Source organism: Cavia porcellus, unplaced genomic scaffold (assembly GCF_034190915.1).
Source record: "Cavia porcellus strain 051 isolate PalLab524CR breed Dunkin Hartley unplaced genomic scaffold, mCavPor4.1 scaffold_6, whole genome shotgun sequence".
Taxonomy (NCBI): domain Eukaryota; kingdom Metazoa; phylum Chordata; class Mammalia; order Rodentia; family Caviidae; genus Cavia; species Cavia porcellus.
In genome coordinates, this window is record NW_026947489.1 from 27490741 (window position 1) to 27779098 (window position 288358).

The following is a 288358-nucleotide window of genomic DNA, read 5'->3' on the forward strand; positions in this document are numbered from 1 at the left end:
ATGTTAAAATGAAATGTGGGCCAGGTATGGCAGCACACACCTGTAATCCCAGTAATAAGGAGGTTGTGACAGGAGGATCACCACAAGTTTGAGCCCAACCTGAGGTACATAGTGAGTTCAACCCCAAACTGAACTACATTGCAGGACCCTGTCTCTAAATAAATAAAATTAAATGCGTCAGATAGATGGTGAATACTTTTGTTTATTTAACAATAGACATACCACATTATTATACAAGGTAGACGGTAAGACAGATTTTTAAACATTTTTTAATAGAATGCAGGGGAGTGGGGAGTAAAATGGTTAAAGGCACAGATTTTGAAGCCAGGCACACCTGGGTTTTAAATCTAGGTTTTTCATTTAGCAATTCAGCAAGCAATCTTATATATTTAGATATGATGGTGACAATAGGATCTATACTACAGTATTATCTTGAATTACATTTTTTGGGGTCTTTTTTACTATTTTCTTTTTGGCACCGGGAACTGAACTCAGGCCCTCGTGTCTGCCAGGCAGGCGCTGTGCCACTGAGCTACATCCCTGTCCCTGAATTACATTTTAAAACATATTTTAAAAAAGCCTTACCATGAAAAACTGTACTATAAGGAGTGTTATAAGTAGTAATTGTGCATGGATGAGGAAACTTTCAGTTTCCTCACAGAAAAATCCAAAATTGTAAATATTACAAAATCTGAAACCTTGGGAGTATCAACATGACATTACAAATGGAAAATTCCACAGCTTTAAATTTTATTTCATACCATGCACTAAGCTAAAAAAATTTTTAAAAAATAACAAAAATAAAATAATAAAAAATTTTATTTCATGCACAAAATGATTCAGTTTAAGTATATAAAGTGTATATGAATTAATTTTGTGTTGAAACTTGACTCGTCAAGACATCTCTGCATATACATATATAGCATACAAATATTCCAAGATCTGAAAAATCAAAAGCCTAAAATACTTCTGGTGCCAAAGATTTTGGATAAGAGATATTCAACCTAGGTATTTTAAATAAAACACTACTGAAGGGACATTAGAGACTCACAGAAACTTCAGGGAGGGGGGGCGAGCTCAGATACCAAGCAGAAACACAAGGAGCTACAGTAAACTAAGAAACAGGTGGGACAGTCATATTTTAGCAATACTCTGAAAGTACACTGCTACCTGAAGATAACAAGTAGGAATGATTTCAATCTACTCCCAACATGTCTCCCAACAATATATAAGGGTAAGACCCTACCCTCCCACCTACAAGTTAAAGTGCCTTTGGACACAGATCAGCTAGAAGAAGGAAAAAGTCCACCTAGCTGGTACTGAACATTAGTAATCATGCTTTCTATTACATGAAGCCAAGTATTAGGGCTTTAGGTAGAGTATCTCATTAATCCTCACAACCATTGTAGGAAGAAAATAATCTCATTACTGTCAGGTCTCTGATTTAGACCTATGCCCAAGTAGGAGAGAAAAAACTCCCCCAAATAGATGTTATTCACACCTAGGGGAAACATGGCATTCACCAGGAAGGCAGAAGTTGTCCCCACACAGCTCAACCTACAAAGAGCTGGTTCCATGAAAAACCACAAGAGACATGCTGTGCCTGCCAGCACGCCCTGTACATTGTCTATCACCGAGCCTTAGATCTCACACTCAAGAGAACCAAAGTTTTGCATTCCCCTCAGCAATATGTCTCTCCTCTACCTAAACACCCCTATAAAAATATGCCCTTACCCCTTGCTCAGGGCCAACAGTCTTTTTGCCTTTGGCCTGACTGCACCTGGTTGGCAATAAAGTCTTGGAATGTTGCTTCAAATTGCCTGCCTCACTGGTCTCAGTTGCACCTTGGGTTAGCCTAATAATTACATCCACTTTACAGGTGAGGAAACTAAATACCAGAGAGATTAATTCTCCTAAATTCATATAACCAACAAGTGGTTTAAAAACATTCAAATTCAGAAAGTTTAACTCCAGAGTTTAGGTACATAGCTACTAATTCTTCCAAGAGGGGTGGCGGTCCCTTGAAAACAAGAGAGATCTTTAAAAAAACAAAACAAAACAACTTTTACACAAGTAATAGAGTGCATATTGTAGGAAAAGTTAGAAAGTAGAGTTAAAAGTACAAGGTGGAAAACAAAACGTTTTACAATTGTGCGATCCAGGATAATTAACACTAGTGTTTTGGTGATTAGCACTCATTAAACATTTAATATAAAAATAGATGCATTTTTGTCTCACAAAATTCATAATTTTATTAATTTTCCATCCACCAATGTATTCTGTATATTCTTCATCAATATATTTTCCAGTCAAAAAGAATTATTCTATAACAGTGGTTTCAAATCTTATGAGGATCATTTAAAGCTCTTAAAAATTATTAGGGACCTCAAATATGTCTATATGGGTTATATCTATCATTATTAACTGTATTTGAAATTAAAATAGAAAAATTTTAAATACTTACTGATTTTTTAATAAATAATAAACCCCATATATGTTTAACTTTTTAGGGGGGGAGGTATCAGGACTCAAACCCAGTACCTTGCACTTTGTCAGGCAGGTGCTTATGCTTCTCAGCTATATCCTTTGCCTGTTTCGTTTCTTCCCTTTTTTTTCCTTTCAAGACAGGGTCTTACTATGTACTACAGGACAGTCTTGCACTCACTATGTAGCCTTGGCTGGCCTCGAACTTTCGGTGATTCTCTTGCCTCAGGTTTCCTAGTTCTGGGATTATAAGTGTGCGCCACCTGCCAGGCCTCAGTATATGTTAACATAGCAGTTTTAAATGAAAACTAACTTCCCAAAACAAAAAGTATCAAAAGCTGTGACAATGTTTTACACTTTTGCAAACCTCATTAAGGTCTGGTTTAGTATATGTGCTGCCTAAACAAGCACAAAAAGGTATGTTTTCACAGAAGAGAGCTGAATGATTGCATGTTTTTTCACATCTGCTTCTTCAATCTATTGTGATGTGTTCTTCTGATGGAAGTATGTGAAGAAAATCTAAAGCGTTCCCTCTCATTATTATTATTCCAACCCGTCCCTCAATAGAGGTGAGGCTTGAGCTTTTTGTTGCATTGTGCAGGTGCCCCTGACTAGACTCCTAACATGGAAGAATTCGTAGGGACTCTGGGGGACTAAACGCCCTCAGGCCAACAAACCGCCAGCCAGGGTAGGTTCTCAGCTTCTCGCAGCTTCCTTCTTTCATACAGTTCGCTGTATTTGTTTTTCTACCTGGTAGACACAACAGAGCCCAAACGGATAGCAGATAGCCACTCGGCCACCAGGGACTGCAACCACCAAGAAGAGGAAAACCCAGGCGGCGGCTCACGTCGTGACGCTCGCTTCCGGGAAGCGGACCGGAAGCTGCTCCTCGCTGCGTCAGACTCCACTTCAGGGGCCGTCGTAAAAGTGTCGCCCCGCGTCTGTCCGACGGCCCACAGGTTTCCTCTCGCCTGCGGCGGGGGCTGAAAACTACTGGCATTAATTTCCCTTAAGATGGCGGATGAAGAGGCCGAGGGTGCGGAGAGGATGGAAGTCAGCACCGAGTTGTCCCAAGCCCCTCAGCGACAGGCATCAGTAAGTCTCGTAGGCAGGTCCCTGTTGTCGCCCCCCAGAGCCTCCCTACCACGCTCCGGAGGATGGGGCTTCCCCCTTCATGGCGGTTCTGGGGAGGGGGAGTCATAGATTGATCTGGAAGGAAGCCACCAAATAAGAAGTTAGCCATCCCCCACCTTCCTGCTGGCCAAGTCTACGGAATTTAGTCACTGTCATTTATTAGTTTGACGAGCTGTGCTGTGTGGTGGCTTGCTGTGGGATCCGCGGCGAGCCTGGTTGTAGAGCCATTTTCCTATCAGATGCAGTGCCAGTTCCTCCAGATGACAGGAATCCGGGACGGGACACGGCGCGTGGGGTCGTGTCGCACAGTTGCTTAGGTGCAATCTGGTTGTAGAATGGAATGTCGCCGCTGTCACGTTCTGTCCAGATGTGGAGTACAGAATTGTAGTCCTTCAGTAAAACATCTTGAGAGCCCTAGGCCTCAGCCTCAATGGAAAAACCCGTCAGCTGTCGCCGACTTTTTGGAAGATTAAGAATGAACTGCCAGACATTTCAAGTTAGAGAATACCATTAGTATCGAAATCTGTACTTTGCTGTTGTTTTTTAAAACAATGGGAAGGTAGTAAATTTGAGGCCGTAGTCTGGCTACAGGGAAAGAGCGGTGGAGGCAATGTCAGGGAATGCTCCTGGCGCCAGCCCCTTGGCCCCCATCTACGGGGGAGATAAATAGGAAAGACTTAACTATCATTTGCAGCATGATGTATCAGTTTGTCTTTTTAGCAGTATATAGAATGAGTTTGGAATATAGATGTCTTCGTTTAGTTGTTTGTAGTTTAAAGCATTCTTGAAGTATTTGTAACGCTGCAGACACTTGAGCACTGTTTCTTGAGATAGCAAAATGAGCAATGGAAATGAGGCAACCACAGGGATGGGAGAGACTGCCTGGGAGATAGCAGATAGGGACAGAGTTGAAATAAGAATTTGCACTAGATGAGTGCTTGGAATCTTCCTTGACCCTGAAGAAGTTCAAACTAACAGTACAAGTAGTGAAGGATGAAAAATCCTTCACTAAGAGGTTAAGGAGCTGAGCATGGTGGTGCACACCTGTTATCCCAGCACTAGGGAGGGTGAGGCAGGAGAATGAGTTCAAGGCATGCCTGAACTACATAGGGAGACCCTGTCTAAAAAAGAAAAGAAAAAAAAAAAAGACGTTAAGGAGTGAAAAGTTTGGAAGCAGCTGACCCATCTTGTAAACTGAAGGCATTGGGTATCTAAGGCAAACTCTTGAGCTACATCCCTAACTATGAAACATCTCTTAATGATAAGCCCAGCTGTTCACTCACAAGACTGAAGCAAGAGGATCACCTGAGCCCAAAAGTTCCAGGCTAGCCTTGCCAACATAACAAAATTCTTGTCTCAGTGACGAACACAAATAAATAGTAGCTTGTGCTTTCTACCTGTTAAAAGGAGTGGAGACATGGCGCTGTAACCAGAAAAGTCGCAGTTTCATATTACCCATTTTAAAAACATTTTTTAAAAAAATTTTTGCTCTGTAATTTAGGCTAGGCTTGAACTCATTGTGTAACCCAGGCTGGCTTCAAACTCATGGTGATCCTCCTGTCACAGCTTCCTGAGCGTTTGAATTACAGGCATGAGCCACCACACCCACCTAATAAATGTTTTTAAACTTTCGTATATTAATTCCTCCTAGGAGGTATAGTAAAACTTCACCGGTCTAATTTGGAATTGGAGATAATGATAAACCCAGCTACATACTCAAAAGGCTGAAGCAGGAGAATCACCTGAGCCCAAGACTTCCAAGCTAACCTCGTTAACATAACAATACCCCAACTCAAAAACACAAATAAATGATAGCTTGTGCTTTTTACCTGTTAGAAGTGAAGTGCTGTATTCAGAAGTTAGTTTCATATTACCTATGATGATTAATACTTATTTAAAACTTTCATATATTAATTCCTCCCAGATTGTATAGTAAAACAGTGTAATTTGGCATTGAAGATAATGGTACAGTAATTGCTAGAATCTGTGTGGCAGCTCTTTATTGTTTAAAATATAATACATTTCTTTGGACTAGGCTTTGGACTTTGCAAAATAGTGGGTAGATAGTGTAATTTGACCAGTGTAATTCATAGTCTGGACAGACAATATGAGTGCTTCAAGAATTTAAATTGAAGATTGGGTGATATGCTGGGTGTGATGGCGTACTCCTGTAATCCCAGCATTTGGAAGGCTGAGGCAGGAGGATCATTGCAAGTTTGAGATCAGCCTGGGCTACAAAGCAAGCTCAAGGCCAGCCTAAACTGCATAAGAGACACTGTCTCAAAATACCAAAAAAAAAAAAAAAAAAAAAAAAAAACCAACCAAACAAACCAAAAAAACTACTTTTTTGTTTGTTTTCAGTTAATTGAACCCAGAGCCTCATACAAGGCAACCATTCCATCACTGAGCTACATCTCCACCTCTTTTTCTTTGCTTTGCTTTTTTCTTTCTTTTTTTCCTACTTCTTGGTTTTTTGAGATAGGGTCTCACTATATAGTTGAGTCTGGCCTTGAGCCATGAAGCCCAGGCTGGTTTCAAACTCATGGCAATCCTCCTTGGTGCTGAGATTACAGGGGTACACCACCTTTCCAGTACCAGCCATGTTTCAGAGACAAGATCTTACTGTGTTGTCCAGGCTAGCCACAAACTTGGCAGTCCTGCTGCCTCAATCTCCTAAGTAGCTGGAATTCTAGACACACTGTCACTGTAACCAGCTTGTCTGAATCTTTCTACTTGACCCCAGAGAGCAACCTTCTTTCTTTTTTTTTTTTTTTTTTGTATTAGAACTTGAACTCACAACTGCATGCTTGCAAGACAGGCGCTTATGCTACTGGGCTAAATCTCCAGCCCCTTTCTTTTCATTTTAAAGCTGCTATTTTCAGTTTTATTCTGCCAGCAAAGTAAGATATTAACTTCTCACTTTACTGCCTCTTCGCTTTTAAAGCGAGCTGTTTTAGTAGTTTTAAAAATTTCAATGATTAGTATTTTAAATCACCATTGGAGGCAGAGGAAAACAAAAATAATAAATATGGTACAGTTACAAAGGTTTAAGAACTTTTACCGCACCTATTAGAGTCATAGCCCATGTTATAGTTTCAAATTTTCTTAAACATCTTTTCTTGACCCCAGGTCATTTTTTGTTAGATAACTATTAGTAATATTTGTAACATCACGTAATGTGCAACTAGAATGATATAATAATCATAAGTTATTGGGCATTTATAAAAGACATCACTTGAAAATCATTCTGGTACCTCGGCTCTGTGATGATACAAAAATACGCATTTTTGAAAGCATACTCTGCTGATTCTGAAATCCTGCCACGTGGGCCACATTTTGTGTAGCTAGACATTTGGAAGTTACTGGTATAGAATTGGCAACTGAGGGTGTAGAAATGAATAAGATAAAAAAAAAAAGATAAAAAAAATGAATAAGATCTTTGAAGAGTAGTGAGTGACTAAGTGTTTATTTGTGGGAGGGAGGGGAGGAGACTTGGAGATGGATCAGTTTATGATGTCGGAATAGGTCAGTGTCAAAGTAACTTTGCAGAGAGGGTAGCTGGTTGGGTCTGTGGTGAGGGCAGGGAAAAATTGGGAATCCAAAGTCTTATTTGAGGTGGTCTCCCAGAATATCTGCCATGTTTGACTGGATTTTCTTCCTCAGACTTTTTTTTTTTTTTTTTTGCCTATCTATACACTCGACATAGGTCAGTGGTGGCCAACCTATGGCATACATGCCGCAGCAGGCTGTTTGTGTCATTGAGAGCTCTAAAAGGTTCACCATCACTGGCCTAGATGATTTCATCTAGTTCTAAAACTTTAAATAAGTTGTTGCCCAGAGTTGCTTTTGTTCTTCTAGGTCTCTTCTGGTTACTTTATAACTGTGGATTACCTTGACTTCTGAACTCCAGAATCATAAATTCAATTGCCTATGTGACATCTCCACTTGGTTATCTGATAGGTATTTCAGACAGATGGACCAATTAGGAAGTTAACATCATAAGCCAAGCCATAGTTGATAATAGCTTTCATTGGGGAGATTATCACTGGAGATGAATTTGAGAGAGTTTGGAAATATAGTAGAACCAAAAAGACTTGCTGATTGGTTAGGTGTGAGGGACACAGGAAAAAAAATGATATTCTAATCTCCAATTTTTGGCGTAAGCATTAATGACAGTGGTTGTATTGTGTATTAAGAGAAAGGCAAATCAGGAGATTTGTTGGTACCACAATAGCTCTTGAATACCAGCATCACCTTGTCTCCTCTCCATCTCTGTAATTTAAACCACCATCTGCTGCATGAACAATTTCAGTTGCTTCTTAACTACTTTGCCATTTTCTAGTGCATTCTTTTTTTTTTTTTTTTTTGTCTTTTTTCGTTTTTATCGGTACCAGGGATCGAACTCACGACTTCCTGCTTACAAGGCAGGCACTTATGCCGCTGAGCTAAATCCCCAGCCCCTCTAGTGCATTCTTTATGGAGCAAGTAGTGTAACCTTTTTAAGACTAAAGCAGATCAGTCTCCTCCCTAAATCCTTCAATAGCTTCACACAGTATTTGCATATAAGTCTAACTTCATTTGAAGCCCTTTGGTTCAGTCCTTTGCAACTATATACCTCATTTTCTGTACTTTCTCTTCATTCACTTTTAGCTACATTGTCCTATTTCTAAAACAAGCCCAAACTCTGTCTTGCTTCAAGCTTGTGCCTTTCCATGCTGTTAGAGTGACTTGTTGCTATTTTTTAAAATGCCTTTTCACTGTGTGTGTGTGTGTGTGTGTGTGTGTGTGTGTGTGTGTTGCTGGGGACACAAGAGGCCCTCACACACAGCAGGCAAGCCTTCTACTAAGCTACATTCTAGTCCTGCTTTTTCTTAATACATTTCCTAACTAAAGGTAGAGTCCTTTTGTCAGAAGATCCTGTTTCTTTCTTTCTTTTTTTTTTTGATCCTGTTTCTTTCTTTCTTCTCTTGCGTTTAGTATAACTTGTAATTACTGTAGCATTTTTTTTCTTTTTTTTTGGCTGCAAATTTTTAGCTTTTTAAAAGACATATTTGTTGGGGGGCTGGGGATTTAGCTCAGCAGCATAAGCACCTGCCTTGCAAGCAGGCGGTCGTGGGTTCGATCCCTGGTACCAAAAAAGACCAAAATAAAAGACATATTTGTTATACATATTGATCACATTCTTTGCAGGAAATTTGTACCTATACATAATATATCTTGGTTTGGGGGGGGCTCTAAGCTCATGACCTTGTGCTTACCAGTGAAGCACTTGAGCCACTGAATTAAATCCCCAGCCTGATTCTTCTTTTTTTCCTTCATTCCTCTTTCCTCCTTTCAACTCTTCTTCTCCTCCTCCTCATTTACAAATGTTTCTATTTTTGTTTCCATTTTTTTCCCTTTTATTCTCTTTTCCTCTTCCTTTTCTTCTCTTCCACCCTTCCCATATGAACATGTTCCTATTTGTCAACATCTATCCTGCATTATGATCATTTGCTCTCTAGGTTTCTCACACAAGAAAAACAATTTAATATTTAAACTTCTGTGCCAATTTATTTGACCTGAGATTATAGCCTCGAGGTGCATCCATTTTTTCTCTTACAAATGACTCAAGTTTATCCTCCTGTATGGTACAGAAATGCTTCACTGAACATAAATAGCACATTTTCTTCATCCATTCATCTGTTGATGGGCATACGGGCTGTTTCCAAGCCCTAACTATTGTCAGTTATGCTGCTATAAACATAGATATGCGTATATGCTGTGCTATGATACTTTTCTTTCAGTATGATATCAGAAGGGAATAGCTGCATCAAATAGAAACTTTAGATTTAGCTTTTTGATGAAACTCTGTACTGATTTCATAGTGGTTGTACCAGTTTACTCTCCAACTAGCAATAGAGAAGGGTTCCTTGTTCCCCACGGCCTTGCCAGCATTTGTTAGGGTTTGATTTCTTGATGATAGCCATTTTTTTCTGGAGTGAGACGGTCTTCGATTTTTTTGTTTGTTTGTTTTTGTTTGTTTGACACAGGATCTCACTCTGTAGTTCAGGCTGTCCTTGAACTTACTATGTAGCCCAGGCTGGCCTTGACCTCAAGATGATCCTCCTGCCTTAGCCTCCTAAGTACTGGAATTACAGGCATGTGCCAACACCTGCAGCCTAATTTTTATTTCTTGAATGACCAGTGATGTTAAGGATTTTTTCCTGTATTTGTTTGCTGTTTCTGTTTTTTCATCTGAGAAGTGTCTGTTCATTTCAAATGCCCATTTTTGGATTGGTTCTTTAAATTTGAGGGGTCTGACTTTTTTAAAAAAATTCTTTATATATTCTAGATATTAGTCCTTTGAAGAATAGCTGATATAGTTTTTATCCCATTCTTTGGGTTGTTTCTTCACTAAGTTGGTGGTTTCTTTGCCTGTGCAAAAACTTTTTAATTTAATGTGATCCCAGTTGTTGATTCTTTGTAACATTTCCTGTGCTATTGGAGTTTTGCTCATAAACTGTTTGTCTGCAACTATGTCTTCTAGTTTTATCTATTCTTTCTTCCATCAGATTGTTTCTATTTATTTATTTTTATTCTTATTTTTTTACTTTTGAGGAGAGCCTTGCTGCGTACCCAGGTTGGTCTCAACTTGCAGCAATCCTTTTGCCTCAGCTTCCTGAGTGCTAGAATCACAGGTGTGCACTATCACATCCCACTGTTTTTATATTTAGATCTTTGATCCATTTCAGTTTCAGTTTAGTGCATGATGGAAGATATGGGCCTAGGGTTATTGTTGGTATGCACAAAGACAGTTTTTCCCGCCTCATTTATTAAAGAGGTTATTTTCTTCCAGTGAAGGTATTTAAACCTTTTCTCAAACATAAGGTAGCTGAATGTGCTTGGAGTTGTTTCTGCACATTTTGTTCTGTTCCACTGCTCTTTGGGTCTGTTTTTATCATAGTACTTTGTTTTTTATCATAGTTTATCATAGTTTTTATCATAGTACTTTGCAGTATAACCTTCAAATCTAGGATTGTGATGCTCCTTGCATTGCCCTTGTTGCCCAGAATTGGTTTTGCTATTCTAAGTGTCTTCTGGTTCCAAATGAATTTTAGGATTGTGTTCCCTAATTCTATGAGGTGTGCTGTTTGTAGTTTGCTTGGCACTGCATTAAATCTGTGTAACAGTTTTAGAAATATGACTATTTTCACTATATTGGTTCTGCTTATCCAAGGACAAGGGATATTTCCTATTTTCTTTCTTTTTAAAAATTTTTATTTTTTTATAATTTTATTTATTTTGTGGTTTTTTGAGATAGGGTCTCACTATGCAGTTCTGACTTGCCTTGGACTCACTTTGTAGCCCATACTGGTCTCGAGCTCACAACAATTCTCCTGCCTCAGCTTCTCGAGTGCTGGGATTATAGATGTGAGCCACCACACCTAGCTTAAAAGTTTTATTTTAAAGAGAAAAACCCCAGCAATTTCAAAATATGGTAATTAGAGGCTAATAATGGCTACACTGCATATTGTTATCTTTAAAGTAGTTACTCAGAGTATAACATATCTGCATTTAATTGCCCAAACAATAGTAGAACAAACCTTTCTTTTCAATGAATTAAGAGAAGTTAGTAGTATAACAATCTCAACTATCTTTTATATATATAGTTATAGATATAGATATATAGATATAGATATGTGTACACATTTATTTCAGATCACAGTAGGGAGACAATATAGTGTTTATACTTGTGAGTCTGATTTATTTCACTTACAAGTATGGTCTCTAATTGCGTCATTTACCTATAAATGTCTCAGGTTTACCCTTCTTTTTGGCTGAGTAGTACTCCATTGCAGAAAAATACCATGTCTTTTTTATCCATTTTTCAATTGATGGACATTTAGGTTGTTCCCAAGATCTAGCTATTACCAATTTTGTTGCTATAAACATGGGTACACATTATCACTGTGGTATGATGTTTTTAATCCTTGGGAAAGAAGGGGAATAACTGGTTTGAATGGGACGTCTAGTCCTAGTTTTTGAGGAATTTCTACAGTGGTTGCAACAGTCTGCATTCCTACCAATGGAGAAGGGTTCCTTTTTCCCACAGCCCCTCCAGCATTTATTATTGCTTGATTTCTCCATAATAGCCATTCTTTCTGGGGTGAGGTGGAATTCAGTGTTGTTTTAATTTGTATCTCTGGAATGACCAGTGATATTGAACATTTTTTCATGTATTTATTTGCTGTTTGTATGTCTTCATCTGAGAAGTGTATATTCATTTCAGATGGCCATTTCTGGACTGTGTCCTTAAATCGGAAGTTCTGATCTTTTTTTTTTTTTTTTTTCTTTTTTTTCAGTTCTTTATGTTCTCAATAGTAATCTTTTGTCTGAGGAAGAGATAGCAAACATTTTTTCCTACATTGTGGGATGTCTCTTCACTTTGTTGGTGGTTTCTCTTGCTGTGCAAAACTTTTTAATAAGATGAGATCCTAGCTGTTGATTTGTGTGTGTGTGTGTGTGTGTGTGTGTGTGTGCACCAGGGATCAAACTCACAACCTTGTGCTTGCCAGGCAGGCACTTATGCCACTGAGCTAAATCTTCAGCCCCCAGCTGTTGATTCTTTGTGACAGTTTTGTATTTGGGATTTTATTCATTAAGTCCTTGTCTGCGCCAGTGTCTTCAAGTTTTACGTACTCTATCTTGCAGGCAGATTTAATGTTTTCTGTTTTACTATTAAGATCTTTGATTCATTCCAAATTTAGTTTAGTGCTTGGCAAAAGATATGGGTTCAGTTGTATTCTTTGGCATGTGCAGAGCCAGTTTTCCCAGCATCATTTATTAAAGAGGCTCTCTCTTCCATTGAATGTGTTTGGTACCTTTGTCAAAGATAAGGTAGCTGAGTATGTCTGGAGTTCTTTCTGCATCTTCTAATCTATTCCATCTTTGAGTCTGTGGTGTTTGTTTGTTTGTTGTTGTTTTGCCAGTATCTCACTGTATCTCAGTACCTTTATAGTATAATTTCAGTCAAGAATTGTGATGTTCCATGTGTTGACTTGGTTGCCCAGGATTGCCTTTGCTATTCTAGGTCTCTTCTGTTTCCAGATAAATTTTAGGATTGTTTTCTCTAGTTCTGTGAGATATGCTTTTGGAATTTTTATTTGGATTGATCTGTATCTGTATAACAGTTTGAAATATGACCATCTTCACTATATTGGTTCTTCCTACCCAAAAGCATGGGATATCTCTCTGTTTTCTGTTATGCTCTTCAATCTCCTTTTTTAAAGAGTACTGTAGTTTTCAATGTAGAGGTCTTTTATATCCTTTGTTAGGTTGATTCATAGGTATTTCTTTTTTTTTTTTTTTTTAATTTTGCTTTCTTTTTTAAAAGGTATTTTTTTGCTAGGGATTTAGCTCAGTGGCATAAGCGCCTGCCTTGCAAGCAGGCAGTCGTGAGTTCGATCCCTGGTACCGATAAAAACGAAAAAGACAAAAAAAAACCAAAAACAAAAACAAAAAAAGGTATTTTTTCCCTGATTGCTTGCTCAGTGAGTTTGTTTATTCGTATACAGGAAGGCTATTGATTTTTGAGTACTGACTTTGTTTTTTTATTTTATTTTTTATTTATTTATTTTTTTTTTCTATTTAGATTTCTTGAGAAGAGTGCTGACTTTGTAACTAGTTTTGTTACTGAGTTTACTTCTTAAATATAGAAGTCTGTTGATGGAGTTTTTGAGTCTTCTATGTAGAGTATTCTGTCATCTTCAAATAATGATAGTTTACTTTCTTCCTTTCCTATCTTTATTCCTTTTGTTTCTTTCTCTTGTCTAATTGTTCCAGCTAAAGTTTCCAGGACTGTGTTTGTTGAGTAAGACTGGAGACAGTGGACATACTTGTCTTGTTCCTGATTTAGAGTGAAAGCTTTCAGCTTTTCTCCATTTAGTGTGACGTTGGCTGATGGTTTGTTGTAATGGCTTTTATTAGATTAAGATTAAGACCATCTATTTTAATTTTATGTAGGATTTTTATCATGAGTAGATGCTGGGCTTTGTAAAAAGCTTTTTCTGCATCTATTGAGATGATCATATGATTTTTGTCATTGACACTGTTAATATAGTACATTACAGTTATGGATTTATGTTTGTTGAACGATCCCTGCATCCCTGGGATGAATCCTACTTGATCATGTACAATATTCTTGATGATTTGCTGCAATCTGTTTGTTACTATCTTATTGAGGGTTTTTGCAGCACTGTTCATTAGGGAGATTGGCCTGAAATCTCTTTCTTAGTTGGATCCTTCTCCAGTTTTGGTATCAGGGTAATACTTACTTCCAGGAAAAAATTTGGAAGTAGTGCTTTCTGTTCAATTTCATTAAAGATTTTGAGAAGTAGTGGTGTTAGGTCTTCTGGAAATCTTCTTGTAGAATTCAGCAGTGAATCCATGAAAGCCTGGGCTTTTCTTTTCTTTTCTTTTCTTTTTTTTTTTTTGTCTTTTTCCTTTTTATCGGTTCCAGGGATCGAACTCACAACTGCCTGCTTGCAAGGCAGGCACTTATGCTGCTGAGCTAAATCCCCAGCCCCACCTGAGCTTTTCTTTATTGATAGGTTTTTAATTTATCTTTGATTTCGTTTTTTTTTTTTTTTTGTCTTTTTTTCATTTTTTATCGGTACCAGGGATCGAACTCACAACTGCCTGCTTGCAAGGCAGGTACTTATGCCGCTGAGCTAAATCCCCAGCCCCTTGATTTCATTTATTGACAGTGGGTTATTTAAGATTTTTATATCTTGGTTCAGCTTTGGTAATTCATATGTATCTAGGATTCTGTCCATTTCTTCTGTATTTTCCATCTTATTAGAATACAAGTTTTCAAAGTAGGTATAGATGATCTTCTGGATTTCTGCAGGACCTGTTGTGATTTCACCCTTTTCATTCCTAATTGTGTGGATTTGAGTCTTTTCTTTCCTTTTTTTGATAATGTTGGCTAAGGGTTTGTCAATTTTATTTATTCTTTCAAAAAACCAACTCTGATTCATTGATTCTTTGTATTTTTTTTTTTGTCTCCAATGTGTTAATTTCTACTCTGATCTTTGTAGTTTTCTGCCTTGTAGGTGCTTTCAGTTTAGTCTGCTCCTATTTGTGTAGAAGTTTCAGGTTCGCCATTGAGCTGTTTATGTGCGCTTGCTCTATTTTCCTGATACAGATATTTACTGCTATAAATTTCCTTTTTAGGACTTCTTTCATTGTGTCCCATAAGTTCCAGTATGTTATATTGTCATTATTATTCAGCTGTAAAAGCTAATTTCTTGTTTAATTTCATGTGTGACCCATCAGTTGTTCAGGGGGGTGCTATTTAATTTCTACATGTTTATGAAGTTCTTTTTTTTTTTTTTTTTGGTCTTTTTCCTTTTTATCGGTACCAGAGATCGAACTCATGACTGCCTGCTTGCAAGGCAGGCGCTTATGCTGTTGAGCTAAATCCCCAGCCCCCTGAAGTTCTTTTTTTTGCAATAGATTTCCAATGTCATTGCACTATGGTTTGGTAACGCACTAGGGCTAATTTCAGTTCCTCTTCATTTACTTAAGTGTGTTCTGTGAGCTAATATGTGGTCTATTTTGGAGAATGTCCGATGTGCAGCTGAGAAGAATATGTATTCTGAAGTTGTGTAGTGGAGCGCTGTAGATATCTACTAAGTCCATTTATTCAAAGTTTGATTTAGTTCTAATATTTCATTATTGATTTTTTGTCTAGTTTCTGTCTTTTTGTTACAGTGGGGTATTGAAGTCCCCCAATACAACTGTATTAGACTTTTCATATCCATTAGTATTTGTTTTACATAGTTGGATACACTGGTATTTGTTGCATATATAGCTATGATTGTTATATCTCTTCCTTTTGGACTGTTCCCGTTACAAAGATGTAGGTGTCTTGTTTTTCTTACTTAATCAGTCTTGTCTTGAAATTCATTATTGGAAAATAGAATAGCTACTCCTGCTTTTTTTCTGGATTCCTGTCATATAGAGTATTATTTTTCATCCTTTGTCTTTCAGCCTGTGAGTTTATTTTTTAATTAAACATGTTTCTTGTATGCAGAAAATTATTAGGTCTTGCTTCTTGATTCATTCTACCAGACTATGTCTTTTTGATTGGTGGACTGAGACCATTGACATTGATGGTTATAACTGACATGTATTGAATTATCCTTGTCATGTTATTTTCCTGTTGTTTGCTCCCCCTCTTTTTTCCCCTCCCCTTTGTTTAATTGTTTGTCTCGCCTGGTGAGTTCCTTCTGTTGAGATCATGGAGTTGTACTACTTGTTATCTTTAGAATGTCCTTCAGAACATTTTGGAATGTTGGTTTAGTGGTTATAAATTTCTTTGTCACGGAGGTATCTTATTTCCCCGTCAGTTTTGAAAGATAGTTTTGTGGGATAGATTAACCTGGGTTGAAAGCAGTTGTCCTTTAGCATTTAAAATACTTCATTCCAAGTTCTCCTTGACTTGAGAGTTTGTGCCAACAAGTCAACTGTAATTCTGATGGGCTTTCTTGTATTGGTGATTTGTTTCTTTTCCCTAACAGCTTTTAAAATTGAATTCTTGTGTTCAATTTCTGAAATCTTGACTATGATATGCCTGGCTATGAAATTTGTTTTATTTGGTCGTGGCTGAATTGAGAACTATATACCTGACTTACCTGTTGTCTAATTCTTTTTCTCTACCAGGGAAGTTTTCTTCACTGACGTTTTATTAACAACTTTTTAATATCACTTGTATTATCTCCTGCTTTTTTGTTAACTCCAATCAATATTAAGTTATTCTTTTTTATCTTATCTAGAAGCTGCTGGATTGATTTCTCATGGTCCCTTGCTAGTTTTGAGAAATATTTCATGATCGCTAACTGCGAGCCTGTCTTCTACATCTGAGATCCTGTCCTCACATTGGCTTAATCTGCTTCTAAAACTTTCAGTGGAGTTTTTATTCTCCTGGATATCTACTTGAATTCCATTTCTTTTCTGTGTGGAGAATTCACAGCTTCTGTAATATTCTTTTTTTTTTTTTTTTTTTTTTGTCTTTTTCGTTTTTATCAGTACCAGGGATTGAACTCACGACTACCTGCTTGCAAGGCAGGCGCTTATGCCACTGAGCTAAATCCCCAGCCCTCAGCTTCCATAATATTCTTGAGCTTATCTATTTTTTTTTTGTCTGTATCTGCTATAATATCACTACTCTTGGTCTTTATTTGAGGCAAGATTTCTGCAGTTCTCTGGGACATTATTTCTGATTTTATTTTGTTTTCAAGAGTCTCGTTCATTTGCTTTGTTGTTACTGACCGGCGCAGCCCCAATGAAACAGGAGACACTTCAGGTGGTAACAGGAACTGCCAACTGCTTTATTGTTGTGGGTTCTGGCTTATATATCTGACTGTGGCCAATCAGGTTGCCACAAGGAGGAAGGGCTGGAATGAGACGCGGGCTCTGGCTAATATACTCAGCTGTGGTGAATAGAAGTGAGCACAGGGTGGCTAATTTGGAGAGGGACGTAGCGCATTGCGAAAGCTGGCGTGGTCCTTAGTCCCGGGTGGGGTATGGTATGTTGAGCACCTGCGCCCAACAGTTACCACTTCAGAGAGGCCAGGTGGGAGGCTTTCAGATTGTCCCACCTCATTGCCCCCTGTGTTTGCCTTTGGCAAACTGAATGTCTGGGGTTGCATTTTGTTTAAATGTCTTCTCATTTTTTTTTCCTTTTGTTTTAATTCCTGGGGTAATGTTTTATATGGTGGGTTGCTTTATTGCTAGTATTTAGGACTGTTTGGTAATGAGTACTTCTGCACAGTGTCTTTCAAGTGTAGTTGGTTTTTACTCTGTTGGAAGATCTTACATCTTCAGTTTGTTGGATGTAAAAAGTTGTTGCTTCTGTGGCCCAGTCCCTGGTTCTTAGGCACTGTGCCACATTATTTTTTGTGACCCTTACTCAGTCTGAGTTTTGGAATATCAGGATGAATAGCTGTTTAGAATAATTATATAACTTTTTGGCTATAGTGATACCAATACAGTCAAACACAGCCTAGAAAATGACAAACTGAGCTAACCATTGATTTGCCTCCTTTAACTATATGAACTAGATTTGTGGTTATGTAACAAAATCTATAACAGACCTGAAAAATATATGCAGTATACAAGTCATTAATATGTCAAATTTGCCCGTAGGAGTAAAATTTAAAATGGATTAAGAAGAGAAAGGAGAAGTAGAAAAAGAAAAAATGATTAGAAGTAAGGTTGAAGTTCAAAGGGAAATCACACTAACTTTGGGAAACCATTCCAGAAGACTGGAGGGAAAGCGACCAAGAGATAAAAAGAAGAACAGAGCAGAACAAAACCACAGCCACAAAGAGGCTAGAAATCATGTTCACACTTGTATAAAAAAAGATCAAACAATGAAGGAAGGGGAAAAAAATCCAAAACATGTAAGGTAGGAAAAAAAAGTCCCCCTCCAGGTTTGTCCAGATTTATCTCTGTTTTCACTGGCAAACAACCTGTGGAAGCAGAGTCCTGATCCATGCCAGTCTATCCCAGCAAGCCAGCAGTAGCTTTTTGGCAGGTACTGGATTATCTCAGCAAACCTGTACTTTCTGCCCCAGATCAGTTGCATTTGGCTCATTGCCTTCCGAGGCAAGTCTGAGCCTGCTGGGCTGTCTCCAGTATGGCTCCAGGCCAGTTTCTCTCCCATGGGAATGCTAAAGCCCTTCACACTCAGAACCTGCCAAAGCAGTCTTTCTTGTCTGCTGCTCCCTTCTACTCCCTCTGTTCTCCACTGCTGCGTCTCCCCGTGGAGGCTTCTGCAATTGCCACCTGTGTGTCTGCAGATTCCAAGTGCTCCTCTGGTACACTGAGTCTTGTCTTGGGGAGAAGGTGCTTCCAGCCACCTCCTTTGTTGAAAGTTCTCTGGTTACTCTCTCTGTGGGCTTCTGTTCATGCTTTGGATTCTTCAAGGGTCTAGAGGACCCACTTGCCTCCTCCTTGTCTTTTTCACATTATTATATTCTAGCATCTGAATGAAATCGCTCTAAGAGTCTCTTTCTCAGCTGCTTACCACTTTGCCATCTTAGATCTGACCTCCATTTTCTGATGTCCTCTTTTCTTTTTTGTTTTCTTACTTGCTTTGTTAGATCGATTCCTAACTATTTCACTTTCTTGAATGCTATTCTGAGGGATGTGGTTTCCCTAATTTCTCTTAGTGAATTTATTTGTGTACGGGAATGCTATTGATTTTTGAGTACTGACTTTGTAGTCAGCTACACTACTGAATTTGGTTATTAAATCTACATGTCTTTTGGTGGAATTTGTGGGGTCTTCTATGTAGCACACCATATCATCAACAAACAATGATAATTTAACTTCTTCCTTTCCTATCCTTATTTCTTTTATTTCTTTTGATTCTGGATAGCGAACATATATGAGGCCTTTTTTTTTTGGTAGACATGGCTTCCTGAAGGTTGTTATTGGATGTGGAACCGGGAATGTGGACTAATCCCTGGGAAGCAGGATGTTCGAGAGGGAAGCAGCTGAGTCCTCAATAGAGGCTCAGTGATTGGGCCTGTTTTTGTTTTTTTTTTTTTTTTTTCCAGATGGGATCTTGCTATGTAGTTTGGGCTGCCCTTGAACTACCCTAGTCTAGCCTCAAACTCAAAGCATCCCTTGTGCCTCAGCCTCCTGAGTGCTGGGATTACAAGTATAAACCAGCACGCCTGACAAATGGGGAGATTTTTAATAATAGTTCAGTATTGCTATACTTGTGCAATAATCATGTGAATAAAAAGTATCCATAATCTTATGTGAGTAGAGGATCTTGAAGAAAGCATAACCTTTTGATAGTAGACTAAAATGCTGAGTTATAGAGTGAGAAATTACATGTTATTTTCATTGGAGGTAACTTTCCTTAGAGATTTGAGTCCGATAACTTCAGCAGCCCCTGGGAGCATTGGCTAACCCTCCTCCACACCTGGATGACCTCAGCAGCTGAGGGGAGTGTCAGTGATTCCTTCCACCACCTGCAGTACCTCGCTTGGATGGAAGGAACCTTGGCAACCCCTCCCCTGCCCAGAGGACCTCTGCCAGCTGGTAAGAGTGCAAGTTCCAGAAAAATGGCGGAGTGGTGAGCAGAAGAGAAAGAACCTCTCCAAGTTTTGGTGTCCACATCCTGGAATATAGCAATGTGAGGAAGAGAAGGAGAAGGGAGCTGGATCCCATGGACACAAGAAGGCTCTGAACTGAGACTTGCAACTCGTGGAGAGAGATAATTCAGGAATCCAGCAGAAGAAAATCAGGGCTGGTGGCCGTGCTGGACAGAGAAAAGCAGCAACGAAGCCATGGAGTCTTCATCCTACCATGTGCCAGCAGAAGACCTGCCAGCCGGCAGAAGCAGCAAGGAAGCCATGCACCCCTCCCCACTACAGGCTGCCAAAGTTCCTGCCAGCCAGGGAAAAGCAGCAAGGAAACCAAGCAGTCCCACCTCCACCCCCCACATGCACCCCCACCCCCGTGTACCAGCAAAGACCCTGTTGGCCAAGGAATAGACATGACAAGGAGGCCATGCAGCCTCCCTGTGTGCCAGCAGAGCTGGCTGGCTGGGGAGAACTAGCAAGGTAGCTGTGCAGCTATCTACACCAGCAGCAGCGCTATTAGCTGGGGAGAACCAGCAAAGAAGCTGAGTAGCCCCCTGTGCATTGGTGGCAGCCCTGCCAGCCAGGGAGAGCCATCAAGGAAGCCACCTCCACCCTGCCAACCTCCCACCCATAAGCAACTGGTTGTGACACCCGTTGAGATGATAACTGAAGTATGGAAGCAACCTGACATTTGTGTTGCTTGATTGACTGTGCAAGCCTGGGGCTAGTAGTCTAAGCAACTATTCAGAGGATAACAATATGCGATATAGTAATGATTGTGGATTTCCCACTGTCCTATCACTGTTTTATTTCACTTTACTGTTTTGTTTTATTCCCTTTAAAAGTAAATAAAGGGAGCCAGAGATTTAGCTAGGCAGCATAAGCACATGCCTTGCAAGTGTGCAGTTGTGAGTTTGATTCCCAGTACCAAAAAAGAAAAAAAAGAAAAGAGAAGAAATTTAAGTCCGTATCATTTGAGACCAGAACAGAGCTTTTTTTTTTTTTTTAAAGATAGGGTCTTACTATGTAGCCTACCTTGGCCTAGAACTTGTAATCCTCCTGCCTCAGCCGACTGAGTGCTGGAATGATGGCTGCCATGCTTTGCTCTAGCAGCTTTCTTTAGAAAGAGCACACTTTGAATGGGAAAACTATGGTGAAAACCTGGGTATCTGGAGTCCTAAAATGCTTTGTAACCAGGTCTTTGCAGGGCTTCATAACTACTGCTTTTTCATCATTTCATAATTTCTATTATGGGCCAATATTATGGGTCAGTAAGATATAAAGTTAAGTTCTAAACCTCAGGTCAAAATGACAAATTTGGTACCACTACCTGAAAGAGTCTAGGAAAAGGTACAGTGTGCTAGTGTAGATCAGAGATGGCAAATCTTTTAGAGCTTTAAATTATAATAAATACCTGGCGATGCCACATGAGCCATAGGTTTGCCACTACTGGTATAGATTGACTGGTGCTGGACACTCACTCTTTATGTTCAACAACATACATTTATCTTATAAATAAAAAGTTATCATTCTCAGTACTAAGTTGTAGAGAATCTGGATGGTTGTGAACTTATATCAGTGTGATGAAGGGTTTCTTTATGAAGGGTTTGAAGTGATTTCCCTTACCATTACTTTAGCCACTTCTCTAAAGGTGTTAATCATATGCTGTGCTCTATGAAACGATTTTCTTTAAGATTTTAATTCGTTGTCTAGGGTTTTTTTTTGTTTTGTTTTTTGTTTTTTGTTTTTGTTTTTGGTACCAGGAATTGAACTCACAACCTCATACTTGGCAGGCAGGGACTATGCTGCTGAGCTATATCTCTAGCCCACTAGGTTGGGTTAAGATAAAATTTTAAACCTCTTCAGTCCAAGGTGACTTACTGTGAACTCCTGTGCTTTCTTTCATATTTTGATTTAATGTGTGTCTCCGATTGAAGAAACAATAGTTTGTGTTTTTTTATTCTTCTCAGTACTATAGATTGAATCTAGGCCTTATACATGATAAGCAAGCATTCTACCATTGCACTACCTCCCTATCCCTTTTTTAATTTTTTATTTTTGTGTAGAGTCTCACTGAGTTGCCTCGGCTGTCCTGCCTCAGCTTCTCAAGTACATGCAATTGCAGGTGTGTGCTACCACACTCAGCAAATTGGTTTATTAAAACATTTTTAAAATGTGATTCCCTTATAATAAACTGAATGCTTTTGGAAATATGTTGTTCTAAATAAACATTACTAGAAGACTCCAGAAGAGTTACTGCACTTCTCTGAGTGGCATAAGCTACTTGCTACCCAGGAGTGGCATAAGCCTTGGCATGAATGAATTTTACTGTTAATCTCTTGAATATAATTCCCTTTCTAATAGTTTACTTAATGGTGTGCTTCAGAACAAAATCTTTTTAACTTGTTTAAAGGGGTAGGAGTGTATAAAGAACAACTCAGGTCAGAGACTAGCTGAGACCATCCAGCAGGCTTTTGTAAAGGCAACAGGTACCTGATTTAATATGCCTGGATGCAGATAGACAGCAAAAAGACCATCATGTGGTACAGAGAAAAGCAGAACCTTTTACAGGACTTGGACAAGAGGAGGTCCAGTGGAGAGATCAGACAAGGGACCTCAAGTGAGAAGGTCTGAGCAAACATCAGTGGTCAGAGTTAGTTTTTTTGGTACCAGGGACCAAAAGTATTCAAAATTTTTAGAGTGTTGGGTAAAAATTGATGTCCTGGTGCTGGGAAGGTTCCGTGTTCTGCCTTATTTCTTCTTTATGACATCCTATCCTGTGTTTGCCAAGGGCAGCACTCGTGCTGGGGCAGAACAATGTGGTGGCTGAAAAAACAGGTTGGGTGCTGGGAAAGTCAGGCCTGAGTGAAACCTGACAAGGACTATAACCATTTAATATCTCTTTATGGGCTAACTTACATTCAGTCAGTCAGTCACTTATTCATTTGTTCATTTATTTATTGTAGGCTAACTTATAAAATGCTTTTCAACTTTTAGAATTTATGGGTCAACTTGGAATAATTTTAGCCACAGAAAGAAAAACCTATTAATTTATCCATTATTTTTTTCAATGCACATGTAGTCTGCCTTGTATTCTAAGGAAGGACCTTTAGTTACGTTGTAAGTGTATAGTCCGCACAGCAGGAAGAGAATCTGAGATATGTACTCCAGAGGTTAGGAAAGCAGATTTCATCCATCCAAAGACTTCAGAATTGAAATATGACATATGGGCAGAGATTAAAAGGGAAGAGAATAGCTTAGGAGGGGCAGGTTACTTTTAAAAACTAAATTGTGAACTGGGCAAAGTAGCACATGCCTATAATCCCAGCACTTGAGAGACTGAGACAAGAGAATTGCTGCAAATTCAAATCCAATAGGGGCTCTGTAGTCAGTTCAAAGCCAGCCTGAACTACAAACTGAGATCCTGTCTGAAAACAACAGCAATAAAAACCAAAATCTAACAGCATGCTTATATATTCTTTCCCCAGGAAAGAAAAGAGAGGTGGTGTTTGTTGTGTGCCTCTATATTTGACCCTGTATTATATCAATACCATTAAGACATAGAAGAATTAATTTATTTACAGAACCCAAGGGTTGTAGGAATAACAAAACAGGATGAAAAAAATTTCCTTAGGCTAAGTATTGTATCAAAACTAACAAGATGTTACTTAATTGGCATAAAAACAAAAGCCTTACAATTAGATTAATTTGTGCAAAGGACATGTGTGGTTGATCTGAGGGTCTTAGATATTGTAAATCAGGTTAGTGCTCAGGACAAAGAATGTAATAAATAATCCTACTTTTTGTACAGAGGCATATTGTGTATGTAGAACTGGAGATGCAGGTCAGTAAAGTCCTTGTGTACTATTTGAGGGGCTCTGGTTCATATCCCCAATACCAAAATGTCTTGGCAAGTGGTTTGGATACCATTTCACTAGTGATTGCCAAATTTCTTTAATCATTCAAGTTTAGCCCCGGAATGAAGACTTGAGTAAAAGACAGTAGTTATCTTTATTTATTTAGAAGCTATTCGATGAAAAAAAGAGAGTAAAGTATCATAAATTATTCCAGGAAGCCTACAATTTTTAAATTAATTTGTTTGTTTTTTATTTTGAGGCAATACTTCATTGTATTGCCCAGGCTGGCCTGGAACTATTCCTCCCATCTATGCAAGAGCATAGTTCAGATTACATGAATATGTTACCATGGCCACATTCTGGCTCACAATAAAAATTACAAGAAGGTAGATTTTCATGTTGCTCATACTCTGTAAATGTGGAAGTTGCCATAGAAGTGTTTAGGTAGTCTTAGATAACTGCCAGATGTGTTAGAAATTATATTACAATGGTTTTAGTTTTGATACAGTTTTTAAAATACTAATACAAGAAAACTTTGTGTAACAAAAGATTTCTTGATGCTTAGCTATAATTACTAATAAAAACTACCTGTGAATAATACTAGCTGGGCAGAGTGGTGAATGCCTGTTCCAGCTGCTTAGGAGGCTAAGGCAGGAGGGTCATGAGTTCAAGACCAGCCTGGGCAACTTAGCAAAAGGCTGTCCTCAAATTTAAAAAATGAGTAAAAGTTCTGAAAATATAGTTCAGTGCAGGATCCTAATTTAATGCCCAGTACGACTCCAGATTTTATTACCATTATGAATGAATTAAGAGTCATGGGACCTCTGAAGGCATTGTAGATATCTAGCAGGTATGGTATGAACAGATACGTTTCAGATTGAACAAAAGGAACCCACTATAATTTCTTTTTTCAGAATGATGTTTGTAAACAGGCATCTATATCTGAGTATCTCAGAATTGTGAACATATTTGGTAGTCTCCATGGGGATGAGGAAAATGTTTGGAATGTTTGGGAATTTAAGTATTGTGAGAACTGTTTTTACAGAAAGAAAAAACATTTTGGTGTGAACATTGAAGTTTAAAATCCTTAATTATATTCCTGTTGTAACTAAAGGAAAACACTAGAACAATCAAAGGGGAGAAATCACACCTATGGCAGTCACCAATTCCTAAATAATACTATATTTATTCACTCAATAAAATATTGTGTAGTTTGTTTTGGTTTTGTTCTTTTTTATTTATTGTCTTGTTTATTTTTATTTTTATTTTTTTTGGTGTTGCCTATTCAAGGATTCCTTGAATAGTAAGTATATAAGCACCCTACTGAGGTGCATCTCAAGCTCTATATTTTGTAGTTTTTCTTTTCTGAAAAAAAGAAGACAAATTTTAGACAAGTTTTTCTCATAGTTGTTACACTAATGGAAAAATATTTTATGAGAATAAAGTTGCACTGTATCTCCTACAGGAATTCTATAAACAAAGTTATAGAAGGCTTTCATATTAAAAATTGCTTCATTCCTTTGGCAGGAAGCTGGTACCATTAAGTGATTACTGAGAACTGTTGTTGTGTGCTTGTGTTAAGGCACAGTTCTCCTCAGGGAAATTCCACTGCTGTTGGAAGCCATACATAAACATTTAAAGATAACCAAAGATATCAGGCAGTGGTATGAGTATAAAATTAGTGTCTCCTTTAGTAAGTGCTGTATTAGAGTTAACTTGAGAAACCTTCTTGGGCTTATCAGTGAAGTATTTGAATATAGCTGGCCTAGACCTGGGTCTTGAGGAAGAGAGATAAGAGAGTCTACTTAAGGCATTGGCACCCAGTCAGGTGATGTGGTACACCTGTAGTCCCAGCACTTTGGCCAAGGATCACATGAGTTCAAGGCCAGCCTGGGCTACATGATGATTCAGACCAGCCTGAACTGCATAGGGAGACCAAACAAACAAAAAGACATTGCCACCCAGACGTTCTGTCCAAAACAACTAGCAATGTAGAGAAATGTTGTAAAATATTATTCTTCATTCTAAATCACATAATGACAAAGCTGCAGAATAAGAATATTTAGCAATACTGTATTCAAGAATGTTGGGTAGTTTTTAGCTAAGAGGCTTCATTTGGAGGAAAAGTTTGAGAAAGCAAAACTTTATTGTTTTGTTCTACTGCCAATATGAAATTGAATGAATCAATAAGGATAAATTTGAAATACCTATATTCATATTTAGTTTAGTAGAATGTGCACTGAACTCTAGAAGTTAGGATATCTAGTTGGGATAAGTTTTGTTTTGTTTTGTTTCTCTTGAAGTGCTGATGATCAATCCCAGGGCTTCATGCATCCTAAGCAAAGCCTCTGCTACTGACCTACATCTCCAGACCCCTTAGTTCTATTTATGATGCTAATATTAAGTAGTTGAATAGTTAGCACTCTTCAACAAAAATCATTATTTCTCTGTGACTTGGGAAATCTATAAAGTAAGAAGCTTGTATAAAAGATCCTTTTAAGTCTTTGCTGACTCTCAAGTTTCTTCTACTCTTGAAGAGAGCTTGAGAAGAACTAGTAACAAGCTTTCTCTATAATAAAGTAGGACATTTGTGTGTGTGTTTCCTGTAGAACTGAGGAAAAGAACCTTAGGTAGCATAGTTATTACTTGTTAGTTGTAGCTATTGCCATGTATATGGAAGCACAGATTGTATATAACTATCCTAGAGAAGTTAGGGTTAGAATCCTGAGAAGTATAGTTGTTAGAAAATACTTCAATATTGTGTGGATGGGGCGATACTGGGAATTGAAGCCATGGCCTTCATAGTGAGCTACAATGTTAGCCCCTTTTTAACTTTTTAAAAAACAGGGTCTCCACTAAGTCACTTAAGTTGCCCAGGGTGGTCTTGAACTTGTGTTTCCTGCCTCAACCTGTCAAGTAATCTGGGGTTGTAGATGTATGCCACCACACTGAGCCAATAAAAATATTTTTAATTTTAAAGTTACAAAACTGAGCTGGGTATGGTGGTGCATGCCTGTAATCCCAGCACTTGAGAGGGAAAGAGTATTGCCATGATTTCAAAGCTTGAACTGCATATAAAAAATAGTATTTAAAAATTACCTCTAGACAGGTGCAGTGGTGCATGTCTATAATCCTGGCACACTAGGAGACTAAAGCAAGAGGAGTGCAGGATTGAGCCCAGGTGGAGCAATTTATCAACTTTAGTGAGACCCTACTTCCAAAAAAAAAAAAAAAATGAGAAGGGCTGAGGATGTAGCTTGTAAGGCCTTAGTACCACAAATACATCTAAAATACAGAATCATTATAATGGTATTACTCATTAAATAAGCAGACAGACAAATACAATGAAAATATGCTAAAATTCCACCACTCACTCATCCTAACATTTTGTGATATATTCATGATTTATCCCTGTGTCTGTATATATATATATATATATATATATATATATATGCACATAAATATATGTGTGTAGTATTTAATAAAAATGAGATGTAATTTACTGTACTATATTTTATTAATGTCTATTTATACTAGTAAATATGTATTTCTCACATCATTAAAAAATTTGTTTTTTACTATTTTCTTTTCTTTTCTGATATTTCTTTTCTGGTACTAGGCATTGAACTCAGGGCCTTATGCTTGCTAAGCAGGTACTGTGCTGCTGAGCTACATCCCTGGCCCAACATTATCAATTCTTTAAAAAAAATTTTTTTTTAGTTTTTAGACCTAAAAATTGCAAAAAGAATAGTATTGTAGTATATCTCTTGTCCTACATCCTGTAATGTTAACATCCTGCATAGCCATAGTACAAGAACAGGAAATTATTATTACTAACTAAACTGCAGGCCTCATTTGACTTTTTCCATTTTCCCCTAAATATCTTTTTTTCTGTTTCAAGATCATGTCCAGGGTACACTTAGTTTTCTCTCATTTCCTCCAGTCTGTAATAGCATCTTGATCTTTCCTTGTTTCTCATGACCTTTATACTTTTAAAGCATACTAAGTGGTTATTTTGTAGACTGTTTCTTAGTTTGGACTTGCTTGATGTTTTCTCATGATTAGAATGAAATTAAACATTTTTTGGCAGGAATAACAGAAAAATTGTGTACTCAGTGCAAGCATTATCAAGGGATTTTTTTTTATACTTTTTTTTTTTTCTCTTTTCTTTTTATCGGTACCGGGATCGAACTCACAACCACCTGCTTGCAAGGCAGGTGCTTATGCCGCTGAGCTAAATCCCCAGCCCCTATCAAGGGATTTTGATAGCAATTTTTTACTGGTGATATTTTTCTTAATCATTTAGTTAAATTTAAAGTTTATTTCTCTACTTTAAAATTACTCTTTCTCTTTATAGTTAATTTATCTTAAGAATTCCAGTACTCAGGAGACTGAGACAAGGAGCACTCTGGGTTTGAGGCCAGACTGGGCTACATAAGTGAGTTTAAGGCCAGCTTGCACTAACTACATAGTGAGATCCTATCACCAAGAAAAAGGGGGGAAAAAAAAAGGATCTTAAGGGAGATAATTTAAAATTATTTGGCATTATTTTGTTTTATTTCATTTTCAAATCCTGGCATCATTTTAAAAGAGCATATTATCTCATTGGTCTGGTCTGATCTAGTCCAGTCCAGTCCAGTGCAGACCCAGTGTGCCCCAAGAATTTGTTTTATAGATCAGTTGCAGTGGTATACACCTGTAATCCCAGATTTTGGGATCCTGAAGCAGCAGAATCTTGAGTTGGAGACCAGCTTTGAACCTGTCTGTGAAGTTCAAAATCAACCCTGCCTCAAAACAAACAAAAAGTGAAAAATGAAGTTTTGTAGTTTGCCTGTGCAAGTCTGTAGTCAATTTAGAATTAATTTTTATGCATGACATGACTTACGACGTTCATTGTTAAAGATGTCTAATCGTTTCCGTACCATTTTTTTTTTTGAAAACACCATCTTTTCCTCTTTGAGTTGTGCAGGTGCCTTCTCAACAATTGATTTGACTCTCTCTATATATATTTAGGTTGATTTTGATCTCTTTCTAGTCCGTTGATATTTGTGTCTATAACGCTAATGCCACACAGTGCAGCTCTACAGTGGGTCCCGAAATGAGGTAGTATAAGTGTCTTGTAGATCCTCTGAAGTTTCATATTTATTTTACACTTAATCTTAGCCAAAAGGCCGAGAAACAATTCCATATTTATTTTACTGTCAGTTTGCCAGTTTCTAAAATAAGCTTGCTGGTGGTGTGTGGAATTTCTAGATCAATTTTGGAAGCATGGACATTTTAACAATATTCAATCTTATAACCAGTGAACATGGTGTATCTATTTAAATGTTTTAGGAATTTAGTGAAGTCTTATGCATCTTTTGTTAAAACATATATATACTTTTCAGTACCAGGAATCGAACTCACCACCGCGCACGCCCTTAAAATGTATTTTATACTACTGTAAATACTTTTTTAAAGTCCTTGCTTTTCAATTTCTGTTTTGTTTTTTGAGAAATGGTCTCACTATGCAAGCCAGGCTGGCCTCGAGCTCTCAGTGATCTCACTGCCTCAGCCTACCAATGCTGGAATTACAGGTTTATGCCATTACAACTGAGTTTTCAGTTGTTTACTTTAGTATATACCAATATATAGTGGTTTTTGTATATTGATCTTATATTTGATGACCTTGCTAAACTGCCTTATAATTTGTGTGTGTTTGATTTCTTAGGAGAAAATTCTCTGTGAAGATGATAATCATGTCATCTGTAGAAACAGTTTTACTTTTATCCCCTTCCAGAGTTTATATGACCCATTGAACAGTTGATTGATGGAGTGTCTTATTAGCCTAGCTAGAATATCCATTACAATATGAATAGAGGAGGAGAAAACAGGTATCCTTGCTTTGTTTCTAGTCTTTGAGGGAAAGTATATTATTATTAGAAATATTTTCTCAAAATCTATGCTTCTCTTTTGTATTTTTATTATTTGTTTGTTTGTTTAATTGTTTATTTTTGAGGCAGGATTTCACTATGTAGTGCAGGCTGGCTTTGACTTTAGTTACATAGCCTAGGCTGGCCTCCAGCTAGTTTATGGGAACCCTCCTACCTTGGCCTCCCAAGTCCTGGGATTACCAGTGTACACCATCATGCTTGGATTTCATATTTTTAATATCCTTTTTATTTTTAAAGTCATGTATACTATATCACTTTTTTTTGTGAGAGGGTCTGACTATGTAGCTCAGGGTTACCTCAAATTCACAGTGGCTTCTTTTCTAGTGCTGGGATTACAGGCATGTGCCTGACTGCCTTCAATAAATTTTTAGCAAAAGTTATAGTCATCAGACTACAAACTCGAATGTATGTAACAAAATATAAACTAAAAGTCCTATAGTTTTTATATAACTATGAGATAAACATGCAATGTTAGTAAAACCAAAGAGCCAATTTATTTCAGGTGAATGGTGTAGATTGTATTGGAGTTAACTGCAGCTAACTGCCAATGTTGGGTTGATAAGTAAATAGCTGTATCTTTAGCCCAGACTCCCCCAACTTTGTTCACTTAAACCCACTAATGATATGTGTGGTTGGTTGACTGATTTTGTGTTATCAGAGCTAACATTTAGGTCCACATTATCAGTGAGAATTTCTCAGATGTCTGTTTATACAGAGCATTGGTTGATATCTGGAAAACTATCTAGTTTGATTGATAAGAGCAGAATGGAAGGGTTCTTGAAATCAGCAGATATTGGTTAATAAACCCACTTACCATGGGAGTTAGGAGTTTAAATAAACAGAGATGGCTTTGCTTAGTTGAAGTTGATCCTCTCAGTGGTCTAAGATGCTAAGGAGCCAGAACAGCTGAGTAGGAGTTTTTCCACAATCATGCATTTTGAAGTTATCAATGATGTTTTGTGTATTAATAGTTCATTCCTTTTATATATTCCTGAGTAGTAGTTGGATGTATCACTATTTGAAGGACAGTTACATTGCTTCTGATTTCTAGTGATTATGAAGAAAACTGCTGTAACATTTGTGTACGAGGTTTTGTGTGAACACAAGTTTCATTTATTTGGTAAATTCCCAGTGGTTTTTACTTTTTAATGATGAACTCATTAGATATTATTGAATGTGTAATCATAGATTTCAGAAATCCAAGGACTCATAAGATGCAGCCATATCAAGTGAGTATCTACCTCCCGCCTCTTTTTTTCCTGGTATTGGAGGATTGAATCCAGTCTTCACACTGATCTACATCTCCATCTTTTTAAAGTTTTTTATTTTGAGACAAAGCCTTGGTTTGAGCTTGTGATTAGTTCTCCTCTGTCAGTCTCACAGAATGCTGGAATTGTAGCAATGCATTGCCACACCTGACTAGAGTAAGTTTCTTAAGCAAGGAAACTGGTTTGGGAGGTTGACCATTTATACTTAGTCGTTTGATTGCTGGACCATATGTTTAGCTTTATGAGATGCTGTTGAACTCTTTTGTAAAGTAACTTTTCCATTTCTGTGTTCCTATCTGTTCTTTTCTTCCTTAATTTTTCCATTCCATTATTGGTATTGTCAGATTTTAATTTTAGCCATCCAATAGAGTGTGTAAAAATATCTCATTGTCCTTTTAATTTTCATTCCCTTACTGACCATGATACTGAACAGAATGTTTTCATATGCAAATAGGCCATTTTTGTTTCTTTTGAAACGTAGAAAATTTTGCATTTGATGAGGTTCAGTTTATATTTGTTTGTTTGTTTTTTAATCAGAGTCTGGCTATGTAGTTCAGGCTGGCCTTGAACCCACTATGTAGCCCAGGCTGGCTTGAACTCCTGTAATCCTTAGCCTCACCCTTCAAAGAATTAATTATATGTGTGGGCCACCATGCCCAGCCCTTTTTTTTTTTTTTTTTGATACTTTTTGTGCTTACAGAACTCTGTCTTGTATCCATGTTGTTACTAAGCACTATAGTTCCCTAAAACAGTTAAACTAAGAAGTAGAAAATGCTAAAGGTTCAGCCTGTGACTGATAATAGAATCATCTTCACAACAAGAATCAGTATTCCTTGTCATAAATATATACTAATAATTTAAAAGAATAGTCATTCTAGAGGGAAGAGTAATTTTGTTTTATTTCTCACTACAGACAACTGTTCTTTGTTTCCAAATATTTAGTGTATGTGGGCTTATTTCCGAAGTTAATTTTTTTTAATTCTCCACCTGCTTTTTGTATTGGTAAAGGACAAAATATATTGTAAATGACAAACTATATTATAAATCTTCTTGAAAATACAAAATTATCTTTTATTTGTACCTCTGGATTGTAAAGAGGGGAACTTCTAAGATAATGTATTGTCTTTTTTTTTTCAGTGGTGGGATCAGCAAGTTGATTTTTATACTGCTTTCTTGCATCATTTGGCACAGTTGGTGCCAGAAATTTATTTTGCTGAAATGGATCCAGACTTGGAAAAACAAGAAGAGAATGTACAATTATCAATATTTACTCCATTGGAATGGTATTTATTTGGAGAAGATCCAGATATTTGCTTAGAGAAATTGAAGCAGAGTGCAGCTTTTCAACTCTGTGGGAAGGTTTTCAAAAGTGGAGAGACAACGTATTCTTGTAGGTAAGAATTAAATTTATAGGATTGGTTATAATTATAAACTTGATATTTCATACCTAGTTCATGATTTTTTTTGGCTTATTATTATTTGCGCTATATATACTGCCTATTTAGTTAACTTCTTTTTATTTTATACTTTAAATCTGTTTTTGCTCATACAGTTTATTTTTGAGTATGTGACTTGTAGTTAAACAATTCTCTCACTTTTTTTCTTCCTGTTCTCTAAAAGTATACAATTAATAGTTTTTTGCTTTGAGTATAATGTAGTCATCATACTCTTATCCTAAGCCTCTAGGGCTAGTTGTATTTCAGAATGCTGAATACTTCCCCAATAGAATCAAGGCAGGGTCCTATAGTCAAACACAGCAAGATTTCATGTAATGAAACTGAATGTTCACAGCAAGTGGTATGAATAAAGTCTGTAGTCCTGTCATACTGCCTCCTCGTCTTTCTGCTCCTTTACCTTTTCTTCCTCTTCTTATTCTTTTTTTAAATAACTAAGCGTTAGTGCAAGCTGGCAAAATAAAACTTTTCAGAATTTTTTTGATTTCATAGTTGTGAGTGAAGGATTGTGTACCTTTGGGAACAACTAGAATTTAGTTGAACAGAAGAAGCCAGTGATAAGGAAATGACAAACATCTTTAGGATTTTTGTTTGATCTAAGAGCAACTGCCTTAAACATCATGGCAGATAAAAGAAATTTTTTTTTAACTCCCTACTGCTGCCTGAAATTGTCGACTTTTAGAGCCAGCAACACTTTTCTTTTTTCTTCTTTATTAGAGGTACTTTAGGAGTATGAATGTTTAGACTTTCTGAAAACAGTATTGTCCTTGCTTTTAGAGTTGACTGGTATATATATTGTTAATACCTTTTTTAAAAAAGTATACTATTTTACCTGCTCTTTTTCAGGAAAAATATTAATTTTTGCATTTTGCATACTATTTTGTACCTTGCATTTTATCTTGTATGTATAGCTTCATTTATTTTACATATTTTTATCTAAAGCCCAGTCAGTTTCAACTTAAGCACTGTAGACGTGTAGTAGAACTTATGTCTCCAAAAATTTCATGGAGGCATTGGACAATCAGGGGTTGGCAACAGCATTGAGTGGGTAGAGGCCAGGTTTCCTGATAACTATCTTACAATGCATGGGATCTATCCCTTTACCCCCAATAAGTAATTATTTGGTGCACTGAAAATGTCAGTTTGCTAAGGGTGAGAAGTCTTGTTCCGAAGGATCAATAGATTATACATGTTTTAAAGAATATTAGTAGGGGGCTGGGAATTTAGCTAAGCAGTATAAGGGCCTGCCTTGCAAGCAGGCAGTCATGAGTTGATCCCCGGTACCGATAAAAAGGAAAAAGACAAAAAAAAAAAAAAAAAAAAAAAAAAGAATATTATTAGGCAATCTTTATATATATCCTCTTAGCCTTTTAAAATGTGTGTGTGTGGTATGCATTGCTGGAGATCAAAACCAGGGCTTCACTTACATTAAGCAAGCACTTTACTGAACTTCACCCCACCTCTAAAATTCATTTTTCAGCCTTCCTAATTTCATCTTTGCAACTGTTTTAAATAAAATATTTTTTAAAAATCAATACAACACCTTGTACTGATTTATATTGTTCCCTAAAGTATCAAATACTACGTTTTAAAATAGTTGTCAGGCAAGAGATTGACTTTCATTCATTCAGTAAACATTGTGTATAGTATGCTAGATGTGGTGTAATTACACCTGTAATCCTAGCCCTGGGGGAGGCTAAGGCAGGGGTATCACTGAGAATTAGAGGTCAGTTTGGGCTACAAAGTGAGTTCAAGGCCAGCCTGACCTGTATAGTGAAACCCTGTCTCAAAAAGATTAAAAAAAAAAAAGTTGTATATTCCAGGCACTGTTTTAAGTGCTTGGGACACAGCAATGTATAAAATAAAATCCTTTGCTCTATGGTTCTTGTATTCCAATAAATTTTGTCTTTATCCAAATTTCATTCAACAATGTATAATCATTGTTTACAAGCTATATTTAAAAGTGTAATGACGTGAGCTAATGGCAGATAATGGAATGCCACTGATCATTTTTTACAAAATTTTGAATTGTTGTAACTTATCAGCTCGACACCAAGGTGCAGGCTTAAAGTTACAAGGATAATTTAAGAAATAAAACCAAATATGCCCACTTATATTTTCAGATCATTCTAAAATGATAGTAACAATGCTGTCTTTGTTCAAAATATTTTTGAAATTCAGTTTTTGAAACATTTTCCTATTCAGTTTGTGTGCTGTACAGGAAACTTATTCACACGATAGTCATACCTTAAGTATCAATAGGAGTCGTCTAAATTTTGGAATCTAATTGTCAATCTTTTCCAGGGACTGTGCAATTGATCCAACATGTGTACTCTGTATGGACTGCTTCCAGAATAGTGTTCATAAAAATCATCGTTACAAGGTATGAAAACAGATCCATAAAATCTATGGATTTCTAGATGGCCTTCTAGTCCAAATTCTTGACCAGTACTTAAATTCCTGCTAAACAGAACTGGTATGTGGGCCTTTAACATCTAGTAAATATACTTTGTGATAGGATTTGTACTACTTCAAGCCCTTTATAACTTTTCGGTGAGACATACACTTAATACAAAAGTATATATAAAACATTAGCAAAAAACTAAAAATAGAACTACCATACCATCTGATCTGGCTACATCACTCCTTGCTATATCTCCAGGAGCATACTATGGGCTGGAGATAGCACATACTCATGTTTATTGCAGCATAGTTCATGTAGGCAAGATAGGGAACCAACCTAGTTGCCTATCAACAGATGAATGTGTAAAAGAAAATATGATACTAGCACTCAGGGAGGCTGAGGATGGAGGATCGAAAGTTTGAACCCAGCCTAGGTAACTTAGTGACTTGGTAAGATCCTGTCTCAAGATAAACAAACAAACAAATAAACAAAAAGCTAAGAATGTAGCTCAGGGTGGAGGCTCTGGGTTCAATCCCCAGTATTGCCAAAAAAACCTAAGGAAACCAGAAACACAAAGAGTGATCACACACACACACACACACACACACACACACACACACAGAGTATTATTTATGAGCTGGATGTGGTGACACATCCCTATAATGCTAGCACTTTGGAAGACTGAGGCAGGAAAATCACAAGTTTGAATCCCATCTAGGCAATTTAGTGAGACCTTATCTCAAAATAATATACTTGACTCTACATTGTTTATATTTTTTATATAATAAAACACTTCATAAAAAAAGAATACATTTTAAAAAATTGAAAGTTCAGGATATGGTGCTATACACCTGTAGTCTAAGCTCTTGGAAGACTTTGAGGCCAGCCTGAGATATATTGGGAGTTTTAGGCCAGCCTGCACTATATAGCAAGACCTCTTCAAAAAAAGGAAAATAAAATTGGGAGAAATAGGTATGCATTGTTCCAGGGAAGAGGAACAAAGGAGAGTAATGGCAAGGTAAGACTCAAGATTAGATATTATGTGAAGAAAGACCTAAAGAGGCACAATAGTTCTAATACAACTTTTGAGAACAGTCAAGAGACAAAATTTTGAGCCTTTGCCAGGCATTGTGGCCCATGCCTGTAATCTCAGCACTGAGGCGGCTGAAGCAGGAGGATTGCTGTAAATTTGAGGCCACTCTGTGCTACATACTGAGCTCCAGGCCATCCTGAACTACATAGCCAGATCCTGTCTTTAAAAAAAAAAAATTTTTTTTTTTTAGCCTTTGGGTTGAGATTTAGTTCCAAGAAACAGAAATCAGAATAACTGACTCAAATAGAACAAAACTTGAGCGGTGTTCATCTAACTGGGGTCTTCAGGTGTCTTGAAAGTTGATTCTGAGAATCAGGACTGCTTCTACCCTTGAGAGTAATTATGATGGTGCTCTTTGATTGAACACATTCCAAAGCCAGCTAAAACATACCTGGAGAAGGATATAGACCCTGCTTACCTTTAAAACTTAAACTGTAAAGCTAGCTAAATCTTTCTACTGGATTGTAGTGCATGAGCACACTTTACCCAATACCTTTTACTTTATATTGAAAAAAAAAATCATCTTAAACACAGCTTGGTAACTGAGGAAGGGTCCTTTGAGGGCTCTTTCATATGGCCAAGGAAAGAAGCTTGCCCATTGGGGACTGTTTTGGGTTTTTTTGTTTGTTTGGTTGGTTTTTTTTTTTTTTTTTTTTTTTGGTATTTTGAAATAGGGTCTCACTGTATAGTCCAGACAGGCCTTGAATACACTAGGTAGCCTTGCTGGCCTTGAATTCATGGCATTCCTCCTTCCTCAGCCTACTGAGTGCTGGGATTACAGATAATTATTGTAATTTTGGTTTAGGACCTAACTTTAATGCCATGTATTTGTACTTCTTAAATACTGTTTCAGTGAAAAGTATATTAGTAATTGGGGATAGAAGGGGAACATCAACAATGTTCTTTCTTACCAGTGGTTCGATCTTATTTGTGTGTCTTTTATACTCATCTGACTATAAACTTGAGGACAGGTTTAGGTCTTACATACTTTATACCTCTTGTGTCTGTCATAGCACAGAGACTTTTGATAAACATGTATTGAAATGAAATATTAGAATCGAAGGTAAATCATAAGCAAAATTGATGGTTAAGATTTAATTATAAAAATAATTTTCATCCTCCTCCTTTATATATACTGTAATCTTCCTACATGATAACAAAATATATTTACCTATTGTCTCCCCTTACCTTATGCTACTAAGGATTTAACACCAGGTCTTTACACTGAGCTATACCCTCTGCCCTTTTTATTTTATTTTATTTATTTATTTATTTTGGAGACAGGTCTCTAAGTTACTAAATTGCACAGGCCAAGCTCAAAATTGTGAGCCTCCTGTCTCAGCCTTTTATTTTGCTGGAATTACAGGTGTGTGCTACCATGCCCAACTGCATAATGCTTTCAAATATAACATTTAAAAATTATTTATTTGAAAAAATTAGTTATTGGGTTGGGAGTATAGCTCAGTAGTGGCTCTTGTTTGGTATGCACAAAGCCCTGGTTTTAATCACTAGCACAAGAAAACAAAACCAACAAACCTGGGCAATACATTAAAAACTGCTTTTCCATAATTCAGATAATATACAAGGATGTAAATATTATAATTGGGTTTTTTGTTCTGTTGTGTTTACCTTCTAACAAATGACCATGATTAAAAAAAAAAAATTAGTATCTAGTCTGACAGGCAGGGTTTTTTTTTGAGATGGATTTTTTTTTAACTTGCCATGAAGTTCAGGTTAGCTTTGATCTCACTGTGTTGCCCAGGAAAGCCTTAAACTTGGAGTGATTCTCCTGCCTCAGCCTTCCAAGTGCTTGGATTATAAATGTGTACCACAGTGCATGGCTTAGCCTGACAGATCTTTGTTTTATTTAGCAGGCATGTTGATATAAATGTGAGAGATTATACTGTAGCAAAATTATACTGTATGTTCTATTTTGCAATTTAGTTTTTGTCTGAATAGTATGTTATGAAGATTATTCTGTATTGATACATATAGTAAGTTTAGGCTTATTTAATTGCTATATAAACTTTCTAAACAAGTAGATAATTTATATTTTTCACATTCAATACAATGTTGCTTTGAACATTCACATACCTTTTTTTTTTGGTACCGGGAATTAAACTCATGACCGTGCACTTGCCAGGTAGGCACTTATGCCACTGAGCTAAATCCCCAGCCCATACTTTTGCTTTTATATAAACAAGTTTAAAGAATATCTGAAGCTAAATAATTAATTTTCTGAATTGAACTATGTGTGCACTTCAAATGTTAAAAGATTTTCCAGTTTTTGTTACTGTTACACATTTAACAGCCAAGCATGGTGGCACATATTTATAATCCCTGCACTGGGAAGGCTGAAGCAGGAGGTTTAAGAAGAGTGTAAGGCAGCCGGGGTTCCACAGTGTGTTCAGATACAACCTGAAATACAGAGCAAGATCCTGTCTCAAAAAAACAAAAAGAAAAAAAACATTTTCACCATTGTTGAGTGTATAGTTTAGTAGTACTATATGAGTTAGATATTCAGAACATGCTGTCAGTATTGACACCACACTGAACTCACTAAATAAGAGTTCCCCAGTCCTGTCTTTTTCTAGCTCCTAGCAGTCACCATTTTACTTCCCTTAGAATAATTGTGTGACTGCATAAATAGAATCATGTAGTGTTTGTCTTTTTGTTGTTTTTTTACTTAACATAATGTATTCAAGGTCTGTCTATGTTGTAGCATATATCAGAATTTCCTTCCTTTTAAAAGCCGAGGATAGTCCACTGTATGTGTAGGCTGCATTTAGCTTATCCATACATCTATTGATGGAATCTTTCTTACTGATTATTCCTATCCTTACTCATTTTTCTATGTATTTTGTTTACTGCTATGCTATACGGTTTACACTTTCTCTTAATATGCTTATATGAAAAAAGAAAAATTCATTTATATATCTTAGTTTCTTGTTAGCTTTGGAATCTGTTAGTTACCTTGGTATTAATAATTCTGGCATACTCAAACTCCTTTTCCGCCTTACTCAGACTTTTTTTCAGGATGGCCTTGAACTTGTTTATGTAGCCAAGGCTGCCGTGGAACACATAATGATTCTCCTGCCTCAGCCTCCCAACTGCTAGGATTACAAGCATGGGCCACCACACTTAGCTAAATTTAACCTTTTATTATCTAGTCTGTTTGAATGGTGTCCTTTGACTCTTTTCTGTTATCCATGTAATACTAACCTTCTCATACTTTTGCTTTTCCTTCTCTCTCTCTCCACCTTTTGGTTGTAGTTTTTTTGTGGGTCAGATCATAAGTTTATATTTTCTATCCATATTCCTGCTTTTTTTGGTTGCTTTACAGTTAACTGTACACAATGTTCACAATTCATCTTTTTCCTGAACTTTTCAACTACAGCCTATGAATCAATCTGACTTTCTATTTTTGCATGGTCTATAATATAAGAGTAGTTTTTGTGGCATACAACTGTAATCCCAGGCAGGAGGATTGTCAAGAGTTTGAGGCCAGCCTGAACCATATAGTGAAACCCTGCTTCAAAAAAGACCAAAAGAAAAGTTTTTTATACTTTTAGGGAAAAAAGAGAAGAATATTACATGGTTAATGAAAATTATAGGAAACTAACTAAAATACAGGGTGTGGGGATGCGGCCCTGTACTAGAACACATCTTTAGCATGCACCTAGGTTCAGTCCTTAATGTTACCACCCCAAAACAGTTCAGTACCCATAAACAAAGTTTTATTGGAACCTGGCCATATGCATCCATTTATATATTGTCTGTAACCTTGTCTTCATTACCTTTCTCTCTTCGTTGATCCAAAATACCCAACACCAAAGTTAAAGGAGAAAAAGTTTATTTAGCTCATAGTTTGTGGAGGTTTTAGTATGTATTCAGCTGGCTCCAAGGCCAGGATATCATGGCAGAGGGGCAACAGTTCATGGCAGTTCATGGCAAAAGCAACATGGGAAAAGTAAGCCTCTTTTCCTCCCTTATACTATATATGTAGGCTACTGCTATAGGGTGGGTGTAGCACTCACATTATTTCAGTGCCCTTTTCTTATACTCAGGATGTTTAGGAAGTGAGGACCCTGGCCCTCTGCTGAGTCACTTAGTTTCTTAGTCACTTAGTCACTTCTAAGCTTCTAAAGGGCTCAGGTTGACACAATGAATCAGCCATTTCAACATCCTGGAGTGTAAACAACTTCCCTAGGGCATGTCCTCTACACCCAATAGGGTGTAGAGCTGCTGAGTTACTTGGTCTTCCAAACTTCTCAGATTGACACAACCATTATATCTGTGAATTCTTCTGGACTAGAAAGTGTAAAGCTGTATTTCAAAAATGCTGTGTAGTCTTTAAAACCTAATGTTTTTTTTCACAGGATTTCACTGTGTAGCTCTGATTGACCTTGAATTTGTAGCAAACCTCCTGCGTCAGTCTCTTGAGTACTGGGATTACAGGCATGTACCACTATGCCTAGCTCTAAGATATTTTATTATCTGGTTCTTTTATAGAAAGTTTGCAAACCCTTAAGACCCCTTAGGAAGGGCACATGTGTATAGCATTTCCTAAATTCTGACATTTTTAAAGCACTGCTGGAAATAATATCCTAGTTTTCCTTTTTTTCTCCTTAAAAAGTGTGTTCAGTGCCTCAGAACTGTAATCTCAGCTGTTTAGAAGACTGAGATAGGAGAGTAGCAAGATCCCCTGGCACTAATGAGACTCTGTCTCAAGATGAAATATAAAGGCTGGAATGTAACACACCCTGGATTTAAATGCCAGTGGCATGCAGAAGACCCAAGCAAGGCTTTGCTGTTGCCTTGTTTTTTTATGATGTTACTGAGAAGTCTGATGGTAGTTTCATTTTCTTGTATTCTTCTATCTTTTTCAAGATTTTAAAGTCTAATAGTTTTTCCCAGCATGTTGGCAAACTGTAATCCCAGCCTGTAATCCCAGCACACTTAGGAGGCTGAGGCAGGAGAGTCTTTCTGATTTTAAGTCCAGCCTATATTACAGAGTGAGACCCTGTCTCAAAAGAACCAAAAAAAAAAAAAAAAAAAGCTAATAGTTTTACTGGGATATATTTCAGAGTTAAATTACCCTGGGTACATTTTTAAACAAATTTTTTTAGTTACTCATAGACATATGGCTCCTTTCATTGTGTGGATTTATAGTTTTGTATATATTTCCAGGGAGTTTACTTAGTGTATAGTTTTAAATGCTAGTTCTTTTCCATTGTTTTGATTTTCTTCTTCAGTGTTTTCATTTATACTTTTGTTAGCGCTCTTATGCCTATCAACTACTATTTCTCTGATCCTACTTTATTTGATTCTCTTGATTTTTTTTACTGCTTTACTTCAATGCTATTTGCTAACTTTTTATTTGAGTCTATATGTTAGGCACCCTGTAATTCAGAATTTACTTTGGTATGATTATTCTCATTTTCTTCTTCCTTTCCCCCACCTCTGCATGCCTTCTGTTTTCCTGTCCTTCTTCTCCTCTCTTCCTTCTTTTCCCAGTAGTAGGAATTAAACCCAGGACCTTGCACATGCTAGTCAAGTACTGTACCAATGAGCTATATTTTCAGCTTGTCTTCTATTTTTTTTTTTTCTTGAGTTGAATCAGGTCTCATTTTCTTTGTTTGTTTTGCAAGAGCTGCCTGCATCTTTGTGTGTGTGTTGCAAGAAGCCTAGTAGTCTGACTTCACGTTATTGCTCAAGCTGATGAGGGGCATTATCTGCCTATCCAGGCAGTAAAAGTCTTGTTTCAATTGCTCTCCAAGAGAGGAATATCAGATTCTGTCTTCTGAAGAGCCATCATATTTTGATAGTGTGATTATTCTGTCTCTCAAGGAGGTAAAAACTGAAGTGTCTTCAAGGCAAATAATCTTGTTAAGTTACTATATTTCCTCATGGTTTAGTAGCCAAGAAGGACTGGGGCAGGCAAACCTATATGCGTACCCATCAGGGTTCAAAAACTGACCCAAACTTCACTTCAGGCCAGCTCATTGACACGGCCCTCTGAATGGGCCCTGGCAAGACCTTTGTTTGTTTTTTGTGTAGTATAAGCTGGTCTTAAAGTCCCTTATGTAGTCTAGACTGGCCTCAAACTCAAGGTAGTTCTGCCTCGGCCTCCCAAGTTGCTGGTATTACATCTGTGGCATTTAAATTCATTTTATTCAGCATGTTTTACTTCCTTTTGCTTTCTTTCTTCCTTTGTTCCTTTGAATTCTTTCTTTCTTGGTACTGGAAATAGGACCCAGCTTCTTCTATATCTAAAGTGTGCATTTTGCAATTACATTATATCCCAAGCCCTTGTATTTCAGTTTAACAATGTTTGGCCTCATAAAAGTTTTTCATTTCTCATATGCCTGTTTGGAGCTATATGATTCATTTTGGAGCATTGTGTCAGAGAGTTCTTAGCTTTGTCACTGGATTCTGGCTCTTACTTACTTTTTTTTTTTTTTTGGTACCAGGGATCAAACTCACAACCACGCTTGCAAGGCAGGTATTTGTGCCAGCCTTTTTTTTTTTTTTTTTTTTTTTGGTCTTTTTGAGACAAGATCAGGCTAGTCTTGAACTCAGTTTAGAGCCCAGGGTAGCCTCCAGTTTCCAGTGCTCCTCCTGTCTGAGTCTCCAAAGGGATTATAGGCATGAGCTACCATACCTGGCCTTAGTTACATTTTTGCTTCATTCTCCCCCCCCCCGAATATATGTATATGGTCTGCTTTTTTCCTTTTCTTTTTCATTTCATAAACTGGAATAAATGCTTTTTTCTGTTAATTATACCCTCTTCTGTGTAATTTCTTTCATAGATAATGATGGTAGTGAAGTATAGGAAGGTTTGACATGCCTTTTTTCTTGTTTCTGTAGGATTTCTCATTTTCCTATTTCCCGTTTTCCTTTGCTGCCCCATCTGCAGCTCTCTGCTCTTTTGCACAATATCTCTGTGGCTGTCTGCATCCACAGGCAATAGGAACTCTTCAGAACAAGTCTTACGAAGGGCATGGTGTTTATTTTTGTTTCCTAGTAATGCTGAAAGTATGGCTTATATGTGGTTTTGTGGAGCCTTTACTCTATTTTAGGGGGAGGAGTTTCACAATCAATTTGTTGTCATTATCTTCTATCAGAATGTATTTTACAATTTTTATTTTACGAACACTGAAAAAAAAAGGTTGAATAAATTTTTGTTGCTGTGGGACATCAGTGCAGATGAACATACAGTATTTTATACATTTATTTTTTTCTTTTTCTCTTCTTGTGTTAGGGGTTGATCTCAGGACCATGCATGTGTTAGGCAAGTGCTGTACTACTTAGCCACATCCTTAGCCTTTGTATTTTATACTACATAAGTATCATAATACTTATTTCATAAAAGTGTTTATCCAAAAATTCTCATTTATTCAAGCATTCTAGACTTGATATCTTTTTCATACTTTTCATTTGATTTTTCCATTAACTCAAAATTTAAACAACTGTTTAAAAAACTTGTTTTCAAAAGCTTATTAATTTTGGGTTCATTTTGTTATGCATTCAAGACACTGAGTTTTTTTAATAACTAAAATGATTTTTGTTACATCTAGTTTTTATTACATTAAAGGAAATTGAGGTTGAAGTATTGGTGAAATTTTTCTTTTTTTTCAATACTGGAGAGTCAACCCAGGGCCTGACTGTGCCACTGAGCTTTATTCTCAGCCCTTTATTAAATTTTTATTTTGAGATAGAGTTTTGTGAAGTTGCCTGAACTAGCCTGAAGTTTATGATCTTACTGCCTTGATGTCCTGAGTAGTTGGGTTTATAGTATATACCACCACACATAAATTATCATTCTTATCTTACTTTGTCATGTATTTTGATAATAAATAAAACTCATTTTTCATTGATCAGATGCATACTTCTACTGGAGGAGGGTTTTGTGATTGTGGAGACACAGAGGCCTGGAAAACTGGCCCTTTTTGTATAAATCATGAACCTGGAAGAGCAGATACTACAAAGGAGGTAAGAATGTTATTTTTCAAAAATTGCTATTTAAAGCTTACTGGAATTAAATAAGAATAAATGTTATGTATTTTTGTTAAACTGAATCCTATTAAGACTCCTGGGTTTTTTTTTTTTTTTTTTTTAATTTTAAAGAGAATAAAACAAAGCAAAACAGGGGCTGGGGATTTAGCTCAGTGGCATAAGCACCTGCCTTGGAAGCAGACGGTCGTGAGTTCGATCCCCGGTACCGATAAAAAGAAAAAGACCAAAAAAAACAAAACAATGTGAACAGTCTTGGATTTCAAAAACAGGACAGTACAAAATCAACAACAGTTACTATATTGCACATTGTCATCATCTAAATAATTGCTCCAACTACCAGTTATAGGCATGCAAAATTAATCAAATAATAACAGCACTGAGTTATTTCTTTATATCAGTTGCTATCATTTCAGAAGTTTTAGGGAGGGAGGTCTGAGATTACACCTTGCTCCTGTCTTGACATTTTTCAATTCCTCCTTATCAGTCAGTTGTAGAGTTCTGTGCACTTCCTGCACTGGCCGCCTGTCCCACTGTGCAGAAGGCTGGGCTATGCTCCTGGGCTCCTCCAGTGTGAGGTTCCTGGGATGGCACAGAGGTGCAGGTTATACTTACCGCAGGTTAGCAGCAGAGCCTCTAAGCCTGGCCTTCTCTATTCTGGGACTGTGGCACTGGCTCACAAGTAGGGTGTGGCTTCTTCTCTGGTCCTGCTGTGATTGGTTAATGGCAGGGGAGGAGGAAGGAAAGGGGAAATGGGACTTCTCTGGGCCTAGGGTGGCTCTCTTTTACATTGACTAGGGTCTCCAAGAAGAAAATTTGAGCAAATCCCAATATAAATACTTAGAAATGAGAAAGGAATATAACCATAGAACCACAGGTTAAAATGGGTTAAAAGGATAATAAAAGGTTTAGAATGACTGGTTTTGGCTAATGACAGTAGGATACTGTCTTACTCACTTTCCTAAGGTTGGACAAAATAGCCAACACCACAACATTATGGAGCAGAGGATCATATGGACTTTCCCTATACCTATTAAGATGGGCATGTCGTGTTTTTTTTTTTAAATTCTACTTACTTTATCAGACAGCATAAAAATGCCATAATTTATTCAAAAGCAGAGAGAAAATTTGATCATCAACCATCGAAAAAGTTCGTGCTGGTCATGGTGATACATGCCTATTATCTCAGCACCTTGGAAGGCTAAGGCAGAAGGGTTCACTAGGTGGATCTCAGCCTTAGCAACTTAGTAATTTCGAGAGACCCTGTCAATAAAACAAAAACAAAAGAAAAGAAAAAAACCCAAAGAGTGTATGGGAGAGCGGTCATCTGGGGGTATAGCTAAGTGCTAAGGCCCTGGGAGCATTTTACAAATTTGCCACAATAAAGTAATTTCTCCATATGTGATGTTCATATAGTCTTAGGATGAATCTTTTCAAAACTTTAAGAAATAAAGAGCTCTTCTACTATTTATGTTACTGGGGTTTGCGGGTGCTCTCTTCTTGGTTTCCAAGTTCTTCTCATCTGGAACAAAGAATTGAACAAGACAAGCAAAAATGGTAACAACATTTATTTGAAAAATTCAAGAAAAAGGATAATGGATAAACTGGCTCTGCGGAGTGAACTTGGGAGCAAAAGAGAGAAAAAAGGGCTGGGAATATAGCTCAGTGGCATAGTGCTTGCCTAGCAAAAGGGAGGAAAAATAAAACACATCCTGGAGATCACAGTGCATGCTACTGTGAAGAACAGCCACCTGGCACACTCTTCATTGTGTCTGTGTCCTTTTTTCTCTTTCACCCGTGGGAGGAACCTGCAAGAATTCCTGCTGGAGAGGCAGCCCACAGATTCTGGAATCTCATCCACACCTCTCTTCCTATTTCACTTAGATTGTTACAGATAGTCCTATAATAGTGAACACCAGATTTTGGTGATAACCATGTACTGAAACCAGGAGCCAAAATAAACCTCTATTCCTTTAAATTGTAGCGTTGGGTATTGTGTTCAGTGACAGCAAAGTACCTAAGACAGGAAATATCCTACTATCATTAGCCAAAATTAGTCATCAATGTTAATACCACACTAAAGTGAAGTGATATGGCATAATAAAGCCTCCCTATATGAAGGACAGTGAAATACTAAAATAATTTGATACCAAAACTTATTCAGATTTTGGGAATTTTGGAATTTTTTTAAGTATTTGTAATAGATTACCAGTTGAGCATCCCAAATCCAAAAACCTGAAATCCAACTTTCAGATTAGGGATGCTCAATTTATGTATAGTTTTAACATGTAAAAAAATTGATCAGTGTAATATACTGAGTAAAATTTTTTAAAAAATCACATGCACATCCCAATAGATCAACAAAACTTTTATGCTCCAATTGCAAAACCTATAAGGTAGCAACCAACCCTCCAACATAATGTGCCTTTTTGGGAGAAACTTTAGGTACCTATGATAACAACATAAACCATTAGTCCATGTTTGGCAGTATATTAGTTGGTACAATGCCAAAAGTGTGAGTTTAAAAAAAAAATACTCAAGGGGCTGGGGATTTAGCTCAGCGGCATAAGTGCCTGCCTTGCAAGCAGGCAGTCGTGAGTTCAATCCCTGGTACCGATAAAAAGGAAAAAGACAAAAAAAAAAAAAAAAATACTCAATAGTAGAGCACTTGCTTGCCTAGCATGTTCAGGGTCTTAGGTTTAATCCTCAGCAGCAGGAGAGAAAAATAAATGAATAATTTGGGGTTTTTGTTGTTGTTTTCTTTTTTTTTTTTCTTTTTCTTTTTTTTTTTTTTTTTTAGTCTTTTTTGTTTGTTTTAAACAGGATCCCACTAATGTAGTAAGGCAGACCTGGAACTCACTATGTAGCTTAGGCTGGCCTCAATCTTGTGGTAATCCTCCTGTCTCAACCTCCCAAGTGCTGGGATTACAAAAAAAGATAAATTTAAAAATGAGATATATTAGGTTTAATTAGAATTTAAACTTCTGTGCTCCAAAGGATATTATTAAAAAAGTGATGTCTGGTATGATGATGCATGTCTATAATTCCAGCATTCTGGATGCTGCCACTGGAAAATCAAAATTTTGAGTCTTGGACAGAGAGAGAGAGAGAAAGAAAGAGAGAGAGAATGAGAAAGTGAATGTGAGTGTGGGAGGGAGAGGGGAGAAAGACAGAGGCTCAAGAGATCCTCCTCTCTAGCTTCTTCAGTAGATGGAACAATAGACATATATTGTGCCCAGCTTTTTGTGTAATATTTGATAGTAAACTTCTTTCACATGCATTGTATCATTTTATTCTCATTATTGTAGGAGATAGGTGTTAGAGCATTGTTTTACAGATGTGGAGATAGAACCCCAATTTGGTAACTTGTCCAGATTTGCACAGTCTATAGACTCTATCTTCAATATATATATTTTCCAACCTTGAATCTGGAAGTAATGTCGTTTATAAAAAGTCGCAAAAATAAAAATAGTACAAAGAATGTTCATTTAGGCCATTGCTCACTCACCTGTTGGATTAAGGTTTTATCATTTATCATTCAGCACTACTTTTATTTATTATTTTTGGTGGTGGTTTTGAGACAAGGTCTTGCTCTGTAATTCAAGCTGCTTGAATATACTATGTAGCATGGTCTGGGCTGCCTCTGCCTGAGCCTCCTTAATGTTAGGATTACAGGTGTGGGCCATCATGCCTGGCTTTGGCACTGTTTTAGATTGTCTCACTTCTCTCTTACTCATTTACTTCTTCTAATCTCAAACAATTACTCCTTCATTTGCCAAATATTTATTCTTTGCCAGTTATTTGGTTAAATTTATTAGCTATTTATTATCTGAAATATGTATCTAGTTTTAACCCTGTCAATACATTATCTTGTTTAAAAAGCCCTTTTAGCTCAGCAGCTTAAGTGTCTGCCTGGCAAGTGTAAGGTCATGAGTTTGATCCCTGGTACCAGAAAAAAAAAAGCTCTTTACTAACCATATTAATTATATAAATGAATGAGCTTTTCTGTAATATTTCCATCCATGCATATTGATTTTGTGGTTACCTTTTGAGAAGCTACTGTTGATTATTTTGATTATTATTAATTTTAGCTATTTCAGTATTAATATTGGTTTTAATTTTGATTGTTTCAGTTTCCACCTCAGTATTTTTTTTCAGTGAGAGGATTTCGACAGGGTCTTGCTACATAGTTCAGGCCAGTCTTTTTTTTTTTTTTTTTTTTTTTTATTTAAGAGGAAAAAGAGAAAAACACAAAACAAACCAAAGCGGTGTAAGGGTACACGTAATACAGAACTACAAAAAACAAAACAAAACAAAACAAAAAAAACATAACAGTAAGAAATCACCTGTTAGTAGATTACATATTATCATCTTGAAAATAGTTCCTCAAATCACAGTATCAAAGAATACAAGGTGGACATTCAAACAGGGAGACTGCAAACAGCTGTGTTCAATGATCCAAAAACATTGATATAGTCAGCTATTTAACACCCCTAAACACACTTGCTGTTATATCCGTTAGAGCTCTTTTTCTTTTTTTTTTTTTCCCTCTCTTTTTTACAACAAAATTTACACATTTTGGATTTTATTACTCCTTATTGCTTATTACTTTTTTGGGGGGGGGAGAATACAGTCAAATATGGCAAAACAAAGCTGTCAGTCAATACCAAGGATAGACATAGCACATGGTGTAGAACAGAGTACAAGTTTATCAACAATGGTTATCAACGTTGTCCCTTGTTTCCTTAAAAAGAATTGTCTATCTCATTAGATATTATAAAGTTGGACAAAACAGTAGAGAACAAGACCAATAAAACTTAGGCATTGTAAACATTACAGGACTTCCAAAGAAGACAATAATCAAACCAGAATGGGTATCTTAGTGAATCTTATTGTCTTCAAAGTAGTTGCCTATGTCTTCAAACTTGATACTATCATATAGAATGGAACAGAGTCTAATCAGTCAAAACAAGATCGTGGGAGTACTACAGGACTTCAAAACAAGTTAATAGGAAATCAAAAAGAGTTACTATTTATATATCCTAATTTTTTGAATTTTTTCTTTAATTAAGACAAACATAAGAAATGACTAAATAATTTTTTTAAAACAATAAGGGGGAGATTGAGATAAAACAGGACATAACAATATAACAATAGAGGTCACAGCATGACTGTTTCAACAACCTAGTACTTCACCACCATATAACCCGACTTAATAGTAGTTACCATAGTGTCTTTTTCCTTGAAATATTTGGATAAAACTTCATATACTCTAGCTTCAAATATTTTCATATCAAGAAGCCCAGAATAAAGCCTTTCTAATTAATGAGTGAAAACTTTATAAGGCTTCAAGGCCACCTAATGGGGAATCATGATTACCACATATTTTTATATATTTGAATCATTACTTACATTAGGGAAACTATTCGGTATTCACACATGTGAGATTGATTTATTTCACTTATGAGTATGGTCTCAAGCTGCGCCCATTTATTGATAAATATCTCAATGTGATCCTTCTTTATAGCTGAATAAGACTCCATTGTATAGAAATACCACAACTTTTTTATCCATTCCTCAGTTGATGGACACTTGGGTTGTTTCCAAGATCTGGCGATTACAAATTGTGCTGCTATAAACATAGGTGCACATATATCACTGTGGTATGATGCTTTCAATTCTTCTGGGAATATGCCTAGAAGTGGAATAGCTGGAATAAATGGGATTTCCAGTCCCAACTTTTTGAGAAATCTCCAGACAGATCTCCACAAAGGCTGTACCAGTAGTTCAGGCCAGTCTTGAACTCACTTTTTAACTCAGCCTGGTCTTGAAAGTTACAAAAAATCCTCCTGTCTCAGGAAATCCTGTCTCAGCCTCCCAAATATTAGAATTATAGGCATGTGCCACCATGCCCAGCTCTTCCTCAGTTCCTCCCCACATTGGTTTTTTTTTTTTTTAAAAAAAGCATACTGAAATATTTTGGCATATAGTTAGATAGAGCTTTCCAGCGTGAGTGTTTCTTTCTTGTGATGCTTATCATTAGACTGAGAGCCTCATCCATGCTTGACAACCACTGTTACTACTAAGCTATGTCCACAGCCCTTACATGAGTTTTTTATTTTCTTCATTCCATCACCAATCTTTCCAGAAGACTATTTTTGAACTTCAAAGTAACTGATAAAGGGTCTTTTTGAGGAGGAGAATTTGTAGGAATTAAGTTGGCATATTGAGGGTTTTTTTGTTGTTGTTGTTGGTTTTTTTTTAGTACCAGGGATTGAACTCATGACCCTCACACTTGCCAGGCAGGTACTGGACAGTTGAGCTATATTCCCAGCAATATTGAATTTTTTAAACCAGGGCCCACTTTGAGGTTTTCTGTATCATAAGACTACAGAGCATTGATATCAGTCCAGAGCTAACTTGATCTTGAACTTCTTTGGATTTATAATTAGTTTTAGAAGATGAAAGATATTCTGGAACTGATTGATGATCAGAATGTGAGAAGGATGCCTTAGGGATAACACATAATCAGTTCATACAATGCAGTCCTGTGTATGAGGATTTTTACTCTTTGCTTTGGTGAAAGTAAAATCTATACTCTGCCAAGTAGATGGCATTGTGCCAAGCAAAATGGAGATTTACTAAGTGTTATCAGACCTGACTGATACCAGAAGAACTATCAGTTGGTAATTTTTTGAGAGAGGTTCCTTTCACATATTTTTTTTTTTCTCTGAAGTTCTGCAGAGTATTCTGGTTAATTACTAATTTGGCTGCTCATTTTAGGCTGTTTGCATTTGAGTTATAATTCTTTGTAACTGACCTTCTTTTCTTTTCTTTTCTTTTTTTTTTTTTTTTTTTTGTCTTTTTCTTTTTCATTGGTACGAGGATCGAACTCATGACCGCCTGCTTGCAAGGCAGGTGCTTATGCCGCTGAGCTAAATCCCCAGCCCCGACCTTATTTTCTAAGATGTAAATGCTTTTCTTGAAAATTTCTTACATTCTTACCTGGACCTCATTTAAAGAACTCATCTTCTGATACAATATAAAAGTAATAAGCAGATTTTAACTCTTCACCTCAAATTATTCTTATGAAGAATTGAAATTAAACATTGAGATAAAAAACAGGAATGTGGTAGTCCAATATTGCTCATAAGTATCTTTGGCAGCAAACTCTTCAGAGAGGTGATGTATTCAGGAAAGGTAAAACAAATGATATAACATTGAGATGTGAGGAAAAATAGTGCTAAAGAGTGAATGAAAAGGTTAGTGGTTTGATGACTACAGAATAAAATATGCTTCATAAATTCATTGTCTAAAGAAGTTATGTTAAAATTTAGTATTAAAAGCCTTATACTAAATTAGTAATACTTTTTTATTTTGTATTTTTTCATTTACTGAATGTTTTGTTTTGAAGAGCTACTGTATTTTTTTCTCTTAGTCCTCTTTTTTAGAACAGTTTATTGCCAGAGGTGGTGGTGCACACCTGTAATCCCAGTACCTCAGGATACTGAGGCAGGAGGATCACAAGTTTGAGGCCATCCTGGGTTACACAGTAAGTTCAAAGTGAGCCTGAACTACATATTGAGACCCTGTCTCAAAACAACAACAGGAACAACAATTAAATAAATAAAAATAAAATAGCTTGTTGAGGAATGGCACCTCCAATACTAGTTTTTTGAGGAATCTCCACACTGATTTCCACAGTGTTTGCACCAATCTGCTTTTGCACTAACAATGGAGAAGGGTTCTTTTCCCCCATAACCCTTCCAGCATTTGACATTGGTTGATATTTTGATAATAACCATTCTTTTTGAGGTGAGATGGAATCTCAGTATTGTTTTAATTAGCATCTCTCAAATGACCAGTGCTGTTGAAAATTTTTTCACATATTTATTTGCGGTTTGTATATCTTTATCTGAGAAATGTGTATTCAGCCCATTTTTGGATTGGGTCTTTAAATCTGGGAGAACTGATTTTTTTTTTTTTTTTTTGTAGTTCTTTATATGTCCTCAATAGTAATACTTTGTCTGAGGAAGAGCTGGCAAATATTTTCTCCCATATTGTAAGTTGTGTTTTCACTCTGATGGTGGTTTCTCTTGCCATGCAAAAGCTTTACAGTAAGATGAGATCCCATTTGTTGATTCTTTGTGGTGGTTCCTGTGAAATCTGGGTTTTATTCATAAAGTGTTTGCCTACGCCAATGGCTTCAAGAGTTTTACCTACTCTATCTTTTAGCAGATTTAATGTTTCTGCTTGATATTAATATCTTTGATGCATTCTGATTTTAGCTTAGTACATGGTGAAAGATATAGGTTCAGTTTTAATCCTTGGTATATGTAGAGCCAGTTTTTCCAGTACCATTTATTTCTTCCATTGAATGTAATTGGCACCTTTGTCAAAGATAAGGTAGCTGAGTGTGTCTGGAGTCCTTTCTGTGTCTTCTTATCTATTCCACAGATAATTTGAGTCTGTGGTGTTTGTTTGTTTGTTTTGTATTTTGCCAGTACCTCACTGTATCTCAGTAGCTTTATAGTATAATTTCAGTCAAAGATTGTGATGTCCCCTGTTTTGACTTGGTTGCCCAGGATTGCCTTTGCTGTTCCAGGTCTCTTCTGTTTCCAGATAAATTTTAGGATTGTTTTCTCTAGTTCTGTGAGATACGCTTTTGGAATTTTTATTTGGATTGATTTGTATCTGTATAACAGTTTGAAATATGACCATCTTCACTATATGGGTTCTTCCTACCCAAGAGCATGGGATATCTCTCTGTTTTCTGGTATGCTCTTCAATGTCCTTTTTCAGACTACTATAGTTTTCAATGTAGAGGTCTTTTTTATATCCTTTGTTAGATTGATTCATAGGTTTTTTTTTTTCCTTTTGGATGCTACTGTAAAAGACATTGTTTCCCCGATGTCTTGATCAGTGAGTTTGTTTATATGTGTACAGGACAGCTATCACTTTTGAATGTTGACTTTTTTTTTTTTATCGGTACTAGGGATTGAACTCACGACCACCTGCTTGCAAGGCAGGTGCTTATGCCGCTGAGCTAAATCCCCTGCCCCCTAAAACTTTTTTTAAAATTTTTTTTTTTAATGAGTGTTGACTTTGTAACCAGCTATGTTACTGAGTTTACTTCTTAAATGTAGAAGTCTTTTGATGGAATTTTTGGGTCTTCTATGTAGAATATCATGTCATCTACAAATCATGATAGTTTACCTTCTTCCTTTTCGGTCTTTATTCCTTTTGTTCCTTTTTCTTCTCTAATTGCTCCAGCTAAGGTTTTCAGGACTATGTTGAATAAGAGTGGAGACAGTGGACATTTCTGTCTTGTTCCTGATTTTAGAGTGAAAGCTTTTAGCTTTTGTCCATTTAGTATGACATTGGTGACATTGGCTGTTGATTTGTTGTAGATGTCTTTTATCCTCTAGATTCAGACCATCTATTCTAATTTTCTGTAGAGTTTTTTATCATGAGTGGGTGCTGGGCTTTGTCAAAAGCTTTTTCTGCATCTATTGAGATTATTATATGATTTTTGTCATTGACTCTGTTAATATAGTGCATTACAGTTATGGATTTATGTATGTTGAACGATCCCTGCATCCCTGGGATGAATCCCACTTGATCATGTTGTACAATATTCTTGATGATTTGCTGCAGTCTGTTACTATCTTACTGAGGGTTTTTGCAGCACTGTTCATTAGGGAGATTGGCCTGAAATCTCTTTCTTAGTTGGGTCCTTCTCCAGTTTTGGTATCAGGGTAATACTTACTTCCAGGAAAAAATTTGGAAGTAGTGCTTTCTGTTCAATTTCATTAAAGATTTTGAGAAGTAGTGGTGTTAGGTCTTCTGGAAATTTCTTGTAGAATTCAACAGTGAATCCATTAGAGCCTGGGCTTTTCTTTATTGATAGGTTTTTAATTTTATATCTTTGATTTCATTTATTGACACTGGGTTATTTAGGATTTTTGTATCTTGGTTTAGCTTTGGTAATTCATATGTATCTAGGATTCTGTCCATTTCTTCTGTATTTTCCATCTTACTAGAACACAAATTGTCAAAGTAGGTATAAGATGATCTTCTGGATTTCTGCAGGATCTGTTGTGATTTCACCCTTTTCATTCCTAATTGTGTGGATTTGTCTTTTCTTTCCTTTTTTTGATAATGTTGGCTAATTAATCTTTCAAAAAATCAACTCTGATTCATTGATTCTTTGTATTTTTTTTTTGTCTCCAAGGTGTTAATTTCTACTCTGATCTTTGTAGTTTTCTCCCTTGTAGACCCTTTTAGTTTAGTCTGCTCTTGTTTTTCTAGAAGTTTCAGGTTCGCCATTGAGCTGTTTATGTGCACTTGCTCTATTTTCCTGATACAGATACTTACTGCTATAAATTTCCCTCTTAGGACTTCTTTCATTGTGTCCCATAAGTTCCAGTATGTTATATTGTCATTATTATTCAGCTGTAAAAGCTATCTGATTTCTTATTTAATTTTGTCTGTGACCCATCAGTTGTTCAGGAGGGTGCTATTTAATTTCCACATGTTTATGAAGTTCTTTCTTTTGCAATAGATTTCCAATTTCATTGCACTATATGGTTTGGTAACACACTAGGGCTAATTTCAGTTCCTTTTCATTTTATTTTATTTTAAAGAAGGTAAGATTAAACAGAACAAAACAGATCATAAGGAAACAATTTTAAGAAACACGGATTTCAAAGCAAGTCCAGTGGAGATCTTCACTGTCTATCATACTGTCTTTAGTTTTCTTCCAAATAGTTGTCCCCAACTTCACACACAGTGAATACATACTGAGCATAATACTACTAATGTAATCAGAATAAGATGATGAAGGCTTTTTAGGTCTTCAAGACCTGACATTAGGGAAGTCAACAATGACTGCGATAATGTCTCTCATTTGCTTCAAAGTAGCTGTCCATATCTTTATGTATGCTGAAATTAAACGTAAGAGACTAGACTAATATCACTCTGAACAGTGAATAATAGTATTGCTAGATTTTTATATCATAATGCTACAGAATTAGCACTGGGTTTCTTAGTGTCTCCTCTTCTTCAGAGTGTCTGTTTATTACATTGTGCATCTTATAATCTATTCCCATAAACTATTTAGAAATTCTCCACATGTGTGAATCTCTACATGTATACCTATCCTTTTTGTATTATAGGGAAAAAACAGATCAAAACAAGACAGCAAAACAAATTCCTAGAAAAATATGAAATGAAAAAGATTTATAAAACCACAATATTGGGTGATCTACAGTAGTTACTGTGCTTTCTCTTGTTATTTTCAATAGAATTGTCTACATCATCAGACATACTATAATTGAACATAGCATTACATAGCAATTTTAATAAAAACACAACATTGGAGACATTGTAGGACTTCAAAAGCAGTTAGTAATCAAACCGGAATGGGTATCTTATTATATCTTGTTATCTTCAGAGTAGTTGCCCCTGCTCTTAGACTTGATACTATCAAGCATACCAAATTTGAATAAAATCAGTCAAGACAAAACGGTAGTCTAACAAACCAGATTCAAATAAGATCAGTCATAGTAATACAATGTAAGTAATACAGGGTTTCAGTTTAGGTTAATAGAGAATTAAGGATATTTAACCGTAGTATATTCTGCTATTTTTGGGCTATCTGTCTGTGCTCTCAGATCTAGAATGAGTAGACAGACCAGAACAAAATAAAATCAAACTAAACAGAGCGATAAGACTAATATGGCTTTTAAATCCTGATACACTATTAACAATGCCCTCTGCCTTCCTTTTTTAGGCAATTCCTCCCCTTTCCTCTTCTCAGGGTGCTTTGTATATTTTGGGTCCCACTAACTCCTTTAGTTTTTAGATTAGGGGGGCAATCCGTTATCTGTCTAAGTGGTATTGAACCTTTTTACCCCTGAGCTTGATCTTGAGCTGTATTCCTTTACTTACTAAGCCACAAAGTTTTCCTTCCTTATAGCTGAGTAGTTCCCCACTACACAAAAGTATCATAACTTAACCTATCTGCAGTTGCTGGACGAGTTGTCCCTATTTCTCTCTCATTCCTTGTCACATAAAGCATTGTTTTCTCATCTTTGACTTTCAGTTTATTAACCCTCTTTCAGGTTCAGTATATTTCCTATTCAGAGTATCTCGATGGATCCTGTCTCCTAATCTACTCTGCCTGTGTTTCTTTTTTGTTGGTGTATCAGGGCTATCTATATTAGAGATTATAGCCCACCTTCTCTGCCTCATCTCTGCTATTCTGTTTTTCTGCTATTATTTGTCCACTTTTCTCCTTCATTCCACTGTCTGCCCAGTTCATTGAGGCCTCTTTGCCACTGTTGCTGGGATCCTGGTATTTTTTTCTATCTCTCTCTAGAATGTCTTTCAGTATTTTTTGTAGGATTGGATTGGTGGCCACGAACTCCCACAGTTCCTCCTTGTCTTGGAAACATCTTGTTTCTCCATTAATTTTGAGAGAGAGTTTTTCAGGGTACATCCATCTGGGTTGCAGGTTAGTTTCTTTCAGGGCTTAGACTACTTCACTCCAGGCTCTTCTTGATTTGATAATTTTTGTTGAGAAGTCTGTCGTTATTTTGATGGATTTTCCTTTATAGGTAATCTGCTTCTTTTCTCTGACCGCTTTTAATACTCTGTTCTTGTGATGAATTTCTGGGATCTTGATTATTATACATCTAGGTGTAGATCTGTTTTGGTTGTAGGTGGCTGGAGTTCTGTATGCCTCATTTATCTGTATATCATTTCTTTTTCTTGTGCTTGGGAAGTTTTCCTTAATTATTTCTGTGAATAGTCTTTGTAATTCATTTGTGGTTACTCCTGCTTCTTCGCTCATGTTTTTTATTCTTAAGTTATATATCCTCTTGTCATGTTCTAGCCTTTGAATTGTTACTTCCTGGTTCCTGGTTATTTTCAGGAGGTCTTTCATGATCACACATTACAAATGTATCTTCAAGTTTTGAAAGGCGAACTGTAGTTTCTTTCAAGGCATTTTGCCAACTTTCAATGGAGTTTTTAGTTTCCTGGTAATCTCTTTGGATCTGTTTCATGTGTTCTAGATTTTGTTTATATTTTTCACCAAAGGTTTCTCTTCCTTTTCTGGGTTCCTCCATTCTTCCATCTGTGTCTTCTTGAGAGGGGCTTAGCATTTCTTTTATTAATCTTTTTATATCTTGCCTCACTTGGATTAGAATTTCAGTTTTAAGTTCATCTATGAGGTCACAAAGGTATTTCTTTATGTCCGCTGATGTTGTGACCAATATTGCATGATTGCTGCCCTGGTTCTCTTCTGTATTTACCTCTCCTGGACTTATTTGCTCAGGGTCAGCAGCTGGAGGTTTTTTCTTATTTCTTTCTCTTGTCATGTTTCTGGTTTCTTTCAGACAGGTGTGTGCTGGAGGTGTCAGGCCCTCTCCATATTGCTTATGGTTTTTCTGAAGCATGCTGGCTGAGGGCTTGCTGCTTTCTCCACTTTGCTGTTATCTGAGGTGCATGCAGGGACTGTGGGCTGGCCCCACTTCTCTAAGCCAGTCAGTGGCTTAGAGAGTACCTTCAGCAACTTAGCCTGTGCTTCGCGGATGTCACAGGTTTGGGGCAGTTTCATCCCTGGCTGTTGGTTCCCAACCAGGGGTGTGACTTAGCCCAAGCTGGTCCCACCAGTACTCTATTGGCCAGGGGTGGCTGATTGATGCCACCATGGTGCCGGACTCAGGCCTATCTTGCCCAACTCCAACATGTCTTCCAGCTGGCCTCACCCATCACGGGATCCCAATTTCCAGCACTCACTGCGAATTAATGCAATTCTCCACATTGGCTCCACTCCACGCTGTGTGGTGTCCTCCCGCCAAGGGCCTGGGACTCACCAACTCCCATTATTGGAGGCCATGGCTTCAGCATGACTCCACGGCATGCCTAACACAGCATGGGACCAGTCTCAGTGAGCGCATCTAGCTCCAGCTCTCCACCCGCATTTTTCCTTCCTCTTCTCCTTTTTCTTTTTCCTCAGTTTCCTCCTGGATCACGAGAATCCCTCTCCCTTCATCCAGCCCTCTCCATGTTGTCAAATTCCAGCGTCTGAGCTGTTTTTCCTTGAGGCTCTCCAATCAGCTACCTATCAAGCTGCCGTCTTCCTCTAGTCCCTTTTCATTTACTTAAGTGTGTTTTATGAGCTAATGTATGGTGTATTGTGGGGAAGGTCCCACGTACAGCTGAAAAAAATGTGTATTCTGAAGTTGTGGGGTGGAACATTGTAGACATCTACTAAGTCCATTTGTTCAAAGTTTGATTTAGTTTTAATATTTCATTATTGATTTTTTTTGTCTAGTTTCTGTCTTTTGTTACAATGGGGTATTGAGGTCCCCCAGTACAATTGTATTAGAGTTTATTTGATTTTTCATGCCTGTTACTATTTGTTTTATATAGTTGGATACACTGGTATTTGTTGCATTTATATATGGTTGTTATCTCTTTCTGTTGAATTTTTTCTTTTACAAGGATGTAGTTGCCTTCTTTATCTCAGTTAATCAGTCTTGGCTTGAAATTCACTTTATCGGCAAATAGAATGGCTTCCCCTGCTTTTTTCTGGGTTCCTGTTACATGGAGTATTGTTTGCCATCCTTGTCTTTCAGCCTGTGAATTTCTTTTTGAATTGTGTTTCTTCTATGCAGAAAATTGTTGGGTCGTGCTTCTTGATCCATTCTGCCAGTCTATATCTTTTGATTGGTGATGTTAATAAGTGTCCTGAGGGTAAATCCACAGAGACCCTAGAGGGGGAGTGGGGATGAGAGGGGACAAGAGACTCGAAGAATGGAGATAAGTCAGAAATCCGAGCAAGTCTCGTTTATTCAAGGAAAGAGTAAGAAATATACAGGGTATTGGGGGAGGAGGGAGTTGGGTTCTGAGACATCAGCAGGTAACTTAGCAACAGTGGCAAGACCGAGGGTTATAGGTTAATTCAAATTTTCAAATTTCCCATGCACGGGCTGATTAACATAATCCTTGAGTGGGCCAAACAGGCTAGGCAAGGAGCTGCTTAACTACCAAACTTAACTCCTAAAGAGGTTTAAGGTGGTGCTGCCTGCAGATATAAGGTGGCACCCAATTACAGGGCTTCCCACAAATGAGACCATGAACATTGATACTTATAAATGATACGTATTGACTTATCCCTGTCATGTTATTTTCCTGTTTTTGGCTCTTCCTTCCCCCCACCCCTTCCCTTTGTTTGTTTGCCTTGCTTGGTGGGTTCCTTCTGTTGAGGTCATGGCTTTGTAATCCTTGTTGATCTTTCTTTAAAATGTCCTTCAGAATGTTTTGGAGTGCTGGTTTGCTGGTGATAAATGTCCTCAGATGTTCTTTGTGATGGGAGTACCTTATTTCTTTATCATTTTTGAAAGGTAATTTTACAAGGTACATTAGCCTAGGTTGTAAGCTGTATTTCTTTAGAATTTGGAGTACGTCACTCTAAGCTCTCTTTTGCTTGGAGTTTGTGTTGCCAAGTCAGCTGTGATTGTGATGGACTTTACTTTTTAGAGGATTTGTTTCTGTTCCCTAACAGCTTTTAGGGTTCTGTTTTTGTGTTGAATTTCTGAAATCTTGACTGTGATATACCTGGCTGTAATTTTTTTAAAAAATTATTTCTATATAGAGTGCTCTATGTCTCATTTATCTGTATGTGAAGTTCTTTTTCTCTACTAGGAAAGTTTCTGTCATGATGTCTGTGAACATTTTTAACTTTCATTTGTGGTATTCCCTGCTTTTTCATTGACTCCAATTAATATCAAATTCTTCTTTGTCGCATCTAGAAGTTGCTGGATTGATTTCTTATGATCCCTTGCTGGTTTTGAGAAATCTTTCATTCCTAGCTACTAACTGTGACTTGTCTTCAATATCTGAGGTCCTGCCCTCACATTGGCCTAATCTGCTTAAAACACTTTCAGTGGAGCTTTTATTCTCCTGGATATCTGCTTGAAATGCTTTATGCATTCCATTTCTTTGCCATGCTGAGCTTACATAATTTGCTTAAGCTCATCTAATTTTTGTCTGTGTCTGCTCTAATATGGCTAAGTGTGGTGTGTATTTTGGTAATCTCTGTAATTATCTGAGAGATTATTTCTGATTTCATTTTTTACCAGAGCTTCGTTCAATTGCTTTCTTTTTTCCACTTCGGAGAGAACTGGTGGGGGGCTTTCAGGTTGTCCTACCTCATTGCCCCCTTGATTGGCCTTTGCTGAACTAGACATGTGAGGTTGCATTTTGCTGAAGTATCTTCTCGTTTTATTTTCTCTCTTTTTAAAATAGTTTAATTCCTATTATACAAGTGAGGCTTGCAAGTTGTGTATTGTGTGTTGCTTTATTGATAGTATTTAGGACCCTAGGTGATGATTATTTCTCTGAGGTATCTTCCAAGTGTAGCTGGTTTTTGGATTTTGAGTCTGTTGGAAGATCTTACCACTTCAGGTTGTTGGAAATAAAAGGTTGTTGCTTGTTTGGCCTAGTCCCTTGTTCTTCGGCACTGTGCTACCATATTTTCTGTGACCCTTAGTTAATCCCTCTTATGGATTATCAACAGTTGTTTAGAGCAATTATGTCAATTTTGGCTGTAGTGGTATCAGTAGCATGAAACACAGTGTAGAAAACAACAAATGAGCTAATCCTTAATTTGCAACTTGTAACTGTATGAACTAGATTGTGATTATATAGAAAAATGTAAAACAAACTAGATAATCATATGCAATATATAAACCTGTAATGTGGCAATTTTGCTCTCGGGTGTAAAATTTAAAATAGATTAAGGAGAAAATAGATGTGGAAGAAGAGAAAGACATAAGGAGTAAGTTTGGAAGACAAAGGGGAATCTCGCCAACTTGCTTAAGACTGAAGGAAAAGAAAGATGGGAGAGAGAAAAGGACAGAACAGAACCACACCCACAAACCCCTTTCACATTCATATATAAACAAGGAGAAATAGGAAAGAAAAAACAAAAAGAAATAAACAAAAAATGGAAAAGAAAAGCAGTCCGGTGCCAAGATTATCTGTAGTTTTACTCTAGACAACCTGTGGAGACAGTCCCGAATCATACCAGTCTATCCCAGCAAGCCAGAAATTGCTTTTTGGTGGAGTAGTGGATAATCTCAGCAGGCCTGCCTTGAGACCAGACTCATTGGGCCTGACGTGATTCAAGCAGTTTCTATGGGTCTGCACCTAGCAGTAGTTCTGGGTTCTGAGCTCAGCTCGCCCATCTCCAAAATGGCTCCCAGCTAATTGTTGTATCCCCTCTGAAGAACTATGTCCTCTGAGCTCACCACCAGCCAGTGCAGTTCCTCTGTGTCCACTGGTCCCCTCCATTGCCACATTTCTCTGCAGAGGCCAGTAGTCACCAAACATCACTATCACCATCACCTTGACAGTGTATCCCCAGGTTCAGACAGTTCCTCTCATATAGTGAGTCCTGTCTCATGGCAAAGGTGCCACCAGCTACTGCCTCCTCCTTTGATGTGTTTCTTTTCACTCTCTCTGTGGTCTTAAGTTCACATTTCAGAGTTTTCCTGGGTCCAGGTGGCCCACTTCTTTTTTTCTTGTCTTCTTTATGGTGCTACATTCCAGCATCTGGATAGTGACTCATAGAAAGGCTGTTTTTTCTGCTGTTTACTACTCCGCCATCTTCCCAGAAGTCCCAGTGAGATTTATTCTTTCCCTTGGTTTCATGTTTCTTAATATGTGTTTAGAATTTTATTTTCTGCAATGCTGACATACCACTCATTTATTTCTATGCTTTATACTTAATGATGGGTCTTTATTTCTCTTTCAGTTTTAAAGGACATATTTGCAGAATTATGGTAGCAGTCTGAGTTGACAATTACTGGGTTTTTTTTTTTTTTTTCTCTATTCCAGCAAATGGGAGAGAGTATTAAATAAAATACAGTAAACTGAAAAAAATTAAACCTTAATTTAGTCAGGTAAATTCTAATAATATGTATATGAAAGAGAGGGAAAAATAGAAAGGAAAAGAAAAATAAAAGGATTTAAGAGGGAAGACCAGAAATTGTGTGGGGGTCAAAAAGAAAGCAAAGTAAACAATGAATATAAATGGAAGGTAAAAGAAATAAGATTTTATCTGGCTTTCCAATCTCTTAGAAACAACTGTTGATGTCGGTATATGTGACTAAACATAGAATATTGTAGGTGGAACTTCAGTAAGATGCTATATATTATCTTTGCCCATTTTTAACTATTTCATCCTTTCCTTTTTCCTTCCATGGTTCTGCCTCTTGTTCCTTTCTTTAATTTGTAACACTGATTTGACTACAAGAAGGTATACAAAACCATTGATATAGTGCCAATATCAGTATTTGCTAACTCCTGAATTCAACCTCAATTCATCCTTGGAGGATGTTGTAATAAGCTAATAGAAGTGATTATTTTTCTGGACATGGTAACATGTACCTGTAATTCCACCTGTTGGAGAGGCTCAAGAAAAAGATTATGTAGTCAAATGCTCTACCTTTGAGCTATACCCGCTCCTAAGAGAAAGATTGTGAATTCAAGGCCATCCTAGAAAACAAAACAAGACCTTACTTTAAAAAATAAAATAGGGATTGGGGGTTTAGCTCAGTGGCATAAGTGCCTGCCTTGAAAGCAGGCAGTTGTGAGTTTGATCCCCGGTACCGATAAAAAGGAAAAAGATAAAAAAATAAAATAAAATAAAGTAAAAATTTTAAATCAATAACATTATCTTCTTTATCCATCTATTCATATACAATCTCAGTATTTTTTGTCTGCTTTCTTACAGAATTCACATTGTCCTTTGAATGAAGAGGTAATTGCTCAAGCCAGGAAAATATTTCCTTCAGTGATAAAATACATTGTAGAAATGACTATATGGGAAGAGGAAAAACAGCTACCTACTGAGCTACAGATAAGGTAGGGACAGGATTTAGTGATTGTTATTTATATTGCAAAGTATGTATTGGATGGCTATTTTTGTGACTTAATTTACTATTTTGAAAAAGTTACAGAGTTTATCTCTTGGGAGTACAGTATTTTCAAAATGTTTATGTGAGTTTCTTCACTAGATACTAGATAGAAGTTAAGTCAAATGAAGAGCCATTGCAAGACCTGACTTTCTAGGGAAAAATCAACATTTTTGGGGGTTTTGTTCTAAGTTGATAAGAACTTAGTAGACAACAATTTCTGTATTGGACACCTGCCCCAGAACAGGATCTTGTTCTGTAGTCCAGGCTGGCCTCAGGGTTCTCCAAGTGATTTGTGAACAACCTGTGACCTTGGGACAGTATATCTTCCTTTACCCCAGATCATTAGTTGTTTACCTCTTCAGGAAAATTTCATGGTGAAAATGAAGAAATAGCCCTTTTCCTCTTTATTTTGCTAATATTTTGCTAGGGTTATTGCACTTGTAGAGATTTTATTAAAACCTAGCAATTTCTAGTGACAATGAACTTTCAGTGATAGTAATAGTTGCTCTTAACTTACAAATGTAAAATGAAATTCTGGACCTAATATGTATTTCAAATGGGCATTTTTTTCCTTTATAACAATGGGAATGTCAAAGAAGTGTAGCACATCTCAGTACAGTTGCTTTTTGAGTTTACTGAGGCTTTCTGTTTGCTTTGTGTAGAAAAGAAAATGACTTTAAAATATAGACACATTAAATGTGTTGTTTTGACTTTTTATATTTTTTATTTTTTTTATTTTTATTTATTTATTTATTTTTTTGTCTTTTTCCTTTTTATGGGTACCGGGGATCGAACTCACGACTGCCTGCTTTCAAGGCAGGCGCTTATGCCGCTGAGCTAAACCCCCAGCCCCGACTTTTTATATTTTTTAAATTTATTTATTTTTTTGAGACAGGATCTTGTTCTGTAGCCCAGGCTGACCTCAGACTCATTACAGGCATGCACTGCTGTGCCTGATTAACTTCTTGGAGAAATAAAAGTATTTGGGAATTATGTCTACAAATATTTAATTTCAAATAAATGATAATGTATGCCACTTAAACCTTTTAAGAAATTTTGTATTGGTAAACATAACATGAGCTACCTGCCTGCCAAAAACAGGAGCTGCTTGAAGTCATTGTGTGCACAGGTAGCATTGGCCTCTGTATTCATACATTGGAATTTTGATGCCTTGTGCTTCTTATTAGCATATGGCTATAAGTAAATCAAAATAAATGTACTATACAGTATCACTGAAGAAGAAGGTAAAAAGAAATACTAAAGAAATACAAAAAGAAATACTAAAATATGACAGAAACTAAGTGTTAATAAACATAGTTTGTATCATTGTGTACTTGAAAGTTGAGAGCCTTAGGCCTGACTTTCTTTGTTATAATGGAAGATAACCAAGAGTTAAAAGTTGTACTCGAGACTTGCTATACCACTAGAATGAGACTTCTAAAGATAATTTTGAAAAATCGAAGAAAAACATATAAAATGTAATACATCTTTTAGGATATATATATATATATATATATATATATATATATACACACAAAATATATATATAAAGGATATATATTTATATTTATATATAAAAACCGTGGTTTGTATATAACTTTTAGGATATATATATCATATATATATATATATATATATATATATCCTTTATATATAAATATATATATATCTCCTAAAAGATATATTATATATATGTATATATGTGTATGTATTATATATATGTATGTAATATATTTATACATATAATGTAATATAATAATGTATATGTGTATATACATATAATGTAATATATATATATACACATATATATATATATTGCCCAATGGCTATGAGCTCCTGGCTCAAGCAGTCTTCCTGCTTGGTCCCCAGAAGCTAGGACTATAGTCATCACCTTGCTCGAATTTTTTAATTCCTTGCCATTATATCAATTAATTCTAGATGAGTGTTAACGCTGTTACTTTCCCATGTGTAAGAAACTACATGGTGTTGTAGACATCATATGTTATTTTAGTTCTCTTTTAACTTGTTCCTTTATTTTTGGAAGTATCCAAATATATATCTTTTTTCTTTAACAGGGAAAAAAATGAAAGATACTACTGTGTTCTTTTCAATGATGAACACCATTCATATGACCATGTCATATATAGTCTACAGAGAGCTCTTGACTGTGAACTTGCAGAGGCCCAGTTGCATACCACTGCCATAGACAAAGAGGTTTGTTATCACTATTTGAATTATGATGCTATCTTACATCAGCTGCCTGGCAGTCAAGGGTTGACAGCCCTTGCCAAGTTCTTTGGTATTGTATTAAATACAACCTCCTCCTCCATTTATTCCTTACATCTTGAGTAGATTGATTAGAACTTTAGGACTTTGCTTTTGTGTATGTATGTTTCATCATTTTAAATAACTATTTTTAATATCTTTTATTCTAAATGATTAGAAAGTTACTCAGTATATTTGATAAAGCACAGATAAAAATAGCAACTTCATGGGGCCGAGAATTTAGCTCAGTGACATAATTGCCTACCTGGCAAGCACAAGATCCTGAGTTCGATCCCTGGTACCAAAAAAAAAAGGAACCTCATGCTTTTCTGTTCTTATAATTTATTTCATAAATTAGGAAATGTTGCTCATTTCTAAAATTTCCAGCATAGTTTATATTATTTTTGATTTTTTTGAGAGAGGATCTTGCTGTGTAGTTCAGGCTGGTATGTATGTATGTAGGCCAAGCAGGCGTCAAGCTCATGGCATTTTTCTGCCTCAGCCTCTTGAGTGCTGGAATTACAGAAGGTAGCACCATATGTACCCCTATATTATTTTTAAAAATATGGTTTGTGGCATGGCTTTTATTTAATATCCATCCAAAGCAAAAATTAGTTTTTTAGGTAAAATCCATGTCTGAAAGGAATATTAGCTTAATCCTTATCTTTGAGAAGAATATAACAGAAAAACACCTTGATACAATAGCTCAAAACCTCCTTTTTTGTTTTTTTTATTTTTTATTTTCTAATACTAGGGATTGAACATAGGTCTTTGCTCATAGTAGGCAAGCACTCAACTTCTGAGCTATGTCCCCAGTTCAAAACTTTCCATTTTTAACTTTTTAAAATATAGATATAGAATAGATGGTTAATTTCCTTTCTTTGTGTTTCTTATGTGTATAAGATTGCAGATCTTTAAAGAATGGGCAAATGAGCTGAAAAAAAGTATGAACAGTTAATAATGGTCAATATTTGCTAAGCATTTATATAGACATATTTGACTTTGCATGTAATATTTCATTTACACCTGAGAACAGCCCTTTCAGATAGGTACTGTTAATGTCTCTATTTCTTTCTTTTTTTTTTTTTTTTTATCTTTTTCCTTTTTATTGGTACCGGGGATCGAACTCACGACTGCCTGCTCACAAGGCAGGTGCTTATGCCGCTGAGCTAAATCCCCAGTCCCCAATGTCTCTATTTCATAAATGCATGTGCTGTACTTGAGAACTCAAAGGAGCAGTATCTTGACACATCTGTAACCTGGAATGTGTAACCTATTCCAGGTCTACAACAATTCTTGCTAGAAAAGTCTTTATAGACTTTTTCATGTTACTCCTATAGAGAGCTTATTAAAAATGTAGGTTCCAATTTCGTACGTTTGATATGGGGTGTGCAATTCTTCATTTATAACAATTTATTAGGTGTTTTTGATACTCCAATGCAAGGAACCATATTTTGACTAGCATGATTCTTTTCCACAATTTCTGTGCTATATAAATAAATCTGGCCAAGCAGGGGAGGCAGGATTGCCTCAAGTTTGAGGCCACCATGGGCTACATAGTGAGTTCAAGTCCATTCTGAACTATAGATGAGAAGAGCCTGTCTTGAACAGCTAAAATGGTAATAATAATAATAATAATAATAATAATAATGATTACAACAACAACAATTCTGTCTTTGCTCAAAGGCTAAAAAGATCAGTTGTTCACTGATATATTTAGCATATAAAAGTGAAATGAGTTTTCTCCTAAGTTTTGGGTGGCCCCTTAAGTTAGACATCATCAAGAGGAGGGAATAAAGCTGTGATAATGATTACTGTTTCAAGGTCATTGTTTGCAGATTATTTAGAATTTAATTAAACTCTAAAGTTTTGTTGACTAAGGCCAGTCTGGGCTACACAGTGAGACCCTGCTTCAATCAATCAATCAGTAACTGTTGTTTTATACTCCATAATTGGTCATCCCTAAAATCAGATTTACTGAAAGGAAGTAGAAAGCATGAGTATGAGTGAGTTTGAAAAGGGATGTTTCAAGTTTAAGAAATGCTAAGTAAGGCATTTCTGAAGGAAGACAAAACAAGTGACAAGTTAGAAGACAGGAAAAAAGTAAGAGAAGAAACCTAGTAAGAGGCAGGAAGCAGAAGAAAATGCCAGAGAGTGAGGTGTGGGGGTGCACACCTGTATCAGTCCCAGCACCGGAAGCTGAGGCAAAAGAATCAGTGTGAGATCAGGGCCAGGATGGGCTACAAAAGTTAGTTCAAGGCCAGCCTGAACAGCATAGTAAAACTCTGCATTGTGGTTTGTGTCTAGATGTCCCCCAAAGCCTCATGCAGGAATGAGGGGCAGGCCTTTTAAAGGTGCTGAGTCTAGCATTTGTGATTGTTTCATTATATAGTCTGAGGTTGGTGTGTGAGTGTTGCACCCACCTAGGTACAAGTACCCTGCATACATTATAAGGGAGGGAAGAAGGTGTGCTTTTCCCTTTTTTGCCCGTTTGCTCTTTTCGCTCCTGTCACTTGCAGCTGCCATGAACAGTTGCTCCTTAGCCCTGCCACTCTGCTGTGGAGCTAGCTGAGTATGGACTGAAACCTCCAAAGACTATAAGCTAAATGAACCTTTCCTTCCTTCACTTTGGACGTCAATTAGTTTGACTTAGCCATGAGAGAAAAGTAACGAAGACACGCTGTGTTCAAGAAAAAGAAAACAAAAATGTCAGAGAAAATATACCAGAGAAAGTGATGTGGGTTACTGTGGATTAAACCTAGGACCTTTGCATTGAGTCACATTCCCAGCCAATTTTTTATTTTAAGTTGGGTCTTGCTAAGTTGCCCAGACTAGGCTAGAACTTGTGTTCCTCTTGCCTCAGCTTCGCAGTGTGCTGGAATTACAGGATGGCCACCACATTAGGTCAGACTAATTGCTTTTAAAACAACCCAATAAATAATTCTTGTTTTCAGATGACCACCTATCAAATAGTTTAAGAAATGTAATTTCTTTCTTTCTTTTTTTTTTTCTTTTCTTTTTTTTTTTTTTTTTTTTTTGGTCTTTTTCCTTTTTATTGGTACCGGGGATTGAACTCACGACTGCCTGCTTGCAAGGCAGGCGCTTATGCCGCTGAGCTAAATCCCCAGCCCCCAAGAAATGTAATTTATTTCTTATGTCTGCTTTCTTCCATTTGCTTTACCTGTTTGTTTTACAATAATAAATTCATACTCTGTATGCGTTTTCTTTTCTCTACCCTCTCCCCTTTGATAAATACCAGTTTGTGATAATCTCAGTCATTTTGGTAAACATTTCTTTAGGCACGGAAAGGAAATGTAAAAAGATTAGATTATTCTCTTGTCTTCAAAGGATTATTTTAAAGAAACAGGCATTCAAGATCATTTTAAAGATGTGTGGCTCTTTCTCAGTCCACATTTTGCTACTTTATAGTTAACATTGCAGATTGTAAGATACAATCATAATTATCCTGAAGATACAATATTCCTAGACCTTTACTGCTGAGCTACCATGATCCTAGTACTCAGAGAAAACACATACAAATATGCAAAGCCAATTTTCAAAAGAAGAGTTAGCTTGGGAGAATATGGTTGTGTGCTTTGTTGACTTCAGATAGAATGTGACGATCTAGGTCTCCCAGTGTAGGACTTTGTCCCATTTTATCTTTTTCCCTACTACCACCTCTTTCTTTAAAATTGAGCTTCAGGTGATTTATTTTTATTTATTTGTTTCTTTTGTGGTATCAACGATCAAACCCAGAACCTTAGCACTGAGCTACATTCCCAGTCCTTTCCTTTCCTTTCCTTTCCTTTCCTTTCCTTTCCTTTTCTTTCCTTTCCTTTTCTTTTTCTTTTTCTTTTTCTTTTTTTTTTTTTTTTTCTTCTTTTTTTTTGAGATACGGTCTCTCAATGCAGTTCAGGCTGGCCTTGATCTCACTTTGTAGTACAGGCTGATCTCGATCTCTCAACGATCCTCCTGCCTCCACCTCCCTGGGGCTGGAATTACAGGCATGAGCCACCATGCCTGGCTTCCCAGTCATTTTCCTACGGGATCCTCCTACATTGGCTGTCCAGAGTGCTGGGATTACAGGGATTTGCCACTGTACTGGCAAGTGGCTTAAATTTTGTTGGCTCTTATTTGGCAAGATGGTCACGGCCAAAGTTGTAACTTTTTGCACTTTTACAGTCAGGATTTGTCCTTGTGGCTGGGTGTAGATGGCAGAGAATTCTGCATTAAATGAATTCTAAATTTAAGGAAAGGACTTTTAATATATCTTTATGACAGAATGTGATAAGATTATTTTTCTTGTCTGTTGAACTATTCTGGATTCCTTCTTTGCTGCAGCAACTCACAAATGAGGCAGAGCTCTGGGAAAGATTTCATCAAATTCTTATATCTGCTGCTATTCCCTTTCTTTTTCAGCCCACTTCCTTGTAATACTCACCTATACATAAGTAATTTTCCAAAAATTATTCATTGTTCCATACTTCTACCTACTTGGAGAATAACCAGATTGATGTTATTGTGTTAATGATTTTTGCTTTAGGCACTTGGATTTGGAAGGAATTTTGGAGTTCTTATTTTTTTTAATTGGTAGAATTTTAAAAAAATTATTGGGTAGTGTTTTGGAAATTTGTTTCTTTGTTTTGTGTTTTTGGGTTTTTTTTTTTTTTTTTTTGCAGTACTAGATGTTGAACCCTTTACACTGAATTACATCCCAATTCCAGCCCTTTTGTTTTTTAGTGTCAGATAAGGTCTCACCAAAATTCTAAGTTGCTGAGGCCAGGCTCAATTTGTAATTTTTTTTTTTTTGGCCGTATCCTCTTAGAATGCTAGGATTATAGGCATGGGCCACCATGCCTGGCTGAATTAATATTTTTTTTAAATCAGTAGTCATGTAAAGTAATTCTGTTATATACTAATCATTTAGACTGATTGGAGAAGGAAGCACTCTATACTCAAAAATGTTGAAAGGTCTTAAACAATGATTTTAAAAGAAGTTATACTTAAAAATAGTAACTGATGGAAATAGTAGTTAAAAGATTTACTCAGAACTTCTGTGGGATTTTACTACCAATGATAATAAAACAATAATGGTCCTTGATACAGAGTTCCATTGGTGCTAGGCACATGTAAAAACCTTGCAAATACCCCATGAGTCACATTCTAGCATTCTCTCCATGTCCCTTAAGGCAAAGGACATAGTAGTTACTTACATTCTTTACTACTGTTTTTTCTAGTCAAAATAGAAAAGACAGGGACTACAACTACCTGTATGCTGGTTGGTTTGATTTGTTTTGAGTTCCCAGGACGCCATAGGTTATGGTCATTATAAAAAGCTTTTTAATAAATGATCAGACTCATTCAAAAGAAATGATAGGACGTGCGATACATCACAGTAAGTAAGCCACTTTGTGGCTAGATGAGATTGTATGGTAATTAGTCTGTTTTATAAACCCAGAAAGATATGTATTCGTATACATGTGCAGAATATGTACTCGAATCATTTGGGGAGAATTTTTTTTTAATTGTTAGCCCAAGCCTAGTAAATTAGAATTGGGGATATAAGAAGAGGAAGAGAATTAAATGCCCATGTTCTTTGAAATAGTGCCCCTCTGTAGTTCATCTATTACCTATTGGTCACCCTACCCCCAATTTTTGTCATTTAAAAAAATTAATGGAGATAAAATCAACACAATGTAAAATTTGCTATGTTAACCTTTTTTTTGAGTACTAAGCCGTGGTATTAACTCTGTGGAGCAGATCTGTAGAATGTTTTGTTTTATAAAGCTGAAACTCTAAATCCACTGAGTAACTGTCCTTTTCAGCTTTTCCCCAGTCCCACTAGTCTAAGAGTTTAATTGTTTTAGTTATCTATAAATTGGATCATGAATTATCTTGCCTTTTGTGACTGGTTTATATCACTTAGCCTACTGACCTAAAAAAAATAACTATTTTTCAGGATTTTTTTTTTGGTCTTTTTCCTTTTTATCGGTACCAGGGATCGAACTCATGACTGCCTGCTTGCAAGGCAGGTGCTTATGCCACTGAGCTAAATCCCCAGCCCCCATTTTTCAGGATTTTCTTCTTCTTCTTTTTCTTTTTTTTAGGACTGATTGTTGTTTTATGTTTGTATCTCATTTTGTTCTTCCATTCATCCTTTGATGGACACAAGTTATTTGTACATGATTGTACAAATAACTATTTGAACCTTGTTTTCAGTTGTTTTGTGTATATATATGCAGAAAGGGAATCACTGTTTTATATGGGACTTTTATGTTTCATTATTTGAAGGCCTGCCATACTGTTTTCTATAACAGCTCTACCATTGTGTATTTTCTCTGGAAATCCTCAAATGTTCTAATCTTTCTACATTCTTGCTAGCACTTACTTTTTCTGTTTTTATAACAAATATCCTATTGCATGTGAAGTGTGCCTGCCCTCATTTATGTTGAAACTCATTGCTTTGGGTTGATTGTCAGTATTTATGCATATAAATATTAAGTCTTGAATGAATATATATATATATATATATATATATACACACACACACACACACATACATTTTTTGGTTTTTGGCTTTTTGTGTTTTTATATTTTATCAGGGCTTGAATTTATTGTCTGTTAAAAATCCCTTGTGGCTTGGCTCTTTGTGCATTATTTTTCCTAGGTATGCAAGGTAAGAGCTGTATTACTAAGCCCATTTTTCCATATAATGGTAACCCTGCTGGTGTAATTAATAATTCAAATATATTTGTATAGTTCTTGTATATATATGCTAAAGAGCTAAAGAAGGATTATTGCAATATAGCTTTAAATACAGACTCAAAATGAACTGGAGCATCACTTTTCACTTTCTGATTTAAAGGCAAATCTCGCTAAATCTCTGTATCTTGGTTTTCTTCTCTGTAAAATAGGAATAACTTCCTCAGAGTTATTGCAAAGGCTACATGAAGCGGATAATACTTTAAGTATGTTATAGAACACATATTGAAGAGGTCTATTCATTCATGAAAATATGTAAAACTCATAGCAGAAATTTGGCAGACCTAAATTATTATCTGATACAAATAAAAAGTATATTAAGTAAAGATTTTTTTGCTCAATGGGAAAACTAGCATTCTAAACTGTATAAATTTTCTCCTAGAGGTGGTGAAAGTTTAGATGCTTCATGAAAGTGCTAACCATGGCTGGGCACAGTGGTACACACCTGTAATTCCAGTACTTGGAGGCTGAGGCAGGAGGATCACCAAGAGTTCAAGAGCAGCCTTGGCTGCATAGTGAGTTCAAGGCTGGCCTGAACTACAGAGTGAGACCTGTCTAATAAAAAAGAAAAAAGTGCTTAACATTTATGTCTATCTTCCAGGTACTGCCCTATAACCTTAAAACTTTTATCAATAGGCGATTTTCCTTTTCAAAGACAGCTTTTTAGGTGTGTGTGGTGTATCTTATTTACTGATTGAGGTTATCATTCCACTACCTAATTTTCATTTTTGTTTATAATTAGGGTCGTCGGGCTGTCAAAGCAGGTACTTACGCTGCTTGCCAGGAAGCAAAGGAAGATATAAAGGTAACTTTCAAAATTAAGAACTAAGAGAACTGTACATTATAAGAACCAAGTATAACAAGTAGAAGGATCATTTTGTTAAAGTTATTTGACATCCTAAGTAGAATTACTATTGGAGTACATAGACTCAGAGATTTAGAACTGGCTAGGTTATGTGATTCTTTTTTTCTTTCTTTTTTTTTTTTAAGAGTAGGTTATTTAACTAAAAGAAAAATTTATTATACTAGTTTTTTGGTGTTTTAAATTTTTTTATTTATTTTTTATTCTATTTTATTTTATTTTATTTTATTTTATTTTTTGTCTTTTTCCTTTTTATCGGTACCGGGGATTGAACTCACGACTACCTGCTTGCAAGGCAGGCGCTTATGCTGCTGAGCTAAATCCCCAGCCCCCTATTATTTTTTAAAAAATTTTATTTAAGGAGAAAAAGAAAAAAAAAAAAAAAAACAGAAAAAGGGTACAAGTTATACAGAATTTCAGAAAAAATAAATAGTAGGAAATCACTAGTTAATAGATTACATATTGTCATCTTAGAAATCGTTCAAGTTACAAAATTAAAGCATATAAAGGGGACTTTCAAACAGTGAGACTGCAAACAGTCTGTTCAATGATCCAACAATACTCAGTAATACGGATATCTATCATATACACTTAAATATACATGCAGTTATATCCTTTAGAGCACTTTCTTTTCCTCTCTTTTGTACAATGAAAATTACACATTTTGGGTTTTATTACTTCCACAGTTGTTATTACTTTTTTTGAAAAGCGTAAAACCAAATGTGACATAGCAGAACAGAGTCAGTCAAATCAAAAGGATGGACGTAATACATAATGTAAAAACAAAATACAAGGTGATCAACAATGGTTACCATACTGTCTCTTGCTATCTTAAAAAGAATTGCCTATATCATCATTTGTAATAAAACTGAACAAAACAGTAAAGAACAAAACCAATAAAATCAAAACATTGGAGACATTACAGGACTTCATAAGAAGATAGTCAAACAGAATGGGCATCATAATGAATCTTACTGTCTTCACAGTTGTTGCCTATACTTTCGAACTTGGTACTATCAAGCAAAGCAGAATAGAGGAAAATCAGTCAAAACAAGATGGTGAGAGCAATACAGGGTTTCAAATCAAGTTAATAGGAAATCAAAGTGGGTTACTATAATATATCCTGCTATTTTTTATTTATTTTTCCCTTAATTAAAAAGATAAAAAAGTAAATAATAAAAAAAGGAGATTGAGATAAAAGAGGGCATGACAACAAAACAGCGCAGGTCAAAACATAACCATTTAAGCAAAATAGTGTTTCACCACAAGATATCCCGACATAAAAGTAGTTACCATAATGTCTCTATCCTTGAAATCTTTTAAGTATAACTTCATATACTCTAGCATCAAACATATCAAGACAATGTAAAACCATTCAAGAAAATGACAGTATTACAAGATGTTTAGAATCAACTAACAGAAAATGAACAATGGTTTCTGTATAATCTCCTTGTCTATAAGAGTTTTTGTTTATATTATCACATATAATAAAATCCAGTAAGATACAACATGTTAAGACCAATGGAGACAGAAGAACAAAAACTTGATGGGACTTCAAGATGATATTAAATCAGCACTAGCTATTATGATGTCTTGTTTTCTCCAAAATAGCTATTCGTACCATCTAACTTTCTCTGCCTCATTTCTGTTGAGCTCTTTTTCTGTCATTAGTTGTCAGTTTGTCTTCTTTATTTTGCTTTCTGCTCCATTCATTGCGGCCTCTCTGCCACTGTTTCTGGAATCTTGGTATTTTTCTTTTTTAGAATATCCTGCAGTGTTCTCAGTAGAGTTGAACTGGTGGTTGCAAATTCCCCTAGTTCCTCTTTATCCTGGAAGCACCTTGTTTTTCCATCAATTTCTAGGGACAGTTATGCAGGATATATCAATCTTGGCTGGAGGTTATTATCTTTCAAAGCTTGAATTATCCCCCCACGCTCTTTGTGATTTGATGGTTTGTGCCGAGAAGTCTGCTGTAATTCTGATGGGTGTTCCCTTGTAAGTGATCTGTTTCTTGTCTCGATGGCTTTTAATATTCTGTTCTTATATTGGATTTCTGAAATTTTGATTATTATAAGCCTGGGTATAGCTATGTTTGGGTTGTAGGTGGCTGGGGTCCTGTATGCCTCATACATCTGAGTATCTTTACCTTTTGCTAAATTAGGGAAATTCTCCTGGATTATTTCTGTGAATAGCTTTTGTGTCCCTACTTCTTTTATGTTCTTAATCCGTAAGTTATAGATCCTCTTACCATCTTCTAGCCTTTGTATTATTGCTGTTTGTTTTCTTGTTATTTTTAAGAAGTTTTTCATTTCATGCTCCCATATTACAAATCTGCCCTCCAGTTCAGATAATCTATCCTTAGTTTCTTTCAAGCTGTTATGCCAGCTTTCAATAGAGTTTTTAGTTTCCTAGTAATTTCTTTGAACCTACTTCACATATTCTATGTTTTCTCTGTTTTCTCCATCAAGCAATTCTCCCCTTTTTTTCTGTTCTTCCATTCTACTATCTGTTTTTTCTTGGGCAGTGCTTAGCATTTCTCTAACTATTCTACTGATATCTTGCTTTATTTCTTTAAATACTTCATTTTTGAACTCGTTTATGAGGCTCCGGAGATAGCGCTTTATGTCTGTTGGTGCCATGTCTGATATTGCATGTTTTCTGTCCTCATTCTCCTTTGCATTTACCTTTCCTCAATCAGTGTTCTCAGGATTGGGGACTGAGGACCCTTTCTTGTTGCTCCCTCTTCCCATACTTTTTGTTCCTTCCATGCAGGTGTATGTAGGAGGCCCAGTTTCTTTCTTTGTCGGTTACAGTTTGTTTGAATCCGCCGGCTAGGTGTTCCTGTCCACTGCGGTGTACTAGGGAGACACAGACCTGGGCAGCCTCTGCTGGGCCCACCTCTCCTGGTCAGTCAACCTACTGAAGGCTTCACTGCTAGGGTACGCCACCAGGCACAGGGACCTGGTTTGGGCTAGCATACTGAGTCTTAGTCCACGGCACCACCCAGGTCAGGCGCTCCCCACCAATCCCGCTTGAGAGGGGAATATGTGACTGAAGTCACTGCAGTGTCCTGTTCCGGCTAGTCTGCTCAGTCCCAGAATGTCCTCTGTTGGAGCCTCCTAGTCTATGGAAGAGTCCCCTATCCTCTCACTCAACCACAGGTCGATGTAGGGTTCCCCCACCAGTCCCACTCTCAAAGCTTTCGCGTCTCTCTCCCTGCTGTGCTAGTTGGGACACAGCGGTGGCAGGAAATTCAAATCGCAATTTCCAGAGGCACGGGTTCCAGCTTCCGCGCTGAGATTTTATCTGTTCCGGTCATAGCACCAGGATTGCATTTCCAGTTGGTTTCTCTCAGCTTAGTTCATTCCTGGATTAGCAGGGTATATCTCCCCTTTCTTAGGACTCCTCATACTGTACCATTCCTGGTTTCTGAGCTGGGTATCTCAGAGAGCCTCTGTAGCTGCTGTTATCTATCCTCTATGTTCTCCCGAAAGTAATTTTTTAAAATTTCATTTGTAGAGTCATTCAGAAAATGTCTCCCAACATCCACTTCATGTAGAAGTATTATACTCTGAAGTTATGGCTCATCAAAAATTTGCTTTGCGTCTTGGTTCCTGGATTAACAAAATTATGAGCTATTCAAGTAAGTATACATCCTATTAGCCTTGTTTCTGATAAGCCTGTTTGTTCTTTATGGTCACAAATTAATAGAAAATAGAAAATAAATTTTTTTTCCTTTCTGATCTGATCAAGTATCCATTTTGAATGGTTTTCAGTATTATATTTCAAATGCATAATATCATGAGCTGTTCTGTAGAATGCATAATATCCAATAATGTCCTTTATTGGCTCTTGATTCTTTGATGTTGACAGAATTATTCTTGACATCTATCATAATATAATTAGTTTTTTCATGTGTTACAAGAAATGTACTTTCAGGAGAAATTTCATAAGAATGAAAATTACCTGATTTTTATTTATAGGTGACTTTAGGCAGATATTTTGCCAAGCTTGTCTTACAGAAGAACCTGACTCTGAGAACCCCTGTCTCATAAGCAGGTTAATGCTTTGGGATGCAAAGCTTTATAAAGGTAAATATACCTTTACCTAGGCTACTTACTGGGAATTAAATTAAAAAAGAGAATAACTGTAAGGCTTAATTGTGAAGATATGACATGTGAAGTTAACCAGTTAATTTGTATTTTTTTGTATTAGAAGCCAAACATGGAGGCACATGCCTGTAATCGCAACCCCAGCATTTGGAAGGCTGAGGCAGAAGAATCATTGTGAGTTCCAGGCCAACCTGGACTACATAAGCAAATTCAAGACCAGCCTGCATTACTAGCAAAACCATGTGTCAAAAAAAAAAAAAAAAAAGGAAAGAAAAGAAAACCAGGCCTTTTAATTATGCTGCCTGTTTATTTAGTCAGTTAAAAAGAGTGTCTATATATATTTATATAGTAATGCATTTATTAAAGTTACATCTTCATTTTAAAAATCTAAATGCAGCAAGACGATCACTGCAAGTTTCAGGCCAGCCTGACCTAGTAACACCCTGTCTTGGAAAAAATAAAAAGACAAAAAGAAAAATTAAATAAAAGCCAAGCAGAGCTGGGGTTTTAGCTCAGTGACATAAGTGCCTACCTGGCAAATGCAAGGTCATAAATTTGATCATTGGTACCAAAAAAAAACAAGCATAGTGGTGCGTGCCTGTAAGCTCAGCTCCTCAGAAAGCAGTGGCAGTAGATCTGTGAGTTCAAAGGCTATTCTGGAGAAATTAGTGACATCCTAGCTCAACATGAAAAGTAAAAAAAGGGACCAGGCATTCTGACACATGCCCATAATCCCAGTATCCTGAGAGGATCACAAGTTTGAGCCTACTGTGGGCAATTTAGTGACTTAGTAAGAGAGAACCTGCCATAAATGTTTTGTTTTTATTTCTAAGACAGGTTCTTGCTATGTAGTTTAGGTTGGCCTCAAACTTACTGTGTAGTCTAGATTAACCTCAAATTCATGGCAATCTTGCCTCAGCCTCCTGAGTACTGGAATTAGAGCTGTGCAACACCATACCTGGCACTGAATTTTTATTTTTTAAAGGGCTGGTGCTGTAGCTCAGCTCACAGCTCCCCTAAAGGAGGTACAGAAAAAGAAAGGAAGTATAATATATGTATATATGTGTGTATATATGTATATGTGTATATGTATGTATTTATACTTTAAACTTAACTGTTAAATATTACAATCATAAATGTGATTCATAATTGTCCTTGAGGCCTACTAATGTGTGAAATACTTTTATAATATTTTACTACTTCTAATGACTAGAATAACATTTTTTGCCTTGGCAATATCTTCTTATCACCCAATCCTAAATGATATATAGGTGCCCGTAAGATCCTTCATGAACTGATCTTCAGCAGCTTTTTTATGGAGATGGAATACAAAAAACTCTTTGCTATGGAATTTGTGAAGGTAATAATGGCAATTAGATAGGCGATTTTTATAAATGAAGTAATAGAAACAAAGATATTTATGAGTTAAACTTTGTGTTTTCTTTGTCAAAAGTTCATTATTTTATGTTACATTAACATATTTATGAATGGCATTTGACAATGTGGAAACTCTGATCTTGGAGACAGCTGGAAAATGACTTATTTTCCTAGACTGAATGAAGAGAGTATCACATTCACACACTTTCTCGTTTTGATCAAGAAAAGCAGGAATTTGATGCTCAAGAGTTATACCTAACTGAAACTAAAACACAAGGGTAAAGATCACACCTTTTTAAATGTCATTATATTAGTCTGTTGTATATCCCTTATAATATTATACTTTTTTGTCTACTGTCAGAGACCTGGCCAAGATCCCCAATCTCTCAAATAAGTATGTGGCAAAGGCTTAAATAAATGAGACAAGTAGTATGATTTTAGGGCTCCAGGAGAATCAGAACCCTATAGCAGAGTTCAAGACTATAGGGGCTGAGACAAAGAACTTCTCTGGGTGGCACATTATTAGGTTTTCAAACAAAGAGAGGGGATACTGAGGAAAGCACAGGAAATGAGCAGGACCTTGGAAATCACTTCAAAGACTTCTCCAAGTAGTAAATCATGCCAATTTAGGAGAACTGTCTTATCTTCATGATGACATTTATGGTAGGAAGGAGATAGAAGGAGTGAAATGCCTGCAGCTACAGTCTGTATCTAGTTAATTGGGGTTGGAGCCAGATGTCCTCACCTGTGTGGTCTTATCTTGCCCTTTGAGGCATCTCTGGCATCATAGACCAATACAGGTCTCAGCCAGGACCAGTGATTCATAAAGGTTCACTTATTATGAATCTGCTGCCCATCTCTAGATAAGGGCCCTAGACCTAGGACTGACTCACAGACAAACATAGAAAGCCAATTAGTTAATTTTAAATCCCGCTCAGAGCCACTTCATAGTGGTCTCCATCAGTCTTTCAGGATAGGTTGCAATATTACATAGAACAGAAACTTCTATAAATTTTTTACTTGGCCTTTTACAAAGATATATGGTTGTTGATTTCTTCTGATTTTGAGTTAACAGTTAATTCTGTAAGACTTAGGAAAGGGTAAGATAGGACCCAGAATGGAATTAGAAGGAGTGAGAGAAATAGTAATTGTTGTAGGCAATGATTCTGGTGTGGTAGGATAGAAAACCTGTGTTACCTGGGCAGTGATGTGCAAGCCTATAATCCCAGCACTCTGAGAGGTTGAAGGAGGAGGATTGTGGATTGAATCCCAGCATGGGCAACTTAATGATTTAGTGAGACCCTGTTTCAAATTAAAAAAAATAATAAAGGGCGGGAGATGTAGCTCAGCGTGAAAGTCCTGGGTACTCTTCTAAAACTCATTAGAGAAAGGATATTGGGCGATGTGTGTGTTCTGAAATGAGACTTTATTTTCTTACACTAAAACTAGCCTCCCTAATTAGATGATAATTTTTTTAATATTGCATAGTTGAACTCTAGAAATTCCAAATCAGGTATCCAACTTGGTGCTTACACATATAGATGCTTGATATGTGACCAACTATATTATTAATTTGGGGGATTTTCAGCTGGTATGCATCAATATGAATAAAAATTATTCGCAGCCAACATCTATTCCATTTAAGGGTTGATTGAGTCTGATTGGCTGGTTTTCTGAGTCATAACAGTTGTTAAATACTTTAAATATATTCCCTGTGCTATACTATTGGAATAGAAACTGATAGAAATTGCTCCAGATTGTTTGCAAAACGGATAAACTGTATCACTGTACTCTTCCATGATTTTCACTTGTGTTTTTTTGTTTTAGCAGTTCTTCCACTTCTGCTAGATTGGGTAGCTGAATTCAATATTTTTTTTTTTTTTTTTTTTTTTTTTTTGGTTCTTTGTTGGTTGTTTGAAACAGGGTTTTCACTATGCAGTTCAGGCTAGCTTTGAACTTACAGCAGTCCTCCTGCCTCAGCCTCCTGAGTGCAGAGATTACAGGCATGTACCACTATACCTGGCCTGTTCTTTTTTATTGTTGCTTTTTTTCTAGGATATTTTTGTTGGCCATTTCCTACCTTAATAAATAGGAATTGATTATGTTTTTCATCTTATGATGAAAGCAGTTAGTATAATCAAGATTTAAAGTGGTAGTGATTTAATAGTGAATTGTAATTGATTCTTCACTTGTATCTTTCAGTATTATAAGCAATTGCAGAAAGAATATATCAGTGATGATCATGACAGGAGCATCTCTATAACTGCACTCTCAGTTCAGATGTTCACTGTGCCTACTCTGGTATGTGTCAGTTATTTCTTTGCAGTCTAGGTCAAAGTGACTTCGCTTTTTACTAATTTCACTTAATGTTGATTAAATTAAACAATGTTAGAATCTCTAAATTGGGCTAATTCCATTGAGAAAGCTGACAATACTTCAGTAGTATTTGCATGAAAATAATACTTTAGCGGTGTGCAGGACTAATTGGCCACTGTCTTTGTCCATCTAATTGCTGCAGATGCCATCCAAAGCTGATTTCTCACTTTCTAGAGTAACTTAGAAGCATTGCATTTTCCATTCCAAAATTTAAAAATATTTTACTCTTTTAAATTTTTGTTTGAGGTAGACAAATAAGATAGTAAAATAAGACTTAAAAAAAGAGAGTATACCTATCAAGATGTGTTGAAATGTGTGAAATGGTATTACATAGGCCTGAGAGGAAAATGGAGGATTTTGTCTCTTTTTTGTACTATTATTTTCCTATTTCCGCTGGACAATTTGATTAGCTATTCTTAATTTTCCATTTCAAAATGCCAGAGAAAAAATGAGGAAGAAAAATTGCTTTGGATGTGTGGGGGAAATACCAGAATAGATATTAACGTGATTGAAATGAATGATATCTTTGTGTGATTACTGATGATAAATGGTTATTTAGATAACCTGTATGAGGAGCTTGGAGTATCTAAGCAAGTGTTTTTTAGTTACTGAAGAATAGAATTTTTATTGATAGAAACTGACTTCTCCATAAGTTGCTGTTCTCTGAAACTGAGGACCATGTTTATTGCTCAGTAAACACATACTGAAAGTTACTTACTGACCAAACAAACAAAGTCCCTATCATGATAAATTAATGCTAAAGACAGTATTCTTGAAATATTCTGCAGGCTCGACATCTTATTGAGGAGCAGAATGTTATCTCTGTCATTACTGAAACTCTGCTAGAAGTTTTACCTGAGTACTTGGACAGGAACAATAAATTCAACTTCCAGGGTTATAGCCAGGACAAATTGGGAAGAGTATATGCAGTAATATGTGACCTAAAGTAAGTGATTGGAGTCAAAATGTAAGGGCAAAACACAATGTACATGTGTATTATGTTTTGTAAGTAAACTTCTTGCTGGTCCTTTTGGTTATCTGGGATGCTTGTTATGAAGGTGAGTACAAAGAACTGTACTACTTCATATTTATACAGTTGGCTCTCTATATTCAAGGGTTTCACATCTGTGGAGTCAATCGACTGCATACTGAAAGTATTTGAAAAAAAATTAATTGAGTCTGTTCTGACCATGAACAAACTTTTTTTTACGTTTTCTTTTGAAATAGCATAGGTTAATAAGTATTTACATAGCATTTGCAGTGTATAAGGTATTCAATCTAAAGATGATTTAAAGTATTCTGGAGAATGTATAGACTGGATGCAAATAAGCCTTCTGTACATCCTAGAGGGATGGGTGTTGAAACCGGTTCCCCACCAAAAGCAGTGGAAATCTGTATCTGTGTTCAGTGAAGGTGTCTTCTTGAGTTTAAAACCAAGTTAATTAAGTATTGAGGAGAGGCCTAGCACAGGAACTGGGGATCACCACCATAATAACCACATCTTCCATTCACTTCTGCTCACATACTTTGTGGTTTTTTTTTTTTGTTTGGTTGGTTGTTTTGATACCGGAGATCAAACTCATGACCTTGTGCTTACCAGCCAAGTGCTTGAACCACTGAGCTAAATCTACTTTGTGGTTCTTATGTTGTCTCTCAGTGTAATATGGTCAAATGACCTATTGATTTAAATTTTTTTGTTTGTTTTTATTTTTGAGACAGGGTCTTCATATGTAGTTCAGGCTACCCTTGAATTCACTATGTGACTCAGCCTGGCCTCAAACTCATGGCGGTCCTCTTACCTATTGGTTAAAATTTTACTCCCTTTTTATATATATATAACAAATCTTCATTGTTTATCAGAGGCTTCTTGAGTTTTTGTTTTTTGGGTTTTTTTTTTTGCTGAAGAAGATTGGATAATCACACAATAGATCACATTTGGGATCACTTTACCTCAAAGGGAATAAATTTATAATAGTGAATACTATAAAGTTAAGATAGATAACTAGTAAGTCACAGGCTTCAAAATTATTTTAGAAATATACTGTAAAAGTATATTTCATTTAGTTGCTATTTTTGAAAAATTCAAAGACATATATATTATTTCTAGAAGGAAGAGATTTCAATTTTATCCACAGATGGTGACTTATAGTCTATAGATGGTGGAAACAAGTAGACTTCCAATCCAGTTTAGAAATAATTTAATCTTTAGTTGTAGATTGCCTCATAGCAAGTCCTAGGTTCAATCCCAACACTGCAAAAAATAAAGAAAAAAACAGAAAAGCATTTGCTAGATTTCTGGACTACACAATAGATTCTAGATATTACTGAGCTTAATTCTTTAAGACCTTTTCAAATTCCTTAATTGCTTATACAAATGTGGCATGTAAGTCTTTTGTTTGAAGTTAATTTGTTAATATTACTGTTCCACAGTACAACTAGAGATAGTGGATGAATTCAGTAGTGAATTGGCATGCAGTCATTTGGATTCATATTTATTCCTTAGTCAAATTATGCATAAATGATATTTAGATAACTATTTAATAAATTATAGGCTTCAAAAGACAAATGCAGACTCCTAATGGCTATACTTAAAGTTATCATCCTTGAGTCAGTGAATATCCTTGATCTGCCCTGGAGGCTGGGGGATCTCTCGACTGTGACTCTTTTTTTTGTTTTGTTTTGTTTTAATCGGTACTGGGGACTGAACTCACGACCGCGTACTTGCAAGACAGGCGCTTATGCAGCTGAGCTAAATCCCCAGCCCCTCTACTGTGACTCTTAATACTGTTTAGTATTCTGAGATATTTTAGAGAAAGTTAACATATTTTATGCACGTGTTCAGTAGATACTGTATAATTTGCTTTCACAAGGATTATGTGAAATTCAGTAGTAATTCTTCTGTGTTAAGGAACTTTGCTAATTTTATCTCATTTTAGTCTTGAAATGCTTTTTATCAGGTAACATAATCTTATTTTGTAGATTATAATAACTTACCTAAAGCCTCAAAGTAGTAAGTGGCAGAACTGGAATTTGAGCCTAACCACTACTTATTTATAAAACTTATGTTTCTTTCACTATACAGTGTAGCCTTGCAGAATGAATATATATATCTGGCCTGAAAATACCAATAAGAAATTGTTAGGAAAAGGAATCGAGGCCTGCAATTGAAGGCAGGTTTTATTAGAGTCAAAACTGAAAGGGGCACTGTGGAGGCTGAGGCAGGAGGGTTCCTGTGAGTTAAAGGTCAGCCCGAACTACATAGTGGGACCTTATCTCAAAACAAAACAAAAAGGGTGATGGCCAGTCTCTTACAGGCTAGGGGACTTTACAGGGCTGTAGAAAGAAATTGCAGATACTTTGGAGTCTGTTGTGTTGTAGTTGTGGCTGAGCTGTTTTGGAGACTATGGCTGTTGGGGCTGTGTTGTTGCAGTGGGTCTTTTTAAAGTGGAGCCGCCTGGGGCTAGAATGGCAATGGTTTTAATTCCTTTAGAGATACTCTTTATGTAGCAAATAATAATGGAGCCTCATTCTTCTTGAAGAAATTCTGTAGTCCAGAATTTTATTTACTACTTCTTCCTGAAACTTACTTTAAAAGCTATTAGTAATAATCATAAATGCTTAATATGTTTTCATTGTTTCCATAATAAAGGATAAATTCTTTTGGAATTTTAGTTCCCCATAGTCTAGGCATATACTTTACTTCTCTGACTTTACCTCAGCATGAGGTAAATTTTTGGTATGAGTAGAGATTCTGTTCAAGCCCCCTCAAGAAATTTTCATTCTGTGAAAACTGTGCATTCCAAGTCTTAGATACCCCCTTCCAACTGTTAGAAAATTTCTTAATATACATCTAATTCTGTCTTTTGGTAGCTTTCATTGTCTGTCTCTCCCTTTATCTGCTAAGAGCAAATTCAGTCCTCATTTAACTTAAAGAAATATTTAAAAACAGTAATCATATGTTCCAAGCAATAATTTTTTATAGTAATAGTAGACATTGAACCTAGGGTCTTGTACATGCTAGACAAATGCTCTGCCAGTGAACTGTACCCACAGCCTATTTTATCACAATGTAGGTGTATGTGTGTATGCAGTTTTAAGGTAGAGTCTCACTAAATTGCTAAACTGGCTACCGATTCATGATCCTCTTGCCTCAGCCTCCTGAATAGCTGAATAGCACCTGACCACCCCTTTTGGCAAATAGTTCTTTAACTGTTCCTATTTCATATTGTTTAAATTTTCTTTTTTTTTTTCTTTCCTTTTTCCAAATCCATTATTATCTCAGAAAAAGAAAAAAAAAAAGAAAGAATAAAATAGAACAAATATTTTTTAAATTTTCTTGTAAATATTTTCCCTCTTCTGAACCTGTTCCAGTCAAATGTTTGCCATTTATATCCCAGGAAATGATCACAGTTCCCCAGATATCTACCTAGTAAAGTGTAGAAAGAGTGGGTTACTGATTCCCTCAGTTTGTTTACTAATATGCCCTGTTAATTTAGTTTCTTTCTTCACTTTATAGAAAATATCTGGGGCATTTGGTTTCGAGCTGTTAATTCACTGTGGAAATGAAACTTTGGTCCTATTAAGATAATATTACCCTGTTACTTGTTCTGCGTTCCATATGTGGAAAAGTACAAGCAGAAGAGACTCTCAGACCAGATGACCAGATCACCCCGTTATCTTCCACTCTATTCTGTCTTTTTTTCCCATTTGCCTTTGCCACCTACTTTTATCTAGACTTTTGTTTCCCTCTTTACCTTTTACCTGTGAGGACAACTACAGAGATCAAATGTGAACTCTAAGAAATTAGAAATGTAAATTCTAATTATAGATTATCTGAGGCATTTGTTAAAATGATTTTTTTTTTCATTAGGTCTGATTAGAGGCCCAAAATGCCTTTCTCTGTCTCTGTCTCTCTCTCTCTCTCTCTCTCTCTCTCTGTCTTTCTCTCTCTCTCTCTCTCTCTCTCTCTCTCTCTCTCTCTCTTTCTTATTTTGTGTTGGTTTCCTTCCTTCCCTCCTCCTTTTTTTTTTTTTTTTTCTTTCTGAGACAGGGTCTTACTATGCAGTTCAAGCTGGCCTTAAACTCACTTTGTATCCCAGCAACTTACAAAGATTCTCCTGCTTCAGCCTCCCAAATGCTGAGATTACAGGTGTGTACCACCATTCCTGATGCTACATAAAGTACTCAGGTAATATTACTGCTCCTGCTGCTGCCTGATGGATTACATTTTAAGTAGCACTGCCCTAGAAGATGGCCAAACTTTGATAGGTTTTGTGTATTATGGCAGATTTCATTTGTTTTCTTTTTTTTTTTTTTTGTACGGGGAATCGAACTCAGAACCTTGTACTTGCCAGGTAAGCACTTTGCTGCTGAGCTGTGTGCCTGGCTTGTTAGGACAGATTTTAATTTAGTCTTTTTTATTTTTTTTTTAAATTCTTGGTACTGGGAACTGAACTCAGGGACACTTTACCACAGAGCTACAGCCCCAACTCCTTTTATTCGTTTTAAATTGTTAGGTGGGATCTTAGTCAGTTGTTTAGGTAGGCCTTAAACTTGTGCTCCTCCTGCCTCAGCCTCCCTAAATTCTAGGTTTATAGGTATGTATCACTGCACCCCGTTTACTTTTACTTTAAAAGATTTGGATGGGTGTGGTGGTGCACACATATAGTCCTAGCCTTTGGAAAGCTGAGACAATAGGAGTGCTGTGAGTTTGAGGCGGTTTTGGGCTACTCTTAGTCTCTTTGAGGTGAGGCAGAACTACATAGTAAAACCTTGTCTGAAAACAAAACGAATGATTCAGATGCTAAGTATTACATTTTAAAGTTATTTCTTTGCTAAGATCTTTTTTTTTTTTTTTTTTGTATTCTTGTACTGAGCCTTGAACCCAGTGGTTGTCTTCTACTGAACTACATCCCTAGTGCCCCCCCCCCCGCCCTTTTTTAAACTTTGAAGCAGGATCTTGCTCAATTGCTCAGGCTGGTCTGGAATTCATGATCTTGGTTTACTCTCCTAAATAGCTGGGTTTATGTTTATGAGTCACTGTATCCACCTTGATGATGGTATTTTAATGTATAATCACATATTGATGGACATCTAATGAATGACAGAAATGTACCCACAATCCCCACTGTTCTTACAACTCAAAAAAGTTTTTCCTATTTTTGTTGCCTTTTAAATTCCTGTATTACTTACTTTGTAAGTGTGTGTGTGTGTTTTGAGACAGGTTCTTGCTGTATAGTTTAGAAAGGTTTTGAACTCACTGTGTAGCCCAAGTTGGCCTCAAACTTACAGCAATCTTCCTGTCTCAGCTTTTCAAGTGCTGGGATTATAGCCATGTGCCACACTGCCCAGCACTGTATATCATTTCAGTGGTTAAAACTAGATATATCTGGTTCCTTCAGGACTGTTTGAAATTCAAGGACAAACATGTATATCTTGTTCACGTTTATGTTTCCATTACCTGGTGTATATGACAGGAATGTATTTTGATTGAATGCAAAATAATTTGTAATAATTATCAGTGATCACTGAGAAGTCATTCCATTATAAATTTTGTTCTCATTTGACATAAAACCAATCATTGTCATTTCAGCCAAAAGGAATACTATAAATGATGGGATAAAATGGACCATTATCTTCATGAAATTAGTACATCTTGATGGGCAAACCATGATGACATAGGTGCTTATATCCTTCTTCCAGATTCTGGATTCTGAAAATCTGGAAGTAGGAATTCTGTTCAAAGTTTTTTGAACCAGAAGGGATTTTAGCTGGCCTGTTAGATAATGAGTATAAAGAATCCCAGGAGATCTGTAATGTATTTGTCCAGAGTGGGCTAGTATCTGAGGCTTACTTAGTCATACCAGTCTTTCAGGATATAATGTATGGTGCAGTCAATCTTTATTTTTTTTCTTCCAATCAAATTTTATTGGTACATTTTACTTGTACATAATGATCACATTCATCATAGAGAATTTGTACCTGTACATGATACAACTTGTTTCTCTTTTTTTCCCAATCACCTACCCTTCCTTCAACCTATATCCCTCCCCATTCACAAAAATTTTCTTTCTTAGGGGCTGGGGATTTAGCTCAGAGGCATAAGCACCTGCCTTACAAGCAGGTGGTGAGTTCAATCCCGGTACCAATTTTTAAAAAAAGTTTTCTTTCTCTCATTTTTTTCTTTTCTTTCTCTCTTTCTCCCTCGTCCCTCTCTTGTTCCCCTTCCATTTGAAATATTTTTCCTATATCAAAATACCTAGTATGCATTTTGGTCCTTATTTACACTTTCAGTTTCTCACACAAGAGAAAAAATGTAGTATTTACACATGTGTCTGATTTATTTCATTTAAGAGTATGGTCTCAAAGTGTATCCGTTTACCTAACAGTATCTTGGGGCTATCCTTCTTTATGGCAGAGTAGTAAGTACTCCATTGTATAAAAATACATTGTTTATCCACTTACCAGTAGCTGGGCTATTTCCAAGATTTGGCCATTACAAACAGTGCCACTATAAATATGGATATGCATATATCTCTATGGTATGATGCTTTTCTTTCAGGAAAATACCCAGAAGAGGAATACATGGAGTCCCTCTAGTCTTAGTTTTTTGAGGAATCTCCACAGTGATTGTACCAGTCTGCACTCTCACCAACAGTGGAGAAGGGTTCCTTTTTCCCCACTGCCCTTCCAGCATTTGTTATTGGTTGATTTTTTGATAATATTAGGTATTTTCTGGGGTGAGATGGAACCTTAGCATTATTTTCATTTCCTTTTTTTTTTTTTTTTTTTTTTTTTTGTCTTTCTCATTTTTATCGATACTAGGGATCGAACTCATGACTGCCTGCTTGCAAGGCAGGCGCTTATGCCTCTGAGCTAAATCCCCAGCCCCAACATTATTTTAATTTGCATCTCTGGAATGACCAGTGATGTTGAACATTTTTAAATATATTTATTAGCTGTTTCTACTTCATCTGAGAAGTATGTATCAGATACCATTTTTGGATTGAACATTTAAATTTGGGGAAATCTGATTTTTTTTTAGTTCTTTATATACTCTAGATAGTAATCTATTGTCTGAGGAACAGCTAGCAAATTTTTTCCCACAAAAGTTATCTTTTTACTTTGTTGGCAGTTTCTCTTGTGGTGCAAAAAGCTTTTTAATAAGATGAGATTCCAGGTGTTAATTCTTTGTAATAATTCCTGTACAATTGTCTTTTCATCTTTTTTGAGGCCGAGTTCCACTGTATGGTTTCAGGCTGGCCTTGAACTCATTTGTAGTCCAGGCTGGCCTCACATTTGTGGTGATCCTCTTGCCTCAGCCTCCTGAGTGCTGGGATTACAGTTGTGCACCACTACACCCAGTTTATGATCAGTGGTTTGTTGATAAAATCTTTGCTTACACCAGTCTCTTGAGGCATTTTACCTATTCTATCTTCAGCAAATGTAATGTTTTTGTTTCAGTAGTTAGAACTTTGATCCATTTTCATTTAAGTATAGTGCATGCTGAAAAATATAGATCTAATTTTAATCCATTGGCATGTGGAAACTTAGATTTCTAGAACCATTTATTAAAGGCTATCTTTTATTTAGTGAATGTGTATGGCACCCTTGTCAAAAATAAGGTGACTAGTGTGTCTGGGGTTGTTTCTGCATCTTCTAATCTGTTCCATTGATCCTGGGGCCTGTTTTTTTTTTTTTTTTTTTTTTTTTTGCTAGTACCATGTTGGGTTTTTGTTTTGTTTATTTGTTACTTTGTTTTGGTACAGGGAATCAAACTCAGACCCTTGCACTTGCCAAGCAGAGTGTTTTATCATAGTAGCTTTGTAGTATAATTTCAAATCTGGGATTATGATACTCCCTGCTTTGTCTGTTGCCCAGAATTTTCTTTGCTATTCTAAGTCTCTTCTGATTCCAAATGAATTTTAGGATTGTTTTCTGTATGAGATATGCTATTGGAATTTTGACTGCATTAAATCTGTATAACAATTTAGAAATCTGGCCATTTTCACTATATTGGTTATTGCTACCCAACAGCAAGGGGTATCTTTCCATTTTCTGATATTTTCTTATGTCTCTGTTTTAGAGTACTATAGTTTTCAATGTGGAGGTCTTTTACTTCCTTCATTCGATTGGCTCCTAGGTATTTCTTTTTTGGGGATACTATTAGAAAAGATGTTATTTCAGGGCTGGGGATTTAGCTCAGCGGCATAAGTGCCTTCCTTACAAGTGTGTGGTCGTGAGTTCGATCCCTGGTACTGATAAAAACGAAAAAGACAAAAAAAAATGTTATTTCACTAATTTAGCTTTAATTTAGTCACTAATTTAGTGACTTTGTTATTCGTGTACAGGAAGGCTATTGATTTTTTTTTTTTTTTTTTTTTTTGTCTTTTTCGTTTTTATCGGTACCAGGTATCGAACTCACGACTGCCTGCTTGCAAGGCAGGAGCTTATGCCGCTGAGCTAAATCCCCAGCCCCAGGCTATTGATTTTTTGAGTGTTGACTTTGTATCCAGTTGTGCTACCAAATTTGGTTATTAAATCTAGAAGTCTTTGGGTACAGGTTTTGGGGTCTACTATGTAAAGTATCATGTTATCCACAAATAATGATAATTTAACTTCTTTGCTTTCGATCATTATTGCTTTTACTTCTTTCTCTTGTCTAGTTTCTCTGGCTAATATTTCCATAACTATATTGGATAACAGTGGGCATCCTTGTTTCATTCCTGATTTTAGAAGGAAAGCTTTCAGCTTTTGTCCATTGATTGTGATGTTGGCTATTGGTTTGTCATAGATGGCTTTTATAATATTGAGATAAAGACCATTTATTCCAATTTTCTATAGGGTTTTATCATGAATGGGTGCTGGACTTTGTCAGATGGTTTTTCTGCATCTATTGATATGATCATAAGATTTTTGTTGTTGATTCTGTTAATGTGGTACAGTAACATTTATGGATTTATATATGTTGCACCATCCTTGCATTCCTTGGATGAATCCTGCTTAGTCTTGGTATGTGAGCTTCTTGATAATTTGCTGTATTCTTTTTGCCAGTATCTTTTTTTTTTTGTCCTTTTTTGAGACAAGGTCTCACTATGCAGTTCAGGCTGGACTTGAGCTCACTTTGTAGCCCAGGCTGGTCTCAAACTCAAAATAATCCTCCTGCCTCAGCCTCCTGAGTGCTGAGATTACAGGCATGAGCCACCACGCCCCGCTCTTTGTCAGTATCTTAATGAGGGTTTTTGCACCTATATGCATTAAGGCAATTGGCTTATATTTCTCTTTCTTAGTTGATTCTTTCTCTTATAGCCTTAGCTTTAATATCTGTCTCTGGTGTTCACAGTTTGATCTTTATATGTAAAAATAAAGGTAAATATATAATTCTAGCACTACTCAGTGCTTCTAATTATGTTAAGAAATTAAAATATATAGTTTTTCCCCAAATTCATTTTATTTCAAGGAGAAAAAGAAAAAAAAAAACTTAAAATTTCAAAGCACGTTACTCAGGGGCAACAATGGTACATACATTGCACACTGTCATCCCCAAATCATTCACCCAGAGCACAAGACATGTGTATTCAATTGTCCAAACAATACCAGCATGAATCTTTCTCTTCAGCTAACTCAGAGAAATCTGTAGTATAACTATTTTAACTTTTTATGTACATAAATACACACACACACACACACACACACACACATACATACAGTCATATACATATGTTATTTCTTTCAGCTCCTCAACACTAGTGAGACAAAATGATGTTCACACGTGTGTCTTATTTACTTCACTTGCTAGTTTGGTCTTAAGTTGCATCCATTTACCTATAAAAGCCTCTCAATTCTTCTTTATAGCTGAGTAGTACTACATTGTATAAAAATACCATGTCTTTTTTATACAAAATATATAATTTTGATAAGACATCATTGTTTATATCCTGAGAACTTTAAAATATTTCAAGATAGAAAAATGAAGTATTTCTTTCCTTTTTTGAAATGATAGGTATATCCTGATCAGCAAACCCACAGTATGGACGGAGAGATTAAGAATACAGTTCCTTGAAGGTTTTCGATCTTTTTTAAAGATACTTACCTGTATGCAGGTATTGAAATTCTTCTGTACATCAGTGAGAGAATTTTATTTAAAAAGTATAATCTTTTTGTTGTTATAGATGCCACTGTTACTTTTTCTTTTTCCTTCTCCTGTGCCTCCTCTCATTTCCTTCCTCCTTTTTCCTCCTCTCCTACTTTCCTGCCTCCTGTCCTCCTTTTCTCCTTATTCACTTCCTTTTTCCTTTCCTTCTTCCTTCTTCCTCTTCCTGCTTCATTGAAAATTGTGGATTTTAGAGATAAAACTTAGTAAATAGAAATGAGATTTAAGCCTTGACTACTAATTCTAATTTTCTTTCTTTGTATCTTAGTTTATTGTTGCTACTACTATTAATGCTTATTGAATGTCATATGACATGTATAGTAAACATTTTATATACATCATCTCTTCTGAGCCTTATATCAATATTATGAGGTAGTTGGCTATTATTATTCTCATTTTACATATAGGGAAAGAAATTTAAAAATAATTTGCACAGCATCGTATAACTTGCCCTGACGTGTAGCAAGACAGAGCTGATAATTGCAGTTAGATGTTTTATTCCTGAACTGTAACCCTGATAAGGTGATATTTGAACCTCTGTATTCTGACCTAGTATAACAACCATGTTAAAAATTAAAATACTATGCATTTGTAAATATGAATCCTGATCATTTTATATTTTGCCAGTAGGGAGCAAAGAAAGAGGATCATATGTGCTGACTAATCTTTTCTTGTAGGGAATGGAAGAAATCAGAAGACAGGTTGGGCAACACATTGAAGTAGATCCTGACTGGGAAGCTGCCATTGCAATACAGATGCAGTTGAAAAATATTTTACTCATGTTCCAAGAGTGGTGTGCCTGTGATGTAAGAAAGATATGTTACTAGGAGCATTGCCTTTTGTGTGTGTGTGGTGGTGGGGGGAGGGTTCTTTTGTTAGTTTATTCTTATGATTGGTGCTAGAGGTTAAATCCAGGGCCTAGCACATGTTAAGCACATGTCTTGCCACTGTGTAATATCCTCAGCACTGAATTCTGCCTATATTTTTAGGAACTATGCAAAAGCTACTTTAATAAACGTCTTCCAAATTTTTCATGATTGTTTTTTCTGTTCTCTAAAGAAAATGAGTTTGTAGCCAGGCGTGGTAGTGCACACCTATAATCTTAGCACTTAAGAAGGTCAGGGGGATTGCTGTGAGTTCAAGGTCAACATGAGCTATATAGTAAGCTCAAGGCCAGCCTTCACTCTGCACTATGTAGAGATTGTCTCAAACAGTTCCCAAAATAGTTTGTATCACTTAATGGTACTTAAAATTTTTTGCTCTGCTTGTGTGTAGGTATATATATTTCCTCCTGATGTGCAGATATTGTGAAGATAGCTCTAATAATATACAGAATAAGTTTGTACTCATATTTAATAAATATTTATTGAAAAAGGAATGATAACTTGTTGACATGTTTGCATTGTTACTTTCTCTTCAGGAAGAGCTCTTACTAGTGGCTTATAAAGAATGTCACAAAGCTGTAATCAGGTGCAGTACAAGTTTCATAACTGGTATCAAGACAGTAGTACAGCTTTGTGGTCATACTTTGGAAACTAAGTCCTACAGAGTATCTGAGGATCTTGTAAGCATTCATCTGCCACTCTCTAGGACTCTTGCTGGTGAGTACTTGCTTTTTACATATTTGGGATAACTGTTATTAAAGGTATATAAAATAAATAAAGAGTACAGAGTAGAAATTTCTATTTTTTGTTCTGTTGTTAGTTTGTTCAGACATGCTCATACCATACCCCACAGATAAGGCCTATCATTGTCAATTCAAGGAACTATAGCCCCAACATTCATATAAGGATACTTATTTACCTGGGCCATTTTTCATATGGGTCATTTAATAGGTCCTTAGAGTATATACTTAAAGGCCAACTATAACTTACCCCTCACCCAAATTTAAACATTATAAATTTTGGCATTGGTTTTAACTTTCGTCTCTGCCTGATTCACCAGTGAATAGTCTGTCAGTGTGTCTTTATCACTAAAGGAAGGAAATAATAGGTTTTCTTTAGTTATCTATTCACCTGTCATCCTTTTATTGAACAACTTTATCAAAGTGCAAATATGTTTATAGTTTTAATTGTGGCAAAATATATGTAACATAAAATTTACCATTTTAATCATTTGCATTATGTGTGTTCACATTGTTGTATAACCATTACCACCATCCATCTACAAAACCTTTTTGATTTCCAAAACAGACATATGATAATATTATGGTTAAGCAGTAGCTGTCTATTATCCTTGTCACACAGCCTCTGGCAACTACCACTCTTACGTTCTGTCTCCATTTGACCATGATGGGTACCTATGATAAGAGGAATCATTCAGTATTATCCTTTAGTGACTGGCTTCATTTAGGATATTATCAAGGTTCATCCATGTTACAGTATGTGTTGGGATTTCTTTCCTTTTTAAGGCTTCATTGTATGATATTTTGTTCAACTATTTACTGATACACACTTGAGTTGCTTCCTCTTTTTGGTTATTGTGAATAATGCTGTTAACGAAATATAAATATGTGAATTGGTTCAGGTATTTGCTTTCAATTGGTTTTTTTTTTTTTTTTTTTTTTTTTGGAGACTGGGTCTCACTATACAGTTCAGTCTGGCCTTGTGCTCACTTTGTAGCCCAGGCTGGTCTCGAACTCATAACAGTCCTACTGCCTCAGCCTCCCAAGTGCTGGGATTACAGTCGTGGACCACCACACCCAGCATTTGCTTTCAGTTCTTATGATTGTGTGTCCAGAAAGGAATCACTGGATCATATGGCAATTCTATGTTTAATTTTTTTGTGGAACTACCATCCTGTTTCCATAGCAGCTCCCACCAGCAGTATACAAGGGTTCTAGTTTGTTCACATTCTTAGTAAACTTTGTGTTTATTTTCATTTATGAATAATAATCCTCATTTGAATGGTATTTGTAAATAGTATTTCACTGTGGTTTTGATTTGGATTTCCCTAATGAATATCAGTGTTGGCATCTTTTCAGATGTTCATTGGTTTCTTATGTCTATTTTGGTGAAGTAACTATTCAGTTGGTTTGCTCAATTTTTATTAAATTTTTTAAAATATTCACTTGTTGGGAGTTTTTTGCATATTATGAATATCAGCTGTTTATGAGACATATGATATGCAAATATATTTTCTCATTCTGTGAGGTCCCTTTCAATATTTTTAGTGTTCTTTGATGCCAGGAGTTTTTGGTGTATTCCAATTTATCTATCATTTATTTATTTATTTTTGATACCAGGAATTGAGCCTCAGGACCTTGCACTTGCCAGGCAGGCATTTGTGCCACTAAGCTGTATGCCCAGTCTAGATCTATTTTATGTTATGTTGCATTATTTATGGTATAGTATGCTGTTTTACTTTATTGGAGACTTATGTGTAGCCCAGGCTGGCCTTGAATTTGTGGCAATCCTCCTGGCCTCAACCTCCCAAGGGCTGAAAGTATAGGGATGTGCTGCCACACCTAGCAAGTTAGTTTTTACATATGGAGTCTTTGATATCATGTGACTTTATTTTTTTCTATTTTTATGTTAAAAAATACTTAGAATTATCCCAGAAAGAATGATCATTATCAAGAAATCAAGTAACAATAAATGCGGTAAAGCAGCAGAAAAAAGGAAAACTTCTACACTATTGGTGGGAATGTAAATTAGTACAGCCACTATGGAAGTCAGTACAGAAATTCCTCAAGATACTACTTAAACTAGAAATTCCTTTTGACTCAACTATTCCCCTTCTAGATATCTTCCTGAGAGAGTTAAAGATAGCACATTACAGTGATACATGGCTACCCATATTTATAGCAGCACAATTCATAATAGCTAAATCTTGGAAGCAGCCGACATGCCTATCAACACATGAATAAAAATAAAATAAATAAAATCTGGTATACAATGGAGTAATACTCTGCCATAACAAAATAAAGTAAAGAAAATGTGGTAGTACTGTGCTGTAAGAAAGATAAACTAACCATTTGTAGGAAAATGGATGTACCTTGAGACCATAATCTTAAGTGAAGCATATCATGCAGATTGAATATTGCATGCTTTCTCTTATGTGAGAAACCCAAAATGTAAATAAAGAGCAAAATGAAAAACTAGGAATTAGGGTGATAGATCTTTCTCAAATGTGAAGGAGATCCAGAGATGGGAGAGAGGGAAAGGACATGAAAAAAATTAATGTGTGGCCAAGTGTGGTGGCACACACCTGTAATCCCAGCACCTGGGAGTCTGAGGCAGGTGGGTTGTTAAAAATTTGAGACTAGCCTAGGCTACAAAGTGAGCTGAAGGCCAGCCTGAACTGTATAGCCAGACCCTATCTCAAAAAGACAAAGAATGAAAAGTGTTACATACATGTACCATCTCCACACAAGAAATGTAGTCATTATGTAAAACAAGTATGTATTAATAAAAATAAAATCTGAAAAAATAAAAATACTTAGAATAGTTGTCAATTATTTTGATACCAAGACCAGAATAAACATCTACAGAAGCAGCATATTAGTTTCTTTATAATGTGTGAATATACCTTGCACAATATAGGATTTTAAATGTTATAGTAATACTGTGCTTTAAAATTAAATGTGAAATGTTTACGTTTTAGACTGTTGTTGTAGTTAGGGGTTGTGCAGAGAACAGTTAGAATCAGGATGCAGAATTTATAACGTTATTTTATGATGGTCGCCCAGAGTTAACACAAGAAAGTGCAGGAAATCTGTCCACAACATTAAAGACATAGAATATTCAGCCAAGGGCCTGATCCCACAGCAATGTCCTACGTGAGTCCAGATAAAGACTAGAGCCCATGACAGTGCCTCCCACAAGTCCAATTGGAGGTCTAGAGCCTATGAGAAGGATTCATGCCAGTCTGTTTTACAGCTCTATGCTGGGAAGGCCCAAAGGTCAGCAGTGGAAGCTAGAAAGTCTATGCCAGTGGGGTGAAGAAGCTGTGCTGGTTGGTTGAGGGTTCTACACTGAAGCTGAGAAGTCATGCTCAAAACAAAGACCAGGGCTATCCTGCAAAGCACCACAGCCATCATCAGTGACATGGAGGCCCTGAGCTCCTCTGATGATAGGAACAGTCAAGTACACGCGATGAAGCCAGCATGAGTTTGTGTTGGATATTAAATGGCACGTGTCTTCTGCTCTGGAGCCAGGAAATGATACTCAGTGTAAGGACCAGAGCTCCCCCAAAGTGAACCACAGCCTGTCTCACCAACAAGGTCCCGAGCTCCTCCGATGATAGTTGTCAAACTCACACTGGGAAAGCTAGTGTGCTCCTCCAGGAGAACCAGTGGCTCAAACAGCAACACTTAGAGAAACCCACAGCGCCTAGCTTCTCCTCCACATTTCTGTTTTTGCTGGCAACTTGCCTCAGGTGGACCATCTTATGCTCAGCATCATGCTGATTTAATTCTGCTGGCATTAAGTTGACCACCAGTTTTTAATCCATAACAACATCTTTTCTAATTTCAGTTCATGTACGTTTTGGGGGAAGAGAGGATGTTGATTGAACCAGGGTATCACACACACAAGACAAACACTGTACCTGTGAGCTACCCATCTAGCCTGATAAATATAAATTTAAATCATCTGTCTTTCTGGTTTTTTTGTTTGTTTTGTTTTGAAACATAGTCTTGCTATGTGGTGCAGGCTGGCCTTGAACTTGCTTATGTAGCCCAAGATGGCCGCAAACACTCAGTGATCCTCCTGCCTCAGTCTGCTGAATGCTGAGATTACAGGCATGTGCCACCATGCCTAGCTAAATTCCCTTGTTTCTAAACTTGGTGTATTAACTAGTAAACATACTGACTGGGCTTAATTGCTTTCTCATTTTCTTTTTAAATAATTTAGGACTTCATGTACGTTTAAGCAGACTGGGTGCTGTCTCAAGACTGCATGAATTTATACCTTTTGTAAGTGTCTCTAAAAGTACTGATTTGCTTGTATTATATTTTGGAACACCCTTTGGTTGTTGAATGGAAAGAAAATATTTTGAAACCCAGCTGTATATATCCTATTGAAATATCAATCACAAAGATTTGGAAGTCATTTAGTTCAAACTTTCCATTTTACTGATGAGAAAATCACTGAATAAATATTTAGTGTTATGACTGAGATATATCTCAGCCCTGCAAGAAATAATGAAATAGCCCTCCCTCTGTTTCAGCAGGACTTTCAAGTAGAGGTGCTAGTGGAATATCCTTTGCGTTGTCTGGTGTTAGTTGCCCAGGTAGTTGCTGAGATGTGGCGAAGAAATGGGCTTTCTCTCATTAGCCAGGTATAGTAAGCTGTATTACTCAAATTCATAAATGTGTTTTTGTTTTATGCAGTTTTATCCACATCCCCAGATTTTGCTGAGTATTTGCTTTTATTCTCTTGTATAAATTCTTTGGAATAAAAAATTTAGGGACCATATAGATGTTTCTCCTTTTATTTGTTTGTCCTATCTTAAATTAATTAAAGAAACTGCAGTATTTAAGTGTACAGATGAGCTCAAAGCCAGTAGTACCACAGAAATTTCCTGGAATTTTTGTTTGTATTTTCTTCTTAGAAGTTTCTGGTTAACATAATTCTTTTATAAGGATTGCCTTACTTTAGTCTTCACATCATCCGTCTTAATCAAAGGCTACCTATATTTTTCTTTCTATTTTAAAGTATATAAGGAGAAGCACTTTCCCTAAAAGACTTATAAAATTACCACTTGGAAGAAAATTGATGTTATGATTAAAATGTAGAGATTGATTTAATTTTATTGAAATAGGTATTTTAAACATAGCAAAAATAAATTTTTTGTTAAACAGTAAGAATAAAGATAGAGCATTTTTAACTCTCAAGCATTTGTTTTGTTTTGCAGCGCTGGGAATAGAACCTGGGCCTTGTGTGTGCTAGGCAGGCATTTTCCTGATGAGTCACATCCCCAGACTCAAGTGTTTTCATGCCAATTTCTCACTTTATCCTCACAAATTCCTTAAAATGATTCATAGATTTACGACAACTTTTTGCTGCCATGGAGTTCCTGGGATTTCTAAACAAAAGTCCTAAAAAAATAGATTTTGTTAAGAATTTTGTTTGAAATAAAATAAGTGTTTTAGCATCTACCTACCTTTATTCATAGGTATTTTATTACCAAGATGTTAAGTGCAGAGAAGAAATGTATGATAAAGATATTATCATGCTTCAGGTAACTGTTTAAATTACTTTTCATGTTTATGCCTTAATCTTTCTCCTAAGTTTCTTGTGACGAGATCATAACTTATTTAAAAATAATTTCATTGGTACATTTTTAGATATACATTATGATCACATTCATCATAGGGAATTTGTTCCTGTACATAATATATCTTTATTTTTTTTTTTGTCTTTTTCTTTTTTATGCATACCAGGCATCGAACTCACGACTACACAATTGCAAGGCAGGCGCATGTGCCGTAGCTAAATCCCCAGCCCCTCTTTGTTTTTTTGGGGTTTTTTTGTCCATAATATATCTTGATTCTGCCAGGTGTGGTGGTGTGCATGCCTCTAATGCTAGCACTTGGGAGGCTGACGTAGGAAGATCACTGGGAGTTCAAGCCCAGCCTGGGTTACGTAGTGAGTTCAGGACTGGTCTGAACTACATTGAGAGACCCTGTCTGAAAAAGAAAAAAAAATGTTGATTCTTCTTTTTTCCTATAGTTTATTTTTAAATTGAATTTTTTTCACTGTTAAACTGAGTAGGATAGAGAAGTAGAGGAGGCTGCTACATTATTTTCTATAATCTTACTTTATAATTATCTAGTGCTACTAGAGAAAAACTGTTTCTCTGTTTAATATAAAAGAAATATGATACTACATTTCATTCACAGATTGGTGCATCTTTAATGGACCCCAACAAGTTTTTGTTACTGATACTTCAACGATATGAGCTTGCTGATGCTTTTACCAAGACCATACCCACTAAAGACCAGGTGAGCAACAAAAAATGACATGTAAATTAGTCTGAGCAAATATTATTATACTATTTTCAAGTTTATTTCTCTCTGTATAGAGTTGGTCCTGTGAATGTGTTGGTTCTATATCCACAGATGCACCCTATCACAGACTTTATATATATATATATATATATATATATATATATATATATATGAAAAATACATGAAAAAATTTAATCTAACTAATGTATAGACTTCTCTCCTTAGTCTCAGAATATTACAGTATAATAGCTATTTACATAGCATTTTTATATTAAGTATCATCATAATCAATCTAGATATGATTTAAAGTAGCTTTCAGGGGGAGGGGTCCATATGGCATTGTTCTTGATTCCCAGCATAACTTAAAGGGAAATTTTCACAATGTCCTGCAAATGAAGGAGGAGGATATCCTCAAATTCCTCGCTGTAGGAACCCACTTCAATGGCACCAACCTGGATTTCCAGATGGAGCAGTATATCTACAAAAGGAAAAGTGATGAGATCTACATCATAAATCTGAAGTGGACCTGGGAGAAGCTTCTGCTGGTAGCTCGAGCCATAGTTGCCATTGAAAATCCTGCTGACATCAGTGTCATATCCTTTAGGAACACCAGACTACAAGCTGTGCTGAAGTTTGGCACTGCCACTGGCGCTATTCCTGTCACTGGCTGCTTCATGTCTGGGACCTTCACTAACCAGAGCCAGACAGCTTTCAAAAGCCACATCTTCTGGTAGTTACTGATCCCAGCACAGATCACTAGCCCTTTGGGGGATGTCTTATGTCAATCTGCCAACCATTGCTCTGTGTAACACAGATTCTCCTCTGTACTATGTGGATATCACCATCCTGTGCAACAGTAAAGGAGCTCACTCAAGGGGTCTGATGTGGTGGATGCTGGCCCAGGAAGTGCTGTGCTTGCATGGCACCATCTCCCGTGAAAACCTGTGGGAAATCATGCTTATCTCTACTTTGACGAGGGGTCCTGAAGAGATTGAAAAGGAAGAGCAGATTTGCTGAAAAGTCTGTGACCAAGGTAAAATAGATGGACTGCACCAGCTCCCAAGTTCATTGCTGCTCAGCCTGAGGTTGAAGGCTAGTTTGAAGACATGCAAGTGTCCTCAGTGCCCATTCAGCAGTTACCTACTGAAGACTGGAGTGCTCAACGGGCTACAGAAGACTGGTCTATAGCTCCCACTGCACAGGCCACTGAGTGGGTAGGAATGACCACCAAGTAGTCTTGAGTTGCTCTGCAGACACTTAAGCAAAATAGGAATGAAGTTGATGGAAAATAAAACACCAATTTCTAAAAAAAATAAATAAAAAAAAATAAAAAGGAAAAGTATGTGATTATGTATACATAGAGAGATTCTTTGTCACTCCAGAAAAGTTACAGTATATAGATCAACCAAGGGAAAACTAGCAAGTAAAATACTGCCTTCAGAAAATAAAGTGTTGGTGGGCTAGGGCTCTGCCTCGACAGTGCAGTGCCTGTCTAGCAAGCGCAAGATCCTGGGTTCAATTCCTGGTACCAAAGAAGGAGAATAAAAATGTTACTGTCTTGCTTTTAAAGCAAAAATTATATCCTTCCGTATATCCTGTTTTGTAAATTTGCTGCCTGTGCTTAACCAAATGCTATGATTTTTTTCCTTGTCATTAAATAAAAATGCAGCTGTATCGTCATCTTCGTATCATTTCAAATGAGTGCATTATACTTTAGCCTTCTGTTGCTAGTGAGGTTTTTCTAGTTTTTTTTTTCTTACAGATATCTGTACCTCAGTGTTTAAAACATTTGTCTAATTATGTTAAGATACATTCATTGAAGAGGATTTGAAAGATACAACAGCATTCTCTTTAAGGCTCTGTCTCTGTCTGTCTGTCTGTCTGTCTCTCTATATGTGTGTGTATATATATATATATATATATATATATATATATATATATATATATACACACACACCCACATATATAAATTGGTCTCAGAAAAGTTATTTCTGTTTAAACTCAAACTATGTACATTTTTTTCCTTAAAAAAGTGGAGATTAAAAACTGTGTACATTTCTAATGGCACAATATTTTAAAATCTTGTTGATCTGATAGGTGATAAATGACATTTCACATGAACTGGCAGTTTTTAATTATCAATGGAGTTGACTGTGTTGTAATTATTGTTAACATTTGAAGGAGGACAGTGAATAATCAGTTCCTGTTCTTTGTAAAAGCTCCTCAGTAAGGAAAGACTATAAACTCTTCTTTTATTGTATTGATTACATTTTGCACAACTTGTAATTTGTCTCATTTTTTTTTGTCACATCCCTTGTTTTAGTATTTGAAGTATTATCTTATAAAGTAATACTTCACTGTTTTGAATTCATGAAATCACATTCTTTTACTTTGGAAGCCTTGGGAAGTGTCAAAGAATAAGACATTACCTTCAAACTAATTATCAGTTGTGATATTTAGTAAAAATAAATATCTGATTTGATACAGTGTTGAAGTAAAAGATGTGTTAGGGAAGGGTACTTTCACTCTTAACTATTTGAAACCACTTTCTCACTAGCCCAGTTAAAAGGAAGCTAATAGTAGAGAAGTTAGAGATTAGAATTTGTTTGACTTAGGATAAACAATGGTATAAGGATACCAATAATGAAACTTATGATAATATTAACAGTTATTGTTCAGTATTTATGTGCAAGGTACAGTGAACTTTTTTGGGTTTGATGTTTAAAAAAGGAACCATTACCCTCATAATTTGTATTGCTATGTTCTGAGAGAAAATCCTAGCCTGGAGGGAAATTGAGTCTGATACATAAATGCATGTGTTTTGGATTTTTTGGTTCATATTATAACTATTTATTTTCAATTCCATAGGATCTGATTAAGCAGTATAATACATTAATAGAAGAAATGCTTCAGGTCCTCATCTATGTTGTGGGTAAGATTAAAACAAAAGGTTTTAAAATAACACATATGTTGCTTTTTAGAGAGAATGTTAATGAGGACTATAATTGATCATTCTACATAGAATATTAGAGATTAATGTAACTGGTTTGACTATTAAATTTAGAAACTCACCTGTAAAAGAGCACAGATCATACATTTTTAATTTTTAATGCCTTGTTTATAATTTTATGGACTTTGAAATTCTAGGATATAATTACCCCAGATAGAAAGGTAGAGTTTTAGAACTTACTCATTTAGTACTAAAAATTACATAAATATATGAAATTTAAACATAGCATAATTCTAAAGAAAATTATTTTTATTATGTCACTGTGTTAAATTGTTTTGCAGAACTATTGGTCATACCTGGCTTCACTGAGGTTATTAGGGAAAGGAAAAAAATGTTCTTTGTTAGAAATAATGTTTATCAAATTATTATGGCATTGACCTTCAGAACTATGTTTTATATTTCAGCTGAAAGTAATACTTCTTTGCAGAAACAGTTAGAAATTCCAACCTGTTGAAGACAAATATATACTAGGTCATAGTCTTGATTTTACCAGTTGGGTACATTTATTGCTATTATCTTGTTCTCAGCTTCCCGTTCTGGCTTTTGTCCTTTACTTCACTGCCCTAGATACTTGTAATTTTCATAGTTCCTAGTGAAGGTTCTAGCTGTAACTTGCTTATCAGGGAGCTAGTAGTGGGACCAGTTGTTTTTATCAATAGAAAATGTCATAAAGGTTTCCAGACAACGTTCTTCTGTCTAGAATAGTTCGGTAAGAAACGCAGCATCACAGAAAATAGATTAAAAATGTATAAAAAATATCAAAATTGATTATACAGTTTACCAAACCATAAAAACTAGGAGAAAATTTTGTGCTTGCCATTAGAATATGATATGAGAAATTTCTAATAGTTAATGTTTGATATATATTTGAGTTCATTACCTTTAGATATCAGCATTTTTGTTTAAAAAATGTTATCTCTGATTTTATAATGGGAGAGTCATTAAGAAATAGCCAAATATTTGGATTTTGAATCAAAGACTCTATCTTGGCCTTGCTCTCAACTATCACAAGCATGCCATTCCTGATTGTTTTGTCTGTCTGTTAGTTTGTTTAAAACAGAGTTTTGCTATGTAATTCAGGCTGGCTTTGAACTCACTTTGTAGTCCAGGCTGTCCTCCAACTTCCAATGATCCTTCTCCCTCAGCCTCTCAAGTCTTGAGATTACAGCTGTGTGTCACCACGGTTGATTCCTATATGATCTCTTAAGATTGCTCTAGCACCAAAATTCACCCTTTAGTGAAAACAATGTGAAAATTACAAAAGGTTTTACAAATGTAAAGGTGGATGAGCCTACTAGAAACAAATTCACAGCCAGGCATGGTGGCGCATGCTTATAATCCCAGCACTTAGGAGGCTGAGGCAAGAGAATCACCACAAATTGGAGACCAGCCTGAACTATATATATGACCCTGTCTCAAAAACTCAAAAAAATTTTTAAAAATTAGAAAGAAAATTCACTAAAAGGTCATTCTTTTGACAAACTTGTGAAATTCATCACAACTCTTAGGAATTTCTTTGTATTTTATAGAAATCATGAGTCTTAGTATGGATGTTATAGTGGTAAGAATTGATGATATAGAGTCAGGTATTGTAAATATTCTCAAAGCAATGAGAATCAGATATTATGGACATCAGAGAAGTTTCTGGAGTTGACTTAATTGTTGCCTTTATTCATTTGCAGTTTATTGCAATGAAAAGTAAATATCTATGTGGGCATTTTTGGAGCACCAGTCATTCCTTTTTTTTTTTTTTTTTATCGGTATCGGGGATCGAACTCACGACTGCCTGCTTGCAACGCAGGCGCTTATGCCGCTGAGCTAAATCCCCAGCCCCACACCAGTCATTCTTGATACATATTACTGTTTTTTCATTTGACCCATAAAGACATTTTTAAGTATTTTGTTTTTCAGTTTTCACTTTATTTCTTTTTTTTTTAGAGAACAAAAGCAAAACAGAAAAAAGAGGAGAAATAATATAGAATTTCAAAAAAAACAGTAAGAAATCACTAATTGATAAATTATATATGGTTATCTTACAAGTAGTTGTGCAAAATCAAAGCATGAAAAGTGGACAATCAAACAATGACAGTACAAACTATTCTGTTAGATGAACTAACAAAAACTTAGTTGTGGGGCTGGGGATTTAGCTCAATGGTATAAGCACCTGCCTTGCAAGCAGGCGGTTGTGAGTTCGATCCCGGTACCGATAAAAAAAAAAAAAAAAAAAAAAAACCTAGTTGTATGGTTATCTATCTTACACACATGGCTACATGAGGACAGAAAAAATTACTCAGAGGAGACTTTAGTTCAGTCACTGAAAAGACCCAAATGAGCTACTACTTCAGCATAAGAGAGCGTCAGGGAAATAGCAGCAAGCTGATGCTTCTCTGGCTATTATTTGTAACCCAAGGACATGTGAACAAAGATGTAGAAGCAAAGCATTTACAATCTATTGTATGAGTTTTGGTCAGGAGACAGGTCAGAATGGGATGGTTTGTTAAATGAAACTTGTCAACTTTATTTAAGCAGTCTTGTCAGGGAAGAGTGGACACAATGTCCCAAGCAAGCATCTCTGAGAACAAACTGCTTTTTAATGCTGTTGACTATTGTCCAGTAGATTTTGCTCTAAACTATAACATGCATTCCAGGAGTCCTAAACTGTTGTCCAGAAAGTCTTCCTTTTCCACATTCACTTCAGATACTCCTTTGGACAGAGTCTCACAAGTAGAGACAGGTTTTTTGTTTGTTTGTTTGGTTAGTTGGTTTTGTTTTTGTTTCCTTTTTCTTTGTATTTTGGCTTTTTGAGACAGGGTCTAGAATTCACTATGTAATCCATGCCAGCCTCAAACTCACAGAAGTCCTCCTGCCTCAGTCTCCTGTGTGCTGAGACTATAGACATGTCCTACCACACCTGGCTAGTGGAGACAACACTGAGGGAGATCTTCAAAGAAAAGCTATTCAGCTATGGCCACTGCTCATGCACATGCCATCTACCTGTTTTCTGGATTAGAAACAGAGGTTAATTAATTGAGGAACCTTGTTAAAGTGTTTGAGAGTGTGTGTGTGTGTGTGTGTGAGTGTGTTAGTGTACATAAATTAAGATGCCTAGATTCTCCTTCAGATTACTTAATTTCCTCCTTTGTCTTTCAATAAATAAACTCTTGTTCACAGTTGGGAAAATGTTGAAATAATTTTTGGTCCCTTTCTCATAGGTTAAATTTTATACAGTGATCTATGTATAAATACTTCTGATGAGGAGAGATTTAAATAAAAAACAATTAATTATTCTACTTTTTCTTTCCATTGTTTTAGGAGAACGGTATATACCTGGAGTGGGAAACGTTACCAAAGAAGAGGTCACAATGAGAGAAATTGTTCACTTGCTTTGCATTGAACCCATGCCACATAGTGCTATTGCTAGAAATTTGCCCGAGAATGTAAGTCTATCTTTATTATTTTCTTGATTCACCTCAAGATGGCATTCTTTGTGCTTTTTCTTTCATTGGAAACTACTTTAAATTTCAGGAGAATATGTTAAGCAGAAAGCTCCATATTTTTACCTGTTAGTGGTATAAACTTTAATTCTAGGAAAAACTCCCTGACTTTTTGTTTACTTTTTTTTTTTTTTTTAATCTTTTTGAGACAGGGTCTCTCTATGCAGTTCAGGCTGGCCTTCAGTTCACTTTGTAGCCTAGGCTGGTCTAGAACTTGCAACAATCCTCCTGCCTCAGCCTCCCAGGTGCTGGGATTACAGACGTGAGCCACCACGCCCCGCCTTTTTATTTACTTTAAATAGTATATCACCGGGATAAAAAGAGCTTCCTGAAATACTGACACTGTTGGTGTGGCATATTAATATGGGTCTTCTGAGAAGCATATCTGAAGATTAAACATTAAGGTTTTATATTAAAGTTATGAAGGAGCTGGATGTGATGGTACATTCCTGTAACCCCAGCTTTTTGGAGGCTAAGGCAAGAGAATTGCCAAGAGTTTGAGGCCTGCTTAGGCTAACGTAAGTAAACTCAAGGCTAGCCTGAACTATACACTAAGACCCTGTCTCAAAAACCAAAAAATGAAGGAAAGAAGGAAAGCAGGGCTGGGGGCAGTGGTGGGGGGAGAAAGGAAGAAAGAAACTGGGCAAAGGTAGGAGAGCCACCAGAGAAACATGCAGGTCTGATTCCTTTGAAAGAAAGTAGTAAGCACATTAAATAGAAGCAGGGGCTGGGGATTTAGCCCAGTGGCATAAGCACCTGCCTTGCAAGCAGGTGGTCGTGAGTTGGATCTCCGGTACCGATTTAAAAAAAAAATGTGGCAACGTTAAATAGAAGCATTTGGTGGAAAAGTTTGTCTTATAGAAGAAGAGAGTATGATCTTAGTGACTAGAAGAGTAGAAGAAGAGCAGACAGCTATACGTTAGATGACAGGTACCAAAGTACAGGAACTAGTTCTACTGTTACATACCAGAATAGAATAGTGGTAACTATACAGCAATTTATGCTATACTTAAAAATAACTAGAAAAAGAGTCCAAAGATTCTCAACACATAGGAATTATAAATGAGAGTTTGGAAGTGCTAATTATCCTAATCTAGTCATTGCACATTGTATGTGTGTGCTGAGTTGTTTCACTGTAACACTGTTTCACATATTTTACTCATAAATATGCACAATATTATGTCAATTTAATTTTTACAAAAACACCCTCCTCTTGGGTTTGGCACGTTGCCATTGGCATCTTCTGAGTCTCCTAGAGCAAGCCTGGTTTCTTTGATACCTTTGTATCTCTACCTTACTCCTTTTGGACAGATAGCATCTCTGGGAAGCTTGACTTTAGTGTCACTGGGACAGAACAGCTAAGTCCTATGACGCTTTATGCTTCTCTTAGCAGAACATTTACACTTTCTCTGCAAGGTGTATTGTTGTAGCCACTGCAAGTAGTACTTACATTTATGTATGTATAGAAATTAACATAATCATCCTAAAAATTCTGATTCTTGCACTTTTCCCCTTTTAAGATTTGAATATGAATCAGTACAGTGACTCTTACAAAAAGAATTCTAGTTATCTATGCCAAAAAAGAGAATTGTAGTTATCTCTGCCATCAAGGTTTTCTAAAGAGGTATGATAGGTACAACATTTGATCACTTCCCTCTCCCCTTTTCCCTCCTCCCCTCCCCAAATTATTTGTATCTATTTCCAGTTTTACTATTTAATGATTCTCAAATTTAGTTATTTGCCATATCACTTCAGAGTTTTTGCATATCTGCCTACCAATTCAATGATTAACACATTTTAAATGTCAGCATATAGTTTCCCATAGCATCTTTCTAAGCAGTTATATCCAGGGGAGGGCGTGTTTGATGTTCTATGTCATTTTCTCCTCATACGTATTTAAAAGTTTTAATATATAACTATGTGGTCTCTAAATAATTTCATGTATAACTTATGATGTATATACCATAGTTTGCAAAAAAAAAAAAAAGTTTTTGAGCATCCTCTTTTTTGCTACTTATTCTAAAGTACGTTTTCTTTCCAAGAGAGGTTAAGTTGAATAGGGTGGCGTGTCCCATAGTCCCTGCTACTTGGCAAGCTGAAACAGGAGGACGACTTTCAGCCTAGGAGAAGCCAACCTGGATTGGAAGACCCCATTTCTTAAAAATTGCAATATAAGCTGGGGATTTAGCTCAGCGGCATAAGTACCTGCCTTGCAAGCATGTGGTTGTGAGTTCAATCCCCTGTACCAAAAAAAAAAAAAATTGAAAATATAGGCCAGGCATGGTGGCACATACCTGTAATTCCAGCATTTGGGAGGCTGAGACAGGAGGATCACTGAGTTTGAGGCCAGCCTGGGCCACATAAGTGAGATCAAGGCCAGTCTAGACTATATAGTAAAACCCTGTCTCAAAAAAAAACACCAAAAAAATTTTTTTAATTTAAAAAATTAATAAAATTTGAGGGGGGTCTGAAGATGGCAGCTTGATAGGTAACAGGGTAGAGAGCCTCTTTGAGAAAACAACTCAGACACTAGAATTTAACATCATGGAGAAAACCAGACGAAAGGAGAGGGATTAGGAAGAAACTGAGAAAAAAGGAAAAGGAAAAAAAAAATAAAATTTGAGATAGTTTTTAAGAAACTGAAAAAATAAATTTAAAAGAAAAAGGGTAAAATTTATTAGGCTTTTACAAGATTTTAGATATTTATAAGCAATATCTATTAACTTTTTGTAGTGGCTTCCCTTGGTCCTCATCCTGACTTCATAAAAAAAACAGCATTCGGTCTTAAGGAAATATTTAGGCCAACCAATAAAAAAACTATTACAATTGCAGATTATATCAGGACATCTATATGTGTATTTTGATAGAGATTACTAATTTGGTTCCATTTATTTAGTTATCTTGAACATAGAGATTAGTAAAGCATGAGCATGTCCACAATGTGGGCAATGACAGTACTACATAAAAAATGCTTCTCTTCACTGAACTACTGAACTGTTGGTAATGGGTGTGTGTGTGTGTGTGTGTGTGTGTGTGTGTGTACACACATTTGCACACAGGGATGCATATTGTGGAATATAAAAGCAAACATTTTTTCCTTATGCAGTCTATACATAATTTTTAACTTCTAAGAAATCAGTCTACCAAACACAGCTAATAGATATTAGATGTGATATTTTTATAGTGAAAAATTGATCTTTTATTTTTTGTTTTTGAAGTGCTTTTGAGATTCAGTTAAAAATGTTTTTCAGCTGGGCATGGTGGCACATGTGTGTAATCTCAGCCCTCAGGAGGCTGAGGCAGGAGGATTGCCATGAGTTCGAGGACAGGCTGGGCTACAAAGTCAGCTCAAGCTAGTCTGAACTACACAGCAAGACCTTGTCTCAAAAAAAAAAAAATTTCATTACATGAAGGTAAAAATAATTTTAAAAAATTGTTTCAACAGGAAAATAATGAAACTGGCTTAGAGAATGTCATAAACAAAGTGGCCACATTTAAGTAAGTGCTTAATGTTTATACTTCTTCTAAAGGGATGGGTTGATCTTTTTCTTACACTTTGGGTATTTTGTTATACATAGATTTGAAATTCTTGCCAAACTCCCAAGACTAGGAATGGACTACAGATTGGAAATATGAGGATGAGAGCCACACAGTAGCACTGAATACATGTTTGCTGAAAAGACAAGTTGGGGGGAGTGGGAGTAAAGGAAAAATGCCTATGTATGATAGTGGGTGAGTTAGATAACAAATTAATAAGCTGTTTCTTATTCATTGGAAGTCATGACTTTATTCATTGTTCTATAAATTTTAGTTTTCTTAAGTTTTCTCCTGTAGAGTTAAAACAAAATTTATAAATCTTTCATTCTGAAATGGAAATAAGATTTTAATTGGATGAATTCTTTTTTTTTTTTTTTTTTTTGGTCTTTTCCCTTTTTATCGGTACCAGGGATCAAACTCACGACTGCCTCCTTGCAAGGCAGGCGCTCATGCCACTGAGCTAAATCCCCAGCCCTTGGATGAATTTCTTTTTCTTTTTTTTTTTTTTTTTTTTTTTTTGATACCAGGAATTGAACTCATAACCTCGAGCTTGCCAGGCAGGTGCTTGTGCCGCTAAGCTAAATCCCCAGCCCAATTGGATTAATTCTCCAAATTTGAAAAACTGATAACAGACTGAATTTCTACTTACTATAGTATTATTTTAGAGATAAATTACTGGGTTCGATTGACTTATAAAATAACTGAGAGCTATTTTTATGTTGTAAAGATGTTGAGTGATATATTTGATTTAAGATTCAGGCAAAACCCAAAGTTGTTGGGCCAAAATAAACCTTTCCTCCCTTAAAAAGAAAAGAAAGGAGGCTGGGGATTTAGCTCAGCGGCATAAGCGCCTGCCTTGCAAGCAGGCAGTCGTGAGTTCGATCCCTGGTACCGATAAAAACGAAAAAGACAAAAAAAAAAAAAAGAAAGAAAGAAAGAAAAGAAAAGAAGGAAGGAGCTGGCAGGCAAGCACCAAAGCTGCTTAATGTCAGAGCAAATAGGATATTTTTGCATTGCATTGGTGCTTTCCCTTAGAGTGCTGTAGAGAAGACTCTACACTCTTGTCTTGTACAGTGTGCTAAGAATATTTATTTCCCTACCATTTTAGATTTGACTTTAGACAATAGTGTGTGATAGTTTAGCAGACAGTCTTTACACTACAAACTATAAACGAAGTCAGGAATTTAAGTAGGCATGGGATCAGCCCTAGAGAATTTGAAAAACCTTCTCCCAGTTCGTTTGTTTTTTTACTATAATTATGCATCTTAACTGTTGTCAGGGCTTTGTGTTAGCAATATAGGTTTTAAAATCTGTGTGTTCTAACTTTTATGTTTTTATTTTTGTCTTTTTTTTTGTACTGCAGGACTGGGGATATAGCTCAGTGGCACAATGCTTGCCTAGCAAGCATGAGGTCCTGAGTTTGATTCCCAGTTCCAAAAAAAAAGAATACTACAGTTCACTTCTGTATTTTCCTTTTATTTAGGAAACCAGGTGTATCAGGCCATGGAGTTTATGAACTGAAAGATGAATCACTGAAAGATTTTAATATGTACTTTTATCATTACTCCAAAACACAGCATAGCAAGGTAGGAGAAAGTATGCTTTTCAGTAAATCAACCTAAAATGCTTTATGTTTTGTAAACCCATGAAAAAATTCCTGTCTTCTGTAGTTTTATGCTGCTTCTCATTAGTAGAAAACAATGCTCTCCAAGAAATTAAAATTAAATCAGTAATCTTACCTAGTGTACAGACAGCATTTGTATCTATGTGTACTAGAAATTTCCTTGATACCTGCCTTCAGGGGAAGAGGATTCAATGAAATAGCATGTATTTCATGATCCCACGCTTGATTTGGCTACCAAGATTTCATCCTGTCTTTTAGACTAAGTCTCTTGCTTTGTTTTTCATAACATAGTTTTCTTTTAGAACCTTCACAGTCTACATCAGAATGATTGTATTTCTGGTGATTAGATTCAAATTAAAAACTTTTGTATAAGAATACTACACAGATGATACATTGTATCAAAACAGTGGCCATTTAATGTCTGTTGGGCCTTAATGAAGGGAGCACAATGTTAAAATTTGATCATTTTAGTTAAGGTGATGTCTGGTCGTGACTTTATAATTTAATTTATAGATTATTACGTAGTGCCCTGTTTATAATAGGTACCAGGGAAATAATTTTCACTGAAAAGATTGGAGTCTTAAATTCTTGTTAGAAACATTCCTAAGCCAGGTATGGTGGAGCAGTTGGAGGGCTGAGGCGGAAGCAGGAGGATCACTGTGAGTTGGAGGCCCAGCTTATATAGCAAGTTCAAAACCAGCCCAAACTATATAACAGGACTCTGTCTCAGAAAAAAATAAAATAAATGCCGGGTGTGGTGGCTCACGCCTGTAATCCCAGCCCTTGGGAGGCTGAGGCAGGAGGATCATTGCGAGTTCGAGACCAGTCTGGGCTACAAAATGAGCTCAAGGCCAGCCTGAACTGCATAATGAGACCCTGTCTCAAAAAGATAAATAAATAAATAAATAAATAAATAAATAAAAATAAATGAGAGAGAGATTGAGGATTGAGATTACTCATACTATTTTTCCATGACCTTTCCTAGACTAGCTATTTTCCTTTTAAATTTTGAATACATAGTATTTTGAATACATGCTTCAGTATATAAAATATTTTAGTAGGTAGGAGAGTCTTCCCTGCTTTAAAACAGTATTCCATTTGTTTTGTGTTTGCTAAGCGATATATTTTATAGCAGATGTTTTTCTTTTTAAATAGGCTGAACATATGCAAAAGAAAAGGAGAAAACAAGAAAATAAAGATGAAGGTAAAAAGTGAGATTCTGAATTGAGTCATTTTGCCTGTCTTTTTGTGTACTGTATTATGACTTGCTTTTATTTTGTTGTTTTTGGGGTGGGCAACTGAAAGAAGCACAAATAATCTTGCTTCCTATTCACATATTAAGATGTGGCTCTCTTGAGTGGTGACAAAATTTTAAATTGATGGCAAATGTAGTTTTATTTTGAGAGTGAAATAGTTACATTTTTCTTGACATTGGTATTTTCAGTGCTTCAAACGTAGCAAAAAATCATGTGTTATTTTCAGTCGTTTTTTTCTTTGACATTTGAAATTAAGTATGTAGGATAACCCTAATAAAAACGTACCTGTTTCCATCCCCTATTCCTTATAGCATTGCCACCACCACCTCCTCCTGAGTTCTGTCCTGCTTTCAGCAAAGTGGTCAACCTTCTCAGCTGTGACGTTATGATGTACATTCTCAGGACCATACTTGAACGGGCAGTAGACACAGATTCTAACTTTTGGACTGAAGGCATGCTCCAAATGGTATATTTACCTGAGATGTTCCTGAAGTGTTGGGGGTTTGGATAAGATCCTAGCTTAATTCAGAGTCACATGTGGAGTACTTGATACTAAGTCATTAAAATAATTCACATATGGCACAAATTACTTTAGCAATATTTCTTTATGTTTTAACATCCTCATACTATTTTATGGACACTATTTATAGTTTTAAAAATGAAGAAAAAACAAAAAAGATCTACTGATGCTAGTTATAAATTGTCATGTTACTATTGCATCATGAGTTTTTCTTCCTTTATTTCTTTTTATTAAAAGGAGACAGTATAGTAAGGAGTTAAAGACAAATAAGCCTAGGCTTGACTCATGGATTCCCCACTTCTTTAGGAGGAAGCATTTTCTCATTAGTAAAATGAGTACAGTTGCTTCATAGAGCTATAAGAATTGGCCCAAGTGGAAGTACCTATTTTTTCTTAATAGTGTTATAGATAATTTAATCTTACCACTTTGTGATAGCTGTAACTGACTGTCTATTTAGCACCTACCTAAATTTTCTTTTTCCTAATTGGTCTACTATATTGTCAAGTTATATGTGTACCTCAATTTTTGTTTTAGCAATGACAAATGTATACAGTATTTCATTTCATACCTAAAGAGATATATTTGATATCAAATTAAAATTGCTCTCATTGCCCTGCTTAGGAATAAGCACTGGCAACAGTTATGTATATTATGGGAATCATTCCAACATTAGCACATACTGTTCTGCCTCACTCTTCATAGCTGTATCTTCCATTGCACAGGTATACCATCTTGTCTTTAGCTAGTTTCCTATTAATAGTCACTCAGGTTGTTTCAGGTTTTTGCTATACCAACAATAAAATGAGCATCCTTGTGCAAATGCCTTGGCATATTTAATCCAATATATTTATTACACTAAATCCTAGTACTATAGCTGAATCATTACTATTTACTTATTTATTTATTTATCAAGACAAGGACTTACTGTGTAATTCAAACTGGCCTTGAGTTCATTATGTAGCCCAGGTTGGCCTCAAACTCACAGTGATCCTCCTGCCTTAACTTGCCAAGTGCTGGGATTATAGGTGTGTGCCACCATGCCCAATTACATTTTTGATTGATAATGTCAAATTGACATCTAAAATGGTATACCAGTTTACTTTCCTGCCATCAGTTCAATAAAATGAACTTTTGCTATTTGAATTTTATCAAACTCAGTATTTGCCACTCCTTTAATAGGTGCATTATGAGATAATCTTGCTTCAACTCAGGTTTCTTTACTTTGAAGTGAGGCTGAATGATTTTCTTCCTTTTTTTGTTAATTTATTTTTGATGTTGTTGTTGTTGTTGTTTTGAGAGACAAGGTCTTATTCTATGATCAGGCCAACCTTAAACTCACTATGTAGCCCATGCTAACCTTGAACTTGTGACAGTGCTGGCTCACCTTCCTGAGTTCTGGGATTACAGGGGTATTCTACTGCATCCAGCTCCAAAGATGCATGATTTTTAAAAACCTTCCCTTATTTCTCTCCTTTAGGCATTCCATATTCTAGCACTGGGTCTACTGGAAGAGAAGCAGCAGCTTCAAAAGGCTCCCGAAGAAGAAGTAACATTTGACTTTTACCATAAGGCTTCAAGTATGTTTGAGTATCATTTTTCAACACAGTTTAGCTAACTACCAGTTTATAATTAAAATTTAGATCTGTAAAAGTTTTAATCTGTCAGTCCCGAAAACATGAAAACCCCCAAATTGTCTTTCCTTAGCATGTTTAGTTTGTAACTGATATTTTCTAGTATATTTTTAAAACCTACTGACGTCCTTTCATTGTGCTTTTTTAAAAAATGGTGGTAGGGAGGGTTACAAACATTGATAGTTTCCTACTTTCATTTCTCGTGTTCCAAATGTTTGCTGCTGCATTTAGCTATAAGATTCACATGACCATTAGTGAAAGCTGTTGTTTCAGAATTTAAAACTATGTAGAAATTTATTGAATGATAACGTATTCATTTTGCATTGTTTTCAACTTGAAAGGATAGGGTAGGTCTAATCAAGTTTCTGTTAAAGAATCCCTGTTTTTTAGTGCACATTCCAGGGGCAATAATTTGAAAACCAACGGTAGTGAACAGACATCTCATTATTTACATAATGTATTTTCTGGATCACTTGAGACTTAAGCCTATTTGATTTATGGGTCTGACACCTCCCACTTAGATATTCTTGGTAGTTTTGTTTCTCTTGAAGCACTTTTGTTCAGACGGTGAATCCACAGGGAAAGGTAAAGTGAAAGTCAGGTTCATCAGGTGGTTTTCACTTAGTAAGGCAGGTGGAAAACAGAGGAGAGAGACTTTTTAAAAATTCAAGTTTTTCTCATTATTTTCTAATTTAGTAGTATTTTTATCATATAACTCAGTACTTCATTTAATTGTGGATTCTTATATTAAAAATTGTGGGCTGAGGATATAGCTCAGTGGCACAGCACTTGCCTAGCAAATGCAAGGTCCTGATTTTGATTCCTGGTACAAAAAAAAAGGTAGTTAAAGGGATAATTGATCAATCTTGGTTATCAGAATAGTAACATTAAGTAAGAACTGTAATTTTCACCTGTCTGGCATGCACAATGTCATGAATTCTAATCCCAGTATAAGAAAGAAAGAAAGAAAGAAAGACAGAAAGAGAGAGAGAGAGAGAGAGAGAGAGAGAGAGAAAGGAAGAAAGAAAGAAAGGAAGGTAATTTTTACATAGTTATGAAGATCGTTACTGTATTAATTATATGTAATTTTGAATTTTTTTGGTACTGGGGATCGAACTCGCAACCTTGCACTTGCCAGGCAGGTGCTTATGCTGCTGAGCTAAATAACTGGCCCTGATTATATGTAATTTTGTGTTTTCAAACAGGATTAGGAAGTTCAGCCACGAATGCTCAGAATATACAAATGCTTTTGGAAAAACTCAAAGGAATTCCCCAGTTAGAAGGCCAGAAGGACATGATAACATGGATACTCCAGGTAAATTAGAAAAATAAACTGAAAATATCTATGTCACTTAACAACAGGGATACATTCTGATAGATGCATTGTTATGTGAACATTATAAAGTGCGCTTATACAAAGCTAGATAGTACATTCAGTCACTCACTCAGCATGTCCTCTTACACAGCCAGGAGACCCAATAAACAAGAAATATAAAACTGCTACCTGCATAACATGGCATACTTTTACAATAAACTTTTCTAATAAGTTGAAGGAGAGTATTCTAAGATTGCAACAAAAAGTACAGCATAGGGATCAGAAGTATAATAGAACTCATGCTTAGCATGTCTAAGGCCCTGGGTTCAATCCTTATTACCATAAATAAATAAATGTTTTAAAAAGTATAGTATGAACCGTATATAAGCCACTAGCAATCAGTTATTACAGTTATCTAGCATTATATACTTTATATATACTGTATATACTATTATTTTATATCAGTAGACAATAGGAATTTTTTAGGCTCATTATAATCTTAAAAGATATATGTTGCCTAACATTGACCAAAATGTCATTATTTTTACATGACTATGGAAGACTACTCATTTCTAAAGTTAAACCACAATGCTCACTATATTCTTCAGTTGTATTCATTTACAACTGACTATCATGATGAAAGGGATGAGGGAAATTAAAGTATCAAAGATGACTTCTAGATATGATATTTAAACTATTGAGTGCATTGGTAGTAGGCATGGTGACCCATGTTTGTATCCCAGCACTCTGGAAAGCTGAGTCAGGAAGCTTACAAGTTCAAGACAAGGTCAGGCAATTTATGGACTTAGTGAAGTCATCTCTCAGAAGAAAGTAAATAAAAAAGAGGTGGGGATGTAAAGGCCCTGTGCTGAATACATATAATCCCAGTGCTAAATACAAACAACAACAGAAATTATCAAGTGGAAGGCAAGTGCCTTTGGGGAGAATACAGTGAGAGGCCAAGAATGGTAATGGCAGATCATCTGGATGGAAACACAGCCAGAGTTTTATGGAGCGTCTTCACTTAATGTAGTCATTAAATATTGTTTTTATCTGAATTTTTTGTTCATTAGAATTGAGAAGTATTTTTAAATTCTTATTAATTGGAAATCTTTGAACTGATATATGCTCCAATGGTTTGCCCCTTTTTCCTATTTAACTAGAAGTACTGCTTAAGCAAATGATATAAGATATGCAACTGTAAGTTAATGACAGTTAAGATTTCTCTTGAAGAATATTCAATGAATATTTATTATTTGTGTTAAATGTGATCATTTTACTTAGAACTTTTTTTTGTACCACGGATTGAATTCACAACCTCAGACTTGGCCAAGCAGGTACCAGGCACTTATGCAACTGAACTAAATCCCTGGCCCTAATGTAATCAATTTAAAATATAAAACAGATGCTGGGGACTTAGCTCAGTGGCACAGCGCCTCCTTGGCAAGCACCAGATCCTGAGTTTGATTCCCATACCAAAAAAATAAAATATAAAGCAGAAACAGAAGTAGATAACTATTCCACTTTTGTCAAGAACATAAAACTAGTTTTTGTTTAGTCCAGTACACATAATATAATAAATTTGATGTCTATTCTCAAAAATTCACTTACCATAATTCATTACCAAAATATGTGAAAGCACAGTATCTGCTTTTAGAAACATTATATGCACCCTGGCTTCATGGCTCACACCTATAATCCCAGCACTCAGGAGGCTGACGCAGACAAATTGCCATAAGTTCCAGGCCAATCTGGGCTACACAGTGACTTCCAAGCCGGCCTAAACTATAGAGTGAGACCCTGTCTCAAACTCCCTTCCTCATATAAAAGAAAGAAGGAAAAGAACATTAGATGATTAACCAAGGTGGTTATAGTGGTACCTTGGTTTATGAAAATTCTTTCCACGATTCTTTTACTTTTCATTTTGTGTCTTCTCATTAAACATGTTATTTTATACTGGGCACTGTGGCTGGGAGGCTGAGGCAATAGGATCACTTGAGTCATGGGGTTTTAGACCAGCTTGGACTGCTTTGAAACACTACATCACTTTAAAAAAGAAAAAGTTAGGTCAGGTGTGGTGGTGTATATCCGTAATTCCAGCACTCATGAGGTAGAAGCTGGAGAATCACTAAGAGTTCAAGGCCAGCCTAAACTACATAGCAAGACCCTGTCTCAAAACAAACAAGCAAAAAGTAATTTTTAAGAAATGTTATTTTTTTGGCTAGTGTAATGGCCTGTAATCCAGCACCTGGGAGGCTGAAGCAGGAGGATCATGGTTAGTTTGAGGCCATCTTGAAGGACATAGGAAGAATTTCAAGGCCAACTCGAACTATGTAGTGAGACCCTGTCTCAAAAAAAAAGTTTTCTAGAAAATCTGTCTAAAGCAAACAGGCATGCTCAGAGCTGTGGACTTATTCAGCTACTTTTATACTGGTGACCTGATACTCAATTGGCTGCTCCTTGATCACAGGAGTTGTCACAGTTAGGGTGACTTTTTTTATTTTTCCAAAAATTGAGATAGTTTAAGTCAAAGATATTTGGAGACATCATAGTCAAATTAAATAGTGAAATTTTTCTTTCTGGACAGTCTAATCAGATCATTTAATATTTCATTTGTTTTTCACAGATGTTTGACATAGTGAAGCGATTAAGAGAAAAATCTTGTTTAATTGTGGCAACTACTTCAGGATTGGACTCTATTAAGAATGATGAGGTAAAGAACACTATAATAATGGAAATATTTGTGAACAAGGAGTTACTTGTAGAAAGAAACTGTTTATGTAATGTATATGATATCTGTTTATCTTTAATTATGTTTGCATAGTGCAGGCAATAATGATACTTGACAGACAAATTATAGTCATTGACTACATCTGTATTTTATAAAATCAGAGAACTTGATATATAATGGAGCTCTATTAGAAGCATTAGTCAGGTGTGATGGTGCACTTTGGTAATCTCAGCATTTGGGAGGCTGAGGCAGGAGGATTGCTGGGAGATCAAGGCCAGCCTGGGCCGCATAGTGAATTCAGAACTAGCCAGCCTGAATTATATAATTATATAGCCAGACCTTATCTCAAAAAACCAAAAAAAAAAAAAAAAAGAAAGAAAGGCAGGCAGGCTATACTACCATTAATTTGAAAAATATTTTATGTCTATAATTATTTTGTTTCAGTCAGTGGATTCTCATAATTTACATTATCCTTCTGTTACAGGAGTACAAGAGAATGGTGTATTTTAGACTCAAGGAATTGTAGTAGTATTTACATCAGTTATTTCCATAGTGTAGTGAATTAGGTTTTTAAATTCTGACCTTTAAATTATTAGAATATTATTACTTGTGATTATTTGGTGTCAGTAGAAAGAAAAATACAATAAAAAGGCACCAAATATGTCTCAATAGTATCATTGAAGTTCTTAATGTTAGCAGTGCATTTAGGTCTGTTAGACATGAAGTTTGTGTACTTACAATTTAAATATCAGTGAATAAGTGATTGATTAAATGATTTCAAAATTTTGTTCCACCTAAATCTCTTAATGTATCTACACGGAGTATAAAAGGCAGTTTATTAGATAATTAAGGTACTTGGCCTTTTACATTAAATTATTGATATAGAGTTGTACAATAATGATAGATATTAATGTTAATTTTAAAACATTAAATCTAACCTAGGTCTTAAGGGGTTATTGAATTTTCCAGAAACTTATTCTAAGAGGTTTTGCCAAGAAAACAGATTGAGTATTTCTAGTTCAAAAATCCAAAATTTTGGGCAACTTTTGACTTCACATATTTGGGTCAGAAACACTTCATATATACAAATGCAGTATTCCAAAATCCATGTCACATAAATCTGAAACACTTTAGTTTTGACCATTTCAGATGAGATATCCCTAACTAACTGTACGTAAATTTTTTTAACAGTGAATCTCTGCTAATTTTGTGATTTCTTAACATCCAGATTACTCATGATAAAGAAAAAGCAGAACGAAAAAGAAAAGCTGAAGCTGCTAGGCTACATCGCCAGAAAATCATGGCTCAAATGTCTGCCTTACAGAAGAACTTCATTGAAACTCACAAACTCATGTATGACACCACATCAGAAATGACTGGGAAAGAAGACTCCATTATGGAGGAAGAGAGGTAAAGCAAGGCAAAATAAAAAATTAACAGCTCAGCTTTTGGAGAAAACATTAAGTGTTTACTTTAAATCATGCTTTTCTAAAATATTTTTATAAGAGAAAAGATAAAACTGGGAATACCAGTAATAGAAACTGACCCTTGCTATTTTATATTTATTGGCTTTTTTTTTTTTGAGACAGGGTTTTGTTGTGCTGTGCAGTTCAGGTTGGCCTTGCATTCATTTTGTACCTCAAGGTGGCCTCAAACTCACAGTGCCTCAGCTTCCCCAAGTGCTGCGATTACAGACATAGACCACCACACCCAGCCTAGGCTCTTTTAGATACATATTTATGCATCAATTCCTGCATATTAATTCCTGTTACAAATCATTCTTATGATTCCTGAGTGTCTACAGTTATTACAGATTTGAAACATATTCATCACCTGAAAAAAGTAGTTTGCAGTAGTTGTTCTTTTTCTCTTAAAAAGATGGAAGATAATACTTACACTTAGTTATGATAGTGCATTGGAATGGGAATCAGTAAGTCTAGGTTTCTTTCTTTTTTCTTTTTCTTTTTTTTTTTTTTTTTCTTGGCTTTTTGAGATAAGGTTTCACTATGCAGTTCAGGATGGCCTTAAACTTGCAGCAGTCTTCCTGCCTCAGCCTCTCAAGTGCTAGGACTATAGGTGTGAACCACTATGTCTGGCCAATTCTGAGTTTCTGAGTCTTCATTGTGTTTTTAGGAAAATCAGTTAACTTTTGAGCCACACTGTGTATAGTGTTACCTAAATACAGTGTAAAAATGGAAGAGGAAAAATAATAGTACTTTCAAAAGCATTCCAAGAAATTGAAAATGCCCTCTATGTGTGCTGCGGATATAGTTCAGCAGCACAGTACCTGCCTGGCAAGTATGAGGCTGTACGTTTGTTGCCTGGTACCCTACCCCGCCCCCCAAAAAAAAAGAAGGAAAGAAAATACTATGCCTATTTCTAAAAAACACACTTTTACAATTATTTAAAACAATGTATGTTGAATACTTTTAGGAAATTGTGTTTTTAATAGCAGTAGGCACACTGTATTCTCTGCAATGTCTGTAATGCTGAAGCTGGGTGTGTTAACATAGTCCATAAAGAATAATGAGATCCTACATTCACTTCTCAGCATGTTAAAAATATTATAAAGAGTAAATGAAAATAAGGGAGCTGGGCGTGGTGGCTCACGCCTGTAATCCCAGGACTCGGGAGGCTGAGGCAGGAGGATCGTTGTGAGTTCAAGACCAGCCTGGGCCACAAAGTGAGCTCAAGGCCAGCCTGAACTGCATAGCAAGACCCTGTCTCAAAAAGACAAAAAAAAAAAGTAAATAAAAATAAAAAGAAAGGTGAGGTTTCAGTAAAAAAGTAAGAAGGTATGCTTAACAATAAAGAATATGCAAATACAGTATTCCAAAACCCAAGTCCCAGAAATCTGAATCACTTCTAGTTCTGACCATTTCAGATGCAGGATACTCAACTGTTTGTAAATTTTTTTTTTTTTTTTTTTTTTTTGTCTTTTTCATTTTTTATCGGTACCAGGGATCGAACTCACGACTGCCTGCTTGCAAGGCAGGCGCTTATGCCGCTGAGCTAAATCCCCAGCCCCCTGTTTGTAAATTTTTAACATGGAATTTTACCTAATTTTGTAGTTGATTAACATTTAGATTACTCATGATAAAGAAAAAACAGAATGAAAAAGAATAGCTGACCAGGTATGGTGGTGCACGCCTGTAATCCCAGCACTCAAAAGGCTAAGGCAGGAGGATCACTTCGAGTTCAAGGCCAGTCTGGGCTATAAAGTGAGTTGAAGGCCAGCCTGAACTGCATAGTAAAACCCTGTCTCAAAAAGGAGGGAAAAAAGAAGAGCTGAATCTGCTAGGCTGTACCGCTCTGCTTGGCTGACCATAGCACAGCCAAACTAGAAATAAAATCCAAACAAGCGGAGTGTGAACTCTACATATTATGCATTAACAACCTATTTTGGTGGGACAAGGTGCTACATGCCTATGATCCTACCACTTGAGAAGCTGAGCAGGAGGATTGCTGTGAGTTTAAGGCCAGTTTGCATTACACAGTGAGATTTTCTCTCTAAAAAAAAATTTAGAGGAAAGCCTTAAATGAAATATAAATAAAGGTTACTCAGAGTTAATTAATGGCCTTAGTGTTTTCATTTCTTGTTTTAATTACTTCTTGATTGGCTATGTAATTTGTGACTGTCTCTCATTGAAAACAGTACAAATAATCCAGTCCATTTCCTTTGACCATCATCTGTATTTCTGGTCTTTATCCCTAAACAACCATTGTTTTAAACCTCTTCCTGTGGGGGCTGGGGATTTAGCTCAGCGGCATAAGCGCCTGCCTTGCAAGCAGGCAGTCGTGAGTTCGATCCCTGGTACCAATAAAAAGGAAAAAGGAAAAAAAAAAAAAAAAAAAAAAACTCTTCCAGTATGCATTTATAAACATGTATGAGTAGTGGACCATCAGATGGATAACCCTTACCTAATCCTTTTTTTCAGAGCTCAGATTAGGACATGTTTGGAGTTTGCATGTAGGGTTATTAATACAGTATGTCTGCACAATCAAGACTTGCCCTGATTGCTCCTGTTTGATTCTTGGGGTGAGGGGTGAAGTTTCTGTAGCTTCTTTTGTGTTTTTTGTGGTTTGTTTTTCTTTTATCATATATTTTATTCTACAGCTTATTTTCTTCGTATCTTAGAAATCTTCTCATATTAGTACATAGAGATTTATAGTATGGGATTCTATCTCATTACTTATGACTTCTATAGAGTCTTAAGTCCATGGTGTGGATTTAGAACATTTAATCTCATTGTGAACATTTAGGTTGCTTCCCATTTTCCCTTATTACATATTGTCAAACCATTTTTGTATGTGCCTCATTGTGCAGCCATGCAAGTAATTTTCTTTTTTTTTTTTTTTTTTTGTCTTTTTCGTTTTTATCGGTACCAGGGATCGAACTCACGACTGCCTGCTTGCAAGGCAGGCGCTTATGCCACTGAGCTAAATCCCCAGCCCCCACAAGTAATTTTCTAAGGTCAAATCCAACGGGTGAAATGTCCAGATCAAAATCTTAATAATGTGGCCATATTGCCTTTCAAAGTGATTTTACCAATTTCTAGTTCCAACAATATACTGTATGAGAAGACCTTTTAGTCAGATGTGGTGGCACACATCTGTAATCCCAGCACTCAGGAAACAGAGGCAACAGGCCTGAAACAAGTTTGAGGCCAGCTTGGGCTACATAGTAAGTTCCAAGGCAGCCTGAACTGCATAGGGAGGCCCTATCTCAATCAGTCAGTGAACCAATCAAACAATAAAATGTAATAAAAGAACTAATTAATTTTAAAAAGGTCAGGGTTGATAACTTTGAGGTAAAAATTTAAGTATCTTTTCCCCCTAAATTCTTAAAACTCTTGCCTACCTTTACTTAAAATATACCAAACTATAAAAGCAAAGTAACCAAAACCTATGTCCTGTTTTCTGGTCATTTCTTTTGACAGCACCCCAGCAATCAGTGACTACTGTAAAATTGCTTTGGGTCCTAAACGGGGTCCAACCATTACTGAAAAGGAGGTGCTGACATGCATCCTCTGCCAGGAAGAACAAGAGGTGAAAATAGAAAATAATGCCATGGTATTAGCAGCCTGTGTCCAGAAATCTACTGCTTTAACCCAGCACAGGGGAAAGCCTGTAGAACTCTCAGGAGGTATGTGTTGTTTAAAATCCTTTTCAGCATTTCTTTTTATATCTTTGTAATTAGAAGAAATGTTCTTTGACAGACCTTTGGGAATGAAGTTCTGTTTAATTTGGTCAGGTTACAGTTTACCCACATATAAAAAAGACTCTAGTGTTTTACATGTCATAAAACTACTGCATTACGGTTTTGTTGTTGTTTTGGAGTTTTAGTTTTCAAGCCAGGCATGGTGGTACATGCCCATAAAGCTAGCACTTGGGAGATTAAGGTGGGAGAATCATTGCAAGTTTGAGACAGTCTGGGCTACAAAGTGAGCCCAAGGCCAGCCTGAACTGCATAATGAGACCCTGTTTCAAAAAAAACCAAAAAAAAGTTTCAGTTTTCATTAGCATGTGGCTACATTGCTTATTTTAGCTCTGTTTCTATCTCTGGTTTTATACAATTTATTGTTTGCTGAATGACTTGAAAGTGGGTTGTATGCATCAATATGTTATCCTTTAGTATTTTTGCATGGATTTTCCTTTTGTTTTTTTGAGACAAGAGTTTCATGTAGTTCAAGCCAACTTTGAATTCACCATGTATCCCAGGTTGGTGGTGAACTTGTGGTCCTCCTGCTGCAGCCTCCCAAGTGCTAAGATTACAAGTATGTGCTGCCTTTCCCAGCTATGTGCATTTTCTAAATTTAAGAACCATCCATTATATATCTGCCATACTAATATCATATTTAAGAAAATTAACAATAATATCTAATGTAAAATTTTTATTTCTGTACCTCTCAAAATATCTTCATAGGTAGACTGTTTTTTCTACTCAGGATCCAGTTATGTTTTCATGTGTTGCTTTAAGCTTTTCCTGATCTGTTTTAATGTAGTTATCTTGACTTTTTCTTTGTATGATAATAACTTGTTTGAAGAATACAGGCCAGTTGTAACATTATATACATTTATAGATTTATCATTTATAAATTTATCTGATTGTTGCTTCATGATTTGATTCATTATCAACATTTACTAGGTAAAAATTCCAATTAGATATTTATATCATATCGAGTTAGCTGCTTTATATGTAAATATCCTTGAAATAATAATATAAATTAACTTACTGACTACTTAACAAATGCCAAACATTCATTACCTTCTTAATCTTTACAGTAGCCCTGTGAGTTAGTCACCAGTATCTCCATTTAATAAATGAGAGAACTGAGGCATAGAGAGGTTAAGAAACTTGCCCAAGCTATGAGTTAATTTATGAAACTCAAATTTGAAGTCCCTAGACCAGTGAGTAGCAAACTGTTTTTTTTTTTTTTTTTGCAAAACTTTTTAGAGCTTTCAGTGATACCAACAGCCTGCTGGGCACGTGTGCTGTAGGTTCACCACTAATCTGTGTGCTCTTTTCCACTGGGTTACAATGCCCCTCAAAATAATGGCCCATTAAAAAGATCATGTATTCAAATGATTTTTTTTTAAATTACAAAAGTTAATTGTTCTTGAATCATAGAAATTACAGCAACAGGGCCTGGGGATTTAGCTCAGCGGCATAAGCGCCTGCCTTGCAAGCACGCAGTCGTGAGTTTGATCCCTGGTACCGATAAAAACGAAAAAGACAAAAAAAAAAAAAAAAGAAATTACAGCAACAACCATGATAATACATTTTAAACCTAATGTTCAGAATTAAAATGTAAATGAAAGTTCAAGTTGTCATTAATCCAAACTAACTTTGAAATCATACCTGATAATTCTGTTTTATATTTTTCTTACTATTTTAAAATAATGTCCTGCTCAGGCCTTAGACCACTCCAAGGCAAGCTAATGTCGATCTGAAGGACTAAAACAAACTTATTTAAACTAGAAATGGGCCTTTGAGGAGTCAAAGCACATAGCAAGCATATGTCTGCAGGTACCTCGTGGTTTCTATCCTTTCTAACTGGTTTATTAAAAGAGCAAAATGAGAAGGCATTTTCTGGGTCGTAGGAGCAGAATTTGTCATAATGGCTATCCATTATCTTGCTGTTGCCTTACTTGTTACAGTCCTGGACTTACTTATTCACATGGTCCTTACTTTTGACCTCAGGCTGCTGTTTATCTGATCAAGGCCTGGTTACTCTGACTATACTCTGGGCCCAGTACTTCTCTAGCTTCCTGCTATCTTCTGCCTAATTTGCCTGTCTATAATAATAGTATTGTGATATGTAGACATTGCTAAGAAATCAATTTCTAATTAGGAATTTAGACCTGGTGACCTTTTTTTCTGTCTCTCCTTACTCCCCTATGTAATTTTGGAAGAGAAGAATATATACTTGTTACTTTTATCTTTCTGAACCAGAAACCCTAGACCCACTTTTCATGGATCCAGACTTGGCATATGGAACTTATACAGGAAGCTGTGGTCATGTAATGCATGCAGTGTGCTGGCAGAAGTAAGTTGTCCCTCTGACATGTTCTTGAAAGAGACTAGGAACAATGAAGTTCACAACAGGCCACAAAAAGGCATGTTTCCTCATGTCTTCTTTCTTTCTATTATTGGAATAATTGAAGCAATATTAATTACTAATCTGCTTGCATGTTACTAAGTATTATAAGCCTTAGGAATTTGTATATAGAGTTATGAATTTAAGATTTTTCAGGGGCAGAGAGTGTACCTCAGTGTTAGAGTACTTGCTTGATGTGTACAGACCCTGAGTTCATACTGCAGCCCTGCAAAAAACAAAATAAAATGAACTATAATAATTCATTATTCCTTTGTTCTTGGTTTCCAAAAGCTAATCATTATATATATCTACAAAAGCAAAAGCTTCTCCTGATCTGAGGTGGTAATCCTTATTTTAAAAAAGTTTTCTGAAAACATGCAAGAACCCTTGAGGAAGGACAAGAAGTCCTAGTTTATCTCAGAATAAATATTCAAAAACATAATTATTTTATATAGACTTTACCCATTTCAACTGGATTAAATTATGTAACTTTTCTTAGATAACTCTCAGTACCGAAGCTGGCCATTGAAAACTGAGGGAAAAGTATCTACAATTATGTCTCCATGCTGTTGAGGAAGGAAATGAGTCAGGAGTCAGTGAAATTACTTTAACTTTATTTGCTGTGATATATATCCTAACTTTCAATCTCTTTTATAATTATAACTTGTGTTTTTGTGTATAAACTCAAAGATATTTATTGGGACAAAAATTCCAAATTTTTTTTTTTTTACTTGGATCAAAACAAAGACATATATGTAGCTCTAGACAGACCTTTCTCTTTGTGATTTCACAGGTACTTTGAAGCTGTGCAGCTAAGCTCTCAGCAGCGTGTGCATGTGGACCTGTTTGACTTGGAGAGTGGAGAGTACCTCTGCCCTCTGTGCAAGTCGCTGTGCAACACTGTGATCCCCATTATCCCTCTGCAACCACAAAAGATAAACAGGTACATGTTTTTGTATGTCTTGGTTTTAATGATGAGATTAAAAGGCTCTTTCTCACCATCAGATTAATGTTTTGTAGCTCTAAGGGCCTTTGTATTAGTTTCTTAAATTCTACTGTTTTTCTAAAGAGCCAAATGCTATAGTTTTAGAGACTGGAAAAAATGATAAAAATGAAAATATTAGATTCATCATATGGCTTTGGATAATATGTGAACATTCAGAACTTTAGAGTCAAACGTGGTTGCACAAGCCTGTAGTCCCAGCAATGAGAGGCTGAGACAGGAGAATCACTCGCAAGTTTGAGGCCAGTCTGCACTACATAGGGAGTTCAAGGCCAGCCTGAGTTACCTACCAAGACCCTGCCTCAAAAAACCAACCAACTAAATACATGCATGTACACACACACACACACACACACACACACACAAAAGCTGGGTATGGTAACACATGCCTATAATCCTAGCAACATTAGAGAAGTTGAGGCAGGAGGATTGTCATGAGTTCAAAGCCAGCTTGACCTATGTATCAAGACCCTGTCTCAGGGGTGAAAGAAAAAGGGTCTTTAAAATTTTTATTTTCTGTTCATCTATAAGTAAAATTTAATAGCAAATTATTTGTTTTTTATGACTACTAGGAGCCTTAATTATATACTTCTATATCGCATTGTCCTCTACATGGTAATAACAGTGTTAGTTATAATTGTTACTTCAATTTCTTTACAACTCAGGAAATTTGTAATGATAAACCTAATTTCTGTTAAAGAAAATAGTTTTGTTAATATTAAAAAGGTGCCTTTAGCTGAGGATGTAGCTCAATAGTAGAACATTTGTCTAGCTCGTATAAGTCCCTGATTTCAGGCTCTAAGACCACAACAACCAAAATATCATTAATGCCTCTTCTAACAAGAGTTCAAAAGTGATATATTTGGGAAGCAGGGTCAGGAGGTAGTTGCTCTAACTCTATTATTTCATGTCATTGGAAAACCTGATTTAGAAATTATCTTTTTCAGTGCATCAAGACATAGGATGTCATCTTTTGAAACAAAACAGTATTAGAAAAGTTTATTGTTCATTTATTGAGTAACTAACATGTTTTAAGCACTCTGCCAAGCACTTACATTATTTTACTCTAGTTCTGATAGTAGTTTCCTAAAGTAGGTACTGTTATTTGCATTTGAAGATAAGAATTTAGAGACAGATCTGGGTTTTTTTTTTTCTTTTTTTTCCTTCCCTCCTCAATTCGAGACAGATCTGATTTGAACCCAAACCTAACACAAAGCCTTGCCTAAGCCTAACTATATACTTGAAGGCAAAGGTAAAATATATCATAATAAAATAAAGTGATTTCCAAGTTCTCGTTAGCCTACAAAGCCTTTTTTATACAATGACTCCCTAAAATAAAGATGATTAAATATGTAAATTATGTAGTCTGTAAAGGAATACTCAGTAGCTTCCTTTCTTGATGTCTTTAAGAATAAATAAGATGTTTCAGGGCAATGTTTTCTTTTTGTCTTTTTCCTTTTTATCGCTACCGGGGATCAAACTCACGACTGCCTGCTTGCAAGGCAGGCGCTTATGCTGCTGAACTAAATCCCCAGCCCCCCAGGGCAATGTTTTCTAAAGACAGAAAACTTATGCTTATGACCAGGGATCTTAGAATCCTGCAACACTTACTTTATAATAATGGTGCATCACTGTGCTATAGGAATAATTTTGTTACTCAGATTCTGAAATGTATAATTATAATTATATATGACATTTTTATGAGGCACTAGAAATTACATAATCTGTTTACTGTTTTGTTTTTTTGAAAATCAATGTGAAGATAATCTAAGATAGTATAAAGTTAACAAAAAACTCCATTAAAACTAACATAATTGGGGCTGGGGATTTAGCTCAGTGACATAAGCATCTGCCTTGCAAGCAGGTGGTGGTGAGTTCGATCCCCAGTGCCGATTAAAAAAAAAAATACTAACGTAATTAAACTATTTAATAAATATTTAAATTTAAAAATTTAAAGCTAAAATGTTAGTATTTTTGAAGAAAATTAGTCTTAGTTGGTCTTAGTGTGTATTCATTTTTGAGAACCAAAAAACTTTCAGAAAACAAAAGTAGCATTAGAAATGCATAGTTTTTCTGTTACCAATAATGAACTAGCTGACAAAGAAGCAGGAAGATAATTTCATTACCAATGCCATCAAAAACAATAAAGTATCTAGGAATCAACTTAACCAAGGAAGTAAAAGACCACTTACAGTGAAAATTACAAAAACTCTAGAAAAAGAAATTAACAAGGTATTAGAAGATTGAAAAATCTCCCATATTCATGAATCAAAGAATTAATATTAAAATAACTCATGTTTCCAGAAGTGATTTACAGATTCAGTGTAATCCTCATTAAAATTCCATTGGCATTCTTAATAGCACTAAAGAAGACAATCCTGCAGTTCCTACAGGAACACAAAAGACCCAGAATAGCCAAAGCAATCGTAAGCAAAAAGAGCATGGCTGAAGGCATCGTAATACTTGATTTCAAATTATACGTACTACAAAGTCAGAGTAACAACAGTATGGTTCTGGCACACAAATAGACCAGTGGCATAAAATAGAGGACACTGACCACAGCTACACCCTTCTGATTCTTGATAAAGGATTCAAAAACATATGTTAGAAAAAGACAGCATCCTCAAAAACCCAGGCAGTATCAAACGCCATAAGTTTAGAACGTAAAGAACAGCACATGCCTGGAGGAAAGGAGGAAAGACCCAGAGCATGAAGAGCTTATGACCTTTTAAGACAAGGTCTTAAAAATTAGAATTTTTAAATTTTATGTAGGATGGTAAACCACTGGAGGATTTTGAACAAGGGTATAATTTCTGACTTACTGTTTTCAAAGTGTCCCCTAGCTGCTAAATTATGATTTCATACTTAATAATGAAACAGGAATAGAAGTAGAAAGACCAGTAGTTCAGGTGAAGGATGATGTGACATGGACCAGGGTAAGAGGTAGCAGCAGAAAGAAGTGATCACCTTGGGATACATTTAGAAAGCAAATCTGTAAAAGTAGCTAGTAAATTAGAGAAGCCAGTGAACCTAGTTTTTTACCTAAATACTAGAATGGTATTTTCATTTACTACCATCATTATTTTTGGGTGGTGTCTTGCTGCATGTACTTTTAAAATTCCTCCCTTTCTCTCAAAAAAACTGTATTTTTATTTCTTGTTTTGTTTTGTTTTGTTTTGGTGCTGGGGATCCAATTCACAATTTCATACTTGCTAGGCAGACACTTGTGCCACTGAGCCATATCCCCACAAAAAAACTGTATTTTTAAACACAGATTTCAGTAGTCCAGGACATTAATCTTAGAGAAATTTAACATCTTGGTAGGGGCATTTATTCAAGGAAAGAATGTAAGTCTAGCCCTTCAGGTTGACTGTGGACAGGTGAATTAAATAATATTTAAACGTTATTTTTTTCAGTGAGAATGCAGAAGCTCTTGCTCAACTTTTGACCTTGGCACGGTGGATACAGACTGTTCTGGCCAGAATATCAGGTTATAAAATGAAACATACCAAAGGTTTGGTTAAATTTATATTGTTTTATCTATGTGAAAATCTTTATAAAAATATTATGCTAAAATATAGTTTGCCAGTATGGATTTGTTGAGTATTATGAAATAGAGTTTTTTGAGGTAAGGACTTAAGTTTTGTCTTACATCAGTTTACTCAGTTCAGTCATGTTTCATACTGGGATACAGAATAGCATTAATCTGGAGTCAGACAACCATTTACATTTTTGATCCTTACTGGCCATGAGTTCTTGGGCAAATTACTTAATGCTTTCCATGATTCAACTTTTTTTTTTTTTTTTTTTTTTTGTAATTTTGTTTGTTTGTTTGAGACAGAGTCTGGCTATGTAGTTCAGGCTGTCCTTGAACTTCTTATGTATGCCAGATTGGCCTTGAACTCACAGGGGTCTTCCTGCCTCAGCTTCCCGAGTACTGGGATTATAGGTATATGCCACCACACTTGGCTCAACTTTTTTATTTGGGAAATGGAAATGATAATACATAGTTAATTGATTAAAGAATTAATGGACTAATTATATATTTGGGGTTCTTTTATTTTCCTTCCTTTCTAATACTGAAGATTGAGCCCAAAGCCTTTATACCGAGCTATATTCCCAGCCTTTAAAATTTTTTATTTTGAGATACATGCCTACTATTACTGTACCAAATTACCCAGGCTAGGCTTGAACTGGCAATCCTCTTGCATCTGATTCCCAGACTGCTGGGATTATGACATGTACCACCATGTCTAACTTGTTACTGTCATTTTTCAAAAGCTGTACATATGATATTCATATACAGAAAAGAATAATATCATCCAAATTTTATCAGTGGTTATCTGGGTTATCTACTCAGATAGAGAAAATAAAGATGATTGTTCATTGCTTAGTGACATTTTCTGAATTTTCTAAAATTATAACATATACTTTTAAAAGCTAAACTAAAATGTCTGATTAAACACATTAATGATTTTTCTTTCTTTTTGCTTTTAATATGTAAGGAGAAAACCCAGTCATTCCTATATTGTTTGATCAAGGGATGGGAGATTCTACTTTGGAGTTTCATTCTATCCTGAGTTTTGGAGTTCAGTCTTTGTAAGTATCTGATTAATTATGTTTTTATACGGTTGTAAAATTAAAGAGTAGGAACTGTTCTATATTTACTGTTCTTCCTTTATTATTTATAAAATTATTCTTTTATCCCATTTTAATTTCCTTCTCCATGAAATTTTACTTGTGTGCGTGTATGTATTATTGGAGATTGAACCCAGGACCTCTCAAATGCTAGACAAGTGCTCTTTCATATTGCTGTATACCCAGCCCAAAAATAATAAGTCCTTTGTGATTTTAAAGCACTATGTACTAGGCTAGACCATCCTCTAAATAACCATTTTGATCAACCAAAAAAAAATGCCAATTTTAGCCTGACATGGTGGTGTGCACCTAAAATCTCAGAACTTGGTAAACAAAGTAGGAGGATTGTTACAGGTTTGAGGCCAGCCTGGGCTAAACAGTAAGTTCAAGAGTAGCCTGAATTACATAGTGAGACCTGCCTAAAGACAACAAATAAACAAATAAAAACACAAAATGCCTCAAGAAGACCAAAATTTAAGAGATTTCACTTAAATCTTCATCTAGTTTGCTGTTATTTTTTTTAAATTATTGGTACAATTCAGATATATATGATGCTCAAATTCATCTTATAATTTGTACTTTTACATGACATAACTTGATTCTGTTTTTTCTATTCCCCTCCCTTGAGCCCCTCTTCCCCTCCTTATTTATAAGTTTGTTTCCATTTCTCCCTTGCTTTCTTGGTTTTTTTTCTTTTCCCTTTCTTCCTTTCCCTCTCCCTTCTCCATAATTCCCCTTCCCATTTGAACATTTTCATCCTGTTTCATAATATCTTTTGTCCTTATTTACACTTTTGGTTTCTCACATCAGAGAAACAATGCAATATTTACACATGTGTGTCCAATTTATTCCACTTAAGAGTATGGTCTCAAGATGCATCCATTTAAATGTGTCAGGCGTATTCATCTTATTTCAGAGTAATACTCTATTGTATAAAAAATTATCTTTTTTATCCATTCACCAATTGATGGGCACTTGGGGCTCTCTCCTAAGATTTAGCGATAGCTATTATGAACTGTGCCAGTATATACATAGGTGTGCATATATCACTGTGTAGTATGATATTTTCAATTCTTGTGGGAAGGTATCCAGGAGGAAATGGCGAGATCAAATGGAACCTTGAGTCCTAGTTTTTTGAGGAATCTCCACACTGATTTCCAGAGTGGTTGTACCAGTCTGCACTTACATCAACAGTAAAGAAGGATTCCTTTTTCCCCACAGCCCCCCCCCCCAGTGTTTGTTATTGGTTGATTTCTTGGTAATAGTTGTTCTTTTTGGATGCTGTTACTTTCTGAATAGTCTCAGTTTTTAACCCCAATATACTCCTAAGTTTTCATGGATGTGAGCCTGAAACAGTGGCCTCTGCAGCTACTTCTTAAACTTACTAGAAAGGTACATGATGATGATTCATCGAAACATATAATGTACCCTAACTGAATATTAGTATTTTATGAAGATGGTAATCGAGAATACTTTTTACTAATTTTAACTCTTCTGTATTTCAACTGCCCCTTACTACTGAAAGTACTACATGGTCTTATCTGACATGCGTACCAAGGACATGAACACACAAACATAGACATATTCAACCACTATCAACGCTATAGTACTTCCTGGTCCCTTTTCCAAACCCCAAAACTTGTTAGAGCAGATCTGATTCCTCTGAATTTTAATCCTTATCTGCCCATTGTATCTCTTACTTGAATCTGAACACTTCTGGCTGTGATCTCTTAACTGTAAGTTCTGCCTTTCCAAAGTCCTATTTTGTTTCATTGGATAATTCTTCTATAGAGGTACTAGTTTGGCTCTGTCAAAGAACAATTATGTCAAAAGGAGTTAAAATTGTTCGATTGCTTTGATACCTCACAGAACTTCTTAAGAAGTAGCCCTCTTACTAATTTTTTAGGTGCCTGGGTTTTGAAGTTTTTTTGTTTTTTATTACATTTGCAGTACATAATCATTACATTCTTGAGGGAAGTTGGGACCTCTACATAACACATCTAAAATCTGTTTTCATTTCCTCATCTCCCTCCTCATTCCCTCCATCTCTTGATGTATCCACTTAGAATAATCAATCTCCCTACTTTCTATCATTTGTCTTATATTCTGCTCTACTTATATTTTGGGTTTCTCATGTAAAAGAAACCATGTGCTATTTAAGCTTGTGTGCCTGATTTCAGTTAATGTGGTTTCAAGATACTTTCCTTTTCCTACAAATGACTCAAATTTGTCCTTCTTTATGGCAGAGTAGTGCTCCATTGTGTTTCAGTATCACATTTTTATTCTCCATCTGTTGATGAACATATAACTGCTTCCAACATGTAGCTGTTATGAATTGTGCTGTTATAACATGGGTAGTTGTATAGCACTCTAATAGGATGTCTTTAACTGTTGGGGAAGATACCTTACCTTCTCCTTCTAGGTGATTGTCTCATCCAGGACTAGGTCAGTTGGTTATTTGCACCTCTGCTGCCCTTTTTCAAGGGAAAGAAAAATGTAAAACCAACTGGGAGTTGGCAAATGGTTATGTCCTGGCAATGGCTTGCTGCATCATCTCCTCTTCTCTTCCCAGGCATGGCTTTGTCAACAGTCAGGTTAGTTGGTTGGTTGGTTAGTTGGCTTGGCACCTCTGCTGCCCCATGTAAGGGGAAACAAAATGCAGAGCCAACTTGGAATTGGTGAATGACCACAGCCAGTGTGTGGAATCCACAGGCATGGAGTTGATGTTCTTTACAAGATTATTATATAAGTTTTCCTTGTTTTATTTTTAGGATCAAGTATTCTAATAGTATCAAGGAAATGGTCATTCTCTTTGCCACAACAGTGTATAGAATTGGACTCAAAGTGCCTCCTGATGAAATGGATCCTCGTGTCCCCATGATGACGTGGAGCACATGTGCTTTCACTATCCAGGCAATTGGTAAAACCTAAGAAAAGTGACTTATATGTTTCCATGAAACAGAATTAACACTGATTGCCCAAATGTTCTTTCTTCAATTTTTTCTCCCACAATTTGACGTGTTTCAAGGCCTACTAGTATTTCAGTATTGTAGTCTAATCTATTTCTATTAGGTTTGAAAATTTTTACATTGATCTCTTATTAACTACCATAGTGGCCACACGCAACATAAGTTAAAAGTATTTTAGAGGAAATGAATCTGATCTTTGCGGAGGGTAGGAGGCACAGAGGGCAGAGAAGGGGAATAAAAGAATTAAGATGCGTTATATATACCTGTACCAATTCCTCACAGTGATTGTAATCATTATGTACTATAAACATGTAGTAATTGTTTAAACTGTCAAAATTTTAAAGGATTAATACAAAGCATACTAAATTAAAAATAATTGACAAATTAAGCTAGGTAGGGTGGCATATACTTATAGACCCAGCACTCGAGAGCCTGAGACAAAAGAAGCACTACAAATTTGAAGCCAGCCTGGGTTAGTAACATAGTGAGTTCAAGTTCAGCCTGAATTATATAGTGAGACCCTGTCTCAAAAAAAAAAAAAAAAAAAAAACCTGTATACACACACACACATATATAAAAGCTACCAGATGAAGAATCAACTCAGAAATCTGCAGAAATTTTTCTTTATTACTAAAAATGGAAATCAGAATCACCTAAAAAAACATTACCAGAAGAAAGGAAATAAGTCTGAGATGATCAGAAGAGACAGATTAGCAAGTAGAAACTAACAAGGCCTGAAAGAAAGCTTTCTTTCAAAATGTTTTCTAGGACGAGGGGTGGTAGGACATGCCTGTTATCCCCTCTGCAAATTCAAAGCCAGCCTAAACTACACAGCGAGACCTTATCTAACAAAAAGACAAACAAACAAAAAACAAAACACTTTTTGATATTGGAAATTTTCTCTAGAAAAGCAAAGCAGTGAAGGATCTCTTTAGGTTTTTTGCTTTCTTCCTTATTGTTGCTTTTTTCTGCTACTGGGGATTTGAACCCAGGGGCCTTGTACATGCTACGCAAATACTGTCACTGAGCTATAACTCCAGCCATTTTCATTTATTTTGAGACAGAATTTCACTAAATTGCCTATGTCTTGAACTTGAGAACTTCCTATCTCAGGTTCCCATGTAGCCAGGATTACAGGTGTGCCCTACCCTGCCTGGCCTCTCTTAGGTTTTTAAATTAGCAACTTTGCTTATTATAGTTATAAAATATAATACTGTATAGAAGACATTAAGAACAATAATTCTCTTATATCATCTTTAAGTCACTTTAGATCTCCCTTTTCCATTATATAATTTTATCTTTTTAATGGTGTCTACTATATTTTCTTCACTATATATATTTTTGTACAATACATTTATTTCATAATTTGAATTAAGTAGCACAGAGCCACTTTGTGCCTCAAACCTTCCTATATCAGTTTCTGAACAGATTTTAGGAGTCATTGCCAAAAGTTTTTGGGACTTAAATCATGGGTATAGGATAATATAGTGGTTTATATTTACCATGAATAAGTAAAATGAGAAACTGGAAAAATGAGATTTTTTTTTTTTTTTGAAAAATGAGATTTAAATAGAATAGAATCTGAACAAATTGATAAGAAATGTAATGATGGTTAGTCAGTACTTCACATTTTATCTTTGAGAAAACAAGCATAAGGAATCAGGCATTTATATTTAGCCCTTGAATATTAAAAAGGAGATAAGAAATTCACTAGCGATTGTACTGAGTCTGCATGTATTGTACTGTAGTGTAGTAACTGGATTCTGATTGTTAGTATAATATTACCTTGTGTTTGCTGTAGTTTTTTTTTTTCCACTGAGACTTTTTTTTTAGTTGACAAATGAAATTGTACTGGATACAACATAATGTTTTGAAGAACAGTATATATACTGTGGGAAGGATCATCCAAGCTAGTTAACAAATATGTTACCTCACGTAGTTATTTTTGTGGGAAAATCTGCTTTATTTTTAGTGTAACTGGCTAACTTATCTTATTCTTTTTGGGGATGATGAAAACTGTACTGGATATGTTGTCATAAGGAAATAGATTAGGAATCAAAATAAATTAGCCTTTATTACTGTTCATTCAGAAAAATAAAAAACATAAAATAAACTTTCCATGTTCAGAGATATATCTACTGCCAAAGATCTGTGAAAATGAAATTATTAGCAATAAATATCCTGGCCAGCAAAGCAAAAAGTATTTCAGATTCCATGTTTTGGACTGGAGGTATAACTCAGTGGCACAGCACCTTCCTGGGAAGCACAGGGTCCTGAGTTCTATTCCTGGTTACCCCCCACCCAATTCCACTGTTTTGCTATTTGCAATTTCATCTTCATTTTTCTATTCATTTATTGTAATTATTTTTAAACTTTAGTTAAAAGAGCAATAAAGTTGCTTATACGTATTCTGTGAAATAGATTATATACAAAAAATACTTTTTAAAATTTTGTATATAAAAGTAAGTTAAAAAGCCAAAAAAAAACCAAACAAACAAACAAACCAGTCTGCCATGTTTTTCCCAAACATTCTTTTTCAATTGCTGTTGTTATTTTGTTGTTTTTGTCTTTTGAGCAGGATATTGCTGTGTAGTCCAGCTGGCAATGAATTCACTGTGTAGCTCCAGCTGGCCTCTAACTCATGGCAATCTTCCTGCCTCAGCCTCCTGACTGCTAGGATCACAGGCATGTGCCACCACACCCAGCTCTACACATTCTTTATAAATTGCCACAGAAGCCGGGCGTGGTGGCTCACACCTGTAATCCCAGCACTCAGGAGGCTAAGGTGGGAGGATCCTTGGAAGTTCGAGACCAGCCTGCGCTACAAAGTGAGCTCAAAGCCAGCCTGAACTGCATAGCGAGACCCCTTCTCAAAAAGACAAAAAAAAAAAATTGCCACAGGATCTGTATTATTTGTGTAGTAATTTATAAGTTGTCTACATTTGCTTTTCTAATATTCTCTCAAAACTTAGAAAATGTTGGCACTGACTTTGAAGTGGTAAAATAGGTAAAATACAAATTATCTGATCAAAAATATAATTAAAGAATATCTAGTAGAAGCTAAAAACACTATACAACTGTAGCAGTACTCTGGATTTATCATTTTTATGTTTTTGTTATATTTTAAGAAAACCTATTGGGAGATGAACTCTGGATTTATCATTTTTATGTTTTTGTTATATTTTAAGAAAACCTATTGGGAGATGAAGGAAAGCCTCTTTTTGGAGCACTTCAAAATAGGCAGGTATGTATGTTCCAGCAGGATTCACATACTTTTTGGAATGACTTTTTTTTTTAAAGGAATTACATAGTTAATTTATCATTTTTTAAAACTTCACCTTTTTTAAATAGAGTAACAGAATTGTTTAGGGTAAAAAAGGAGCTGCTTCAATATCATGAAAAATGGAACAGTCAGTTGTGCATATCCAAAGCTTACTCAGCATCAATGGTTGAATGTGTTTCAGGTGATACTTTTCTCCCCTTCTCTGTCCTTTGCCAAATAGTAGCCTGGTATCGCCTTGGTTTTCCTGCTGCACTGATTTTGCACTGTTGTATAAAAGCAAGTGTTGATGCTGCCTTACCTCCTCACAAATCATCACACTGAATTTAAGAGGGAAACTGCATTGACTGATTGAGGCCCAGGAGTATACTCGTGCCTCAAGCCTAAGCCTTGTTGTTACAGGCAGCTGTGGAAAACCATCCTCAAGAAAGCTCAGTAGCCTCATTGAAGACAAAATAGGCAGTTGAGGGATTTCTAGACCATGTCTTCTAGCCATTTTCTCTCTCTCTCTCTCTCTCTCTCTCTCTCTCTCTCTCTCTCTCTCTCTCTCTCTCTCGTGTGTATGTGTTATTCAAGACAAGGACTCACTGTATATCCCAGGCTAGCTTTAAACTCACAGCAATTCTCCTGCCTCAATCTCCCATATAATAGATTGCAGGAATGTGCCACCATGCCTGGCTCTGTCTTATTTTTCTGACACCTGACACAGGACTAAGTCTATAATGCACTTTCCTGTAATTTCCATCCTGCTGTTTGAGAATCAGATACATTTCAGTTTTTCAGAAGTTTTCATATAGAATTTCTAGAAATACATTAGCACAGGATCAATACAACCAGACCAAAGGACACTGAATGAAATGAACATTTAAATGAAAATCAAGTTGCTCTTTAATACTTGTCATGAAAATATTGATTAAACGTTTATTAAGACCCTAAAACCTTTCAGGTATTAAGGATATTATAGCTGAGCATAGTGGCACGCACCTATAATCCCAGCACTCTAAAGGCTGAGGCAAGGAGGATCACTGCAGATTTGAGGCCAGCCTGAAATAGTGAAACCTTGTCTCAAAAAGACAGAAAAGAAAATTATTGTAGTTAGGTACATACCTTCAATCCCAGAACTCAGGAGACTGAGGCAGTAGGATTGTGAGTTCAAGGCAAACCTGAATTACAAAATGAGACTGTGTCTCAAAAAAAAATAGAATATTATAATTTGAATGTAAAATATATAATGATTCTGTAACTAATTCTGACAGCCTAGTGTTGTTTTTAATAGTGATGGTCATATAATATTATTTTCCCTCTCTTACAATCTAGCACAATGGCCTGAAAGCATTAATGCAGTTTGCAGTTGCACAGAGAGTTACCTGTTCTCAGGTCCTGATACAGAAACATCTGGTTCGTCTCCTATCAGGTAAGGTCTTTTCTGAATTATTGTGTTGTATTTTTCTACTGCATTTCTGGCACTGTGTTTTTATTAGAAAGCAACATGCTATTCTCATTTTGAGCACTGGTAAAATCTTACTGCCTACTGGAGTCTTACCAAAAATAAATAAAATGTATAGCTGCTTCTCTAACACTTGCAATTTTATTTTAAAAACCAGATATTTTCCAAATGTTTTCAGCTTGTATTCCTTATCAAACTAGAATCCACAACCACTAACATTTGTATATACACACTTTATTTAGGCAAATCGCTTAGATAGATCATTTTAAAATATATCTAATTTTTCTGATTTTCTTGCATTCTAACAAGGTAGAAATTTACATATGGGCTCATCTGATGCTCTCAATTCATATAAAAACAAAAAGGACACAAGGTTCCACGAACATAGAATGATTTTGCTTGCATTTGTTAACATGCATTTCCATTTAGGCATTTGAAGCCTGTAACAAAGTCTCCCCCTAAACCCAAACAGGGCTCCTTGTAATTTGATTTATTCTTATATCTAAAATGTCACAGATAGGACTTTTAGCTTATACTTCCCAGATATCACTCTACAAAAAAAGAGTTATTTAGGTTATTTAAGCTTTAAAGCTAGTGTTCTGCTAACTAGGGGTCACTTTTTTCTAACAAAGTTGAGCAGCAGCTTTACCTTGAAAATCTGTTGAGGCAGGAAACTTTCCTCCTTGTTAACATCCATAAACTCCCTAGAAATTTGATAAGAAGGTGTTCTGCCCACTCTGGTGATGTGAGGACTCCATAGCTCTGTCCAAAGTTGTTACCTGGCGCTCAGCAGAACATGTCCTAAGCTTTCATGTTTTCAAATTAACTTTCAGCTATTTCCTGAATTAGTTCATGTTGTTAGAAATCTAATATTGGGGCCTGGGATTTAGCTCAGTGACCAAGAGCCTGCCTGGCAAGCGCAAGCAAGGTCATGAGTTCAGTTTCTGGTATGGAAGAAAGGAAAGAAGGGAGGGAGGGAGTGTAGGAAGAAGGAAGGAAGGAAGGAAGGAAGGAAGGAAGGAAGGAAGGAAGAAAGAGAAAGAATATAATATTGAAGTTATTCTCTCACAAGTTTTTCCTTTTTTTCCTTCTTTCTGTTACTATTTTCTTCTTTCTTTTTAATCAGTTTTATAGACTCAAAATTTTCTATATGTTGTACATGTCTTTCGGTTTGTAGGACCTCTTCCTATGATCAAAGTTTATCATATTTGTATATTTATATTTTGCTTTTTAATCTTTAGCTATCTCATTTCAATCCTCATTTAAACATTTTGATTTACTTAGGATTTCTAGATAGTTTCACTACTCTGCACTTTACATTATGGGGTTTATAATGTGTAACTCAAGGCAAACATCAAAGCAGGAATATCACAAAGGACAGAGACTAAGATGACTATCACTGTTTATCAGTACTAATAATTTCTAATGAACTCATTTCTTTCTTTTTTAGTACCAGGAATCAAACTCAAGACCTTGCGCTTGCCAGGCAGATGTTTATGCCGCTAAGCTATTTATCCTCAGCCATAATAAACTAATTTCTACAGATGAAAAATAATTTCCATAGTTTATGATCCCAATACTTTTACTAGTGTCGGGACCATAAACTGTAGAAAGAAGTATACAATACAGTCACTTCCATGATAAGACTTAAAATTGAGTGAAAGAACCAGACCTTTATAAATGTGCACATTATAAATAGCCAAATGCCCAGTGTGTACTTTGCAAATGCATACTCTAAAAGTTGAGAAAAGGAAGAGAACGGTGCATCAGAAATAAGCTAAAAGGAGAAAAGACAGCATTCCAATGGCAGGGATAATTTGAACAGAGATGAAGGAGATCAGAAAGCATGTGGTATATTCAAATAAACATGTTTGATAAGAGTATTTATACCTATATATAGAGAAGCATGATTTCACTTTGATAAAAATAGGATATTAAATGATCCAGCAAGAAGTTTGGATTTGCTAGGGATTTTTTTTTTTTTTTTTTTTTTTTTTTTTTTTTTTGTCTTTTTCCTTTTTATCGGTACCGGGAATCGAACTCACGACTGCCTGCTTTCAAGGCAGGCGCTTATGCCACTGAGCTAAACCCCAGCCCCCTTGCTAGGGATTTACCTCAGTGGCTTAAGCACCTGCCTGGCAAGCGTGAGATCATGAGTTCAATCCCCAGTACCAAAAAAAAGAAATTTGAACTTTATTCTTTGGATATTGGAAATTTTTGAAGTTTTCAACATCGATTTTTTCTTTTTTCTTTTTTTTTTTTTACCGGTACCAGGGATCAAATTCACGACCACGCGCTTGCAAGGCAGGCACTTATGCCACTGAGCAAAATCCCTAGCCCCCTCAAAAATGATTTTTAAGACTAGTTTGATATCATACGTAGGCTTGGATTGAAGGAAAGAAAAGGTAGAAGTAATATTTATCCTGAATATAGTGAGGAGTTAGGAAAGGAATCAGGCTGGCCTGAACTAAGTGAATAAGAAAAAATTTGAGAAAAAAAAAGAAAGAAATTCCAGAATAAAGAGCTATTTTGTGTGTAAGGTAATGAATATTATTTTATATGTTGATGTGCAGCACCAATAAGAGCACCCACTGCTGACTCTGCTAGACAGTGTGCTATGTTCTTATTATATGATCACTTTTCTTCAAGTCCTCATTATTCCTGTTTATCTCTTTTATGAGGGCAGGTGTGGGGCACAGGGAAGTTACATGGTTTGTTTGTGGTCATAATCCTAGTATGAAACAGAACTAACATTTGAGCCCAAGTTTTACCCTAGGCCCATATTTTCCCTGCTTTATTGCATAAACTTCACTGACATATTTAATTTAGTATAAAGGAGTGGTTTTTAGGCAGTAGATAAAATGAAAATAAGCCTGCTAAAGTGGACTTCTGGTTTCATACCACTTTTTAAAGGTTTTTGAAACGGGGTCTTGCTCTGTAGTTCAGTGTGAAATCACTGTGTAGTCCAAGCTGGCTTCAAACTCATGGTGATCCTCCTTCCTCAATCTCCCAAGTGCTTGTTACAGGAATGAGCCACTATGCCCAGCTCAACGGAATTTTAAAATGTGTATTTTCAGTAACCAGAAAAAAACATTTCAGAATCATCTTTAAGAAAATTCAATGACAGAATATTCCATTGACTAAAAAGGTGATGGAAATCAGTTCTCAAGGGGTTAAGAGTTTTTTTTAAGTACTATAAGAATAAAATGAGGGGGGGCTGGGGATTTAGCTCAGTGGCATAAGCGCCTGCCTTGCAAGCAGGCAGTCATGAGTTCGATCCCTGGTACCAATAAAAAGGAAAAAGACAAAAAAAAGAATAAAATGAGGGTCAGGGATAAACCTTAGTGGCTCAGTGCCTGCCTGGCAAGTGCAAGGTCATGGGTTTGCTTCCTGGTATCAGTGGGAGGGATAGAGAGAGAGAGAAAGAGAGAGAGAGAAGAGAGAGAATAAAGTGGGTTGCGATCCAGAGAAGAAAATAAAGTAGTGTCATGAATATGTAAATTTATATTTATATATATATATATATATATATATCAAGCACTTGTCCCAGCACTCAGGAGGATTGTCATGAAAGCCAGCCTGCACTACATGGGAGACTTTGTCTCAAAAAAATAAATAAATAAAAGTATATATGTGTGTGTGTGTATATATCAAAAATAGTACTGAATTTTTTTGTTTCTTACGATGGTACTGGTGTCTGAATCCAAGCTCTTCACACTGAGCTACATGCCAGACCTTTATTTTTTATTTTGAGACAGGCTCTCACTAAGTCACTGAGTTGTCCAGTCTTGGCTCAATCTTCCAGTCCTCTGCTTCAGGCCTGGGCCACTATACTTACCTCTAAAAATGTTTAATATGAGCAGATGAGACCTAGAAATGGCAAATGATTTGTTAGGGTCACACCGCAAGTTAATGGCAAACCCTTGTGGTTATTTCAGTCTATTTAATAATATAGCCAATATTAATCACACTTACTGAGTGGTACTCTATCCCAAGCTTAGGATAAATCCTTAAAATACATGTATTAATGAACCTGTCAACATTTTTATAAATACTGTATACTTGAGAAATTAAGACACTTTCTTATGTGAAATTTGAGAACATACTCATTAGTGAAATGAATAAGGCAACACATGTGTAAACATCACCTTGTATCATTACTGTGAGAAGCTGAAAGAAAAAACACGTATGTATATGTATACAAAAAATAAGATAGTTATGCTACTGATTTCTCTGAGTTCACTGAAGAAGAAGATTTTTCTGCTAGTACTGCTCAGACAATTGAATACAGATGTCTTGTGATCTGGATGAATGATTTGGGGATGACAATGTGCAGTGTATGTACCATTGTTTCCCCTTGGATGATGTGTTTTGAAATTAAATAAAGCTTCAATGGAGCCAACAACAACAAGAGACACTTCCTTATTCACAACCAATACTGTACAAACCCATTTCAGTCTAATTTAAAAGCCCATATTCCTAACCTTGGTATTAATGTTTAAAAATTGACATAGTTTGATAGTATCAAGTCCGAGGGTATAAGCAACTACTTTGAAGACAATAAGATTCACAATGATACCCATTCTGGTTTGACTATCACTATAATGCCTCCAATATTTTGTTTTTATTAATTTTGTTCTATACTGTTTCGTTCAATTTTATTATGCCTTATGATAGGGACAATTCTTTTGAAGATAACAAGAGGCATTATGGTAACCATTGTTGATCTCCTTATATTTTGTTTTTAAGTTATGTACTATGTCCTTCCTTTTGTTTTGACTGACTCTATTTTGTTTTGTTTCATTTGGTTTTATTCTCTTCAAAATAAAAAAATATTGACACAGTTTAGCCAGGCATGATGGCACACACCTATAATCCCAGCATTCTGGAAGAAGAAGCAGAAGCATCACCCTAAGTTTGAGGCCAGCTTGGGCTACAAACTGAGTTCAAGACCAGTCTGAACTACATAGCAAGACCCTGTGTCAAAAAGAAAGGAAAGAAAGACTGACATAGTCTAAAGTCTTCTCCCTAACCCTTTTTTTTTCTTTTTCTTTATTTTTGTTTTCAGACAGGGTTTCACTATCATATTCCAAACTGACCTTTGAACCCAGGCTGGCCTTTAACTTAACTCTCCTGTTCAGTAACTTAACACCTTCCAAGTGTTAAAATTACATGTGTGTACCACCATACCTAAAATATTAGTTTTATTGAGATATAATTCATTCTTTCCTTCCACTTTTATATGTACCAAACCATTCCTATTGCCTTGACTTCTTTATTTCCTTGCCACTCTTTCCCTGACTTCTGGATGGATTGGTTTTTCTTAGAAATGGCCATATTAAAAAGATGAAAGCTTTTGCACTGTCTCCATTTCCTCCCCATCAGTCCACCTAAATCATTATCTGTTTTGTTTAGAAGAATATTCTATATCTTCATTTTGCCTGCACTGCTTTGCATGTTCTCCCTGCTCCCCATCACAAATATGTTCACATAATATATATTACAAAATAGTCAAAAATATGCAATGAGTGGAGAAAGTAATAGAGCTTCCCCCGCCCCCAGCCCAGTACTGGAAATCAAACTCATGACCTCACACTTGCCAGATGGCGCTGTGCCACTGAGCTATATCCCTGGCAGTAATAGAGCTTTTTATAAAAGCATTCTTATTTAGCATTTTGGAAGAAGGAGGGTTACTGGGGATTGAACTCAGTGCCTCCCACATCCAAGCATGTACTAGTGAGCTAAACCCCCTACCTAGCAAGTGTTTCTTGAACAATCTCATCCTTATTCTAGTTCATTTACCTTTTATTCCTTGGTCTTATCTTTAAGTCATTAAATTATATTGAAGGCTTTCTAGTAGCCTTTTCTCAGTTTAGTTTATCTTTTGTTATGGTTCCTGTATCTTGAAGGAATGACATACTGGTTTCTGTGTTTTATAACCCTGTTAAATTTTTCTTTACATGCATTTTATTTAACTGCATTGCTATTCTACTGACTGAATTATGTTAACTTTTTGTTTATTTTAGTTGTGCTTCCTAACCTAAGATCAGAAGATACACCATGCCTTTTGTCTATAGATCTGTTTCATGTTTTGGTAAGTGGTTAGTAGAATATTTTTGAAGCTGTCAGGTTTACAATTTTTCATGTGTTTTCTTCATTCAAAATCATACTTTTTTCAAGATTATAAATTCTGTAAAATTTGATCTCTTTTCCATTTTGTTTATAAAATAGGTATACAGATTTGACCATCAAAATACTTTCAAAATAAAAGCATATTTGCCTTTTACTTTCTAATTGGTCTTGTTCTGATTGAGCATATTAATTGGAGTGAAAAAGGTGGTCAAAATATACTGAGAATATTTACATGTAAAAAAATATCACAGTAAAAGGCTCATTGCTGTTAATCCCCATAAAATTACTTCCCATCACTTCAGTCGTAATTATCCCATCATTCTGACTCCTTTCTGAAGCAGTTTTGAAAAGTCTTCTTTCATGAGTGTCTTTACATAGTATAATCAAAAATATTCCGAATGTTGCTGCCCATTGCCATTCAGTGGAAAGGCAGGCTGGAAAAAACACTGTGATGTGTTCTCATCTACCTTATTCACCAGATCTGGCACAATGCAACTTGTGGCTCTTCCCCAAAGGCAAAATGACCATAAAAAATAAACATTTCGGATCATTTCAGGATATCAAGACAGCTATGACATTGCAACTAAAGGTACTCATGAAAAAGGACTTTCTAGACCTGCTTCAGAAAGTGGCAAGAATGCTATGTGTGTCTATAAAGTCAGAGTGTTTTCAGGCAGAGTAATACTAATGTGTCTTTGTAATACATGTTTTTTATTTACACATTTACAATATTTTTTATCACACCTCATATATACCAGCAAACTTTTTCTGATTCTGCATTATTTTTTTCCCTGTCCCCTTTTCTTCATTTGACAGTGTAAACTATCTTAAAATTGTTAAGTGTTTATTGACGGCCCTTGGCTATAGGTACATCTGTCCTTTGCTAGGATGCCTTAAACAAGTGACAACTGGGCTGGGAATTTAGCTCAGCGGCATAAGTACCTGCCTTGCAAGCAAGCAGTCGTGAGTTCAATCCCCGGTACCGATAAAAATGAAAAAGACAAAAAAAAAAAAAGTGACAACTTTAAGTTTCTTGCGGAATTTTTCCCCCTTGTAATAATCTCAGAGCTTATTTCCCCTTACTCTCCTTTCCCCTTATTTCAAGGAAGCAGTGATGAGTTTGGAGCATAGAGTTTGTGGATAGATATAGGCTGAGCCAGCAGTCACATCCCTCATTATCTGGGATCTCTCATTATCTAAGTCTCTACTTGATGATCAACCCTCTTTTGGAATCTTGACTGTTTTGGAACCTCTTAGGAAACTTTTTTTTTTTTTTTTTGGTACCTGGGATCAAACTCACAACCTTGCACTTTCCAGGCAGGCCTGTGTTACTGAACTGTATATCCAGACCCCTCCTGGGAACGTTGGAAAGAAAAAAATACTAATAACTGGGCTATGTTCACAGGTATTCTAATTGGATTGGATTGTGTTGGAACTTGTGTATCAGTGTTGAGCTCCCTGAATGATTGCTGTGTTGAAGCTTATGAACTACACAGTTGAACACCACTACTTAGACCTAGAATAAGTAGACACAGCAAAAGGACAACCAAGTGCGGATATTTGTCCTCTGTTTATAGTGCATTATATTATAAGATATTCTGTTAAATTAATGGGAAAAATACAGTAGTTATTTAAAAAGAAAAAACTCACAAAACTAGTAAAGCATCTAGTGTCCTTTCTATTTGGTTATAAGATTCATTCATATTGGTCTTTTTGTCATGGCCTGTGTTGATGTCCACTTCTTCTTCTAGGTAGGTGCTGTGCTGGCATTCCCAGCTTTGTATTGGGATGACACTGTCAATCTGCAGCCTTCATCAATTAGTTCTGCCTATAACCAGCTTTATCTCTTCCATCTGATCACCATGGCACACATACTTCAGATACTTCTTACAATAGACACAGGTAAAGCTCCCATCTAGGTATTGACTCTAAATAACATTTGCCCACACCTTATTGGCAAAATTAATTATACTTGTGATTAAGCATATTATGTGTTTCTAAGTCCTGTGTGTCCTTTGTTGAATAGTTATTCATTTGTCTTTTTTTTTGTTTTGTTTTTTTACACAAAATCTTGCTGCATAATTCAGGCTGGCCTTGAGCTCACTATGTAGCCCAGGTTGGTCTCAAACTGATGACAATTCTCTGGCATCAGCCTCCTGAGTGTTGGGATTACAGGCATATGTCACCATACTTGGTCTCATTTGTTTCTTTACAGATGCCATTTGAACAGGGAAAGGTAGAGTAAGGGAAAAAGTGGTAATTCCCTGACACCACTTCATCTGCTCTGCAGATAAACAGGGAGACTATCTGGAACTGCTTTCCCTTTTTTTTTTAGTACCAGGAATCAAACTCACAAAAACTCAGGTGCTTATGCCACTGAGCCAAATCTCAGGTCCCCCTTTTTATTCAAATTCCTCATTCTCAGATCTCTCCAGGATTTATCCCTATCTGACTACTTTCAACTTTTGTTAAGCCTTTCCATGAAACTATTCTTCAGGTACAAAAATAGTTAATTTGGGGGCTGGGGATTTAGCTCAGCAGCATAAGCACCTGCCTTGCAAGCAGGCAGTTGTGAGTTCAATCCCCGGTACCGATAAAAAGGAAAAAGACAAACAAACAAAAAAAAAAGAATAGTTAATTTTTTCTCCTTGTAGTATTCATCACTTTCAATCATATTTTACAGTTTTTTTTTTTCTTTTTGTTCCAATCCTTTTCCTGCTTGCCCTTTCTGTCTCATCTTCCTTAGCTTAAATTTCCCAATGGTACAAAACAAACTTCAATTTCTCCCCTTTGACATCAAGTACTTAGCAACCTTTGCTATACTCAGTAAGTGCTCATTAAATGATTTTGAATAAACATTCATTTGAAGATACATGAATAAGATAACATTTTGAAATTATAATTGTCCTTTAAGAGAGTGATCTTTAAGAAAAATGAAGTCTGATTCTGGATAGTAAGTTCAAATAATTTAAATCACAAATAATTTAGTGACAGTAGAATCAAATATAGCACAATCACATATTCATTTATCCTTCAATCTACCTGTTCCACTTTTAAGAATCTATCCCAGCTGTTTGCAGTGGCACATGCACATAGTCCTACTTAGTCATGAGACTGAAGCAGGAGGATCACTGTCACCCAAGGGTTCAAGATCAGCCTGGATAACAGAACAAAACCTGTTGAAAGAAAAGGGGAAGGGAGTAGAGAATATGAATCTATACCCAGGCTTTACTGACAAAATTATGAAATTGTATAAATGTAACATTTGTTGTGGCATTTTTTAGAATATTGAGAGATCAAAAACAATTTAGCAAATCATTGAATAAGTGATGAATAATCTATGGTATATCCATATAATGGAATGCTGTGCAGGTATAGAAAAAAAAGAATGAGATCTACTGAAGTATAGTGCTCTTAAGATACATTATTAAATGAAAAAAAGCAGAGTACAGAACAGTGATTATAATGTAGCTCCTTTGTGTAGGTAATTTGTGTATGTGTATATGTTTACATATGTTCATATTTGTTTATGTTCTTTATGAAAGAAACAATGGAAGTATAAGCCAGGTGTAGTAGCACACCCCTGTACTCCCAACAGTCAGGATGCTGATGTAGGAGTATCTCCACAAGGCCAGCCTTGGCTACATAGTGAGACCTTATCTCAAAAACAAAAAAGGCCACTGCATTCGCCCCTTCATGGTGGCCTGGCCTCACACTGCATCATGTAACTTCTTTGCCTACTTTTACTTTGCCCAAACTCACTCTGCAGAGTCTGCAGAGTCCTTTTCCCATGTTTAATAAAACTGTGACCGTTTGTGCTGGTCTTGACCAGTTCTTTGCTCAGAACAGGAAGAAGCTAGAAATCACCTCTAGACAGAGACTCCAGTACCCTAAAACCTGGTAACAGTACATGTATATAATGCTAGCACTTGAGAAGCTGAGGCATTAGCATCAAAATTTCAAGCATACCCTCGGCAATTAGCAAGACTTGACTCAAAAAGTTAAAAAAAATCTGGTCATATATTCAGGGCAGAAAGCCTGGGTTCAATCCCCAGTACTGAAAAGAAAAATTTTTTTTAAATGTGTTGCCAGACATGGTAGCACAGACCTGTAGTCCCAGCACTTGCGAGGCTGAGATAGGAGGATCGCTGTGAGTTCAAGGCCAGCCCAAACATAGTGAGCCCTGTCTCAAAAAGGAAAAAAAAAGTGTAGCTGAGCATAGTAATACAAGCTTGTAGCCCTGCTACTTGCAAGGCAGAAGGATCAAGAGTTTGAGGCCAGCCTGGGCAACATAGTGAGTCCTGTCTTAAGAGTAAAAAAAAAGACAAAAAACCTTAATAGATACCTCACCAACGAAGTACAAATGGCCTACAATCATCTGAAAAGATGTTCAGTGTCTCCACATCACTAGGAAGTAGTTCCCAACCCCAGGCCATGGATCAGGAAGGCCCATGGCCTATTAGGCATACCAACAGGTAAGTGATTGGCAGGCAAGCAAAGCATCAGATATCCTGTCACTCCCATTTAGTCCAGTTACCACCTGAGCTCTGCCTCCTGAGCTCTGCTTCTCAGGGGCTCAAAGTCTGTTATGCACTGTGCCACCTGCAAAGGGATCCGGTTTGTGAGAATCTCAAGCTTCAAAATCTGTGGTGGTGGGCTCCGTGGCCTAAGTGCCTACTTGGCAAGTGTAAGATCCTGAGTTCAATCACTGGTAGGAAAAAAAATTTTTTGGTGGTGATTAGGCAGTGATGCTAATCTTGAGGAATGTGATTATTATGTCTTGCAAAATATACTAATGAACATGGAAGTAGACACTCCTCCCCTGTGGAAGACAGAGGGAAATTGTTTTCCACAAAGCTGGTCACTGGTGCCAAAAAGCCTGGAGAGCTGGGTGTGGTGGCACACACCTGTAAATCCCAGCACTTGGGAGGCTGAGGCAAAAGGATTGCTGTAAATTCAAGGCCAGCCTGAACTGCATAGTGAAAGCTTGTCTCAAAAAAAACAAAAAACAAAAAAAAAAAAAGGAAGGGGAACACAGCACTAGGAATTGCAAATTAAATCCTAAAATACCACTACACACTTTTTATATTGGCCAGAATTTTGAACACTTGACAACACCAAATGCAAGCATGTGGAAACCACAGCAACTTTTACTTGTTGGTAAAAACACAAAATGGCCCAGCACGGTGGTACATACCTGTAATTCCAGTACTTGGGAGATTGAGTCAGAGGGAAAAGAGGGATTGCCATGAGTTTGAGGCCAGCATGGGCTAAATAGCCTGAACTACATAGCAAGAGCCTGCCGATAAATAAATAAATAAATAAATAACACAAAATGGTGCAATCACTTTGGGAGATAGTTTGGCAATTTCTTCCAAAACTAAGTACACTCTTACAGTGTGCTCCAGCAAACATCCTCCTTGGTATTTACATGAATGAATTAAAAACTTAGGTCCCCACACAATGTTTATAGCAGCTTTATTCATAATAGACAAAACTTGGAAGCAGCCAAGATAGCTTATAGTAGGTGAATAAATACTTTGTGGTAGACAGACAATGGAATGTTATTAAGTGCTTTTAAAAATAAGCTCTTAAGCCATGAAAATACATAAAGGAAACTTAAATGCGCGTACTTAGTGAAGAAATTCATCTGAAAAGGCAGCATTCTAGAGGCTGGAGATTTAGCTCAGCAGCATAAGCGCCTGCCTTTGTAAGCAGGCAGTCGTGAGTTTGATCCCTGGTACCAAGGAAAAAGACAAAAAAAAAAAAAACAAAAAAAAACAAAAAACAGCATTCTGTATAAATCCAACTATATGACAATCTGGCAAGGTAAAAATTGCCTGGATGGTGGCACAAGCCTATAGTCCCCAGCCTCAGGAGGGTACCATGAATTTGAAACCAGCCTGGGCTTGAAGAAAGAAGCTTTTTCAAAATAAGCTAAAAATAACAAAGACAAAACTGGAGACAATAGAAAAAAAGTTGTCAGAGATAGAGGAGGATAGTATGAAGCATAGAGTGTTTTTGAGGCAGTGAATCTGATTTGTGGGAGGTACCTGCATATATTCGTTCAGATTACAGAATGCACAACCCTCAATAATGAGCCCTTGATGTAAACTGGGTCCTCTGGGTGGTGATCCTGTGATAGTTACAACATGGGACCGCACATACTGGATGGAGGCTGTATATAAGAATGCTAAACTTTTTGCTCAAAATAAAACTACACCAAAAACACTGAGATTTTGAAAGAATCATTTGTTATATGTATGCATTTGTCAAACTCATCAAATGGTATGTAAAATATAACTCAAAAACGTCATATGTACATACTGAACACAAAAATAGTTTAAAAATGAATAAAATACTGAACTCTTGCTCTTTTGTTGGGAGGGTCTTCTGTTTTGTTTTTTCATTCTGGGGATTGAACCCTGGGTCTCAGGCATGTTTAATCATATGCTCTACCCTAAACTATACCCCTAAGCCCAAGCTATTAATTTTTTTTAAAAAAAATTATAGATCCATGATATGTTTTCTAATTTTTAAAATAAAATCAATGAGCTGGGCATGGTGGCACATGCCTATAATCTCAGTGCTTTGGAGGCTGAGGCAGGAGGATTGCTGTTAGTTAGGGGCCAGCCTGGGCTACAAAGTGAGTTCAAGGTCAGCCTGAACTGCCACAGTGAAACCCAATCTCAAAAAGACCAAAAATTAAATTAAACTAAATTAAATTAAGTGGGTCCTTGCTGGGGATGATGACACATGCCTATAATGTGAGCACTTGGCAGGCTGAAGCTGGAAGATCACTGTGAGATTGGGCCCTTAATGAGATCTTATTTGGAAAGTTAACATGATTTTGATAGGGCCATTAGTCATATATCTCACTGCCAAGTGGCTTGAACCATCAGTGGTACAGGCATGACTGTCCTGTCAGGCAGCTTTTTATTAGTTTTATTAATAAAAAGACCGATAAAAGTGATTGGCTCTGTGTGTACCATTAGTGATACCCAACGCTGGATGGGACAGTCATCTCTGTACCCACTGGTAGTTCCAGCTGGTGAGAACATGTTAATGAGCTAGCAATATTCATCCAAGATGAGACAGAATCATTCAGGGTAATAATTTTAATCGTGATTTTTCAGATGTATGTATGTATTTTGTGCCAGAAATTAAACTTAGGGCCTCCTGCTTGCCAGGCAGGTGCTGTGCACTGAGCTACATCCCTGACCCAGCAGAAGCATTTTAATACAACAGAGTACTATTCAAATGGGCTGTAACCACCCCTCACAGCAAATAGGTAGTATTTTTATCTCCATTTTAATACAATAAAACTGAAGTTCAGAGAACTTAGATTTCCTCAGAGATAAGGGGCAAAGAAGACAACAGAAAAGTTTTGGAACCATGGAATTGGGGTGCAATTTGTAGATGATCAAAAATTCATAAATTTATCTTGCAAAATTTCTTTTTCAGGACTCTCCCTTTCTCAGGTTGAAGAAGACAGTGAAGAGGCTCGTTGTGCATCTTCTTTCTTTGAGGAAATTTCCCAGTATTTCAGCAGGTGAGCAGCATCCATTAGTCTTGTGTACTGCAGTTTCTTTTTTAACAGTTTCACATCTTGGGTCAGTTAGTTGTTTGACAACTTTTGAATCATTTTAATGTCAGTTTTTAAAAGTCAGGTAAGGGCTTTTATTGTATGACTTTTTGTCATAGGATAGGTTTATAGTGGAAAAAAACTAGGTAAAATGTAGTAGTTTAGAATAATAGCCACCCACTCTTTCATTTTTGAGAGTGATACAAGTTTGACACATGTTTAGTTCTTGTAAACTTTCTTGGGAACTAGGCAAAACATGACAGAATTTTAACAGTTGCCAGTATTTGGAATTTACATTGCAATAGCAAGCAGAAACACCAAAACAATACCCACCATTTGAGGCAGATTTATTTACGTACCAAGCACTGATCAAGATTATTCCCAGATTATCAGTCTTTGGTAGTCTAGGGTTTATATGAGACAAGCAAGCAGGAAGTACAGAGGCAGAATGGCTTGTCAGTTGGGGATTGGTTTATACGATGTGCATCATAGTGACCAAGCTAGGCATCACAATTACCAGCCATTTCTAAAGAGATAGGAGCCACAGGAACTGGAACAAGAACTATTACCTAAGCAACTAGAAACTGAAGGATACTGTCTGGGGGGTCTATTTTCTGTTACAAAATAAGTGGTAGAAATAGAAAATAGTCCTTTTAAGGCAATCCATATAGTTGATGCATTTAACTAATTCAGAAGTATTTTAATACTGCTAAGAATAATATAGGAAATGTTTTGGCATTTCTATTTTAATGTTCATATAATATATAAATTACATAAATATTGTGTAACTTATACATATATATACCTAATATGTAATTTAAAATGTATCTTTAACCTCTGTGTAGAGGTTAAAACGAAAAGTACAGTAGGAGTCTCAGCTAAGCATGTGCTGCCAAGTTCTTTTCGTCATCTTCTTCACTTGTCTTTTTTTTTTTTTTTAAGTTTATGGAAAAATCAAGGATCAGTAGTATTCTCATTTATCTCTTTCCCTCACACCTTGCATAAATGTACCATTTTTATAACTGAAATAACATTGATGTGTTATTATTAGCTAAGATTCATGCTTTATATCAGTGATTTCATTGCCCTACAGATCTCTAAAGTTTTTTGGGTGTTTTTGTTATTTTATTTTTGTTTTTTATGGGGTGGGAAGCTCAACTTTGAATTTGTTAATAATTTTGATTTTTTTGTTATATACCCTCATTGATTTAACTTAGACTTTCATAGAAGACTTCATTTGGATAAGGTTAATCTAGTAAAGATTGTGCTTCCATGAATATGAGCTCATTTTTTTTTTTTAATTGGTACTGGGGATTGAACTCAGGACTACCTGCTTGCAAGGCAGGTGCTTATGCCGTTGAGCTAAATCCCCAGCCCTGAGCTCATTTTTTTAATTAGATTTTTATTGGTACAGTTTATTTTTAATCAGATTTTTTTTTACATTTTAGATATACATAATGATCATTTTCATCATAGAGAATTTGTCCCTGTACATGATGTAACTTGGTTTTTTTCCCCATTCCTTATCCCTCTCTTCAATCCCTCATTAAAAAATTTGTACCTGTACAAATTTGTACCTGCCTGTTTTTTCCCAATCTCCTCCCCTCCCTTCAACACCTCTTCCCCTCCTTATTTACAAAACTTTGTTTGTATTTTATCCTTTTTTAAATCATTTTTTTGCCTTTCTCCTTTCTTTTTCCCTTCCCCCTCCCACATTCCTCTTTCCCTTTGAACAATTTCTTCCTATTTCACAATACCTATTGTGCATTTTGTTCCTTATTTACTCTTTTAGATTCTTATATACTCTTTCAGATTCTCACATCAGGGAGAAAATGCAATATTTACACGTATCTGATTTATTTCACTTAAGAGTATGATCTCAAGATGTATATACATTTACCTAGAAATGTCTCAAGTTCATCCTTCTTTACTTACTCCATTGTAATTTTTATTCATTCTTCAGTTGATAGGCATTTGGGTTGTTTCCAAGATTTAGATATTACAAATCCTGCTGCTATAAACATGAGTGTGCATGTATCACTGTAGTATGACATTATTAATTCTTCTGGAAAGATACTCAGAAGGGGAATAGCTAAGTAAAATGGGACCTCTAATCCTAGGTTGTTTTTTTTTTTTTGTTTTGGGGAGGGGTTGTTTTGTTTTGTTTTGTCTTTGTTTTTGTTTTTGAAACAGGGTCCCACTCTGCAGTTCAGGCTGGCCTTGGGCTCACTTTGTAGCCCAGCCCGAATTTGCAAAGATCCTCCTGCCTCAGCCTCCCTCAGCTAGGATTACAGGTCTGTGCTACCATGCCTGGCTCTCTAAACCTAGTTTTTTAAAATAGTCTTCACACTGGTTTCCATAGTGGTTGCACCAGTCTGTATTTCCATCAACAGTGAAGAAGAGTTCATTTTTCCCCACAGCCTTGCCAAGATTTATTTTATTGGTTAATTTCTGAATGATAGCCATTCTCGCTGGAGTGAGATGGAATCTCATTATTTTAATTTGTATCTGTTGAATGACCACTAATGTTCAACATTTTCTCATATATTTCTTTGCCATTTGTATTTCTTCATCTTGAGAAATGCATATTCATCTCATGCTGATTTTGGATTGGGTCTTTAAATTTGAAGAGTCTGATTTTTTTCAGCTCTTTATATGTTCTAAGTATAAGTCCTTTGTCTGAGGGACAACTAGCTAAGATTATTTCCTGCTCTGGGTTTTCTTTGCATTCTGTTAATTTCTTTTGCTGTGCAAAAGCTTTTTAATAAGGTAAGACCCCAATAGTTTTTTTTTTTTATTATTTCCGATGCAGTTGGTGTTTTGTTTCTGAAATCTTTGCCTAAGATTTCATGTGTTCAAGAGTTCTACCTATTTTATCTTCCAGCAGGTTTAGTCTTTGTTTTAATATTTAGATCACGCCTGTAATCCCAGCACTCGGGAGGCTGAGGTGGGAGGATCCTTGGGAGTTCGAGACCAGTCTAGGCTACAAAGTGAGCTCAAGGCCAGCCTGAACTGCATAGCGAGACCCCATCTCAAAAAAGACAAAAAAAAAAAGACCTCTAATACAAAAATGAGTGGGTAATAGTGCCTCATTATTTTAAAAGTTTTAAGAAAAGAGCCACCTCATATTCATAGAGCGTGTGTTTTGTCAATGCATGAGCTTTTAATTGAAAATAAGGATGTTATGAAATAAATTTTTGTCTTTTTTGAGATGGGGGTCTCGCTATGCAGTTCTGGCTGGCCTTGAGCTCACTTTGTAGCCCAGACTGGTCTTGAACTCCCAAGGATCCTCCCACCTCAGCCTCCCTAGTGCTGGGATTACAGGCATGAGCCACCACACCCAGCTATGTATTAGAAGTCTTTTTGTTCAGCAGACTCAGGTTATCTTCAGGAAAGATTTGGTTAGTTTCATCACGAGGATATGCCAGGTAAAGACTCAAACCATATCCCCATCATCATTTAACTCTACTCACATTGTCATCTCTGGTAACACTAGAATGCTGCAGTCTTGAGGGGATGTTGGCATGGAACACGTGGAAGGCATGGTCTTTCGTGAATCTGTCCAGCTCTCTTATGTGGTACAGTAGTGCTTACCCTGAGCAAGCAAAGGCTTCGTGAACTTTTCTTACTGAACCATAATTGAATAGATACCAGAAATACAATGACAAATGTATTTTAGTAGTACATGAGGCAGTTAGATGAAGGATGTTTTCCATTGTTGATTTTACTTTGAAACATAATGAGAAAACAGAAGTTCCGTTTTTAAGATATCTTTTGGACTATCACAGGCATGTGGTTCATGTGGTTCATTTACTTCTAAAGAGGCAGAAGCAGCTGGACTTGGCTGGCAGCACATGCTCTTGTTTTCTGTTCTGGACCTTCACATCCTTTTGCAGTCATTAGACCTTCTCCAGCCAGGCAGATATGGGATTCACTAGGATTTCGTGCCTGATCTTTCTTTAAGGAAGGGGTAGGAGTGAATGTTTTGAGGATGAAAGAGAAGCAGGAGAAGAAAACTGTGAATGAATGTGCATGTGTTGGAAATTCGCCATAACCCCACCTGTTATGGCGGGACAGGCATTCTACGTATTATTCTCACAACTGCAGTGTACATGTATTTTTTTTCCTCCCTGTGTTTTCTAAACTGAACACTGAAAAGATTCATCAAATCATTTTGTTCAGATGGCTCAGAATTATTTTTTCGTTACTTACCCTGTGCTTTTGGGTTCTATAGTATTTCTATAATTATGTAAGAAGAATAGCATTGCACTGTAATCTATCATATAGAAACTTTTGATCAGTTAAGAGATGTATACTGTTTGCAAAGGCATGATAAAGTTGCATCTTAGAAACTATAGGCAGTAAAGCCAACAATAAACCTTTTTTTAAACACAAACCATACTCATACTCTCTGTTCATTTCATTTTGGACAGAGTTTGGCATAATCCAGTAGTTTAAGGGGTTTCATTTTAACTTAAATTCTGATATATTTTAACTTGTAAATTTTAGATTGATATAATAGAGTTTTTAGAAAAATATAAGAAATGTTTTGTTAATGTGCGTATTTCTATGTAAAACACGTGGCTTCTCCTGTGTATATATTTTTTTTGTCTTTGTCCTTTGTTATCGGTACCAGGGATCAAACTCACGACCACACACTTGCAAGGTGGGCGCTTATGCCACTGAGCTAAACCCCCAGGCCCTCTCCTGTGTATATTTTTTAAAATTGTGTATATGTTTAAAAAGTAAAAAAAATAAATGAAAACCCTATAGAAAATTGGAAGAGATGGTCTTTACCTCAATCTGATAAAAGCCATCCATGACAAACCAACAGCCAGCATCACACTGAAGAGTCAAAAACTGGCTAGGGATTTAGCTCAATGCCATAAGTGCCTAACTGGCAAGCTTGAGGTCATGAATTCAATCCCTGGTATTTTAAAAAAAAAAAAAAAAAAAGAATGAAGGGTCAAAAACAAAGCTTTCACTCTAAAATCAGGGACAAGGCAAGAATACTCACTGTCACCACTGCTTCTCAATATAGTTCTGGAAGCATTACCCAGGGTGATTAGACCAAAAAAAATAAAGGTAAAAAGAGATTGAAAGAAGTTAGATTATCCTTATTTGCAGATGACATGATATTCTGCATAGAAGATCCAAAAAATTCCACCAATATGACTAGTAGGTTTAATAACCAAATTCAGTAGTATTTGTAACTGAATACAAAACTACCACTCAAAAAGTAGGAGCATTCCTGTACACAACAGAGAGAAATAAAGGAAACTACATCTTTCACAATAGCATCCAAAAAATTGAAATGTTTAGGAATTAACCTAACAAGATAAAAGATCTATACATTGAAAATTATAGTACTCTTAAAAAAGAATATCATAAAGTAAAATAAGTCAGGTATGGTAGCATATGCCTGAAATCATAACATGCAGAAGATTCACTACAAGTTCAAGGCCAGCCTGAACTACATAGTGAGACCCTGTCTCAAAAAGACAAAAATAAATAAGCAAATGAAGGAAGGTAGGAAGGAAGAGGAAAGGGACCAACTTAGTGAAAATGGCCATACTCTCATAATTATTAGACAGATTTAATGCAATTCCAGTCAAAATACCACTAGCAAACCTCACAGAACTAAAGAAAACATTGCTACAATTCATTTAAAGCCAGAAAAGACCTAAAATAGCAAATACAATTCTCAGCAGCAAAAGCAAGGCAAGGGGTATCATAATCCCTGAGTTGAAATTATACAAGAAAGCTACTGTGATAAAAACAGCATGGTATTGGGGGAAAAAAAAAACAGGATCAATAAAATAGATTAAAAAGATGCAGAAACAACTCCACATGCATTCAGCTACCTTATATTTGACAAACATGTTCATTGGAAGAAAGACAACCTCTTTAATAAATGGTGCTGGAAACAATGGTTTCCCATATGCTGAAGACTAAAATTAGAACCATCTCTTTCACCATGCATTAAAGTAAAAATTCTCAATACAGAAACCAGAAAAAAATTTTTGGTTTGATTTGGTTCCGGGTTTTTTTTTTTTTTTTTTTTTTTTTTTTTTTTTGGTTTATTGAGATAAGGTCTTGCTATGCAATTCAGGCTGACCTTCATATCACTGTGTAAGCCAGGCTAGCCTGGAACTCCAGTGATCTTCCTTCCTCATCTTCCCATTCTTTTCTTTTTAGTAAAGATAGTTACTTCATTGTGGGTTTTTTGTTTTGTTTTGTTTTGTTTTGTTTTTTGGCTTTTGTTTAGCTTTGTTTTTGGCTTGTACCTAGGGAAAAGAAGAGAGTAGTCCTATGTTAAAAACCTACTTAATAAAAGATTTTGTGGTTTTCTTTTAAAAAATTACTAGGACATTTAAATATTGAGGCTATTAGATAGCTAAATGTGTTTTTACGTGTTTAAAAATTAAGTGGGCACTAAGTTATTTAAGTGTTTGAGGTTTTGACAGGATTGTGTATCATTAAAATCTAGAGTGTTGGTCTGATGGAAATGCTCTGTTTCCTAGCTGCGCTGGGCACGATGCTCCTGGCTGGTACTTGTGGGCTGCCTTGAAGAACGGTATCATCCCTTACCTTCGTTGTGCTGCCTTGTTCTTCCACTATGTTCTGGGGGTGACTCCACCTGAAGAACTGTTTACCAGTAAGTAAGAGAATAGTCACAAAGTGGAAGACCAGGATTTTTCTTTCTTATTCTTATTTTTGCCAGGTGTGGTGGTACACGCCTGTAATCCCAGCACTGTGGAGGCTGAAGCAAGAGGATCAAGTGAGTTCAAAGCAGCCTGAACTACATAGCAAGACCTGTCTCAAAAAGAAAAAAAGAGTAGTTGGGCATGGTAGCACATGCCTGTAATCCCAGCACATGGGAGATTGAGGCAGGAGGATCATTGTGAGTTCCAGACCAGCTTGGCTACAAAGTGAGCTCAAGGCCAGCCTGAACTGCATAGTGAGACCCTGTCTCAAAAAGACCAAAAAAAAAAAGAGTATATACAACAGTCAAACTGATTCTCTGTGTTCTTTCATCTGTATTCACTAAGTGTGGTTCCTTCCCTGAGTAGGTTAAAAAGAAAGCCAAAAACCAGATTAACCTCAGAGTGTGCAAATCTTTCTCTTGGCTCTTATAAATGTATAGTTTATGTGCTTAAGTTTATACAATACTTACATGCAAAAAATAATTGATAGGATATACAGGAAATGACATTGGTGGCTATCAGGGAAGGGAACTTTTGGGTAGGTGGGAGGAAGACTTCATTACACCCTTTCCCATATTCTTGCTTCTAAATCTAGGTCAAAATAGAGGTTTTCTTATGGCTTTTCCTAGGTAAAAATCAGAACACTTGTATAATTTTGGAAGTCACCAGAATTATTCAGTGGTTCTTCCTTTTGTCCTTTGAAAATAAACTGACCAAGTTACCTTTACCAGAGAGTATATCTGATCAGGCTCTGTCATCAGTCTATGTAACATACGAAGCTGCTTTCCAAGTGTACACTAATACAGATCTGTTGGTAATGCACACCAACAAAACTACATTTATTTTTCTAATAAGTGCCTCAGAAAATAAAGCCTTTTTTATTGGGAGGAAACCAAATCTAAATAAATTAATTTTTATAATGTCAAACGGTGATGCATACTACAAAGAATAATAAAGCAGGCCGTGGGAATTGAGTGCTAGGACCAGAGTGAAAACTCAATAGATATTCCTGGAAGGTAGCTAAAGAGACATTGAACAGATTTCTGCATAGGTAGGATTGAGCTGCTCAAATAGTTGAGTACTGCTGAGCAGGAGGAAAAATAAACAAAGGCTTTGCCTGAAATTTCCCAAGAGCAGCAAAGATGTAAGTACAGTGACAGAGAGGGTAGCAGGCACCTGCATGCATGTCACCTAGGGCCTTTCTGCCACAATGGGGACTTTGTATTGTATACTGAATGTTTGGGGTAGACTTTGGAGCCTCTGATGAGCAGAGTAAATCAGATTTGTGCTATAAAAATTGCTGTAGCTTATTTACCACCCAGTTTATAAAATGTACAAAATATACTCCACATAGGATACAGAAATGAGCATGAACAAGAGAAAATGCAATTAACAAATTAAGTGCATAAAATAATATGCTTATTAGGCCAAGGATACAGCTCAGTGGCACAGCACCTTCCTGGCAAGCACAAGGTCATGAGTTTGATCCCTGGATACCAAAATAATAATAATAATAATAATAATAATAATAATAATAATATGCCTATTAAGTATATTTTTATTCTCTTGCAGATTCTGCAGAAGGAGAATACAATGCATTATGTAGCTATCTATCTTTACCCACAAATTTGTTCCTGCTTTTCCAGGAATACTGGGATACTGTAAAGCCCTTGCTCCACAGGTACTACGGGAATAAAATGTCATTGTTGGGTTATTGTTTAGTTTGAAAATTTTTTTTTTTTTTACATGTTCATAGCAGCACAAAGTTTGAAAATTTTAAGTTGCAATTGTTTGCTAACTTTTGAGAGTAGTTATTATTGATTAAAGGTCTGGCAAAAGTACAGGAGATTCTTAATTCCCACAGTTAAGGAGTGCAGATAAAACTAGCAATTATAGGCAGATGGAATTTCTGCTGGCTCTTTGTTGACTACAGTCCATTGAGTTTGTTTTGTTATATTGTTGTTTTGTCTTTTTGAGACAGGGTTTTTTTATGTGGCTCAGGCTGGTCTTGGGCTCACTTTGTGACCCAAGCTGGTCTCAAACTTGCAACAATCCTGCTGCCTCAGCCTTCCAAGTGCTGGGATTACAGAAGTGCACCACCATGCCCAGCTTCATTTTATTTATTTTCCCCATAGCTGGTGTCTCAGTTTTAAAATGGTGCGGGGCTGGGTGTGGTGGCATATGCCTATTATCCTAGCACTTCGGGAGACTGAAACAAGAGGATCAAAAATTCAAGCCTCACTGTCTCAAAATAAAAATAAAACAAAGATCCCAGTACTCAGGAGGCTAAGGCAGAAAGATTGTTGTGAGTTTTAGGCCAGCCTGGGCTACATACACAAGTTCAAGGCCAGCCTGAATTACAAAGTGAGACCTTGTCTCAAAAAATAAAAGATACAAACTGGTGTGAGAGTGAGGGTTGCTGGTAGACATAAATCAGAACTAAGAATTTTTTTAAAAAATTAGAATTGTATCCAAAACAGTAGGATTTGTCATGCGGTGTCACATACCTCAAACGGGTCTCTTCGAGAAAAGAAACTCATATGGTAGATCAAATGTAGCACACAGTTTCCTAGAGAAAATTCTCTCTCAGAAAAACTTTCTAGCATGTTATTTACCAAGCCTCCTGTTTATTGTCAACCTCCAAACTGTCTTCTCATCTTGTTAATCAGGTTTTATTTGTACATATTAGATATACATAATGATCACATTCATCCCTATCACTTTTATAATCACTTCCTTTATTTATTTATTTATTTACTTACTTACTTATCTGGTACTGGGGATCAAACTCATGACCTCACACTTGCCAGGCAGGTGCTTATGCCACTGAGCTAAATCCCCAGCTCTGACCCAGCTCTTAACTCTTCTCTGGCTGTAGTAACCACAGACAAGCCACCTGTCTTACTACCATTTCCCTTTGTTCCTCCTACCTTGGCTGAGGGGTTGATATTCAGGATGCCTTGCCTTTTCTCTCAAAGCTGGCTTCTCAGCCTTTCTTTCTGGCCTTTTCTTTTTCTTTCTTTTTTTTTCTTACGATTTTAGGAATTGACTTAGTGCTCTACCACTGGTATTCCCTTGACCCAAAATATAAATCTTCAGCAGAGTCATCTTGCTCCTGTGATTCTGGTGATTAGCCCATGACCTTGTTCTTAGCCCCTGTCACTTTTATTACCACTTCTTAGTATTAATTTCCCTCTTGTTTAGATGGTTAAAATGGTTTCTGATTTTCTAGTTAGATTTTAACTGATAAAGTCTTTTTTTTTTTTTTTTTTTTTTTTTTTTGGTCTTTTTCCTTTTTATCGGTACTGGGGATCGAACTCACGACTGCCTGCTTGCAAGGCAGGCGCTTATGCCACTGAGCTAAATCCCCAGCCTCAGATAAAGTCTCTTTTAAAAAATGAATTCATAATGCCAGGCATGGGGCTGGGGATTTAGCTCAGCGGCATAAGCGCCTGCCTTGCAAGCAGGCAGTCGTGAGTTCGATCCCCAGTACCGATAAAAAGGAAAAAGACAAAAAAAATAAATAAAAAATAAAAAATAATGCCAGGCATGGTGGCAGACAACTGTAATCCTAGCACTTGGGAGCTTGAGGAAGGAGAATTGCAGGTTCAAGGCCAGCCTGAACAACACAGCGAGATTGGCTCCAAAAGAATGAAAGAATAAAATAAATAAAAACAAATTTTAAAAGGAAGGAAAAATAATAAGATGAGGAGGAAAAAAAGGGCAAAATGTAAGATAAAATGAGTGAAAAACGAACATGAAGAGAAGGAACAGAAAGAATTTGAGAGAGCAGCTCATAGATAAACTTTGCGCTGACCCTGTGCTAATTTAGTGCTTTTCCCTTGGTTCACTGCAGGTGGTGTACAGATCCTGCCTTACTGAACTGCCTACAGCAGAAGAGCAGCTTGGTGAGGTTGGTCTCCCTTTCCCTATCCACAAGTTTCCTTGAGTAATTGATTGGTTGGTTGAGCGTGCTGTCTAGTCTGCTTTCTTCAATCTCAGTACAATATGTTGTTTCCTACACTTACTCAAATACATTTAGGTATCTCCTTCATGAAGCCTGTCCTTATGTACCCTCATTGTTATGCACATGCCCACATGCCTCTATGTCAGCAAGCAAGGGTGAGAACTGTGTTGATCTTCATATTCCCTCTGGGCCCTGGACTATAATATGCATAGTGTCTTATTTTTATTTGAGTTGGGTTACTTTAATAAACAGGTAGAGGAATTGATCCCCAACTTTAAATACCAACACTAGTACCATTATTATATGAATAAAACTAAACTTATTATGAGACAGTATACATTTTCCTTCTTTTCTGATCTCTCGTCCTTTGCACTCTTTTCAATTCTACTCTTAAATGCATGTGCCGCTCTCTTCCATACGACTACTTTAATGATAATAGATAGCTCCTTTGCTCAGAGGCAGCAGTATTCACATCACTGAGTAAACAAAATCTGAATATAAAGAAAAAGTTTACTATATGAATACATATTTTTAGTTGCTAGTTTCATTCAATTTTTTATTTCAAGTCATCTTGTGTCATTTAAACATCTGTCCCCAGCATGCTATTAAGTACTCTGGAAGATTTACAAGAAGTACAACATACATTGTTTGGTCATGAATAATTTATAACCTAGTTATGTACATAAAACTAAGATATGACCTAAAATATGACACATGGAATGTATCATTAATGACAAAAATTTGAAGAGATTCTTAATGAGGCAGATTTAATCTTAGAGTTTTAGCTGAATGTAGAAAAGATTATAGAATATAAGTTAATAGGTGTTTAAGGAGACAATTCATGTTACTCTCATGATCCAGTGCATGCAAGCAGCTCCTTTTATTATCACTAGTATGATGAGAAAGAATAACAAAATTTCACTGTGTTAAATACTAAGTATGTTTCAGTTCAGTATCTCCTTTAGTCTTCAACAGTTCTGAGTTTCTTTGATAGTGTTGTTTATATTTAAATGATGAGTTCATTTAATGTTTCTCCATTTTTTTTTCTTTTCACAAAATTAATAGTTTGCTCATGATTGGAGTGATACATATCACTGACAGGCTTTGATTCAGAGACTTGTCAGATGTCAGAGAATTTAGAATTTATATCCAAGTCTGTCTGATTTCTTTTTTTTTTTTTTTTTTTTTTGTCTTTTTCGTTTTTATTGGTACCTGGGATCGAACTCATGGCTGCCTGCTTGCAAGGCAGGCGCTTATGCCACTGAGCTAAATCCCCAGCCCCCTAGTCTGTCTGATTTCAAAGACTGGATTCTTAACTGTTAGTCTAGCTAGAATTTAGTCTTAGGAAATAGTGGGACTTGAGTTTGGAAGGTAGCCAGCTGATTAAAGATTTGGAATTCCAGGATAAAAAGTTTGAATTTAACATACTTAACAGTGGGATTCTCTTTGGATTATAATTATGGATCCAGAGGCCTGGGGATTTAGCTCAGCAGCATAAGCACCTGCCTTGCAAGCAGGCGGTCGTGAATTCAATCACCGGTACTGATTAAAAAAAAAAAATTACGGATCCTTTTGAGTCCCCACACATAAACACTTTGGATTTGTTTTTTTTTGTTTGTTTTTTGTTTTGGTCAAACCCAGGACTTCATACATGCTAGGCAAGCAGTCTACTTACTGAGCCTGACCCCCAACCTCCTTTTGTGTGGACCATTACCTTGGTCAGTTTTTGGTCTGGGCTTACTCATAAAATTGCCTTTTATTTCCCATGTCTAGGTACCCTAGAAAAAGAAATAGTTTGATAGAGCTTCCTGATGACTACAGCTGCCTCCTGAATCAAGCTTCTCATTTCCGGTAAGGTTGTGTGTCTGTTTATGTGTATTTTAAATCTTCCTGAGCTTGCAATGGTCTAGAATACCATTAGCAAACTTACTTTTCTAAATGTGACCATTGAGTACCCTCTTAAATGATGATCATTTTCTCCCCGTACTGGGAATAGAAGCCAGGGCTTTTGCACTTAGCTATGTCTTCAGCCCTATTTTATTTTTTGTTTTGAGACAGGCTCTCATTAACTCACTAAATTACCCAAGCTGGACTCAAACTTGTGATCCTGTTGCCTCAGTCTCCCAGAGTGCTGTGACTATAGACTTGCACCACCCTACCCAGCCATCAGTTGTCTTTTTCAGTGAAGCTGGTATGAAGGTGGAGACCTGTAATCTCAGCTCTTGGGATGTTGAGGCAGAAGGATAGCTGTGAGTTTGAGCCAGCCTGGGCTACATAGTGAGACCTGACAAAAAAAATCCCTAAACTGTCTTAATTGAGATGAAATCCACGTAACATACAATTAAATATGATAAAATGCACAATTTAGTGGCTTTTAGTATATTCACAGTGTTGTATAGCTACCACTTCTCTCTAGTTTTTTAGCTTTTCCATCATCCCAGGTACTTTGTACCCACACTAATCACTTTCCATTCCTGTATCAGTCAGTCAGTGTTTACTAAAGAACTAGATCTAATGTAAGATAAACAAACATATAAGAATTTACACCATTGGCTTACAGTGACTGCCCACAGAGTCAGGTGCAAACAAGTGAAAGAGGTCTGTCTGTGCATTGGAGATCTGAAGGATCCAGTTGAAGGTCTTGGAGCTCAGTGTAGTGTCCTGTGCAAATTCATGCCAGGAGGCTGAAGAGTATCCAATGGAAAGTTAAGGGGTCTGTATGGGAGGCTGAGGAATCTATGCTGAAAGCCAGGAGATGATGTCCAAGGTCAAAGTGAAGACTGGAGCTCATGCGAAGAAACAGAAATGAGCTTTACTTTGTTTCCCTTTTATACTATTCTGGTGACAAACCTCCTTAGGGTACGTCTTGCACACCCAGAAGTGTACTGAGCCAGTTTAGTTGGGAGTTTCTTACTCAAATTGACAAAGTTAACTGTCGCGATTCCCCTTACCTGTTACTGCTGGTAACCAATAATTGACTTTCTGTCTCTATGGATTTACCTGTTGTAGACCTAGCATATAAAAGAGATCATACAGTATATGCTCTCTTACATCTGGCTTCTTCCACACAGCGTGTTGTCATGGTTTATCCAACATGTAACTTGCATCAATGGTTTATTCCCTTTTTGGCTAAGAAAGATTCCATTTTTGTTTATATCAGTTTTCTTACTCCTTTATCCACTGATGGACATTCACCTTATTTTTATGATGAGATTGTTTCCTCCCTTTGACTGTTATGAATAATGTTAGTGTGAACATCCATGAGAAGTTTCTGCATGAGTGTATGTTTTTATTTCTTTTGGGTATATACCAAGGAGTTGAGTTGAATTTACTAGGCCATATGGTAATTCCATGTTTAAACTTGGGAAGAACTGTCAACCCATTTTCCACAGTGATGCACCATTTTGCATTTCCACCAACAGTATTTTCACATCCTTGCTAGCCCCTCAGTGAACTAGCAGGTCAATCTAAACATGTGTTCCCACTTTTTAAAGAACAGTATCCCTTTACCTACCTTGGTGCAAGCAAACTACACTAGAAAAACAAGCTGCCATCCCCACAGCTTCCCGCCATGGGGCTAGAAGATGAGGAGTTGGTAACTGCTACACAAAATGTCAACATGTACTAGCCACTGCCTTCATCAAGTACTCTCCTGCATGCTGCAAGTATACATCTAGCTTCAAGCCCCAAATTAGTTGCTCTCAGCTCTGTGGTTGGTTTATGAAAGGACGCGCTGCCAGGATCAACCTGTCCCACCATCTTTTGTGATGTAGCTCCCCACAAGGATAGAATCTTAAGCCCGTCCTGCCACCAAAGCAGACAACAGCATTGTGACTCCAGTTCAAACCTAGATCCTGGAGAGAAGAAAACCCTATATACTTTTCAGCACCATGCTTTCCTCCTACCTCATTCAGAACATCTCTAAAACTACTGGTGAAACTGTTCTCAAACTTCTTTTCTCCCTCTCCTATTTACCAATCACTTCAAGTGACAGAAAGATAAGAAAAACTGATGAGTGCCAGGCGTGGGGTGCACCACCTGTAATCCCAGCCCTCAGGAGACTGAGGCAGAAGAATCACTGTGAGTTTGAGACCAGCCCAGGCTACAAAGTGAGCTCAAGACTAGCCTGAGCTATACAGTGAGGTCCTGTCTCAAAAAAAAAAAAAGACTGATGAGAGTGAAATAAAACGGACTCAATACATTCACACCATGTGTGTGAATTTTTTTTTTTTTTTTTTTTGTCTTTTTCGTTTTTATCGGTACCAGGGATCGAACTCACGACTGCCTGCTTACAAGGCAGGCGCTTTTGCCACTGAGCTAAATCTCCAGCCCCTTATGTATTATTTTTTACAAAAGAATATGAGCTTAAATGGAAGTGTATGATAAAATAATTTCTTATAAAATTAAAAATATTTTTCTAATTTTATTGAACTTACCTTGTTATGTGTAAATTGACCACACCTGGTGGCACAGGCCTATAATCTCAGCACTCAGGAGACTGCGGCAGGAGGATTTCTGGGAGTTTGAGACCAGCCTGAACTGCATAGCTAAACCCTGTGCCAAAAAGACCAAAAAAAAAAAAAAAGTATGTATAAATTGCTTGCCTGTAATCTCAGCATTCAGGAGACGAAGGAGGTGGCTCACCAGGAGTTTGAGGCTAGCCTGGACCTGCAAGACCCTGTCTCAAAAAATAGCCTAAAAAAAAAGTTATTTTGAATAACATAAAATGAATGACCACCAATGAAATGTTACCAAACAGAGGAATTGTATTCATACTGTGCTTTATTTAACTCAGTATTATAAGCACCTCACTGGTGAGCATGAGGTTGAGAGTTTGATCCCTGGTACCACCAAAAAGTAAATAGATAGATAGATAGATAGATAGATAGATAGATAGATAGATAATGTGCACTAGCCACTGAAGTGTGAATGTTTTATAGTAAGTCATAGCGCATTATATCTTTAAAATAAAGCAAAACTGCTGCGCATGATTGGTGCATACCTGTAATTCCAGTACTGGGGAGACTGAGCAGGAGAATCACTGTGAGTTCAAAGCCAGTCTAGACTATCTCATAAATTTAAGATTTACTTGAACTACATAGCAAGACTCTGAGTCAAAAAAGGAAAAAATAATAATTTCAAAGATTGCATCCAGCCCTATATAGCACTGTAGGGCTTCCACTAAAGCCCAGGAAATAGGAACTGTCTTCTCAGCATTCACAAATGTCAGGTTGTTGGCTCCTAGTGGCATCAGCAGGGAGTGTGGGAGGGTGCTTCTGAGAAAAAAGTATTGGTTTTTAATCACTGTGAACCTGCTGGGCAGTATCACCTGGTTTGAAATGAAGGTGAATTCTAAGCCAGTTTCATTGTCATCACTGGTTTCCTTTAAGTCTTTTTGGGTGATGTCACCACAGCTGGCTGTAAGTATAAAGTAGTCTGGAGAGGCATGAGAGAACTCTTGCATAGCCTGGCTTCCATCCCCTGTACTGACAAATCCTCTTGTCTCTTCTAGTTATTGTCATCGGTCTCTGTGAAGGCTGAACCATTAATGTTGGAGGTCATTTTAGGCATCCTCTTTCCCTGTTCCTCTGTATAGTGACTAGTGACTTGGACTCTTTAACAGGCTGTGTTAAAGGTGAAAGAAGATGGGAGCTTTACCTTAAAAAGCTGAAATCATGTGTTTAACATATGTGCTTTCCTTTTAAGGTAACAGTAGGTAATTTGTACATTATTAGTAGTGAGTAGGCCTTAATTTATTTTACTTCTCATATTTTATCATCCTGTTCTTTTTCACTTGAAACGATCAAAAAGCTAGAACTTAAAATAACCACCACCACCCACCACCACCCCATCTACAGGGGATAGGAGTAGAATGCATATTTATAGAGTCCCTCCACTCCTTAGACAATGGTATTTTTTAATCATCCCTGAGAAATTAGTAATACCCTATGGGAGATTATTTATGATGCTCTTTATTCTGTCTGCAAGGTAGGCCTAGCTGGATTTAACCTCTGGTTGTATTTTTACCTACTTGGTTGAGTATTTTTGATATTTCTCATTGTGTCCGTATGCCATAGAGACAAGAAAAAATCCTTGATTTTAAAGATCACCAACAGGGCAGGTAACATACACCTGTACTTTCAGCTCTCTGGGACACTGAAGTAGAAGATCAGAAGTTTGAGCTCAAGCTTGACCAACTTAGCAACCTGATACAACACTATTTGAAAAATTTTAAGTGGGGAGTCCAGAGGCCTTGGTTTCAATCCCCAAGACCACCCAAAAAAGAAAAAGAAAACACCAGTATCCCCTCTGGAACCATTGTATCGAGGCTCCAGCATACCATCATGTAAATCTTAAAACACTCCGGTTTTTTTTTTCTTTTTTTTCTTTTTTTTTTTGTCTTTTTCCTTTTTATCGGTACCGGGGATCGAACTCACAGCTGCCTGCTTGCAAGGCAGGTGCTTATGCCGCTGAGCTAAATCCCCAGCCCTCAACACTCCCTTTTTCAAGCTTATCAACTCAGTCACCTTTTTTTTTTTTTTTGTCTTTTTCCTTTTTATCGGTACCGGGGATCGAACTCACAACTGCCTGCTTGCAAGGCAGGCGCTTATGCTGCTGAGCTAAATCCCCAGCCCCAACTCAGAAGAGTTGCTATGATACTCAGATATGCTATGATACCGCAAGACTTGCTATGATACTCAGAAGAGTCCATCAACTTAAAAGTCACAATCTCATATAACCCTAAAGATCCAACTACATCAAAAAGATGGGGGGTGGGGTGGACCCTTATTGCAAAATATAGTTTGTTTGAAGCAGTTTGCACTCCCACAGGGTCATGTTCTTCCAACATTATGGACAGAGCTTTACTAAATAAGTACAGTGGAGCATGTGGGTGTCAGGTGAAGGGCAGATTCTGCAAGTGAACATCAAGGCATCTTTCATCACTAGATTTTGTATGAATTATCAGAATCCCATATATTTAATAACTGATTTTCTTACTATGGATTTACCAGTTTTATTTTGTTTTGGTGGTGGAGACAGAACGTTGGTCCTCACACTTAAAGATAAGCATGTGATCTCTAGTGAGTTCCCTCCCCAGTCCAGTGAGATTGCTTTAGTCTCTTTGAGGGAAGTATTAAGGAAGGATCATCTAATTAAATGTTCCCTTGTTGAAAGAGCTTACCTTGCTGAAAAAAGGCTGGTGATTTAGCTCAGCAGAATAGGTGCCTGCCTGGCAAGTGAAAGGTCATCAGTTCGATCTCTAGTAGCAAAAAAAAAAAAAAAAAAAAAAAAAAGTGTATGTTACTGTTAACTATATATATGGTGCTTTGTTTTTGTTTTGGGGGGTTTTTTCCATCACATTTTGAAGGTGTCCACGGTCTGCAGACGATGAGCGCAAGCATCCTGTTCTCTGTCTTTTCTGTGGGGCCATACTGTGTTCTCAGAACATTTGCTGCCAAGAAGTGGTAAATGGGGAAGAGATTGGAGCTTGTATTTTCCATGCACTTCACTGTGGAGCAGGAGTCTGCATTTTCCTCAAGTGAGTATCAACTGATGTGAAACCTGATAAGGAGCCCGAAAAGTGTGGATCCATGCTAGAGGCCACTGTGGGGGACAGTGTGTTAGGAAATGATTGAGGGAGTATAGATTGCCTGAGAGAGAATTGAAATTCAAAATGGATGTGTAAGGGGCTGGGGATTTAGCTCAGCACCATAAACACCTGCCTTGCAAGCAGGCAGTCGTGAGTTCGATCCCTGGTACCGATAAAAAAAAAAAAAAGACAAAATGGATGTGTAGACTTTTTCTTTCTATTCCCTTCCCCCATGTAATAATGCAGTTTCTATTTGCATAAACCCAGTTAGTCTTGCTAACTATGGACTGTGTTATTCAAAGGCGTCTTTTAAATTAAGAGGGAAGAATGTATAGAAGCCAAACACAAGTACCCGTTTTCTTCTAGAGAACTCACTCCTATTGTGGCTTTTAAATGATTTCTGTGTATTATTTCTTTATGTAGTATTTATCCATTTCTGTGTTGTAAGAGTCCCAGATGTCTTCAAGTGACCCAGCAATGGCTTCTTGTTGTTGTTTGCTTTTTGTGGTATTAAGGATTAAATCCAGGGCCTTTAGATTGAGCTGCATCCCAGGTATTGAGTTGTGTTTTGTCTTATCTTGAGAGAGAGTCTCTCTAAGTAGCCCAGGCTATCCTTGAACTCACAATGATCCTCCTACCTCAGCTTCCTGAGTGCTGGTATTACAGGCATGGTCCTCCACACTCAGACTCTTTTTTTTTTTTTAAATAAGGTCTTAATAAGGTACCTAGGCTGGGCTCAAATTTGCAGTCCTCCTGCTTCAGCCTCCTAGAATGCTGGGCTTGTATGTATGCTACAAGACCTGTGCAGTAATTCTTTTTAATCTATAGTCTGTGTAGTTGGAGACTGACTGTTACCAGAAAGCCTTTACACTTCCCTAGTATGACCAGCCTCCACTTATTAGACTAAGACACTGGGATTCTTTTCTTCCCATTCTTTCTTCTGTTAAGCTCTTGCCATATACTCTGGACTGTAAGTCAGGAAATGGAATAATAGCCTCACCCACCATTAGAACAGCCTCTTTCCTTTCAGTGTGTTCAGCCACAGCTACTGATGTCTCTTCTCTGAATCTACTGATCCTTTCCTGTTACTGGAAGGAAAATACAGCAATGTCTATTCTCATTTAGTTCGACAAACACAACTTAGTCTGTTCATCTATGTTTATAATGTCTTTATACTGAAATTCCTGACAGATCCTGGCTGTGTCTCTTCTTTAACACTCTGATGCAGTGCTTGTTGTTGTACATACACACTTAACAATATTCCTTGTTGGCTGTTTTCTGCTTCAGAATCAGAGAATGCAGAGTGGTCCTGGTTGAAGGTAAAGCCAGAGGCTGTGCGTATCCAGCTCCTTACTTGGATGAATATGGAGAAACTGACCCTGGGCTGAAGTAAGATTTTCTTTTAATAGGAAGGTTTCATCTGGCTGTGGTGGCACACACCTGTAATCCCAGATTCAGGAGGCTGGGGCAGGAGGATTACCAATAGTTCAAGGGCAGGCTGGGCTACATAATGAGTTCAAGGCCAGCCTGGAACTATATAGCAAGACCTTCTCTCAAAATAGCCACCAAAAAAAACCATAAATAACACTGAAGGTTTCAGTCAGTTCTCTTGTATATTGTTATTTTAGTCACATTATTGCATGTGGAAGGTAACTATTCTTTGTAAACCGAAAAGTTAATGCAGAATATTCAGTTACTTGGATAAGCTGTAAATTTAAAGTATTAAATGTGATGTCATCCTTCACATACATTCAGTAACTTTGTTTCTCCAAAATTTGAAGGTAATAACTTCTCCAAAATTCTTCAGGATACCATCTTTTTTTCATTTGATTTGGTTGATTGGCTGGTTGGTTGGCTTTTAAGACGGTCATCATGTAGTTCAGGCTGGCCTCCAATTCATTACGTAGCCTAGGCTGGCTTCAGTACTTGTGGGAGTCCTCCTGCCTCAGCCTCCTAGATTCAGGATTCAGGCCCGCTAGGATTCAGACCTGCATCACCACGCCTGGCTTATTCTATTTTTTTAAATCAACTTTTTTCAGAATTACTTAGAAGATGTGATGTTGATAAGTAAAAGAAAGAAATCTATGACCCTAATATCAAAGTTTGGTTCCAAGTAGATACTTGTTTCCATTTCAGCAATTGAAGCATTTATTGGCCAGTTGTATCAGCCTGCTTTGCTTCTGAGCATTAGAAGAACATTTAGAATCCTGAATATTTCTGTTTCCTTCCCTAGTAGAAGAACTGAGGTTCTTGCACTTGGCTTTTTATAATGAGGAAATAAAGCCACTTAAACTGTGGTTACAAAACTATATGAAGATTAAATATATAATAAACATGGGGGCTGGGGATTTAGCTCAGTGGCATAAGCACCTGCCTTGCAAGCAGGCAGTCGTGAGTTCGATCCCTGGTACCGATAAAAATGAAAAAGACCAAAAAATAAATAAATAAATAAATATATATAATAAACAGTCTGTCTCTTTTACTTATAAATTTTTTTTTTTTTTTTTTTTTTTTTTTTTGGTCAGTGCTTGGATTCAATTCAGAGCCTCAGCATTGAGCTACATCCTTACCCACACATCCTTTTTTTAAAAAGAGTGTTATATTGAGACAAGCCTCAACAAACTGTTTAGGTTGGACTTAAAATTGCTTATTCTCCTGCCTCAGCCTCCCAAAGTGCTGGGTTTACAGGGACACTACCACACTTAGCTTTGTTCTTTTCACTGTTGCTCAGAATGAGTAGATATCACTAGATGCAACTTCTGACTTGTTGAATTGTATGGACTTATTTTTACTGTAAGAGTGTCTTTGACCTGTCTTTAAAGTTAGAGAGACAAACTCTGAGTGGTAAAAATAGTTAAGGAATAAAAGTAATCTGAGTTGTTCTAGAAAAATACCAAGAAGTAGAGTTTTTAAATCAATTAATTAGATGTAAATTAATTTAATTAATGAAGCTGGACATGGTGGCACATGCCTGTAATCCTAGTACTCAGGAGGCTGAGGCAGGATGATTTCTGCAAGTTTGAGGCCAGCCTGTGCTACAAAGTGAGTTCAAGGCCAGCCTGAACTGCATAGTAAGACCCTGTCTCAAAAAGACCAAAAAGAAAAAAATTAATTGATTAAAAAATAATGAAGTCAACTGAGATTCTTAAATGCTTCAAACAATGATGATCTTACAATTCTCCACTACTGGCATCAGCCAAACTTTAATCATTTTGGAGCAGTTCTTCCACAGTGCTGCAATCCTACAAATGAGGCAAAGCTATTTTGTTTCAATATTTGCTAACTCAGGCATGGTGACAGCACTCATAGGTCTGGCTGTTCAGGAGGATTAAGTAAGATCATTTGAACCCAGCAGTTTCCAGGAAAACCTGGACAGCCTAGGGACACGCCTCCCCTATATAACAAAATAAAATACATAAGTAAATATGTGCTAAGCACTAGCAGTTTATTGTATCATAAGAACAGTTGTAACCAAACATTTCTGAGAGGCAGAATGTAACTTGAGGGTTTGGTGTTAGTCCTCAGACCTGTTAGTCCTCAGGTCTCTGCTGTAAAGAGACCAGAAATTGGAGCTAAAGAAGTTATTTGAGGCTAGAAAGCCATTAGAGCCCATTCCAGCTAACCTCCCAGGACCGAACAGTGCTGTTACAAGTTATAAACCTTGCTGGACATTTCAATTAGGACCCATTACGCCTATGATGAACGTGGTCTGTTTTCTCAGTAGCCAATAAATTTCTCCTCTTAACTGACTGATACATTGTGTTAAGTTCTTAGTGATCAGAGGTAAAGAAATAGCCCTTTTAAGCCCTGTCCTGGATCCTCCCAGCTCCAGACCCACTTCCCAAGAACATATTGATTTAGACTGTAAAAATTTATCTGTTAATGCAAACTTAACATGCATTTTTTTCTCCTTCATGGAAGGAGGGGCAACCCCCTTCATTTATCCCGTGAGCGGTATCGGAAGCTCCACTTGGTCTGGCAACAGCACTGCATTATAGAAGAGATTGCTAGGAGCCAGGAAACTAACCAGATGCTATTTGGATTCAACTGGCAATTACTGTGAGTTTCTGCTCTGCCTCAAGACAATCATGAATGACAACAGTAATAAAGACTGATTTAAAATCATGGATAACGTTCTGAGGGCTGAGGAAATATTGGAGAGTTTTGCTCCGTGTTTACATTCACTATTGCAGTATTGTTTTCGATCAGCAAACATCCTGTGAGGGAAAAAGGACATTGATTAATATACTTTATGCTCTGGAACACTAAAGAAATGTTGTCAAAACAAGTTTCTGCTTCTGATAATGTTTCCAAAAATGTCATTCTCTTTTGTAATCTGTCTGCCTGGCACATGAAGTCATACCAAGCAGTTGTGCACATTTTCATGTGTTGATTAACTTTTCTGAGGTTTTATATTTGTTTTCCCAAATGAAGCTCAGCCAACATCATATCACTGACGAGATTCTGACTGAGTACCTGTAATGGTCTTCCTTACCGCTAAAGAGGAATTTCAGAAACCATGCATTACATTTCAATTGAGAACAATTTCAAAGAAGTAAAACTTCACATGCTGGGTGGGCATGGTGGTGTACTCCTATAGTCCCAGCACTCTTGAGGCTGAAGAGGAGTATCGCTTCAAGTTCAAGGCCAGCCTGAACAACATAGTGAGACTTTGCCTAAAATAAATAAACAAACTTCATTATTTCTACTTTAAGTAAATATCAGAAATCAATGTGTGTCTCTCAAAGGACAGAGTGGAAGTGCTGCCATTGTGGATAAGGGTCTCTCCCACTGCAGGCCTAAAGAAGAATTAAGATTATATATTATATATTCATTACTCATTTCTCATAGTATAAAGAACCTGTGGTCCGGGGCTGGGGATTTAGCTCAGCGGCATAAGCGCCTGCTTTGCAAGCAGGCAGTCGTGAGTTCGATCCCCAGTACCGATAAAAAAAAAGAACCTGTGGTCCTCACCTCTTGACTGCAACTGGCTTGTTGAGTGTAAAATTATACTCTGTACTTTCCAAAGACAATTTCTGCAGTGAGATCCCTTATCTCTTGATGGTAGTACTGCACCATCCCATTTGACTCTCAGAAACCTGTTGCAATTCTGATATAATGTTTGTAGAATGAGATCTGAAAATTCCCCCTGATGAATGAAACATAGCAACTGTAAATTAGAACAATCAGATTTAAGCCCATTCTGCCACTTGGAAAGTCTTTGTAAAAGACAGGTCCTTGATTTGTTATCTATAGGCAGCCTTTTCATAAGTGGTTTTAAAACTAGTATAAAAAGCCAAAAAAATCCTTGTGATCAATAGTCTGTGTCCTGTTACCATATGCTCTGGTATAGCCATCTTGTTTATAAATAATAAAGCTCTACCAAATCTGTGCATAGACTTCTTGGTTCTTGGCTTTAATGTATTATATCAAGAAATTATGATCTAAAACAGCAGGCAGAAAATAAACCTCCCACTGTAGCCTCTGTTGTCTGAGCAAATGTGAGCAGTTTGGAAGATGCTGCTTGTGGCTACTACTACTACCTTGTACATGTGCAAATGTTTTCTTTTTGCTCAGCAAAGGCAAGTGGGGGAAAATGCATTTGCAAAATGATCAGTGATGCACAAATAAGGTTAGATTTTTTGGGTTTTTTATGTAAAGAAAATAGATTTTGCAGTAAGGATCTCATGAACTGGCATCAGAATCATAGTCACAGTTTGTTCTTTGTAATTACTAACCACAGGGTATCAGGAAATAGATGCAACTTGAGTGAACAATTAACAGATGAGGATCAGAAAATTTAGTATTGTTTGTCAGACCAGCCAGTATGACAAAAATATTTCAACATTTCTCTTTGTTTCTCACATAATTTTGTTAGATTAATTGTTTAGATACAAAGTCTGGAGTAGAATATGCAACAGAATATGATGCTGCCTTCTGCCCTCATGGTTGGGCCCCATTTAGCAACGATAAATTGACTTCTAGTCTTTTTATATGCATTTTATATAATCCTGGAATTAAGCTATCAAGCTGTCAGACTATCTGTCACTGGCCAAAAAACTCATTTCACACCGAGAATGAAATCCTGTACTGCTGATGAATGAGTATCCCAGTGCATCCCCAGCCCCAGGGATTTCCAGTGATATTCAAATGTCCTAGTGGTCTGCCTTCATCACTGCAAAAACTTTAATTATGCCTATGAAATTTACTTACAAACAAGCAGCCAAGTCACTTTTTCTCCTTTGATGTGTTTGTGAAGGAACTGGTTCAAAAGGATGGCTCCAAGTTTGTGTTTTTCTAATTTCTGGTGAGGGCTGGCAGGACTTTTAATGATTCGGTAAAGAGAAACATTTATCTGCATAATTAATTTATTATGTTGGTGTATAGCCTGTGAGTTCACCTTTTAGTGGTCACTTGTCATTTCATAACAACTATGCATTTTTGTTCACTGTGATCTATATTTTGTGACTGCAACATGTTTGTACCACTGACTCAAATTCCATCCATGATGAAGCTATACAAATAATGCATATATTGATATCTTTTATTGCAAAAATGTAAATTTAAAACTTGTATAATGTACTTGTGCTTTTTGAAATAAAATATCTTATATGTATATATTTAAAAAGACAAAACAGACCTCATATGTTTAGGGATTTAGATTAGAGGTACTAAAAATCTATATCTGCAAAGGAACTCTTTAAAAAAGTTTTGTCAACCAGGCAGTTTTTTAAAGATAATTTTAGTGTAAATGGTCCTCAAGCTTTTTGACCATATACTCTACCAGTAAACAGTATTAAACTTACATACCAAACCTGTGTATATGAAAATATGTATGCATATATTTTATATTTTCATGCAGTGCTATACTAATACATTAAGTAGATTTTCTCACAGCAGAAAACAAGGTCAGGCTAGTCCGATGGCAGTGGGTTATCAGAACTTACTAACATTAGTGTCACTAAAGTTGGTATACCACCCCCCCACACACTGCTAAATTTGACTGGCTTTAAAAAAAAAAAAAAAGAAAACAAGGTCAAAGTTCACCAGTCAGATTAAGCTCAACCAAATCCATCTCAAAATACATTATAATCCAGCTTTCAGAGGTGAAGGGTAGAAAAGATTCTCAACTCTGCAAGAAGAAACAATACGGAATTGTGTCCCAAACTCCTGACCACAGACTTCAGCATAAACCTTCCAGTCCAAGGGAAAGGCGTGAAATTTTCACAGTTCTGGAAGAAGAAGAAAACTGCTAACTGTAGAATTGTCTTTTAGAAATGAAGTAGAAAAGGGCATTCCCAAACCGGGTGTGGGAGGGAGGCTGAGGTGGGAGGATCCTTGGGAGTTCGAGACCAGCCTGGGCTATAAAGTGAGCTCAAGGCCAGCCTGAACTGCATAGGGAGACCCTGTCCCAAAAAAAAAAAAAAAAAAAAAAAAAAAAAAAAAAAAGGGCATTCCCAGACAAACAAAAGCTAAGAGAATATATATATATATATTCCAGAACTGTTCTATGAGATGTTAGAGGTAGTTCTTCAAATAGATGTTAGCAATGAGGACGGAGCCCTTGCCTAGCACGTATAAGGCCCTAGTTTCAACCTGCAACCCCAGAGGGGAAAAATGAGGAAAAACACTCAGCAGATTTCTGGCGCCACAGCACACACACAGTTTTAGCTGTTTGGAAGGCTGAGGCAAGAAGGTCACTTGAGCCAAGACCAGCATGGGCAAATAGTGACCTTTTTTTCAAGGAGAGAGAAAGAGAATGTAATGATAAAGGGGTCAAATCAGCAAGTGGAGTTAATAATTCTAAATACACATGCACCTAATTTTGGAGCACCCAAATACACAAAGCATATATTAATAGACCTAATGGAAGCAACAAACTCTTAATACCGTAAGAGCAAAGAACTTTTCCTTTCAGCAATGGACAGATCATCTAGATGGAAAATCAGTAAGGAAACAGTTAAATTGCATACTATGATCCTAGATCAAATGGACCTTACCAAAATCTCATTTCATCCAAACCTTAAAGCAGACATTCTTCTCAACCCTGCACAAGGAGCTTTCTTCAGGTAGATCATATTGCAACAGCAAGCAGAAACACTGAATGAATACACAGGATTTGGAGGCAGCTTTATTTAACATTGGATAAGCGTTGACTAGGAATTAATTGTTTTTTAAAATGTCAGGACCTGATTTCTGGTCTGATTTATGGGATAAGCAAGCAGGAAGTATAGAAACAATGGCTTATTAATTGGGGATTTGCTTTCATAGTATGCATTATAATGATCAGCATTGCATCAGAGTGACCAGTCAGCTTTAAGAAACAAAAATAACAGGAACTAACCGGAACTACTACCTGGGCAGCTAACACACTGAAGTGTACTGGCTGTGTGTAGGGGCATCTGTTGCTACAATATGATAGGATGTAAGTCTCGCCAAAATTGTTTGTTTTTGTGAGACAGAGTCTCACTATGTAGTTTGGGCTGGCCTTGAACTCACTTTGTGGCCCAGGCTAGCCTCAAATTCATGCTGCTCTTGCTTCAGCCTCTTGAGTGCTAGGATTGGAGGCATGCACCACCACACTTGGCAGTCTCCACAATTTTTTAAATATTGAAAGCATATTGAGTGCCTTTCCTAGCCATAGTGCAATAAAACTAAAAAGAAAAAGAAAAAAACTGGAAAATATACAAATGCTTAGAAGTTAAACAACCTATTCTTTAACAACCAATGGATCAAGAAATCAAGAAGGAAATTTAGAACTGGGTGATGTGGTACACTCCTGTAATCCCAGCACTCTGGAAATTGAGGGAGGAAGATTACAAATTCAAGGCTAGCCTGGGACACATAAGGAGACTCTCAAAGAGGGGAGAGGCACTAAAGTTTCTTGAAACAAATGAAAATGGAAACCACATACTAAAGTCTATGGAATACAATAAAGTCAATATTAAAGTTTAGGGGTCTGGGGGTTTAGCTCAGCCGCATAAACACCTGCCTTGCAAGCAGGCAGTCGTGAGTTCGATCCCTGGTACCGATAAAAATGAAAAAGACAAAAAATAAATAAATAAAGTTTATATCAGTACTTATATGAGAAAAGCAACTTACATCTACATGTCAAAGAACTCAGAAAAAATTGAAAATTAGAGGTGGAAATAATAAAGATCACCATGGGGGAGGGGATTGAAGCACAATCGTAAATTTGAGTTAAGCCTGGGTGCTGGAGAAGTCTAGTTAAAACTGTTTGCAGATGACATAATCTATATATAAAACTCCCTTAAGATTCTACCTAATAACTAGTAGACTTAAACAGATTTGGTAAAGTTGCAGAATATAAAATCAATATACAAAAATCAGTAGCTTTTTTACACCAGTAGTTAATTATCAGCCTGAAATGAAGAGAGCAATTCCCTTTATAGTAGCTACAAAAAATAAAGTAAAATGTCTAGGAATAAATTAAACCAAAAAGGTAAAAGATCTCTATAATGAAAACTATAACTGGGCTGGGAATATAGCTCAGTGGCACAGTGCTTGCCTGGCAAGTACAAGGTTTTGAGTTTGATCCCTGGTATTAAAAAAAAAAAAGCTGTAACTGTGATGAAAGAAATAACAAGATGCCCAGTGTTCACAAATCAGAAGAATCAGTGTTACTCAAATATACATATTGCCCAAATTAATCTACAGATTTAGCACAATCCCTTATCAATACCAGGGACATGCTCCACAGAACAGAAAAAGGCAATCTTAAAATTTATGTGGAACTACAAAAAATAAACAACAACAAAAAAAACAGAAAAAAACTAGCCTCAACCAAAACCATCTTGACCCTCCCGCTAAAAAAGACATTACACTACTGATTTGAAAATTCCATAGCACTGATATAAAAACAGACACATGGAACAAGATAGCCTCAAGGAAAACCTACACATCTCCAGCTACTTGACTTTTGACAAAGATTCTAAGAACACAAACTGCACAAGATGTTATAGGAATCTGAGCTAGTTAGAAATATTATAGGCAATCAGACAAGGCTAGGCCCTTGAAGCCAGCACAGAGGACCATCTGGTGTCTGGTGACAGTGGAGGCGACACATACCTCTTGCTGTGGGCCAGATCTCAAGACAGAAGGCAAAACTAGTGCAAACACACCCTGATGTATAAGCCTCAGGGATTAGGTATGGATCATCTTGAGAAGCCAGGAGTCACCATTCCAACTCCTAGGGAATGGTCACTGAGCCATAAAGAATGCTCACTTGTGAAGTGACTCACTTCCCCATTTGTCCCTGATTTGGTCAATTTTACCTGAACAATTAAACTTACTGATTGACCATAGTTCTGTCCCACCTCATACCCATCTGCCATGTGAGTTCCCAGTGTTCCCTACCTTGGACCCATATCACCTCATGATTTTGCTCTATAAAAGTCCCTAGAAAAGACAATCTTTGGCAACCTACTCGGGACCCCTTCTGTCTGTCTGTCTGTCTGTCTCTCTCTCTCTCTCTCTCTCTCTCTCTCTCCTTTCTTTTTCTCAATAACCTCTCAATAACTGCTCTTAACCTCTGTTGTTCCTAAAATTCATTCTTCACTTTTAGAGAACAGAAACTTGTACTGGACATTCGATACTTCGGGAATTTTGTTCCCCTATATCAAAGGAACAGTAGTTCTAGTTGTGCAGGAAAAGATGGATATCCATATGAAGAAGAATGAAACCAGGCCTCTACCTACCACTCACTGAGGGACCAGAACCCCCGCAAAGCCAGACCAGACATTCTGCTGTGAGAAAGAAGCTTTATTGGGTGGGAGGTCTTACAGACCAAGACAGCCACTGTTTGGCTTAAGGAAAGGGTTTTTAAGGGTTGTTGGGGAGGGCTCTGCAGGTGATCCAGGTGTGAGCAGCAGAAAGTAACATGGTCATCACTGGGTACCCTTCTGGGCAGGGTTGACTTCTGTTGTTGGAACAGTTCTGGGAAGTTTCTTGCAGCCCAAGGTTGACCACCTGGGAAGTTCCTTTTCTTGCAACCAAGCATGAACAGGCTCTTGGGACAGGCTGACCCTTTACTCACTAGTTAGAAAACTCAACTTAGATGGATTCATTTTCTAAATGTGGGGCTTGCAGGTAACCCTCAGTGATAGAGTGTGTGAATATATGTGATGCACCAGGAGTGGTGTAAAAAAAGACTTAAATTTGAGATCTGAAACTTTAAGAGGTCACTGGAGGAAAAAAATGGAAACGCTTCAGGACACTGAGATGGGCAAGAAGGGCCAAGGATATAGCTCAGTGGCACAGTGCCTGCCTGGCAAGCATGAGGTCACGAGTTCAATCCCTAGTACCAAAAAGAAAGAAAGAAAGAAGGAAAGAAAGAAGAGAGAGAGAGAGAGAGAGAGAGAGAGAGAGAGAGAGAGAGAGAGAGAAGAAAGAAAGAAAAAAAGAAAGAAAGAAAGAAAGAAAGAAAGAAAGAAAGAAAGAGGCAAGAATTTGTTGGATAATATACCAAAAGCACTGCCAGGCATAGTGGCACACCCCTGTAATTGCACCACTCAGTCAGCTGAGGCTAGAGGATCACCACAAGTTCAAAGCCAGCCTAAACTGCATAGTGGGACCCAGTCTCAAAGAAAAAAAATATTCTAAACACACAGAAAAAATAAATGGGATTATGTTAAACTAAAAAGCTTTTTCAAAACAAAAGAAACAACAGAGTGAAGAGACAACCTACAGACTATATTCCTAACCAGGGGTTAATATCCAGAATACATAAGGAACTCCAAAACCACTATAGCAGGAAGGGGATGGTGCATGCCTATAGTCCCAGCATGCTGGGAGGCTGAGGCAGAAATATGACCCATTGAGAACCCGGTCATAGACCTAAATAGGTGTTTCTCAAAAAACAACAAAAAAAGGCAAATGGCCAATGGGCATATGAAAAAATGTTCAGCATCAGAGGAATGCAAACCAAGCAGAAGTTAGTACCTCATTCTAGTAAAAATGGATATTATCAAAAACAAAAAACGAGTGAGAAGGCAGGTTTAAAAGATGATCTCACTTATCCAGACACACACACACACAGATTCAAAAAGGCTAGACTATAGGGGCTGGGGATTTAGCTCAGCGGCATAAGCGCCTGCCTTGCATCAGGCAGTCATCAGTTCGATCCCTGGTACCGGTAAAAAGGAAAAAGACAAAAAAAAAAAAAAATTAAAAAAGGCTAGACTGTAGTAGCAGTTGAAAGCATGGCTTTTAATCTGAATCTTGTAAGAGTGGTGTCTATACAGAGACAGGCACTCCAGTTGAGAAGCTGTGTGCTTTATTCCTAGAGTCCCTCTGCCTGTCTCCCCACAGCGGGATCCAGGGCTCATAATCTATCCAGACTGAGCAATCTATTTTATCCCACACCTATTGTTTGCCTCCCCTCTTTTCTTTCTTATTCCCTTCTCTCTGTGTACTTCTCTTTGTCATTATTTTTAGTCTGTTGTTTTCCCAGATTGGAAAAGACTCATCTCTGGAGTGAGTCTTTGTACAGCCTGTGTGTCCTTATCTGCTAGTTGACCAAGCTAAATCTAAGGGCTTATTCAAGTGGTTAATGAAATACAGCCTGATTAAACTGTTTGGTTTTGTTTTTTACCTCTTAAAGCAGAGAGGAGAGAATACTTATAGACTGTTGGTGGAATGTAAATCAGTACAGCCACTATGTAAAACAGTATGGAGGCTCTGTGAGAAATCAAAATAGAACTACCTTACTGTTAGTATTTTTTAAAAAAGGGAAGTAGATCCAGCCCAAAGGAAATAAAATCATCTACATTCCTGTTTATTGCAGCAATATTGACTGTAGCCAAGAAATGGGAATAGAATTTCAAAACAATATAATTAGAGGGAAACAAGTTAATATACTGTATATTATTATACTTAAATTAGTTGCAGAGTAAAAGATATCAGCATAGAATTGTTAAACAATATTAGCACAAACCTTTCTTTTCAATGCAATAATATATTATATACTATATATGTTATTTCTTTAAACTCACACTAGGGAGATGATACAATGTTTATACCTAACAGTCTGATTTATTTTATTTATGAGTATGGTCTTTAGTTATATCCATTTATCTACAACAGCCTCAAATTTATCCTTATTTATGGTTGAGTAGTAACCTATTGTATAAAAATACCATATCTTTTTTTATCCATTCTTTAGTTAATGGATGTTTAGATTGTTTCCAAGATCTAGCTATTACAAATTGTGTTGCTATAAACATGAGTGAACATATATCACAGTATGATGTTCTTTTTTTTGTTTTATTTAAGGAGAAAAAGGAAAAAAAACAGAAAAAGGGTACAAGTAATACAAAATTTTAAAAATAAACAGTAAGAAATCACTAGTTAATAGATTACATATTCTCAGAAATAGTTGTTCAAGTTACAAAATTGAAGCATATAAAGTGGACATTCAAACAGTGAGAGTGCAAACAGTTTTGTTCAATGATCCAAAAAACACTCAGTAATATGGTTATCTGTCTTATACACTTAAACATATATATGCAGTTATATCCTTTAGAGCACTTTCTTTTCTTTTGTATAATGACAATTACACATTTTGGGTTTTATTATCCCACAGTTCTTATTACTTTTTTTGAAGAGAGTAAAACCAAATGCGACATATCAGGACAGAGTCAGTTAAATCAAAAGGATGGACATAATAGATAGTGTAAAAACAAAATATAAGGTGATCGACAATGGTTACCATACTGCCTCTTGCTATTTTAAGAAGAATTGCCAGTTATAATACAATTGAACTAAACAGTAAAGAATAAAACCAAAGCATTGGAGACATTACAGGATTTTAAAAGAAAATAATAGTCAACCGGAATGGGAGTCATAATGATTCTTATTGTCTTCACAGTTATGCTTATACTTTCGAACTTGGTACTATCAAGCAAAGCAGAATAGAGGAAAATCAGTCAAAACAAGATGGTGAGGGCAATACAGGATTTTAAATCAAGTTAATAGGAAATCAAAGTAGGTTACTATAATGTATCCTGCTATTTTTTATTTATTTTTCCCTTAATTAAAAAAATAAAAAGAAAAAAGTAAATAATTTTTAAAAAAGAGGGGATTGAGATAAAAGAGGGCATAACAACAGAACAGCGCAGGTCAAAACATAACCATTTGAGCAAAATAGTGTTTCACCACAAGAAATCCTGACATAAAAATAGTTACCATAGTGTCTCTTTCCTTAAAATCTTTGAGTATAACTTCTTATACTGTGGTACCAAACATATCAAGACACTATAAAACCATTCAAGAGAATGACATTATTACATGGTATTTAAACCAATTAACAGAAAATGAACAATGATTTCTATATAAACTCCTTGTCTATAAAAGTTTTTGCTTATATTATCATATATAATAAAATCCAGTAAGATACAACCTGTTAAGACCAATGGAGACAGAAGAATACAAGTTTGATGGGACTTCAAAACAAGATGATACTAAATCAGCACTAGCTATTATGTCTTGTTTTCTCCAAAATAGCTGTTCCTACCATCTGATCTTCTCTGCCTCATTTCTGTTGAGCTCTTTTTCTGTCATTTGCTGTCAGTTTGTCTTCTTCATTTCGGTTTCTGCTCCATTCATTGTGGCCTGTCTGCCACTATTTCTAGAATATTGGTATTTTCTTTTTTTAAACTATCCTGCAGTATTCTCTGTAGAGTTGAATTAGTGGTTGCAAATTCCCCTAGTTGCTCTTTATCCTGCAAGCACCTTGTTTTTCCATCAATTTCTAGGGAAAGTTGTGCAGGATATATCAATCTTGCCTGGAGGGTATTATCTTTCAAAGCTTGAATTATTTCCCCCCACGCTCTTCGTGATTTGCTGGTTTGTGCCAAGAAGTCTGCTGTAATTCTGATGGGTGTTCCCTTATAAGTGATCTGTTTCTTGTCTCTGATGGCTTCTAATATTCTGTTCTTATATTGGATTTCTGGAATTTTAATTATTATATGCCTGAGTGTAGCTCTGTTTGGGTTGTAGGTGGCTAGAGTCCTGTATGCTGCATACATCTGAGTATCTTTACCATTTGCTAAATTAGGGAAATTCTCTTGGATTATTTCTGTGAATAGCTTTTGTAGTCCATTTGTTTGTGTCCCCACTTCTTCTCTTCTGTTCTTAATTCTTAAGTTATAGATCCTCTTATCATCTTCTAGCTTTTGTATTGTTGCTGTTTGTTTTTTTGTTATTTTTAAGAAGTTTTTCATTTCATGCTCCCATATTACAAATCTGCCCTCCAGTTCAGATAATCTATCCTTAGTTTCTTTCAAGCTGTTATGCCAGTTTTCGATAGAGTTTTTAGTTTCCTGGTAATCTCTTTGAACCTGTTTTACGTTTTCTATGTTTTCTCTATCGTCTCTATCAAACAATTCTCCCCTTTTTTTCTGTTCTTCCATTCCATTTCTGTTCTACCATCTTTTTTTTCTTGGGCAGTGCTTAGCATTTCTCTAACTATTCTGCTTATGTCTTATTTCAGGTCATTAATAACTTCATTCCTGAACTCGTCTATGAGGTTCTGGAGATAGCACTTTATGTCTATTGGTGCCATGTCTACTATTGCCTGTTTCTCAGAATTGGGGGCCAAGGACCCTTTCTTGTCGCTCCCTCTTCCCATATTCTTTGTTTCTTATATTTAAGCATTTATAGGAGGCCCAGCTTCCTTCCCTGTCAGCCACAGTCTGTTTGAATTGCTCCGGCTAGGTGTTCCCGCCCACTGCAATGCACCAGGGAGACACAGACCTGGGCAGTCTATGCCAGCTGCCCCTCAGGTCAACTTACCGAAGGCTTCACTGCTAGGGTGCACCTCCAGGCGCTGGGACCTGGGTTGGGCTAGCCTACTGGGTCTCAGCTAGCAGCGTCATTGGCCAGGCACTCCCCACCAATCCCGCTTGAAAGGGAAATATGTGACTGAAGTCACTACAGCATCTCGTTCCAGGAAGTCTGCCGGGTCCGAGTGTGTTCTCCACTGAAGCCTCCTTCTCTATGGAAGGGTCCCGATCTGCTCACTCACCACAGGTTGATGCAGGGCACCCTGCCAGTCCCGCCCCCAACTTCTTCCAATGCTTCCCACTCTCTGAGCTTTCGCGCCTCTCTCCCCGCTAAGCTGACCAGGACACAACAGTGGCTGCAGGAAATTCAGATCACAGTTTCCAGTAGCCCAGGATCTGGCTTCCATGCTGAGATCTTATCTGTTCCTGCTGTGTCACCAGAATTGTGTTTCCAGTTGGTTTCTCTGAATTTAGTTCGTTCCTGGGTCAGCAAAGAATATCCCCCCTGCCTAGGACTTCCTGCCTGGCCCCATTCCTGGATTTCAAGTGCGGTTTTTCAGAGAGCCTCCGAGCCTGCTGCTATCTATCCTCCATGTTCTTCTGGACCTTCAGTATGATGTTCTTAATGCATCTAAGAATATACCCAGCAGAGCAATAGCAAGGTCAAATGAGAATTCCAATTCTAGTTTTTTTAGGAATCTCCACACTGATTTCCAGAATGGTTCTCACAGAAACGGTGGGGAAAAGTTTCTTTTTCCCCACAGCCCCTCCAGCATTTGTTGGCTGATTTCTTTGCTTTTTTTCTTTTTTTATCGGTACCGTGGATTGAACTCACGACCACCTGCTTGCAAGGCAGGTGCTTATGCAGCTGAGCTAAATCCCCAACCCCTGTCATTCTTTCCAAGTTAAGGTGGAATCTCAGTGTTGTTTTAATTTACACCTCTTAAATGACCAGTGATGTTGAAATTTTTTTCATATTATTCATTTGCTGTTTGTATTTTTTCATCTAAGATGTGTGTATTCATCTCAGATGCCTGTGTTTGGATTGGGTCTTTAAATTGGAAGGTCTGATTTATTTTAGTTCTTTATATGTACTCGATAGTAATCCTTAGTCTGAGGGACAGCTGGCAAACATTTTTTCCCACACAGTGACTTGTCTTTTCACTCTGTTGGTGGTTTCTCTTGTTATGCAAATAGATGAGATTCTAACTGTTGATTCTTTATGATAGTTCCTGTGTTATTGGGGCTTTGTCTTTGTCTACACCAATGTCTTTAAGAATTTTACCTATTCTCTCCTCCAGTACACTTAATATTTTAATATTTAGATCTCTGACATATTTAAAATTTAGTGTAGTACATAATGGCAGACTTTGTCCTGGGCTACTGGAAGATAGAACTCTTGAAGACATTGGTATAGGCAAAGACTTTATGAACAAAACCCCAATTTCATAGGAAGTATCACAAAAATCAACAACTGGGATTCTCCTCTTACTAAAAAGCCTTTGCACTTCAAAAGCAACCAAGAGAATGGAGACAACCTACTGTGTGAAAAAATTTTTCCAATTGTTCTTTAGACTAACAATTAATATCTAGAATATATAAAGAACTCATATCAGACCTACTGGGCATGGTGGTGTACCCTGTTATCACAGCACTCCTGGCAGTAGGATCTCTGAGTTTGAGGCCAGTCTGAGTCACATGAGTTGAAGGTCAATCTGAACTTCACAGTGAGACCCTGTCCCCAAAACACCCAAACAATCAAAAATCATACCCAAAAAATGAGACATTAAAGACTTAATCCAAAAATAGGCTTCTCAGATGAAGTAGAAAGAGCAAATAAATATATTTTAAAATGTTCAGCATTACTGAGTTGCAATTTAAAACCACAATGAGATTCCATCTCATTCCAGAAAGAATGGCTATCATCAAGAAATCAACCAATGGGGGCTGGGGATTTAGCTCTGCAGCATAAGCACCTGCTGTGCCAGCAGAATGTCATGAGTTTGATCCCAGGTACTGATAAACAGTAAAAAAGAAAAGAAAAAAATCAACTAATGATAAATGCTAGTGGGGCTGTGTGGATAAAGGAACCCTTTTCCACTGCTGGTAGGAGTGTAGACTGGTGGAACCACTGTAGAAATCAGTGGTGATTCCTCAAAACACTAAAATTAGAGATTCTATTGACCCAACTATTCTCCTTTTTGGTATCTACCCCAAAGAATTAAAAGCATCTTATCACAGGGATGCATGCACATCTGTATTTATAATGGCACAGTTTGTAATAGGTAAATCTCAAAAACAGCCCATCGGGGGCTGGGGATTTAGCTCAGTGGCATAAGTACCTGCCTTGCAAGCAGGCAGTCGTGGGTTCGATCCCTGGTACCGATAAAGAGGAAAAAGACAAAAAAACAAAACAAAACAAAAAAACACAGCCCATCAACCAACCAATGAGTGGATAAAGATGTGGTTCTTTATACTCTGAGTATTACTCTGCTATAAAGGATATGCTCAAGACATTTCTAGCCAAATGGATGTACCTTGAGACCATACCCTTAAGTGAAATAAATTGGATACACACGTTTATGTATTTATTTGTTTATTTATTTGGTACTGGGGATTGAACTTACGACCTCATACTTGCCAGTCAGGCACTTACGCCACTGTACTATACCCCTGACTTGAATACACATGTTTAAATACAGCATTGTTTCTCTGGTGTGAGAAACTGAAAGTATACATAAGGAGAAAAATGAATAATAGATACTGGCAAATGGGAAAAAATGTTCAGATAATAAGGGGAACAAGGGAGCAGGAAGAGGGAAGGAAGGAACAAGAAAAAAGAACAGAAAAAAATGGAAACAAAGCTTTTATAAATAAGGAGGAAAGAGGGGTTGAAAGTAAGGGAGGGGAATGGGGGAAAAAGCAGCAAGATATATCATGTACAGGTACAAATTCTCTATGATGAATGTTACTGTGTATATCTACAATGTACCAATAGGACTGGGGATTTAGCTCAGCAGTATAATTGCCTGCCTGGCAAGTGCGAGATCATTAGTTTGATCCCCGGTACCGCAAAAAATAAAATAAAATGTACCAATAAAAACTTGTTTTTTGTCTTTTTTTTTGAGATGGAGTTTCACTATACAGTTCAAGCTGGCCTTGAACTCATTTTGTAGCTCAGGTTGGCCTCAAAGTCACAGCAATCCTGCTTTAGCCTCCCAAGTGCTGGGATTACAGGTACCAATAAAGTTTAAAATACAAAAAGAATCAGCCAAGAAGCCAGTCCCAAAAAAAGCAAAATTATTAAAATTAAATAAACCCACTAAAGTGGGAAATAATCTGCCCTGCTCCAAAATCCAATCAGGACCTTCCCCAATGATAAAGGGCAAATTCCAGGTGGTAAGGGACAAATGCAGTGGTAGACTATTATTAAAGTAACCTATAGTTACCTTTGCTTTATTAGCACTTTAAAAATCAAACCCTAAGGTGGAGACTTAAGATGGTAAATGAGGGCAGCACTGCAAGAAAAGTCGAAATAATCTGCTGTGCAGAGGCTGCTCACAGTCACTGGAACATGATGCGGCCACAGCCCAGAGAAGAGGTATTCTGAGAAGCGCATGGACCAAGTCAGTACCAGTACAGAAGCCCAAGCCAACAACCCAGACAGCAGCCTTTGTTGCAGCCTCAGCAGCAAAGAAGAATAACATAAGATTGATCTGAGTCAATGAAAAAGCAGGAGATAGCACAAATGGTATGAAAAACTCACACAGACATCACGGCAGAAAACTCCCCTGGTAGGGAAAAAGAATTTGACACACAGATAAGTGAGGCATATAGAAATCTAACCAGCTATGATAAAAAATAAATCTACAGCAAGACGTATAATAGTCAAAACCCAGAAATTCAACAGAAGAACAGAATATTAAAAGCAGAGCTCATTTCCTTGCACATGAGGAAATACTGAACAAATTCCAAGTGAATAATGTTGTGATTTAGGGATGGGTCAGTCACTGTGTGCACCATTCTGAGGAAGATGGTGTGTGTGTGTGTGTGTGTGTGTGTGTGTGTGTGTGTGTGATATTTGGAGATGACTATCATGGCAAGCCTGTGGAGCTCCAGACGATAAACCCTTTTGCTCTGTGGGGTACTGGAGTCTTCACCTTTGACCAGCATTACTAGGAGGTGGACATGGCCCACATGTCCCACTGGATTCTGGGTATTTGTAAAAATTCTGGTATAGGTCATAAGGGAAACAGTATTATTTTAATGGTGTATTCCTCCTATTTTCACTGGAGAGGAACAATCAGTATAGACTTTCCTCCCAATTCCACTCTCTTAATTCATTATTTCTAAGGCCTATGGGCCAGGATAGGGTTTTTCTGGACTGTGACAATGGAACTGTAAGCTTCTGTGATGTTTTCAGTGCTTCCCTTATATATAGCTTCCGTTTTATCTTCTCTTTCCCTCTGAGAGCTTTCCTTTGCCTTAGTTGCCCAATAAATGTCAAGTTCCATGAATCCTCAATGATGAAGGCCCACATCTAAGACAACTGTGGTCCAGAAGACTCTGTGAGGAACAGGACTCCGCCTGACATCTGTGTGCACGATGAAATTTAAGGAAGCATCATCACTGTGGGTTTATAAACTGGGATAACTGCATCGAATGCATATATTTGTTTTTGTTTTGTTTTGGTAGCAGGGATTGAACTTACAACCTCACACTTGCCAGGCAGGCGCTTATGCCACTGAGCTAAATCGCCAGCCTCTTATAAATATGTTTATTAAATTTCACTTTAATAAAATACTTGCAACTTCATAAAAAATTTTAATTTTCAAAATTACATCTAGATATTAAGTCATGATTAGATGGCTTCTCACACTCAGGTTTTAAGGAATTCATCTGTATATTCTTCTAGTATTTTCATGTTTCATTTTTACATTTAGATTTCTGATCCATTTGGAGTTTTTTCTGTCTGTGGTCCATTTTTATTGTTATTTTTCAAATGGTTGTCTGGTTCTCTGAACTCCTTTCTTCCTTGTTTTTTTAATTTTTATTTTTAAACAGGATCTTGCCTGTAATCCTCATACTCAGGAGATTGAGGCAGGAGGATCACTATGAGTTTGAGGCCAGCCTGAACTACCTAGCTAGACTCTGTCTTACAAAACCAAAAATCGAAAACCAAAAACAAAAAAAACAACTGTAATTCAAAATAGTGTAGTTAGAAACCACAATCCAGGGCTGGAGATTTAGCTCAGCGGCATAAGCGCCTGCCTTGCAAGCAGGCAGTCGTGAGTTCCATCCCCAGTACCGATAAAAAGGAAAAAAACAAACAAACAAAAAATATCTTCTTGGGGGCTGGGGATTTAGCTCAGCGGCATAAGCACCTGCCTTGTAAGCAGGCAGTCGTGAGTTCGATCCCTAGTACTGATAAAAAGGAAAAAGACAAAAAAAAAAAAAGATGTTTTAATTGTCAGAAGATTTTTTTTATTATATATATTTTTTAACACAACTAGCTTAATGGATGGCTGTACCAAAAGAAAACCTAAAAGACTGAGCAAATGTATACAGAACCCACAGTTCCAAAATAACTGCCAAAGTTAACTGATTGTTAACTTTAATCATGATTATTGTGAGTTTTATGAAAGTTGGGGAAAGTGGAAAACATTAAGAAATGATTATATTAGAATTATTTTTTATCTTTACTTATTCATTTATTTATTTTGTTTTTTTTTTTTTTTGAGAGAAGTTCTCATATTGTAGTCCAAGCTGGTCTTGAACTCACTTTGTAGCCCAGACTGGTCTCAAACTCATGTCAATCCAACTGCCTCAACCTCCTGGGTACTGGAATTACAGGTGTCTACCACCACACCCAAGTTTACTGTTTGATTTTTAATTTATTTATTCTGTGGTGCCGGCGATCAAACTCAAGGGCCTCAAGCATGCCAGGCATGCACCACAACTCCAGCCTTGGAGGTGGCAAGTTTTTTTCCAATACTGGAGCTTGAACCAAGGGCCCTTGAATTTATCTATATTCCCCAGCCCTATTTATTTATTCATTTTGAGTTTTTTGAGACAGAGTCTCACTATGTAGTTCAGGCTGGCATACAATTTATAGTAATCCTCCTGGCTCAGACTCCCAACTGTGAGATTACATGTGTCACCATGCCCCGAAAGAATTACTTTTATAAACACAAACTTTTAGTTTTTTCACTTTACTAGGTCTAGTCAGTGTCAGGCTTCCTTAATATTATAGTCAATTTAATCATCATTATTAAATACAAGTTGACACCCATTAGATTTATTTATTTATTTATTTTTGTCTTTTTCCTTTTTATCGGTACCGGGGATCAAACTCATGACTGCCTGCTTGCAAGGCAGGCGCTTATGCCGCTGAGCTAAATCCCCAGCCCCTACCCATTAGATTTAAAGACTACATATACCCCTCAAATTGAAGTTACTTTGCCCATCTTTCCAACAGTTTTCTCATTTAATTCATTTTATGTGAAATTTTTAAAATTAGAAATTAAATCTATCATTACAAAATAAAGAATTTAGTTTCATAGGCCAGGCCCGGTAGTTCATGGCTGCAGTCCCAGCACTTGGGAGGCCGAAGCAGAACTGTCATAAGTTTGACCAGCCTAGGCCACATAGTGAGTTAATAACCAGCCTAAATATACAGCAAGATGCTGCTCGAAAAGAAATGAACAACAAGCCAGGAAAATAAAAGAAAGTTTCCAAAACAAAACAGTAATGAACATATTTCTGTCACAATCAGAATGGAGCTAACATTACCTAAATGAGATGAACTCCTGAGGCTGCCAGGGGTTTGGACTATGGTCTTGGTTATGGACTCCTGTCCTAAACACCTCTAATTATAGTAGCTACTCCAGTGCATCAAGATACAACAGGCATGTTTGCTCATCATTGCACTGTGAAACTCCTGAGGACAGGATTAAGTTTATTTGTACTTGTTTTCTCAGTGCCTATGAAAATGTGCTTCTAGAGATTCTGCTGATGTAGTATACTCAGGCAGGGGCTGATGTGATGAAAAATTCAGATCCAGGGCAGTCTGCTGGTTTGCAGGAGCACTTGGGCAGCCGTCCACTATTGAGTTTCATGTTTCAAAGCAACTTATGCTGATTGAGATACAATTAAGATATCATTTAAAGAGTACAATTCTTTGGTCTTTTGTTGTTTTTTGTTTTTTTGAGACAGTTATGTAGTACAGACTAGCCTTGAACTTGTGGGGATTCTTCTACCTCAGCCTCTTGAGTACAGGGAGTGTGTGCCACCATGCCTGGCTGTATTTATATATTTTATTTTTAAATTTTTATTTATTTTTGTAGTAATGGGAATCTAACAGGGTCTTCACAGTGAATTAAATCCCAGTCCTTTTAAAATTAAAAACTGTTTTGAGATAAGGTTTTGTTAAATAGCTAAGTTTCCCAGGCTGGGGTTGAATTTTGTGATCCTTCTGCCTCAGGCTCCTGGAGTGCTGGGATTACAGGAACTGGCTACCATGACTTGACTGGAGATTTGTTTTTTAACGAGAAATATGGAAAGAAAGAAATATGGAAAGAAAAGGGCAGGGATCTGTTTTCCACACTGAAAGAAAAATGTCTCTAGTGCTGATAAAAATTCCTAAGTGGAAAAGACCAGAGAAAAGGGGAACGCTTTATTGCTGAAATTGCCCACCGTCCCCTGCCCACCGTCCCCTGTCCCCCCCGCAGGAATTGAACTCAGTACCTTGCACTGGCCGGGCAGCACTGTGCCACTGGGCTACATCCCCAGCTCATTTCTTGCTACGCATAACTTCAAAGAATTTGGGAATTTTTCTTCATAAACTTTTAAAATTTTAAATAAAAATACTGACAAAAATCTTCTTTTCTTTACGAATTTCGTATCTAGCCGTTGCTGTAAACCATATTGTATTAGAAAAAGTAACAGGAAAAAAGCAATTCGAGGTTTCAATCAGTAGAAAGAAAAAAAATTGGCAACTTTATATTTGAATAGAGCAAGATGACCTCATCATCAATAGTCTTTAATGTACAGTTTGTCCTACTCTTTTGTCCAAGATTCTGGATGTGATATATAGTAGGGTACCTCCTATTTTTAAAAATGTCAAGAAATCCTGTGGCAATTCCTAAAGAAGATTAAACTGATTCTGTAAGAACAGTCCTGAGATTGAATATAGGGTTCATATTTAACTTTTCTACTTTCTGAATCAGCTTTAATGGCAATGTCATTTGATTGCAGAAAAAAAAAAAAAGATTTGAAATGAAGCTTATAATTCATTGCACTCTTTCGGTCCACGGCAAAATCCTGGGAGTCACTGTGATTATTAAGCATAATGAACATTGGACCCATGAGGTTTAAGATCCGAATTTTGGTTTTGTCACTAGTTTCAGAGCCTTGGGAAAGTTGTTGAACCACTTTTGAGTTTTCTGCCTGTAAACCGATCAGTAAAGATGTGAGAGAGGGCTTGTTTCACCAAAGTGAACACAATAAACAGTAAATACACATTTACAGATGGACGTAGTGATGGCAAACGCCTGTAATCCCATACTCTCCTAGGCTGACTCAGGAGGATCCCATGTTCGGTCCCAACCTGAGACATTTAGTGAGATCCTATCTCAAAACAAGCAAACAACAAAAGCCAAAAAACTGGGAACGTATCTCCGTGCAAAGGTCCTGGGTTCAATCGCCAGTACTAGATTAACCGCACCCCCGCCCCTGAGCTCACGGCTCCTCTCTTCGGACTCCGAGAGTCTGACTGTGAGCTGTGGGGCGGTCCCCCGCTGACCTACGAAGGTCGGTCCTCCCCGGTTCTGAGGTGCTTAGCTTCGGACCGGGCGCCCCGGCACAGAGCTGTCGCGAGGCTCTGAGGAGATGTGGGGTCCCCGAAGCCTGACAGGGCCTCGCCATTCGCGGCTTTGTGTCTCAGCTGCACCGTGTGGGAACTCGTTTCGTGACAAAGCATTTCAGATCTCCTTTCATAAAACCTAGTTCTGGGGTTTCAACCCGGCCTCTGTGACCCAGCTGACTGCTGAACTGGAACCGGCGGGCGCCCACCTGCAGTCTCCTACACCCGGCCTCTCTTTTCGCTGCTGGAGGGCGGCTGCGGCGCTGACTGGAACTACCAAGACCAGAATGCCCAAGCGCACGCGCACTGCCATTGTGATGCTCCTTTCCCGGTAACTCGCACTCTCAGGCAAACCTGAAGATAGCGGCAATTCTCCGGTTGGGGCGGAGACGTTCTATCGAATCTCCGCCCCCTTCGTGATAGACAATGGAACTAACCAACCGACACTGCGATCCCAAACCCTGCTTTCCAATCAGCATGCGCGGTGGAGAGGTGGGCGGGCGCACCAGCAGGGCAGGTGAGCTAGGTTGTGCCGTGTTGCGAAGGGGGAGAATAACGTCGGATCGGGTCAGCGGGCGCTGCAGTAGTCGCCGCAGCGGCTATGGGAGCGGCGGAGGCGCAGTGGCGGTGGCGGCAAGAGGAGGAGCAGGGGCTGGCGCAAGAGCAGCGGCTGGGGGCAGCCAGCGGCAGTCGCAGCAGTGGCTACCGGCGCCGCCAGTGAGCGCGGACGGTACCGAGGGGACCCCGGCCGGCCGGCCCGGCACCTCGCTCGGGCCCGCCGCAGTGGGCGGGGGATGGGCGGGCGGCGGCCGCTCCTGCCGAGGGTGGCCGGCCGCCCGCGCCGGTTCTGAGCCGGACCCCAGCCCTCCGCCCGAGAGCCCGCGTCGGCCCTAGCCCAGGTAGGACACACCCCCGAGTCCGGGCCCCGAACCGGCCTGCGCCCCTGCCGTGAGCCCCCGGGAGGGCGGGTGCCAGCCCGAGTCGCCGTCCGCATCCCATCCGGCAGGCCTTCCCTCCCCTCCGCGCCGACACCTCCGGGCTGCCTGCTCCGAACTGCACTGTCGCCCGGTGGTGACCCACATAACACCGCACTCCTCCCTCCTACCAGCGCCGAAGGCAGGGCCACCTTAGGGATCCGAGCGTGTTCCCCGCCGCTGGCGCTGGCGTGTAGGGGCTCGGGACGGCTCCGCTGATTGCTGGGTCGTGAGGGGAACCAGCAGGACTTTGGTACGGCGTGGGGGACTCGGGTAGCGAGCTGAGGGTTGGCTCGTTATCATGTCGACAAAGAGGACGATGTTGGCCCTCTGGGATGCCGAGGAAGGGACAAAAGGCTCTATACCTGTGTACTGTCAAATCTGAGAAGTAAATAATCCTCTGAGATGCCACAGTATTTGCTTTTACAAACAGTTAAGTTAGTTTTGTTTCATTTGTGGTCGTCTTAAAGGTAAAAATGACATTGAGTTGTACTTTGCTTTGAATTAAACTTGATAGGTGGCAGCACCCTGGTACTAAAGCTTCTCTAACCTTAGGGACTTTTTTTTTTAACATTAAAGAAATAGAGTTTTATTATAGCCTGAGTATGATGTAAAGACGCTTCGATATTCACTAGAAGTAAGCTTTTTTTTGTGCGTAGGAGGGTCATGTTGTGAATGGACACATGGGGTGTGTACACACAGACAGAAGGAACCCACTGTTTTACAGTGTTTGTTTCTGAGCAGTTCATCACAGTTGCACTGGCTATAAGAGTTGTATGTAAACACGGATTTGCCAAGACAGACCAAGAGTGGCTGCTGTTTTCTTTAGGGTAAGAGTAATAACGTTCACTTATTTTATGGAGAATGACTTTGAAGTATTGAGGGAGTGGAGTGCTATCTGTTCATTTCTTCCTTTTTTTTTTCCTTTTTTATTTTGTGTTTGAGGCAGAGTCTCACTTGTATGTTCTGTCTAGCCTTGAACTCACTACATAGCCAGGGCTGTCCTCCTAACTTGTGACTGATCCTCTTGCCCTAGCCTCCCAAATTTAGAGACCTGATCCACCAGGTCCGGCCTATCCTCTCTTTTTTAAAAATAAAGAAGCAATAATGGTGAGGTATATAACCTAGTGTGACTAATCTTGAAGAATTTCTCTCAACTAAAATATTTCAGATAATGTTCAGATAATAAGTGTGTGGGTTTGAATGGTGTATTGTGATCTATTCAAATTAGAATTATATTGAAAGAAATCTTTAATTTAGAAGGTTATGTTTTTTGTATGGTATACTTCTATCAAGTCACCAAAAGGGATGTGTGAAGCATGATTGGAAAGCAAAAATTTTTTAACCTTTTTCCTTCATAATAGAATGTTTTCTTTCTTTCTTTTTTTTTTTTTTTCTTTTTATCGGTATTGGGGATCAAACTCATGACCGCCTGCTTGCAAGGCAGGTACTTATGCCGCTGAGCTAAATCCCTAGCTCCCATAATAGAATGTTAAGAAATGTTTTTTAAAACCAGGTGTGGTGGCACTTGCCTGTAATCCCAGCACTTGGGAGGCTGAGGCAGGAAGATCGTCGTGAGTTTGAGGCCAGCCTGGGCTAAAAAATGAGTTTAGGGCAGGCCTCAGCTGTGTAGCGAGACCCTGTCTCAGAAAGACAAAAAAATTTTTTTTTCTCTGACAATTTTGGACACATAAAGGAAATTGGATTCTAGGCTGGGTGTAGTAGCACATACCTGTTAACTCTGGCACTTGAGAGGCTGAGGCAGGAGGATTGTCATTAGTTTGAGGCCAGCCTGGTCTTCATAGCAAGACCGTGTCTCAAATGAAACAAAGAATTAGCTTCTTTAATTTATAATATGAAATTGAAAGAAATTTGATCATGGGTAGGGAGTTAAGAATAGTGTATCTTGCTGATTATGTCTTGTACAGTGGTTTATACATAATTTAATGAATTCTGTATTGTATTATATATGACTTTAGATTTTTATGTCTTTTGATTTTCTTTTAAGTACTGATTATTTTAATACTCAAGAAAGCTTCGTGAGGTTAGAGCTCATTTACTTTAGCAAATTGAACCCTATTACTGTATATAGTGGGAGCTTGATTGACTAGCAAAATGTAATAGCCTTTGAGAATTAATGGAAAATATAGCTTACTTTCTTCCCCACTTTATGTTTTATTTACTTATTTTTTGGTTTTTTGGTACCAGGGATCAAACTCAACCTCACGCTTGCCAGGCAGGCACTTATGCCACTAAGATAAATCCCCAGCTATTTTTTTGGTTTTTTGAAATGGAGACTCACTATGTAGTTGAGTCTGGTCTGGACCTAACTATGTAGCCCAGCCCAAGCTGTTGTTGAACTTCCTGCCTCAGCATCCTGAGTGCTGAGATTACAAATAAGAAGCCATGCCTGGTTTCTTCCCCACTTTAAAAACAAAATAGCTCCTATAGGAGAGATTTTTTTATACATCTGTGACAAACAGCTGTTTCAATATGAGGGCATGTTAATCTAGTCATATTTTTTGCTCTTTTTGAGGTTTTTGAAAACATTCAAAATATAACTGGGGCAATTTCTGTTTATTTGGTAATATGCCAGGATATAAGTATTTGTAGATCTTTTTTTCAAATTAAACACATTTTATGGTATTTTACTTTGTTTTGTTTGTTGTTAGCCAGCATATGGTAAACAATAGTGATGTTGGGGAGTTTTTTTCTAGGCTTTAGTAGACAAAACATTTTGCTATTAAGATTTAATCTACCTATGTTGTAAGAATCATCCTTCTTTTTATTTGTATTGATACATGGTTACGGTATATAATGATCATATTCCTCATGGGGTGCAGTGATTATCCTGCCTAAGACTCTTGAGTGCCGGGATTATGGGTATGTGCCACCGTGCCTGGCCTTTATTTTTTATTTCTTTGAGGGTAGGTCTCAATGTAGAATTCAGGTTGGCCTTGAACTTACTGTGCAGCCCAGGCTGATCTCAGGTACATGGGGGGATCCTCATGCCTCAACCTCCTGAATACTAGCATAACAAGTGTGCCTTACTACACTTGTTGGTTTAAATTTTTTTAAGAGGTCATTTAGAAGTGAATTATATTTTACATGGTTAACTAGGTTAGGATTTCATTTTTTCAAGAATTCTATAGTACTTAAAAAAGTGAACATGTTCAAGACAAAAAAATCAACTCTCTCATTTTTTTTCTTTTTTGTTTTTCTGGTATTAGGAATCGAACTCAGGACCTTGCACTTGCCCGGCAGTCACTGTGCTGCTGAGCTATATCCCTGGCCTCTCAACTCTCTTTTAAACTTCTCTAATTCCATAAATAAAAGTATCACCACTCAGTTACCTACTTTAAAAAAAGAATTAATTTTGGAGGGGGCATGGAGAGGGCTACTTATTTTTCCTGGTTCTACCAGTACAAAATTTATTCTAATGGAAACGAGGCTTTTGTAAATAGGGAGGGAATGAAGGATTGAAGGGAGGGGGAAGGAATGGGAAAAAAGAATTAAGATATATTATGTATTAGTACAAATGTGGCAAACATTCATGAATGTATGGCAAACATGTAATGATAAAAATTTTTTTAATTACAAAAAGAATTTATTCCATTCATTCTATTGTCACTGCCCTAAGTTAACTTGAGCCTTTGAAGAATGAACTTTTTTTTTTTTTTTTTTTGTATTACCGGTACCAGGGATCGAACTCATGACCACACACTGGCAAGGCAGGCGCTTACGCCGCTGAGCTAAATCACCAGCCCCGAAGAATGAACTATTGCAGCAGCTGCATCTATTCAAACATTAAATAATTATGAAGTATCTACTATGTTACTGGGATTCTGCAGTAAGCAAGAGGGAGATAATCTTTTCACTTGGGTAGTTTATACCATACTGAGGCAGATATGGTCAGCAAGGCCTTTTCAGTATAGACATGAACATCGATCATGTGGCAGACAGACCTATATCAGGAGGCAGCCTCAGAAGAACTTTGAGCTGGAGTTTACTCTGTGTACTCCACCAGCTTCAGAGATTAGTGGATATATTACAGCTGCCGTGTAATGAGTTAATTAAAAATAGAAAGTTTTAAGTGAAAAAAGTTAATAAGAATCAAATGCTTACAGCTTTAGAAAAATGTTTTCAAGAACAACAGAACTGGTTGAGAAGTTTTAGCTAGAGTTCACTTTCAACTGGGCATTATAGAGCACATCAGTAATCCTAGCAGGGTGGGAGGCTGAGGTGAGAGGATTGCAAATTTGAGTCCAACCCGGGAAATTTAGCAATTTAGTGAGACCGTGTCTCAAAATAAAAAGGCTGGGAGCCAAATGTTTTGGCACATCCCTGTAATCCCAGCGCCCAGGAGGCTGAGGCAGAGCGATCATGGTGAGTTCGTGGCCGGCCTGAACTAATTTAGTGAGACTGTCTCAAATCAAAACAAAATAAAGCAAAACAAAAAACAACAAAGGTGGAGGATGTAGGATATAGCTCAGTGGGAAGGCCCTAGGTCAGTCTCTTCGAAGAAAAACAAACAAACTCCATGCTTTCTCCAGTCTGAGTTTCTATTTTGAGTTCTCCCAGGCCTCAAAAGAGGAATGCATATTATTATAGCCAGAGGTGTTTCAGGTAACTGGCTACAGTATCTCTGTCAGTGGGATTCAGCAGCATATGAATTCTTATTAAATGAACAAGTAATGAGGATATACTTTGAATATCTACAAATTTAAAAACATTCATAAATAAACAAAAAAAAGTACTGGCATCTAATTTTTGTCTAGAAAATGTTCGTGTTGGGGCTGGGGATTTAGTTCAGTGGCATAAGCACCTGCCTTGCAAGCAGGCGGTCCTGAGTTTGATCCCCAGTACCGATTAAAAAAAAAAAAATGTTAGTGTAGCCAGTACTCCTTAAATTAATAAATGTTGTAGAAATTGTTAATTGTGCATCTAGATGAGTTGTGCATTTATTCACATCTCATATCATAAGACCTTCGATTACTAAAGGAAGCTAATATACTTAAAATTTTATTACAATGCAGTCATTACAGAGAAGGTTCTGTACTGGTTATTTTTTTCATTTGTCTTAGACGTGATAGTTTGGGTGGCTAATTTCGTTATATGTAGGTAGCAGGATCTTACCATAGGAATGATACGTTTACTCTCTGTAAGGGAAAATTGTTGCTACCATTATAGCCAAAGAGAGAAGTAGGTTGTTTACATTGTAATTCTTTTGTCAGTAATTGTAACCATACTGACTTGTAAAGTTTTTCTTTTCTTTTAGTAAGGTATTTTACTTAATTGGATATATTATTGAGCTTAGAGAGATTCTTTGCTGCCAGAAGTACAATTTACCTCCTGTGAAAGTTTAGAAGAAACAGTTTAAGGGTGAGTGATAACTACATTTTCTTTTTCTTTTGCTATCAGCTGATAGGCTTAACTCTTTCCAGGGATCTTGTGAAGACCTATGAGACAAAACAAAACAAAAAGACAAGATTCCACTGTGAGTGTATCCTCCCCTGGAACCTTATTTCTTCTGCATATATATATATATATATATATATATATATATATATTTTTTTTTTTTTTTTTTTTTTTTTTTAATCTTTTTTTTTTTCTTTTCCTTTTTCCAGTACCGGGGATGGAACTCACGACTGCCTGCTTGCAAGGCAGGTGCTTATACCGCTGAGCTAAATCCCTAGCCCCTTCTTCTGCTTATATGTTAGATGGTTTGAAAAACTAGCGGCTAGGCAGTCTTTATGTAGACTTCTGTTTACACCTAATTTCATTTTCAAAGAGAGTTTAGGTAATTTTTATAATTAAAAAGTAATCTTGGCCAGGTATGGTGGCTCATGCCTGTAATCCCAGCACTGGGGAAGCTGAGGTGGGAGGATCGTTGCGAGTTCGAGACCAGCCTGGGCTACAAAATGAGCTCAGGCCAGCCTGAACTGCAGAGCAAGACCCCGTCTCAAAAAAGACCAAAAAAAAAAAAAAAAAAAGTAAACTTTTATCTTTGGAGATATATGAGGTAGCCACTCATATTTTATATCTCATTGCATTTTAATCTATTTGTAAAATATAGATCAGATATTGTAAATATCGTAACACTCATAATATTGGGAAGAACATGGCGGATAAATAGCAGCAGCCTTGGAGGCTCTCTGAGAAACCGCACTTGAAATCCAGGAATGGTGCTGGGCAGGAAGTCCTAGGCAAGGGGGGATATTCTTTGCCGACCCAGGAATGAACTAAGTTAAGAGAAACCAACTAGAAATGCAATCCTGGTGATACAGCAGGAACAGATAGGGTCTCAGCACGGAAGCGGGACCTCGCGCCACTGGAAACTGCGATTTGAATTTCGTGCAACCACTGATGCGTCCAGGTTGGCACAGCGGGGAGAGAGGTGTGAAAGCTCTGAGAGTGGGAAGCGTTGAATGGAGTTGGGAGTGGGGCTGGCCGGGTGGCCTGCATGGACCTGCGGTGAGTGAGTGGATCGGGACCCTTCCATAGAGAAGGAGGCTTCAGCGGAGGACATACTCGGACCAGGCAGACTTCCTGGAACGAGATGCTGTAGTGACTTCAGTCACATATCCCCCCTCAAGCGGGATTGGTGGGGAGTACCTGGCCTGCGTGACGCTGCTGGCTGAGACCCAGTAGGCTAACCCAACCCAGGTCCCAGCACCTGGAGGTGCACCCTAGCGGTGAAGCCTTTGGTATGTTGACCTGGAGGGGCGGCCGGGCATAGACTGCCCAGGTCTGTGTCTCCCTGGTGTGCTGTGGTGGGCGGGAACACCTAGCCGCCGCAATTCAAACAGAATGTGGCCTACAGAGAAGGAAGCTGGGCCTCCTATATCATACTTACTTATAAGGAACAAAGAATATAGGAAGAGGGAACAACAAGAAAGGGTCCTCGGGCCCCAATCCTTATCTTTTTTTTTTTTTTTTCTTTTTTTGTCTTTTTCCTTTTTATCAGTATCGGGGATCGAACTCATGACTGCCTGCTTGCAAGGCAGGTGCTTATGCCGCTGAGCTAAATCCCCAGCCCCTCGGCCCCAATCCTGAGAAACATGCAATAGCAGACACGACACCAGTAGACATAAAGCGCTATCTCCAGAGCCTCATAGACGAGTTCAGGAATGAAGTTATTAATGACCTGAAGCAAGATATAAGCAGAATAGTTAGAGAAATGCTAAGCACTGCCCAAGAAAAAACAGATGGTGGAATGGAAGAACAGAAAAAAAGGGGAGAATTGTTTGATGGAGAAGATAGGGAAAGCATAGACTACGTGAAGCAGGTTCAAAGAGATTACCAGGAAACTAAAAACTCTATCGAAAACTGGCATAACAGCTTGAAAGAAACTAAGGATGGATTATCTAAACTGGAGGGCAGATTTGTAATATGGGAGAATGAAATGAAAAACTTCTTAAAAATAAAAAAACAAACAGCAACAATACAAAAGCTAGAAGATGATAAGAGGATCTATAACTTAAGAATTAAAAACATAAGAGAAGAAGTGGGGACACAAACAAATGGACTACAAAAGCTATTCACAGAAATAATCCAAGAGAATTTCCCTAATTTAACAAAAGGTAAAGATAACTCAGATATATGAGGCATACAGGACTCCAGCCACCTACAACCCAAACAGAGCTACACCCAGGCATATAATAATCAAAATTCCAGAAATCCAATATAAGAACGGAATATTAGAAGCCATCAGAGACAAGAAACAGGTCACTTACAAGGGAACACCCATCAGAATTACAGCAGACTTCTCGGCATAAACCATCAAATCACAAAGAGCGTGAGGGGAAATAATTCAAGCTTTGTAAGATAATAACCTCCAGCCAAGATTGAGATATCCTGCACAACTGTCCCTAGAAATTGATGGAAAAACAAGGTTCTTCCAGGATAAAGAGCAACTAGGGAAATTTGCAACCACTAATTCAACTCTACAGAGAATACTGCAGGATAGTCTTAAAAAAGGAAAACACCAAGATTCCAGAAATAGTAGCAGAGAGGCCACAATGAATGGAGCAGAAAACGAAATGAAGAAGACAAACTGACAGCAAATGACAGAAATGAGGCAGAGAAGATTGGATGGTAGGAACAGCTATTTTGTTTTTTTTTTTTTTTGGTTTTTTTTTTGGAACAGCTATTTTGGAGAAAACAAGACATCATAATAGCTAGTGCTGGTTTAGTATCATCTTGTTTTGAAGTCCCATCAAACATGTATTCTTCTGTCTCCATCGGTCTTAAAAGGTTGTATCTTTTGGATTTTATTATATGTGATAATATAAGCAAAAACTTTTATAGACAAGGAGTTTATACAGAAACCATTGTTCATTTTCTGTTAATTGGTCCTAAATACCCTGTAATAATGTCATTCTCTTGAATGGTTTTATAGTGTCTTGATATGTTTGGTGCTATAGTATATGAAGTTTTACTCAAAGATTTTAAGGAAAGAGACACTATGGTAACTATTTTTATGTCAGGATATCTTGTGGTGAAACACTATTTTGCTCAAATGATTATGATTTGACCTGCACTGTTCTGTTGTTATGCCCTCTTTTATCTCAATCTCCTTTTTCTGAATTATTTACTTTTTTATTTTTTAATTAAGGGAAAAATAAATAAAAAATAGCAGGATACATTATAGTAACCTACTTTGATTTCCTATTAACTTGATTTGCAAACCTGTATTGCCCTCACCATCTTGTTTTGACTGATTTTCCTCTATTCTGCTTTGCATGATAGTACCAAGTTCGAAAGCATAAGCATAACTGTGAAGACAATAAGAATCACTGTGATGCCCATTCCGGGTGACTGTTATTTTCTTTTAAGATGCTGTAATGTCTCCAATGCTTTGGTTTTATTCTTTACTGTTTAGTTCAATTGTATTATAACTGGCAATTCTTCTTAAAATAGCAAGAGGCAGTATGGTAACCATTGTCGATCACCTTATATTTTGTTTTTACACTATCTATTATGTCCATCCTTTTGATTTAACTGACTCTGTCCTGATATGTCGCATTTGGTTTTACTCTCTTCAAAAAAAGTAATAAGAACTGTGGGATAATAAAACCCAAAATGTGTAATTGTCATTATACAAAAGAAAAGAAAAGAAAGTGCTCTAAAGGATATAACTGCATATATATGTTTAAGTGTATAAGACAGATAACCATATTACTGAGTGTTTTTTGGATCATTGAACAAAACTGTTTGCACTCTCACTGTTTGAATGTCCACTTTATATGCTTCAATTTTGTAACTTGAACAACTATTTCTGAGAATATGTAATCTATTAACTAGTGATTTCTTCTTACTGTTTATTTTTTAAATTTTGTATTACTGGCACCCTTTTTCTGTTTTTTTTTTTTTCCTTTTTCTCCTTAAATAAAAAAAAAAGAAAATATCTGATTTTTGCTTTCATAATTGGGAGTGGTATATTTGTAGTTCTCATCACATTTGGAAAAATTTCAGACATATCCTCTGTCCTACTCTGGAAATATGGAGAGAAAGTTTTCATGATGGTAAGGTTACAATAAATAACTGGCAGTGGGTTGAAAGGGTAAACAACCTCATCATCTTTGCTTTTTCACACTCCAGTTAGCATGGATGTTAGCTCCCAGCTCCCTAATGCTCTTGTTCATTTGATTTTTTTGCTCTGTTTCTTTTTGGATGGTTTCTTTCTCCATGTCTTTGAGATTATTGGTCTTTTCTTATGTGGTGGTTAGTACTGCGTTTATCCTATCTAGTTTATTTTTCACAGTGTATTTTTTCATCTCAGATACATATTTTTCTTTTTTTTTTTTTTTTTTTTAATTTTTTTTTTTTTAAATTTTATTTAAGGAGAAAAGAAAAAAAGCAGAGAAAGGGTACAAGTTATACAGATTTTCAGAAAAAAAATGAACAGTAGGAAATTACTAGTTAATGGATTACATATTGTCATCTTAGAAATAATTGTTCAAGTCACAAAATTAAAGCTTGTAAAGTAGACATTCCATCAATGATACTGCAAACAGTTCTGTTCAATGATCCAATAAAACTCTGTGATATCATTTTCTATCTTATACACTTAAATATACATGCAGTTATATAGTACAGAGCACTTTCTTTTCCTCTCTTTTGTACAATGACTATTACACATTTTGGGTTTCATTGCTCCCATGGTTCTTATTACTTTTTTGGAAGAGAGTAAAACCAAATGTGACATAACAGAACAGAATCGGTCAAGTCAAAAGGGTGGACATAATAGATAATATGAAAACATAATACAAGGTGATCAACAATGGTTACCATAATGCCTCCCGCTATCTCTAATAGAATTGCCTATATTGTTAGTTACAATACAATTGAACAAAACTGTAAAGAATAAAACCGACAAAACCAAAACATTGGAGACATTGTAGGTCTTCAAAAATAGATAAAAGTCAATGAGAATGGGCGTCATAATGAATCTCATTATCTTCACAGCTGATGCCTAAATTTTCGAACCTGATACTATCCAGCAAAACAGAATGGGGGAACATCAGTTAAAAACCAGATGGTGAGAGTAATACAGGGCTTTAAATCGAGGTAATGGAAAGTCAAAGTGGGTTACTATAATATATCCTGCTATTTTTTTCCTTTAATTAAAAGGATAAAAATAAAAAAGTAAATAATGGAGTGGAGATTGAGATAAAAGAGGGCATAACAACGAAACAGCACAGATCAAAACATAACCATTTAAGCAGAATAGTGTTTCACCACCAGATAATCCTGACCTAAAAGTAGTTACCATATTATCTCTTTCCTTGAAATCCTTGAGTACAACTTCGTATACTGTAGCATTAAGTATATCAAAACAATGTAAAACCATTCAAGAGAATGACAGCATTACAGAGTATTTAGAATCGACTAACAGAAAATGAACAATGGTTTCTGTATAATCTCCTTGTCTTTAAAAGGTTTTTGCTTATACTATCATACATAATAAAATCCAGTAAGATACAACCTATTTGGACCATTGGAGACAGAAGGACAAAAGCTAGATGAGACTTCAAAACAAGATGATACTAAATCAGTATTACCTATTAAGATGTCATTTTCTCCAAAATAGCTGTTCCTATCATCCAATCTTCTCTGCCTCATTTCTGTTGAGCTCTTATTCTGTCAGTAGCTGTCAGTTTGTCTTCTTCACTTTGTTCTCTGCTCCATTCGTTGTGGCCTCCATTATTTCTGGATTCTTTGTATTTTTCTTTTTTTAGAATATCCTGCAATACTCTCTGTAGAGTTGAATTGGTGGTTGCAAATTCCCCCAGTTCCTCTTTATCCTGGAAGCACCTTGTTTTTCCATCAATTTCGAGGGACAGTTGTGCAGGATATCTCAATCTTGGCTGGAGATTATTATCTTTCAAAGCTTGAATTATTTCCCCCCAAGCTCTTCGTGATTTGATGGTTTGTGCAGAGAAATCTGCTGTAATTCTGATGGGTGCTCCCTTGTAAGTGGTCTGCTTCTTGTCTCTGACAGCTTTTAATATTCTGTTCTTGTATTGAATTTCTGGAATTTTTATTATTATATGCCTGGGTGTTGCTCTGTTTGGGTTGTAGGTAGCTGGGGTCCTGTATGCCTCATACATCTGAGTATCTTTACCTTTTGCTAAATTAGGAAAATTCTCCTGGATTATTTCTGTGAGTAGCTTTTGTAGTTCACTTGTTTGTGTCCCTACTTCTTCTTTTATGTTCTTAATCCTTAAGTTATGGATCCTCTTATCATCTTCTTGTCTTTGTATTATTGCTGTTTGTTTCTTTGTTATTTTTAAGAAGTTTTTCATTTCATTCTCCCATATTACAATTCTGCCCTCCAGTTCAGATAGTCTGTCCTTAGTTTCTTTCAAGCTGTTATGCCAGTCTTCGATAGACTTCTTAGTTTCTTGGTAGTCCCTTTGAACCTGCTTCACGTATTCTATGCTTTCCCTGTTTTCTCCATCAAACACTTCTCCCCTCTTTTTCTGTTCTTCCATTCCACCATCTGTTTTTTCTTGGGTGGTGCTTAGTATTTCTCTAACTATTTTGCATACTTCTAGCTTCAGGTCGTTGATAATTTCATTCCTGAATTGGTCTATGAGGCTCTCTATATGGCGCCTTATGTGTAATGGTGCGGTGTCTGTTATTGCCTGTTTCTCAGAATTGGGGGCCGAGGAGCCTTTCTTGTTGCTGCCTCTTCCCATATTCTCTGTTCCTTATGTATGCAAGCTTATATGAGAGGCCTAGCTTCTCTCTCTGTCAGCCACAGCCTGATCGAATTGCGCCGGTTAGGTGTTTCCACTCACTGCTGCACACCAGGCAGCCTACGCGGGGGCCTGCCCCTCCCGGCCTCCGTCAGGCTCTGGGATCTGGGTTGGGCCAGCCTACGGGGTCCGCCGGCAGCGTCACGCAGGCCAGGCACTTTTCACCAATCCCGCCCGACAGGGGAATGTGTGGCTGGAGTCGCCAGCGCGCCCTGCTCCCGCAGGACTGCCCGGGCCCAGAAAGTCCGCTGGAGTCAAACTGTGGTGGAGTGTCAGTTTCTCTCACTCACCTCGCCACAAGTCAGAACATGCCTCCCTGCCTGTCCTGTTTTCGACTCCGTTCACAGACTCCCGTTCTCAGAGTTTCCGTGCGTCTCTCTCCTTGCCGAGCCGATGTAGAGGCAGCCAGCCACCGCGCGGCGGGAAACCCAAATGGTGTGGGGTCCAGCCTCAGCAGCGAGGCTTTTCTGTTCCTGTTTTAGCACCAGGACTGCATTCCGAGTTGGTTTCTCTCAGCCGAGTTCGTTCCTGAGTCAGCAGAGCATAACTCCACCTGCTTATGTCTCTTTAGTCCGCACCATACCTGGCTTCTGAGCCTAGTTTTCAGAGAGCCTCCGGTAGTTGCTGTTATCTGTCTGCCATGTTCTCCCGGAAGTCCAGATACATATTTTTCATGTCTGGAAGTTTAGTTTTGCTTTGTATCTTTGCTTATGTTTCTTCCCTACTGTTTTTGTTTTTTATTATTATTGTTATTACTATTTTTTAAAATTTGTTTTGTTTTTGAGACTGAGTCTGCGGCGCCGTTCAGTCTGGCCTTGAACTCCGGTGATCATCCTGCCACAGTCTGGGATTTCAGGCAGATGCCACCATGCCTGACACTACTCTTTTCAACTAGTATTTTAAATATATTTTAATAGCCGTCTTAGTGTCATCATCTCTGCCTTTCTGGCTCTGATTGGTACTTCTGTTTTTACTTTTTTTTTTTTTTTTTTTTTGGTATCAGGGATGGAACTCATGGCAGCGTGCTTCCAAGGCAGGTGCTTATGCTGCTGAGCTAAATCCCTAGCGCCCCCCCTCCCTTTTACATTCTTAAAAGTTAATTTTGAATTGGATGCCAGACATTGTGATTTTATAGACTTCCTAGCTCTGTTTTTGCCTCACTATTTCACAATTTTTTTTTTTTTCTTTTTGTCTTGAAATAGGGTTTCACTATGCAGTTCAGGGTGGCCTTGAACTTGCAGGGATCCTCCTGCCTTAGCCTCCCAAGGGCTGAGATTACAGGTGTGCATCACCATTGTTATACATACTAGATATTCCCCCTTCCACTGAACCCAGAGCCTTATCACTGAGCTGTATCCTGAGCCCTTTTTATTCTGTATGTATGTATGTATTTTGCTGAGTTGCCTAGGCTGGCCCCCAAATTTGATCCTCTTGTTCAGCCTCCCAGAGTATTGGAATTACAGTTATCTACCTCTATGCCTAAGCAGATGTGTGTGTGTGTGTGTTTTAATTTCTGTATTTTAGGAATCTATTTGGGTACATAGCTATTCGAAAATATTTTTATGCACTCAAGGTCCTGGATATTCAAAGATCTTTTATATTTATTTTTTTTCTTTTTTGAGATAGATGTCACTCTGTAATTCAGGCTGGCCTTAAATTTACTATATAGCCCAGGGTGGCCTCGAACTCATGGCAATCCTTTTGCCTCAGCCGCCTCAGTGCTGGGATCATAGGTGTGTGCCACCTCACCTGGCTTTCTTTTACTTTGGCAAATGATGATACAAATTATACCCTTATGTGAACATTAAGGGTTATATTGCTTGCCGCTTTTTGGCTTTGACTGTTTCCTTACAACCTGCACTGGTAAATACTCAGCCATAGTCTCAAGGAGACCCTTCAGCAGATCTCCAGAGCTTGCTGTCTCCTGCTTTACCCTAATCCTTAAGTCTCTGGTCTTCTCTTCCCTTGTAACTCACTGAGACTGTTGTTTTGTTCCTCACCCTGGAAACTGCACTGAACCTTTGAGCTACTTCAGTTCTTGTCTTATGGATTCCTGGGCTGTGCTGCCTGTTGCCTGGAGTCTGGAACTGATTGTTTCACAGGTTAACTGGCATTTTATGTAGCTGCACATTCTCCTGTTCTCTCTCATACCGCTAGGTCATCCTAACCTATTCTTGAGTCTGGCCTTCCCTGCCTCTGGTTTATGTAATTATTGTCTGTTACTGTGCTTTCTATAAGAGCTATTAATCATAGAGTATAAAAAAACAGGCGTGCCATTTAAGGAGTTAGAAAGCAAAGTACTGGAGATGTACATTGCCAGCAGAAGCCTGTTCCTGATATTGCCTGCCTACTTTACCATAAAGGCGTCATTTTTGTGAAATCATGTTTTACTTTTCCTATAGACTTCCTACCTCTATTTGCATCACTATTTCACAACTTGTGTTTTTTTTTTTTTTCGTCTTAAAATAGGTTTTCACAGGGGCTGGGGATTTAGCTCAGCGGCATAAGCGCCTGCCTTGCAAGCAGGCAGTCGTGAGTTCGATCCCCCGTACCGATAAAAAAAAAAAAAATAGGTTTTCACTATGCAGTTCAGGCTGGCCTTGAACTTGCAGCAATCTTCCTGCCTCAGTCTCCCAAGTGCTTAGATTACAGGTGTGCATCACCATGTCTGATTTATTTTTGAACTCTATATAAAGTTCTCAATGTGTGAATTCTTTTGCATGATTTTTTAAAATGTTTGTGAGATTCATTCATGTAGCTCAGTGCAATATCAGTTTTCTTCATTTTCATTTTCATATATATTGTAGTCAGTGCTTACAAGGGAATGTACTGAATAAGGGATATATAATTTATAAGATTATTTTATAATATTCACCCAAAGAGTCAAATGGAAAAGAGTACAGGAGATCTGATCATGCATAGAGACCCAAAGAATCTAGCAGAGGGCCTGGATCCCACGGCAGTGTCCTGCATGAGTCCAGCTAAACACCTGGAGCCCATGGAAACGTCTTCCACAATTCCTTTTGGACGCCTAGAGCCTAAGCAATATCCCATGCAAGTCCATATCGACGATTTGCACTAGGAAGGCCCAGTGGTAGAAGCTAGAAAGTTTGCACCAGCTGTAAGAAGGATCTGCACTAAAGCTAGGAAGCAACGCTCAAGAAAAGGATCAGAGCTCCCCAGAAAAGGACCACAGCCATCCTCAGCAACAGTGAGGACCTGAGTTCCTTCAGTGATAACAGCAAAGTTCATATCAGGAAAGCCAGCGTGACAAGCTTCTCTGAGACAATCAACAGTGCACCATCTTCCCCTCCAGTTTTCCTTTTATGCTGCTGGCAATGATAGTCAGGTTGGCCTTTCACCCCTCCCTCCCAGCAGGCACCACACTGATTCAGTTCAGCTGGGTGTTTCAAGTTGACCATTGGTTAATCCACCACAGTATAGTTTTTTTTTTTTTTTGCCCCAAAGGTATTTTCTTTTAATCCCTTAAACCTGTGAATATGTTACTTAAGTTGGCAGAAGGGACTTTGTGGATGTGAGTAAATTAATACTCTTGAGAAGTGAAGATTGTCCTTCATTATCCAGTGCAGTGAGTGTAATCACAAGAATTCACAGAATAAGGACACATATATATGTTTGTCAGAAATAAAGAGATGTGGCAGTTAGGTGGGGAGATTGACAGGTCGGAGAGGAACAGTGACAGTTAACAGACAAGGAGGGCGATAGACACAGTAAGGAGAGCTGACTTTTAAAGATTTGAAGGTACTACACAATTGGCTTAAGATGGAGGATGAGATCATAAGTCAAAGAATTCAGACAGTTTTCAGAAGCTGGATTACAAAGAAGAAAGGTTTTTTTTTTCCAAACAGTGAATTTTTGAAAAAGTTATACTCGTTTATTTGGAGGTACCATTTTCACTCCTCATTAGGTTTTGCATATTTCTCCTGTACTGCTTCCCTCATGAGTTCATCTAGTTCTGCAGGGTCCCTCAGTGTCTCTACATAAGCCATCTTCACAGCCATCTTCACAAGATCTGTTGACAAGCTCTGAATTCTTGGCAAATGCTTCATTAACTTCAGTTACTTCTCTTGATGGAGAATAAAGTTCACTTACAGCTTTCATGTCTCCCAAAACGCCAAACTCATCCTGTGTTTTCAATTTTGTCGCAAGTTCAGGCAGACTGCAGTAAACAACATCTTCTAAAGTTTTCTGTGCAAAATTGCTGATTCCCACTGTTCCAGTGCCACTTGCTGTTATTCATTCAAGTTTCTCTGAATTTATGCATTGTGAGCAGAGTGGGTGGTGCGCAGCATCTGGACAGGCGTTCTCCCTTCAACAAGCTCCAGTGCTGCTCTGAGTAAGGTATAGGGTAGGGTGTGGCATAGGTAGCAGCCTACGCATAGGTGGCAGCCTACGACCTGAGCTCACAGCCATTCTTAGTGACACATTAGCAGGGTAGTGAGGAACTGTGCTGGCCACCAGGCTAGAGGAGGGAAAGAATTGGATTTTTCCTTAGAGAAAATTAACTCTGCTTTTATACTGTTTGTAGCCCACCAGATGTTATAACTTTTGATCTCCAGAACTAGTGGGTTATACATTTGTGTTATTTTTGCCACTAAATTTTTCATAATTTGTTATGGCAATGGTAGGAAACTCGTACAACTCTTTACTGTATGAATATACTATCACTTATCCTTTCCCCATTTATCCATTCTTACTGGCCTTCTTTTGTGTGAAGTACTGAGGCTCAGAACCAAAGGTGCTCTAGTACTGAATGATTCTCAGCCCCGTTTTTATAATTTCTGTTTTGAGAAAGGGTCTCCTTACATTGCCTAGGTGGAACTTGAAATTGTGATCATCCTGCTTCACCATTTGAGTTGTTTGGACAGTGTGGCAATTCTTCTATTTCCTAGTACACATGGGAGAAGAATCTAGGATATATACCTACTGAAAGTGCCACAGGTTACAACATATGCACAGCTTTACCTTTTAATATAAAACTGTTTTCCTTTTTTTTTTTTTTTTTTATCAGTACCAGGGATCAAACTCACAACCGCGTGCTTGCAAGGCAGGCACTTATGCTGCTGAGCTAAATCCCCAGCTAAAACTTTTCAAAGTGTGTTGCCACTGACAGTATACAGCATTTCTCACATTTAGGCCAGGCATGGTGGTATTTGCCTGTAACTCCAGCACTTAGGAGGCTGAGGCAAGGTTGCCATAAGTTCGAAGCCAACTTGGGTGAGCTATATAGTGAGTTCAAGGCCAACCTGAACTGTAGTTCTCAAAACAACCAAAAAAAAAAAAAAAAAAAAAAAAAAAGAAAGAAAGAAAGACGACCAAATAAGAAAGAGTTTTACATTTTTATCTTGAATGATTTCTTTGATTTTAGCTACAATGCTTCCTTCTTTTATGTAGGTGGGTATTCAAAATTTACTTTAGGTCAAAACACACTTAGAAACTATACTTTTTCCAGTGTAGAAATATAGATGATGTTGGTTTTATTCTTTAAATGAACTACTTTTTCTACTATCGTAAAAGCAAAATTATAACAATGCAAATACTATAATTTGTAATCATAGTTATAGAACACTAATTTTCTCCTGCTGACAAAAAAACATTTTATATGGACTTTTGGAAGAACATGGAGGATAGATAGCAGCAGCTTCGGAGGCTCTCTGAGAAACCACACTTGAAATCCAGGAATGGTGCTGGGTAGGAAGTCCTAGGCAAGGGGGGATATTCTTTGCCGACCCAGGAATGAACTAAATTAACAGAAACCAATTGGAAACACAATCCCGGTGATACAGCAGAACAGATAAGGTCTCAGCATGGAAGCTGGACCCCACGCCACTGGAAGTTGCGATTTAAATTTCCTGCAGCCGCTGATGCGTCCTGGTTGGCACGGCGGGGAGAGAGGCGCAAAGGCTCTGAGAGTGGGAAGCGTTGAATGGAGTTGGGAGTGGGACTGGCCAGATGGCCTGCATCAACCTGCGGTGAGTGAGCAGATTGGGACCCTTCCATAGAGAAGGAGGCTTCAGCGGAGGACATACTCGGACCAGGCAGACTTCCTGGAATGAGATGCTGTAGTGACTTCAGTCACATATCCCCCCCTCAAGCGGGATTGGTGGGGAGTGCCTGGCCTGCGTGATGCTGCTGGCTGAGACCCAGTAGGCTAACCCAACCCAGGTCCCAGCACCTGGAGGTGCACCCTAGCGGTGAAGCCTTTGGTATGTTGACCTGGAGGGGTGGGCCTGGGATAGACTGCCCAGGTCTGTGTCTCCCTGGTGCGCTGCAGTGGGCGGGAACATCTAGCCGGCACAATTCAAACAGAATGTGGCCTACAGAAAAGGAAGCTGGGCCTCCTATATTATGCTTACATATAAGGAACAAAGAATATGGGAAGAGGGAGCAACAAGAAAGGGTCCTCGGCTCCCAATCCTGAGAAACATGCAATAGCAGACACAGCACCAATAGACATTAAGCGCTATCTCCAGAGCCTCATAGACGATTTCAGGAATGAAGTTATTAATGACCTGAAGCTAGACATAAGCAGAATAGTTAGAGAAATGCTAAGTACCGCCCAAGAAAAAACAGATGGTGGAATGGAAAACAAAAAAAAAGGGGAGAATTGTTTGATGGAGAAAATAGAGAAAGCATAGAATACGTGAAGCAGGTTCAAAGAGATTACCAGGAAACTAAAAACTCTTATCGAAAACTGGCATAACAGCTTGAAAGAAACTAAGGATAGATTATCTAAACTGGAGGGCAGATTTGTAATACGGGAGCATGAAATGAAAAACTTCTTAAAAATAACAAAAAAAAAACAGCAACAATACAAAAGCTAGAAGATGATAAGGGGATCTATAACTTAATAATTAAAAAAATAAGAGAAGAAGTGGGGACACAAACAAATGGACTACAAAAGCTATTCACAGAAATAATCCAAGAGAATTTCCCTAATTTAGCAAATGGTAAAGATACTCAAGATATATGAGGTATACAGGACTCTAGCCACCTACAACCCAAACAGAGCTACACCCAGGCATATAATAAAATTCCAGAAATCCAATATAAGAATATTAAAAGCCATCAGAGACAAGAAACAGATCACTTACAAGGGAACACCCATCAGAATTACAGCAGACTTCTCGGCATAAACCATCAAATGACGAAGAGCGTGAGGAAATAATTCAAGCTTTGAAAGATAATAACCTCCAGTCAAGGTTGATATATCCTGCACAACTGTCCCTAGAAATTGATGGAAAAACAAGGTGCTTCCAGGATAAAGAACAACTAGGGGAATTTGCAACCACTAATTCAACTCTACAGAGAATACTGCAGGATAGTCTTAAAAAAGGAAAATACCAAGATTCCAGAAATAGTGGCAGAGAGGCCACAATGAATGGAGCAGAAAATGAAATGAAGAAGACAAACTAACAACAAATGACAGAAAAAGAGCTCAACAGAAATGAGGCAGAGAAGATCGGATGGTAGGAACAGCTATTTTGGAGAAAACAAGACATCATAATAGCTAGTGCTGGTTTAGTATCATCTTGTTTTGAAGTCCCATCAAACATGTATTCTTCTGTCTCCATCGGTCTTAAAAGGTTGTATCTTTTGGATTTTATTATATGTGATAATATAAGCAAAAACTTTTATAGACAAGGAGTTTATACAGAAACCATTGTTCATTTTCTGTTAATTGGTCCTAAATACCCTGTAATAATGTCATTCTCTTGAATGGTTTTATAGTGTCTTGATATGTTTGGTGCTATAGTATATGAAGTTTTACTCAAAGATTTTAAGGAAAGAGACACTATGGTAACTATTTTTATGTCAGGATATCTTGTGGTGAAACTATTTTGCTCAAATGGTTATGATTTGACCTGCACTATTCTGTTGTTATGCCCTCTTTTATCTCAATCTCCTTTTTCTGAATTATTTACTTTTTTATTCTTTTAATTAAGGGAAAAATAAATAAAAAATAGCAGGATACATTATAGTAACCTACTTTGATTTCCTATTAACTTGATTTGCAAACCTGTATTGCCCTCACCATCTTGTTTACCCTATTCTGCTTTGCATGATAGTACCAAGTTCGAAAGTATAGGCAAAACTGTGAAGACAATAAGAATCATTATGATGCCCATTCCGGTTGGCTGTTATTTTCCTTTAAGATGCTATAATGTCTCCAATGCTTTGGTTTTATTCTTTACTGTGTAGTTCAATTTTACTTTATTATTCTTCTTAAAATATAGCAAGAGGCAGTATGATAACCGTTGTTGATCACCTTATATTTTGTTTTTACACTATCTATCATGTCCATCCTTTTGATTTGTCTGACTGTTCAGATATGTCGCATTTGATTTTACTCTCTTAAAAAAAAGTAATAAGAACTGTGGGTGTAATAAAACCCAAAATGTGTAATTGTCATTGTACAAAGAAAAGAAAGAAAGTGCTCTAAAGGTTATAACTGCATATATTTTTAAGTGTATATGAGAGATAATCATATTACTGAGTGTTTTTTGGATCACTGAACAAAACTGCACTCTCACTGTTTAAAGTCCACTTTATATGCTTCAATTTTGTAACTTCAACTATTTCTAAGATGAGAATATGTAATTTATTAACTAGTGATTTCTTATTGTTTATTTTTTAAATTTTGTATTACTTGTACCCTTTTTCTGTTGTTTTCTTTTTCTCCGTAAATAAAAAAATAAATTAAAAAACACTTTATATGAATTTGATAAGTAGTAGTTATGTAATAGGTTTCAATTCTGGCCATTTATCTAAACACGATCATTTCCTTTCATTAATATTCAGTACAGCAGTACAGGAACTGTTTTCAGTAGTATTACATCTGTGAATGTGACTTGTTTCTCCTGTTGTTTAAGAAACTTCCAAGCTGGGCATGGTAGCATACACCTGTAATTTCAGTACTTGCGTGAATGAGGCAGGAGGATCACCATGAGTTCAAGGCCTTGCTGGCTGTATGAGTTAAAGACCATGATGAACTGTGTAGCAAAACCCTGTCTCAAGGGGCTGGGGATTTAGCTCAGCGGCATAAGCGCCTGCCTTGCAAGCAGGCAGTCGTGAGTTCGATCCCCGGTACCGATAAAAACGAAAAAGACAAAAACAAACAAACAAACAAACAAACCCTGTCTCAAAAACCCACCCCAAAAAGATACAGTATTGTAATTTGGAAAAAGAAAAGAAACTTGCAAAATGTACTAGGAACTGAGATAAACACTGATATGTATACTTTAAATCCTTAGCTACCCTTGTTATTTTTTTAATAGATGAGGGAAATGAGGCAAAAAGTTAAGTATTATGCCCCATAGGAAGGGTCTGAACCTAGGTAATCTGGGTTTAATCATTATTTTTATGAGTTATCCCTGAAGTTTAGGAGATAATAGATTTATTGCAATAGTATATCAGTTTCTCAGAGAGTATTCTTGAGAACTTTGCAGTTTCCTTGATGATCTTTGTCCAGTTTATTTATTTTTTCTTTTGATGCTAGGACTCAATCCAGAGTCGTGCACATGCTAGGCAAGCATTCTACCACTGTACTGTATCCGAATCCCCAGTTTATGATTTTTGATGTTCTTCCACAATTTTTTAAATCTTTTTCTTTGTGCCTCTTATTTTTGTTCTCCCTTTTATCTTTTTTCTTGTTTTTCTGTTGTATATGGGAATTTATATGACTTAACTTGCATATAGTCTGATGGCTCATTTTGAACTAATTAATCAAATATCAAGTGATTTACTACAAAGTTTGGTACTTAGTTATGGCAGAAGGTGTAGTGGTTATGACATGGTATTCATTTTTAAGGAGTTTGTAATCCAAAATATTGTCAATATTTTTACTTTGTTAGATACTTTCTTTTTAGTCATATTCTGCTACCAAATGTTTCAAATCATTTTTTAGCACATATTATTTTGCATTTATAAGTTAAAACCTCCATTTAGCATGTCCTGTCCATATTTTGACCCTCTTTGGGTTGTTTTGGCAACGCCTCCAGATTTAACATCGTCAGAATTCATTAGCATGACATTTATTCCTTATTTTAGGTCATTAATGATATTGCCAACCAGGAATTTAATTTCTTTCTTGCAGTATGTAGTTTTCTTACTCTCAGTTATTAGTCTTACAGATAAAATGAATCCAAGCAATTATTTAATTTTACAGCCAAAATATATTACTTTTTCAAATATAATCCATAGTGTAGGATTGAAAAGGAACCTGCAGTCACATACAATTTTGAAAAACTTATTCCTGTAGTTGTGAAGCCTGGTTTATAGTTATCTTCTGCGTCATACCAAATCAGTGTAAAACAATGGAGTGTGTGTGTGTGTGTGTGTGTGTGTGTGTGTGTGTTGAGACAGGGTCTTGCTATGTAGTTCCCAGGTTAGTCTCAGACTTAGAACAGTCCTCTTGCCTCAGTCAACTAGTGCTAGGATTACAGGTATGCACCACCATGCCCAGTTTAAAACAGTATTTTTAAAAATAATTTTTTCAAAAGCACTGTTTCTGTGTATACAGAGTCCTAACCACTTTAGTGGTGGGAGAAATGGAAAGAGTTCTTTTTTCAGTCCCGAGCCTCCATAATGTTGGTCTGTTCTTACTAAGCACACAGGCAAGTGTCATTGTAGATTTGGTAGACTGATGACAATCTAGCTCTCTCAGCTAGAGCAACATGATGAACATCCATCTCTGCTTCTGTAAGAATCCTGAATTTAGCCAGACTTGATGTATGACTGTAATACTAGCATTAGGGAGACTCAGGCAGGAGGATCACTGTGAGTTTGAGGCCTGGGCTACGTAGTGAGTTCAAAACCAGCCTAAACTGCATAACAAGACAGTCTTAACAAACAAACAAACAAGAATCCTGAATTTAAGATTTTCAGCTTTATTTCAACTTCTGTTTCTGAAGGTTTAAAATTGAGAGAACAGTAGACTGGCCATAATTGCAATTTCCACTGTCTGTTCAAATATTCATGTTTCTTGTTTGCTTTTTTCCAAGGAAACTGATCAACTCAGTTTGTTTGACTCTTGCTGCAGTGGCTTTAAACCCTCAGCAGTAACTAGGGAGGGTCACATTTGTCACCTGAGTGGCTTGTTCTTCATCTACACCAATTAAAATCTTCCATCAACCAAATAGCCTCATTTCAACTTTCTGTAAGTAGACTAGAGAAATACGAGCCATTCTTTTACATACCATGTGCATGGGAATGTCCTAGCCATACTTATATTTCCAACTAGCTGCCTCATAGTATACTCTGAGTACCTGGGTTCTGCTATCACTGTCGTTCTGGTCATCACAACCAGTATTTTCAGTTATCTTGAACAAGTGAGTCACTGTACTGTAATGCAGCAGTTCATCACTTGCTTTCTTCTGTGTGACAGTTACTGCACAGACTTTCCCTCTGATAGTTACTGATATAAGGCCACCAGAGTTCATAGCCTTCAGAATGTATTTTACTAAAGGTGAAAAAATGGTAATGTGGTGGTCAAAACCAGTGCTGGACCCATGCAGGTTGGTGCAGCCATTATTTCCAAAACCACAGCATCTTAAAATAGCGACGTTTAGCACTTGGGAGCCTGAGGCAGGAAAATCACTGCAAGTTTGAGGCCATCTTGGGCTACATAGTGAGTTCAAGCCAGCCTGAACTGCCTAGCAACACCCTGTGTCAAAAAACAATAAGAACAACACATTATTTCACAGTGTCTGTAGGTCAGGATTTTGGGTGTTATTCAAGCAGATACTCTGTTCTTTATTTTTTATTTTTGTCTTTTTTGAGAGGGGGTCTCGCTATGCAGTTCAGGCTGGCCTTGAGCTCACTTTGTAGCCCACTCTGGTCTTGAATCGCGATGATCCTCCCACCTCAGCCTCCCGAGTGCTGGATTTACAGGCATGAGCCACCACGCCTGGCTAAAGCAGATACTCTCTTGTATCAGGTTTTTATAGGCTTCTGTCAGGGAGGCTGCAGCCATCACAAGGCTCAGCGGGGGAATATGCTCAACTGGGGAATATGATTTTATTTATTTTTCTTTCTTTCTTTTTTTTTTTTTTTTTTTGAGGCAGTGTTTTGCTGTGTAATTCAGGCTGGCCTTGGACTTACTGTATTATGTGCTACCAGGCTCAGCTCTCAACTGGAGAAGATTCTATTTCCAAATTCATTCTGACTTGAGTGTGATGGCGTATGCCTATAATCACAGCCTTCGGGAAGCTGAGGCAGGAGGATCACCCTGAGTTGTAGCCTGGGCTACATAGTTTAAGACTAGCCAGAACTACATAGTGAGACCCTATCTCAAACCACTCCTCACCCAAAAAACAAGAATAACAACAAAAACTATGTTTATTCTGATGCTTGTTGGCATGATTAAATTCCTTATGGATTAAATTCCTTATGAACTCAGGGCATTAGTTCATTGCAAGCTGTTGTCACATGTTAGAACCAAAATCATCATTTAGCAGAAGCTTCCCTAGTTCTTTGCCATGTGAGTCTCCCTAGGGGACAATATGGCAGCTTGCCACATGAGAAAAAGCAAGTAGAAAGATCTAGAGAGAGGATGTGAGCAAAATAGATGTCACAGTGTTTTATAAGTTATCTAGGAAGTGATAAATGTTACTTTTGCTATCTTCTTTTCCTTAGAGGAAAATAACTAGATTCACCTCAACTTTGGGAGGTAGGAGAAAGGAGATAGGGAAAAAAAGTGATACCAGGAGATAGCAATGATTGATTTTAGAAAAGTCTACCACACCCGGGTATCCTGTATTGTGGGCTCTTCTCTTTGTGTTCAGTTCCTAGTTGGGACAAGTCTAAGCTTTATGTAAGTAGTATCCACTCAGGATGCCATTTAGTTCAATGAGCTTACCACTAATAATTTAGAGTGAGACAGTGAAAATTGTCTCCCCCTTGCCTGAAGTTTTAGAGATTAAACCTAGGGGACCTTTGCATTGGGCTACATCTCCAGGCTCCCTTTCTTCTCCTTTATTTTTTATTTTTGAGACAGGGTCTTGCTAAATCACTCAGTTGTTCAGGCTGATTTAAATTTGCCATTGTTTTCCCTCAGCCTAGGCAGAGTGTTGGGACAGGCATGTGTTACCATGTCCAACTGTATTTGTCTTTTATGGTTACATCTAACATGTACCTATTTAAAATTTAAATTTTCTTTTTATTGTGGTAAAATGTACATAAGATTTACCATTTAAAAGTTCTTCCAGTGGCTAGTTCATTGGCATTAAATGCATTTTTATTGTGTAACTATCACTACTATTTTCAGAACTTTTCATCTTCCCAAGTGGAAATTCCTCACATTAAACATTAAATCCCAGCTGGGCATAGTGGCACATCCTTGTAAGTCCAGCATTTGGGTGACTGAGGCAGGAGGTATGCTGTGAGTTCGAGGCCAGGCTGGGCTACAAAAGTAAGTTCAAGGCCAGTTTGCACTACATAGATAGACCCTATCTCAAAACAAAACAAAACAGAAACACCCCAAATTAAAAAAATTGCTAAGTCTCCCTATGGCCCCTGGCACCCACCATTCTGTTTCCTTTCCCTGTGATTTGACATTCTAAGTACCTGGTATCAGTGGAATCATGATATTTATCCTTTGTTCAGGCTTTTTTCACAACTTATTTCTTCAATAATTGCGCCGCGCGGCCTCTGAACCCCCGACCGGCAGGGGAACTGACTCACACGACACACCAGAATGCAGAGACAGAGGTCGCGTTTATTGACTCTCCACACAGGTCGTCCCCGGAACGTTCCTCCCTGATCGGACTCTCCAGTGGGGCTCTCTCTGTTGAGTAACCCCGCGTAGTCCTCCACTCTCTATGGTCTGCGTGTCTTCTCTTCTTCTCTACCTCCTGCTCTGTCCTTATATCTATAGTCCTGTCCTATAGGGTAACAAGGCGTGGCAAAGTCTGATTGGGGGACATCAGCTGTAACTAGGCAGAAGCTGAGGGTAAGAATACGGAAGTAGGAAACGGGCGCCATCTTGGCATCATTCGATGGGAGGGGTAATCTACTGAAGGCTTCGCTCTTTCCTACAGGCCTCATCTGCTTAGGCAGGTCCTCTGGCTCGGCTCCCGACATCTCCCCCTTTTTTCTTTATTAAAGGCGGTGGATCTAAGGGTCCCTCCAAGGTATGATGTTGTTAGATACCTGGGAGTGGGCCTACTTTGTAGGCCACGGCATGAGAGAATGTAGAGGTCTATACCCCGCTGTGCATCACCTCATTTCGATGCATATCCTCGCGCTAGGACCATGCTTGAGGTGAGTGGTTCATTTTTTCGCAGGGCCAGGCTTTTGTGAACCGAACCTGGATGCATATAGACATTCATTCCTGCCTTCCCCCCAGCTTTGGGGCGGGTGGCACTGCAGTACCCTTGGTCTCGCATCTCAATGCCAACAACTTAGCTCCATGAGAGGACCCTAATAGAGTGGGGTCTGTCTTAGGTTGGTCGGGAGAGCCCCTCCCGCCTTACCCGTCATTGACTCCATCACTCATCTCCTCGGGGAAGAAGGATGCCATCCAGAGGCACCTGTCTTTCTCGGTCCCCAACTGATGCTTTCCTCAGTAAACATGATCCAGTTGGGCAGCGAGGAAGCATTTGGGGGCTTAAAGGTGGAGAAAACCACCATATCATTAGAGAGGGGCACAGTGATATTGAACTCATGGGAAGTAATCGGGGCATCAGGAAGGCATGGCAATCTAGCTGTACAGTTGTGGGCATAGGTTCGCGGGAGGGTTGGAGATGTAACTGAAACAATGGACAGGGCTGGGGGATGTAGCCCCCCATACTATTTCAGCATAAGCACCGTTAATCAGCAGTAGTACCGCCAGGCATATTTTATGCCAGTTGACAGGGCGCGGTGCATGAGCAAACAAGAAGGCGCTCCGTCCCAGGCAGACCCCAAAGAGGAATACCAGAGTATACATTACCACACCCAGCAGTAGGTGGTTCGGTGCCTTGGCTAGGGTGTCATTGTTCTCCTTCTGCGTTGTCAAGTTGGTCATTAGCATTATGGTCCCCTTCTCCTTTTTCTTCCTTTGTGGGGCTTGGAGTCTTTCTTATCAATCGCTCCGGTACCCACAGTGGTTCCTTTTCCTGTGGGGACACACAAACCGCGCCTCGGTTCCAGCTGACCACTGGATCCGGGCCCATCCACTGTCCCGTTAGGACATCCTTCCACTTTACCCATCCTTTGTTGGCGGGAGAAGGGCTACAATGCTCCATCGCCGGGGAGCGATCATTGCAGTTTTGATTCAAAAAATTATATGTAAACAGTGCCATGGATAGTCTTGCTTTTGGGGTCAGGCTGTGGCCTATTCCCCCTTTTTGTTTTGTTAAGATGTTTTTGAGGGTTTTATGGGCTCTCTCAATGATGCCCTGTCCTTGTGGGTTATAGGGGATTCCATGTTTTAACTGGACTTGCATGGTTTCACAAAATTTTGCAAAAGATTTCCCAGTGTATGCTGGGCCATTGTCTGTTTTGAGATGTCTGGGTTTTCCCCAGGCTGCCCATGCTGCCAGGCAGTGGTTAATCACATTAGACACCTTTTCCCCTGTTTCCGCTGACGCAAAGATTATATGAGAGCAGGTGTCTATGGAGACATGAACATACTTTAGAGAACCAAACTCTGCCACATGAGTGACATCCATCTGCCAAATGTCGCCGGGGGTCAACCCCCTAGGGTTAACTCCGACTGACACTACAGGCGAATGGGTGTCACATGAGCCACAGAGTCGCACAATGTCGCGTGCATCTGCTCTGGGGATATGGAATGTATTGGCAAGAGTCCTGGCATTAACATGAAATTTGTCATGAAATTGACGGGCTTGTTCCAGTGGGGACAGTATATTGAGAATCCATAGCGGGCGAGTAGCCGCATCCGCGGCTGCATTGCTCTGCACCATGGGCCCCGGTAGGTGCGTATGTGCTCTTATATGAGTGATAAACACTTTATGGTGTCTACTCGTGAGCAATGCCTGGATAGATAAGAACAAGTTTGTTACTTTAGAGGTTGGCTTGATTGGGCCCGCAGTTTCCAGGACCTGTAGGGCATTAACAACGTATTTCGAATCAGAAACAATATTGAGGGCCTCTGAAAATTTTTGGAGAACTGTTTGTACAATCAACAACTCTACCACCTGTGGTTGATCTGGTTCAAACTGTATGGTAACCGGAGACTTACCTGAGACTACATAGGCCCCTATCCCGGTTTTCGACCCATCAGTATAGATAGTTGTTGCATGAGCAAGAGGTGCGGAGGCGGTGATCTTTGGGAATATCACCGGATGTTGAGTAACAAACTGTAGTATGGGGTCCTTAGGAAATTGATTATCTATATCCCCGGGGAACACGCATCTCAAGATGGTCCAAGTATCCAGGCAGGCGGTCAGGGTCTTTATCTGAGAAGCAGTATAGGGCACCCGAATGGCATAAGGCGGGGAACCAAGATGTTGGATCGCTCTACTGTGCGCCTCCAATGCCAGAGAAGCAACTGATTCCGGGTAGTGTTCAATGACCTTGGCAGGTGAGACCTTAGGGTGCACCCACAGGAGTGGTCCCTTTTGCCAAATCACCGCCGTGGGCTGACATCTGGTCTGCAGCAAGCAGATTTCGAAAGGCTGTCCTGGGTCAATCCTCTGTAAAGTAGCTCTACTTATGGCCTTTTCAACCCTCTCTAAGGCAACCCTGGCCTCTGGGGTGAACTCTCTGGGGGAGGCAATGTCCGGGTCCCCCTTCAAGAGATCAAACAGAGGCTTTAAGTCAGAATTGGAGACATGTAAGTAAGGTCTGACCCAGTTTATATCTCCTAATAACTTCTGCATGTCATTTAAAGTGGTGAGATTATCCGTTCTGATGGTTACCTTCTGCGGAGAAACCAGAGTAGAGGACAGTTTGGCACCCAAGTAGGTCACCACTTCTCCCCCTTGAATCTTGTCAGGGGCAATGTTCAAGTTAGCCTTTCTCAGGGCCTTGACCAGTTGGCCTAACATATCTTCTAACATTTTTGTTTCCTTTGCACTGATAAGCAGGTCATCCATATAATGAACGCATCTAATCTTGGGGAAGGCTTTTCGTATAGGGGTCAGCAAGGAATCCAAATAGATTTGACACATAGAGGGACTGTTGGCCATACCCTGAGGTAGGACCACCCATTCGTATCTGAGATCAGGGCTCTCCTGGTTAACCGTGGGCAGGGTGAAGGCAAATCGATGGGTGTCTTCCGGATGCAGGGGAATAGAGAAAAAACAATCCTTAAGGTCTATGACATAGACTGGCCAATGTCTTGGGATCGCTGAGAGTGCCGGAAGCCCCCTTTGAACTGCCCCTAAGGGTTGCATCTGCGCATTGATCGCTCTCAAATCATGGAGCAGCCTCCATCTGCCTGATTTCTTCCTGATGACAAAAATGGGGGTATTCCATGGGGAAGTCGACAGCTTTAAGTGTCCAGCTTGAAGCTGGGTTTTTATTATTTCCGTTAGTGCTGAGAGCTTCTCCTTGGGCAGGGGCCACTGAGGTACCCAAACTGGACTTGGGGACTTCCAAGTGATTTTAATCGGGGTGGGTAGGAGAACTTCTTCAGTGGCCCCTAGAAAAAACCCAGGCCATGTCTGCCTTCCTTCTTCTCCATAGGTACAGGGGAAGTCTGGCCCTGTAGGGCAGAGCCCAAGCCCTTGCCGGGGATATACCCTTGATTCTTAAGCATGCCCTTGGCCTGAGGAGAACAATTGGATGTAAGGGTGACGTCCATCTGGGTAAGGATGTCTCTCCCCCACAGAGACACTGGCAGTTGTAGGACAAAAGGCTGGAAATGACCCTGGTGGCCTTCCTCATCACACCAAGGCAGGGTTATGGCGCTAACCTGAGGAGCTGTCACCATCCCTAACCCTTGAAGTGTGTTGTCTGCTGTATTTGTGGGCCAACTAGAGGGCCAGTCCTTCTTAGAGATGATAGACCGATCGGCCCCAGTGTCCAAAAGCCCTGTAATTTTTCTCCCATTTATTCTCAATGATAACATGGGTCTTTTGTCAAGTGTCAAATGCAGCCCTTCGAAAATCCCCGACCCCGCGCCTGGTCCCCTACCGCCCCTGATCCTCTGCTGAGAGGGGAATTTTCCGTGAAGGCTGGGGAGCAACAAAAGCTGCGCTATCTTATCTCCCTCGTTAATGACCAGAGTTCCGTTAGGGGATCGGACCAGAATTTTTATGCGGCCTGTGTAGTCAGAATCAATGACTCCGGGGACAACAATGAGACCTTGCAGGGCAGCTGAAGCTCTACCCAACACCAGTCCAACTGTCCCCTCAGGCAGCGGTCCACAACATGGGGTTTCTACGATTTGGGTACCCAATTCAGGCGTTAGTATAAGTCTGGTGGTGGCACAGAGGTCCAGTCCTCCCGAGCCGAGCGTGGCTCTTGTGAGGTTTGGCTGTCTCGAGGGGACATTCTCAGGGTCCGGGGGCCCACTCCTTGGAGGGGCCCCCTCTGGCCGTTTTTTGTCTCTGATAGCTGTCTGCCACTCAAGCGGTTTCCGTCACTATCAAAGATGGAACGACAGTCCTCAGCACGGTGAGCTCCTTTCCGGCAGCGCCTGCAAATCTCCCCTCCCCCTTGGACGGATCCGCCGGAGCGATTCCTTTGGGGGCACTCACGCTTCAGATGCCCTAGCTTTCCGCAAGTGAAGCAGGCGCCTCCTTGGGGCCTCTCTCTGGCCTTTATTTTGTTATTGGTAGCCGCTGCGAGCAGGGCGGCCACACCTGCGTTGGAAAGGGGGCCCCCTATCTCCCTGCAAATTCTTATCCAGGTGTTTAAGTCCTTGTTCTTATGTGGTGCGATTGCTGCCCTGCATTCTTTAGTACATTGTTCGAAAATCAGTTGCTTGACCAGTGGTAGAGCTGTCTCCTTACTAGGGAAAATCTTTTCTGCTGCATCTTGCATTCTAGCCACAAAATCTACAAATGGTTCTGCGGTGCCTTGAACTACCTTAGAGAGGCATGCGGATGCGGTCCCAGAGCCGCTTACCTGTTTCCAGGCTCGCATTCCAATAGTATTGATCTGCTCGTAGACTGCACTGGGGTACTGCGTTTGATCTTCAGCATATTGCCCCTCCCCCGTTAACATGTCTCTGCTCCATCCCCTATGACCCCCGGCAGCATTCCTCTCTGCCTGTTCTGCTGCGTACTCAGCATACCAAGCCCTCCAATCCAGATAGCTGCCAGCTGGAAGGCAGGCCTTAGCCAATTGGGCCCAATCCCCAGGCGTAAGGGGAATAGAGCAGAGATTTTCTAGTATTGCCACCGTGTATGGAGCTTCGGGGCCAAAAGTCGTGACCGCGCTTTTCAACTCTTTTATCTGCTTAAGGTCAAAAGGCTCCCATACATTCCTACCCTGGCCTGGGGCAACTTGTATGGGGTACACTCCATAGGGGCCCACGTCTATCCCTGGTTCCGGCATCCTTGGTCCCGCCCACCATTTAGAACGCCAGAGCGAGCCATGGAAGTATCTTGAACCCCGAGGCGGCTCAGCATAGGACGGTGGCGATGGGCGGGGACCGATAGTAGCCGCCAGTCTCCTAACCTCACTCTGCGCCCCCTGGTGGCACAGCTCCTCACGGCGCACCGCCTCCGGAAATAGGTCCCAAGGTGGGGCCGAAGGTAATTTCTCCTGTCGCCAGCAGGGGTCAGCAGAGGGTTTCTCTTTTTCTCCCTCCGCGTCCCCCATTGAGATGGCGCGGAGCTCGCGTCGGAGACCCCTGTAGATGCTTTTCCTGGACTGTGCTTCTTCATAATAGGAATCAGACGAGTCCGATTCCTCCCCCCTGGGGTCTTCCTCCCGAAGGGAACCTTCCCTAGAGTTTTCAGCTTTCGCCCGTTCGAAGGCTTCTCTCACCTCTTCGATACCTGCACCATGGACAGCGGGCGGGAAACCCTCGTTTTCCTTCTCTAAGCAGGTATGTATCATCTCCCACAAGGGGCGAACGGAAGGGGATAAGTCCCCGCCGAGCTCGGCAGAGGCCAGATCCCCCCCAACCTCTCCCATGAAGGCAAAGTCAAACGTCCCGTGGGTAGGAACCACGGGGCTATCCGGTCAATCTCGGCAATAAACAGCTCGAGAGTGGCACGACTTACCCCAAGATCTTTTGTTTTTAACAGTCTCTTAAGGGCCTTGGCTAAATCCCCAGCCTCTTTGCTCGGTAATTGGCCCATATTCTATCAAAAGATACCCTCGGGTGGCTAAGATCTGCTCACCTCGATACCTGGCGTATGTACACCAGGGGAGTTAAGAAACTTGCCCTGTAGGTGCGCGCCACCCAGGGCCCAGGCGTACTCCCAACTTACCTGGCCGACGACCGCTGCCGTGTGGTAAGCCAAAAGCGGTCTGTCTCTGCAGTACGGGGGTGATCAGCTCCCCGTACGGGCCACCAAAATGCGCCGCGCGGCCTCTGAACCCCCGACCGGCAGGGGAACTGACTCACACGACACACCAGAATGCAGAGACAGAGGTCGCGTTTATTGACTCTCCACACAGGTCGTCCCCGGAACGTTCCTCCCTGATCGGACTCTCCAGTGGGGCTCTCTCTGTTGAGTAACCCCGCGTAGTCCTCCACTCTCTATGGTCTGCGTGTCTTCTCTTCTTCTCTACCTCCTGCTCTGTCCTTATATCTATAGTCCTGTCCTATAGGGTAACAAGGCGTGGCAAAGTCTGATTGGGGGACATCAGCTGTAACTAGGCAGAAGCTGAGGGTAAGAATACGGAAGTAGGAAACGGGCGCCATCTTGGCATCATTCGATGGGAGGGGTAATCTACTGAAGGCTTCGCTCTTTCCTACAGGCCTCATCTGCTTAGGCAGGTCCTCTGGCTCGGCTCCCGACAAATAATGTTGTAGCATGTTTGGGAATTTGCTTTCTTTTGGGGTTAATGGGATCCTGGGGGTAGTACCTAGAACTTTACACATGCTAGACAGCTGCTTCACCACTGAGCTTTTTAGTCTTAGCTTCTTTTTAAAAACTGAATGATGTTCCATTGTGTGTATATACCATATTTTGTTCATCTGTTGTTTAAGACCAGCCTGAACATGGAAACTTGGTTGTTTCCACATTTGACTGTTGTGAATGACACTGCAGGGAATGTGAGTATACAAGGTATGGACTCTACTGACAGTTCTTTTGGATGTGTGTCTAGCAGGGAATTGATGGGTCTTACACTTAATTATTTGAATTCTTGCCATATTGATTTTCACTTCGGCTGCCCCATTTTATACTCTTGCCAGCACTACACAGTGGTTTCAGTTTTTTCTACTTGTGATTTTCTGTTTGTATTTGTATTTTAGTAATAGTCATCTTAGTGGGTATGAAGTGGAATCTTCTTATAGTTTGTGTATTTCCCTGATGATTTTGTGCTTATTGACTATTTGTGTATCTTTTTTTTGAGACAGGTTCTCCATAGTTAGTTCAGGCTGGTCTTGGACTCACTGTGTACCACAGGCTGGTCTCAAAATTAGGGCAGTTCTCCTGCTTCAGTCTCCCAAGTGCTAGGATTACAGACATGTACCACCACACCCAGTTTATTTATTTATTTATTTATTTACTTACTTATTTACTTTTGAGACAGGGTGGCCAGGTAAGGCTGACACTTTTGATCTGCCTTCCTCAGCCTCCCAGAGTTCTGGGGTCATAGGCATACGCTGCCATGCCTGGCTTATAGGAGTTGTATATTAACTTCTTGTCAGATATGTTACTTACAAATATATTTCCCACTCACTGAGTGGTTACTGACCTTTAATGCTTAAAAGTTTTTAAGTTTGAAGTATAATTTATTTTTTCTTTTGGTGTCATCCAAGAAAGCCAAAACTAGTGTCATAAACTTTTCCCTAAGACACTGGACTGCCATAAAGAAGGATAAACTTGTGCCATTTTTAGGTAAATGGATGCAACTTGAGAACATGATGTTATGTGAAGTAAGTGAGACACAACTCAAATGTCATATGGCTTCTCTTATATGAGAAACAAAATATATATATAAATGTACAGATAAAGAGCAAAATAAAAGAGAGATTAAATAGGAAGTAGGGGGAAGTTCAGATACTTTCCCAAATTACAAATTTTGTTGTTTCAAAAATATTTAAAAAAAAAAAAAATAAAATAAAATATTTTAATATATTTACGGATTTGCTTCATTTATACTACTAGTTTATCTTACATTGTTGAAAACAGTTTGTGTTGTGTATCCTTTTATAAAACTTTTCAGTTTATGTCTTATACTGTAACTACTCTGAAGATAACGATACACAGTGTATTGCTCTTGTACTATTTTCTTATGAAATTTTGTTTCACTTTTTCATTTAAAAAGCTTTCCCTTGTTTAGTTTCCAGATTACTGATTGAATCTCAAACTTCCCATCAGTTATGTACATTACTCTCATTGTATGCAAGTTCGTGTAGGTATTTTATCAGTAGCATTGTCTTCAGCATATTGTTCCTGGTACTACTAATTGTGTCCAGTGGGTAGTGCTGTTTTGTTGGTCAGTCATGCAGCTGTCTTCTTGGTCTTTCCCTTGACAGGACTGTCACTAAGGAAGTTTATTTTGTTTACTTCTTTGTTGGGTTTTGTCGTGTCTTGAGTCTCGTGTAGTTTCGTTATTGTTCTTTTTTGATGGAACATATTCTCTACTAACAACCTAAAGGTATGGAAAGTAAAAGTTTTAAAACCTTACATGTCTGAAAATAGTCTCTGCTTATACTTGGCTGAGTTTAGAATTTGACTAAGCATAGAAATTGGATAAATATACAATTCTCGGTTAGAAATTATTTTTCCTTGGAATTTAAAGTTGCTGCCTACCTTGGGATATAGCTCAGCAGCATATTGTGCCTGCCTAGCATATGTAAAGTCCTGTGTTCGATTCTTGGTGGCAAAATAAGTAAATAAAATTGCTGCCTTACTGATTTCTACTATCAAGACTTACCATTGAAAAGTCTACTATCCTCTGATTCTGTTTGATGTTTCTTTCATTTTTCTTTGGAAGTGTAGAGAATTTTCTGAAGCCTTTGTGTTCTAAAATTCTTATGATAAGTTGAATTCTTGTGTTGGGGACTCAACTAAATGAGAAAATTGGGGTATTTAAAATTAGGAAAATTTCTTGAGTTACTTTCATTTCCTTATTCATATTTTTGCTTTCTGGCTTCATATTATTTAAAAATTCAGCCTTCAGTGGCCCTCTTTGTTTATTTGTCCTACTTTCTGAGATTAAAAATAATACCATTTAATTCTTGCTTTTTTTTTTTGCTATCGGGAATCTAACTCTCAACTTCATCCTTGCCAGGCAGGCACTTACACCACTGAACTAATTAATACCCAGCCCCTTCTAACTCTTGTTTTTATTTGTTGCTTTTGTGGTACATCCCTCATCTTGAAGTTTTAAGTTTCCTCCTAGTTTGTTTGTTTTTTGTTGTTTTTAAATAAAAAAATAGTTGTTAAATAAAAATACAGGTTTTTTTTTCTCTTTTATCGGTACCAGGGATCGAAATCACAACTGCCTGCTTGCAAGGCAGGTGCTTATGCCACTGAGCTAAATCCCCAGCCCCTGTATGTTTTCCTTAAATTTGATAACCTCCACACTGAGGCAGGAGGATCACAAGTTCCAGGCCAGTCTGGACTACATAGAGAGTTCAGGACTCGGCCATCCTACAAAGTGAGACAGTGTCTTAAAAATAAAGAAGTTTTTTGATAATCTCTAGTTATCTTCTTTTTAAGGGTAAAATTGATTGAAAGCTATCTTCATCTGTTTTGTGCTGCAATAATATCTGAGACTGGATAATTGATAAGGAACAAAGTTAAACCAGGTAGAGTACACCAAAACATCCCAGCACTCTGGGAGCCTGAGGCAGGAGGATTACAAAGTTGAGCCCAGCCTGAGTTATGTAGTGACTTGATGAAATCGTGTCTTTAAAAAAAAATATTTTTAAAGACTTGGAGATGAAGTTAAGTGTGAAGGTTGTGGGGTTCAATCCCCAGTACTACAGGAAAAACAACAGCAGTAGCCAAAACCCCTTTATTTCTCACAGTTCTAGAGACTATAGTCATAGATTGAGGGTCAGCCTCTGGCAAGGAGCTTCATGCTGTGGTATCCCATGGTGGAGGGTAACAGTGTGTGTCATAGGAGGGCAGGGTCAGAGAGCACACAAGTGCCAAAAGGGGCTGAATTTCCTTTTGTAGCAGATGCACTCCCACTATAATGACAATATACCATTAATGCGGGGAGGATGACATTATTGCATTGGGAATTAAGTTTCCAGTGATAAGATCTTTACAGGACACATCCAGACCATTACAGAATCCCAAGCATTTGTGTGTACATGCATATGCAGGTATGCATTGTTGTAACTATAGTCTTCAGTGTTGAATTATCTTGGTAATTATTTTCCCATCTTTTTCCTAGAGAGGAATGCATGACTCTCAAGGGGCTGAGAGGGTAAGGAAACTGAGATACACATATTTGTTAAATTAAAGTTTACTTAATTTCTTTCTTTTCAGTATGGTACTTTTATTCAACACTGCTTGGTATTATAGAGAATCTCTGTTTTACATTTTTCTGTATGTCATCAGATTTTCTGCTATGGGAGAGAAGGAGAGTCATTTAGCTCAGAGTAAGGGAGGTCTCTGGATTATTTTAGGTGCACCTCCAGTCCCTGAGTGAAATAAATGCACTTCCAGAGGTGTCTAGTACTGTCAATTCTCGAGCTTTTGGTGATCTGTAGTGTCAGTTTGTTTATTTGTCTTCTCCATTGCTGATGTGGGTTCAGCTTTCTTGGGTTTGTGAGCTCAGCTGCCTTTTCTTTCTAAGAACTGCACTTTTATCTTTTTTTTTTTTTGTCTTTTTCCTTTTTACCGGGACCGGGGATCGAACTCACGACTGCCTGCTTTCAAGGCAGGTACTTATGCCGCTGAGCTAAACCCCCAGCCCCGTGCACTTTTATCTTTGTTTCCTCCTTTCCTCTATTGCTTTTTCCTGTGAATTTAAGCTAAAGAATAATACATTACATACATAATATGTTGTTAATAAAAACTTGGTTTGTTTATTTTTTGAGACAGGGTTTCACTGTGCAGCTCAGGTTGGCCTCAAACTCACTTTGTAGCTCAAGCTGGCTTTGAACTTACAGTGATCCTTCTGCCTCAGCCTTCCAAATTCTGGGATTATAGGTGTGTGTATCACCCCTGGCTTTCTTTTTTCTTTTGTACTTGAGCCTAGGATTACACATGCTAGCCCAGTAGTATACTGAGCTGAACCCCCAGTCCTAAATGAACTTGTTTAGTTATATAATTCTGAGTTTTAATAATTGATAGATTCAGGTATAGCCCATAATAACTATTCGTAATAGTACATAAATATTTATTATAGTTGAAACAGTTCCTAGCCCGAAAACTTCCTCATCTTATCTGTTTTGTTCCACCGTACTGTTAACCCTTGGCAACCTCTAATCTGTTCCATGTCACTGTAGTTTTCTCTTATAACATTTCTCATATAAATGTCATCGTATAGGGAATATAACTTTTTGAGACTGGCTAATGATGCCCAACATCTTTTCTTGTGTTTATTTGTAATCAATATATTCTCTTTTGCAATGTGTATATATAATATTTTGCCCACTTTTAAATTTAGTCTTTTTGTGATACTGGTGATTGAACCCAGGGCCTTTGCTCTGAGATGCATCCCCAAGTCATTTATTCATTCATAAAATTTTTGAGATAGGATCTCACTAAGTCCTTAAGTTGCTCAGACTGGCCTCCAACTTGAGATCCTCCTACCTCATCCTCAGAGAGTACTGGGATTACAGGTATGGGCTCCCTTGTCTGACCTCACTGTTCTCTTATGGTTGAATTTTAAGTATTCTATATTGGAATATAATACACTTGTCAATTATATAATTTGGAGACATTTTCTCCCAGAAAGTGGTCTATTTTTTCAATTTCTTAACAGCATGTAAGCTTGGTGCATGCCTGTAATCCCAGCACTTGGGAGACAGGCAGGTGGATCACTGCAAGTTTGAGACCAGTTTATACTACATAGTAAGTTCAAGGCCAGCCTAACCAAGACCCTGTTGCAAAGCAAAGCAAAATGAAACAAAACAGTATTTCAGTTCTCCTGTTGCTGGGGCACAGAACCCAACAATTTTTCTTTTTCTTTTTCTTTTTTTTTTTTTTTCTCCCTGCTCCCTCCAACAAGAGTTTTTGTCTTTTTGACACAGCATCTTGCTATGCAGTTCAGGCTGGCCTTGAGCTCATTTTTATAGCCCGGGCTGGTCTCAAACTCACAATGATCTTCCTGCCTCAGCCTTCTGAGTGCTAGGATTATAGGTGTGAGCCACCACGCCCAGTTTAGAACCCAACAATTAAAGGCGAGAGGCTTATTTGGCTTCTGGTTTCAGGGGATTCAGTCCATAGTCTTCTAGTTCCCAGGCAAAAACATGGTGGGAGAACATAGGGGAGCAAACCTGTTCAGTCTGTGGTCTGGAAGCAGAACAGGAGCAAAAGAAGGACCAAATGTAATACTTAAGGTCACACCCCTGTGATTTTAGCAGATACACTAAGAAGTCTCCTCTACTAACTCCCCTCAGCAACTCCCAAAGCCATTCAGCTTGATATAATTAAGTTCACAAGTGTCTTTCATACAATGCAAATTGGGAAATTGTTTTTTTTTTTATGAATTGTGATTTTTGGTATTTGTCTAAGAACTCTGCTTAATCCCACATCACAAAGATTTTCTTACAATTTTATTTCCGAAAGTTGTATATTTACATCTATGATTTATTCTCAGTTAAATTTTATGTGGGGTGTGAGGTTTAGATGGAAATGTAATGTATTATCTATAGATATATAGTTCTGTGAATGCTTTCAGTTCAGCTAGTAAAGTGTCGTAATAAATACATTATTTAATATGGCTATTGGCATATATAGAATGTTTTACTTGGTCTCAGCCTTTCTGTATTTCACAGCATCTTATAGGATTTCGTCTGTTACAATTTCCAACATAGAAAGGCAGTGCTGGCATTCGGCAGTATCCTTCACCCCTGCCAAGACCCTCACTATATTTCAGAGCTAGTTCTAGCATTGGATCATTCCATTTGGTTGTGTGACCATTTTGCAACGTTTTAACTAGTCATATAGGAAGGTGCTCACATTGCTGTTTTCTTTGTCATCTGAATCAAGGAGGTCTGTATTCCCTGTGTCAGTATCAGTTAATTCTTACTCTATTTTACTGTCACAGGAACTTTGGCTCACATGGCAATGTCAAAGTCAGCATCATGGTCCTCATCATCTACCCACACCACTCTTCTATTATGAAAACATGTATTTTATCATAATGATCATCTTCATCATCTGTGTATGAGTAATTTGATGATTCATTTTTGACCCCCTCCAAAACTTGGAAATCTGGTTTTTGATGTGCTGTTATACTTCACTTGGACTACTTCTACCAGAAAAATCAGAAGAAAACTTAAAAAAAAATGCTAGCTGGACATCGTGGTACACAACTGTAATCCCAACACTTGGGATGCTGAAGCAGAAGGATCACTGCAAGTTCAAGGCCAGCCTGAACTACATAGTGAGACCCTGTCTCAGAGTAAACCAAAACAAATCCTAGAGTGATTGGGTATATTATATCACCCATATATAGGTCTATATATTACCAAATATGGAGTTTAAAAAAAAATTTTTTTTAAATTTTTAAAGATTCCCTTTATTAGGTTGAGCAGATTTCTTCCATTCCTAGTTTGCTGAGAGTTTATCTCTGTGATGCTCAGGTAAACATGCAAAAAGTGGGTTGCCACTTTTGCACATGTGCACACACCTCACCTTTTTTTTGTATCTAGTGAGTAAATTACTTCCTGTACCCCCCAGGGAAAGACACTGAGGCACACAGCTGGCTACTATTAATGCCAAAGTAAAACTTCATAGTAGAAAAGGATATATTTGGTATCCTCTGTTATGCTTGGTTAAATATAAAACTCTGTCACTGTTTTAAAAAACAAGTTCAAGGGCTAGGAATTTAGTTCAGTGGCATAAGCGCCTGCCTGGCAAGCATGATGTTATGAGTTTGATCCCCAGTATGAGAAAAACAAAAACAAAAACAAAAGGCAAGTTCTAGAATTAATAATGGGAGTTGTTAAACAATCTTATGAATATATTATTAGCTACCAAATTATGTGCTTTAAAATGTTGATTTATAGCATATGAATTCTAAATTTAAAAACTCAATAAAAAAGAACTTAAAAATTGGCTTTTTTTTTTTTTTTTTTTTTTTTTGTACCGGGGATTGAACTCACAGTCTTGCACTTGCCAGGCAGGCACTTATGCCACTGAATTAAATCCCTGGCCCAAAACTGGTTATTTTTGTGTGGACTTATTTCTTTGCTTTGTTTCCTTTCTTCCTTCCTTCCTTTCTTTTTTTTTTTTTTAAGTTAGGAGAATTTTATTGGAAATAAGAAAAACTGTATTTCTAGTGGGGTCCTAAGTGGGTTGCCACTGAAGCTTCTTGTCACCAATAATTTATACAGCAAAATCACTGCATGGTACAGTGTGGGTCAAACTGCAGTCAACCTTTAGGAGTACAAATACAGCTGATTAGGAAATATTGATCCAATAAGGAAACATATCATTTTTTGCCAGGTATGGTGAGGCACACCTGTAATCCTAGCATGCAGGAAGGAGGGTGAGGCAGGAGAATTCCAAGACAGACTGTGGTCTATATAGTGAGTCCAAGACCAGCCACAAACTGCATAGCAAAATTCTGTCTGAAAAAGAGAAAAAAGCTAGGGCTGGGGGTTTAGCTCAGTGGTGTGAGTGACTGCTTGGCAAATGCTAAATTGTGAGTTCAATCCATGGCACCAAAAAAAAAAAAAAAAGAGAGAAGACAACAGCAAGCCAAACCAAACCAAACCAAACCAAACCAAACCAAGTCAAAACACTCCCCTCCACAAAAACAAAGGGAACAAAGGCATTTTTGGAAAAGGAAGGGAGCATTTGTCCATATGTTCCTGGGTCTGTGTCACTCATTTACATGTCTGATGCCTGTCTGGGCCCACTGGGGACAATGAGTGTTGGGGCCCAGGGCATTAATTTCAGCATTAATGAGCCAGGCCTCAGAGCATTTGCTTTCTGATCTAGGGAGGCTTGCCTCTCTCCTTGCAATGGGTCTGTTTCTGGGAGGAAATATAAACTCTATTCTGTTTATATTTTTGTTCTTTGTCAGTATCTTTTATTTGTCAAAAGTATTATAGGTATTTTTTGCCTAACCATATAGATTTTGGAATTAGTTTATATAAAATATGTTGCTTAAATTGCACTAGAACTCTAAAATCTACCACTTAGCTTGTGGGAGTTTTTAAAAAAAATTTTTTTTTTTTTAATTTTTAAAGACTCCCTTTACTAGGTTGAGCAGATTTCTTCCATTCGTAGTTTGCTGAGAGTTTATATCATGCATGAATATTGCATTTTGCCAAGTGCTTCTACATCAAGTGAGAAATCATGTTGTTTTCTTTCTTTTCTTTTTTTTTTTTTGTCTTTTTCTTTTTTATCGGTACCAGGGATCGAACTCACGACTGCCTGCTTGCAAGGCAGGTGCTTATGCCGCTGAGCTAAATCCCCAGCCCTGTTTTCTTTTTTTTAAGACTACAATTCATGTAATCCCAGATTACATGACATAACTTTCCTCTTCCTCTTCCTCCTCTTTTTTTGACACAAGTTTTTGCCTGCCTCCACCTCCCAAGAGCTGGGATTACAAATGTACACCACCAAACCTGGCATATCCAATTGATTTTAGGATATTGAATCAGTCTGCATCCCCAGGATAAAACTATTGAGCTGTAGTGTATTATTCTTTTTATTATACTTTGTTGGATACAGTTTGCTGATTTTTTCCTGGTTTTTTGAGACAGGGTGTCTCCTGTGCAGTTCAGGCTGTCTTTGAACTTACTGTCTTTGAACTTATCTTGCTGGCCTCAAACTTGTTTGTGATCGTCCTGACTTAGCTTTTTGATTGCTCGGAGTACAGGTGTGTGCCACTATGCTCGGCTTATTTTGCTAATGTTTTGTGATGGGTTTTTATGTTTATGTTCATGAGGAATATGAATCTTTGTTTCCTTGTAGGTAATGTCTTTTGAGTAGTTTTCATATCAGAATAAAGGTAATGCTGTATTCATAAAATGAGTTGGAAAGTATTTCCTCCCATTTTTGGAAGAGATTTTATAGAATTCATTTCATTAAACACTTAGTAGAATTTACCAGTGGGGGGAAAATCTCTATCATTTTTTTGTGGAAGTTATGATATAAATTTCTTTATTGTTTTGAAGTCTCTCTGTGCCTCCTGACTCAATTTTAATAGGACTGTGAAGGCTATTCCCCTTTCCCTGTTTCTTTTCTACTCCTTTTCCCCTTTCTGGTAGAGATTGAACCCAGATCCTTAACACTGAGCTACATCCTCAATCCATTTTAATTTTTTATTTGAGTCTCACTAAGTTGCCCAGATTGGGTCCAAAATTTGTCCTCCTTTATCCTCTCAGAAGCTGGAATTAAAGACCTGTGCTTTCTTGCCTGCCATCAGGCAATTCCCTTTCATCTTTGGTTGGGAGGACTTGATATTTTGTGTTCATTTTGTGTGTGTAATGTTGCTTATATTGTTTTCGTGCCTATAGAGTCAATCATGATAACATCTTTTCATTCCTAATGTTAATAATTTGTATATTCTCTTTTTTTCCCTTTCTTTTCAGTCTTCCTAAAAGATTATGAATTATGTGGAACTTCACAAAGAACCATTTGGGGTTTCATTGATTTTTTTTCTCTTTGTCTTTTTTTTTTTTTTGAAACAGGGTCTCACTATGCAGTCTGGGCTGGCTTTCAACTCACTTTGTAGCCGAGGCTGGTCTCAAACTCACAATGATCCTTCCTGCCTCAGCTTCCCAAGTGCTGGGATTATAGACATGTGCCATCATGCCCATCGATTTTTCTTTTTTGTTGTTGTTTTAATTTTACTCATTATTTATCTCCTTTTGCTTGCTTCAAGCTTAGTTTGTTGTTTTGCTTTTTATTTTTAAATTTATTTAATTAATATTTTGTTTGTTTTGTTTTTTTGAGACATCTCTCTTTGTAGTACAGGCTGGTCTTGCACTCACTATGCAGTCCAGGCTGTCTTTGAAGTCAAAGCAATCTCCTGCCTCTTTCTCTCAACTGCTAGGATTACATGTAGGCCTGTACTACCATGCCTGACTTGCTAACTTTTTACAGATAGAAGCTTAGGGCTGGGGATGTGGCTCAGTGGTAGAGTTCTTGCCTTGCGTGCACAAGGCCCAAGATTTGATCCCTACCACCACAAGAGAAAGAGAAAAAGAAAAAAAAAAAAAAAAAAAGAAGTTTAAATTACTAATTTGAGACTCTCCTTTAAAATAGTGTGTAGCTTTTAATGCTATCGTTTACTTTCAACTGTTTTTGCTGCATCCCAGAAGTTTTTATCTTTTATATTATTTTGTTTTGTTTTGCTGGTGATTGAACCCAGAAAGTACTTATCTACATTTTTGAGCTTAAAAATTTTGAGACAGGATTTTGCTAAATTGCCCACCCTGCCCTCAGACAGGTGATTTCTTTCTGCCTCAGCTTGGCATGTAGCTGGGGATATAGGCATGAGCCATCACACCTAGCTATATTTTATATTTTAATTTTTTTTGCCTTTTTTTGTTTTTATCAGTACCAGGGATCGAACTCACGATCGCACACTTGCAAGGCAGGCACTTATGCCACTGAGCCAGATCCCCAGCCTATATTTTAATTTTTGATAAAAAGTATTCTCTAGTTTGCCTGAAGAGTTCATCCTTAATCCATGGGTTATCTAGAATAAGCATTGGCAATCTTTTTCTTATAGGTCCAAGTAATAAATGTTTGCCTTAAATACTGTACAGTCTGTGTTGCAACAATTTAGCTCTGCCCTTAGAAATGCAAAAGCAGCCATGGACAACATATAAACTGATATGCCTTTGCTCGATGAAAAGGTTATTCATAAACATAGGCACTATCCCTTGTTGCTTTTAACTTATTTTTATTATCTTTCTGCTACTGATTTCTAGCTTAATGCCATTATTACTAGAGCAAATATGTATGGTTTCAGTTCTTTTAAATCTGTTAAGTTTTGAGGGCTGGGGATTTAGCCTAGCAGGGATTTAGCTTGCCTGGCAAGCAGGAGGTTTTGAGTTTGATCCCTAGTAACACCCCCCCTCCAAAACCCCCCCCCCAAAAAAAGACCTCAGCAAAAAAATAAAATAAAATAAAATACATGTGTTAAGTTTCGTTTTGTGACTTGGAATAATGTTGATTCCTTTTGAATCAAGCTACAGGTCTTGGGTATCCCTAAGTTACTCAAATTTTGCCTGGTTGGACATAAACTTGGATCTTAGTTTTAGTTATTTGCAAGACTAAAATTGCTAAACCTACAATTACCTTTTTGTTATAAAGGATATAAGTGCATTGCTAGATAAATAGGAAAGAATATGGGTAGCAAGTCTGTAAGGATCCTAAACACAGGGAACTTCTGTCATTGAGGAGTCAGGGAATACGTCCTCCTTGGCACAGCAGTATGTTTACTCACCAGAAGCTGTTTGAACCTCATTGTTTTTACTCTTTTTTTTTTTTTTTTTTTGGTCTTTTTCGGTACCAGGGATCGAACTCACGACTGCCTGCTTGCAAGGCAGGCACTTATGCCGCTGAGCTAAATCCCCAGCCCCTGAACCTCATTGTTTTTACTTACCAGAAGATGCCTGAACCTCAAAGTTTTTAATATCAAAATTGGCTGCTGTGTGTGGTGCCACAACCCTGTAAGCCCAGCATCCTGGGAGACTGAGGCAGAAGGATTACAAGATTGGGCCCAGCCTGGGTACTTAAGAGATTTAGGGGGAGACACTATCTCAAAATAAAAGATTAAAAAAGGACTAGAGATGTAGCTCTATAGTAGAGTGCTTTTCTAGCATATGCAAGGCCTTAGTCTGTCCTCAGCAGTACTTTTAAAAATGTTAATTGCATACACTGCTTGATAAATCATTCTCATGATTTGGACTAATTTCCAGCCCTACCCCTTTCTGGAGTTCAGAGGGTGCTGAAGCAAGTTCTAGCCCTCTAATCATGTGACTGTTCTTACTAAGCCTAGAATTACTTCAGTAGCATGACAAAATGTGCAGATCTCTTAGGAAATTCCAGTCTCTTCTGGGAGCTGGTGATAAACTCCTGTTCTCTCAAACTAAGGTAGTAAGATAGGAAACAAAAAAAATCTGTTACTTTACTCTGTCCTTCTGACAGATGACAAAGAATTAGAATAACTCACAGATCTCAAGGAAACATATTACTTACTTTTGCTGGCCTATTACATAGTGAGGAATATGATATGGGATACAGATGAACAGTAGCACATAGCGAAGTATGGAGGATCCTAAGCACAGGACCTGTCTCGGTGAAGTGTGCGGCTCTTCTGACACAGGGATGTACTCACTAGACTGGAAGCTCTCCAGAGCCTTTGCTTTTGATTTTTTTAGTAAAGATCTTCTTAAATTCTTTGATTATAAATAGGTTTTGGTCACACTGTTCTATGAACTATTTTTTAATTGTTCTATGAACTATTAATTGATTTTGCTTGTGTCTTTTGTGCTGTTAACTGATTTTCTGGTGTCTGTTGAAGACCAAAACAAAATGAATTACTCTGAGTTACAGCTCACAGAACATATTTCACACAGTTTACCTTGCTTTAGTATAAAGTGATTACAAAATAAAAATATAACTTTAGATATTAGATAGCATGTATTATTTTTGAAGCTACCACTATACATGTAGCATAAACTTTTTTTATATTGCATGAACTTTTCATCATTTAAAAATTAAAAAAAAACTCAGATACTCTTTGTTTTTTTATTTTTGGTAGCAGGAATTGAACTTAGGACCTTGTGCTTACCAGACAGGCACTATGTTCCCGGCCCTCAGATACTCTTAAACACAAAGTCTTTGTACATCTTTCCATGATGCATGATTTGATCTTTTCCACTCCTTGGCTCACAGATTCATTTTTTCTTTGGGAATATTATTTTCTGTATCATTACTATCAGCTGCTCAATTTGTTCAGGTTCTTTTTCATTATCTGAGTGCTTTTTCTTTTGTGTGTACACTTCACAAAGCAGAATAATAACCACTGAAGCAACAACTTTAGTAACTGTTGCAAGAAACGGTTTGAGGGGCACCAAAAAGCTCAGCCTAACAAGTTCCGGCTGATCTTCACTCTCCCCTAACTAGACTACTGCATGGCATCTATATGATCCCCCATCTTCTTTCAGATGATGCTTTATTTTGAACTTTGTTTCATTGCTGTATGCTCCATCAATAGCATACTTCTTTGTTTTGTTTTGTTTTGTTTTGTTGTCTTTTTCATTTTTATCGGTACCAGGGATTGAACTCACGACTGCCTGCTTGCAAGTCAGGTGCTTATGCCGCTGAGCTAAATCCCCAGCCCCTAATAGCATACTTCTTATGTGAACATCAATCAGTAGGAACCGGCACACTTCCGTTACTTCTATACCAGGTCCAATGTGAAAAAAGCATTCTAGACATGTACATACTCCCAGATTTACACACCAGGAAGGTAGAGCCCCCCACATAAATGATCGATGGCATGTTTTTTCATAAAATTAGGAAACTGTGATATTAACTATTCCCTTTTGTTCCTTTTCTGCAAAAAGACACAAATAGCTTCCCATTTGTCTACTGTACTGGGTACAAAAAGTGTTTTCTGTTACAATGCAAGAATAATTCTTAAGTAGCTCATCATCCTTTTTCCAAGTCACTGTTGAGTGGATTCAAATCACCTTGATGTTGTGAACTAGCAGGTGAGAGAATCATAAGAAAGACTTTCCAAAGTGACACTTTTTTCTACTGGCATACTGGAATGTTCGGTTAGTGATATGTTACAACTCTCCAAGGAAGGGTTAGAATATTTTGTCATCATTTCTCCTTGAACAAGTAAACTTGTAAAAAGTGAATCTGGGTCTGCCATTTGCTGAGCTCCCGCAAGGCCCCCCCCGGCCAGCAAGTGTGGCAGAGGCAAGCTGCTGCCCTTCTGTGGAGGCAACTGCTCTCTAGGTTGAGTCCCTCCATACCTCTGGTGGCCTGGTGCTCAATCTCCTTTTGGATTTTTATGGAAATTTAAGATTAAGATTAATTTAAGATTAAGATTAACACAGATTAAGTCAATAGCTATTGGTATCAGTTAAATCTGCACCTCTTTTCCCCTCCTCACAGCTTGGAGGATGATACTAAAAGCTCTAGCCCTCTAGTCACAGGATTGGTTCCTTTGACAACCGGTCCCTCATCCTAATGGATTTCCAAAAATCACCTCATCAACAAAAACTTCTATGTGGTTCATAGGGAATTGTTATGAGTAGCAGATATTCATGCCACCTTTAACTTTCTAGAGGTATTTTAAAAACCATACTCACACCCACTCCCATACAGGGTATTGAATCTAGGCCTTTATACTGAGCAGCATCCAAGTCCATTTTTATTTTGAGAAAGGATCTTACCAAGTTGCTTAGTGTAGGCTCAGATTTGTCATTCATGTCTGTCAGAGTGCTGGGATAACAGGCATGCACAACCATGTCCAGATTAAGTTACAAGTTGTTGTTTTGTCTTTTAGGGACAGGGTCTCACATGAAGTTAGCACTGGCCTTGAGCTCACTTTGTAGCCCAGTTTGGGCTTGAACTTGCAATGATCCTCTTGCCTCAGTCCCCTGAGTGCTGGGATTACAGGTGCATGCCACCAAGCCTGGTTTAAGGTTTTTAGGAGCTATGAATAGGAACCAGAGACAGTTACGATGTAATGGGGAAAATAACATCCAACTTGTTAAATGTCAGATGTGCCAAGTTTGTGGTCTCACAACAGATGAATGCAGTCAAAACCCAAAGAAAGAAATTGAGAGTTTTATCAGCAATAAAAAAAAGGAGACTAGCTCCTAGATTTCCAGGAGGAGTCCCAAATGTCCCCCGCCTCGGCCCTCTGTCAGATATAATTGTACAGCAGAGTTACAACGTAAGTATAATGTGTGTCAAACTATAATCAGCATATATAATTACAAGTACAGCTGCTTAGCTAATATTAATCCAGTAGGGAAATTTGGCACGTAGCAAGGGTACATGGAAAGAAAAGTATTTTTGGGAAGGGATGTGTACAGAAGTTCTAGTCACCCACCTGAGCATTTGATGCCTATCTGGGGGGTCACTGGAGCAGGTGGTACTAATCACAGCACAGTATAATCTCAAGCTGCTGTTTATCTACAGGAAGGCCTGCAGGCTGTTGCATCTCTGTCTTGAAGCCTTCTTTCTTCAGATTCTCCTCCAGCCACTATGTTGGTGTGTCTCATCATCTGTGTGAATTAGAGGGATTAGAGGGCCTAATCCCTCTGACTGCCTATTAATTTCTAATTTAGCTGTCTATGATAACAATCTCACAACCAGGTTTATTTTTTAATTATACCATGACACTTGTTTAGTCTTCTATACCTTACTAATTTTACGTCTGGTTATTACTTTAGAATAGTGATGTAGTCTCCAATTATGATATGTGTTTGGCTATTTCTCCTTTCATTTAGTTTTGTTTGTTTTGTTTTGAGACAGGGTCTCACTTTGTACCTCAGCCTGGCCCTGAACTCATGATGATCTTCCTGCCTTAGTCTCCCAAGGGCCGGGATTACAGGTGTGCACCACCATGCCCGGCTCATTTAATTTTTATTTCATGTGTTTTGATGATCTTTTTACACATTTATAATTTTTTTGTACTGCTAATTTTATAGGCTTGTGGGGAGTGGGGTGGGTGGATCTTACTGTGTTGTCCAGGTTGGTCTCAAGTTCCTATGTTCAAGCAGTCTTTCTATCTCAGCCTCTCAAGTATCTGGGACTCTATTCCTGGCTAGAATTTCTTTGTAATTCTTCCACATTTATATAATGTCTTTATCTCCAGTGGCTTTTTTTACTCTGATGTCTACATCTGTAAGACATTATTAGCCAGGCATGGTGACCCATACCTGTAATCCCAGCACTCTGGGAGGCTGAGGCAGGAGGCAGGAGGATGGCAAGTTGAAGTCCAGGCTGGTCGATTTAGCAGTTTAGTGAGAATCCTCTCTTAAAATTAAAAAACATTTTTTTAATGATTTGGATATATCTCAGAGTACAGTAGCTATTTTAATTCCCAACACTGCAAAACAAAACAAAACTCTGTAGTTTTTTTTCCTGATTATTATTTGCATGGTATATATTTTGTCTTTGCTTTTAGCCTTCATGAATCTTTTTTTTTTAAGAAAAGCCATCTTTTATTTTTTATTTCTTTTTTTAGTTACATCCTTTTTTTTTTTTAGTTACATACTTTTAAATAGGGATGTATTTCATTATTCAGACAGTCAGGCAATGTTGACTTCGTTAGTGTTGACAGAAAAGCATACAAATGCAAAACATTATTGGCCTAACCTGAACATACTTACATTACCTATTACTGACCAGTTTGTGTTGCCAAGACTTACTCCTTGGCATTAAAATGCAGCACTTAAAAATATTGCTAAAAGCAAATGTCTATACACTGGTCTTTACCAGCAAGTAAGGATATTTATACTTTTAAAATGTTTAAGTCCATAATTGCATTAATATACTCATTACGTATAAGGAGTTCAGATCATATAAACACTGTACAGTTCAAAATAAAATAAATATCGAAAATAAAATAGGCTTATAAGAAATACAGAAATCACATGTACTTACAAATATCAGACACACAACTTTAGTCAAAATACTGTAAAGAAGTGTTTTCACATTATAATAGCAAAAACATCCATCTACTTTGCTCAAAGCAAACAAACAAACACTCAGTATGTAACTCTTGCAGCTTAAGACTTTATGACATTATACAAATATACAGAATGGAAGTGATTGATCAAACTATACAGCAGATGTTTTCCAGGGTGAATGTAGGTCTTGAAAATGAAGAAAAGATTATTCATTCAGAGCAACAATAATAAACAGTGTCCTGATATATGATGTTCACATGGGTGCCTAATTCATCAAAAACAATGCCATGTATCATTATTTTTGAAATGAGTTCCCCATAAAATTGATTGGATTTGAACTCACTATGTAGCCTAGGCTGGCCTCAAACTTGCAATGATCTTCTTGCCTCAGCCTCTCAAATCCTGGGATTACAGGCATATGCCACCATGCTTGGCTCTTGTGGATTATTTTAGCATGTTTTGGTATTGTAATTGTTTTTGCATCTCTGCATAGTTTCTGTTTTGTTTTGTTTCTTTACTCTGTGGTTTTAAAAATGCTCTCTTTGGTTTACAGCACACACAGACACAGACACCGATGTACACACTGATAAACATAGGGCCTCCTGGAGGGTAGTAGAAGCTTTCCCCCACTGACATCCCTAGCCAAATACATCTACTTTTACATCCTAGTTAGAATTATTACCGGGGCTAGGGATTTAGCTCAGCAGCATAAGCACCTGCCTTGTAAGCAGGCGGTCGTGAGTTCGATCCCTGGTACCGATAAAAATGAAAAAAAAGACCAAAAAAAAAAAAAAAAAGAATTATTACCACTCCAAGATGAATTCAGAAGCTTAAGCACAAGCATCTAAATCTCCTTACCATTCTACCTTTTTTGTTACAACCATCTCATATCTATATATTTTGAAAATTCCTTCAGACAGTATTTTAATTTTGCTTTTAATTATGAGATATACTTTTAAAAACTAAAGAGATTATTAGTCTGTTTACCTACATTTCTTTTTCTGATGTTTAGAGCCAGGGTCTCATTATTTAGTTCAGGCTGACCTTGAACTCAAGGCAGCTCTGCTTCAATCTCCTGAGTGTGGCCACTATATACAGATGTGTGCCAACAAGACCTGCAGTTTACCTAGATTCCTGTTCCTCTTCCTTCAATCCTGGTCTTCTGTTCCAGTATGTTTCCTTTTCTCTGAAGAGCTTTTTATTTTTTATTTATTTATTTTGGTAATTAAGATCAGGTCTACTGAAAGTCTTAATTTTTTTTTTTAAATCTGAGAATATCCTTACCCTGGAAGGACATTTTTCTCTGGATACAAAATTCTGAGTCAACAGTACTTTAACACGTACACGTACACACACACACACACACACACACACACACACACACACACGCGTGCACACACATGCGCACACACGTGCACACACACACATACACTTTTTTTTAGTCTTGCTGGCCTCTGTGGTTTCTGCCAACTCAGTCAGTTGAATTGTTGTTCCCTATAAATAAGGAGTCATATTTTAATATGAATGTTTTAAAGTGTTTTTCTTTATGTTTAATTTTTAGCAGGTTAGTCATAATGTGCTTGGGAGTGAGGTTTGTGCTTTATGGTTTTACTTTGTTATCCTGATCACTGAGCTTCTTTAGTCTGTTTTATCTCTTTCTCAAATTGGATAATTTTATCTACTTTTCAGTTTTTTTTGTATTCTACACATTTTTCTCTTCTACAACTCTTAATGACACAAGTATTTGTTAAGAGTAAAAAGTATTGTCGCGTTGGTCTTTGGGGACTATGTTCATGTATGAAAATCTTTTCTCTGCAGATTGGATAATTTCTATAGATTTATTTTTGAGTTTATTCTTTCGTTTGACAGTTCTCCTGTTGACTTCCTCAACTTAAAGTGTCAATTACTGTATTCACTTCTAAAATTTCAGTTTAGTGAGTGAGCTTGTAGCATATGTGAGCAGCATACGTGTAGCATATGTGAGGTTCAATGTCAAGTACTGTAAAAGAAAAAAAATTAGCTTACTACTTCACATTGATACTGAATATTTTGGGTCTGTGGTTCTGCGAACTTTAAAGAATAAAGTTGCAAACCAGACAGGGAGGTTAGCGGAGTTTTACTGGAAAGGAGAAAGAGAATAGCTCCTGGATTTCCAGGTGGAGTTCTTGATGAGTGGCCACATAACCACTCTGTTTAGAATTATTTATAGGCAAGTAGGGTACAGGAATTGCTTAATTGTTTAGTGATCATTTATCACAAGTATGCCTTTGGATTTAAAATGACCAGTTGAGACTCAGGCTCTCTAGCATAGTATTTCCACAGTGTTTATAGTAAACTGTTTAATTCGCCTTACAATTTCCTCAAAATTATGGATCTTAGGAGAGAGTGGCTGTACTGTTTAGGGAGTGAGCTGTATTCCATGTAGCCTGAGGAAAGTCATTCTATGTCGAGAGTCTTAGTTCACTGTTTCTTCCTAATTTACGTCAGTGTGACTGGTCATTCCACTGTATCTCAGGCCCTTCCACTAGCTGCCTGTCTTACTCATAAATAAACTGTCTTCTACACTATCTTTAGTTTCTGTACTGAAACTTTGTATCTCTCTGTTCACTTTTAGGTGTGCACATTCCTTTATAGTAGCTGCTTTAAAGTTTTTGTCTAATACGTCCTGAATCTGTCATCTTGGTGCCTGCATCTTTTGGTTATCCTTTCATATGTAAGTTGAGATTTTCCTGGTTTTGTATGCTTGGTAATTATGGATTGCATGCTCAACATTTAAAAAGTTATTTTGGGGTTTTTATTTATTTAGGTTTTTTTTGGCACTGGGGATTGAACTAACGACCTTGCTTTTGCCAGGCAGGTGCTTAAGCCGCTGAGCTCAAATCCCTTGCTAAAAAATTATTTTTTGAGATTTGAAATTTATTCAAATGATATAGAAAACATTGTTTTTTTTTCTTTTAGCTAACCAATTATGTTCACATTGCCAGTTCTGACTAGCCTTCCATGTGATTCGTTTTTAACGTAAGTTAAATTTTCAAAGTTTTTGCAATGATGCTCAGACCTCTCCTGAATGGCCAGTCAGAATTTGGCTTTGGGTCAAAGTGTTACTTTGGTTCCCAATGTCAGTGGTGTACTGCTCATTGTCAGATCATTTAATAATGTAAAGATTGGTCAGGCAGGCTAAGTAGTATCTGTCTCTCACATTCATTACCATTAGCCACCTCCTGCCTCCGCCTGCTGAGTGCTGGGATTACAGGCATGAACCACAATCACCTAAATTGGGTTGAGGAGGGTGTTTCTAAAAGGGTCTGGCCTCGAACTCAGTGTGTACCTCAGGCTGGCTTTGAACTCATGGTAATCTTTCTGTGTGAGCTTCTCAAGTGCTGGGATTACAGCTGTATGCCCAGTTTTGCTGATTATTTGTCACTATGTTGGTTTTATTTTATTTTATTTTGGTACCAGGATCAAACTCATGACCTCATGCTTGCTAGGCAGGCATTTATGCCTCTGAGCTAAATCCCTAGCCCACTATGTTAGTTTTAGCTTTTGGAAGGAAAAATTTTTTGTCATATATAAAACATTTACATGGTTCAAACAATGAAAACTGTAAGATACATTTGTAGAAGTCTGGCTTTTATCCTAATTCCCTTTATCTCCCCTCCCCTTTCTCTTGAGTAGATTTTAGTAAATATCTGTTTGCAGGCCATATTTGGCCAACTACCATTTTCCCCTAGTAAATAAAAGTTTGCTGGGACACATTCAATCTGTTTACATAATGTTTATGACTTCTTTTATGTTGTAGTAACAGAATTGAGTAGCTATGACAGTGCATGGTCTATACAGCTTAAAATGTTTTTCTGACCTTCCAGGGAAAAAGTTTGCCTACTCCTATCACTGAGAATCATTTTCATCTCTTTCCGCCTTATCTTTCCTTTTTTTTTTTCACAAAATAAGCAAAAATTTACATACACTCACCATTCATTTCTCTTTTACTCAAAATGCAGTTATGCCTAGCCCTTTATGCATCTTGCTTTTTTCCACTGAAGAATGTTTCCTGAAAGTCACTCTGTATCTCTCCCAGTTCTAGTCTAGGTTATAGTTTTGATCTTCTTTAGGCTATTTCTGCTCCTCATATTCTGCAAGAATGCTGTTAAAATATTATTCCTTTTCTATTGTAATCTTATTGTGTAATATTTAATCAGTGGCCTTTTTCTATATTCATATTTATCTCCTATGCATTTTAAGTGCATTTTGTAAAATTGTTTTTTCCTATTTTTGTCTTTTTGAAACAGGGTTTTACTATGCCATGTAGTCTGACCTTGAACTCACTTTGTAGCCCCGACTGGCCTTGAACTTCCAGCAGTCATGCTGCTATTTTGTAATATTAAAATATTACTAGCTCAAAAGAGTTGGGCACACAACTGTAATCCCAGCACTTGAGAAGCTGAGACAGAAAGATCACCATGAGTTCAAAGCTAGCCTGAGGTACACACTGAGTTCAAGGTCAGACCCTATTAGAAACACCCTCCTCAAAAAAAAAAAAATTAGCTCTAATGATGTTAAACTGTTCTAACCTACAAACTATAAATTGATGCTTAAGTTATGTCTTTGGTAGCATGTTCTACTCAGCTAGTAGTCTATCTGGATTGACTCCATGCTTGCTCTATAGTCCACATTCTCAGTTATTGTAAATATTGTGGTATCCATGCTATAACAATTTTGTAATCACTGTAGTACTTTTACATTATACTTTTGCAATCATCTGTAGTAGAAAGATAATGTAGTTTTTAAAATGTGCATTAAACCATTTTTGGAACAATTTATTCCCCTCGCTCTTTCCATTAAAGCAGTCTAACTAATATATAGGATTAATAGTGCTTCTTGATGCTAGAATGTTGTGTTAATTATCCCTGAGAAGCAGCTGCTTTTTTTTTTTTTTTCCAGGTTAAATGGAAACCACCTTTGGGAGCTGGATGCCTATGTAGCTGTTCTTCCGCATCAGTGTTTTGCAATGAGTGGAGGAGGAGAGCAGCCAGACATCCTCAGCGTTGGAATCCTGGTCAAAGAAAGATGGAAAGTGGTGAGTGCGCAGCCGGGTGGTGATTGCTTGGGGTGGGGGGCGGGTACGGAGGAGCCATCTTTGGTAGCCTGATGAAAAATGCTGTAGTAGCTCTTCAGAAAATAGTGCCTACATTGCTTATCTACCTAAAGCAGGCATTTTCATAATGGTTCCTGTAAGTAAGCTCTGTTAATATTCATATAATGCTATACTGTCCTAACTTGCAATAGTTAGTATTGAATAAGTGTACTTAAGAAAAAACAAATGAAAAACAATAGTCTTTGAAAGTAGAGCAAACATCATCTTCCATTTTGAAGCAGTTTTTAATGTTACCATTTCTTCTGTGTATACTTCAGTCTTTATCTTTAAATCATAAGGGTTTCTTTTTTAAAGCTTAATCATACTATTATCAGCACACCTAAAAAGGTAATTTCATTTTTTTTAGTACTGGTGATTGAATCCAGGACCTTCCACGCTGAGCTACATCCTAGGCCCTTTTTTGTTTTATATTTTAAGACACGGTCTTGATGTAATTGTATTTATGATTCTCCTGTCTCAGCCTTCCAGAGTGCTCAGGTCACAGATCTGAATCACCACTTGGCTGAAAAAAAAAAAAAAATTCTTAATACATCGAGTATCTTTTCAGTTTCTATATTTCCCAGATTGTTTTATAAATTATTTTTAGCAGTTTGAATCTAGGTCCTGGAAGATCTGTGTACTGCAATTGGTTGACATTACTTGTTTCTTTTAAATCTATGTTCCTTAGTCTCTCTGTCTCTCGTCTCTCCCTTTGCCCCTCTCTCCATCCCACTTCCTGTTTTTTCTAGGTAATTTGCCTGTAGAATCTGGTTTGGGTATATGCTTGCTTCCATGAGGTGTTGACATGTTTTTCTGTCTTATCTATGTAATATAGATTGACAGTTATACCTAAATGTATGATTAGATTTAGTTTTTTTGTGTTGTTTTGATTAGTTGTTTTGTTTTGGTGTTTTTGAGACAGGGTCCACTTTGTAGTGCAGGGTGGCCTTGAATTCTTTGTAGCCCAGACTGGCCTCCAACTTGCAGCATCCTCTTGCCTCAGCCTTCTGAGTGCTGTCCTATAATGTTTTATTGTCCATCTTATTTGTGATGTTAGTACTTATTGGTGATTATTTTCTTGGTCTGATGACTCATTAGAGTTTGTAAATTAGTGGTATTCTATCATTCTTTCATTTATTAGCTGAAATACATCTAAAAGAAAAATTTCCTATAATCAACTATTTGATTATCTGGAGATACAATTTGGATTTAAACATTTCATGTGTTTTTGTAGTTATTATCCTAATAGATGTTCAAATGTCTTATTTGACTTGGGGATATCCTTCAAATTGTTGCCTGAATTCTTCTTATATTGTACTAAGTCTTTTAATAGCTTTCTTGCCTTGGACCTGACATTGGTTGTTTTGTTTGGTTTAGTTTTGTTTTTTGAGACAGTGTCTTGCTGTATATAGTCCAAGCTGGTCTTAAATTCACTGTGTGTAGCCCAGGTTGGCCTTGAACTAGGGGCAATCCAACTGCTTCACCCTGCCAAGTACTGGGACTACAGGTGTGCAGTGCTATACCTGGTCCTGGACTTGGAATTGGCCATCTTTCTAAGATTACTATTTTATTTGTTTGCTTTTTTCTATTGATACAAGGTCTTGCTATGTATTCAGGCTGCCTTGAACTCATCATGTAGCCCAGCCTGGCCTTGAATTTGCAGCAATAAATATCCTTCTGCCTCAGCCTTCCAAGTGCTGGGATTACAGGTGTGCACCACCACACGCAGCCAGCATGTTTGTTTGCTTTCAGACAGGATCCCTACTGAGCACATCTGGCGAGACCACAATTTTTTTTAATTTTAAAAATGTATTTATTTGGTTTTTGATGCCAGGGATCTAACTCTCAACCTTGCGCTTGCCAGGCAGGTGCTTAGGCCACTGAGCTAAATCGCTGGCCCGAGATTACTATTTTTAAAGGAGCTAATTTGTTTTGAATACATTTTAAGTATTTTTATTGCTATTCAGTTTTTTCCAACCACAGTTTTATTCCATTAGCAGGTTTCACAAAGCTATTTTGATGGTTCTTTTAATCAACTAATAGATGGGAAGTCTCTATATATTCATTCTTCCAACTGGATATTCAACCAAGAGCCTCACACAGGCAAAGCATATATTCTTCTACAGAGCTACATTCGCAACACTTTTTTTTCCTTTAGTTTCCTTTGGGGGGAAATAAAATTTTGTTTCTATAGTACAGTATATTTTACTCACTAAGTCAGTATGCTTTCAAAATTTGACTGTAAAAACCACATCATGATAATAGTTTGATACAAGGAGATAATAGCAGTTGCTAACATTTTATGTAGGTCAAACTTGAATGTTAGTTTGGGGAGAGCATCTTACCAAGTTTTGTGGTATAAGTTGGCTATTCTTTATGGAAACATCAGAAGCTGACAAGTGAAGACTTGTTTGGGATGGCATTGTTATCTTTGTAATGAGAGCTAATATATCCCTCTTCTAGTTTATCCCTCAAACTGGAAGAAAGAATGACATTTTCAGTAAGAAACCATAGACAAATTATTAAGAGTAGTGTTTTAGTTATCTGTTGTTGTGTAACAAGCTATATCAGAACAGAGACTTAAAACAATCATTTTATTTTGTTCTCAATTTTGAGAACTAGTAATTAGTAATAACTTGGCTAGGTGATTTGTCTCTGACCTTTGTGGCATAGCAGCATTGGTTGGGTTGGAAATCCACTCCCAACTGATTTCTTTACTCCCTTGTCTGGAATTTTGGAGTCTTTATTGCTCTCACTTGCTTCAGTTTAGTGGCTCATTTTCCAGCAAATCTCCCAGGCTATGACTTCTCAGGATAGCAATGCTTTTTATATGGTAGCTTGCTTTCCAGAGATGAGAAGCCAAAGTGCTAGGCTGGCTCAGTGCTCTTCTCAGAGCCCACACAGTGTGTTCTTCTGGTGATTAGAACAGTCACAAGGTTGACCCAGATTTAATGAAAAGGGAAAGTAGACTCTGCTTCTAAATGGAGGAGTGACAAGGTCACAATTTTCTTCTTTAAGGGAAAGAGTATTATCACAAATGAAGAACAAGGATGGTGATATTGTTGGTGGCCATCTTTGGAAAACGCTGTCTGCCATAACCCTCTAATTTATTTTTAATCTGTGTACCACTGTAATACTAAACTGATTCTGTTTCTTTGCTTAGGGAACATTGTAATATCTTAGGTCTTTCTCAACAATATAATAAAAATAAACTAATGGTTCTAATGTTCAAATGGTATGATAGAAACAGACTATGGAACAAAATCATTTGCTTCAGCTTAGATGTTTTATTCTGCCATTTGGTAAGGTTTTTTTCCTTTTGAAGTAAAACAATAAGCCACCTCTCATCAATCCATAATTAAAAGGACATCCCTTCAATAGTGTGTATCATTATTTTAATACTCTTTTTTGTTGTTACTTGGTGTGTATGTGTGTGTGTGTAGTTCCTCATTGTATTCCCTTCAGTAAACAAAAATAAAGAACAATTATGGCTCACACATACAAAGCAAATAAAGTTAAATAATAATTATGTAATTAGCATTTTGCCAAGTGTTGTGAGGACGTAATTAGGACAAGTATCCCTGTGTTTGGTTTACTTTTTCTAGTAAAATAGGACATTGACAATGGAAAGTTAAGTAACATGAATTAAAATGCAATAGAATGATGTAAGTGATATCTGATGTACGACCTGATAAAATGGTTAATTGATGATCAAACCGATAATTCCCAGATAAATTTTAGATGATAAAGAAATCAGCCTGGATATAGTAATCAGTGAGATTCCAGGGGAAAAGTGTAAAAGACATGAACTGGGGTCCCTTGAGAGGTTAGAATTTTAGACCCCATGTTTCTGATGACTTCCTACATTTTATCATACCCTGTTTGATAATATAATAAGGGGAAGATGACCTCCTTTCTGGAAATGGAATGAGGGTGGTTTCTCAAAGGCTGTGGTGGTGTACACATTAATCCCAGTACTTTGAGGCTCAGGCAAGAGGATCTGAAATTTGAACCTACCCTAGGCAATTTAGTGACTTAGCAAGACTGTCTCAAAATAAAAACCAAACAAAAACAAAATGATTTTTGCTGTGTCTTGCTCAGAGTATATCACCCTTTTCCAGTTTTTCATCAGAATCTTACAGGTTCTGTTGTCACTATCTGTTCAGAATTTATTCATGGTATTCAGACTAAGATCCTACTGTCCCCCAGTTAAACTAACATTTTATCAGGAAGTATATTAAGGGTTTGATGAAAGTGCTTAAAGTGATTACAGCTCAGTCTTTCTTCAGTGTATGGATATACAGTGAGATCTGGGATAGTTTAGAGCAGCTCTATTCCTGTTCCTTGGAGCCTGTTGGTTATATCTGAGAGGAGAGAGTACCTAATGGGGTAGCAGGGTGCTGGCTGCTTACTTTGAACTACTCATGTATGCCAGATGGATTGCAGATATGATTTCAGTTGGCAAAAGAATCTATGGTTGAAAAAGTCTGACAGTGACTGTTTTAGAGTGAAAACAACATGGATGCCTGTAATCCCAGCATTTAGGAGGTTGAGGCAAGATGATTGTTGTGAATTAGAGGCCAGCCTGGCCTACGTTCAAGGCTAGTCTGAACTACAAAGTTAAACCTTGTCTCAAAAAAAAAAAAAAAGACAACAAATCTCATTTGAGTGACATTTGTGTGAAGTGATTTTTTCAGGTACTGTATTGTATATATGTGTGTGAGTGCACACATGCGCAACATTTCTGATTTTAACTATAAACCATATTTTAAAATCGTATGTGATTCTCCCCAGTATCCACCTCCCCAGAAAAGTGAAAGATACCTGGGATGGGAGAAGATACTTTCAAATCTGGTGAGGCCTAGTCCTCATCTTGCATGTAATTTGGAAGGGAATTAAATTTTTCACTTCTACTTTATTTATTTATTTATTTATTGGTCTTTTTCCTTTTTATCGGTACCAGGGATCGAACTCATGACTGCCTGCTTGCAAGGCAGGCACTTACGCCGCTGAGCTAAATCCCCAGTCCCTTCTACTTCATTTATTGATGTAATGGTAAACTTTAAAATTTAATCCATAAGCATTGGTGTTACATAATTTTTAACAATCAGCTTTCCAGAAAACAAAATGAATGCATATATAAGTTTATTATAAATTGTGCCAATAAAAATAATGCTCACAAAAAAATTGTATGTGACTAAAACAATTTCATTTTTTTAATGGACAGATTTGGGAAATTTGATGTTATTTCAGACATTTGTTTTTTTCTTGCAATATACATAGCTAATTTAACAGTGTTGAAATATTTTATTTTATTTATTTTGTTTTTTGGATTTTTGAGGCAGGGTCTCCCTATTCAGTTTATGTTGGTCTTAAAGTGCTGGAATTACAGGTGTGTACCACCATACCTAGCTTCTGAAATATTTTATTATCAAATGAGGAAAATGGGGCTGGAGATTTTAGCTCAGTGGTATAAAACCTGCCTGGCAAGCATGAGGTCCTAAATTTGATTCCTGGTACCCCACCCTACCAAAAAAATGGGGATAATAAGCTGATTTTAACGGCTTGTGCCTATAATCCCAGCAGAAGGATTGCAAATTTGAGTCCTATTTTGTCAGTTTATTAAGAACCTGTCTCAAAAATAAACAAAGCTCTAAAGAGGTAGCTTAGTGGTAAAGTACATCTTGATTTGATCTCCAGTACTGAAAGACAAAAAACCCCAGGGATTGTAAAATTATGTTATTTTCTAAATGTAAGAAGTGAATTGATTCTCACTTAGAATCTTCTCATAATTTTGAGTGTGTTCTTATTTTCTGTGCAGTTGAGAAAGATTGGGGGTGGGGGCTTTGGAGAAATTTACGATGCCTTGGACATGCTCACCAGGGAAAATGTCGCATTGAAGGTGGAATCAGCTCAACAACCAAAGCAAGTTCTGAAAATGGAGGTTGCCGTTTTGAAAAAATTACAAGGTAAGTTTCTTTGTGCAGTTTATAATTTGCATGCTGTTTTGTTTTTTGTCTCCATAATCTTCAATTATTCCTTATTGAATATTCTGTTATCAGATAGGTATAAATGTACTGAGCATTTTTTCCTTGAAAATTTCATTACTAGTTAGTAATAATATCAGTGTGTGATTGTTCAAATTAATTGAAGTTTAAGTGTTCCTTTTCATGGTGAGTAGGGATGAGTGACATTTTGATAAGTAGAAATACTCTGCTGATTTAGAAAATGTTGTCCTAATTGAACATCATTATTCTGTACCACAAACACATACTAAGAAAACACATTTTTAAAGAAGTGCTCTCTTAAATCTGTTACTGTAAAACTTGCCATTTGAAAAAAGTTAAACAGGCATAATATACCTCTGAGATGTTTCTATTCATGCCTTTGGATGTTAAACATTCTTGAATTGCCTTAAGGAAGCTATTTTCAAATTGAAAGGATGAGTTTAAAAAATGCTATCACTATGGGTTCTCATTAGCTTCAGTTTTAGAGGATAACTCTTTTTGTCCTGTTGTCATTTTTTTGTTTGTTTGTTTGTTTGTTTGTTTGGTACTGGGGATTAAACTCACAAACTACGCACTTGCAAAGCAGGCACTTATGCCACTGAGCTAAATCCTCAGCCCCAACCTGTTGTCATTTTTGAAGTCCATTTAGTACTTCAAATCCCTATATTTTTATAGTATACAAACATTCTAGTAGTGAGCTTTCACACGTATGAAGGGACCTAGCATTAGAAACATTCATAAATGTGTACAAATCTTGAAAGTAGCTCATGTGTGTGCTGGGAATTGTGCTGCTGTGTGATTATGGTATGTGCAAGAAAGGACAGTGTGAGAGTGGACAGTAGTACAGAGCTTAATCAGAGCCCATGATGTCTGAAGCAAGAGGAAAAATGGTGATGTGGAGGGCTAGCTAGCACAAAGCCATAAGCAGTGAATATTTGTGTCAAAGACTTGTAAGACTCACTTTATCAGACTTACAGCGAATCTGATTTAGGAATATTCTCCTGGAATGGAACTCTTCTGTACATTTAGGACTTACTATACTACCGAATCAAGTAATGGACTGATGCCAGTCCAGTCTTGTATAATCCTGACTACATTGCTAGTTTGTATTTATTTTTGTAATGTTTAATGACGTGGTATTAATAAGATTAAAATGTTTGATCTAAACTAAATAAGGATGATTGCTGTTTGTCCTAATGTTTTCAGTTATGTGAGTTTCTCACCTAGTTGGCTCACCTGAATATAACATGTTGCTAATAAAATTATAATAGTTTAATAGTAATTTTTAGTTCAAACTTAGTTTTTCCACAGCATGCTAAATTAGGGAGACAATGTTGTTACAAGAAAAATAAAAAATTGGGAAATAGAGAAAAAGGTGGCTTAGTTATTTGTTGCTGAGACAAAATACCTGACACCCAAAGTTAGAGGAGAAAAGGTTTATTTCAGCTCCCAGTTTATAGAGGTTTCAGAGCATAGTTGGCTAGTTCCAGGCAAGGTGGCACTGCAGAGGGGCATCGCAGAACAGGTAGGAGGCAGCGAAGCAGCAAATAGCAACAGTAGCAACCACACCTGCCTCTCTACTTCATTGAGGCTACCTGCTCCGCTGTAATTTTTTTTTGTAACTTCCTGAAATAGAAGCAATTTGTGATGGAGAATGAAATTGCCCGTTTCTCAGTCCATTTCCTATGCACATCCTTTCTTAAATAATAAATTGCTATAGTATTTAGAGTTTATCCTAATTTTCCTGGATACAAACTTAAACAATTCTGTCAAGGTAAGAACATCACCTTGATGTTGGATCTTGATTGATGTGCTTTATTCATGTGATAAGAACTAAGTGAAAATCACATTGACAACTCTGCTTAGTCTCAGGACCGTAACCATTGACCCAAATTTCATCTCTAGGGATAACATTGTTTAAACTGGAATCTGAAGCAGTAGTATGGTGCATATCCAGTGAAACCAGTTGTTTATGATCCACAATTTATGACACACTTTAAAATACACCATCACTCAACTATAACAACCGCATTACACCTAACAACTTCATCATATTGTTTGTTTGCACCTCATATCTATTACTTGTCCATTTTAATGGTCTCTTGTGCTATGTCTTAATGCATAGTTTTTTCTTTTTAATAATATTGTATGGGGGCTGGAGATACAGTTCAGCAGCACAGCTCCAGTCTGTAAAGCACAAGGTCCTGAGTTCAATTCTGGTATCAAAAAATAAATAAATACTGTATGATTTTACTTTTAATGTTATTTAAAGAGGTAAAACCTCCTGTCCTTTGTCTTCACATCTGATCACTAATTATCCAACAGCACGAATATATAAAATGCACACACATATATTTTGTTTACTGTTCTAAAAATCATCTGGGCTTTTTCTGTTCATCTCTCTACTTCCTGGTCCCTGGCAAGGACCACTATATATTTGTCTATTTATTTATTATGGTGCCGGGAATTGAACTCAGGACCTCTCATTTACCAAGCAGGCACTGTGCCCCTGAGCTGTATCCCTGGCTCCCTGACAACAACTACTAATCCTTTTACTGTGTTCATAGTTTTGCCTTCTCTAGAATTTCTTGTTCCAGTAACTGTAATCACATAGAATTAACTTTACTCATATAGTGATATGTATTTAAGTTTTGTCCACATGTATTTATGGCTTGATAGTTCATTTCTTTTTGTCTTTGAATAATATTTCATTGTTTAGATGTGCCAGTTTATCCATTCAGGTACTGAAGGATATCTTAGTTGCTTGTAAGTTTTTGTACTTGTGTTAAAACTGCTATAAACAACCACCTGTAGGTTTTTGTATGGACTTGTTTCAGCTCCTTTAGTTAAATGCTAAGGAGCATCATTCCTGGATTAGGTAAAAGAGAGAGAGAGACAGTGAAACAGAGAGCATTTGTTGAGTTTTGTAAGCAACTGCTGAAGTGTAGATATATTTTGCATGCCAATAGGCAGTGAGTTAGAGTCTCTATCTCTCTATCTATCCTCATCAATGTTTGCTTTAGTGTTCTGGATTTTGTCCATCTAATTAAAGCATGTAATCTCTTTATTGTATTAATTAGCATTTCCTTGACCTGATGATGAGCATTTTTTCATATGCTTATTTGCCATATATCTTAGGTGAAGTGTCAAAGTTTTTGACTCCTTTTTTAATCAGGTTGTTTTCTTTTTCCTTTTTTTTTTTTTTTTTTTTTTTTTGGTTTCATTTTGTTTTGTTTTTTAGACAGTGTCTCACTGTGTAGTTCAGGCTGGCCTTGAACCCATGGCAGTCTCGAATGCTGGTATTGCAGGCATGCAATGCCATGCCAGAAGGCTGTTTGTTGTTTTTTTTTAACTGAGTTTTTGTTGTTGTTTTTTAAATTATGCTAGTGCTATGTGGTGATGGTGTTTAGTTTAGAAAGTTAATATATTTATTTAATATATCTTTTTTTTTTTTTTTTTGTCTTTTTCCTTTTTATCGGTACCAGGGATCGAACTCACCTCTGCCTGCTTATAAGTCAGGCTCTTATGCCGCTGAGCTAAATCCCCAGCCCCCTATTTAATATATCTTAAATTTAATCCCATTACCTACTTTTCCCTTCTCCTCCTCTTCCTGCTGAGCTCCTTCTCCATCTTCAGAAGTTGGCCTGGTTTCTCTTCTTTATGTTAATTACTTAATTATTAATTTATGTATTTTTTTAGATTTCTCAAATAGGAATAGCTTAACTGTTGCAAGTTATGCTGCTGTAAACATAGGTATGTATGTAATATTATAACAAGCAGTCTTTCATTCTTTTGAGAATGTTACCAAGAGTAGTTAACTGGGTCAAATGTAGTTTTGTTTTATTTTTGTTGTTGTTGTTTTCTTTTTCCTTTTTGGTTTTGTTTTTTGAGACAGTCCCACTTTGTAATTTGTGCTGGCTTTGAACTCACCATAAATCTCACAGTGAGTTCATGGCAATCCTCCTGCCTCAGCCTCCCAAGTGCTGGGATTACAAGTGTACCACTACTCCCAGCTCAAATGGTGTTTCTGAGTTCTCTCTTTTGAAAAGTCTCCATACTGATTCCCTTAGTAGTTGTACTAATTTACATTCTTACAAGAGTCAACATGCTCCTCCCATCCTGGCTAGCATTCAGTTTTGTTTTGTACTCTTGATGATACCAATTCTAACTGCACAGAGATGGGAGCTCAGTGTAGTGCATTTGTGTAGTGCATGTGTTTACATCCTTATGGGGAACTAATACAAGGATGTAAAAAAGACAGCATCTTGCTATGTAGTCCATGCTGGCCTCAAACTCACAGTGATCTTCCTGCTTCGGATTGGGATTAAGGACATGTGCTCCTAAGCCTGGCTCTAGTACATTTTAATTTCTTCTTTTTAATATCCACTTTCCCTTCTCTCTTCCCTCCATCCATCCTCTTCAGCCCCTTGCTTTTTAGTATGTTTGCAACACATAATGTACACATCTTTTTTTCATTCCCTTGGTCCTCTCCTCTTTCCCTCTCCTCCATCTCTTGATCCTGTTCCCTATTGAGAAAGATGTGTCCCTACTTCCTATTATCTTTTATTTTGCTCTTTATTTATACTTTGCATTTCGCATATAAGAGAAACAATGTGATATTTAAGTTTGCGTCTGATTTATTTTATTTAACGTAATAAATCTCAGCTGCCTTCATTTTCCTACAAATGACTCAGTGACTTTTCCTACCAGTGACTTTCTTTAATTGTAGAGTTCCATTGTATGTAAATACCACATTTTCAATATAGTTTTTGTCCCAATATAGAGGGGGTTTTTTTTGTATTTTTCTGATGGCTAGAGATGTTAAATGTTTTTTTTCCATACACTTCTTGGGGATTTGAATTTCTTTTTTGGGGAAGTATCTATTCTGTTTATTTGCTTATTTTTTTGAAGTTCTTTTTTAAACTTAGCATACTGGTTTTTATTAATGTATGTTTACAGTAAATAATAATTACATTCATTGTGGGGAGTTACATTTGTATAATGCATCTTAATATTTTATTCTTTTTCCCTCCCCACCCAATCTCTTGTTCCCTTTCTCTTTTGCAAAAAATTCATCTCCCTATTCCTCTTACTTTTTTTTTTAAGTTTTGTCTTTTTGAGACAGGGTCACACTATGCAGTTTAAGCTGGCCTTGAGTTCACTTTGTAGCCCAGGGTGGTCTTGAACATGCAACAGTCCTCCTGCTTTAGCCTCCCAAGTTTTACCTATCTTTTATTTTGTATATGTACTGTCAAAGCAAGAACACCTATTTCATATTTTTCTCTTTTATTGTGTGTGTCTGGTTTAGTTCACTTAAAATTATGGTCTCAAAGTGCATTCATTTTCCTACAGAAGACTGAAGTTTATCTTTCTTTCTTTTTTGTTTTTTTTTTTTTTTTGTACCAGGGATCAAACTCATGGCTTCACTCTTGCCAGACAGGTGCTCATGCCACTGAGCTAAATCCCTGGCAGAGTTTATCCTTCTTTATGGCAGAAAAAATACCCTATTGTATGTAAATATCACATTTTCATTTACCCATTCATCTGCTGATGAACAAATAAGCCTCTTCCAAGTTTTCGCTGTTAAATGGTATACTACTGTAAACATAGGACTATGTCCCCGTGATATGTCTTTAACTCTTTCAGGAACATATGTAAAAGGAGAATAGTTGGGTCAGATGAAATTTGTTTGTAAGGTTTTTGAGAAATCTTAAAAACAGTGTAGAAGGGTTCTTCCCCCATCTCCTCCCCGCGCCCCCCCCAGCCTTCCCAGAATTCGTTATTATTTGATTTTTGATGATACCTATTCTTTTTGGAATAAGATACAATCTCAGAGTTGTTTTAATTTGCATTTATCTAATGACCAGAGATGTTAAACACATTCTCATTTATGTGTCATCCATTTGTCATTTCATTTGCCTTTTTTTGGTACAAGGGATAGAATTTATGACCTTGTGCCTGCCAGGCAGGCACTTGTGCGGCTGAGCTGATCCCTGCTCACAGGTGCCCATTTTTTGACTGGGTCTTTTATTTTGTGAGGTCAAATTTTTTTGATTTCTTCAGAGGAATATCTGGAGAAATTTTTTTTCCGATTTTCTAGATGTTCTTTTCACTCTGTTGGTTGTTTCATTTGCTGTACAGAAGCATTTTAATTTGACATGACCCCATTTGTTGATTCTTGATATTATTTCCTATACTTGTAGAGTCCTGTTCAGGAAGTCTTTCCCTGTGGTTTCAAGTGTTCTATTTTATCTTCCAGCAGTTGCAGTGTTTCTGATTTTATCAATTATATTTTTGGTCCATTTTGTTTTGATTTTAGTATAGGCTTAGAGATAGGAGTATAGTTTCAATTGTCCGCACCTGGCTCCCCAATTTTCCCAGCACCATGTATTACAGAAACTACCTTTTCCCTAGTATATGCATTTGGCCCCTTGGCCAAAAATCACATGATTGTGGGTGTAACTGTTTGCTTTTGTGTTCCATTCCATGGGTCTAAAGAAATTTCAGTCCCGTATTGTTTTTGTTATTATAGTATATGGTATAGCTTGATATAGTATATGATGATGCTTCCAGTATTGCTGTTTTTTCCTCAGCGTTGCTGTGGTTATTGTCTGTTTCCAAATAAAATTCAGGATTTTTTTCTAATTCTTTGAAGAAGGTTGGTGATTTAACAGTGATTGCATTGAATCTATCGGTCAGTCATTCTTGTTAATATGGCCGTTTTAGCAGTATTAATTCTGAAAGTCAGGGACTGAGTATGTGACGTAGTGGACAGCACTTATCTAGTGCTGCCAGTCCAAGAAGGAGATTGTTTTACCATTTTGTAGTATCTTTTTCAGAGTTTTGTCATTTTCATCATAGAAGTCTTTCACTTCCTTGGCTAGATTGTTTCTTAGGTATTTATTGTTTATTTTTAAAGATAGAGTCATGCTATATAATGCAAGCTGGTCTTGAACTCGCTATGTGTATAACTCACTATGTTTGTAACTGTGGTTGGCCTTGATCTCAGAACCTCCTGCCTCAGCCTCCCAGAGTGCTAGGATTACAGGCATGCAGTACCACATGTGGTGAGATTTTAATTTTTTCAAAACTATTGTGAATGGAATTATTTTCCTGATTTCTTTTTTGTTGAGTTCATTATTGATGTACAGGAACACAAGCGATTTTTGTATATTAATTTTGTATCCTTCCACAGGATACAAAAATAGAACTCCAAATGAAATTGATTTATCGGATCTATAAGGCTTCTTGTGGAACTTTTTTGGTGCTTCTGTGTAAAGAATCATATCATGCACATAGGAATAATTTGATTTCTTTCTTTCATATCTGTATATGTGCTCCCAAAGTGAGTACCTTCCTTTCATATTTGTATCCCTTTTATTTCTTTTTCTTTTATTTTAAAGATAGTAAAATACAGCAAAACAAGACAGAACAAAGCTAATAAGGACAATGCAGTGAGGTTGGTACATAACTTCAGAGCAGGATACTGGGATAACAATAATAGCTATCATAGTATATCTTGTCATCTTCACAATGGCTTTCCATTCAATAAGGTATTGCAAAATCAAACCAAACACAAAACACTATAAATCCAATCAAAACAGAATATTGAATAGAGCAAACCAATCATAACAAAGCAAAACAGTGGAAAGAATACTGGCCTTCAAAGACAAAGATAGACAAGGTGTTATATTACATAATGTCATCCTCCCAAGAGATACTCAGACCTCTGGCCCCAGGTCAGCATAACAGGAGACACTGATTTATTTACTCCCTGACCCACCCACAGCTCTCACTGCTTACCAGGAAGGAAAGCTCCTTGCTTTCTTGGTTGGTCCCCCAAGTTCCAAGCATGGCTGATTCTCGGGAGACACTCTATTTCTTTTTCTTGCCCAATTGTTTTGGGTAAAGTTTTGAATATTATATTGATCAGGAGTAGAACCAGTAGATATGATGGTCTAATACCAGACTTTAGTGGGAGTTCTTTCAGTTTCCCCTCTTTAGTATGACGTGGACTTTGTGTTTATTGTATATTGCTTTTACCTTTTTAAGGTAAGGTCCTTCTGTATTTATTTTAGATAGGATTTTTATGATGAAGCAGTACTGGATTTATCAAAGGTTTTTTCCCAACATTATTGATAATAATCATGTGGTTTTATCTTTTATTTAACTGTGTAGAATATTACATTGATTGATCTCTGTGTGTTGATCCATCTTTGCATACCTGTAGCTTTGTTTTCTTGCAGTGTGTTGCTTTTGGTGTTAGGCTATCTGCTGGTATCATATAATTTAAGATGCTAGCAGTATTACCTCTTTCTCCGAGAGATTATAGAGAACTGATATAATGCTTAAATATTTGGTTGTATTTATTTATTCATTTGTTTATCTGCATTGGTGTTTTAGACTGGGTCTCTCTGGCCTCAAACTTGAGGTAATCTTCCTGCCTCAACTTCTCTCGTGCTGGGATTACAGGTGTGGGCCACCATGACCATCATTGGTAGCATTTATCAATTTAAATTATCAATCTACTAGGTATTTTCTTTCTGGAGAGACTATTAAATTTTGGTTTAGCTTCTTTACTAGATACAGGTATATTCAGATTGTTTCTTCTGGTACAAAGTTTGGTCATTTAAGTCTTTCAAGGAATTTTTTTTTTAACTGGGAATCGAATTTAAGACTTTGCACTTGCTATATCCCTAGCCCTCTTTTTTTGGGGGAGGGACATCTTAAAATTCTTAACTGGAGTGCTGACTTGTGCAGCACATAACACTAAAATTCTTAACTGGAACATTTTACTTAGTAGAACTTTCTTCCATCAACATTTTTCCCTGAAATATACTTAGTGTAAGAAGGATAAGATAAAGCATTGACATACATTTATTTATTTATTTATCTGTCACTATGCAATTCAGGCTGGCCTTGAACTCAAAGCAATCCCCCGGCCTCCTCCTTCCAAGTGATAGGATTATTGAAATGCCACCACCCTAGGTTAGCTTTTCTTTTACTTAGCCTTTTTCAGCCTAATTAGCTGTGTGTTCTTATTTTGTTTTGTTTTTCCATACTGGGTCTTACTGTGTACTACAGTAGATCTTACTGTGTAATATCCTTGAATTCACTTTATATACCAGGTTGGCCTGGAACTTGCAGCGATCCCCCTGCTTCAACTTTCTGAGTGCTAAGATTACACACATGTACTACTATGGCTGGCTATGTATTCTGTTTCAAGCTTTGCAGCCTTTTTTTTTTTTTTTTTTTTTTTGATATTCAGATCAACATTATTACCTAGTAAAAGGTGGCTGGGGATTTAGCTCAGTAGCATAAGTATGAGTTCAAGCCCTCGTACTGAAAAAAAAAAAAAGTGGCTTCTGGTAAACTCCATTTTTTATTTTAATGTCAACCTTGTTTCTGGCACAGCAAGGTATTTTAGGTTTTTCTTAAGCTTTTCCTGTGCCATATATTAGAATCAGAAACCTTGTGTTGGGAAATAGTTGAGACCACAGTATGACCACTACAGTAGTAATTCCTATTACTCTAACATGTGTCTCTAAGTGGACTTTATTAAGTATTGCATTTTGCCTTGTTTATTCTTACGTTCATTTTCAGTTTGTGCTATTTTATTTTTAAAAATAAAGTTATATTCTTTCCTCAATTTCAAGTTTGTTAAAGTGTATCTTTAAACTTTATACCTAGCTTTACACTTGAATTTATAAATTTATGCTATTACCAAATACAAAACCATTTTGTACTAACTATCATTCTTCCCTGAGGAAAATATAAAGTTTTTTAAAAAATTTTTTTATTTGGTATTTTTTGAGGTAGAGTCCCAATAGATAGTTCAGGTTGCCCTGAACTTACTGTGTAGCCCAGGCTGGCCTCCAGCTTACAGTGATCTTCCTGCCTCTGCCTCTGAAGTGCTGGGACCACAGGTGTCACCATCATGCCTGGCTTCTAGGTATTTTTTTGTATAACTGCATTGTGGATATTTTTTTCTAAGTAGGGATAAGAAATACTGATTTTCTGGAATAATTTGTTAGAGCATTAAAGGTGATCAAATCACCTTTGGATAATTAGAACTTAGCTCTGGAGATAATATTATACAGAGATACAACTCTTCATCGTAACAGAAGATAGGTACTACTGGATGTTCCAGAAAATAGTTTCTTTTCAATTCAGAAATTTGAGTTCTTCACCTTACAAATAGAAGAGTCTAATCCTTTCCAGAATTTAGTGTGTTGTAAAAATATGATTTAGCATATTTTTCAATCACAGGAAGTTTTGTTAGGATCTTTAAAGTTTCATTCATTATTCATTTGCTTTCAATAGTTATATAAAGATGTTAGGTAAAACAGATTTTCTCTAGAAATATTCTATAAATCTAATTTCTGCCTAATTTGTATGTGTATTCTTTCCATGAAATGTTTAATATAATGAAGTTTATTATATTGAAAAGTCAGTGTTTAGGGGCTGGGGATTTAGCTCAGCAGCAAAAGCGCCTGCCTTGCAAGCATGCAGTCATGAGTTCGATCCCTGGTACCGATAAAAGAACAAAAACAAAAAACAAAAAAAAAAAGTCAATGTTTACTGCCTAGGATTTAGCTCAGGTTCATAAGTGCCTGCCATAAGCGCGAGGTCATGAATTTGATCGCTGGTACAAAAAAAAATCATTATTTAAATTATTAAAGAGCTATAAAGTTTTCCAGACTTTTTATCTCATTAGCTTCTTTCTTCGTGTTGTGAATGATCATCATCCTCTCTTGAAGTCTCAAGTTAACAACTTGAGTAAAACAGATTCTCTGTTTTTTTTTTTTTTTTTTTTTTTTTTTTAAGACAGAGTCTGTCTATGTAATTCAGGGACTTGATTTCATTATGTAGCCCAGACTGACCTCAAATTCTGCCTCAGCCTCCCAGGTGATGGGATTACAGATGTGCATCATCATGCTCAATTTAAAGCAGAGTTTTGTGCCACCGAAGCAGTACCTAGTAGAGGCCAATCTGCTGTTCTAAGCCCATCGTATGTGCCTAAAAGATACCTAAAAGATGTTGCAGCTCAGACAGGAAAAGAAAGGCATGGCTGCCTCCTGTGCCAGACACCTGGTACACTCAGGGACAAGGCAGCTGCTCCCATAAACACTTATATAGGACATGTTCGCCTCACTAAGGAGCTGGCAAAGATATAAGAAACACAGTAAATAATTTTTTTTATTATGGAGAAGAAGAAAAAAAAACAGAAATAGGGTACAAGTTATACAGAATTTCAGAAAAAATAAACAATAGAAAATTACTAGTTAATAGATTACATACTGTTATCTTAGAAATAGTTGTTCAAGTTACAAAATTAAAGCATATAAAGTAGACTTTCAAACAGTGGGACTGGAAACAGTTTTTTTCAGTGATCAACAAAACTCAGTAATATGGTTATCTATCTTATACACTTAAATATATATGTTGTTATATTCTTTAGAGCACTTTCTTTTCCTTTCTTTTGTACAATGACAATTACACATTTTGGGTTTTATTACTCCTACAGTTCTTTCTATTTTTTTTTTTTTTGAAGAAAGTAAAACCAAATGTGACATAACAGGACAGAGTCAGTCAAATCAGAAGGATGAAGGATGAACATAATAGATAATGTAAAAACAAAATACCAGGTGATCAACAATGGTTACCATATTGCCTCTTGCTATCTTAAAAAGAATTGCCTATATCATCAGTTATAATAAAATTGAACAAAACAGTAAAGATTAAAACCAAAATATTGGAGACATTACAGGGCTTTAAAAGAAGATAATAGTCAACCGGAATGGGCGTCATAATGAATCTTATTGTCTTTACAGTTGTTACCTATACTTTCGAACTTGGTACTATCAAGCAAAGCAGAATAGAGGAAAATCAGTCAAAGCAAGATGGTGAGGGCTATACAGGGTTTCAAATCAAGTTAATAGGAAATCAACGTGGGTTACTATAATGTGTCCTGCTATTTTTTCCCCTTAATTAAAAAGTAAATAATTAAAAAAAGAGAGACTGAGATAAAAGAGGGCATAACAACAAAACAGCGCTGGTCAAAGCATAATCATTTAAGCAAAATAGTGTTTCACCACAAGACATCCGACATAAAAGTAGTTACCATAATGTCTCTTTCCTTGAAATCTTTGAGTATAACGTCGTATACTGTAGCACCAAACATACCAAGACAATGTAAAACCACTCAAGAGAATGACAATATTACAGGGTATTTAGAACTAACTATCAGAAAATGAACAATGGTTTCTGTATAAGCTCCTTGTCTATAAAAGTTTTTGCTTATATTATCACATATAATAAAATCCAATAAGATACAACCTGTTAAGACTGATGGAGACAGAAAAGCTGGATGGGACTTCAAAGCAAGATGATACTAAATCAGCACTAGCTATTATGATGTCTTGTTTTCTCTAAAATAGCTGTTCCTACCATCCGATCTTCTCTGCCTCATTTCTGTTGAGCTCTTTTTCTGTCGTTTGTTGTCAGTTTGTCTTCTTCATTTTGTTTTCTGCTCCATTCATTGTGGCCTCTCTGCCACTGTTTCTGAAGTCTTGGTATTTTCCTTTTTTAGAATATCCTATAGTATTCTCTGTAGTGTTGAACTGGTGATTGCAAATTCTAGTTCCCCTTTATCCTGGAAGCACCTTGTTTTTCCATCAATTTCTAGGGACAGTTGTGCAGGATATATCAATCTTGGCTGGAGGTTGTTATCTTTCAAAGCTTGAATTATTTCCCCCCACGCTCTTCATGATTTGATGGTTTGTGCTGAGAAGTCTGCTGTAATTTGATGGGTGTTCCCTTGTAAGTGATCTGTTTCTTGTCTCTGACGGCTTTTAGTATTCTGTTCTCCTATTGGATTTCTGGAATTTTGATTATTATATGCCTGGGTGTAGCTCTGTTTGGGTTGTAGGTGGCTGGGGGTCCTGTACACTTCATACATTTGAGTATCTTTACCTTTTGCTAAATTAGGGAAATTCTCTTGGATTATTTCTGTGAATAGCTTTTGTAGTCCATTGTTTGTGTCCCTACTTCTTTTATGTTCTTAATTCTTAGGTTATAGATCCTCTTACAATCTTCTAGCCTTTGTATTATTGCTGTTTGTTGTTATTTTTAAGTTTTTCATTTCATGCTCCCATATTACAAGTCTGCTCTCCAATTCAGATAATCTATCCTTAGTTTCTTTCAAGCTGTTATGCCAGTTTTTAATAGAGTTTTTAGTTTCCTGGTAATCTCTTTGAACCTGCTTCATGTATTCTATGTTTTCTCTATTTTCTCCATCAAACAATTCTCCCCTTTTTTTCTGTTCTTCCATTCCACCATGTTTTTTCTTGGGCAATGCTTAGCATTTCTCTAACTATTCTACTTATATCTTGCTTTATTTCATTAAATACTTCATTTTTAAACTCGTCTATGAGGCTCTGGAGATATCACTTTATGTCTATTGGTGCCGTGTCTGATATTGCATGTTTTTTGTCTTCCTTTGCGTTTCCCTTTCCTGGATCAGTGTTCTCAGGATTGAGGATTGAGGACCCTTTCTTGTTGCTTCCTCTTCCCATACTTTTTGTTCCTTCCATACAAGCGAATGTAGGAGGCCCATTTTTTTTTTCTCTTTTTCTGTTACAGTTCCTTTGAATTGCGCCGGCTAGGTGTTCCGGCCCACTGCAGGGTACTAGGGAGACACAGACCTCAGCAGCCTCTGCTGGGCCTGCCCTTCCAAGTTAACTACTGAAGGTTTCACCACTAGGGTGCACCTCCAGGCACTGGGACCTGGTTTGGGCTAGCTTACTGAGTCTTAGTCAGTGGCGTCATGCAGGCCAGGCACTCCCCACCAATCCCACTTGAGAGGGGAATGTGTGACTGAAGTCACTGCAGCACCCTGTTCTGGCAAGTCTGCCTGGTCCCAGTATGTCCTTTGCTGGAGCCTCCTACTCTATGAAAGAGTCCCTGTTCCGCTCACTCACCGCAGGTCGAGGTAGGGCTCCCTGCTAGTCCCACTATCATCTCCGTTTGCAGATTCCCGCTCTCAGAGCTTTCGCACATCTCTGTGCCTGCCCTGCAGATTTGGACGCAGCAGCGGCAGCAGGAAATTCAAACTGAGGCTTCCAGTGGTGTGGGTTCTAGCTTCCGCGCTGAGATTTTATCTGTTCCTGTTATAGCATAAGGGTTGCATTTCCAGTTGGTTTCTCTCAGCTTAGTTCGTTCCTGGGTCGGCAGGGTACATCTCCCCTCGCTTAGGACTCCTCACACGGCACCGCTCCTGGATTCTAAGTTGGTAATCTCAGAGAGCCTCCGTGGCTGCTGTTATTTGTCTGCCATGTTCTCCTGGAAGTTCCCATTGTTTTGTTTTGATTGATTCATTTCTGTTTTTTTTTTTTTCCTCTTCAGAATAAAAAAAAAGGGGGGGGGCCTTGGGATGTAACTCAGTAACATAGCACCTGCCTGGCAAAGCACAAGGTTGTGAATTCGATCCCTAGTACCAAAAAAATAAAAAAATAAAAAGAAAGAGAAAACAGCAAACAAGAAAAAAAAGTTGAGCAAATATTATTTTTGATAACTAAATGATTTTCCCCCCAAGTATCGTAATGGGGAATTAAATTGTGTTGCTCCATGTAAAGGCAAGGGGAAACTACATTTTTTCCTTATAGTATGAGGGGAAAGTGACTGTGTTTTTATTTTCAGGGAGTCTTTCTTTGCCTTGAAGTATTGTTCCTGGATTTTATTTTTGCCTTATAGGCTGCAGAGCAAAAGATAAGAATTGAGAAGAAGGGTAACTATTACAAGTGAGCAACTATACCTCTTTTGCCTTTCTTATAGACTGTTCCTTTCCCTGGTTATAAGAATATAAAAAATATGCAGTTTCTGGATTAGATCATTTGTCTATCCAACATAGAAGACTGTCAAGGAAACTTACTCCACGGGACCTTTAACTGGAGAGCATAGGAATTGTACTCTCGGAACTAAAAATTTTTATTTTATTTATTTAGGTACTGGGGATTGAATTTATGACCTCAAACTTGCTAGAGAAGCGTTGTGCCAATGAGCCTGTATCCCTGGCCGAGATTTTTGTTTGTTTTTTAGACAAGCTCTTGCTATACACTTCAGGGTGACCTCAAAATTGTGGCAGTCTTCCTGCCTCAGTGTTCTAAGGGTTGAGATTATGGATATGTGCCACCATACCTGCAAACTGAAAATTTATGGATATACTTTTATTTAAATCTTATTCTTTCTTATTTGTGTTTGTTTTTGTTTTGAAACAGGATCTTGCCATGTAGTTCATGGTGGCCTTGAACTCTGTGTAGTCAAGGCTGGCCTTGAACTCATAGTGATCCTCCTGCCTCAGTTTCTTGAGTGCTGGAATTATAAGCATGGGTCATCATGCCTGACTACTTAGAGAAATTGGATAAACATAAATTCTTTTAAGGAGCAGAAATCCTTTTCCTTGAAATGGAATGTGTGTGTATATCTCTATATACACATTTATAGATGCTATATATGCCCAAAGAAATTCTGGTATTTCATATAGCATAACAAGCCTTCAGAGAGTTGAAATTAGAAGGGGTTAGGGAAATAGGTGATCAAAGTTTTTCCTTTTACACCCTTTGGTGCTTAAGACATTTAAGAGAATAATACATATTCTTTTTATGTAAAAATAGGCTGTAGTGGAAATTATAAATATCTTAAATATCCATTCTTAACTCTTTAGATTTTGGTATGTCTGAAAATAGTATAATATATTGTAATGTAATTAAATCTGTTCTGGCGGTGTGAACTATAAATAGTGGGGAATACCTCATTGTGGTGAAATCTACAGCAGTGAGTACTAGCTGATAGGACTATTGATCTTGAGTATTAGGCTCCTTCATTATCTTTTTTATTATCTATAGCTAATATTCAGGGTTTTTTTTTAATCTTTTTTGAGACGGGGCCTTACTATGCAGTTCAGGCTGGCCTTGAGCTTACTTTGTAGCTCAGGCTGGTCTTGAACTCGCAATGATCCTCCCACCTCAGCCTCCCGAGTGCTGGGATTACAGGCATGAGCCACCATGCCCGGCTTAATATTCAGTTTTAAAATTGTATTTAGGATAAAAAATTTTAAAATCAAACTCAAAAAATACACAAGTAAAACCTTCTCTCCCAGCCTATTTTCCTTCTCCAAAATTTAATATGTTCATCTTGTTTTTTCCCAGAGCTGTTCTGTACATACTATATGTGTACATAAAATCATATGAAATAATGTACAATTATATATGATTTTTATAGAACTTCCCTCCCTTATTGCCCCCAACATATGGAATTGTACTATGTGTACTGTTCTGCAATTTGTAATCTCTTAGATTCAACTAGTAAGACTCATTCTCTGTCTACTTTAAAGTTCTGCAGCAGTTATCCTTTAAATCTACTGATCAAAAATAAATGAATAAAAAATAAAATCAGACATTTCACTCTGCAGCCCTTGAAGGCCTTTCCTTTCTCAGGTGAAGCAGCCCCTCCACTTTAGTGTGGCATGAAAGACACAGAAATAATCTGGCTTGTTTCTCCTGCCTCTTCTCTTCGAACTCTTTTAGATCATCCTGAACTTTTTGGTTTCTTAGTTTATAGCCTCTCACTTGTGAACTCCTTCCTTTGTCTCCTACTTTGAATAACTGCTGTTTTTTCATGTTTAAAAATGTATAATATGTAAATTGGTGTGGTGGTGCATGCCTGTAATCCCAGTTGAGGAGGCTGAGGCAGGAGGTTGCTGAGAGTTTGAGGTTAGCCTGGGCTGCATCTTGAGTTCAAGACCATCCTTAACTATATAATAAGATCCTGTCTCAAAAACTCAAACCGAAATAAAACAAATATATACTATGTGATAGTCTTAATATTTTAAAAATCCGTATGAAAATGATTGAAAGAAATAAAATATAATTAAGAGCTTAAATTTTTTATAAATATATATTGTTCAAAAGTTGCAAATGTTTAAAATTATAATCCTGCTATTTTTTTTCCCTTTTCCTCAGTATATGTGTATGTATTCATTTATTTATTTTACTGTACCAGGGTCTTTGCACTAAGTATGTTCTCAGCAGTTTGTATAATTTTATTGTTTTGAGAACAGGGTCTCTCTAGGTCACTATTGTCCATGCTGGGTTGGGTTTTGTGTTGTGTTTTGTTTTGTATCAGTGTTTTACTACAGAAACAGACATAACAAGGTACACGAATATATAAGAATTTATAAAATTGGCTTGCAGTGGCCCAGGCTGGGTTTGAAGTCACAATCTACCTGCCTTAGCCTCCCAGATCAGATTATAGGCAGGCATGTACTACCATGCTCAGCCTAAATTTTTTAATTTCTTAAAATCAAAGTTATACAAGTAGTATAATCAGTTATACAAAGCTTTTTATGAACAGCAATAGTCCAGGTTCTGGTTCTAGATAAGATGTAGTAAGCACACTTCACCCTGTCTTTCCCACTGAATGCAGCTATAATACGTGGACAGAATGCTTGGAGTGGCTATTTGAGGACTCAGAAAAGTAAATAGTAAGAGGCAGATTTGGGGAAGAAGACCAGAATTCAGAGTACCACTGAGCCAGCGGTGAGTTTAACATTTTTTTCCTACCAGTATGTACCAGCCTGAACATAGTGTATCCTGAAATTTGGAAATGAATATTCACATGGGTAGAAAGAGCCCTCTGGAGATGTCCTCTAATTCTTACTCATGTATGGACATTTCACATTTTCTGTTCCTTTTGTTGTTGTTCTTTGTTCGTTTTCTTGTGACCAGGCTTCAAGCAGTCCTTGATGGTAGCTGCAGTGGCCTCCATGGAGGCAGTCAGGAGCTTGAATTTGCAGTGATCCTACTGCCTCACCTTCCCCAAGTGCTACGATTACAGGTGTACCCTACCATACCTAGCCTCTGGTCAGTTCTTGAAACATGAACTTGACTGGGTTAGTTACTGGCTGAAACAAAAATACCTACATTTTTGGTGGGATTTAAGTAAGACCTTGAGTCCAAAATATCCAGGTATATATCTAGAATCAGTTAACTTAAAAAGAATGAGAAAAAGCTGAATTCACAGTAAGCAAAGAAAGTAGACATGCCACGATCACACAAATGTTAAATTTGTCTCAAAAAGAGTAAATTACCTATTACTACTGTATTCTAGGAATAAGTGGGAAAATATAAGGTCTTACCAAAGAAGCAAAATATAAAGAATAACTAAATGAAATTTTAGAACTAAGAAATAAAGGAAATGAAACTCTCACCAGGTGGGCTGAATGACAGAATGGAAATGACAGATGGCTCAGTGGACTTGAAAATATTTTACTGAAAGTTATCTAATTTGAACGACAGCTAGGTTTACTGGCACCCGCCTATAGAGAATTCCAGTTTCTCAGGAGACTGAGACGAGAGGATCACAACTTCCTATCCAACTTGGACAAGATGGTGAGCCCCTGTCTCAAAATTAAAAAACAAAAATGCTCACTTCAATAGAATATATACTAAAATTAAAAAACAAAAGACGAGGGCCAGACATGGTGGCACACACCTGTAATCTTAGCACTTGGGAGATTGAGGACGGAAGAGTGCCTCAAGTCTTGCCATGTAGTTCAGACTGGCTTTGAACTCACTGTGTGACCCAGGTTGCCTGTGAACTCATGGCAATCCTCTCAGGTCTCAGTCCCCCGGGTGATGGGATTACAGGTGCATGCCACCATGCCTGGCTGAAAGCATTCGTAGAAGAAAACAAAATTAATTTGGCTTCATTTAATTAAAAGCTTACTTGCAAAAGACACCATTCAGAGAATGAAAAGACTAGGAAAAAATATTTCCATGTCTGTGAAGGACTCATATTCAGTATATATGAAGCACTATAAAAACTCAACAGTAAGAAAAAATAATTTACTTACACATGTTTAATAGGCTTCGGCAGGTGCTTCCAAGGGATGTAGAGTCGCAAATCAGCTCATGAAAAGATACTTAACATACCTAATCATTAGGGGACTACGAAGTGTGATATATCATTGTACACAGTTAGAATAACCAAAATTGAAACTCAAAAAGTATTCATGAAGATACAAAACAACTGGAACCCTCATACTCACTACTGTCTGGGATGTAGAATAACATAGCACTCTAGGAAAAGTTAAACACAGACTTATGACATGTTAAATTTGGAGTTTCAGTATGACTCATCAGCCCTGCACCTGGGCAGTACCTTAGGAAATATCCTAGAAGAATTAGAATTTAGGTTCATATAAAATTGATACAAATCAATATTTTTATCAGCTTTATTCTTAGTTGCTAGAAAATGTCCTTCATAGATTGAATGGTAAACAAATTGTGGTGTAATCATACCGTACAATACTACTCAGCAATATCAAAAGTTAAACAGTTGGTATATAACAACTTAGATAAATCTGGACAACTTTAACCTGAAAAAAAGAAACTAGTCTCAAAAGGTTATATAATATGATTGCGTGGTGGCATATGCCTATAATCCCAGCACTTGGGAAACTGAGGCAGGCGGATTGCTGCAAGTTCAAGGCCAGCCTGGGCTACATAATACAACCCTGCCTCAAAAGAAAACAAAACAACAACTAAAACAAAACAAAACAAGCCTACAAGTCCAAAAGAAAAAATTAAAATTATATTAAATAGATCAGTGTTTGCCAAAAATTGGAGTCAAGGGAGGGTAAATACAAAAGAAGGCACGAGGGAATTTTTGGAGCAATGAAGTGTTTTTGTCACCTGGCTGAGGAAGCAGTTCTGTGAGTCTATATATATGTTAAATATATCAGATTACACACTTGAAAGGGCAGCTTAATGTATGTTAATTTTAAAAAATTATAGTTTCTTCCATTCCTTTTGATTCCTTCCTGTATGCTCTGACCCTTATAACATTCTTAACAATAGCTTTGGTAATTTTGTTCATAGGTTATTTTGGCTTTCTCTTCTGTGTTTTTAAACCATGTGTTTTTCTGCTAACTCTGGGCTTAAAAAAAAATTTTTTTTTTTTTTTGTTTCATGCATTATCTACTAAGTCTCCACAAGCAGGAGGATGGTTTGTTGTTCTTTGCCCATCCCACACCTGATAGTCTACACGCTGCAGAATACACAGCACTCATCCTCCTGTCTTCAAAATGCTGATTTATTTTGATTCAATATGGATTTTTTTTTTGTGCTAGGAATTGAACTCAGGACCTTGCACTTGCTGGGCAGACATTTGTACCGCTGAGCTATATCCCTGACCCCAGTACAGATTTAATTTTACCTTTGTTATTACTGTTCATAGCTGAGCCATGTAGTAAACTGATTGTGTTACTCTTCCTGCTCTTTTGGCTTCCTCAGTAGTAAAAAAATTTTTAAATAGGTCTTAGATTCTCTGTACCATTACCATTGATTCAGTTGTATGCTGTATACCTGTCATTAAAACTTTTTTCTTGCTCACCTGCCTAGGTAACTTTTTATCAATGATCCTAAATCTCTGTTAAACTTTTGGTTGTGTTCTTTTATGTGTATGTGTATGTATGTGTTTCTTTGTTTGTTTTGTTTTTGTTTTTGTTTTTTGAGACAAAGTCTTCTACATAGTTCAAGCTGGCTTTGAACTTGTAATTCAGGCTGGCCTCAAACTCATGATGAGCTTTCTGCCTCAGCCTCTCAAGTTCTGGGATTACAGGCAAGTGCTACTACATCTGACTGCAAGTGTTCTTTGATATTTAAGTTCTTTGTAAGATGACTTGATTGTTTTAATTTTCAAAAACAGAATGAGAAGCTAGCTGTGGTGGTACGTGCCTGTAATCCCAGCACTTGGAAGTCTTAGGCAGAATCCTGAGCCAGGAGAATCAGACATGAGTTTAAGACCAGCCTGAACTCTACATAGTAAGACCCTGTCTCAAAAAACCCAAAAACAACAACAGAAAAATAAACACATAGCTGGGAAGATAGCTCAATGGCACAGTGACCGCCTGGCAAGCTCAAGGTCCTGAGTTTGATTGCCGGTACCAACGAAACAAAGCAAAAAAACCCAAACATGTTAAGTTTCAAAGAAACTGTCTTAAAAATTTTGACCATGTTTCATTTTACCTGGTGTTGCTTCACTCTTACCATTTATTTTTATATTGATGGAAAAACACAAAATGGCTTCTAGTAGGTTACCACCAACAGTGGACATTCTTCAGTGGTTCTAGTTTTTAGTTGACAAATGAGTATAGTTTTATGTTTTATAAAAACCAGTAAACTCGGGGGCTGCGGATTTAGCTCAGCGGCATAAGCACCTGCCTTGCAAGCAGGCAGTTGTGAGTTCGATCCCCGGTACCAATAAAAAGGAAAAAGACAAAAAACAAACAAACAAACAAACAAACAAACAAAAAAACCCAGTAAACTCTTGCTCTAAAATTTGGCTGTGTTTTATTGTAAAGCATTTCTTTTGTGTGTGTTTTTCGTTTTTATCGGTACCAGGATCGAACGCACGACTGCTTGCTAGCAAGGCAGGCGCTTATGCAGCTGAGCTAAATCCCCAGCCCCTGTAAAGCATTTCTTAAAAAAATAAAATAAAATTTCTTTGAGATGTACAGATGGTTTTGATTTACTGCCAGTGTACCTCTGTAGGGAAATCTCTCCCTGGAACTTTTTAGACTGCTCCAATCAAGGCTAGTTATTCTCTGTACTTACGGTTATTTTTGGCTACCTCTAATGTCTTGTTGGGGATTCCCTTTGATTCTCTTTTATGCTATATGCTGTGTTAAATTCCATGATACTATTTATTAATGTTCTCTGTGTTACTTTATTGAATATAGGATGCATTGTTACTTATTGAATATAGGATGCATAGGAGACATATTTCTTGCATGTGTGAAAGTGTATTTATCTCATTGTGGCATTTAAAGTAAAAACTGACTGAGTTTGTCTGTTAAGTAGTTTTTCTAATATTAGTCTCTTCTGTTTCTATCCATTCTGTCAAATTTGACTACAGTTTGCTGGAGACAAACATCCCATAATATTACCTGCATATTGGTCACAAGATTCATCTCCTAAAATAGTGTTTTTAAAATGTCATTTGCCAGCACTTGGGAGGCCGAGATAGGGGGACTGCTATGAGTTAACCATTTGGGCTACATAATGAATTTTTTTTTCTTAAGACAGGGTCTCACTATGTAGTTCAGGCTTGTCTTGAATTCATTATGTAACCCAAGATGGCTTCAAACTCGTGGAGATCCTCTTTCCTCAGCTCCCCAAGTGCTAGGATTATAGGCATGCACCACCACACCTGGCTACATAATGAATTCAAGACCAGCCTGAACTATATATATAGTGAGACCCTGTCTCAAAAAGAAAAAACAAAGGGGCCTGTGGTTTAGCTCAGCACCACAAGTACCTGCCTGGCAAGCGTGAGGACATGAGTTTGATCCCTGGTACCCAAAACCAAACAACAACAACAAAATGAAAAAATTGTCTAGGTATAGAATTTTATTATAAAAATTATTTATTTCAGTGGCACATGCCTACAATCTCAGCATCCTGAGATAGACCAGTTAGATTGCAAGTTTGATGCTGGCATGGGCAGTTTGGTAACAGTGAATCTTGTTTCAAAAAAAAGTGGGGGGTGGTGTGGCTGGGGATTATAGCTTAATACAAAGGCTCTGGGTTCAATACCCATATTAAAAAAAGAAGAATCTTCAGACTTTCACTGCGATAATTGAGAAGTGTAATTCTATTATGGTTCTTTTTTTTTTTTTGGTCTTTTTCATTTTTACCGGTACCAGGGATCGAACTCATGACCGCCTGCTTACAAGGCAGGTGCTTATGCCGCTGAGCTAAATCCTCAGCCCCTCTATTATGGTTCTTGTTATTTGGTATCTTGTCTGCCTCTCACTCCCAAGATAGATTCTTATTTAAATAATGAAATTCCTTGTGAAAGTTATTTGGAGTGCATAGTTCTGGAATTCCCTGTTATTGTCTGTTCTGCAGAGCCACTTATCACTAACGCCCTTGTTATGGGGGCTTCTTCATGGAAGTCCGTGGGACTAGTCTTCCCAGGCACTTGATTTACTATTTTTTAAAACTGAGACAAGGTCTTACTGTGTAGACTACAGGCTTTCCTTGAATTCACTGCGTAGCCCAGACTGGCCAGGAACTTGCAGCAGTCCTCTTGCCTCAGCCTCCTGAGTGTTGTTAGGTTTACAGATGTGTTCCACCATGCCCAGTTGGCACTTGCTTCATTTTCTTTATTTATTTTGGCACTTCTTTAGAGAAAATGAATATGCTTTCCTTTGCTATGCACACTTTCTTAGCAGTCAACCCAGTCAAGACATGTGGCTTCATGATGCTTTGTAATCTACTCTGTTGATTTCTCTGCTTATACTTTGTTCTCATATGTTGCCTTTTTGATCTTATGCTGTTTTTTAAAATTTTTTAATCTTATGCAGTTTTGTATAATAACTTTGCTTTTTGAGTTATTTGAAGATAGGAATGAAAAAATCCATGGTGTATATACAATTAATTGATCAATTATTATTAGAATACTGGTTTTGTGTGGTTTTTTTTTTTTTCAGTTTTTGTTTTGAGACAAGGTCTCACTATGCTGTTCAGGCTGGCCTTGAACTCACTATGTAGCTCAGGTTAGCTTTGAACTCCTGGTGCTCCTCCTGCCTCAGCTTCCTGAGTGCTAAAATTACAGGCCTGTGCCATTAAACCTAGCTGCTTTTTTGTTTTGTTTCTGTTTGTTGTTGTTGTTTGATGGGGAATGGATAATATGAATAGTATATGGTAGATGATAAGAAACCTAAATTATTTTGGTTGTTCCACTAGTTCAACTAGTTCCACTAGTTGGACTAGTGGAACTAGTTCAACTTTGCAGAAGTATAGTATTTGCTAATTTTTCATTGACCTGGATTTTTTTTAGTTTAAATTTCAGAGTAGGCAATGGGATATATTTTAGTAGTAGAGCACTTTCTTAGCATATGCAAGGCCCTGATTCAATCCCTAACACCCTATAACATAGTAGAAAAACAAATAGAAACTTTAAGCAGTTAGGGATTTGACCTTTGTGTGTATGTGTGTGGTAATGGGGATTGAATCTAGAACTTTCTCATGGAGCTGTAATCCTAGTCCCATACTTTTGTTTGTTTTTGTTTTTAATTTTGAGACAGGGTCTCAATAAGTTGCTAAGTTGTCCAAGCTGTGCTTGAATTTGCAGATCAAGAGCTAAAATAGTAAGAAAAAGCCTTTGTGTCAATATTTTGAGTTATTGGTGAAGACCTCTTTGATATGTTCCAAAGTCCTTTTGTTTTTTTCTTATAGAGGATTCCACTTATTATTTGTTTTTTCAGACAGGATCTCATTATGTAGTTCAGGCTGGTCTTTAAGTATGTTGTCCAGGCTGACCTCGAATGCATGACTCAGCCTCCCAAGAGCTAGGATTGTATGCATGTGCCTCCATTCCTGGCTGAGAATTCCTTTAATTTAGGAAAATACAGCCAGAAGATTAAAATTGGTTTTGTTTCTAGTTGGCTTGTGATATATTTTCACCCAACATTTTTGTGTGTTCAGTAACATACAGTTTTTAGTGTTCAGTGTTCCGTTGTTCTGTTTTTGTCACTGTTTTTGTTTTTGGGGTATGTGTGTGTGTCTAGTTTTATCTGTGCACCAAACTCTAATGGCCCTGTTCCCCAGAAGAACCCTTAGTTGTGTTAAGCCCCATCCCCTTGCGGTTACACAGGCCTTTAACATCTAAAATTGTTTCATCCTGAGCACTATTAAATGACTAATACTGCCCCCTACAGGAACATTTAGACTTTAAGAGGTGTATTTGGTTTTTGGTTTTTGGTTTTTGGTTTTTGGTTTTTTTTTGTTTTTGTTTTTTGTTTTTGTCTTTTTAGGACAGGGTTTTGCTGTGCAGTCCAGGCTGGCTTTGAGTTCACTTTGTCGCCCAGGCTGGTCTGAACTTGTAACAGTCCTCCTGCTCAGCCTCCTGAGTGCTGGGATTAGAAGCATGCACCACTGAGCCCAGCTAAGAGGTGTATTTGATAGATGAGTTTTTACATAATTGTTGGAATTTAAACTGAAGAAAATAAAGTAATCAAAAAAACAGAAGCAATGCAGACTGGATACAAATATTGTGGAAATCAGTGTGGAGATTCCTCAGAAAACTGAAATTGGAGGTCCCAGTTTGGGAACCAATGCCATGTGTGGGCCACTGACGGACTGGGAACAGCCAGACCCAAGCTTCTCCCTCCGAGTCAGCACCATTTGTAGACTAGGGGGAGAGAGAACAAGGCCACAACAGCAAGCAGGCACAGACTGGGAACCAGCACCATGTGCAGGCTGCTGCCAGACTAGCCACAGCCAGACCTTGCTCCTTCCAGCCGCAGGCTGTCAAACAAGAAGGACTAACCCCCACCCCACCCCAAGCTACTGACTTAACTGGAGAAACACAGGCTGTGATTCTAGCTATCCAAGTGAAATGCAATTGGATGCCTGTGGTTCTTCAGTGTTTCACTAACATTGCACTTCTAGGGCCAATGGTCTGATCATAGGTTCAAAGGGTAGCAGTACACAGTGTAGCATCTAGGGGGGATCTCTTTCTGAGAGTTGCAGCCATTGTTGATTCCCGTAGTCTTGTTTGTTTTGAAGTCCTGTATTCTTTTCATTGTTTTGTTGGGTTGGGTTTTATTCTCTTTTACTTTGTTTGATTATATTAAATCCAATGGCAGGAACAGCTATTTCAAAAATAAGATATGTTATGGTAGCAATTTTGGATTTACTATTGGCTTGTTTTGAAGTCCTTTATTGCATTCATTGTTTTGTTTTTATTATTTCTATTCTGTTCTGTTGGAGTTTTACTCTGTCTGAAGTTATCTGATGTCTATTTTGAAGACATCAGAAGGCATTATGGTAACTATTGTTGATTTTGTAATGTTTTAAAGCCCTATATCCCTTACAGTGGATTGTTGTGATTGGTTTTATTCTGTTTTATCCTCTTTAAAATAAAATAATAATAAAAATAATTAAAAACATCATACTAAAGTGATATATGTGCACCCATGTGTATAGCAACCCAGTTTTTAATAGCCAGATCTTGGAAATAACCTAAGTGCCGATCAAACTGAGGGATGGATTAAAAAATGTGGTATTTTCATACAATGGAGTACTACTCATCCATAAAGAATGATAAACAGGACACTTACAGTTAAATGAGTACACCTTGAGAACATACTCAGTGAAATAAGATACACGTGTATAAACATCGTACTATTTCATTAGTGTGAAAAACTGAAAGACAAACATGTATATGTGTATGTATATAAAAATTAGTTAAGATAGTTGTACTAATGATTTCTCTGAGCTCACTGAAGAGAAAGATCTGTGCTAGTATTGTTTGGACAATTGAATGCAGATGTCTTGTGCTCTGAGTGAGTGATTTGGGGATGACAATGTACAGTGTATGTCACACCTCCTGATTGACATGCTTTAAAATTGTGTTGTAGTTAATGGACTTTAGGAAAAACAGAAGCAGAACTAAAGTAGCATTTGAGAAGAGAAAAATAAGAGACAGACTTTATCACAGAGTATAACCTATGTTGAGAAACTAAAGCAAATGAGATTTCATAGTAAGTAGAATGAATCTTGAATTCTAGGCTAACAATTTTCATGTTTTCTTCGGTAAGTTTTCTAAGTTAAGAGTTTATTGTATAGGCAGTAAACAGTATTTTAGGAGATGGATCATGTGACCGATGTGTAGGTAATGCTATTATAGGACATGTTTGTTTCCGGTGAACTGTAGTCAAGAATGGGTGGAAGCAAGAGAGACGCATATTATTGCTTAATAGTGCTTCATTCGTGCACTCTACATAATGGGAGCCAAGTAGGATGTATGTGACAGACAGGAAAAGCACGAAACAAGATATGTTGCTGCTTGTCATTCCAGGTGGACATTGGCCCTGTAGGGGAAGGGAGAAGAGGTGAATGGCTTTAGCCGTAGAAGGTCCAAGGTACTGGATAATTAAGCTCTCCTTCCATCCTTTTTTCCTTCCCTCTCTCCCTCTCTCTGGTCATTGATCTCAGGGCTTCACACATGCTAGCCAAGCAGCTGGACTGAATTACATCCCCAGCCTTTTATTTTGAGACAGGACCTTGCTGATCTTTTATTTGTTTATTTGCTAATCTTTTTAAAAAAGTACTGTTGTTTCTCTTGTGACTTTTTAAAGATTAACAAGCTAGCAAGTAGAATAGCTGATGTTATATCTCAAGTGGTCCTCAGTTTCTATAATTCACCTCCACATAAAGTGAAAGAGCCAGGACAGGAGTAGGATAAACCTTAGGCATATTTTGAATGGCAATTCGGATTTTTTTCTCTCTGATATTGAAGGCATTATCCTTACGCTTAAGAGATAGTTAAGAAGTGAATAGCGACAGCCTTTCTCTTTAAGTAACATCTCTTCCCATATTTAACATACAAAAGAACTGAGTTTTACTTTGCTTAGAACTTCTCTGAAACAATTATATTTGTCTGAGAAATGCCATATATTGATGTTTATTTGTTTATTATATAGGTGGTACTGGAGATTGAACCCAGCACCTTCCCACTGAGGATTTTTTGTTTTACTTTGTTTTATTTAGTTTTGTTGGTTGGTTAGTAGGTAAATTTTGAGATAGGGTCTTCCTAGGTTACTCCTATCTCAGCCTCCTTGAGTGCTGACATTACAAGTGTGTGCCGCCATACCTGAAATATATTTATTTATTTTAATTTTTTAAAATGGTAGCAAAGTTTTATTACAGGTAAGAAAAGAAACAGACTCTGTAGAGTGAGTTCAGGCTTGGTAAAAGGCAAAAAGTACACTCTACAGTGGGTGAGAGTTTGCCGTATGCCTGAAAGAACATAGTGACTGACATATGTTAATTTAATTCTCAGATATTAAGCTTTCTTATTGTCACCACTCTGATGTCCAGGATAAAAGATAAATTCCTGGATTATTAGAATTATTAATGTCCAACTCTGAACCAGTGAATAGGTGAAATTCAGATACAGTGGGTGAACAAAGGAGTAAGAGAAGTCCCCGCAGGAAATTTGGATGCTGCCAGTAGGGAGAAGTGAACTAGCTAATCCACCAAGAAAACGCTTTATAAATATTTATTATCTCAATAGATCTGCTACGGAGAATGAAGTATATTCAGGGTCCCTCATAATTATTTAGTAATTGACTTGCAGTTTGATTCTGTCAATGGTGTTTTTCTTTCCATCGATCTTTTATTTCCTTAAAAGAAAAGCAGCAACTATCCTGCATAAAATGTGGCATTAATAACCCTGCACTCTCAATATGGCATTCTGTGTTCTATGGATTGCTTAATTAAAACTCAGTCATCACAGAGAACCAGAATTTATGGAATCCAGCTAACGTCATGCTCAGAAGTAAGTTTATGCAATGACACTTACAATAAAAAGTCAGAAAGATTACACACACACACACACACACACACACACACTGGGTGCCTAACCCAAGGCCTTTTGCTAAACTTTTTTGCTGAGTGGATGTGCTGTTGTTGTCCAGGCTCAAAGTTTGGGATCTTCCTGTCTCGGCCTCCTAGAGTGCTAGCTTTTTTTTTTGGTCTTTTTTGAAACAGAGCTTCACTATGCAGTTTAAGCAAGCCTTGAACTCACTTTGTCGCCCAGGCTGTCTTCAAACTCACAGTGATCCTCTTGCCTCAGCCTCCTGAGTGGTAGGATTACTGGCATGCATCACCATGTCTAGCTAGAGTGTTGGGATTATAGGCACATGCCACCATGCCTGTCTATAAGCCAGAAAGCTTTCTAACCAATAACCTAACCTCCTATCTTACAATTCCAGGAAAGAAAATTCAACATAACCTAAAACCAATGGAAGGAAACTATAAAATTAGAATGGAGATTAATTAGAGAATAGAAAAATAGTAGAAGCCCGTGTGGTGGCACACTCCTGTAATCCCAGCATTTGGAAGACTGAGGCAGAAAGATTGTTGCAAGTTCAAGACCTACCTAGGCTACAAAGTGAGCTCAAGGCCAGCCTGAAACTGCACAGTGAGACCTTGTCTCAAAAAGACAAAAAAAAAAAAAAGAGAATTCAGAAAACCAAAAATGGGTTCTTTAAAAGCAAACATTAAAAAGCAGACCTTTAATTAGACAAACCATTATAAAAAGCACAGTGAGTAACACCAAAAATGAAAAAAGGAGACTTTACTACTGACCTTAGAAAAATAAAAAAGACTGTAAAGATATACTATGACCAAAAGCATATAACAAATTAAATGACTTGGGATAAAAATGGACAATTCCATGAAAGATACAAACTGCAAACTGACTCAAGAATACAAAATATGAATAGATCTGTAATAGAGAAGGGTATTGAATTAATAGTAATGTAAACTACCCACATGAAAAGTCAAGACTCTGAATAACTAATGATGAACTTTACCACTTAAAGAATTAATACCAGTTCTTTGAAAATTGTCTTACACTCCAGCTCTTGCCCTACATGACAAAGAATGAAGAGAAAAGAGAGCACCTATCCCAGCTGGTTCTGTGAGGTTATTATTAACCTTGATACCAAACCAGGAAAAGAGATCAAAAGAGAAGGAAACTGTTTTCTGTTGCCAGTAGCACAATATCACAGAGTGATAGGTTAAATAAAGAGGTTGATTTTGGCTCATGTTTCTGGAGATCCAAAGTTGAGGAGCTGCATCTGGTGATGGCCTCCTTAGTGGCAAAGACCCAAGGTGGTTCAGGAC

At 37.3% G+C, this 288358-nt stretch overlaps 2 protein-coding genes, 1 non-coding gene and 2 pseudogenes across 9 annotated transcripts in view; 4 read left to right on the forward strand and 1 right to left on the reverse strand.

Annotated features, from left to right (window-relative positions):
* The first annotated feature begins 3355 nt into the window (after positions 1-3355).
* On the forward strand, positions 3356-177080 carry Ubr1 (ubiquitin protein ligase E3 component n-recognin 1). Of its 2 annotated transcripts, none has more exons than XM_063249551.1 (47): positions 3356-3579; positions 31959-32215; positions 34580-34658; positions 43657-43767; positions 62600-62730; positions 64859-64997; positions 72553-72615; positions 76192-76315; positions 76656-76763; positions 78056-78144; positions 80364-80462; positions 81326-81483; positions 91540-91639; positions 92367-92495; positions 93110-93290; positions 97545-97606; positions 97864-97971; positions 98809-98874; positions 99536-99637; positions 102512-102575; positions 105966-106090; positions 109593-109645; positions 111168-111270; positions 112464-112512; positions 112876-113030; positions 114562-114661; positions 115921-116030; positions 118657-118743; positions 119990-120171; positions 123702-123907; positions 126218-126311; positions 127156-127305; positions 130782-130879; positions 131871-131964; positions 134775-134923; positions 138161-138216; positions 139570-139666; positions 145726-145793; positions 147583-147733; positions 153296-153383; positions 159941-160074; positions 161696-161804; positions 163980-164036; positions 165864-165941; positions 171460-171630; positions 172969-173070; positions 175603-177080. In XM_063249551.1, exons 1-47 carry the CDS (start codon positions 3499-3501, stop codon positions 175742-175744), a joined length of 5259 nt encoding a protein of 1752 aa, XP_063105621.1. In that variant the 5' UTR covers positions 3356-3498; the 3' UTR covers positions 175745-177080. The 2 variants fall into 2 exon arrangements, with proteins under 2 accessions (XP_063105621.1, XP_003475498.2); XM_003475450.5 differs by having other exon boundaries at positions 3357-3579; positions 97861-97971.
* LOC134476203 (small ribosomal subunit protein uS2-like) lies at positions 99645-102503 on the forward strand (annotated as a pseudogene).
* LOC111758546 (U8 small nucleolar RNA) lies at positions 122661-122793 on the forward strand. The gene has a single exon (XR_002792720.1). It is a non-coding gene; the product is annotated as a U8 small nucleolar RNA (small nucleolar RNA).
* Positions 177081-197108: 20028 nt separating the features above from the next.
* The window catches only part of Ttbk2 (tau tubulin kinase 2), a 160109-nt gene continuing 68859 nt past the window's right edge, over positions 197109-288358 (forward strand). The window contains exons 1-4 of one of the 6 annotated variants that reach the window (XM_003475448.5): positions 197109-197246; positions 250066-250164; positions 252393-252528; positions 258407-258554. In XM_003475448.5, the coding sequence (XP_003475496.2) occupies positions 250163-250164; positions 252393-252528; positions 258407-258554 (286 nt within the window). In that variant the 5' untranslated portion in view covers positions 197109-197246; positions 250066-250162. Of the gene's footprint in view, positions 197247-250065; positions 250165-252391; positions 252529-258405; positions 258555-276077; positions 276191-285524; positions 285589-288358 lie in introns of those variants that run through there. The other 5 variants (XM_063249552.1, XM_023567543.2, XM_063249555.1 and 2 more) reach the window with 5 other exon arrangements.
* LOC134476299 (proteasome subunit alpha type-6-like) lies at positions 220213-225516 on the reverse strand (annotated as a pseudogene).

Coding starts and splice junctions, on each gene's coding strand:
- Ubr1 (XM_003475450.5), top strand. CDS start 3,499: ATGGCGGATGAAGAGGCCGAGGGTGCGGAGAGGATGGAAGTCAGCACC. Junction 72,616..76,191: donor AAGCAAAGGAAGATATAAAG/GTAACTTTCAAA, acceptor TTTCATTTGTAG/AGTCATTCAGAAAATGTCTC. Junction 120,172..123,701: donor TCCATTATGGAGGAAGAGAG/GTAAAGCAAGGC, acceptor TTCTTTTGACAG/CACCCCAGCAATCAGTGACT.